The sequence below is a fragment of the Equus caballus genome, chromosome 16, assembly GCF_041296265.1.
Source record: "Equus caballus isolate H_3958 breed thoroughbred chromosome 16, TB-T2T, whole genome shotgun sequence".
Taxonomy (NCBI): domain Eukaryota; kingdom Metazoa; phylum Chordata; class Mammalia; order Perissodactyla; family Equidae; genus Equus; species Equus caballus.
Window position 1 is genome coordinate 77,026,194 of NC_091699.1, and position 249,418 is coordinate 77,275,611.

Consider the following 249,418-nt stretch of genomic DNA (forward strand, 5'->3'; position numbering starts at 1 on the left):
TTGAAAAGTGAATGCAGAGCCAAGAGGGAGGGCGGAGGGCTAGGCCAAGCTTGGATGACACAACTGTCAACACAGCAAAAATACAAGGAAAGGCAAAAACATTTCAAAAATACAATCACAGCCATTTTCTTCTTGCTAGAGCCGGTAGGTTTTGACCCTCTATTTGAATAGGCTTTTATTTTCCTTAAAGAAAGAAAGAAATTGTATTATTTGTAGCTCTCCTAATGACAAGGTCGCAATGTTCACAGGGCTGATAGGAGGAAAACTCTCCGTGACAGAGGCGGGTCTTGCCAGTCTTAACATCCAGTGATTCAAAATTACAGGCCCGACTGACACTCTGGGAGGAAAATGGATCTCTTTCCCAACTCTGACGGTGAGGGAGAGGGAAGTGAGAGCTGTCAGCTCCCACTTACCAAGGGTCCCTAGGGGACCATCTGGTTTTTCAGAAGCAGTCTTCAAATTATTTGCAGAGTCAGAAAGCCCAGCTCAGTCAGTCTCAGAAGCTGCCGGAAACTGAACTAGGTGACTTCTTGGAGAACTGAAGCCAGAAACATGAGCAGCAGATGCTGAAGAGGAATTTAAATAATCGCATACACTGCAAAGGAACCCACACAAGAGTCAATGCGCAAACTATAAGGTTTTGGGGGAGATTCGTGGCAGTGGTCTATCCCAGTGCTTCTCAAACTTTAATATGCTTCAGAATCACCCTGAGATTCTGAGATAGGCCTGGAGTAGGCCTGAGAGTCTGTATTTCTAAGAAGCTCCCAGGTGACGCCAATGTTGCAGGTTCACAGACCACACTCAACCACCTTTTCGCACTCAATTCTTTGATTTACCTAGAATTCATTGTTGCATACAGTGTGAGGTAGGAAGCCATTTTTTCCGATATGTACATCCAATTTCCCTTACACCAGCTGTTGAATGGTCTATACTTTTCTCACCAATCTGCAATGCCAGTTCTGCTCTATATAAAGTCTCTATCCATGCATGGGACTACTTCTGGTATCTATTCTGTTCCATTGGTTTCATTTTTTTTAAATCCATCTTTCCTATAGCTTCTTTCCAACCATGCCTCAGTCAATGTAGGAAGTGCTGCCATTACCCTTATCTTGGCTAAAGGTTTTTGGGGATATCTGGTAACTCTGTACCTCACAGCTTTGGTGTAAAGTAATCAAACAGGATATTACAGATAAAGTGCTTAGTAAAATGCCTGGCACAGAGCAAGCCCTCACAAACTGTAATTATCATTTTATGGTACCTTACAGTGTCCATAATTTACTTTCTTTAACATCACAGTAGATAGACTCCTCAAAAAATAAATTATTTGAGCATCTTCAGGAGAGGCCAAGCCATGTAGCATAAATTACCTGCTTTATGCCAATAAAACTAATTAAAATAAAGGAAAAGAGGAGTTAAGTCATGGAAAAATATGTGTGTGTATCATAAGGAAGGATATGAAAAGAGAAGAGGGCTCCTTTGCCAATGACAAGCCCAAGCCAGATTTGAGAGTATTTGAAAATTTCATCAAGATTTAAGTTTAAGGCATTTTATGGTTTGTGGTGGCTTTAAAATATGTCCAAAAATCCTTTAACACTCCTTTCTTCAAAAGGTAAAACCTAATTCCCCTCCCCCTCAGTGTGGGCTAGACACAGTGGCTTACTCCTACTAATTAATAGAGCGTGGTGGAAATGATATTTGTGTGGCTTCCAAGATTAGGATCCAAGGTATTATGTCTTCCTTCTTGCTCTCTTTTGAGTCATTCACACTGGAGGAAGCCAACTGATGTGTTGTGAGGACACTCAGGTGTCCTTAGGGAGAGGTCCGTATGGTGAGGAACTGATCCTCCCTCCGATAGCCATGCGAAGGAGCCATCCTGGCAGCAGAGCATCCAGCCCCAGTCAAGCCTTCAGATGACTTCAGCCCCAGCAAAATCTTGACTGCAACTTCATGAGAGACCCTGAACCAGAACCACTCATCTAAGCTGCTTCCACATTTCCGACCCCCCAGAATCTGTAAGATAATAAATGTTTGTTGTTTTATGACACTAAGTTTTGAGTTAATCTATCACACAGCAATGGATAATTAATACATGAGTCCTCCACAAGAATGAGGAACTGGGATGGAGAAGACAGTGATGATGTGAGGAAATGACTTGATGTTTGGATCTTGACAATGGCCAGGGAGGGTAGAGGTTTCTATAGTCAAATGATGTGCTCAAAAGTAGAAGAGACATGCTCTCATTTGTTTATTTTGCTTATTTTAATGAAGGAGGAAGAGCAATGACTTGGAATTGACAGGAGTTTGTAAAATGCTTCTGGACTCCATGGCAAATAGAAAAAGGGAAAACGAGGGGATTTCACTCCCAAGTGCTACAAAGCAGTATGTACAGAAAGGGCGACCAGCCTGAATTTCAATTAAGGTGAAGACCAATTATTGTATACCAGGAACATTTAAAGCATTTTAAGTACATCATGTCATTTCATCTTTATCAACAAATATCTCCATTTTACAGATGAAGAAACTAAAGCTCAGAGTTATACAACCAGTAAGTGGAGGAGTCTGCTTAGCTCCAGAGCCCATACTCTTAAAATTTATGTTATACTGGAATCTTCTATGATACCATAGTCGGTCTTATCACAGGATATCTAATTTCTACTAATTTCATGAACATTTATTGAACACTCACAGTGTAGGCACCTCATTACCCATTGTGATCCCAAATTAAAATCTGGGGGGCCAGCCCGGTGGCGAAGCAGTTAAGTTTGCACGTTCCGCTTCTCAGGGGCCCGGTGTTCGCCGGTTCGGATTCCGGGTGTGGACATGGCACTGCTTGGCAAGCCATGCTGTGGCAGGCGCCCCACATATAAAGTAGAAGAAGATGGGCACAATGTTAGCTCAGGGCCAGGCTTACTCAGCAAAAAGAGGAGGACTGGCAGTAGTTAGCTCAGGGCTAATCTTCCTCAAAAAAAAAAAAAATCGGCAGATATATTAATACTGTTGGGTAACTTCCACCCTCTTTAAGGTGTGTTTCACTAGAAGCATCAGAAGAGGCAGTAGGTATTGTCCCCTACAAATTAAACATTATTGTAATAATTCACTATTTACAATGAAAAATGTTAACAACTTCAGGAATCAAGACTCAAGTCTTCTCTCATCTGCCCATTCTCTTCTAAGAGGAAATGTACATGGATGGCCAGATTATAGACAGAGGATTTCTCAGTGAAGAGGAAATCAGAACAAGGGGGAATGCTGAATAATCCCAATGGTCATGACATCAGTCTATGATGAGCTTAAACACCCGTACTCTCCACTAGGAAGGAGCTCCCAGGAGCAATAATTTGAGTCTGCTCCTCTCTCCAATGGACAGCCCTGGAGAACACCATCAACATTTTACTCTCCTGTACCCTTGACTTGTTTGTTTAGGCCCCATGACAATGTAGATCAGTGCAAGCCCTCTTATCTAACAAAACTGAGAAACACTTAGTAGAATATTTCAAAAAAGTAAATTGAAAAAGAGTTCATTGGAAAAAATGAGGAAATCATAAAAAAGAACGCATTTAACAATTTATTCCGAAACATTTAAACACATCTTTATGTGCCAATCTTTTGATATAGGGCTAAGGCCTTTTCCTTAAAATCTACCTCATTTCCCTTTCATAAAGCCCACCCGCAAGGCATCATCTACAATTTCCAGTCTAGATTTCTGTAAAGTGGAGCAAGAACATAAAGACCCCTATGAAGCAACGTGAGAGCAGAATCCTTCTAGATTTTACAATTTTCATCACAAAGTTGTCTCATTTACATATCATTCAATAGCAACTTTACTTTAATAAAAACATGTTTGTCAAGTTTTTTCACAGCACCCAACTTAATTTTCATAAAAACAAGAACTCATTATTTTCTTACACTCATTATTTCATTGGTTAACATAATATTTTACTTAACTGTATAATTGCAAATCAGCACGACTGGCATAAACAGGTTTGGGAGAAACTAGGAATGCCTATGAGATAATTGACAAGCACACAAGAGACTGGACTACCAGCCAGAAGCTTTTAGTGAGATGTAGGCATTCATTGGGATGTCTTACAGAGAAAACAGCACATCAGCCAACGTGGCTAGTCTATCAAGTGGGCGTCAGTTAAAAGAACACATTTTTTCTCAGATCACATCTTGTATAACTGGTTGGATTTATGCTCTCTTAGATACAGTCACAATCCTCTGTTGCCTACCTGAGACTATACTCACCTATATAGCCGCCCAAGGAATGCTTGTAAGTCAGGGAGCCTTCCTTGTAGTTTATCACCAGGTCATTTTGTAGCTCCAGATTTGGATTTACCTTGATATAGCCACTATGTGCTGCTTCCAGGATCTGTTGTAAGGATCGAATGAAACTGTCTCTGCAAAAACACTTTGTAAGCTGGAAAGCCCTAATCCAAAAGCTAAGTCATTCATTCTGCATATACTCATCCTACCAGATTGGGGGTTCCCTGAGGATAGGAATAAAATCCAACTATATTCCCTACAAAGCCAGCATAGTACTGAGCACATAGTGAGGACCGAGATTATACTTGGGGATTGATTTTGTGTGGACATATGCAAAACTCCCTTGCTCTTCTTATCTGCCAAGTACAAAAATACAGAAGGGAGAGAAGATCCCGTCAATTCTGCCTGTCCCATAAGTACTGAAGCAATGTCGGTGATCAAGAAAATAATGAATTTTACAGGATCTTCCACTCCAGAAGGAATCAATTGGTGGCAGCTCCTAGGAATTATCAGGGATGACAATGAGATTGACAAGGAGGATGAGTAGTTTGAAAGGAGTGGCAGTTTCACATTAAACTACAGCTCAATTTTTTTTGACATTTTTCTTTGCCCTCTTCCTATTCTATAAAAAGCCTGTTTTGAAATCATTGAATATATATACATATATTTTTAAATTTTTTGCTGAGGAAGGTTGCCCTGACCTAACATCCATTGTCAATCCTCCTCTTTTTCTGCTTGAGGAAGATTAGCTCTGAGCTAACATCTGTGCCAATCTTCCTCTATCTTTTTGTATGTAGGACACCTCCATAGCATGGCTGGTGAGCAGAGTAGGTCTGCACCTGGGATCCAAACCCATTAACCCGGGCTGCCGAAGCAGAGCAAACAGAACTTTAACCACTTGGCCACCAGGCTGGGCCCCACTGAATGTATTTTTAACAGGCAAAGTTTATGTTTTTTCAGGAAGGATAACAACTTGCCACTACTGATTTATATTTTTCTGGTCACTGGTAATATATTTGTGGCATTTCTGTTCTTTTCTCTTTTTTTGGCAAAGGGGGTGGGAGTATAAAGATGTGTCTGTTGTATATAAAAAGCGTAAGTTCTTGATGTGCTGAAGGAAGCCAGAGCAAGTCTTTTGGCTCAAATATCCTACAACAATGGTTCTCAAGCTATAACCTGCATCAGAATCTCCCAGGGGAGTTGCTAAAACACTGATTTGTGGACTCTGCTCCCAGAGTTTCTGATTCAGTAGGTCTAGGGTGAGGCCCCAAGAGTTTGTATTTCCAACAAGTCCCCAGCTTATGCTGACACTACAGCTCCAGAGACCATGCATTGAGAATCACTACCAGGGCAGTAGAATGCTAGTTCAGCTACCATATACTGCACACCTACAATGTTCTAGGTCCTGTGCTGGGGACACCAAGACGCGTAAGACTCAGCTCATGCCCTTGAGGAGCTCACTGTCAAAGTGGGGCAACAAACAGACATCTACATTAATTCATTTATTCATTGAGTGCTGCTAAGGGAATACAGCGTCAATGTTCTTTCTCTGGGCCTCAGTTTCCCTTCCCACATCCCAGGCCTCTGGTAGTACCATCCTATTGCTCTTTTCAACTCTAGCTCTTCCCTTCTCTGACTGGGTGACCAGGGTAGGGGGAGCTGTTCCCAAAAGGTCACAGTTGAAAAAGAACCTTGGTTTCTTCAGCGGTGGGTGGAAAAGCCTGAGGCTGGTTTTCTTTTATTAACATGTCAATGCATCTCCCCTCTGGCTCGGGACAGCACTGAGGAAGGATCCAGAAGGGCCTGGACACAGGTCAGCAGCATGTTAATGTGGAAAGCAGCGTGGGTAGGTCAGGAATTACCCCCTCATCCAATCTCTAACCCCCAAATCCTTCTCTCTTCATGTTCAGATGTCACCCTTAATTTAAGGCTTGGCTTAGATGTCACCATTTCTATGAGACTTTCTCAACCTTCTATCCTGCACTGTGCCCCCAAGACCCCATCTTTGAACAGTTACAGCATTTTATTTTTGTCTCTTCTGTGGCAGCTACTTCTTCCTGCCTCTTACAATAGTCCAGTCTTATCTCGCTGGCTGACTGTGAAGTCCATCTTTTCTCAGAATTCCCCATCACACATGGCCCCACACCCAACACAGCATTCAATACACGTCAGAAAATTAAAGAATGAATAAACAAAGAGTTCATGCTACAGAAATCACTTCAATCCCCAAACCCACAATGTGAAGGAAAAGAAAACAGAAGGAAAGTTTGGATAGAAAAGAGATAGGAAATGGAGCCGGCCAATTGGCCAGTTCCAGAATTTGGCTGGAGACTGAACTGAAGTGATTCCAGGCCTTGCCAGGGATGATGAGCAGCTACTGGAGGATCGCAGGAGTTCCAAGATCCACTCATTAATTAATTCATTCATTCATTTGTTTACTTAGTTTTTCCTTTGTTCTTTAGTATTCCTAGAGTGGCCAGGCTCCCTTGGACAGCATCTGCTCTTACCCTCAGCCCTCCTTGAAACAGAACTCAGCACTTGATGTGTCCCTCAAAACAGATCCACAGTGCGATAACAGAAGAAGTAACTTTCTGAAGATTTTGTTGGAGGGAAGAGAGAGGGGACTGACTTCACACATCACAAAGCAAAAACTTCTTGAATTCCTCACTGGATATTTTGGTTCCCTTCAGAATCCTCTTCTGGCTCCCTCACCTCTCGCTTTTGCCTTCCCCAAACAGCCTCTAAAACCTTGTTTGCTGCCCCAAGTACTTCAGATCTTCTCAGATGCAATACTTCACTCTGCAAAATGGAAGCATAACCGTTAGCCAACCACAATTACCTATGGCTCTCCTGAGCAAGTCCATTGGGGGCACCAGAGCATCTGTCTCCCACATTCAGTCTACACAAATCTATGAGCTCTTATTGGCCAGCCTGTAAGCTGCTCCCCCTCAATGATCATGCCCTTATGTAGTCCCCTCCCAAAAGGAATTAGAGCTGGCTATGCGACAAATATAATCTGGATAATCTGGTGGTAGTAGACTGTGTAACTTCTGGACTTTGATCAAAATGGCCTTGAAACTTCCACTTTATTCTTTTGGAACACCTGTTCCTGGAGCCTTGAACTGCAATGTAAGATGTCCAACTATCCTGAGGCCACATGCTGGAGATACCACATGAGAAATCTTATAGAGAAGCCCTGAGACTATATAGTGATATCTAAGCCAGCCCTTGGCTGTTCCAGCCCCAGCCATTTGAGTCAGTCCAGCTGAGGCCCCAGATACACAGAGAGCAGAGACAAGTCAACCCCTCAAGCTCTGGCCAAATTACAGATTCCTGAGAAATTTCTGTGCTTTAAGCCACTAAATTTGGGGATGGTTCATTACATAGTAACAGATAACAAGAGTATCCTCCTACTTAACAGCCAGCTCACTGGGGACTGGGAAAGGCAGGAAGACACTATCTCCTGAGGCTATTGACACAGGATACACCTTGGGAGATCCTACTGCTGTTCCATGAATCCCAAGTCAGCTCCAGGGGCCCAGACTGAAGACAGTCCTATTTGCCTGCTTCTCATAACCCTCTTTGCCCCACCACCCCTCCCCAAACTTCCTCTGTAATCTTGTGGCAAGTCAAACTCCCTGCTTAGAATCCCCAGTGGGTTCCACAGCTCTCAGAATAAAATTCAAACTCCTTACAGTGGCCTAAAAGGCTTTGCATGATTTAGTCCCCACCGTGGTCTGTAACCTCATCTCAGGTACTCCATGTTTTCTCGGCTCACGACAGCCCATCCACAATGGCTTTCTTCAGTTCCTCCAACAAACCACACTCTCTTCCATTGCAGGGCCTTTGCCCACACTGTTCCCGCACCTGAATGCTCTTCTACACTGTCCGCAGGGCTGGTTCTTTTTTTCTCATCTTATTGATCTCTCTCAGCTTATGACACCTTTTTCATGTAAGTTTTTTCTGAGTCCCCATCTAAACAAGGTTCTCAGTATCTCAGTCCTAATTATTGTTATAGCACTTATCGTAGCTCAAAAGACATTTTAAAAGTCTATCAATCAGCTTACTTGCTATTTGTCAATCAGCCCCACTAGAATGTAAGCTCCAAGAGGTCAGGGCCTGTACCATCTTGTTGGTAGCACCCAGGAGTATGCCTCACTCATAGGATAATAAACATTTATTGAACATTAAAGCCAAGAACCATTCTTGCACATGCATGCATGGAAGCTTTCATACATCCACCGGAACTTTCTTGCCAAGATCCCCCTTGCTTGTAAGGTCCTGTTACTGTCAAAAACAATAAATACAGTAGGCTGTATTTCTAGATACTACTGAGTCTAAGAGAAAAAGATTTTTCTAGTTATTATAAAACCATTATTAATTTTTTTAACTTTTGAGTATAGACAATTTCAAATGTACACAAAAATAAAGAGAACAGTATAATGAACCCATGTGAAGCCATCACCAGCTTCAACAACTATCAACCTATAGTCAGTCTTGTTTCATTTTTCCTATCACCCCGTGCCCCCCATATTATTTTGAAGCAAAACCCAGACATCATATCATTTCATCTGTAAATATTTCAGTATGCATCTGAATAAATACTCTTTGTTAAGGAAAAAACATAATCACAATAACTTGATCACATCTAAAAGAAATAATAAAAGTTCTCTAATATCATAAAATATCCAGTGTTCAAATCTCCAATTGTCTCATAAATGTCACAAATAATGTGGTTAGCTCTCTCTGTCTCTCTCTCTCTTTCTTCTCTCCAGTTTGTTTAAATCAGGATCCAAATAAGGCCCATGCATATGATTGGTGGATGTGTCTTTTAAGTCTCTTTAATCTTTAGAGTCCTCCTCTAGCTCTGTCTCCCTCTCTCTCTTTTCTTTTTCTTGTTGCAGTTTATTTGTGGAAGAAACCAGGTTGGTTGTCCTGTAGAGTTTCCTACTGTATTAATCTGCTTGGGCTGCCATAACAAAATACCCTAAACTAGATGACTTAAACAACAGAAATTTATTTTCTCACCTTTTGGAGGCTACAAGTCCAAGATCAAGATGCCAGCAGGGTTGCTTTCTCTCTGTGTCCTCACTCGGCCTTTCCTCTGTGTGTGCACACAGAAAAAAAGAGAGAGATCTCCAGTGTCTCTTCGCCTTCTTATGAGGACACCATTCTGTTGGATTAGGGCCCCTCCCTTATGATCTCATTTAACGTTAATTATCCCCTTTCAGGCCCTATCTCCAAATACAGTCACATTTAGGGTTAGGGATTCAGTAAATGAATTTGGAGGGGGGAAGGATCACAATTCAGTCCATAACACCTACAGTCTGGATTTGGTTGATTGCATCTCCATGGTGTCATTTAACATGTTCTTATGTTCTCTGTATTTTCTGTATCTTGGTAGTTGGATCCAGAGACAAATTAAGATTTAAGTTGTTGATAAGATGATTTCATACTAGTACTGTATACCTCCATCTATAGTGGTCACTTATATAAATGAATCCCATATTCATTAACAGGCTTACAGTTTAATTATCCAAAAATAGAATCCAATTCCTCAAAGTAGTAAAAATACAGAGTATATTTTCTTATATAACCCTATCAAATTTTTCAAAGATGAAATCATAAAACTTAACAATGAGAAGTAATATTTAATGACCACCACATGCCAGAAACTTTATGTTTATTCTTCAAAACAATCTCGTCATGCAGGAATATTGTTTCCTAATTTTTTCAATGGAGAAAATAAGATTTTAGGAAATTTTCTTCAACTGATTTTTAAAACATCTTCTCAAATATTTCATTAAACACCAAGTGAATTGGATTCTTTTTTGGAAAAGCTTTAGATGGGAATGGGGTGTGGTATTAAATCATAGAGATTCTCCCTAGGAGAACCAGAGCAAGTTGTTAATAAATATTCACCAATTTTGTGATATCAAGTTTCACCACAGCAGTTTGATTCATAGTGACACCAAAATGCAAAAATATATGCAGATAGATATATTCCCCCTTAACCTGATTCATTATATTTTCTACTACCTGCCTACGCTTCCTTCTACTTTATACATTTTCACCAATTTTTGGTAAAAATCCTCATTTGATTGGATACTAGCCCTGCAGAGTTTTTAAATTTTGTTTTTATATGGTCACTACTGCGTATGGGGTTCTAAAATCCACTTTGTGGACTAACCCAATTAATCCTCACAACAACTCTTTCAGGTAGGTACTACTATGCCCATTTTAGAGATGAGAAAAAGGAGGGTCAGAGAAGTGGAATAACTTGCCCAAGGTCACCAAGCCAGTGAGTGGTGGTGTCTAGATTTGAATCCAAGCAATCTGGCTCCAGAGTCTATTCTCACAATGTCAAAGGCTTCACAAGCTTAGGGCCTTCTTTGACATTCAGATGCTCAAAGTGTGAACATCACAGACTGTTCTTCGGGAGGCAATATTGGGCAATGTTGGGCTCACCACTGCCTCTCTCAGTGGGTAACTTCTTGTCCTCCATCACCCAGACATGGCTCACACTCAGTTTCACACCAGAGTAGTGCAAATTCCTGAAAACCAGCTTACACATCCAGAAAGTTGACTCTCAAACATGCCAGGACCCTCCTGTTGGCCAGTCTTCCATTTTCCTCATAGCAGGGAAGCCTCTTTGGAAAAAGAACTTTGGGTCAGAAAACTCAGAGCCAAGGGAGTGAATACTGCAGGATTGGAAATTGCAGCCTGGCACATAGAATTGAAGTGGGGAGGAGAGAAGAGCTGCCTACTGTTGCTTGGCATAGAAGGAAACAACCAACGCAATGCTGTGCTGGCTGTTCTCTGCTCACCCCTGCCCTCCTCCACGCACTCTCCACCTTTCTCTGCCCTGCTATGGGCTCAGGCAGGCTGATCCCAGTGGATTCTATCAATGAGGCTCCCTTGCTGCCTGGCTTCTGATCAGTCTCAGCAGTGAGGGGCACTGGCAGGAAACTGGAAGGTGGGAGGAGAGAGAATCCAGAACATTTCTTCCCCTCTCTCTTCCTCTTTGCAGCACACCTCTGGCCTTGGCTGCACCCCTCCATCCTCAGTGGCTCCAGCATATACAAGCTCTGGTACTACTCTCTTCCCCTTGCTCCTTCCAAGCTTGAAAGGGTAGTAACAACTTCCCACTGCTGCTGGTCTCTGGGTGCCTCAACATCCCGTTTGTTCCCTTGACCTATATGACACCTCTATACGCAGTTCCTTCATTAAAGTCTCTTCACTTGTACCATCATGGGTGAACTTGGTTTCATGTTGGGATTCTGATTCAGGCACCAAAGTGATGCACATGGGCTGGGCCAGGGTGAGTCAGAAGACCTAGTAAGGGGCGGACTGGGGTAGGATTGCTTGGGAGCTGGCCCTGCACCAAAGTGTAAGTGTTAGATACCCTCCAGACGTGGTGCTGGCTGGGTCAAATAGATGATTTTAAGATGTCTTGTTTATCATCCACCCACTTTGGTAGACTGGCAAAACCCCTCTTCCTATATGAGTATTACAATCCCAAACCTCTTACAGTCTTCACTGTAGCTGGCCAGGACACCGTTAGTCTAGGACAGGGCTGGAAAAATCCTCACAAATGCTTTTGTTTTTGCTATGGCCCAAACATTGCAACGCGCCCTTTCTAGTGTAGAAGTTAGATGCACCTATGCCTCAGTTCTGACCTTGGCTCTGCCCCTTACTAGCTGTGTGATCTTGAATAGATAGGTAATCTCTCTAGGCCTCAGTATTCTCATCTGTAAAATGGGGATAATAATGGGGCTGGGGAAAGGACTAAATGACCTACTACATATACAGCTCTTAGCACAGTGTCTGACACCAGTAAATACTTAAAAATGTTAATATCTCCACCCCTTATGTAGACATGTGACCTTGGGCAATTTACTTCGCCTTTCTGTGCCTCCATTTCCTCCTCTACAAACTGGAATAATAACACTGACCTCCTGGGTTGTGTGGAGACCAAAAGGAAGAAAATGTCAGTGAAAGTATTCTAGAAACTGTGAAGCATCTTATGAATGTGAGGTCTTTTGAAAAATACATAATAATAATTTTCACAATTAAGAAACTAGCAAGGGCCCCTAAAGAATGTTTCACTAAGTCTTTATACCAATATCCATAATGAGATAGAGAAGGAAATTTAATAATAAGGCCCATAAGAAAGTTTTAGATAAAAAACTAAAAGGGGCACATATGTATGGTGATGGATACAAACTAGACTATTGGTGGTGAAAACGATACAGTCGATACAGAAACTGGTATATAATAATGTACACCTGAAATTTATACAACATTATAAGCTATGATGATCTCAATAAAATAATTTTTTTAAAAAAAGTTTTTTAAAAAAGGTCAAGAGAACTTTTAAGAAGTGGATTAGGTTTCACTATGAGGCTAACAATTTAAAAACAGCTGCTGAAAAGTAATTTCTACCTCAATAAATTACCCAAATTAACCGATCATTAAGTCAAGTATGAACAATGACTAAAATGCATTGGATCAGATACATTAAAATGAGTAAGTCACCCCAGGAGAACTGTCAGAAGGCACTCCCCACCTCCCAAGATCCAGAGTGGGCCACTCCTCTCTTCAAGGCAGCATACCTCCCTGCCCACACCTGCCCACACCTGCCCACACCCAGGAGAGCAGACAGCCACAGTCCGGGGTCCATGGCCATGACTGTGTTTGGAAGACTAGACCATTTTTGTTTTCCTGCCCTTCATTCTCTACCTTTTCCTTCATAGTAATAAAAGCATTGACTTTGTAGTGAAGGTTTTAACTTCTTAATACTCAAAGTTTGGCCTGTGGACCAGCAGTATCAGCATCACCAGGAGCTTATTAAAAATGTGCAATTTTGGGCCCCACCCCAGGCCTGCTGAATCAGAATCTGCATTTTAACACCATCCCCAGGTGATTCATATGCTCTTTAAAGTTTGAGAAGCACTATTTTAATCTTTCTGAACCTCATACTTATCTTGCAAGGTTATTGTGAGGATTAAATATATTCAAATATATACTTTCCTGGCAAGTAGTTGGTGCTAAATACGTTATCATCTTCCTTCACCCGGCACCTGGCACTGCCATGCCTCTGTGCCCAGTCTCCATCTGCCTAAGTCCTTCTCCCTGGCCTGGGCTTCAGCCTGGGCTTCTGAACACTGACCTTAACTTGCTTTTTCAGACCTTGGCTGGTGCCCCAGATTGACCTCCACTCTTTCCTTGGAGTCCTGGCAGGCTCACTGCGGCCTGTTATTATACTTCTCAGCACTCCTCGCTGACCTAGACTGTCCCCAATCCCCACCTCTCTTGGCCTCTCCCTTCTTGTGAACACCAAAAGCCCTGTAGCAGTGCTTATTTTAGTTATGTTGTCATTGCTCAAAATGGCCTTGGAACCACTCCTTGGAATTCGCCTTCACAGCCTCACACGGTACCTGGCCCAGCATAGGCACTCAGCTAGATATTCCTTAGGGGAATGAATGAAGAACAAGGATTTGCTTCATACTTCATTGTATTAGGATGGATACCTCCTTTTGGGGATTCAGTCTCTTTGCTTTTCCTTTTTCTCAATTTTCTTTGCCATCTGAAAGGTGTGATGTAGAAGGCAGAGATTTAATGTCACCCCAGGAAGAAAGGGTCAAGGAAAATGCCCGAGCTGCTGGGATTCTAGTCCTTGAGGCTCTATGCAAGGGAGCCCTTGTAGCCCCAGAGGGTCCAGCCCTACTCACTATGATTTCACACTGAGGCTTGAGGCCAAACCACCAGAAAGCAATAAAGTGTTCTGGTCCTGGCCTGGTCCTCTATACTTAGGTCGCTTCAGGCTGTTAGTGGCCTGTCCAAATCTCCTTCACTAGCCAGTACACCATCTCCCAGCTGCTGCAGGTGCTCCGGCTAAAAGCTTCCACCTGTGACCTTCTTTGGACAATTGCTATTGGATGAGTTCTATCACCTAGCAAATTTGGGGATGTATCACCTCCACTCTCTCCCAAGCAGTCAATGACTGGTCCCCTTGCCTCAAAAGAGGACAACTCTGTAGTGCAATTTACATTCCAGAGTCCCCATTGATCGGGCCAAGGCAAGAACTGACATGAGCACACATCCCTGCTAGGCTCGTTCCCCTGCCTATCCTGCTTGCCTTACTCCCTTACAGGTTTCTTTCCAGGTCATCCCTCAATAAATTGTGTGCACCTGAAACCCTGTCTCAGGCTCTGCTTCCAGCGAACCTGACCTAAGACAGTGCTCTTGGGATTTAGTGGACAAGTAGCTGAACAATGTCCCTGTGTTCCAGATCCCCAGTGCTCATCAAACACCATCTCGACACCAGCTCAACATGACGTACACTGGAGTCTCCTCCTGGCTGCCATCGGCCCACAGGGGCCCCAGAGCCAAGTCCAAGGGAGAGGGAAAAGGTCTAGAGCTGCGCTGTCTAAAATGGTAGCCTCTAGCTCCAGGTGGCTGCTGAGCACTTCAAATGTGGCTAGTGCAACTGAAAAATGAATGTTGATTTCACTTAGCTTTAATTTTATTTTAAAAAATGAATACTCAAGTTATTGGAAAACTATTAAGCATGTTTGGAACAACTTGAGTGTGGAAATCTATCTCCTTTTCAATTTTTAAATTTTATAAAATCTAAATACAGGTCAAGGATTTCTGATGAAAACAATGTTCAAATTGAGATGCACTGTATGTATAAAAAAATGTACACTAGATTCCAAAGATCTAGTATTTAAAAATAACATAAAAGATAGCATTAATATTTTTAATATTGGTCACATTTTGACATACTATTTTTATTTATTTTAATAAACAAAATGTTATTAAAATTAATTTACATGAAAAATTTCCATAAAAATATGGCTACTAGAAAACTTAAAATTACATATATAATAAGAATATGTAACAATTCCATATGTAATAAGAATCAATGTGAGAACCACAAGGGTCAGGTAGGGCACTGGGGCCCATAATGAAATGTAACCAACAAGGGACTTGGAAACACTGAGCCCCAGAGATGTTGAGATGTCTTAGTTGCTCATATATCCTCTCAGAAAACCCCCGTGTCTCAAGTGGGGTTCCCCAGAAACAGACACAGAAATGAAGATTAATGTGCAAAGCAATTATTAAGGAAGTGCTCCAAGGAGAAGCTGGTGGGAAGTGGGGGGGCAGCACAGGGAAGAGCAGAAAGCCAAGCATGGTGTGATTTCAGCAATCCTGCAGAGGGTAGCCTTGGCCTGATCCAAATGGAAAATTCTAGAGTATAAGCTGTACTTCAGAGGTTGTCTCAACTCAAGGTAAGAGAGGTTGGTTTTCATAGTCACCCACCAATCAGTCCTTGGTCAAAGGCCTGCTCAGCAGGGGACATACACTCCTAGGTACCTCCTACTTGCTATACTAGGTAAAGTAGCTCTAATAGCCCAAAGAGAGTGCTCAGAAGAAGAGTTATAGGTATAGACAAAAAGCACAGTGAAGCCAGGGGAGGCGTGACCAGAAACAGTCAAGAAATTTGAGAATTCTGGGCAGTGCATCAACAGTGTTCATTATACTTCACTATGGAAGGTCACCTGGTTAGATCTCTTCCCTGCAGCCTGAAGAGTGTATCTGGATCAGCAGTCTTAGGTTCTCTCTTCAGTTTATCTTATGTTTTGCAGACTGTTCTCTACAGAGTTTCTTCTTAGGTCACCATAAATTCAGGAGAACCTAGCTAGTAAGGGATATATGCCCTCTACCCAGCTACAAATGAAGCAGTTCTACCTTTATTTGTTTTACATATTGGGCTTCCACATGAGCTTTTGCTTAAATATAGGTCTCCACAGCTAAAAGAAAGGCTTGAAAACTACTGGGATAGACCATGATCAAAATGAGTGTATTAGTTATCTTTTGCTGCATAACAAATTACCGAAAATTTAGAAGCTTAAAACAATGCACATTCTAATCTTACAGTTTCTGTGGGTCATAAGTCCAGGCACAGCTTAGCTGTACCTCTGCTCAGGGTCTCACAAGGCTGTGATTCAGGTGTTGGCTGAGGCTGTGGTCTCATCAGAGGCTTGACTAGGGAAAGATCGACTTCCAAGCTCCTTCAGGTTGTTGGCAGAATTCATCTCCTTGTAGTTGTAGAACTGAGGGCCTGTTTTCTTGCTGGCTGTCAATGGGGGCTACTCCCAGCAAATAAAGGCTGCCCAAAGTTCCTTGCCATATGGCGGCCTCTATAGGCCCTCTCATGACATGGCAGCTTACCTCTTCAAGGCAGTAATGAAGAGTCTCTCTAGCGCATGCCAGCAAGACAGAGCTTACAATAACATAATCATGAGAATAACATCCCATCACCCTTGCCATATTCCAGAGCAAGTCCCTGGTCCCACCCACATTCAAAGGGAGGAGATTATACAAGGCATGAAAATGGGCCCATATTAGTGTCTACCACAAGGATTATGGAAGAAGGATGTTTAAGAGGAGGCCTCTTGGTAAAAGATGCAAAAGCCTTCCTGTGGTATAGGAGAAAGAACTGTTTCACTCCTAATTCTTCCATTCACACCAACCTGGTCTTAAGCAAGCAAGCAAGGTCTTTCCTCTGGTTACCCTGAATGATTTTGATTTATTGCTTGCTTTCCGACCTGTCAAATCTGCGTGCATTTTGACAACCCAGTCTCACCTGTCTATGGACCACAGATTCAGTCTTGGTCTCTCCCTGGCTGGTTATGTGGCCTTGCCCTAGCTCTGCCTTCTTACAGCTATTGCCTCTGGTCCCATACGAATAACCTTTTTCCAGTTAATTTCCTACCTCAGTTTTCATATATTTGATCATAACTGTCATAAGTGAAAAGGCTAAAGCTCACTGGGTCAAATGTTATACATTATAATTATTAAACAAGCAAATTTTGGTTAAATTTCTTTAGCTAAAAGAAGCTATTTTAGATTAATTATACTTGATTGCCTTGATAAATTTGACATCATTTAGATTTTTTTTTAACCTTGTGGTAATTTTTTTCAAAACCTATAGGACACTAGCTTTACAAAATTTGGCTGGCATTACTAAAAATCATATTTTTCTGAAAGCTTGTTGGATTTAGAGCTCACATTTTGTGTAAAACTGTAGACTTTGATGCTTAATATCTCCAATCTATTCTCTCTCTTTCTAAGGTCTTAAAGTGTCATTATACTTTATTTCACCACTGGAAACAGTTAATAGTAAACATCAGGGAATGAAACAATAACATATTATTCCTTCAGCATTATCAGAAAGAAAAAAAAACCCTAAGAATTCACCAGAGAAACAAAAAGAATTTGAGAGCTGAAGATCATTTCAGAGACTGACTAAGCAGGGATGGCAAATATTTAGCACAGATGCCTCAACTCCTCCAACCTTGCCCACGACAGACATCATCAATCAATCACTATATTCTGCTGAGTCTGAACAGAGCTTTAGAGTTCTTCTCAACTCCTGGAAACTACTACTGATTTGGACAGGATTCTTCAGTTACAAGTAATAGAAACCAACTTGAGCAACCCTGAGCAAATAAGGAGGAATTTCCTACAAACATACAAGGGTATCCCAAAAAAGTCAAACACAAGAATTCAGCTAGGTCTCAGGAATCAGAAAGCCATCAGGACTGTCCCTTATCTCTGCATGTTTCTGCCTGTTTATTTCACTTTTTCTCTCTGTAGTCAGGCTTTCTCTGCATCTCCAAGCTGCTTGAGGTCACGCGGCCATTCATAGCATGCATATTTATTTATTCTAGTTACAGTCTCTTACAGAAATTGTATCTGAATCTCAGCATCAACTTTCGAAGGGAGAGACTGACTGACTCTGCTTGGGTCAGGTGACGACTCCTAGCCCAATCAGTCATAATCAAAAAGGAAGTGGCTACCTAATGCCCACTCCTGTGGAATGAGGAGCAGTGCTTGGAGAGGGTAGGGATGGCTTACAGCCTGCGCAGACAACCCAGAGATGTTGTCCTTTACAAGGATCAATCAATAGGCAGTAGCACAAGAGATGAAACCTATTTTCTCATCAGGATCTAGATCAGTGCCAAGCAATAGAACTTCTGTTGATAACGGAAATGTTCTATATCTGCGCTCTCCAACATGACAGCCATTCACCACGTGAGCTATTGAGCACTTGAAAGTGTATGAGGAACTGAATTTTTAATCTTAGTTATTTTTAATTAATTTAAATTTAAATACATAGCAAGTGGCTACCCTATTAAACAGTATAAATCTAGGCCTTCCCAGTTTAAAGATAAGGAAACTGAGCTCCTAGACCACATAGCTAGTTAATGAGGCAACTGGAACTAAAAGCTTGGTCTCTCTCTCTTTTCAATTTTCCATCCTATTAATTGGCATTGAGGAATCTGCATAAATGATTTTCACAGATATTTCAAATTTGCCATTTTAAATGTCCATACCCAACCAGTCCTTGATGGAAAGCTTTCTGAAATGCATTGCATACTTCCCCGATGTAGAAAAAGGCCAATTACATGGCCATAATTGCAGACTTTTCTTAATAACACAGAGTTGTAATTGTGAACCTCTCTTGTCACTCTGGGCTATAATAATGAGGTCCTCGGAACAGGGACTAGGGAGACTCACAGGGCTGTCTTCCCCACACTTATGTCTCTAAGCTGGGGGTGATTCGGTTGCTTCCTCTCTCCTTGTCACATCTTGATGTGGTAGCTTCTGACAGCATCCCACCTCCCTTCACAAGCTCGGTAACGAACCAACCACAGGAAGTTGATCCATCAGTGGGCTTAATTTCACCCACAATTCTAAACCATTAGGCTTGGGGGAGTTTCACAATTGAGTCAGGTACACAGAGTTTTGTACAAAATTTTCCACAATACACAGTTTTTTTCTTAAAGGTCTATAATGATGCATGTCTCATAAAAGCTGATTGTGGGATAAATGCTATGGAGTTTGTGCCACTCTGGATATGTCAATACTGTGATGTCTAGGGTACCAAGGCAGGATAGGATTGTGCACAAAATATTTTGAGAAATGAGACTGCAACTAGGTATGGATGATCTTAGATTACTTTCCTGAGCTGTTTCTCCATAGCGTATTCTCAGGTCATGGAATAGGAACAGTTTTATGTCTTCTGAAAATATTCAAAAGCCAAAGTGAATTTTAAGAGCACTAAGAGAAATAATAATAAATTCGTTTCAGTACTTTCTACATACACAGAGGCCAGACTAGCAGTAATTGTATCTATGCAAAACATATCTGAGTGCATGGGAGCCAGAAAGGGCTCAAAGGAAGGGGAAAAGTTGTCACAAAGCCCATGCATTAGAGCCCATGGCCTATGGCCAGGGAAACAAGACACTGATGGCCTTCAGCCTAGGTCTTATGCTCCACTCCCGGAGCCGGGACTGAGGGTGTGTGAGAAGGGTGGTTCAGGAGGAAATCTGGGTTCTGCTTCCTGGACCACCAAAAGCCAGTAAATGACTAGGCCCTCTGTTCACTACCTCTGGGAAGAATATATTCCATTTTAGAAATATTCTCTTACATAATTAAAATGTCGGGTTTTTGGCATCTATGAGGGTAGCTTTCAGTTACCTGGAAAAATTGTTTATGTAAAGGCACCACCACCAGACAGGTGTTTTGTATTTTTACTTGGCATTCTGGAACAGCTTGAGGATTTGCTCAAGGGAAGCACTCATATTGCCTATACGCTGCTTTAGAAAATAACGTCACTGACACGTTCATCGGCCCATTAGTTATTTATAGGCAAGTTTGATTATCCGCGAGGCAGGTTCCTGGCACAGTTTGCAGCCCTCTGTTTGCCTTTCTCACCTCCCACTGACACACGTTTGCTGCAGCTTGTAGCAACTTAGCATTTCCCCCAAGTCACAGCTCCCCTGCCCCCAGTACCAGCTCAGCCGAACCCCCCAAGATGTCTACAAACCAAAACAACAGTTACCCACCTCTCTCCCAACCTTCCCAAGAACGGTATGAGCTCACCAGAAAGAACTCGGGGGGGCCTGTGGACGGAGGCTGCTGCACAGCAGGCAGACCGCCGCAGAGCTTCTGTGTGCCCGTGGCCTGGAGGCTGGAGAGAGGTTGCTACCCAGAGCCGGGCCGGGATACTCAATAGCTTCCCATCTCATTTCACAGTGTGGCATCGTTTTGTCGTTTGAAATGTTAGGTATTCCCAAGACACGTGACACACCCTCCTCTCCTCAAATTCCAGAGGAGTACAAAAACAAATTCCTAAGTGCCGTCAGAACTATCTCTTTTCTGTCTGCACTTTGGGCCTCAGTGAAAGTGACACTGGCACTTTTTTGTAGTGAGGGGTATCTTCTGGGTCTCCTAACTCCTGAGCCAGAGCAGTTTCCATGCTGGCTTAGAGCAGCGGTTCTCAACCTTGGAGCTCTGATGCCTAGGCCTTGGCTCCAGAGATTCTGACTGTAACTGGTCTGAGGTAGAGCCTGAGCATTGGGAGTTTGAAACATCCCCCAAGTGATTCTAAAGTGCAGCCAAGGTTGAGAAGCACTGGCTTAGAGCCTCACTTGGCTAATAGAGATTTCGAGTGTGGCTCTTCAGTCGGGCAGCTGCGGCTCCAGTGATTTAGAATAAATATTTGAATAGGAACGGGAGAAGATGTGCACACACAGAACAATTCAGGAGCTATTGTGCATTGCCAGGGTCAACAGTCATTCACTCATTCACTCAACAAACATTTACTGAGGGCTGCTACTAGGATAGGTGGATGCAAAATTGCATGATGAAGTCACTGACCTCAAGCATATAACAACACTCTGGAGGAAGCATTTGCACGTGTTTTCTGGACCCCCCAGCATCTCCCATAGAGACAGTCCCTCTAGCCCTTCCTCCTTCCTTGTTTATGCCCAGTTAGTGACTCATAAATCCCCTACACTTGCACATGATTTGCCTGAACATATATAATCCTGATGCCTCTGGTCTCTGGTTGCTCTACAGAGTGCAGTTGCTTGAATTATGATAGTTATCTCTGCTAATAAAGTTCACTTTTTTACCGCAGAGTTATAAATACATATGCAGCTTGCATATTCGAGGAGGCATGTGGGAGGAAACGCTGAGCTGTGGGGCCCTTCTAGAACAGAAGCCACTCCCTGGCACCTGCACATACATAACTTTCTTGATATCCCCAAAAAAGGCTTGTCTTCGGGGCTTTCTTATGAAAAAGATTTACTGTAAACAGCCTCAGTGATAAAATCAGAAATTAGCATCCTTGATATTTGCATTCTTTCCCCGGGCCCCCAAATGGATTTCCAGGCCTCAGCTTCCCTTTTCCCAGAGGAAATCTGGTCCCACAGTCTCTGAGGAAGCTGGAATGGCATTAACTGGGGTGTAAAACAACAGCCAAATGGAGATCAGGAAGATGAGCAGCAGGAAGGGGGGATGGCCGATCTTGTAAATTTGAGCCACACAAATAAGTTCGTTAAAATCTAGGATGTGCTCAGGGTGCTGGTAAGGAATATAAAGAAGCAGCAGACACATAAATCTGGCCGATTATCTGGAGGAGAAGAGCTAATGGAGGAATTTTCTAAAAGGAGCTTTAACTTTTAACTAAATGCAGTAACACTATAAATTACCAATCAGCTGACTGTAATTTTACAATTTAGCCTAGAATTTGAACTGCTTGCAGGGAATTGTACCTTGTGGGTAATCACAGGTATGCATGGTGAATGTTACATAGCATATTTCTTTAAAATACGTAGCTAGCTACTTTGGTAACAAATATGTTTATTTGCAAAGAAAATTATGATTATGGTGTGATACAGTATGTAGCAGACACCGCTGGTTGTCTAACCAACAGTTTTTTTCTCATTTTCCTTGCTCGTCAAGCACTGATTTGGGTGGATGGGTTTCAGCCCTCCCCGGTGTGACACAGTTGAGAGTGACTTTATCCCACCCCCAGGATTAAAGGGAAATCCTATGGGCCTACGCCAATCCTGGTGGCCCATTCCTCTCTCCTGGGGCTGGTTTAGGGGTGGGTGTGCTGGATTGTCTGCTGCCAGCATGGTACCACCACCACTCCCTTCTAAGTCTAGGAACCATGCCTCCCAGGAGCACTGTCTCTGTCCTGTTCCAGATTATTGATCACAAGAGGAACTCACGGCAACACCAGAGGATGGTGTTATTCCTCTAGACATGGTTGGAACTGTACAGGTGGGCAGATGAGAGATTCCCACCAGCTTCCTGGCACAGACCTGAGGAATTACACACTTAGGTGTTTCAGGCTGCCGATCTTTCAGGGTCAACTCCTCTGATCTTCAAGGACAGAGTTTCTAAACTCTGCTCCCTCCCTGCTCTCCCAAAAGTTGTGTATGCCCTAAATTCTGTGTTAAGCCTTTTATGTCCAGAAGGCATAGAGCGGCTTTAGTTTTCCATCTTGAACCCTGACTGATAGAGTGGCTACGTGGCCAAGTTCCAGCCAATAGGCTAGAGGGCTTCTCCTTACTCCTGAGAAGGAGACTCTGGAAGAGACAGCCCCTATCTGCCTCTGGAAGACGTGGCATTTCGATGTGATGCCTGGTACAGCTGTCATGATTTGCTGCCAGCCTGAAATGGAGCCAATATGCAAGTAGAAGGCAGAGCCAAGAGAAATGCCCAGCAAGAGGAGCTGGAGTCCTGATGTACTTGCAGCCAATGGCCTTCTAATTGGTGCAGACTCACTCCTTAGGGAAGCAAATGTTAAGATAGTTTGACAGTAGCAGCCATGTTTTCCAAAGATAAGACATTATATACAGTGATTCACACCTGTTCTCCATCTTTTCCTTTTTATACTCTCACCCTCCAGGCAAATGAATACCCAGATAATTTGTCTTGAATATATCACACAAATTTGAAATAGCTTTGTGAATTGTTGTTTGCATGGGCAGATGTGTCTACAGTATTATTGCACCTTTTATTTTTTTCATTCTCCAATTATACTTTAAAATACACTTACATTGCCAAAGCATTAGTATAATTCTATCATTTTGAATTTCTTATTTGACTCATATACAGGCAGCCCTCACTTTGCATGGCAGTGCAGGAGCATAAAAATGATCATGCAAGCTGAAACTGTGCAAAGCAATCTTAATAACCAATAGGAAAAATTACAACCGTTCCATAGAAATGTTTGCCAAAATATTAAAAACTCTGACTTCCATTTATAAGTGTATAGAGAGAGTTTAAAAATGGTAAAACGAATATTTATTTGGTAGATTGTTATTTAAAACATTTGACACATTGATAAAATGTTTTCTTTGTAAAAATTTTATCAAAAGTAGTTTGAACAGTGCTTACCTTCAGAGCATCTTTTCTAATGCCTTGGTAAATTGTCATAGCCTTTCTAAATTTAGATCAGCTTCCAACATTTTATCCTTTCCATTTTCAGTGAAATATCTTGAGAGTTCCTTTAATGTGAAATTTTTGCCAGTGTCATTTCCTCTGGGACACCATCCTTTTTGTCACCCCACTCATTTATGTTGACAAATTTGCCTTCTGGCTGCATAAAGTTTCTTGAATAGCAGCAGTGTCAACATTCTCAATATAGAAACATATATATTATTTGCAGCCAAAATAATCCTGATACAGGAATTATTATTACTATTATTGTTGGAAATTCCATACAAAAACTTCCTGATGAGTTCTAAATCAGAGATAGTGGTAGAATTTGAAGAGAACTGTTCAAACCTCGGAGCCTGCCTCTGGAAAAGTAGAAAAACATGTCATACGAATTCTCCCATCGTATTAAATATTGACTTCCTAAAATGCCATTGTTCTTCTCCAGCTCTCTCTTGTGCACCACACACCTTCTGGATTCGTATTAGAACCTATCTACTCTTCTTGGAAAAAGAAAAGAGGGGCATGAGGCCAATCAAATTCATAAGACACTGATTTACAAATCAGAAGGACAGTTTATTGACTTGAATTAGAAATCAAACTATAAATGTGCACCTGTTATTAAGTGGGAATCTGCATGGTGTGATGAAGAAAATCGGTCCTTGGAGTCAGGCAGACCTAGTTTTGCTCCATGGCTGCATCTCTCACTAGCTACACTGCTTCTTGCAGTACTCTGTTGATAAGGACATTGATGCCATGTCTGGGATCAGTAGGAAAAAAGTCCTGATTAGTTAACTATGTCTGAAACAGTCAAGGCAGGGGAAGCGGGAATGGCTAGTATTGGTATGTATTGTTATGCGTTCTAGTTTTCACTAACCAATGCATTTTCTCTTGATAGGAAAGTCTATTTTCTAAAATTGAAAAATTGCTTTGTGAATATGGACAAAAAAGATGTTTACTGTGTGATCTTTATGGCTAGTATCATTGAGCTATCTTCACAATATAAACACAAATGACTCATGAATTAGAAATGACAATTTGTGGTTCTGGACACCCACTCTCCTGCTCAGAACTGGAGGAAAAACTAGTAGAACGTTGTCTCCTACCCACCCTCCATTTTATATACACCTTATAGACCAGTGCTGTCTGATGGAAATATAATGCAAGCCATATATGTGAGCTACATATTTTAAATTTTCTACTGGCCATATAAACAAAGTAAAAAGTGGGGCCGGCCCTGTGGCTGTGAAGTTTGCGCACTCTGCTTCAGTGGCCCAGGGTTTCACAGTTTGGATCCCAGGTGGGGACATGGCACCGCTCATCAAGCCATGCTGGGGCGGCATCCCACATAGCACAACCAGAGGCACTCACAAGTAGAATATACAACTATGTACTGGGGGTGCTTTGGGGAGAAGAGACAAAAAAGAAGATTGGCAACAGATGTTAGCTCAGTGCCAATCTTAGAAAAAAAAACTCTGACAGAGCTATTAAAAAAAAAAGAAAAAAGTGAAAAGAGAGGATTTTACAAAAATTTTATCATACAGTTTTATTATCTATTATACCTTGTCCTACATAGTCTCACTCTCAGAGGATAATCGTTATATTTAGCTATTGACCCCAGGTATCTCTGGCCAAGGATTAGTATCTCAGAGCAGGAGACTGGGGCCTGGTTCCCCCAAACCTTAGATCTCTCCAGTCTGCTCTAGAGGCAGACAGCAGCTGCCCAGCCTGGCGTCTGTGGTTCTCTTTGTGGAGCACTGGTCTCTCCACAACCACTGCTCTGTCAGGCCGTCAGCCAAGCAAAACTATTTTTCTGCCTTGGATTCTCTCAAAATTTCCCCCATAATCAGAATTTATTTTTATTTGGACAAAGGACAAGCTTCCTGTTCCTTCTTTAAACTGCATTTGTGGAACACTTACTGGTTTTCTCTAAACCAGCGGTTCTCAAACTTGAGTGAGCATCAGCATGACCTGGAGGGCGTGTTAAAACACAGGTGACCGGCCCACCTCCAGAGTTTCAGATTCAGCAGGTCTGGGGTGGGGCCGGAATATTTGCATTGCTAAAAGCTCCCAGGGGATGGCCAGGCTGTTGGTCCAGGGATCAGACATTGAGAACCACTGATGCATGTCATTCATTTCAGTGAGGAAGAAGATGAGAGGCTTGGGGTATTTGAAAGTGAAAAGCATCATGTTACATCTTTCATCCAAAGTAAGCTGGACCCAATTCTGTGGTTATTCTTCGCCCAGAACCAGCATCTTAGCATGCTGCAAAACCTCCTTTTCCAGGATTTCTCCCTCAAACTCCTGCTAGAGGCAGAGGAACTAGGCCCCTCCTCTGTCCTTCCATAGACCTGTGTTACAGCCCTCTACTGTTCTATGGTGTGTAAGCAACTGGGCGTGCATGGTGACCGTCATGTGCAGCAGGGCTGGGTACCTCTTTCGGCTAGCAGCAGCCTCTCCCTAACACCACAACTTCTCCGAATAGTACTTGATCAAAGAGTGTTGAATCATTGACCGAATGAATGATAGATGTTTGGAAGAGAAGAAGGAGACTATTCACATGTTAGTTAAAATTTTTCCTAAGTGTAAGAGATAACAATGACACAGGAAATTATTAAACAAAAACAACAAAAACATTTGGACCTCCTGAGAGCTCATTATAACTTTAAAATCACAGGCTGTCAAGCACACACAGTTCTAAATATTCATCATGGTTTTACAGGTACAACTTCCATTTGACATGGATGCTGTTAATTAGAGTGATGGACCCAAAGTGTGGTATTACGAAGAAAATGGATTCAGTGCCCTTAAAAACCTGAGTCACAGAGGCCATTCTTTTTTATTTTGGAAAATTTCAAATATATACAAAAATAAAGACGACAATATAATGAATCTTCATGAACCAATCATCCAGATTCACTAATTGTCAACTCATAGCCAATTTTGTTTAATCTGTAACTTCACCCACTTCACCAATCTATGTAATTCTTTTGAAACAACTCCCAGCATCATATCATTTCATCTATAAAAAATTTCAGTGTGTATCTCTAATATATGAAGATTCGTTTAAGAATAAAACCACACTATCATTAGCACACCTAAATAATAATTCCTTAATGTCATCGAATATTCACCCAGTGTTTAAATTTTCCCATTGTTTTATAAACTTTTTCAGTTTATGTATTCAAATCAGAATACAAATAGGTTCATAAATTGCAATTGGTTGATATGCCCAAAGTCCCTCTTTCCAATCACTAGGTTCCTATTCCATCTCTTTTTGTTTTCTTCAAACTTTTCTTGTTAAAGAAACCAGGTTGGTTGTTCTATAAAGTTTCCTACAATCTGGAGTTTGTAGATTATATTCCTGTGGTATCATTTACCCCATTCCCTCCCTCCACTTATAGGTAACAATTTCTTTTGAAAATTTTGTATTTTATCCTTTCATTTAAAAAAGTTAAATAGTAGCATATCATACACACTTTTCTCTGCCTTGCTTTTTTCATTCAACCTTATGTCCTGGTGATCACTCCATGGTAGTTTACAGAGAGTCCCCATTCCTTTTTCATAGCTGCATATTACTCCATCATGTGGATGTGACACAGCTTGTTTCACCAGTCCCCTGCTGATAGACATTTGAGTTGTTTGAATTTTGTTGCTATTACAAATAGTGCTGCAATGCACAGCCAATACACCTCTTTGTATTATCGCCAGGGGATCTTTCAGATAGATTCCTAGAAGGAAAATTGCTGAGACAAAGGATAATTGCATCTGTAATTTTGCTAGAAATTGCAGAAGCTCTGTTTTTAAATGCAACGTATTTCTAGAAGTTTTGTCATAAAATGGACCCTGAAACAGATTCTATTTTAGTTATCTATTGCCATATAACAAATCACCCCTAAAAGCAGTGGCTTAAAACAACAACTATTTATCATTTCTCATGATTGGGCAATTACGGTGGGGCTCCTCAGAGTTGCTCCATGTGGTTGGCTGGAACAGCTTAGCTGGGGCTGGAGAAGTCAAGATGGCTTTACTCATGTTTCTTACCTCAGGTGAAGTGGCTGGAATGGTTGGGTGCTGGCTAGGCTTCTCTCTCTCCATATGGTCTTACATCATCCAGAAGTCCAAGCTTCTTAAAAATGGTGTCCAGATTCCAAGACAGTAAAACTGGAAGTTGCAAGGCTTCTTAAGGCCCAGACCCAAAAGTCAAATGACATCACTTTACTGCATTCTGTTAGCCAAGGCAAGTCTCAAGGCCATCCAGACTCAAGGGGAAGGGAAACAAACTGCATGTCCTGTTGGGAGGAACAACACCCACATATAGAGATAAAAGAAACTGTTGGTGGCCATCTTTGCAGACAATCTACCACAGATCCCAAACTGCATATATGCATCTTATACAGACCATAAGTGTATACCCTGTTCTTATCTACTGCAGTATTCACAGGATCTGTGAAAACGGTCCATAAAGATGGTGAGACGTGAAACACCTCTTTATACCGCTGTGTTAACTGTGTGTAGTGGTAAAGCTCAAGGGGATCCAAAGTGGAGACAACATCTAACAAGGAAAAGGGAGAAAGTCTTGCTTTGAGGCAGGGCATTTGATTACCTATCTAGAACATAAATCTATCAACAGTTATTGTATTCATTCATTCTATTTGTGTTTATTCAAGAACACTGCTCCAAGCTCAAAGAGTACAGTGGTGAGCATAACAGACAAGGTCCTAGCCATTGTGGTACCTACCTTCTAAATGGGGAAATGCAAAACATGATAAGGGATAGAAAGATAAATAAGAGAATATCCTGCCCTTGAAGAAGTTACAATGTAGTTGAAAGTGGAGATGATAAGCAATCATGACCTAGCTAGACTCAAACAGAGATAATGGAAAGACAAACACACTTTGTATAAGTGGAGGGAAACAAACACAGATGAGAGCACCTGCTCTGCGCTATAACACCACAGGAATGTCTGCAGAGGTACAGACAGTAATGAGGAATAGAGCAGTTCAGAGGAAAATGGAGGAAAGGCGGGACCACTGTGGCCTGGGGGAGTCAGGGAAGATTGCATGATGGGAGAGAGGCGTGATGGGGACAAGAGTCTTTCCCTACATATCTGATGACTTATTGGCAAGTCCCAGAGGCTGCTGTGTGATTAAAGGTTCTCACTAACATGGCTTCCCTCCAAGATGGCCTCGTACTACTTGCTGAGAGAGGGAGAAAGAGAAAATGGTGTTTTAAAACTGACTGATTGACCTGGTAGGTAAGGCAGTTCTACATAAAATATCATATTATTCAAAGAATCATATTATTCAAGAATCAAAAGTCTTATGACAGATGTTCAAGGCTTAGTCCTCGGCTCTTATATCTACATGCTCTCCCTGGGTGATCTCAGTCTTGTGGCTTTACATAGCATCTAAATGCCAAAGACCCAGCTGTGACATCTTGCCATACTCATATCTCAACCATTTAATGTACATATCCACTTGGAAGTCTAATAGGTACCATAAACTTCACATGGCCTAAAGTAAATCCTTGATTTTCCCTGGAAAAACTGTGCTCCTCTTCCAGTTTCCCTTTCAGTTAGTGACACCACCAGCACCAACTGGAATCTTTCTTGACTCCTCTCTTTTTCTAACACCCCACATCCAGCCAATCAGCTTGTCCTATTGTTCTACCTTCAGAATGGACCTCAAATTCGACAACTTCTCAACACATACTCCCCTGCACCAAGCTACCATCACCTCTCACCTCCTAACTGAGCTCTTGCTTCCTCTCATGCTCCCTTCAGTCTCTTCCCTACACAAGTGCCAGAGTAAGCTTTTAAAACTAAAAATAAGGTTGTACAATATCCCTCATTAAAATCCTCCAATGGCTTATTACAGCAATTAAATTAAAATTCAAACTTCTAACCTTGGTTTACAAGGCCCTACATTAACCTAGCCCCTGACTCTTGCTTCAACCTCACCTTATGTTACACTTTTCCACCCTTCCAACTCTCCAGTCACAATGGCCTTCTTTATCTTTCTTAAACATACTGAATTTGTTGCTCCCTTGAAATTTTACATTGCTCCCCTGCCCCTGCATCTTTGTATGGCTGAAAACTCCCAATTTTTTAGGTCTCAGTTCAGATGGCACCGCCTTAGAGAGACCTTTTCTGATAACCCTATCTAAAGAAGCCCACAGTTAAAATTCACCAGCCAAGGCACAGAAGGCACAGTGATGGGTATAACAAAGTCCTAGGTCTTGTGGTATGGACATTCTAAATGGAGGGAATGCAGACCATGGTAAGGGACATACTGTTACTCTGTTTTATATTCTTCATAGCATTGATCATACTCTGAAAAATATCTAACATTCATTTTCTTATTTATGTCTATCTCCCCCATTCAGTATACATTAGCAAAGGGAGATAGGACAGGGCCCTTAGCTATCTTGCTCTCCACAATACTTCTAGCCTTCACAATGGTGCCTAGTATATAGTTGGATCTCAACGAGCATTTGTTAACCATACGACCGAATTGCTTGCATATATTAAAAAATATAGCAGTAACGTTACAGTTATAAAGGAAGAAGTTGTTATAGAGGAAAAACTGTTTACATCCCTTTACCCCAATTATATCCTTCTAAACCTTGACTTCCAATCCCACCCTGACATTATGCTGATGTCAAGGGTTATTGGACCCACTCATTACATTTGCCACCAGGGAAATGCATGTCAGCCTAATTACTCCAGAGTGACATACAATTCCTAGAGGGCAACATACCTCTTTGCTTCCTCCATTATCGAATGGCTTTTATGGGGCTTGGATCAGACAACCACCACGACTCTCAACTTCCCTTCCTTCCCTCTCATCTGATTTTACATTATCTCTGACAGTCAGGATGTGATAAGTCTACTGTGTTTAGAGTTCAGATTTCTGAACACAATTTTCAACATACGGTAGGCTAGAACTACATATTTTAGGCAAAATATATTCTTTCAGGGCTGTTAAATGTCGGTGTCCCAGTTATGGGTTCTGATGGTATTTTCTTTGCTCTTTCACATAAGCAATCATGACCCAGCTGGAAGTAAATAGAGATAATGAAAAAATAAACACAACTTTGTATAAGTGGAGGGAAACAAACAAGATTAGGGCACCTATTCTGTACTGTGTATGTTCTAATACAGACAACAATGAACTTGACTTAACAGTCTAATGCTGGACAAATTATGTAGTTCTTCATGGTTCAATTTCCTCTTTCTTTAACATCTGGATAATCGTGCTTATTCTTCCTAACTTCTTTGTGAAATGTGTATTATTTTATATCATAGAATTAAAGAATGTTGGGCCCTGAGGTATGTTGAGAATCATCCAATCCATATCCAAATGTGGAAACTGAGGCCTGGTGAGGTTAAGCGATTTACTCAAGCTCACAGCTAATTACTGGCAGGGCTGGAACTAGAACTCAGATCTTCCGACCTTTAGGTCAGTGTTCTTTCTGCTTCACCGTACTGCAGTGTTGGCCCTGTTGTTTAGTGTTTCATGGGTGTATGCATTATCTTCAAGTTACCACATATACTTCTTGAGGACGGTGATAATAATTTTTCTCTCCCACAGCTGGTCATATATAAATACATATTTATTAAATGAAGGAATAGTCTACCATCATTCCATAGCACCCACTGCCCCTCCCTCTTGCAATCATCTGTAACTTTCCAGTTATTTCTCCCATTCGTTAAAAATTTTAGCACCTGGCTCACTGTCTTTCTCTCCACGTGACTCCAGTTATTCTTGGGGACTTCAACAAGCTCATAAATCACCCATCTGACACTCTGGCCACTCAGTTTCCTGAACTCCTCACCTTCGATGATCTTTTTCTCCTCCCCACCTCAGCTACCCATATCCATGCTCATACACCCTAACTCTAAATCTTGATTTTAAGCATTCCATTATTTGACTACCACCTCCTGTCTTCTAGTTCACCTATTCTAATACCCCCACTCCACATTCTCCAGCCCCATCAGAAACTCTGAGCCTTTGGCCCCATCAGTTTTTCACTGTCCTTCCTCTCCTCACTCTCTTCTTCGTCTAGCCTAGATTCTCTGGTCCATTACTGTAATCACTCCTTTGTGTACATTCTCAACTCCCTTGCCATTTCCTTTCTCCATCTTTCTCGCCTGGAAAAACTCCAATCCTGGTTAAAGCCAACTCTCTGACTACCCTGTCCCTACCCACAAGCAGTGGAACAGACCTGGGTAAAACAGTCACAACTGAGCTGACTGTTTAAACTTATGATCACAAATTATAGGAGGGCCCTCAGCAGTGCCCAGTCATTCATTCCCTTAGTCAACCCTGTCTCACTCTTCTAGACTTTCTCTCTCTTTAAAACCCATACTCTTGATGTCTGGTCCTCACTCTTACCTGATACTCCCACCTACCGACACACTGGGAAAAAAATAAAATTAAGGAAAAGAGAACTGCCAGCATCTTTTCCACTAATCTTATCTTCCTCACTCTTCCAATCTCCATGCTTTAAAATGGAGGAAGTGTCCATGCTCTTAATTATGGCTAAACTCTCTGTTGAGAGACCATTCTCCACGTGTCTCTCACATTTCTTTTGTTTTAGGCTACTTATCAAGGGTATTTGTATGGTGAACAGCTTTGGAAGATAAGATAGCGTCTCCCTATGGAACAAACATCAGGATGCTTACTGTCCACTAAAATAACGTCTCCCTCTGGAGCAAAGGACAGGTAGGTGTGTTTATTGCCCAATATCAAAGATTCAAGTACACTAAGCTCAGATTTCTTCACTTGTAATGCAACCCGCTGCATGTGCAGGTGTCACCTGGCCCTCTTCACATTGCTCTGTAGGAATTGAGGTTCAGGAAACTGATGCAAGGAAATTCTGATATTCTGGCTACTGCTAATGCTATGAGAAATGAAATCCACTGTCTCTGACCCAGGAGTCTCATGTATTCTGCCAGCATCCATGAAATTGTGACAGGCTAACTTGTTAGCATACAAGTAGGATAAAAATCTCAGACATTTGAGAGTTCTTGACACTCTACTTCTGAAGTGCATCTCATTTCCTCTTGCCTCCTCAAGGACTTTGCTCCTGTAGGTATGTACTCCCTCTTTTGCATCAATTTTCCCCCTTCAACTCTATCACTGCTCAGCCTATATATGTGATGTATATGATGTATATATGCAGTATCTCCCAGCTTAAAAGACAAAAACAACTTCCCTTGGGCTTCTCATCCCTCTCCATCTACTGCCCCATTTTGTCTACTGCCCTTTACAACAAGACTCCTTGAAAAAGTTGTATTTATTTCTCATTCCAATCAGATTTTTAATTATACCGTTTTCCTGAAACCCTTCCTAAGGTTGTTCAGCAACCTCCATATGGTCTAATCTAATGGTCAGTTCTTGTTTCTCTTTTTATTGGACTTAGCAGCATTCAACCAGTTGACTACTCTTTCCTGAAACTCATTTTCTCTTGGTTTCTGGTTTTTCCTAGCCCACTCAATCTCCTTTGCTGGCTTTTCCTACTCTACTGAGAAGATTATATAGTTTTCGTCCCTTATTCCATTAAGATGGAATATTAATTGATTTTCAGATGTTAAACTAATCTTGTATTCCTGAAATAAATCCAACTTGGTCATGGTATAAAATTCTTTTTTTATGTTGCTGAATTTGATTTGATAATATTTTGTTAAGGATTTTTGCATATTTGTTCATGAGGGATATTGATCCATAGTTCTCTTTTCCTGTGATATTTTTGCCTGGCTTTGGTGTCAGGATAATACTGGCCTCATAAAATAAGTTGGAAAGTGTTCTCTTCTTTGTTTTCTGAAAGAATTTGTGAAGCATAAGTAATACTTCTTCGTTAGACATTGGACAGAATTCACCAGTGAAGTCATCTGGGCCTTTTGTTTGCATGATTCTAAATTACTAATTCAGTATTTTTACTTGTTATAGGTTTATTCAGATATCTTGTTTTTTCTTGAGTCAGTTTTGACCATTTGTGTACCTCTGGAAATTTGTCCATTTCATCTAAGTAGTTTAATTTATTGGTATTAAGCAGTTGATAATATTCTCTTATAATCCTTTTAATTTCTGTAGGGTTGGTATCAATATCCTTCTTTCTTTTCTGATTTTGGTAATTGGTGCCTTTCATCCTGTTTTCTTGGTCAATCTAGTTAAGGATTGGTCAATTTTGTTAATCTTTTCAAAGGACCAACTTTTAAAAAAATTTTTTCTGTATTGTTTTTCTGCTACAGTATTTATTTTTTCATTCCTTCTGCTTGCTTTGGGCTTAGCTTGCTTTTTGTTTTCTAGTTTCTTAAGGTGGAAGCTCAGGTTTTTGATTTAAGACCTTTCTTCTTTTCTGATATAGGCATCTAAAATTATACATTTCTCTCTAAGCACTGCTTTAGATGCATCCCATAAAATTTGATGTTGTACTTTTGTTTCTATTCAGTCCAACTTATATAATTTCCCTTGAGATTTCTTCTTTGACTCATGGGTTATTTAGAAGTGTGTTGCTTAATTTCCAAATATTTGGTGTTTTCACAGATTTCTTTCTGTTATGGACTCTAATTTAATAATACTGTGCTTAGAGGGCATACTTTGTACAATCTCAATCTTCTTTATTTTATTAGGAATTGTTTTGGGCTACAGCATGTGGTCTATCCTGCAGAATGTTCCATGTGCATTTGAAAGGAAACGTGTATTCTGCAGTTATTGGGTGGAGTGTTTTATAAACATTAGTTGGTTGATAGTGTTGTTAAAGTCTTCTATAAGTGTTCTATCAATTCTTGAAAGTGGAGCATTGAAATCTCTATTATTGACTATCTATTCCTCCTTTCATTTCTGCCAGTTTTTGCTTCATATATTTTGGGGGTTGGTTCTTAGATGTATATATATTTAAAATTGTCATACTATCTAGATATATTGACCTTTTTTCAAAAATGTCTCCAGTAATATTTCTTGTCTTAAAGTTTATTTTATCTGATAGTAATGTAGGTACTCTAGGTCTCTAATGGTTACTGGTCGCATACTACATCTTTGCCATTCTTTACTTTTTTTTTTTGCTGAGGAAGATTTGCCCTGAACTAACACCTGTTGCCAGTCTTCCTCTTTTAGCTTGAGGAAGATTCACCCTGAGCTAACATCTGTGCCAATCTTCGTCTATTCTGTATGTGAGTTGCTGTCACAGCATGGCCACTGACAAGTGGTGTAGGTCTGTGCCCAGGAACTGAACCTGGGGTGCTGAAGTGGAGTGTGCTGAACTTAACCACTAGGCCATGGGGCTGGCCCCCATCGTTTACTTTCAATCTACTTATATCTTTGAATCTCAGGTGTATCACTTTTAGGCCTGGGACAAACAAGTGAGTCTTGCTGCTTTATTCAGTCTGATAATATCTGCCCTTTGAGTAGAGTGTTTACTCTAATTGCATTTAATGTACTGTTACAGAATTTCTTTTGCCATTTTGACAGTTGTTTTCTCTATGTCTCATGTCTTTTTTCTTTCAAAGAAGTAATGGAATCACGAAGTGCCAATATATTTGGAAACTATGTAAACAACTTCTCACTAAATAAAATATGCAAAATACAGAAAAACAGAAAAAAATGACTCAAACTTGTGTCATTCAAACATAACTTCATTTAATATTGTGGTATATTTTCTTCCAGCCTTTTAAAAATTTTTTCTATTCAGATTTTTGCTTGCTTGTTTTTTTTTTCTGTTTATATCATACTGTGTATACAGTTGTTGTATATTTTTATCTTAGCAGTCTGTAACATGCATTTTCCATGTATATCCACCACAAAAGAGCCGTCACGAGCAGAGGGATACCTGAAGCAGTTAAGCAGAGATTCTATCAGAAGAGCCTTTGACTAAATGAAATGGTTCTGAATGACCCTGTTATTGAAATAACTGCCCTTGTCAAAAAAAATGTATATGTTGGAGGGTTGGTTTGGAAGACAGGGTGTCTGAGAAGCACCTGGCCAGCAAGAGTTTTGGTTACATACATGATTTTTAGCTTCCTTGTTTGTGAAACAGGACAAAGGAAAGGCACTTTCTTCAGTATGTTTGGTAAAACTCACCTGTAAAACGGCTGTACTTTAGTGTCTTGGAAAAGTGGTGTGGACCGTTTTTTACTATTGATTATGTTTGCATGTGTGTGCATATACATAATCTCACATGATATCAAACTTATTTGTTTTATGGTATTCTAACCTTTTATTTGCTTGTCTATTAGTCTTTGATGCTGCATTTACCAATTTCTCTATGTAGTTCCATTAAGTTTTGCTCTTTGTGGTTAAGCGCACACAAGTTCATGAGTGCGTGATGACTGGATGTCTTCCTGGCAGATAGTTCCTTTTACAATGACCACATGTCACCTCTTTATCTCTATCAATCCTTCTTGCCTTAAATTCTATGTCTGATATTAATGTTATTAGATGAACAATTTTTAGGTTAGTATTTTCTTGGTATATTTTTAAATAACTTTTCCCCAAATGTTCTGGTAATATGCTCTAACCATCTATTTTCAAACAGCCTATAGCTGGGTTTCTTTTTTAAAAATCCAGTCTAAAAATGCGTTTGTTGTATTGTTGATGTTTTTTAATAGACAGGCCTAATCCATTTATATTTATTGTAATTAATAATATACTTGGACTTCTCTCTACAATCTTGAGTTTCTTATTTCCATACTTTCCATTTACTTTTCTTTTTCTTCTTTCTTGCCTGCTAATCCAGTAACTAAGTGTTCTCTAGGTAATTTTTTTCCTCTATAGGTTTGGAAGTTACAAATTCTATTTCTCTTATTTCGGTGAATATCCTTCAATGTTTAATATGTGTATCAGTAACAGACTGTCATATGCAAGGCTGCCATAATCTTTTAAATAGCCTTTCTATACTTGGGAGAATTCCCTGGTTATAGATCCCAACTCCCTAGTATAAAATTCAGAACTCAAATTTCCTGCCCCCCTTGCAGTTAGGATGCAGGCCTATGACAGAGGCTCTGCTAACCAGAAGCACCCCTGGAAATTTGAGGAATGTGAGGATACAAGCTCTGTATATAGCTTCTATTTTCCTGGTGCAGGTAGAGGCAGAGGCTCTCAGTTTGTGGAGGTGGCAGTGGTTTCAAGGTCAAATTTCTGACACAGAATTAGGATTGATGCTGACAGCAGGAGCAGATGAAGAAAAGCTGAGCTTCTGGCATTTGGTGCTTGATGGAAACAGCAGCAATATCGTTATCATGCCAGTTGCTTAGTGTGATCTAGGGCACTCTCTTTTTTAGCTCTCGCAACGACTCTAGGAGCTGTTGAATATCAATTTAAGAAATGCTTGCTTGGATTCTGTTTTTTGCCACAAAGACCCTTAACCAATATAAGTTGTCAAAGTCTAAGGTCGAGGAATATTTCACTCCAGAATGAAAGGAGTCTAGTCTTTGAATCAGAACTCCCTTCTGCCATCATCTACCATATTATTAAGGGCTAATATTTTTATTTCACCTAGTTTTAAATTTCCAAAATCTGGCACTTAAAAAAAACTACTACTAATTTAGATTAACCAAGATATTTGCTAACTTATTTGTTTATCCTTCCTTTTCCCATCTCACTTATTCCTCTTGGGTTCAGCTTCTTTCTTATTGGAGTAAATTCTTTAGAATTTTTTCAATAAACATCTGTGAGTCCTAAATTTTGAAAATGTGTCTATTTTGTTCTTCCTCTTGAAAGATGGGTTAGTGAGGTATAGAATTCTAGTTTCTCAGTTAGGGACTCTCAAAACTTTGAGGATATTTTCCATTGTCTTCTATAACTTGTTGCTGATCAATCTGCTGATAGGATGGTCATTCCTTTCAAGATAATTTGACTTTTCTCAATGGCAACTTTTAACATTTTCTTATTGTGTTTGGTATTCTGTAATTTCGCTACTATGTACAGGTCTCAATTTTAGAAATTTATTCTGCTTGAGCCTTAGCATCTTCTGAGAACTCATGTTTTTCTTCAAGTCTGAAAAATTCTCACACATTATCTCTAGGGATATTGCCTCTCCTTCATGATCTATTTTCTCTCCTCCAGAAACTCTTTTAGATGTCTATTGGGTCTTCTAATTCTATCCCCTAGGTCTTGGAACTTGTCTTTGCTGCTTTGGCAGTTTATTATACGCATTTTCCACTATTTCAGGCTCTTCATAAAAATCATTTTATAATATAGGGATTATCTGGCTCAAAAATCATCAGTAGTTGTCTACCTCCTACCACATAAGCTACTCTTCTGGCTTTCAAGGCCCTCATGCATTCAGGCCCTGCCATTGATTAGTTGGGTAACTGTGGGCACGTACTTTATTCGGGCCCCAGTTTCCCAACACAAAGAGGTTATTGAGGTTATTGCACAACTTAAATGAGGTAAAACATACAAGGTGCTGACAAGTACCTAAAATAGAGTAGCACAGTAAATAAAACTTGGTGTGGTTGCCTAGCCCACAGCAATTTCCCTGCTGGTCACCTCTATACGGCATCTTTCTTCCCATCATTTTAGACATGAATTCTGAATGAATCTGTGATCAATCCTAAGACCTTGCTTCCCTGGTTTTAGTGACTGGCTGAGAATGTGCACATGAGTATAGCCCAACGGATTAGTCATTCCTCAAGACTTTTAAACTTTGGAGCTTCCTTTACGACTGCAGAGTACTTACAATGTGAGTAGAGCTGCCAGCTGTAGTCAGAGAAAATGAAAGAGACATTTAGAAAAGGGGGGGAGATGGGGTAGGAGAGAAAGAGATTATTGACACCATTTAAGTTCCTGGCCTCACTGGCTTTGATGATATTGGACTTTTCAATACTACACATTCCTTTAATATTTGAATATTTTATAGTAGGCAGGAAAAACCTTATAATAAAGACTTAAAAAATATTATCAGAATTTGAACATGAATCTTATTTCATTTTATTGCTCAACTATATAGCTTTTCATTCCTATTTTTCAGAAAAATTGTTACCTTCTCTTTACCTATGGAAATGTAGTTGTTGTAATAATAGCATTAAATCTGAATGGTCCTACAGAGTTCCTACAGCCTTTCATATCATTATGTTGTTTGACTGTGTGAGATGAGCAGACCAGGTAATGTTAAGCTTAGTTTTTACAAATGACAAAATTAAGATTCAAATTAAATGGTGTTCCGGATGGAGAAAGATGAGAACCCTCCTAGGGGTTAAGCATCTTCTATCAGGCGAGCTTGGAGCCTACTATTTGCAAGGTTGTCAGAGATGGTGCATTACAAAATATTTTCATTAATCGTTGTTAATTAGAAAGTTTCAGAAAAGCCTTGAAAAATGTCATTAGCTCAGTCATAAAACCTATTAAAACGCATACTCGGTCTACAATTTAAATTCACACTCTCAGATGCACTTGTTTTCCCAAAACTTAACCTTTGCCACATTCCTAATGAAGCTCTTGTTGTGCTTTTAAATTCTAGAATTTTAACCTGTAGAAAATATTATTGGGGGTGGGGTGGGGGAGAAGGGGATGTACTAATTCCTGGCTAGACATTCAGTGCTTAACACGCTCACGTATGAATGAGGGTAAATTCTTATACCCCTTGACTAAGATAGAACTCTATATAGGGCATAGCACATGGGTAACTATTTATGAAGGTAACTTGTAATCACAAAGACCCCCTAGTAATATTATCACAGCACCTCTATTTTGGAGAACTCAAATGCTCTCACATTAACTTATTCACCCTCACTGAACCGACAAGCAGAGGCTGGGCGACAAACAGTATCTGCTGGAATTGATGAAGTAAAGGGGAGTGAGGTACTGAAGATAAATGCAAAGCAAGAGTAGTTTGCCTTCCTTTTTAGCCTCAGCATGACTGTTACCTCGCAGTAATGAGAATCCTTCCATTTTAAGTAGAAAATATAATTTACAAAGATGAATGCAATTTTAGATAAGAAATTGTTTTTATAAGATCAAGGCATTGATACGTCAAAGAATATTGGAAGGATCATACCATTGGTTAATTGGCAGTGGTTTTCATTTTGCACTCTGATATTTTCATTTTTTATGGGGATAAAAGATAAGCTTTTGTTATAAGTGCAGCATTAAAATAAACGGACAGTCCTGGCACAGGTCCCTTTTCTGACTGCCATTAGACTCAAATCGATCCTCTAAATAAAGTCTGTCCCAAGAGACACAATTTGATGTAGAGAAAAGGAGACTTTTAAAAATTGAGCCTGACGTCACACATTTGCGTTCTAACCATCTGTACCTTTTATTAACCAGAGGCTGGAGCCGCCCGGGCGGATAGACACAGGCGCACCACAGTCTTCTCCCACACAAGCCTGGAATGGTAACAGTGTGCGGCTGCCTAAGAAAGAAAAGCCGTTTCAGAGCTGTGGGGTGGCGTGGGGGCGTGTATAGCAGGGTGAGGGAGTCATTCCTCTTCTCTTCCATCCGAGGATGCTATTTATTGGAAATCCAGCAAATCTTTTTTTTTAATTGATTTCTCTCGAGTGGGAGGCAAAACCCTTCAGATGCGAAAGAAGAAAGGAAAAAAAAATATGCAAGCCTGGCAGGAGGATTTTGCAGAGAACCACAGCCTTGCTTCGGATTGAGACTGCGGGCAGAGAAAAGCTCGGGCGTCCTCAACCTGTTTGGCTGCAAAGACGCCGCCTTTCCGCCCCGAGTGCCAGCATCGGCCCCATCCCCCACGGTTGCAGTCCCCGGAGGGCAGCAACCCCCAAGCTTCACCTCTCCCATCCTTCTGTGCCTCCTCCAACCTACTCAAGTCCGGAGGGGCGTGTGCCGGGGAGGGGCACTCATTCTCCTACGACGTGCAAGAGCCGGCCAGTTCATGCTCCCCCTCTCCGCCTTCCTCTGGCCCTGCCCGCCATCCCCGGGAGGGCAGCAGCCTCCGGGTGACCACCTCTCACCCCATTCCTCGGCTCCTTCATCCTCCCCAAGCCCTGGGGCGCATTCTCACTCTCCCTCCACGAGCGAGTCCGGTTCGCCCCTCTCCCCTCACCGCATCCAGGAAGGCAGCAGCCCCCAGGTGCCCACCTCTCACGTCCCTTCCGGCCCCTCACCCTGGTCCTTCATCCTCCCCTGGCTGTGGGGAGCGTCTGCACTCTACCTCCACGTGCGAGCGGGGATCGCGGCCCCCCCTTCCGGGAGCCCCCCACCTCCAGCCCTGGGCTCCGCCCACCGCGCCCAGGGCGCGCGCCCCGGAGCACCTGGCCGCCCCTCCCCCGGCCCCGCGCCCCTCCCGCCTCCTCCGCCCCGCGCGCCCGCGGCTCCGCGCCCACCCCTCGCAGCTTCCTCCTCCCCGCCCCCTCCCTCTGCGGGAGGCGGGGGCCGCGGCGAGCGCGGCGGCGTGGCCAATGGGCGCTCGGCTTACTCTGGCCTCTCCCCCGCGCGGCCGCCAATCGCGGCGGGCGGTGGTGGTAATATTGTGGAGTGGAGTTTGGATGCCGCCGCTGCCGCGGACTGGAACGGCGCGGCCGCGGGGGCTGCCAGGGTGTTTCGGGAAGGGGGCGTGAGGAGGCGGCGGCGGCCGCGCGTGGAGGCAGCCGAGGGAGAGAGAGAAAGAAAGGAAGGAAGAGGGCGGGGAGTCCTCAGCGGAGGAGGCGGGACCGGCCGGGCTCCTCACCTCTCGGTAGCGGCGGCGGGCGGCCCGGGAGGCGGCGCCGCCCCCCGCCCGCAGACTCCTCAGCGCAGCCGGCCGCCGACCCGCTGGCCCCGGGCAGCGGCCGAGGCTACAGGGGCGGGAGCGGTGGGCTGGGGCGGCGGCGGAGGCGACCGCCATGGCGTTCCTCAAACTCCGTGACCAGGTAGGTGACGGGCGGCGGGGCGGGATCGCGCCGACCAGAGAGGGAGTGAGGGAGGAAGGGCGGGCGGGCCAGCGGTGTGGGCCGCCCGGACGCCCGCTCGGCGGGGTGGGTGCGAGGGAGGCGCGGTGCCTCCCCGGGGACGGGCGCTGGGCGGCCGGGGACTGCAGGCGACCCGCCTGTCAGCGGAGCCCCGGCCGGGTGAAGCCCACGTGCCGCCGGGGGGCTCGCCGCCGCCTCCGGCCGCCGCGGCGAGAGGGGCGGGTCCTGCGCTCGCCGCCCGGGCGTCCGCGGCCGGCGCGCTGCCGGGAATGCGCGTCCGCTTTCCTGCCAGGTGAGGCTCGGGCCTAACAGGTGGCTCGCCGCGGCCGAGCGGGAGCGGTGCTGGCGGCCGTGGCCTCGGGTCACGACCTTGCACGCCTGTTCGCTTCTCCGGGTAGTTCGAGGCACACGCTCTCCAGGTTCAAGGCGGTTGATTCTGCTCAGGGACTCGTTAGTCAACGTGCAAGTTCCCAGACTTCTTTTCTTTTGACGTTTGTGCACCATCTTGGTTACTTTTCTTGACTTAGGAAGAGCTGGTCAAAGAATACCTGAAGTGCCGAAAAGCGTCGTGACGCTCTCGGATCGAAAAAATACTTTGTGTCTAGGAACGAAAGCGTACCCATTATCAGAATGATTTGTACACTGGAAAACATAGGAAGATGAGTAACTAGGGTTTCAGGCAATGCAGACCCTTCCAACATTTGTATCTTTCTTTTAAGAAAAACGGAAATTAACGTGAAATTTCCCTAGTTTCTGTAGACTTCTTAGTGCTGAGGGTTTATCTTTGCCATTTGTTTTTCTGAACAGAGGGTATTGAACAGATTTGAAGGGAAGGTATCTTGCATGTGTTGGGCAGCTATTCCAAAAGTGAGCAGCCCTTTTGCAAAAGCAATGCGGAAAACTTGAGATGTATTTTTTGATATTGTCTCTTAGTGAATTTCGTACCTTAAATTCTGAATCTAAGTAGTGTCATGAATTCTCATTTCATAAATGAATTTTGTTGTATGTTTAGGCTGATGCCTGAACTCTTGTGTTATCATTTGGTATCGGGAATGTTTTAGCTGGAATTAACATCATCGGGACATGATACTTTGAAAAACCCTACGGTTTAGTCAAGTTTATACATTGTATTTCAAGTTATAGAACTGCATTGTCCAACATGATAGCCCCTTGCCACATGTGGCAACTTAAATCTAAATTAATTAAAATAAAATAAGATAAATTCAGTTCTTCCTAGCCACCTATCAAGTGCTCAGGAGCGGCATGTGGCTATTGACTTTGGTAATGGACAGCATGGATACGGAACGTTTATATTGGAAAGTTCTATGGGACGGCACTGTTAAACAATAACAGAGTGTAAACCAATTACTGCTAATTCCTGTACAGTTAACTCAGTGTTAAATGGTGTGAAACTCAGGATCTAAGTTCTGCACTAATCTTTACCAATCTAATGGCACTTTGTGCTTCCATAAGTTATAGTTGAGGTAATCATTGATTTTTGTTTTGTTTCTAGTACTATACTTTTGAAAAAGTTATTTTTGCAATTCGGATCATTGTGTGCATTAGGAATTTGGTGAACTTTTAGGAGAGCACCCCGTTTTATTCACCATCAGGTTTAAACAGAAAACAGGATTGTGTTTTCATTTGGACATAAAATCCAACCGCACCTTTGCATTTGTGTGTTTAAGAGTTGCAATTATGAAGGAATTGTGATGCTACTCCAGTTTTACACAATATCTATTCATACTCAGTGGTGATGATAATGTAAAATGTCACCTGTAAACTTGAGGCTAGTTGGACAAGTTAATGAGATGAGATAGCTCAGAGTGGGGAAAGAACATTGAGGTTTACCTCTAAACTACTGATTGGCTCATCTGGTCCCTCTTTTGGAAGACTGAGAAATGAGTTTGTTTTTGCCTAGTTTAAAGGGAATAGCTGCCTTTAGAAGTCATCTTTTAAGTTGATATTTTATTAGCTGTTAGAAATGATGGTAAAAATGAAATGGAATGCAAATACTATTTTAACCTTTCCCATCTACAGAAAAAGCAGTTCCACTAGATGAATTATTTTATTCGGAGGAAAGAAGGGGAAGATCTGGATAAGTACACAGAATTTTAAAACTGGAAGCTACTTGACATAGCATTTAGCTCAAACCTCATTTACACTTGAGATAGGAAGTAGTAGAATCTACTTTTCTATGTTATTTCCATATTCACCTTGTATTTTGTTTTCTTCTAGCTTTGCAGATGCAATCTAATATGTAGAAACTATAATGGATAGGGGTTGTTTTTCTTTGTGGGCATAAGTGTCCGGGGGGTTCTAGATGGTTTAAAATTCAGATCAGTGAGTAGATAAAGCAATTTGTTTTCATATCCAGTCAATAATCTGAATAAGACAGCTTTCCCTCATTTTGTGCCAACACCTTATATGGGGGTAAGAAGTTACACAACTGTACTACTTTCTGTTAGTAGGTGAAAATAATTTTTAGTTGTAAATGAAATGAAAATAATTTGTTTTCAGTTTGTAGGAGTAGAAATATGAACTTTTCCCTCAACTTTGTTCACATTAAAATGTTTATAAAGCATATATCTGTAACAATTGCAGGGTTTTATTCAACAGGTGTCACTGTCAGGATTTTATCTTTGCAGTTCGTAAACTGTAATCATACTTGATTGCATTTAATAATTTTTAAATTTTATTTATTTTCCAGCTTTATTGAGATATTATGACGTATAACATGTAAGTTTAAGATGTACAACATGATGATTTGATACATGTATATATTGCCAAATGATTACCACCATTAGGTTAGTTAACACCTCTATCCCTTCATATAATTAGTTATCTTTGTGTGTGTGTGTGTATGTGTGGAGATAGCATTTAAAATCTGCTTACTTAACACTTTCAAGTATACCTATATAACACAATATTGATAACTATAGTCACCATGCTGTACATTTGATTCCCAGAACTTATTCATGTTATGGCTAGAAATCTGTTACATGATTACATTTTAATTTATCAGCAATGATTTACACTATACCCTAGTAAGAAAGGTAGACAGTCTTTGTTTAGATCAAGGGTAACTGACTCACAACTGGGAGGCTAAATGACAGCTGACATTTGGCTTCAGTATCTAGAAGACAATAGGGAGTGATGGAGATCATGGCAAATAGCAGGTATTAGTTGCTGTTCACCTCTGGGCCATTGTTGCTGTGCAGGTGTGCCTAGTTCTTTTAGAACTCTAGTTTTTTTTAAGGATCCAGAAATCCAGATTCTTATGAGAAAATCTCTTTTTATAAATGTTGGTAAGTCACTATTTACCATTGATAAAAATTGAAAGCTGTGGCTTTTAAAGAGAGACTAGTAAGGGACCAGTTTGTAACTGCTAGTTTAGATCAGCTTAAGAAAACAGTACAAAACAAGATCCCCCAAAAACAGTTTTCTTTGAGATAAAATAGCCAAAATGATCATAAAATTAAAAAAAATTGAGATATAATTTATATACCATAAAATTCACCCTTGTAAAGTGTACAATTCAGTAGTTTTTAGTATATTCACAAAGTTGTGCAACCATTACCACTATGTCCAGAACATTTTCATCATTCCGAAAGCCACTAGCAGTCACTCCCTATTTCCCCCTCCTTCTAGCAGCCACTAAGCTACTTTCTGTCTTCATAAATTTGCGTATTCTAGATATTTCGTATAAATGGAATCATATAATCTGTGGCCTTTTATGTCTGACTTCTTTCACTTAGCATAAGATTTTTAAGGTTCGTCTATGTTGGAGCATGAATCAGTTGGTTAAACTTTTATATCATGTTTTAAGAGTTTCTAAAAAAAAAAGCCCCTATACTTTCATGCCATTTTACTGCCTTCTGTAGTGTGCATATGTATAATCTGAGATGTTGTTTCTGTTTTCTGACTTTGTTTTATAACTGGAGTTAAACTTTGTTTGCAGTAGTACTAAAGGATGACAGCTTTTACATTTGGATTATTTTTGTGTAGGAGCCATCTTTTTCCTCCCTTCTGGGATAATGGTCGTTAGGTAAGGATGCTTGATATGTTGAAGCTTTTTTTTTTTTTTTTAAACAGAGTTGGCGTATATCAGTGAGTAGGTATGGGATGGAGGAGAATAACTTAACCACTGTTTTGGGTAGTTAGTAAGTTCTCAGTTGATCAAGTATCCACTAAGGGCAGAGGATTATTTGACCTTTTAGTAGGGAAAAAAAAATAGGTGATCCTTAGAAAATCATATAATTGGGCATACAGGATATATGAAATACTTGAAAACTGATACCCAGATATTCAAGTATTCTATATGGAGTGTCCCCTTGCTTTGGGTTGGAGACTGTCGGGGACACAAGAGTGCAGTAGCTACCATTTTTGCCCTTAAGAATCCTGTTGGCTAGAAAAGAAGAAAAGACACGCATAAATGCACTGTCTCTGAGGTACTTAACGTGAAAAGGTTTATAGAAGTTGAAGAAAAGTATATGGAGCATATTATTTGGAAAAGTAACTAACATATAGTTCAAAAATAAGTGTGTCTTATGTTTCCTGATTGCTTCGGATACTTTGTATAATACAGTGTAGAACTTGGAGAGCTCTATAAGAGATACAGATAATATGTTTCAGAATTCAAAAAGGATCAGATGATCTGATTGTAGGCAGAGGGTAACCCTCATGGCAAGGGAGGTATTTTAGGTTCACAGGAAGGATTTGTTGGAAGCAAATAGTTATGCAGGAAAGCAACAGGAGGGAACTATGAAGGCAAACCAGAAAAAGCGGATGGTATATCTATGTTGGAGTGGTGAGGAGACAGCCCTGATTGGTGTGTGTACTTGGAAAGCTGGCAGATAGATTAGCTAAATTAACAGTCACTGCATTATGAAGTATTTGAATACAAGGCTAAGAAGTTTGGACTTGATTGGTAGGTGATGGGAAGTCATAGCTGGGCTTTCTTAACCTAGAGTCTGTGAAGGGTTTCAGGAGGAATGTGCGTATTTGTACTTTCCTCAAGAGGATTCGTAACTTTCAGAGCCTGTGAGGGGTATCATGAAATACCCAAAAGTTAAATAACCACTACATTATAGGTTTTAGAAGAGTAGATTACGAAAGACAAGTGGGGACACCCAAGACCAGTTAGGTGGCTACTGCTGTAATTCAGAACATATGTAAAACATTTTAGTACAAGCTGAGTATATTAAGTACTAAGCAAGAGTTTGAATGGTACTAAGTATGTTTTTAAAGGATCCTCATAGCTCTATAAATGGCTCACTTATGTGTACAGTTGAGAATGTCTTATATTCATATGACAGTTGATGACTTTTGTTGCCTAGTACCACTAGGGTAAATTAAACATGAAAATGCAATTAAACATTGATTATGGTAGTAAAAATAAAGAACAGATAATCCAGAGAGTTAGATTTGGGTTTTGTTAGGTTTTTCAGCATATTATCTTATTTCCTTTTTATTTTTCTAGTCTCATGTAAAATTTATATTCAGTGAATACACTGTACCTGGGCTGAAGTGAGATGCCCCTGGAAAATGTTCTGTTCCTGGAAAAAATAGTTAAGGATTAAGTCTTTTTGTTCTGGATAATGTGTCCTATGGACAGTTCACATCAAACCAATCACACAGTAATACTTCTAATTTAAAGCAAAAACTAATAAATCTCCAGTTACTTAAACCAGTAATGTTTTAAAGTGTTGTGATACATAGTACAAAACAATTAAAGTCCTCAAGTTCTTTAGGGTTAATTTCTACACCTACTCCCCAACCTCAGTTCTTAGTTATACTATTTAGTGATTCATCCACCTTCCTTTTATGATACTGATTAGTATTCTTCTGTGTATATACCGATTGGCATACGGAGCAAAGTCTGGGTAAAATTACTACTCCCACAACTTTAGTGAGAAGTTCACTTTTGCATGGTAAATTTAAATCCAAATTCTTAATTAGTGATTTATTAATTAAATTAATTATAAATTAATTAAATTTATTATAAATTTAAAAGTATGTCTTTTCTACGCTTAAGGATTTAAGGCCACAGTTAGTATTAAAACATGCAGCATGGGACTGTTAAAATATTTAAAAAGGGAAATCAGGAAGCAGTTGCTTCTGAAACAGATACTTGTTCCAGAAGCCTAGAATGAGAGTTATTACAGTTAAGCAATACATTTAACTTTATTTCCTATTACCTAAGGTACCAAAAAGACCCCACAAACTTTATTTCTTGTAGTAGGAAGTATATAAATTAGTCTGGAGAGGTAACGTTTTCTCTTGCTTCCATTTCTGAATTAAAAGTTTGATAGCTCTTTCTTTTGTAAACAGCTTTTTTTTTTTAAATTATTTTTTTCGGATGTGCATCATATTTCGAATTCTGTATACATTACATCATGTTCACCACCGGAACACTAATTATAGTGCATCCCCTCACATGTGACCCTAATCACCCCTTTTGCCCTCTCCCTCCCCTCTTCCCCAATGGTAACCACCAGTCCAATCTCCAATGCTGTGTGTTTTGTTTTTTTGTCGTTTTTATCTTCTACTTATGAGTGAGATCATATGGTATTTGACTTTCTCCCTCTGACTTATTTCACTCAGCATAATACCCTCAAGGTCCATCCATGTTGTCACAAATGGCTGGATTTCGTCATTTCTTATGGCTGAGTAGTAGTCCATTGTGTATAAATACCACATCTTCTTTATCCATTCGTCCCTTGATGGGCACCTAGGTTGCTTCCAAGTCTTGGCTATTGTGTATAATGCCGCAGTGAACATAGGGGTGCAAGTATCTTTATGCCTTTGTGTTTTCAAGTTCTTTGGATAAATACCCAGCAGTGGAATAGCTGGATCATATAGTAGATCTATCCTTAATTTTCTGAGGATACTCCAAACTGCTTTCCGTAGTGGCTGCACCAGTTTGCACTGCCACCAGCAGTGAATAAGGGTTCCCTTCTCTCCAAACCCTCTCCAACACTTGTTGTTTCCTGTTTTGTTAATTATAGCCATTCTGACCAGAGTGAGGTGATACCTCATTGTAGTTTTGATTTGCATTTCCCTGATAGCTAATGATGTTGAGCATCTTTTCATATGCCTGTTGGCCATCCGTATATCTTCTTTGGAGAAATCTCTGTTCAGATCTTTTGCCCATTTTCTAATTGGATTGTTGGTTTTTTTGTTGTTGAGCTGTATGAGAACTTTGTATATTTTGGATATTAACCCCTTATCTGATACGTGGTTTGCAAATATCTTCTCCCAATTGTTAGGTTGTCTTTTCGTTTTGTTGATGGTTTCCTTTGCTGTGCAGAAACTTTTTAGTTTGATGTAGTCCCATTTGTTCATTTTTTCTTTTGTTTCCCTTGCCTGGTCAGACATGGGACTTGAAAATATGCTGCTCAGACCAATGTCATAGAGCATACTGCCTATGTTTTCTTCTAGAAGTCTCATGGTTTCGGGTCTTACATTCAAGTCTTTAATCCATTTTGAGTTGATTTTTGTGCATGGTGTAAGGGAATGGTCTGCTTTATTCTTTTGCATGTGGCTGTCCAGTTTTCCCAACACCATTTATTGAAGAGACTCTCCTTTCTCCATCGAATGCTCTTGGCTCCCTTGTCAAATACTAGCTGTCCATAAACGTGTGGGTTTACTTCTGGGCTCTCAATTTTGTTCCATTGATCTGTGTGTCTGTTTTTGTGCCAGTACCATGCTGTTTTGGTTACTATGGCTTTGTAGTATAATTTGAAATCAGGGAGTGTGATACCTCCAGCTTTGTTCTTTTTTCTCAGGAATCCTTTGGCTATTCGGGGTCTTTTGTTGTTCCATATAAATTTTAGGATTCTTTGTTCTATTTCTGTAAAAAATGTTGTTGGAACTTTGATAGGGATTGCATTGAATCTATAGATTGCTTTAGGAAGTATGGACATTTTAACAATGTTAATTCTTCCAATCCAAGAGCACGGAATATCTTTCCATTTCTTTGTGTCTTCTTCGATTTCTTTCAACAATGTTTTATAGTTTTCAGCGTACAGATCTTTCACCTCTTTTGTTAAGTTTATTCCTAGGTATTTTATTCTTTTTGTTGCAATTGTAAATGGGATTGTATTCTTAATTTCTCTTTCTGCTACTTTGTTGTTAGTGTATAAAAACGCAACTGATTTTTGTACATTGGTTTTGTATCCCGCAACTTGACTGTATTCCTTTATTATTTCTAAAAGTTTTTTAGTGGACTCTTTAGGGTTTTCTAGATATAAAATCATGTCGTCTGCAAAGAGTGACAGTTTCACTTCTTCTTTTCCAATTGGATCCCTTTTATTTCTTTTTCTTGCCTGATTGCTCTTGCTAGGACTTCCAATACTGTGTTAAATAAGAGTGGTGACAGTGGGCGTCCTTGTCTGGTTCCTGTTCTTAGAGAGATAGCTTTCAGTTTTTCTCCATTGAGAATGATATTTGCTGTGGGTTTGTCATATATGGCCTTTATTATGTTGAGGTATTTTCCTTCTATACCCATTTTATTTAGAGTTTTTATCATAAATGGATGCTGTATCTTGTCAAATGCTTTCTCTGCATCTATTGAGATGATCGTGTGATTTTTATTCTTCATTTTGTTAATGTGGTGTATCACGTTGATAGATTTGCGGATGTTGAACCATCCCTGCATCCCCGGAATGAAACCCACTTGATCATGATGTATGTCTTTTTAGTGTATTGTTGTATTCGATTTGCTAGTATTTTGTTGAGGATTTTTGCATTCATGTTCATCAGTGATATTGGCCTTTAATTTTCTTTTTTTGTGTTTTGCTTGTCTGGTTTTGGTATCAGGATAATGTTTGCTTCGTAGAAGGAGTTGGAAAGCCTCCCCTCCTCTTCAGTTTTTTGGAAGAGTTTGAGAAGGGTAGGTATTAAGTCTTCTTTGAGTGTTTAGTGGAATTCACCAAGGAAGCCGTCTGGTCCTGGACTTTTATTTTTTGGGAGGTTTTTAATTGCTGTTTCGATCTCCTTACTGGTGATCAGTATATTCAAATTGTCTACATCATCTTGGTCCGGTTTTGGAAGGTTGTATGTTTCTAAGAATTGATCCGTTTCTTCTAGATTACCCAATTTGTTGGCGTATAGCTTTTCATAGTATTCTCTTATTATCTTTTGTATTTCTGAGGTGTCCTTTGTAATCTCTCCTCTTTCATTTCTGATTTTATTTATTTGAGCCCTCTCTCTTTTTTTCTTGGTGAGTCTACCTAAGGGTTTGTCAATTTTGTTTATCTTTTCGAACCAGCTCTTGGTTTCATTAATTTCTTCTATTGTTTTTTTAGTCTCTATTTCGTTTATTTCTGCTCTGATTTTTATTATTTCCTTCCTTCTGTTGATTTTGGACTTTGTTTGTTGTTCTTTTTCCAGTACCTTTAGGTGCACTTTTAGATTGTCTATTTGGGATTTTTCTTCCTTGTTGAGGTAGGCCTGAATTGCTATAAACTTCCCTTGTAGAGCCGCTTTGGCTGTATCCTACAGATTTTGGCATGTCGTGTTTTCATTTTCATTTGTCTCCAAGAATTTTTTTATTTCTTCTTTGATTTCTTCATTGACCCAATCATTGTTCAGTAGCATTTTGTTCAATCTCCACATTTTTGTGGCTTTTCTGGTTTTCTTTCTGTAGTTGATTTCCAGTTTCATACCTTTGTGGTCAGAAAAGATGCATGGTATTATTTCCATCTTCTTAAATTTATTGAGACTTGTTTTGTGGCCTAATATGTGATCAATCCTTGAGAATATTCCATGGGCATTTGAAAAGAATGTGTATTCTGTGGTTTTTGGATGGAATGTTCTGTATATATCTACTAAGTCCATCTGGTCTAATATGTCCTTTAAGGCAAGTGTTTCCTTATTGATCTTCTGTTTGGATGATCTATCCATTGGTGTAAGTGGAGTGTTAAAGTCCCCTACTATTATTGTGTTCCTGTCTATTTCTCCTCTTGTGTCTGTTAATAATTGCTTTATATATTTAGGTGCTCCTATGTTGGGTGCATAGATATTTACAAGTGTTATATTTTCTTGTTGGATTGTTCCCTTTATCATTATGTAGTGCCCGTCTTTGTCTCTTATTACAGTTTTTGATTTAAAGTCTATTTTCTCTGATATAAGTATTGCTACCCCCGCTTTCTTTTCTTTGCCATTTGCATGGAATATCTTTTTCCATCCTTTCACTTTTGGTTTGTGAGTGTCTGTAGGTCTGAAGTGTGTCTCTTGTATGCAGCATATACATGGATCTTGTTTTTTTATTCTGTTGGCCACCCTATGGCATTTGATTGGAGCATTTAGTCCATTGACATTTAAAGTAGCTATTGATAAATATGTATTTATTGGCATTTTGTCACCTTTTTTTTGGGATGTTTTAGTAGTTCTTCTCAGTTCCTTTCTTTTTCTCTTGCTCTCTTCACTTGTGGTTTGATGGCTATCTTTAGTAATATGTTTGATTTCTTTTGTCTTACTTTTTTTCCTGCTTATTATAGGTTTCTGGTTTGTGGTTACCATGAGGATCCTATTTAATATACTATGCATATAACAGTCTATATTGAGTAGATAGACTCTTTAGCTTGACCTCTTTCTAAAAGGTCTACTTTTTCACTCCCCTCCTCCCACGTTATATGTTTTTCACATCATATATAGTCTTTTGTTTAGCGTGTGTCTATACATTACCTTCTTATCATTGAAATAGGTAATTTTAGTACATTTGTTTTTTAGCCTTCATATTATCTTCACAGGTAGTTGATCTGCTGCCTTTACCATATTTTTACCTTACAAGTGATTTTACTGCCTGTTTTTTCTTGTTGTTGTTTTGAGTTTTTTTTCATTTTTTTTTATTGAGTTATTGATAGGTTACAATCTTGTGAAATTTCAGTTGTACATTAATGTTTGTCAGTCATGTTGTAGGTGCACCACTTCACCCTTTGTGCCCACCCCCCACCCCACCTTTCCCCTGGTATCCACTAAACTGTTCTTGGTCCATAGTTTTAAATTCCTCATATGAGTGGAGTCATACACAGATTATCTTTCTCTTGCTGGCTTATTTCACTTAACATAATTCTCTCAAGGTCCATCCATGTTATTGCAAATGGAATGATTTTGTTCTATTCTGCAGCTGAGTAGTGTTCCATTGTATATATGTACCACATCTTCTTTATCCATTCATCTGTTGATGGGGACTTAGGTTGCTTCCACATCTTGGCTATTGTAAACAGTGCTGCAATAAACATTGGGGTGCACAGGACTTTTGGGATTGCTGACTTCAGGCTCTTTGGATAGATACCCAGTAGTGGGATGGCTGGATCGTATGGTAGTTCTATTTTTAGTTTTTTGAGGAATCTCCATACTGTTTTCCATAGTGACTGCACCAGTTTGCATTCCCACCAGCAGTGTATGAGGGTTCCTTTTTCTCCACAACCTCTCCAACATTTGTTGCTATTAGTTTTAGATATTTTTGTCATTCTAACGGGTGTAAGGTGATATCTTAGTGTAGTTTTGATTTGCATTTCCCTGGTGATCAGTGATGATGAGCATCTTTTCATGTGCCTATTGGCCATCAGTATATCTTCTTTGGAGAAATGTCTCTTCATGTCTCCAGCTCATTTTTTGATTGGGTTGTTTGATGTTTTGTGATTGAGTTGTGAGAGTTCTTTATATATTAAGGATATTAAGCCTTTGTCAGATATATGACTTGCAAATATTTTTTCCCAGTTAGTGGGTTGTTTTTTTGTTTCAATCCTGTTTTCATTTGCCTTGAAGAAGCTCTTTAATCTGATGAAGTCCCATTTGTTTATTCTTTCTATTGTTTCCCTTCTCTGAGAAGGCATGGTGTCCAAAAAGATCCTTTTAATACTGATGTCAAAGAGTGTACTGCCTACGTTTTCTTCCAGAAGCCTTATGGTTTCAGGTCTCACCTTTAGGTCTTTGATCCATTTTGAGTTTATTTTGGTGAATGGTGAAAAAGAATGGTCAATTTTCATTCTTTTACATGTGGCTTTCCAGTTTTCCCAGCACCATTTGTTGAAAAGACTTTCTTTTCTCCCTTGTATGCCCTCAGCTCCTTTGTCAAAGATAAGCTGTCCATAGATGTGTGGTTTTATTTCTGGGCTTTCAATTTTGTTCCATTGATCTGTGCACCTGTTTTTGTACCAGTACCATGCTGTTTTGATTACTGTAGCTTTGTAGTATGTTTTGAAGTCAGGGATTGTGATGCCTCCCGTTTTGTTCTTTTTTCTCAGGATTGCTTTAGCAATTTGGGGTCTTTTGTTCCCCCATATGAATTTTAGGATTCTTTGTTCTAATTCTGTAAAGAATGTCATTGGGATTCTGATTGGGATGGCGTTGAATCTGTAGATTGCTTTAGGTAGAATAGACATTTTAACTATGTTTATTCTTCCAATCCATGTACATGGAATGTCTTTCCATCTCCTTATGTCGTCATCCAGTTCTCTCAGAAAGGCCTTGTAATTTTCATTATATAAGTCCTTCACTTCCTTAGTTAAATTTACCCCAAGGTATTTTATTCTTTTTGTTGCGATGTTTTGAGTTTTTTTTGATAATTTTTTTCTTTTATCTCTATTTGTGGTCATTGCTTTCCCATTTAAATAAGTCCCTTCAGCATTTCTTGTAGAACTGGTTTCTTGGTGATAAACTCCTTTAATTTTTGCTTGTCTGGGAAGCTCTTTATCTCTCCTTCCATTCTGAATGACAGCCTTGATGGATAGAGTATTCTTGGTTGTAGGTTTTTTCCTTTTAGCACTTCAAATCTGTCGTGCCATTCTATTCTCCACCTGTAGGGTCTTGACTGAGAAGTCCGCTGACAGCCTGATCGGCTTCCCTTTATATGTCACTTGTGGCCTTTCTCTTGCTGCTTTTAGGATTCTCTCTTTGTCTTTAATTTTAGACATTTTGATTATAATATGACTTGGTGTGGGCCTCTTTGGGCTTCTCTTGTTTGGAGCTCTCTGTGCTTCCTGAACTTGGATGTCTGTTTCCTTCCTCAGGTGAGGAAAATTTTCCTCTGTTATTTCGACAAATAAATTTTCTGCCCCTTTGTCTCTCCCTTCTCCCTCTGGGACCCCTATAATCCGAATGTTAGCACACTTGATATTGTCCCAGAGTTCCCTTACACTGTTCTCATTCTGTCTAATTCTTTTTTCTCTTTTCTGTTCTGTTTGGGTGATTTCCTCTAATCTTTCATCTAGCTCGCTGATCTGTTCTTCTGCTTCCTCTACTCTGCTATTGAGTCCCTCTAGTGAATTTCTCATTTCGAGTATTGTATTCTTCATTTCTGATTGGTTCTTTTTTATATCTTCCAGTTCTTTGCTGATGTGCTCACTGTGTTCATCCATTCTTCTCTGCATATCGGTGAGCATCCTCATTATATTTTGTTTGAATTCTTTGTCAAGGAAGTCTCTAGATTCTGTTTCACTTAGTTCTTTTTCTGGTGTTTTGTAGTGTTCCCTTGCTTGGAAAGTATTCCTTTGCCTCCTCATTATGCCTCTTTCTCTGTGCTATTTTCTTTGTACTAGGTGAGTCGGCTGTGTCTCCTGATCTTGGAGAAGTGGCCTTATTATGTATGAGATGCCTTATGAAGCCCAGCAGTGTGCTTCCCTCTCATCATCAGACCATAAGAACCAGGAGTGACCCCTTTGTGGGCAACCTGTGTTCTTCTTCTATGGCAGGGTTGCTCCCACTGCAGGTACCCAGGGAATCTGATCTTTCCTTCCCTGGCCAGCTGTTTGTAAATCCGGTTTGGAGGGGCCTCAGCACTGTTGGCTACAAAGTCTATTAGCACACTCTTATTGCGATTGTCCTCTTAATTGGGTTGGTACCCAGTGTAGCTGGTTGCTAGGCTCAGGGGCGTACAGTTGTGATAGGCCTGAGGCCAACAAGGCTGTTGTCAGTTCTCTTAGGCGTGCAGCTGAGTGGGGCTAGCCCTTGGCCTGGAGGCACTCAGTTGTTTCAGGCTTTGGAAGGTGGGGCTGATCCTTTTTATGGCTATTTGTGAAGCACAAGTCTTCTGCCACTGATAAGCCTCACCCCCCCACTGGACCACATACACTGTCAACACAGTCCTGCTCCGTGCACACTTCTCAACCCCCTGGAATGTACCCTAGTGCCACACTGCAGAGGCCCCCACGTCTGCCCCAATGCCCCCCACAGTTCACCTGGTCCTCACGCAAGCCCTGCCCCACAGAGGCAGACACCCTTGCCTGCCTGTAGAGGATCAAGGCACTCAGTCAATGCAGGCTGAAAAGTAGCCTGAGGGCTTGCTGCTAGGTGGGGCCAGTCCCTATGGCAGGTTGCCTGCCCTGGCTGAACTGGATTAAATCTGTGCTCTAGTGGGTGTGGCAGACCCCTGGGCTAACAGCCCAAGGGATGCACCTCAGTGGCCCCTACCGGTGTCGTATCAGCACGCCTGGACCAGCTCAGAACAACGGCCCCCACCAATGTCTCAGTCTCCGGAGAGGATCCTCCTCTCACCAAGATGCCCCCAGAGCCCACCAGGTGAGTCTTGTTTCACCAAAGGACAGTCAGCCTTCTCTCTGGTGATTTTAGGTTGCTGCAATGAGTGAGTTTGTGGATGGGCTGTTTAAGACCTGGATCATTTTGGCTTTCGGCCAATAGCTATTCTGGGGTGTCCTCGCTGCAGTTAATAGCCAACAAAGCCAGACAGTAAGACCCCCCTGTCAGTTGGGCTGAGTCCGAAGGATGTTTATAGCAGTATTGCCCCCGCTCTGGACCTCACTCCTTCAGGGAGGGTTTGTACCTTTGGTTGGCTCCTGCCTCGCCAGCTGAGAAGCTCCCCTGCTCCCAAAGGTGGCTTTTTCCCTCTCCTACCAGAGTTACTGCCTCTTCTGCTTTCGTCAGGACTGTCCCTTGTCCTTGGGGTTCTTTTTATACAGTTTTCAGTTTTTAATCCAGGGTGATTCTTCCCAAAATTGTTGTAACCTGGTTGTGTTTGTGGGAGGAGGCGAGTTCAACGTCTGCTCACAGTGCCATCTTGACGAGATCACAGCCCAAACAGCTTTACTGATATAATTCACACACCAATTTAAATTGTACAGCTCAATGATTTTTAGTATATTCACAGAGCTGTATAAGTATCACCATGATTGATTTAGAACATTTTATCATGCCAAAAAGAAATCTCTTACCCCAAACCTGTCACTTCCCCAAACCCCCATCTTCCCCAGCCCTAAACTACTACTGTATTTATTTTCTGTCTCTATATATTTGCCTATTTCACTTAGCGTTTTCAAGGCTCATCCATGTTGTAACATGTATCAATATTTTTTTATTGCTGAGTGATATAATACTCCATTTTATCATATAGCACATTTTATTTATCCACTTAACAGGTGATGGACATTAGGGTTATTTCTGTTTTTGGCTAGTGTGAATAATGTTGCTATGAACATCTGTGTACAAGTTTTGTATGGACATAAGTTTTCGTTTGTCTTGCATATATACTTAGGAGTAGACCAGCTGGGTCATATGGTAGCTCTGTATTTAGCTTTTAAGGAGCTGCCAGTCCGTTTTCCAGAGTGGCTTCACCGTTTTGCATTTTCACCAGCAGTGTATGAGAGTTCCAATTTCGCCACATCCTCAATAACACTTATTATTATCTTTTGTTATTATTCTAGCCATGTTAGTATGTGTGAAGTGGTATCTCCTTATGGTTTGATTTGCATTTCCCTGATGGCTAATGATGAGCATCTTTTCAACAGATCCTTTTTGTCTTTTTATTATTGTGTTGTAGGAGTACTTTATATATTTTAGATACAAGTATCTCATCAGATATATGATTTGCAAAAAATTTCTCCCATACTGTAGTTTGTCTTTCTGCTTTCTTGGCGGTATTCTTTAAAGCACAAAAGCTTTCATTTATGGAGTTCTGTTTATCAGTGACTCCTAGAGTTTTGACTAGAAGTCCTAAGCGGACAGGGCATGCAAGAAGAGGAACTGGTTTGAGGGTAAGATGAATTCAGTTCTGTATCTACTGAGGTCCTAGTGGGACATTTAAATGGAGAAGTGTTGTTATAGTAGGCAGTTAAATATGAGGCTGGGCTCAGAGAAAAGTGTTTTCAGTGGTAATTGAAGTGTATGAAGTCACTCAAGGAATGAGAAGAACTCACGGCCAAGGAGTATTGTGGAGAATATGGAATGAGTGGAGGAAAGGAAGCCTGAGAAACAGCTACCAGAGTTGGGAAGAGAGCCATGAGAGACTGCTGTCTCAGGCCAAAGGAGCGAAGAATTTCCCAAGTTGCACCTTAGACACAAAAGCTTAATTTTTTCATCACCTTTTAGCTTTTTTTTTATCCAGCACATTGTTTTAAACATTTTCATGGAAATGTTTTTCCTATTTGTCCCAAGCTCTTTACTTCCTAAGCCAGTAATTCTTAATTTGGTCATACATCAGAATAATTTGGCCAGCCTAAATACAGATTTTTGGGGTCCTGTTAGACTTTCTGAATGAGGATCATCTGGGATAATGCCCCAGAATCTGTATTTTAAAACCTCTTGTGGTAAAGACTGGCTTGCTCTTCACCAAGCTTGTTTCCATTTCTCTTGGATCTCAACTAACTTACATTTACCGGCCCCCTCTTGTGTTTGGGAATGACCATATGATAGAGATATGGCCATAGAAAATTAAGCAGAAGTGTTGAGTGTTTCTTCAGCCCTGGCAAATAGAGACCTCCCTATGAACGATCCTCTCTTTTCTCTACCTGCTGGCTGGGTATTGTCTGCCAGAGCAGCTTTGGAAATGATGGATCCAAGAGGGCTGAACTTCTGTCAGCTTGGGTCATCTCCAGCCTCTTCATGCTCCGAGCTGATCATTAACATGGAGTTTTGGACTTAATGTAAGAATGAAATAAAAATAAACTATTACGTTATGCCAGTTATGGGATTTATGTGTTACAACATCCACTGTTACTTTAGTCAATATAACTACTTAGATTATTAACCGAATTCTAATTTGGGTATCATTGTCCTTAGTTTGTACTATTTTGTGTTTTTAAACTCATTCATATGGTAGGTTAATCTTCAACTGTTGACTTCTAGAACTTATACAGTATATAAATACTGTGTTTTCTTTGTAATAATTTTCATGGAAATGGTTATAATTAATATGCTGATTGTTTTATTAGATAATAACCATTTGTATGCCTACTACCTGCTGGTCCTTGATACTGGGGATCCATTTATGTGTAAAACAGGGTCTCTGCCTTCTAGTATGGGATAAGATGGAATTAGCTAAGGGCAATTATTTTACCGATGCTTCGAGAGCATCAAGGGAGAAATGGCTAATTGAACGCAACGGTAAAGTTGGGGGTCCTTCTTGAAGTTTATTTTAATGGGATTTTATTTACCCATGTTTCTCCTGTAATGTTCTCTCTCATCTTTAGTAGACAAGAGCCATACATAGTCTGTATAAAATATCGTTTTAGAGGAGCAAAAACTACAAGTACATTTTTGGTAGATTTGTGTTACATGGGAGTATTTTGTTTGTATATATTTTTTTAATGTCTACCACTAAGAAAGAATCAAGTACTTTATTTAGGAGATTTGCAAATCTTAGTCTTGGTGCAGATTATATTGTTAAACTTTTCCTGCAGTTAACTAAAGTGTGTTTGTTTTTTTTTTTTAAGAAATATCTTATTGATTGCATTTCCTTTTCCCTCTTTTCCTTTTGAGGGAACTTTCGAATTAGAAATAGTGAAAGTCAGAAAGGACCTACTTATTGTCTTTAGTATTATGTTCTTATTAGTGTAAATTAATTAGGATAGAATCAGATAATTCAAACAGGATTTTGAAAGATTTTATATATCTGTGTGTGCGTGTATATGTAGATGGGTAAACAAGAGGCTTCTATATTGGAAACTTCTCTGAATGGTGAGAGGTTTCCTGCACTTTTTGAAAGCTTACATGCTAGGCAGTTTGTAGTTCTAGAGTGTCAGACAGAGTCATGCCAAGAGTGAGAAGAGTGTCCCTGGGAGAACTGTAAACAGCTAGGCAAGTGACAACCACATTCTGGAAAAATGGAGTTAGTTGGATTTAGAGGATTAACAACAGCTGACTTTTAAGGGATGTAAAAGCAAACTACAGCATCAAGGGTGAGCAGTGGAGTTGAAAACCAGGAGAATAGATCAGACCAGCAAGTGTAGTATGAGTCAGGTAGATCCAGTAAGTAGCCTAATCCAAGGTATAGGCAGGTAGTTAGAAACTAGTGTATCTGTGAGAGCTTGAATGGCTCAAATAAGAGATGTCTGGAATCAAGAGACTTCAATACATGAGGACACAGGGCTGTAACCTTTCAGACATTCTTATTTGATATTATAGCAGGGACAATGAGAGGGAAGCCTGTTGGCGTATTTCCCAATTTAGAAACTAGTCAAGAGGTGTAAATGAGATATAATACTGATGTACGTAGAAATGTACTGGAAGATTGTGTATATGTTAAATAATTATTAATCTACTCATTTAACAATGAGTGACCTTGTTATTCTAAAGAAACTTATTCTAAAATATTTTTGTTTTAAATACAGTCTCTTAATAAAACATTATTTTTCAGCTTATCTTTTATCATAAGGCTAAATTTCTGTATATCACCTTCACTCAAATTTAGATGTACTGACTGGTTAACTATTACAGATAGTCCAATAATACCTGGATTATTTTGCATGCCCTCGTGCATCATTGGTTTTAGACCCTCCTATGTTTTGGCTATTGAATTAGTGCTTTTGAAATGTCAGTAATCAACCTGTTTGTATTTTCTTTAACTCACTAGTGATGTTGCACCTTTTAAGGCTTCCAGATTCTTTTATAAAGTCAAATGAACTCCTTACTTGCTCACCTTCAAGTTTCCTCAGTATCTTGGAGCCACAGGTTTGAACTTGGAATTTCTTTTCTCTGACTGCAGTGTCTTTCATTGTTGGTTCTCCCACTTCTTCACCCCTGGGTAACCTGAGTTTGCTGTGTTGGAACGTAGTTCACCTAGTCTGCTAGGTTCGCTTTGGCCACACACTGACCTCTTGAGAAGCCTTAAATTCCTGATTTGAGCAGTATTGGTTAGAGTTGTGTTTTCTGAAGTGTGGGACAGCTTTTACTACTAGTGTGTTTCTTGAGATTTAATGTGGGTGACCTGTCTACTTTGATTACCAGATCTTAACTGACACTTCCTTGCTTCTAAGCCCAGACTCGAGAATAGCCTGGTATCCTGCTTCATCTCACTTTCCTCTGGCCTATTTGGGGGTCTCCCACCTCACCCCATTGCAACCTTTCATATTAACCATTCTGTAGGTTTGTTCTTCGTTTTATCCTCTTCAACACCCATCCCTCCTCCAAATATCACCCCATCCCTACCCATCTTCCGCTTTCATTTCTGCTTTTCTACCTCACCCTCCTTTCTTTTAGTCCTTTTGGCCCAGCCTCTTGAACCTCAACGCCTAATTTATACACACCTTCAGTCTCTTCCCCTTCATCTCAGTCTTCTGTCTCTTGCGACTTGTCCATTCTTTCCCTTCCCACGCTTTATCAGGCTGTACCCTTTTCTCACCAAGCCTTGTTTCTCAGTGGGAGCTTTACCTGCACTTCCTCCCCTTGGTGCTGTTGTCAGTCTTATATCCTTATCCTCTACCTTTTCTACTCCTGTCCTTAGTCCCAGTATTACCCTGTCAGGTTATAGCTCCATTCTTTCCTGTGGCTTTGTCAGGCAAGAGAAGCAAACGACTTAAAGAAAAATGTTAAGTAAATAATAGTGGATGTCATACATGGATATGGCAAACAATGATTACAGTCTTAATTGAATTTCTAAAATGACAGAGTACTTGCTTTAATTCTGGCTCATTTATTTATCACCTCTGTGACTTTGGGCAAGTTATTTCACTTGAGTATCCTCACCTAGAAAAGGGAAGTAAATTCTATCTCCCAGAATTGTTGAATTAAATGAGTGTGTAAAACCCCTGGCACATAGTTGGCGCTTGTTAAATGGTAGCTACTATTGTGTTGAAAAGGACTTTGACTTGAGAAATTTGTGCAGCTCTGCTACTTTCTTACCGTGTCCTTGGGCGAAGAAACTAAATCTGAGCCTGAATTTGTTTTTTTAGCGTCTTCATTGAGATATATAATTCACATACCACAAAATCTACCCATTTAAAGTGTACAGTTTTATGGGGTTTTTTAAGTAAATTCACAGGGATGTGCAACCATCACCACAATCTAATTTTGGAACGTTTTTATCACCTCAAAAAGAAGCCCCGTACCCACTAGCAGTCACTTGCATTCCTCCTAACCTCCCCTCCTTTCCCTCAGCCCTAGGCAGCCACTAATTTACTTTCTGTCTCTAATACATTTGCCTATTCTGGACACTTCATATAAATGGCATTGTGTAATATGTAGTCTTTTGTGACTGGCTTTTTTACTTATAAGGTTTTCAGAGTTCACTCATATTGTAGCATGTATTAGAACTTTATTTTATTCCTGGAAAATATTCCATTTCATGGATATACCATGTTTGGTTTATCCATTCATCGCATGATGGATATCAGATTGTTTCCACTTTCTGAATATTTTTAATCTGTAAAATGGGCATGGCAGTGTCTTCATTGGATTGTGGGAATTTTGATAAAGCGTCTAATATATAGTAGTTTCTCAGTAAATGATCATTTACCCAAACAATTTAAACTCCTGTCTACCCTTGACTTTCTCAGTCAGCCTGTGGATTACTTCTACCATGTGTATTCTCTGTTTCAGCCTGGGACCACTGAAAATTGGTGAAGAAAGTAATGAAACCAACCTGAATATACTCCACTTTTCTGATGTCTAACTTCGATTTCACCTTTCTGGCTGTTTAGCAATCCTCATCATATCTTTTCTGTATCCATTAATCTTTAATTTCTGCCTTTCTCCATTTAAACATATAGTTGTATCTCCTAATGTGCTAAGAAAAGAGAAGTCTACCTGTCCATGTAAGCTTTCTTATTGATCCCCTTCCTTTTTGCAAATCATTTATGTTTACGCTTTGCTTTCTGCCTCTCTTTGTTTTTCTTATTTTGACCCAGAGGAATAAATGTGTTTTTCTTTCTTAGACTATTCTTTTACTATACTCTGAATCATATCCTCATCTGAGATTTAGATGTATTATTTCTTATTTTTCTTCTTTTTGCACTTCTCTCCGTGCTCCCACACGTTGTTACGTATTAGTGTCTGGGTGGACACTATCTATTAATCAAGGTCCTAATGCTCAGATTGGGCAAAACCAAGTGAGCAACACTCATTACAGAATTCAGCCTTAACAAGGCTTATTTCTAGTTGGGTAAGCCATATATTACAATATTACTTTTAAAATATTGCTTACTTCAAATCAATGTAAAGCAGTAAATCAAGGTCTTCTGAGTTGCATTTCTTTGATTAAAATAGTGAAAACGTGGATGCCAGCCCAGTGGTGTAGTGGTTAAGTTTGCATTGGTCTGCTTCAGTGGCTGGGGGTTCACGTGTTCAGATCCCAGGTGTGGACCTGGCACTGCTTATCAAGCCACAGTGTGGCGACATCCCACATAAAATAGTGGAAGATTGGCACAGATGTTAGCTCAATGGCAATCTTTCTCACCAAAAAAAAAAAAAAGTGAAAATTCCTCTCCATTGTCATTTGTTAAGGCTAAGTATATATAATTTTTTTCTATTTTTTTCCATGTATCCTCTTATTATCCTTGGAAACAAATCTGACCCACCCTTCCAATAACCTTCTCTTTGAACAACATCGATTCTAAAACGTGCTGAATTTGTATAGCTTGCAATGGTTCCACATTCCTATGTGCCTAACAACCCTGTAAGAAAATCCTCCTTTTACCCACTTCAGCTCTCTCCATCTAAAATTCAGTCGTTTTTTTGTTCTGCTGGCTACAACAAAGATCCTGTACAGCTGATCAGCCTTTGAAGATGGATTCAGCTCTAGTGATTGATTAAACCAGTGGCTCCTTTTTTGATTTATTTTAACTTTATTGAGATGTAATTTACATACCATAAAATAAACCTGTTTTAAGAGTACAGTTCAGTTATTTTAGTAAATTTAAAGAGTTACGCACCAATGAGCACAATCCAGTTTTAGAACATTTCCATCACCCAGAAAGATAGCTTTGGTAAACCTCAGTTCTCCTGTGTGTTTCTCCTTTATTCTCACGCTACTGCCACACTCACTACACTTCTGACACCAGATGGGTATCCTACAGTTCAATTCAATTCTGAATCTGCCTACCTGGAGATAGTGTCAGATCCCACAGGTTAAGGGATTAGTCCTACAAGACTGTTTCCCCATCCCTCCTTTAGAAGCTAATAGCAAGTCCAGGTTATCACTTGAGCTTCTGGCTGACTGGCTGTAAATTGAAGGTTCCCGGTTAATTTGCTAGAGTGGCTCACAGAATTCAGAGAAACGTTTCACTTACTGGATTACTGGTTTGTTATAGAAAGATATAATTCAGGACCAGCCAGATGGAAGAGATGCGTAGGGCAGGGTATGTGGGAAGGGGCATGGAGCATCCATGTTCTCTGGGAGTGCCACTCTCCCCTAATCTCCACATGTTCACCAACCTGGAAGCCCTCTGAACCTTATCCTTTTGGATTTTTACAGAAGATTCATTACATAGACGTGATAGATTAAATCATTGGCTATTGGTGATTGAACTTGATCTCCAACCTTTCTCCCTTCCCTGGGGCTGGGGTGGTGTGGGACATGGGACTGAAAGTTCCAACCCTCTCATCACATGGTTGGTTCTCCAGGCAAGCAGCCCCCATCCTTAGATGTTTTCCAAAAGTTAGCTCATTAACACAACAAGGGACCCCTTTGTTGCTCTCTACCCAGGAAATTCCAAGGATTTTAGGAGCTTTGTGCCAGGAAGAGGGACGAAGACCAAATATATATTTCTTATTAAAAATCACAATATCACAATAACTCATCCCCATTTTGCAGTCACTCCTGGTCCCACCGTCAGACCCAGGCAGCCACTGATTAGTGATCTGTCTCTATAAATTTACCTTTTCTGGACATTGCATAGAAATGGAATCATGTAATATGATCTTTTTGTCTGGCATCTTAGCATAAACGTTTTTGAGGTACATTCATAACGTTACATGTATTAATTCTTCATTGTTGAATAGTATTCCCTTGTATGGATATACCACATTTTTTGTTTATCCATTCATCAGTTGATAGAAATTTGAATTGTTTCCCATTTTTGGCAATTACAAATAATACTGCTGTGAATATTCTTATATAAATCTTTATGTAGACATATTTTAATTTCTCTTGGGAAGATTCATAGGAGTGGAATTGCTGGGTCATTTGGTAAGTTTAGATTTAATGTTTGAAGAATAGCCAAACTATAATGCCTGTTGTATGTCGCTGGATTTGGCTTAATATTATTTTATTGAGGATTTTTATATCTCTTTTCTTTTGATATCTTTGTCTGACTTTGGTATGAGAGTAATGTTGGCCTCATAAAATGAATTGGGAAGTGTTCCCTCCTCTCTTTTCTAGAAGAGTTTGTGAAGGATTAGTATTATTTCTTCTTTAAATGTTTGGTAGAGTTTACCGGTGAAGCTATGTGGGCCATGACTTTTCTTTGTGGTAAGCTTTAAAATTACTAATTCAGTTTCTTCGCTTATTATAGATCTGTTCAGATTTTCTATTTCCTCTTGAGTCAGTTTCAGTAATTTGTGTCTTTCAGGGAGTTTGTTTATTTTTTCTAAATTGTCTAACTAGTTGGCATAAAGTTGTTGATAGTATTCACTTTTACAGTCATGCACTGCATAATGACCTTTCAGTCAATGATGGACTGCATATACAATGGTGGTCCCATAAAATTAGTAACATATAGCCTAGCTGTGTAAGTATGCATCTAGGTTTGTGTAAATATACTCTATAATGTTTTGCACAGTGATGAAATCGCCTAATGATGCATTTCTCAGAATGTATCCCCATGGTTAAGTGGCACGTGACTGTAATCCTTTTTTCTCTAAGGTGCTTACTGATATACCCCTTTTTATTCCTGATTTTGGTAATTTGTCCTCATTCTTTCTTTCCTGGTCAGTCTAGCTAAAGGTTTGTCAATTTTGTTGGTCTTTTCAAAGAACCAACATTGGTATTATTGATTTTTCTCTATTTTTCCTCCCTTCTAGTGTATTGATTTCCCCTCTAATTATAATTTCTTCTCCTTGCTTTGGGTTTATTTTGCTTTTTTTCCCTAATATCTTAAGATGGAAATTTACCTGAGGTCTTTCTTCTCTAACATTGATGTGTACAGCTATAAATTTGCCTTTAAGTACTGTGTTAACTATCCTATACATTTTGATATGTATGTTTTTTTCATTCAGCTCAAAATATGTTGAGTTTCCATGTGATTTTGTCTTTGAGCCCTGGGTTATTTAGAAGTGTCTTGTTTAATATCCATACATTTATGGACTTCCCAAATTTCTTTTTGTCGTTTTCTGCTTTAATTTTATTGTGATTGAGGAAAATTCTTTGTATCATTTTAATTCTTTTGAGTTTGAGACTTGTTTTATGGCCTGGCATATGGTCTATCCTGGAGAATATTCCATGCGTACTGGAGAAGAATGTGAATTCTGCTGTCGTTGGGTGGAGTCGTCTATACATGTTAGTTAGGTCAAACTGGTTAATAGTGTTGTTTAAAATCAGTATTCTTGCTGATTTCCTGTTTACTTCTTCTACCCATATTGAGTGTGAGTATTGAAGTCTCTAACTATTATTGTTTAATTGCCTATTTCTCCCTTCATTTCTTTTATTTTTGCTTCCACTATTTTGGGGCTGTTTTGTTAGGTCTGCATGCTTGTATTTTTATTGTGTCTTCCTGTTGAATTGATACTTTCAGTGTTATAAAATGTCCCTCTTTGTCTTGAGTAACTTTTTTTTTTACTTGTCTGTTTTGTCAGATATTTGTATAGCGACTTCAGTTCTCTGATGGTTATTGTTTATGTATTATATCTTTTTACATCCTTTCATCCTATTTTTATCTTTGAATCTAAAGTGTCTTCTGTAGACAGCATATTTGGCTGTTGCTTCTTTTATCCATCCAACACTCTGTCTTTTTAATGGAGTATTTAGTCCTTTCTTATTTAATGTTATTTTTGAAATGGTTGGATTTGCATCCCCATTTGCAGTTTGTTTTCTGTATATCTCGTCTTTTTTGTTCTTCTCTTCCTCTTTTATCACCTTTTTTCTTTTTTTATTTTATTGAGGTTGTAATAGTTTATAACATTGTGAAATTTCAGTTGTACATTATTATTTGTCAGCCACCATATATATATGCCCCTTTACTCCTTATGCCTGCCCACCCTCCCCCCCTTCCCATCTGGTACCCACTAATCTGTTCTCTTTGTCCAGGTATTTGTTTATCTTCCACATATGAGTGAAATTACATGGTGTTTGTCTTTGGCTTATTTTGCTTAACATAATACCCTCAAAGTCCATCCATGTTTTTGCAAATGAGATGATTTTGTCTTTTTTATGGCTGAGTAATATTCACACACATATATATACACACACACACACACATACCACATCCTCTTTATCCATTCATCAGTCTTTGGGCACTTGGGTTGCTTCCACATCTTGGCTATTGTGAATAATGCTGCAATGAACATAGGGGTGCATAAGTTTCTTTGAATTTTTGATTCAAGTTCTTTGGATAAATACCCAGTAGTGGGATAGCTGGATAGTATGGTATTTCTATTTTTAACTTTTGAGAAATCTCCATACTGTTTTCCAAAGTGGCTGCACCAGTTTGCATTCCCACCAGCAGTGTCTGAGGGTTCCCTTTTCTCCACATCCTCTCCAACGTTTGTTGTTTTTTGTCTTGGTAATTATAGGCATTCTAGCAGGTGTTAGGTGATAGCTCATTGTAGTTTTGATTTGTGTTTCTGTCATGATTAGTGATGTTGAACATTGTTTCATGTGCCTATTGGCCTTCTCTATATCTTCCTTGGAAAAATGTGTGTTCATATCCTCTGCCCAATTTTTGATTGGGTTGTTTATTTTGTTGCTGTTGAGTTGTAAGAGTTCTTTATATATTTTGAAAATTAACCCATTGTTGGATATATGATTTACAAATATTTTTTCCCAGTTGGTGGGTTGTCTTTTTGTTTTGTTCCTGGTTTCCTTTGCCTTGCAGAAGCTCTTTAGTCTGATGAAGTCCCACTTCTTAATTTTTTCTTTTGTTTCCCTTGCCCAAGTAGACATGGTATTTGAAAGATGCTTCTAAGACCAATGTCAGAGTGTACTGCCTATATTTTCTCCTAGGAGTTTTGTGGTTTCAGGTGTTACCTTCAAGTCTTTGATCCATTTTGAGTTACTTTTCATATATGGTGAAAGATAATGGTCTACTTTCATTCTTTTGCATGTGGCTGTCCAGTTTTCCCAGCACCATTTATTGAAGAGACTTTCCCTTTTCCATTGTATGTTATTAGCTCCTTTGTTAAAAATTAGCTGTCTGTAGATGTGTGGTTTTATTTCTGGGCTTTCAGTTCTATTCCATTGATGTGTGTCTGTGTTTGTACCAGTACGATGGTGTTTTGATTACTATAGCTTTGTAGTATATTTTGACACCAGGGATTGTGATGCCTTCAGCTTTGTTCTTTTTTTTCTCAGGATTCCTTTAGCTTTTCGTGGTCTTTTGTTGCCCCATATGAATTTTAGGATTCTTTGTTCTATTTCCATGAAGAATATCGTTGGGATTCTGAATGGAATTGCATTGAATCTGTAGATTGCTTTAGGTAGTATGGACATTTTAACTATGTTTGTTGTTCCAATCCATGTGCATGGAATATCTTTCCATTTCTTTATGTCTTCATTGATTTCTTTCAATGATGTCTTAAAGTTTTCATTGTATAAGTCTTTCACTTCCTTGGTTAAAATTATTCCTAGATATTTTTTTATTTTTGTTGTGATTGTCGATGTGATTGTATTCTTGAGTTCTCTTTCTGTTAGTTTATTAGAGTAGAAATGCAGCTGATTTTTGTAAGTTGATTTTGTAGCTTGCAACTTTGCTGTAGTTATTTCTAATAGTTTTCCAATGGATTCTTTAGGGTTTTCTGTATATAAAATCATGTCATTTGCAAAGAGCGAGAGTTTCACTTCTTCCTTGCCAATTTGGATACCTGTTATTTCTTTTTCTTGCCTAATTGCTCTAGCCCAAACCTCCAGTACTATGTTGAATAAGAGTGGTCAGAGCAGGCACCCTTGTCTTGTTCCTGTTCTCAGAGGGATGGCTTTCAGTTTTTTCCTGTTGAGTATAAGGTTGGCTGTTGGTTTGTCATATACGGTCTTTATTCTGTTGATGTACTTTCCTTCTGTACCCATTTTATTGAGAGTTTTTATCATAAATGGATGTTGGATCTTGTCACATGCTTTCTCTGCATCTGTTGAGATGATCTTGTGGGTATTATTCCTCATTTTATTAATGTGGCATATCACATTAGTTGATTTGTAGATTTTGAACCATTTCTGTGTCCCTGGTATAAATCCCACTTGGTCATGTTGTATGATCCTTTTAATGTATTGCTATTCAGTTTGCCAATATTTTCTTGAGGATTTTTGCATTTATCTTCATCAGCAGTATTGACCTGTAGTTTTGCCTCTGTGTTGTCCTTGTCTGGCTTTGGGATCAGGGTGATATTGGTCTCGTAAAATGTGTTAGGAAGTGTTTCATCGTCAATTTTTTGGAATACTTTGAGAAGGATAGGTATTAAGTTTTCATTGAATGTTTGGTAGAATTCTCCAGAGAAGCAATCTGGTCCTGGACTTTTATTTTTTGGGAGGTTTTTGATTACTGTTTCAATCTCTTTACTTATGACTGGTCTATTCAGATTCTGTTTCTTCCTGATTGAATTTTGGGAGGTTGTCAGAGTCTTAAGAATTTATCCATTTCGTCTAGATTGTCCAATTTGTTGGCATAGTTTTTCATAGTATTCTCTTATAATCCTGTGTAGTTCTGTGGTATCCATTGTAAGTTCTCCTCTTTCATTTCTAATTTTGTTTATTTGAGCCTTCTCTCTTTTTTCTTAGTGAGTCTGGCTAAGGGTTTGTCAATTTTGTTTATCTTCTCAAAGAAACAACTCTTAGTTTAATTGATCCTTTCTACTGTTTTTTTTGGTTTATGTTTCATTTATTTCTGCTCTAATTTTTATTATTTCCCTCCTGCTGACTTTGAGCTTTGTTCTTCTTTTTCTAGTGCTATTAGGTGCAGTTTAAGATTGCTTATTTGAGATTTTTCTTGTTTAAGGCGGGTCTGTATTGCTATGAATTTCCCTCTTAGAACTGCTTTTGCTACATCCCATATGAGTTGGTATGGTGTATTTTCATTTTCATTTGTCTCCAGATATTTTCTGATTTCTCATTTAATTTCTTCAATGATCCATTGGTTGTTCAGTAATGTGTTGTTTAGTCTCCACATCTTTGTCACTTTCCCAGCTTTTTTCTTGTATTTGATTTGTAGTTTCATAGCATTATGGTCGGAAAAGATGCTTGATATGATTTCAGTCTTAAGTTTATTGAGGCTTGCCTTGTTTCCTAGCATATAGTCTGTCCTTAAGAATGTTCCATGTGGACTTGAGAAGAATGTGTATTTTGCTGTTTTTGGATGGAGTATTCTGTACATATCTATTAAGTCCAACTGATCTAGTTTTTTGTTTAGTTGCCCTATTTCCTTGTTGACTTTCTGTCTGGATGATCTATCCATTGATGTAAGTGGGATGTTAAGGTCCCCTACTATTACTCTGTTGCTGTTAATATCTCCTTTTAGGTCAGTTAATAGTTACTTTATGTACTTTGGTGATCCTGTGTTAGGTGCATGTATATTTATAAGTGTTATGTCCTCTTGGTGGAATGTCCCTTTTATCATTATAGACTGGCCTTCTTTGTCTCTCTTTGCCTTTTTTATCTTGAAGTCTACTTTGATATAATTATTGCAACTCCTGCTTTCTTTTGTTTGCCATTAGCTTGTAGTATCTTCTTCCATCCCTTCACTCTGAGCCTGTTTGTCTTTAGAGCTGAGTTGTGTTCCCAGGAGGCAGCATATTGTTGGGTGCTGTTTTTTAATCCATCCAGCCACTCTGTATCTTTTTACTAGTGAATTCAATCCATTTACATTTAGAGTGATTATTGATATATGAGGGCTTAATGCTGCCATTTTATCACTTGTTTTCTGGTTGTTCTTTATTTCCTTATTTCTTGTCCTGTGTGTTTCAGACTACCAATTCAGTTTGGTGGCTCTCTCTGAAGGTTTTCTCTGTTTTCTCTCTATTTATCATTTGTCTCTCTGTTCTGATTATTTGTTTAGTGGTTACCATGAGATTTGTATAATAGATCTTGTAGGTGACATAGTCCATTTTCTGATAGCCTCTTATTTCCTTAGTCTAAGCAGATTCCATCCCTTTCCTCTTCCCCGTCTAAGTTATTATCACAACTTATTCTATTTTGTGTTGTGAGTTTGTGGTTAAAATGATGGGATTATATTCTTGTTTTCCTTCTCTTTATCTTTAATTTTATAATTAAGTGTTTGCTAACCTGTTCTGATAGCGAGTTGCAATTTTCCTATTTTGTCTGCATATTTATCTCCTTGCTCAAGGCTTTGTAAACCCTTTCTTTTTTTTTTTGCAAGTGTGAGAGCCTTCTTGATCATTTCTTGTATGGGGAGTCTTGTGGCGATGAACTCACTCAGCTTTCGCTTATCTGGGAAAGTTTTTATTTCTTCATCATATTTGAAGGTTATTTTTGCTGGGTAGAGTATTCTTGCCTGAAAGTTTCTGTCCTTTAGAATTTTGAATATATCTTTCTACTGTCTCCTAGCCTGTAAGGTTTCTGCTCAGAAATCCGCTGAAATCCTGATGGGAGTTCTTTTGTAGGTTATTTTCTTCTGCTTTGCTGCCCTTAACATTTTAAGTCAGTTTTACTGATATGTGCCTTGGAGAAGATCTTTTTACATTGATGTCACTAGGAGTTCTGTTAGTTTCTTTCACTTGTAATTCCATATCCCTCCCCAGGTTTGGGAAGTTCCCAGCTATTATTTCTTTGAACAAGCTCTCTGCTCCTTTCTTCCTCTCTTGTCCGTCTGGAATACCTATAAACCTTATGCTGCATTTCCTAATTGAGTCAGATATTTCTGAGAGAATTTCATTTCTTTTTAGTCTTAGTTCTCTCTGCTCCTCCATCTGAAGCATTTCTATATTTCTGTCCTCTAAATTGGTAAGTCTGTCCTCCATAATATCAGCTCTGTTGTTTATGGACTCCAGATCTTTCTTTATCTCATTCATTGTGTTTTTCATATCTAACATTTCTGATTGATTTTTCTTTATAGTTTCAATCTCTTTTGTGAAGAATTTCCTCTGTTCATTAATTTTATTCTGGATTTCATTGAACTGTTTTTCTGAGTTTTCCTGTAACTTGTTGAGTTTATTTATGATAGCTATTTTGAATTCTTGGTCATTTAGATTGTAAATTTCTGTGTATTCAGGATTCATTCTGTGTGTTGGTCTTTTTCCTTTTGCTCTGGAGCCTTAATACACCTCTTCATACTATTTGATGGAGTGGATTTATACCTTCACACATGATAGTATCTGGTGGCGGATTCAGTTGCTGCCACTGAGGGGAGGGGCAGGAGCTGTGTATTCTGAGCCCACCTTGACCCCTGGCAGCTGTGCCTGTATGAGCCTCGGCCACTCTTTGGGACCACAGTGGCACTGTGGGCTCTCCCACCAAATGGGAAAGTGATCATGCAGGGTCTCAGGTCTGCTGCTGCCTACTCCCACAGTTCCATGGAGGCATGCTCCCACTTTTCTGGCTGCAGCAGTAGTATGGGTGTTCTTAGCAGCCAGGAAGTCGTCTGCCTGGGTGCACAGATCCACCACCACCACCTCTTCCTAGGTTTCACCAGCGATTGTACTTAGTGACCAGGGCCTCCCCACCAGGTCTGAACCTGGGCCCTCACTGGGACCACAGCGGCACTGTGGCTCTCTCACTGGGCAGGAGAGCTATCATGTGGGGCTCAGGGCTCCTGTCACCTGGTCCTGCAGTCGCAATGAGGTGGACTCCCACCTTTGGGGCCGCAGCGGTACTATTGGTGCTCCAGCCAGGAGAGCAGTCACAAGTGTGCATAGGGCTGCTGGAGAGCCAGAGAGTGTCACCTATGTCCACCACGTCCCCGGGCGTAGACCATCCACCTTCAGATGTCTATCTCTGCAGGTCTCTCAGGCATCCTGTTGTGCTGTGTGGTTATCATCTGTTGATCGATGCATATCTATTTGGTTGTTGTTTGAAGGGGGAGAGATAAAGGGAACAGGTCACTCGTTCATGGTGACATCACCATTTATTTTCTTTTTCCCATTTACATTTCTTTAAGTTCTATTTTTCTTAATGTTTGATGTAGGGATTACAGTATGTATCTGAATTTATGACACTCTATTTTAGATTAATACTAATAATGCTCCAAGATAGTTCTATTTCCTCCTCTCTTTTTTGTGCTATTATTGTCATATATATTCATTTATGTAATCAACCCAACAAGAGAGTGTTTAATTTTTGCTTTAAACAGTGTATGTCTTTTAAAAAAGAGAAAATGAGAAAAACATTTATAGTCTTTTATGTTAACCAACATATTTACCATTTCTGATAGTCTGTTTTTTTCTTGTGGATTCAAGTTGCCATCTGATATAACTCCATTATACCTTCATTCCCTTCTCTCTTTTTTGTGCTATTATTGTCATATGTATTACATCATTATATGTTATAAGCCTAACAATACAATTTTATAATTATTTTATGCAGTTAGCTTTTAAACCGAGAGAAGAAAAGAGTAAAGAATATGTCTGTACTGCCTTTTACTTTATATTGTCGTTTTTCCTTCATTTGTAATTACTTTTGCCAGTATTCTTTATTTCTTCATAGGATTCCAGTTACTACCTGGTGTCACTTCCTTTCACCTTGAAGAACTTCCTTTAGTATTTGACTTTCATCTCTAGCTCCTGAAGAATACATGTTAGAGTTAGTGAGCCCCTTCCCATCTTCTCAATTGGGGATCATATGCCTTAGGAGCTTACATGTGCTATTAAGTTGAGTGAGGACTGAGAAGGGATGGCAGGAGATGAGGCTGGGGGGAAGTATGTTGGGGCCAATTCCTGGAGTGTCTTGTGTTCTAAGCTATGGGACTTGAACTTTATAGCTGCGCGGAGCAACTATGGAAGATTTTGTACATAGTTTTGTCATCAGATTTGAGCCTCAAGGAAAGGACTTTCTAAGACTGTTCTGAATGCTTGTGTAGAGATGACAGTGACAGACCATGAGCTTTAAGAGGAGTATGAATTTGCCTTTTTCTCTGGAATTCCTTCTTTGTTCTTTTAGGCAGTTAAAAACTGTTTATATCCAAGTAGCTACTTCCTTGCAGGCATAAAATATTTACAGATTTGTGACAGATCCATATATAGTTTGCACAGTAGGAACCATGGGAGCTGTCAGTGAAGTTTGTGAAACGACAGTTTGAGAACTACTATTACAGGAAGAACAAGGTTGCTTACTGTTTGTGTATATGGAATAAGGTGTGTGTTGAAGCATTAGATAAACACCTTCTGGCATCTGACCTCTTTTTTCCCCCCTAATTCTTAAAGGCTGGGTGTATTAAAGCTGTACCATTTAGTAGTTCGATATGACAGAGAAGTGTTTGATCTTTTTCTTATTTGGTACTCAACTTTTTTTTAACCATGGAAAGGCTATATAAGAGGTTTTGTTTTTCGCTTCTCAGGAAGAATTGAAGAGCAAAAAACTTACGTATTTCAGGTTTTTGTTGCCAGTTCTTCACAGAAGTATAAAATGAAAGGAAAAAAAATCCCCTCCCCCAGTCTTGCCAGATTCTGTTGTAAACAGTCCTTGTGATTGTCAGCTTGTCAATGGATGTTTTTTCCTTTGAGTAACTTCTGCAGGAGATGATGTTGTTTCTGGACTACTCTTACTTATTGCCTACAGTTGCCTTTAGGATTGTGGGAGCTCTTTTTTTCTTTATTCATAAAAATCTTCAAACTCTACCATTTTCAAGAGTTTAATGTTTTCCTTGTACTAATGGAGGTTAGAATTAAAACTGTGAGGGAATTTACCTATTTAGTCTTGAGCTTAGAATTTCCCAAATAGTAGGGGCCACAGTTTTGCCAAGCACCAAACACATATAGGGAATTTAGGCATATAATTGTGTCACAGGCTTTCTAAATACTAGAATACAAAAATAACATTTTCATGTACCACATTTAGTACTTTGATAATATCTCTACTGATATTGGTGAGAATGCAGGAAATTGATCCCATTATACTGTTTCATTTTCCTAGAGCACTATCTGAAGTAATTCTGTTTGTTTGTCTATGTGTTTATGGTCTGTCTCCCTCTACTGGAATATGAGTTCAAAGAGAGCAAGGACCATGTCTGTTATTTACTACTGTATTCCCATCACCTAAAATAATGTTTTGTGTATAGTGGACATGCAAATAATTGATGGGTGAATAATGAATTCTGATTAGGTGTATCTGAAATGGGACTCTGGTACCTATATTTTTTAAAAAAGCATCTCAGGTTATTTTGATGTGCACTTCCAAGGTTCAGAAACACTGGCCTGTCTTCCTTCTCTGGTGTGCAGTAATGTGCATGAGGTACAGAAGATATATATATGTCTTTACTGAAAGATCATTATTGGAGGTTTCCTTCACTCTTGAAATTTATGATCTGACTGAGTCCCCTAGAAGGAAGAGTTTAGTTCAGTACTGTTTTCCAAGTATCGTTTGTAGGTAAGACTCAGAACCATTATCAAATAATTAAATTTAGGAAAGGTGAGAAGATAGAGCTAAAATGGAATTTATTCCTTTTTTTTTTTTTTAAAGAACATTAACAACAAAAAGGTAAGATCAGGCTTCCAGGATGATTTTCCTCCAAAACAGTTATTCTCAGTGGCAGGAGGCAGGGAGTATTTTTCAATGACTGGAGACGTTTTTGATTGCTATAACTGGGGAAAGGGAAAGCATAACACAGTCATGCACCACGTAATGACATTTCAGTCAGTGACAGACCACATATCCTATGGTGGTTCTGTAAGGTTAGTACCATATAACCGAGGTGCATAGTAGGCTATATTGTCTGAGTTTGTAAGTACATTCTATGATGTTTGCACGATGACGAAATTGCCTAATGACACATTTTCTCAGAGCATATCCCTGTCATTAAGTGATGCATGACGGTACTGGCATCTATTGTATAGAGGCCAGAGATGCTGCTAAACATCCTACAAGGAACAGGACATCCACCCCCCAACAAAGAATCATCTGCTCTAAAATGTCAATATTGCAGGGGTTGAGAAACTGCTTTAAACGAGCAGATTGAAGGTAGTTAATTTGCAGTTTGGCAGTTATGGATCTATGGAGCCTGCGTGCGTGTACACAGACACACACACACACCAGTTTTTGGCCCTGGGCAAAACTAAATGTCTTGTGTAGAGAAACTTGTAGGTGAGGAATTGGCTTTTGTATACTCAGAAGTTGGATTGTAGCTAACTTTTCATAGCTCAGGAGGTCCTCAGGACCACTCTCAGGTTCAGTAATTTGCTAGAAGGACTCACAGAATTCAGCAATGGTAATGGTTTACGACAGTTTAAGGATACAGGTAAAAACTAGCAGTGGGAAAAGGGACATAGAGTAAGGTCCAGGAGACTTCCAGCTATGAACTTCCAGTTGTCCTCTCCCAGTGGAGTTGTGTGGACAGTGCTTATTTCTCCTGGCAAATGTATGACAACCTGCATGGAGTATTACCAACCAGGGAAGCCCATCTGAGCCTTGGTGTCCAAGATTTTTATTGGGTGTCAGTCACATATGGCTGGCTACCCCTGTGGCTGATCTTAGTCTCCATCCCCTCCAGAGGTCAAGCTGATACTGCATGGCCCAAAACCCTCACCATGAATCACATTATTAGAGTATCTTTGTGGCCCAAGGTCCCTAGGTAAACAAAGACACTTTTGTCAAACAGGACATTCCAAGGGCTTAGAGGTTACTTCCCAGGAGCTGGGGAAAAGCCAGACTTTTCTTTGCTAAGGTTAATCCTTTACTGCACACTTTGGGCCTGCTGTTTTTTTCTTTCCTTGGAAACACTAGCTGTCTGAGTCATTCTTAGAGGCTAGTTTAGGGTGTTCTGTTAACTGAATTTAGGATCAGTAGTTTATAGTATCTTAGAGACTTGTTGGTACATATAAATCAGTAGTTCTCAAAATGTGCTCCATGAACCCCTGGGAGTCCCTGAGGTCAACACTGTTCTCATAATAACAATAAAATGTTACATGCGCTTTTTACTTTGCTGACCCTTGCACTCATTGTACAAAAGTAATGGTGAGTAAAACTGCTGATATTCTTATTAGCAATCACAACAGCGGCACCAAACTGTCTAGTAGTCTGTATTCTTTACCTCCATGTACTCACAGTGGGGGGAAAAAAAAGGCCCATTTCCCTTAAGACTGTTTTTTTGTTTTTTGGGTTTTTTTGCTGAGGAAGATTTGCCCTGAGCTAACATCTGTGCCAGTCTTCCTCTATTTTGTATGTGGGTTGCCACCACAGCATGGCCACTGACGAATGGTGTAGATCCACACCCGGGAATGGAACCAAGGCCGCTGAAGTGGAGTGCGCCAAACTTAACCACTAGGTCATGGGACCAGGCCTCCCCCTCCCCTTTTCTTTTTCTTTTCTTTTTTTTCCTACTGAGATAGATTTGCCCTGAGCTGACATCCATTGCCAATCTTCAGCTTTTTGTATATGAACCACCACTGTAGCATGGCCACTGACAGACGAGTGGTGTAGGTCTGTGCCTGGGAACTGAACCTGGGCCACTGAAGCACAGAGCATGTTGAACTTAACCATTAGGCTCACAGGGGCTGGCCCAAGACTATATTTAGGTATAAATTAATTTTATTAATCTTGATCCCAAGCATCTGGTATGATAAAATGGGTATGTGCTGCACAGGAAAAGGATTTGTGTGCTGGAATTGCTATCTGAACTAGGCATCTTTTCCGTGGAATATCTTTTTACTTGAAATAACAAGTAACAAACTATGGTTATCTCTACTTGGATATTTGGCGAACATGTTTTATGAAAAGGAACAAAGTGAACTTACACTTCAAGGAAAGTAACTATCAATATTTGTTACTAGTGATAAAAATTGAGCTTTCCAGAAAAGATCAGATTTTGAGAAAATCTGTGTTGTCAGCTTCACGGTACTTAAAAGACTTTTCTGATAATATTGGTAGTGATGTTAATAAATGTGACATTTCTGATATTGTATATAATGAAATGTGTCAATAGTTGGAATACCTGAATAACTTGGTGAACCAGCATTTCCCAAATGACTGATTCATCATGTTATGAAATCACTCATGGGTAAAAGATACAATCAAAGTACATGGATTTTAGTGTGAAAAAGAATGAAAAGTTCATTGTCAAGTTTCATATTTCACATTGCGACTAACCTTTAAGAGATACCACTAGTCAAGTTTTGATTTAGTGTTAAAGAAGAGTATCCACAATTGTCTGAAAAGGCTTTTAAAGTGTGCCGCCATTTTCTGTCTAGTTATGAATAGAGATTTTCTTTATATACTTGAACCAGGATAACTTAGATTGAATGCAGAAGTGGCTAGGAGACTCCAGCTATCTTCTATTAAGCCAGACATTACAGAGATTTGTAAAAATGTAAAACAGTGGCACTCTTTTCATTAATTTTCAAAAACTAATTATTTCCATAGTTATTTATGTTGATAAGATATATTAAGTGAATTAAAAATAAATATTTAAACAATTTCTCAGTTTTAATTTTGAATACAGTGGACCTCCACATAAATAACTCCTATAAAGAAAAACTCTTTTGGGTCTTCAGTAATTTAAAAGTGTGAAAGGGTCCTGAGACTAAAATTTTTTTGAACAGATGGCTTCCTATTATTGGTCCCTCAGATATTGTTGAACCTAAGTTTGTGTCTCTTTTGGGTTAGGTACCATAGACAAAAAGATTTAAATTCCTTGGGTTTTGATGGAAAGTTATGGCTTTTTTTTCAACCTGAGTATATTTTTAATGTATAAAACAGCAGAATTTATGATGGTTAAATTTTGACTTCCTATGGCTAAAAAAGTGTTACCTGTAGATCAGATGAATGGAGACTTATGTCTGGAAGAATGACAAAAAGAACTGCAGGAAATGCTAAATAAATTATTTTCTAGAGGTTATACTGGTTAAATAATCATGAAAAAGCATTATCTTATGAGAGTCTTAGAGAAACAAAATGAGGTTTAGCAAACACCTTAAATGTAAGATTGCACACTCTTAAAAAGGGTATATGATAGGAGCACTTTAAATATTGACACACTATAGCTTTATGTAATCAGAAAGAAATAATAGATTTTCTTTTTTTATAAATGCCAAAAATAAGCTCTGTAAGCTTGGGTGAATTGTTAGTAGGTTGCTATGGAAGTCACATTTCAGGCAACATTTAGGACAACCATACCAGTTTAGAGGAAAAGAGACTTTCCACAAATGTTTTTGGTTTTTTATCTGTATAAAATTAATCAGAATTACCTTGATTTAGAACCCTGGTCTTGGTTAAACTTTTGTAAAGGGTAAGTTTGGCTTGTAAGTTTAGCTAAGGCTTTGAGAATTATCTGCGAGGTCAGTGAACAAGTGCAGTGTGGTGTGCAAAGCTGTGGAAGATCCAGAAGAAGTCAGGGAGGAAAATTTGTCAGGAGTTGAATTAAAAACTTAAAAGCAATGATTTTTCCCCCTAGATATTAATATTTTTACTAAGCTGATTTTGTAAATATAATTTTGTATGTGTAAAGTGTATAGCTCTTCCCATGGGTCACTTCATAGTAGGGATTAAAAACCAGAATATTAGAAAAAGACCATAATTTGTTTTTTCTCGAGTGCTAGTACCAGTAATATTTAGCATTGATATTTGTATACTTAGGATGTTTTTCACTAGTTAAGTTTGAGGAAGTTCTATCTTTAAAAGTTTTCCTTGAGGGTCAGCCCTCATGGTCTAGTGGTTAAGTTTGGCATACTCCACTTTGGTTGCTTGGGTTCTGTTCCTGGGCACAGACCTACACCACTAGTCTGTCAGTGGCCATGCTGTGGTGTTGGCTCACACACCAAAAAAAGCTGAGGAAGATTGGCAGTGGATGTTAGCTCAGGGTGAATGTGTTAATTTTTTTTCTTGTTACACTCTGCTTTCCTTATTTTATTTTGTTTTGTTTTTTTTTTTTTTAAATTTATTTTTTCCTTTTTCTTCCCAAAGCTCCCTGGTACATAGTTGTATATTTTTAGTTGTGGGTCCTTCTAGTTGTGTCGTGTGGGGTGCCACCTCAGTATGGCCTGATGAGTGGTGCTGTGTTGGTGTCCAGGATCTGAACGGGCAAAACCCTGGGCCGCCGAAGTGGAGTGCACGAACTTACCCACTCAGCTACAGGGCCAGCCCCTGCTTCCCTTATTTTAGATCAAATGATTTATATTTACTTTCCTATTCTATATGAACAGTGACATGAAATATTTAGGAGCAGAGATCTTCATAAATGGTTTTTTGTGTATGATAGAATCCATTAGAATACTGTATACCTCAGGTGTTAAAAAAAAATTCTCATTCTACAATTAATCAAATAAAAATATGTATTATCCTAAATTCTAACTTGTTCGTTTATGTAAAAGCAAAAAGTTGTTTTTCTATTAACTTTTTATTGTGGTAAAAGATATGTACGTCAAACTTACCAGTTTAACTATTTTAAGGTGTATATTTCAGTGACATTAAATATATTCACATCATTGTGCAACATCACCACCATCCATCTCCAGAAATTATTTTTATCTTCCAAAATGAAACTCCATACCCATTAAACATTAACTCCCCATTGCCTTCATCCTCAGACCCCTGACAAACACCATTCTGCTTCATATAAGTGGAATCAACAATATTTGTCCTTTTGTGATTGACTTCTTTTGCTTAGCATAATGTCTTCAAGATTCATCCATGTTGAAGCATGTGTCAAAATATCCTTCCTTTTTAAGGCTGAGTAATATTCCAGTGTGTGTATATACCACATTTGTTTATCCATTAATCCTTTCATAGACACTTGGGTTGCTTCCCAAGTGTCCTTTTAGCTCTTGTGAATAATTCTGCTATGAACATGGGTATATAAATATCTGTTTGAGTCCCTACTTTCACTTCTTTTGGGTATATCTCTAGAAGTGGAATTGCTGAATCATATAGTAATTATCTGTTTTAATTTGGGGGGGAAACTTCATACCGTAATCTGTGCATTAATGTCTGTACCATTTGACATTCTCACCAGCACTGCACAAGAGTTTCAATTTTTCTGAATACATCCTCACCAATATTTATTTTCTGTTTTGTTTTTATAACAGCCATTCTAATGTATATGCAGTGGTATTTTGTGGTTTTGATTTGCATTTCCCTAATAATTAGTGATGTTGAGCATCTTTTCATGTGCTTATTGCCGTTTATATATCTTTGGAGAAATGTCTATTCAAGTCCTTTGGCCATCTTTTTAATCAAATTGTTTTCTTTTATTACTGTTCTTGAGTTGTAGGAGTTCTTTATATGTTCTGGATATTAATCCCTTGTCATATACGTGATTTACAAATATTTCTCCCATTCTGTAGGTTGGTTTTTTACTCCACTCATAGTGTCCTTTCATGCACAAAAGTTTTTGATTTTAAGTTCAGTTTATCTATTTTTTTCTTTTGTTGCCTGTACTTTTGCTGTCGTATCCAAGAAATCATTGCCAAATTCAGTATCATGAAGGTTTTCCCCTGTTTTCTTCTAAGAGTTTTATAATTTTAGCTCTTGCATTTAGGTCTTGATCCCTTTTGAGTTCATTTATGTATTTGGTGTAAGGTAAAGGTCCAACTTCATTCTTTTGCATATGGATATCCAATTTTCCCCAACATCATTTGTTGAAAAGACTGTCCTTTTTCCCCATTGAATGGTCTTGGCACCCTTGTCAAAATCATTTGAATATGTATATATTCAATTCATTTATTGTATATATGCCAGGGTTCATTTCTGGTCTCTGTTCTGTTCTGTTGGTCTATATGTCTGTCCTTATGCCAGTTCCACACTGTTTTGAATAACTGTAGCTTTGTAGTAAGTTTTAAAATAAGGATGTGTGAAACCTGTAAGTTTTTTTTTTTTTCCAAGATTGTTTTGGCTGTTCAGAGTCCCTTGAGATTCCGTATGAATTTTAGGATGGTTTCTTTTTTTTTCCTGACGAAGATTTGCCCTCACCTCACATGTGTGCCAGCCTTCCTCTATTTTGTATGTGGATCACTGCCACAGCATGACCACTGTCAAGTGGTGTAGGTCTGCGCTGGGGAACAGAAGTTGGGCTGCCAAAGCAGAGCATGCCGAACTTAACCAGTAGGCCACTGGGCCGGCCCCTAGCATGGATTTTTTAATCTGTAAAATGCATTGTTGGGATTTTGATAGGGATTATGTTGAATCTGTATATTGCTCTGTGTAGTATGGACATTTTAACAATAGTAAGTCTTCCAATCCATGAATACAGGACATGTTTTCATTTATTTGTATCTTTTTAATTTCTTTCAGCAACGTTTTATAGTTTTCAGTGTATAGTACAAGTCTTTCACCTCCTTGGTAGGTTTGTTACCAAGTGTTTCATTCTTTTTGGTGCTGTTATAAATTGAATTGTTTTCTTAATTTCCTTTTCAGATTGTTGTTGGTAGTGTGTAAAAACCCCAACTGATTTTTGTGCATTGATTTTGTATCCTGCAACTTTGCTGAATTCATTTCTTTAGTTCTACTATTTTTTTTGGTGGAATCTTTAGGGTCTTCTACATATGAGATCATGTTGTCTGTGAACAGAGATAATTTTACTTCTTCATTTTCAGTTTGGATGCCTTTTCTTGTCTATTAGTTTTAACTGATGGAGAAATTAAATAGGAAATGTTATTAGATGATTTAGAAATTTGTTTATCCAAAGATTTACTATGGAAAATATATCTTTAAAGTTTTTCATGTTATTCCATGGAAAGCTGTGGGGTTTTTATTTACAAAGTGATAAAGATAATCCATATTGAAAGGAAATTTAACTCACACTTTCTAGATTTATAAAGTTTGTGGGTTTTTTGCTATCCCAGAGAAAGCTGATCACAGGTACAGTTTTCTTCCAGCCCTTGACACCGTGTGTGTGCTTTTTGTGTTTTCTGCTTGCTTTCGAAAGTAATTGTTAGCATTTAATTACTCTTTGGGGCTTTTGTTTTTGTTGCTATTAAAGATATTTGTATAAGAGATGCCTATAACTGACATTCTAGATAAATAAAATGTGAAGTCATTAAAAATAGGTGGTATGCTGGAAATAAACCTTAATCATCTAGATCAAAGATGAGAGAACTGAGGCCTAGAGAGGATCTTTAACTTGTATAAGATTGTACAGTTATTATCAGAGCCAGACTCAATCTTTTTGGTGATTTTTCTCTCACTCTTTCTGTCTACTTGAGCCATTGATTCTGTCATATCACTTCAACTCACATTTAATTGATCAAAGCGAGTTATACGACCACACTCAACTTGGGTGTTGGGTGGGTAAGGAAGTGGCATCCTATCATAAACTTGGAAGGAAGAGACCCAGAAATATTGCTGAACATCAATATTGACTGTCTAACATAATGAAGACTTTGGATGGCAGATTAAAGAATTGAGGATTGATCTTGATAGGCTGATGTGATCAGCTGAATCAGACAAAGTGAAATTGAATAGGGAGAAATGTAAGAGCTGTCTTTCCATCCAGAAACTAATTCCAATAGCATATTGTTGATGGAAGGTGTGAGGGGCATATCTTGCTGGCTCATCACCACATGTGACAAAACGAAATGTAATAGTTGATGCAAGGGATATGACAAGGAGGCCTCAATTCTGACTATTCCACAACTGAATTAACACATTTCTGGCTATAGGTGTGTGTTCAGAGGAGAGAGACACTTGAAATCATGTTATATGGAATAATAAAGCAAATAGGAGTGTGTAGCTGGGAAAATTAACCTGGGCAAGTGAATGGCAGGCATCATGGCTGCCTCCAATATTTGGAGGCCTGGCATGGAGAAGCAGGAATGGACCTTTATCATATGTCAGACTAAGAACTAGTGGATGAAAAGTGCTGAAAGTGATTTCAGCTCAGTGTAAGGGAGAGCTTTTCTAGTGTAGAGGTGGCATTGAATACTTATTGGAGATAATCAAGTATCAGGTTGATTTTTCTGAAATTTTGTGATTGTGAATGACAGAAGAATGCCTGTTGTATGCCAGGAAGTTTCATAAACACTTAATACAATGAATGTGTAAACATTTAAGTAATTATTTCTAACTTTACTGGTGAAAAAAGTGAGATTTAATGCATTAGTGATCTAATAAAATATTTCTATATTTATACTTATGTACTGGAACTATGCTAGGAACTTTATGAATTTTTTTTTCTAAATCTTACTTTAGTTTCATTTTATAGATGAGGAAACTAATTCAGAGATTATAACTTCCCTAGGGTTTATTGTTGGCTACCTAATCAAGTAAGAATTTTAACCAAGATCTCTTTGATTCCAAAAACTTTTTCTACTGTCGCACTATAATGATTACATTGGTTTCCTTTCCTGCCTTCTGGGAACAGTACCCCTTTACTTTTGGGTCTGTCTCTCCCTTCTCTCTGTCCTTTACCACATGGTTCTAAGGGACTTCCAAAGACCACTACATGATCAGTCCCCTACCTCCCTTCACATGGGCCAATTGGAATTCCCTGGGAGTTTTAAACTGAAACCAAGGAAGAGAATCATCTCTCTATGGTGACAGGTGTAGTAAAGTGTAGCACTTGAGAGCTGTCCCTGTTCATATTTGCCATTCTTTAAAGGAGGCTGGTCTGCATTGAGAGAGAACAATGCCCGTTGTCTGATAAGTGTCTTGGCTGTTTGAATGCCTGGTTCTAATGGTTCCTCACGCTTGTCTGCATTCCTTTTCTTGCCATAATTTAGTTATTCCACCCTTCTCCTATGTGAGACATCTCCAATAGCTTTCCAAAAATTTCCCTTTTTGCAGAAATACAAAGGATTGGGCCTTGAACGGTACTGGTTGCTTTTGACAGATGAGTTGTTGCTGTGGCGGCTGTTTGCTGGGCAGACCTCCCTCTGCCCTCTGACAGGGAAGAAATGAACTGTTGAACAAGACAGTTACCTCAGTGGCTCTTGAAGGTGCAGTTTTTGTGGATATACGTTTGTATTGAGGAAAGGTGAAATTCTTGACACTGATGATTTTTTCAGAATTCATTTTTTGAAAGCCACCGGATCCATTTTAACAGATGCATTCTGTGTTGTATACCAATATCTTATGACAAAGGCAGAGCTCTTCTGCTTGAGTAGTGTTTAGAGCCCTGGCTGCTGCTTCATACCCCTTTTCTGTCCCCTTCTTGGTTACTACCTGAGGCACCTTCGTGTGATCTAGAAAGATTTCTTTTTGTTTACTTCCTAAGTTCTACTCTTCTGAATTGGTCCTTAAAGACGAGAGACACAGCAGCTACTCTGGGGGTGGATGGAGGAAAGGAGAAAGACGGGGAAGGGATTTATGTTTATTAAGTACTTAAAGTGTACTGAGCACTTTATATGAATTTGAGGTAAATGGCATTATTCTTACTACAGTAAGGAGATTCAGGCTCAGAGAGATTAAATGACTTTACTGAGGTCACAGGGCTCATTCTAGATCTGTTCTAACTCTAAAACATGACCATTTCTTGTAACTACTAGTGTGATTACTTGTGCAGTAGTTCATATTTGTAAGTCAAAGATCATAGTTAGTTGCATCTGACTTCATCTAATAAAAGACAAAGGCAGGGCAAAGGTTAGGAGCCAGAACGAAAAGAGGAAAAATGTAGAGCAGAGGGTAAAGGTAAGTACATTACATAAGAAACTACTGTTTAGTTCTAAAAGTTATATTACGTCAATATTTAAACGAAAAAATTACACATACAAATGGCTGCCGGGGCTTACCATGTTTTTGGTAACTGTCTAAAAGCAGTACATTTCCTATGGTGTTTCTCAGGGTCCTAGGATCTTAGTGCAGTGCTTTGTTGTAGAAAGGAGAGTGGGTGACCTGGTGGGCCTCTGGACCTACATTCTCTCCTTAATCAGAGCTGGTCTCTTTGGGCTGTCATCTGTGCATTCTCATGAATGTGTGTGAATGCATATACATGTACACATATATAAGTTGGAATCATCTGAAATACTAGTTTTGATGAAAGCATACTCTCAGATTCAAATTATATTTATCGGGACATTGTTGTTCAGTATGGTTGACTCATTATCTCAGTATTCTTTTACATCCTTTTGGAATTTGTGACATTCTTGCCTGTAATTCTGTATGGGATCCAGTGTTAATGACTATTGAGGCCCATGTCTCTAGAATTATTTTCAGGTTATGATTAGAGATGATGAATTTTAGACTTTGTTTATAAGCTACCAGCTTTCATGTGATACACATAGTGAAAGTGACACGTTTTGGTGCAGGTTGACAAGGATGTGTCTTTGGTACATTTGTGTTCACAATACAGACATTATGATAATACTGTGAATCAGATTTAATAATAGTAGTGTGGAGTTTCTGGATAGAGGCTTCTGAGGGTTTGATTTTTAATAAATAATTTGGTAGAAAGGCAGCCTAAGTTCACTACCTAGAGGTGATGTAATTCAACTTGAATTTTATAAGACAACCCCAAAATCAAGCTGACGTTGGGGGACTTTTGTTTTTTTACTTTGGGTTGTTGTATATGCACAAATATTTCAACAATATAGGAGATCTTAAAGAAAAGAAAATGACTCGCAGGCATACTAGGCTTGCATAACTGTATGAAGAACTCTCCAGTCCTCATTCATATATATGTGCAATATAGATCTCTCTCCTTCCCACTTTCATGGTCTTAGTTCATGCTGTTGTCATTTCTTACTTGGATTAATGTAGTTCTCTGACCAGTCTACCCTTTTCCAGGCTTGCCCCCATTTCAGTTCATCTTCTACACTGAAACCAAGGAGAATGATCTTTCTTGAAAAATAGTTTTTAGTTAGATTGAAACTTTCAGACATGCAGGATAAAATAAAATTCAATAGAAACTTAAATACCTATCACCAGGAATAAACAGATGTTAATACTTCACCATATTTGCTTTGTGTTTCTTAGAGAATAAAATAGTTATATATACAGCTAGAGCCCCACTCCCATCCTTCCTTAGGTAACTATCTTGAAAGTTGACTTACATCATTCAGTTTTTTGCACTTATGCTGTACTTACATATCCATAAAGAATATCATAAATAATATGTACCGTCATTATTCTAAACTTTTTTTTTTTTGGTGAGAAAGATTGACCCTGAGGTAACATCTTTGCCCATCTCCCTCTATTTTGTGTATGGGTCGCTGCCAGAGAATGGCTTGGTGAGTGGTGTAGGTCCACACTTGGGATCCAAACCTGGGAACCTGGGCTGCCGAAGCGGAGCACGCCAAACTTAACCACTGTGCCAATGGGCTGGCCCCATTTTCTAAACTGTTAAATAGTATACTATATGTGTCTTTTGCAGCATTGGGTTTTTTTTCTTTCTTTCTTTCTTTTTTTAAAGATTGGCACCTGAGTGAACAACTGTTGCCAATCTCCTTTTATTTTTTCTTCTTTTTCTCCCTAAATCCCCCCAGTGTGTAGTTGTGTATTTTTTTAGTTGTGGGTTCTTCTAGTTGGGGCAAATGGGACACCACCTCAACATGGCCTGATGAGTGGTGCTGTGTCTGCGCCCAGGATCCAAACCGGCGAAACCCTGGGCCAGCAAGTGGAATGCACGAACTTAACCACTCAGCCCCGGGGCTAGCCCCTGCAGCATTGTTTTTAAAATTTATCCATGTTTATACATTTGTTATAATTGCTATATATCTTATACAACTAAACCTCAGTTTATTCTCCTAGCAATGCAGTTAGATGGTTGCCAGTTCTGTGCTATTACAAACAGTGCTGCAGTAGATGTTCTGGTGTCTCCTTGTGTACATATCAAAGTTTCTCTGAGATTGATGAAGTAGACTTGCTGGATCATAGAATACATACACGTTCACCTTTACTTTGTAATTTTTATTTTCTCCAAAGTGGTTGTACCAATTATATTGCCTCTTTACTCTCAAACTTATTGATAATTGTTTTAGTTTGATTTCAGTTTTTACAGTCTGATGGGCATGAAGTACTATCTTGTTTTGTTTTTTTTGCTGAGGAAGATTAGCCCTGAGCTGACATCCCTTGCCAGTCTTCCCCTTTTTTTGGCTTAAGGAAGATTAGCACTGAGCTAACATCTGTGCCAGTCTTCCTCTATTTTGTGTGTGGGTTGCTGCCACAGCATGGCTGATGAGTGGTGTAGGTCTGTGCCCAGGATCCAAACCCGTGAACCCAGGCCACTGAAGTGGAGCGTGCTGATCTTAACCACTAGGCCAGGGGCTGCCCAGTATTATCTTGTGTTTTAATTTGTATTTCTCGGGTTCCTACTTGTATTGACTATATTTTCATATGTTTTCACAAATTGGAATTTTTTGTATGAAGTGTTTGTTTCCTTTCTTATAATGCAGTTGTAGGGGTCTGTGTGTGCGTGTGTGTACATATGTGTATGCTATGAATTTTTTGTTGGTTTTGTTATATATACATCTCAGTATGTTGCTAGTCTTTTCGCTTTGTTTATGGAGACTTGTTCAGAAATTTTAGATTGTAATGTAATCATACTTATTGATCTTTTATGTTCTTTTTTCCTTTCTTGTGTAAGAAACCCATAAAGGTCTAAAAATATTCTGTTTCTTCTAAAATTTTGCAGTTTCTCTACCCATTTACTTAGTATTTTAACCCACCTGGAATTTTATTTTTGTATATGGTGTGAAGTTCAAATTTTTTGTTTTTTTCAAAATTGGCTTTTCTTTACCCTTTGGTTTTCTGTATACGTTCTTTTTTTGTTTTTGGTGGAGAGGATTGGCCCTAAACTAACATCTGTTGCTAATCTTCCTCTTTTTGCTTGAGGAAGATTGTTGCTGAGCTAACATCTGTGCCAATCTTCCTCTATTTTGTATGTGGCATGCCACCACAGCATAGCTTGATGAGTGGTGGTGTGTAGGTCCGCACCCAGGATCTGAACCCATGAACCCCAGGCTGCTGAAGCAGACCAGGCAAACTTAACCTCTATGATGCCAGACCAGCACCTCTGTATACATTTTTTAAAATTCCAAATTGCTATGGAAACTGTTGAGCTTAACTAGTCTTCCATTGAAGTTACAGATTTAATTTGGAAAATTGACACTGTACAATATTAAGTCTAGAAAAAGCAGATGATTCTCATATAGCATCTACTTCAAACTTTATGCCTATTGTCTGCCCATGCATTTACTCACAGTTGCCATGAGAAATGATGGCTGCTGCTTCTCTTCATTAAATTTTGCATGAGTGTCCCTCATTGATGGACACTATCCTTGAATCACTTGGGAAAAGGGATTCTGGGAAATGTAGTTCCAGACTTCTGCCCTGTGATGCTGAGGAGACTAAAGAAAGGGGGTATTGGTGATGCAGGTTTTACAATAGACAAGCATATACAAATCTGTTCTTATTTTCCTCCGCCTTTTAGCACACAAGGTGGCTTACTTGGTGGTTGTGTACTTTTCCCTCCAAATTGATATATTTTGGACATCTTTTTCAGTGGGATGTACATTCATAATTTTGCTACCTGTGTCAATCCCCCTCCACAGAGGCTGTATCAATTTATATTTCCAGTTGTAGTCTGCCACTTTCCATTGTTTAGCATCCTGGCCAACTTTGCATCCTGCCGTCTTTATTACAAATGCCTTTTTACCTTTATTTGGCCGACTCCTTATTGTTTAAAGACAGTCATCCTGGCAGAAGTGATATCTGACTACACACGTGAACACACACACTCAGTTCAGCCTACTCCACTAGATTGGTTAGCTGCACTTTCTCTATGACTATATAATGTGTTTCATTAATTATTTATAAACATTTTCTTTGTGCGCCTTGTTAGGCCTGGGCTTTCTTAGTCATCATTGTATGTCTTCCTATCATAAACACTTTGTGTGTGTGCTTGTCTCCTTTACTAAACTATAACTCCTTTACAACAATGTTGTGCCATCTTTTGTTGCCAGTATCTAGCACATAGTAACAACTCAATAACTGTTGGAATGAGTAGCATATACATCTAAACAAAAGGTATATGCAGTTTTATAACCTTTTCATTTAGCAAAATACATTGTGCTAGATGCTTTACGACTCCTCATGTATTGTTATTTCATAAAAAATGTTTGTCAAGGACATGTTATTAAATATGGAGCTCCCATATTTAATGTGAGTTCAAACCCAGCTTCATCTCATTCCAGTGTCACACTTCACCTAGTTGCTACATAATCTTCTTAATTATAATTTTTAATGGTTGCATCATATTCCATCAAGTTGATGTACATTCTGCCCTTTAGATATTTAAGTAATTTGAATTATTTTTCAAAGGGGTAAATTACATTTCCAGTGTTTCAGTCAATATCTTTTTAGTTGATTGTTGTATTATTTCCAGATCCGCACTAGCAAAACACCATAATAAGTAGCTACCTACTTCATCCTTTTTTTTTTCTTCTTATTGAGGTAAAATTTACATAACATAAACTTTACTATTTTAAGTGTTATAAAATGTACAATTCACTGGCACTAAGTACATTAGTGTTGCGCAGCCATCACTACTATCTCGTTCAGAGCATTTTCATCAACCCAAAAGGAAACTCCATCCCCATTAAGCAGTTACTCCCCATTTCCCCCTCTCAGCTCTTGGCAACGACTAGTCTGCTTTCTGCCTCTATGGATTTGCCTATTCTGGATATTTCATAAAACAGAATCATAGAATATGTGGCTTTTTGTGTCTGTCCTCTTTCACTTAGCATAATATTTTCAAGGTTCATCCATGTTTTAGCCTATATCAGTACTTTATTCTTTATTGCTATGTAATGTTCCATTGTATGGATATACCAAATTTTATCTGTTGATCAGTTGATAAACTTTTGGATTATTTCTTCCTTCCTTTTGACTGTTGTAAATAGTGCCACTGTGAACGTTCCTTTACCTTTTTGTTTGAACACCTGTTTTTAATTCTTTTGGGTATATATCTTGGAGTGGAATTGCTAGTTCATGTGGTAATTCTCTGTTTAACTTTTGAGGAACCACCAAACTGTTTTCCACAACAGTTAACCCTGTTTTATATAAGCAGTGCTTGAGGGTTCCAGTTTCTCCACATCCTCACCAACACTTATTTTCCTTTTTTTTTCTATTATAGCCATTTTGTAGGTATGAAATATCATCTCATTGTAGTTTTGATTTGCATTTCCCAAATGACTAATGATGTTAAGCATCTTTTCATGTGCTTGTTGGCCATATGAGTATCTTTGGAGAAATGTTCATTCAAGCCCTTTGTCCATTGTTTAGTCTTTTTGCTCTTGAGTTGTGTAGTGCTACTTTATATATTCTGGATACTAGACTCTTATTGGATGTATAATTTGCAGATATTTTCTCATTCAGTGGGTTGTCTTTTCACTTTTTTAATAGTGTCCTGTGCACAAAAGTTTTTGATTTTGATAAAGTCCAATTTATCAGTTTTTCTTATTGCTTATTATGCTTTCATTGCCATATCTAAGAAACCATTGTCAAATCCAAGGTGATGAAGATTCGCCCCTATAGTTTCTTCTAAGAGTATTACAGTTTTAGCTCTTACCCTTAGGTCTTTGATCTATTTTAAATATGTCATGAGGTAAGGCTCCAGTTTCATTCTTTTGCACGTGGATATTGAGTTGTCTCAGCAGTAGTTCTTAAAGAACCTATTCTTTCCCATTGAGTGGTCTTAGTCCCCTTGTCCAAAGTCGATTGACCATAGATGTATGGTTTCATTTTTCAACTCTCAGTTATATTCCATTGATCTATATATCTGTCCTTATGCTAGTACCACATTGTTTTGATTACTGTAGCTTTGTAATAAGGTTTGAAATCAGGAAGTATGAGTCTTCTATATTCTCGTTTTTCAAGAATGTTTAGACTATTCTGTATCCCTGTGTTTCCATTATGAATATTATGATCACCTTTTCTGTTTCTGCAAAAAAAAAAAACCATTGTGATTTTGATGGTAATTACATTGAATCTGTAGATCACGTTGGGAAGTATTTCTGTCTTAACAATATTAAGTCTTCCAATCCATGATCATATGAGGTCTTCCCTTTTATTTGAAATTTATTTAATTTCTTTCAACACTATTTTGTAGTTTTTTGTTTATAAATCTTGCATCTCCTTGGTTAAATTTATTCCAAAGTTTTTGATTCTTTTTGATGCTAATGTAAAAGGAATTGTGTTCTTAATTTCAGATTGTTCATTGCTAGTGTTTAGAAAGACAGCTGATTTTGTGAGTTGAACTTTGCTGAATTCGTTCATTAGTTTTGACAGTTTTTTTTTGAGATTCTTTACAATTTTCTGTATATAAGATCATATCATCTGCTAATAGAGATAGTTTTACTACTACTTTTCCAGTTTGGATGCCTTTTATTACTTTTTCTTGCGTAGTTAATCTGGTTAGAACTTCAGTACAGTGTTGAATAGAAGTGGACAAAGTGGGCATCTTTGTCTTTTTCCTGATCTTACAAGGAAAGCATTGAGTCTTTCACCATTACCTATGATGTTAGCTATGGGTTTTCGTAAGTGCCCTTTATCATGGCAAGGAAGCTCCCTTCTAGTTTATTGAGTACTTTTATCATGAAAGAATGTTGGATTTTATCAAATGCTTTTTCTCTGCTGCATTGAGATTATCATGGGGCTTTTTCCCTTCATTCTGTTAACTTGGCACATTATATTGTTTGTTTGTTTTTCTTTCTAATGTTTACCAGTCTTGCATTTCTGAGAAAAACCCCACTTAGTCATGGTTTATAGTCCTTTTAATATGCTGCTGGATTTGGTTTGCTAGTATTTTGTTGAGGATTTTTGCATCTATATTCATAATGAATATTGGCCTACAGTTTGTTTTTGCCCTTGTGATTTCTTTTTCTATCTTTGCTATCAAGACAGTGCTGGCCTTAAAGAATGTGGGTATCCATTGTCCCAGCACTGTGTTGAAGAGAGTATTGCATGTTCCCTCTCCTTCTATTTTGAGAAGAGTTGATGTTAATTTTTCTTTAAATGTTTGGTAAGTTTCACCAGTGAAACCTTCTAGTTCTGGGCTTTTCTTTGTTGGGAGATTTTTGACTACTGTTACAATCTCTGTTAGAGGTCTGTCCAGCTTTTCTATTTCTTTTTGAGTTTGTTTTGATAGTTTGTGTGTTTCTAGGAATTTGTCCATTTCATGGAGATTAGGCAATTTGTTGGCATGCAGTTTTTCATGATCACCTTCCCCCTGCCCCCCCAGGTTGATAGAAATGTGTCCACTTTCTTTTTTTTTTTTTTTAAAGATTTTATTTTTCCTTTTTCTCCCCAAAGCCCCCCGGTACATAGTTGTGTATTTTTAGTTGTGGGTCCTTCTAGTTGTGGCATGAGGGATGCCACCTCAGCATGGCTTGATGAATGGTGCCATGTCTGTGCCCAGTATTCAAACCGGCAAAACCCTGGGCTGCCGAAGTGGAGTGTGCGAACTTAACCACTCACTCGGCCACGGGGCCAGCCCCCCACTTTCATTTTTGATCTTAGTAATTTGGATCTTCTCTTTTTTCTACATTAGTCTAGCTAACAATTTGTCTATTTTGTTGCTCTTTTCAAAGAACTAGCTCTTTTTTGTTTTGGTTATTGTATTTTTCAGCTCCAAAATTTCTGTTTGGTTCCTTTTTATAATGTCCATCTTTTTATTGATATTCTTTACTTGGTGAGGCATCATTTATGATTACTGCAGTCTTTGTCCATGGTTTCCTTTAGTTCTTTGAGCATATGTAAATTTAATTTAAAGTCTTTGTCTAGTAAGTCCAGTGTGTGGCCTTACTCAGGGACAGTTTCTGTTTCTTTTTTTTCCTATGAATAGGACATACTTTCATGTTTCTTTGCATGGCTCACATTTTCTTTTTTTTTTGAAAACTGGACATTTTGAATATTATAATGTGGTAACTGGAAATCTGATTCTTTTCCTTCACCAGAATTTGTTGCTCTTTTTATGGGTTATTATTTGTTTCTTTAATGACTCTTCTAAACTATTTTTGTAAAATCTATATTCTTTGTGTGTATGCCCACTAAATTCTCTGTTCTGTTATCTTAGTGGTCAGCTATGATTGGCAGAGATTTCCTGGATGGAAAAAGAAACCACACAACAATTCTCCTAGTCTTTGCAAATTGCCTTTGTATTGCAAAGTACTCAAGATTCAGCCAGACTGCTTACAGCTGTGCCTTGCCCTTCACTTCCTGTATTCTCAGAGCTGAAAGGTCAACCAGAAGTGAAATCTTAGGGTCTCCCTCTGTCTTTTCTGAGCATGTATTCATCCCTAGGCATGCATGTGATCTTCTAGATTTCCCAGTAGACGTGGGAGCTTTTCAAAGCCTTTGTTCTCCTAAGTATCTTCTTCCCCAGCTGCTTCTTTCCTATGCTGTTTGGTCTGTCTCTTGCTTCCTCTGTTATCTCTTAACTGGAGGTAACTATGGCTAAACATTTGTTTTTAAATGCCTTTGACAGACACTGCCCAGTAAGCTGCTTCAGCTCTGGGAATCTCCAAGGCTGGTGGGACAAAGGCATACTCTTGAGCCAGTCTTTCCGGGAGATACCAGATAGTTTACAACACGCAACCACAATTCTTTGAGAATAAGGTCTCCCATATTGGTCCCTTTAGTACCAACACCCTGCACCATTGTGGACTGCCATCTTTGTGTCTGTGGCCGTGTCTGTGAGTTGAGGATGGTGAGCAGGTAAGTTAAAATGCAGTAGGACTTTCTTACAAAAGCTCAGCAGCTTCTTTCTTCATTAAGTATTCTCTTGGTTGTTGTAAGGTTTTGATTAGATCCCAGACTTCTGAAAGTGTTGATTCTGACAGTTTTTGCCAGATTATTCATTGCTTTTGTGAAAGAATGGAGTTTTGGAAGTTTCTACTCCACTGTATTTTGTGATGTCACTCCTATTTTTTTGAATAAGCTGAATATAAATATATATCGTGTTCATTGTCTTGAATCATCAAAAAAGCCGAATTTGGGGGCCGGCCTGATGGCACAGCGGTTAAGTGCGCACATTCTGCTTCAGCAGCCTGGGGTTTGCTGGTTTGGATCCCGGGTGCAGACATGGCACTGCTTGGCAAGCCATGCTGTGGTAGGTGTCCCACATATAAAATAGAGGAAGATGGGCATGGATGTTAGCTCAGGGCCAGTCTTCCTCAGCAAAAAGAGGAGGAATGGCAGCAGTTAGCTCAGGGCTAGTCTTCCTAAAACAAAAAGCCTACTTTGTTTAGCATGTTGTGTTTAAAAGTAAGGAAATGTACATATTTACATTTTTAAAAACATCACATTTCTATTCAGATATTTGAGTGTATTAAGATGGAGAAAATATCTTGTCTGATGCTGGCTGGTCTAATGCTGCTTTACTCAAGTTGTTTTGGCAGATTTTGAGGAATATACTACTAAGTCCCTTTTTCTTTTTATAATAAGCTCACCATTCTAAGAAATCATGAGTTTCGATCAGTGCTTAGATCAGGGGATATTTGGCAATACATGGACATGTTTCTGGTGTCATAACTTGGAGAGGGGATATGCTACAGGCATCTAGTGGGAGAGGCCAGAGATGCTGTTAAACATCCTACAGTGGACAGGACAGGACTCCACAACAAATAATTGTCTGGCTTAAAATATTGGTAGTACTGACTTTGAGAAACCTTGATTTAGATCTATCACATCTCCTAGATTCCCTAAATTGGCTGACATACATGTTGCTGTAAAGTTCAGAGACTAAATTTGGACCCAGCCACTTTAACTTTTTGTAACTTCTCTTTCTGAGATAGTGTTATGTGTGAATAGAATCATAGGGAGGTGTCAATCTAATATTGCATTATTCTCTCTTTTTGAAATATCACTATATAATTGATTTTCTTTAACTTTTAAATTTTTAATGTGATTTAGTTCTTAAATTTTGTCACACAGAGAAGACATTAATGAACCCCTATGAATTGATTACCCAGCTTTGACAATTACCAACATTTTGACTGGCTGCTCTGAAAAGCCGTCTTTGCATTGTTCCCGTACCCGGCACCCGCTTGCCGCAGCCACCTCTGCCGTGCACCTCAGCTGCCGCCGACTCCGGCAGCTTTGTCGCCAGAGTCCTCTAACTCTCGCCTTTTTAATCCGCTGCATCGGATCACCGGTGTGCCCCACCGTGTCAGACGCAGCCGTGGACACCAGCTCCGAGATCACCACCAAGGACTTAAAGGAGAAGAAGGAAGTTGTGGAGGAGGCAGAGAATGGAAGAGACGCACCTGCTAATGGGAATGCTAATGAGGAAAATGGGGAGCAGGAGGCTGACAATGAGGTAGATGAAGAAGAGGAAGAAGGTGGGGAGGAAGAGGAGGAGGAAGGCGATGGTGAGGAAGAGGATGGAGATGAAGATGAGGAGGCTGAGGCAGCTACGGGCAAACGGGCAGCTGAAGATGACGAGGACGACGATGTTGACACCAAGAAGCAGAAGACCGACGAGGATGACTAGACAGCAAAAAAGGAAAAGTTAAACTTAAAAAAAAGGCCTCCGTGACCTATTCACCCTCCACTTCTGGTCTCAGAATCTAAACGTGGTCACCTTCGAGTAGAGAGTCCACCCGCCTGCCCACCGCAGGCAGTGCCACCCGCAGATGACACACGCTCTTCACCACCCAACCACAACCACAACGTGAATTTGCAACAGGGGAGGAAAAAAGAACCAAAACTTCTAAGGCCCTGCTTTTTTTCTTAAAAGTACTTTAAAAAGGAAAATTTGTTTGTATTTTTTATTTACGTTTTATATTTTTGTACATATTGTTAGAGGTCAGCCATTTTTAATGATCTCGGATGACCAAACTAGCCTTCAGAGTGTCCTCTGTCCTACTTCTGACTTTACTTATGGTGTGACCATGTTCATTATAATCTCAAAGGAGAAAAAAAACCTTGTCAAAAAAGCAAAAACAATGACCAAAAAACAATCTTATTCCGAGAGCAAAGGAGATAAGTAGAAGGACAACAACAGAGAGTAGCAGCTCTCCATCAGAACAGACTAAACCATGGGACGAGAAACAAAGGAAATTGAAGAGAACCGGAAAACAAGACATATAATGGCAGCGGTAGGCCCCCACATTTCAGTAATCACTGTAAATGTAAATGGCTTGAACTCTCCAATCAAAAGCCACAGAGTGGGAGGATGGATCAAAGAACAAGACCTAACAATGAATGTTTAGCAATTGAAAGTAATGGGTTGTGAGGGATACGTTGGATAGTAACAGAATTACAGAACCGAAGGCAGTTTCAGTAGAGGAGACAAGTTGGGGGGTTTTGGTCATTAGAATATGTGGTTAGAGCCAAGTGGAGAGGATCACTGGTGTGGAGGTTGTTAAATTGTGAAGTATGATGTTCAAGATGTCATCTACAAAGAAAGGAAATCAGCTAGATAACTGAGACAACTATGATCCAGATACAGAAATCGGGAGTGAGATTTGATAGACACAGTGACAAGAAATAGAAGGGTCATCTAGCCAGATGGCATGTGCCTCGAAAGAAGGAAGGTTTTTATAGGTAGGTAAACTAGTGCCATTTTAATAGCTATAGCAGGGGCTAGAAGAATGCTGACTCTGCTCCCCTCTCTCCTCCCAAAACACACACACACACACACACACACACACACACACACACACTCCTAAGATATACTGGCTGTGAGCAAAGGAACAGTTAACACTTGAGAAGACCTCTGGAGAAGCATGTACTTATGAAAACATTTAGTTTCATTAAGATAGGAGATAGAATGGGCTTTCTGGGAAGTATATAGCTTCAAGAGTTATATATGAGAACTTAAGGCCTAAATCAGTATTTAAATGACTGTTTCCAGACTTGGCTCTTGAGAGAAATAATTCCCTCCTTTGAAAAGCATGCAAGGAAAAAATTTTAACAAGCCAAATATATGTAAACTACTATACAAGTAGTTTTCTAGAATATACCCAATACGCCAAAACTAAGGGAGAAACGGAAAAAACTTACTCTGTTGTCAAGTACGTAGTACTGCATTTAAGCAATATTTTTAAAAGTTAGATTTTCTTCAAAATTTGATTATCTCAAGAAGTAGCTTGAAATTAAAAAATATTTATCACTCAGACTGGATTGAAAGCCAGACTGAATCAGTTTTTTTAAGCTGTGTTACTTTCAAATATCCTATTTGATCTGTCTGTTATTACTATAATTTTTGGCTGGGAATTATGTTAACTAGCAGCATCTCTGGCCTGTGACTTATGTCTTACCGGGCTCAGAATAAACACATTCTCTGAAATATAAGCACATTATTATTATTATTGTTATTATTATTATTATTTTGGAGGAAGATCAGCTCTGAGCTAACTACTGCCAATCCTCTTCTTTTTGCTGAGGAAAACTGGCCCTGAGCTAACATCCGTGCCCATCTGACTCTACTTTATACGTGGGACACCTACCACAGCATGGCTTTTGCTAAGTGATGCCGTGTCTGCACCTGGGATCCGAACTGGCAAACCCCAGGCAGCCGAGAAGCAGAACGTGCACACTTAACCGCTGCACCACTGGGCCGGCCCCCTGCACATTATTTCTTGACTGTCACCACATAAGTGCTCCCCTTCACCTCCTGTGCCCCCCACCCGCCCCCTTCCGCTGGTAACCACTCAACTGTTTTCTTTGTCCATGTGTTTGTTTATATTCCACATATGAGTGAAATCATCTGGTGTTTGTCTTTCTCAGTCTGGCTTATTTCGCTTAGCATAATTCCCTCCAGTTCCTTCCATGTTGTTGCAAATGGGATGAATTCGTCTTTTTTTATGGCTGAGTAGTATTCCATTGTGTGTGTCTGTGTGTCTGTGTGTCTGTGTGTATACCACATCATCTTTATCTGGTCATCAATCGATGGGCACTTGGATTGTTTCCAGGTCTTGGTTATTGTGAATAGTGCTGCAAGAACATAGGTGTCATATGTTACTTTGGATTGTTGATTTCAAACTGTTTGGGTAGATATGCAGGGAATATTTTTATTGTATCACCTTGGTTTGGCTAGCACAATGCTTTGCACGTAGTAATCATGTCCTATGGTAGTTCAACACCTTGGCTCTGAAGTAGAATCACTAGAAGTATAGATCTCCAGGGCCTGCCCAGTGGCATAGTGGTTAAATGTGTGTGCTCTGCTTCAGCGGCCTAGGGTTCATGGGTTCAGATCCCTGGCACAGACCTACATGTTGCTCATCAAGCCGTGCTGTGGCGGCATCCAACGTATAAAATAGAGGAAGATTGGCAGAGATGTTAGTTCAGCTTCAGTCTTAGGGGAAGATTGGCACAGATTCACCAAAACCAAAAAGAAAGTATAGGTCTCCAGGCTCTAGCTCCAGACATTTGTAGTTTAATTGGTTTGTCAATCTTTGAGTTGGAGGCACACAAGCTGGCAGAGTAAAATAAATCTATCTTCATATACTTCACATATTTTTTGAGCAAAGCATTGTTTTAAGTAATTCTTATCATTGGTATGCATCTGATTCGTCTGTATAGCTTTTCAAATTTAATTTTAACAGGCAATTGTATGGTTCATAATTTAAAAGGAATACAAAGGGTATAGCATAAAAATTTTCTCTTCCACCTCTGGCCACATCACACTCAAGTCAACTGGTTTCCCTTACTATAGCTGACCGATATTATTTTCTTATTTGTCCGTAGAGATTTTATGATTATATAAACAAATATCTCTGTTACTCTCCACCTTATACGCAATAGGTAGTTAGTGCATTAGACACACTGTTATGCATCTGGCAAGAGATTTTCACATACTGAGATATATGGGGTAACTATTTGAGTTCCAAACTGATTCAACTTAAACTAAAAAGCCTGACTTATGGCCTGTCAAACATTCGTTGTACATCTGCTCAACCATTAAAAGAAAGAAGCACTCTCTTAAGATAAAAATGCATACTTCCCCTCCTATGCCCTATTGGTAATGCCTGGATTAGTCCCTTTCCTGACATCACAGTCATGTTGACCTGCCAATTTGCAACTGAATACCTCTTTGAAATTTTGATGAAAATGTATCCTGGGTGTGTTTAATGTATGCTCTTTGTTCCAAGATGGTATATAACCACTCTGAACGTCTCACTTCTATGCTCTTCCTTCCTTGGTGAAGAAAGGCCCTCGGCTAGTTCTGAGATCTAACTCGTAATAAACTCACGCCAATTTTGGTTTATAGATTGGTTATGGATTATTTGTGTGGACACATCTTATTTGCCGTCTCTACCTTCATTATCTTGAGTTCATTCCCCATCAATACTTAAAGAATTTTTTCATTGCTTGTGGCTGTTTAGCATTTTACTGTTGTATACCCTGTTCCCCATTGATATCTAGGTTGTTCTTTTGCTAATGCAAACAATGCTGCAATGGATTACCACTGACTGCAGTGCAGTTCTGCGGACTTTACAAGTTAAGGGCATGGTCCTCCACAGGAATCTCCTCACTTCAGAAACCAGCTGCAGCTCTGGGGTTCCCAGGCCACCTACACTTCTGACCAACTGGGTATAAGTTTGGGGCTTCCTACCAACACCTCAGGTTTGATAATTTGCTAGAACGACTCCCAGAACTCAGAAAAATGCTCATGATTATAGTTTTTTAATAGCAAAAGGATAGAAATCCAAACCAGTGAAAGGGAGAGACGCGTAAGGTGAGATCTGAGAGGGTCCCAAACTCGAAGTTTCCATGTCCTCAATGTGATGCTCAACTAAGTTTCAGTGTCAGGATTATTTATTGGGGATTCAATTTGTATGTTTGATGGATTGAGTCATTGGCCACATGGTTAACCTCATTTTCTAGCCCTTCTCCCCTCCCCAGAGTTCAGGTGGTCAGGCAGTCAGGCTAATATCACGTGACTCACAGCCCAACCCTCTTATCACAGGGTTGTTCTCTCTAGCACGGCCAGCCCCAGTCTGGATCAATCTAGGGGGGTACCATGAGTCACATTATTAGCATAAACCCTGATACCATTTTAGGGGCTAGCCATGAATAAGAAAGACACTGCTGTTACTCAGGAAATTCCAAGGATTTAGAAGCTCTCAGGTACCCAGGACAAAGACCACACAAATTCTTTATTATATAACACCTACATATATCACTTAGTTCATGTGCAAATATATCAACTGTAGGGTAAATTCCTTTCCTCCTTCCCCATTTTTTCCCAATTTCACATGATTCAATAATCAAAACCAGATAAAACTTTACTTGAGAAGTCTTTCCCCGACTCTGCATCCCGTAAGTAAAATTTGTGCAGCCCACGCCAAACAAATAAAATGTATGTTTCCCGTGTCATTAAATGTTTCTATATACAAATAAAAACAAGTACAAATATACCTTCTTTTTCTCTCTTTCTCACACAAAAGGTGGCATACTGTATAGATATAATGTGACTTGCTTTGTTCACTTAAAAATGTATCCTGGAAATATATTTCTATATCAGTAGAATATGCATTCACAATTTGCTAGATACTGGCAAATTTCTCTCCTACAAAGATAGTATTAATACTTCATTCGCTCCAGGACCTATACAGTTTCAGACCACTTGATCTTTGCCAGTTTGAGAGATGAACAGTGGTTTGTCCATGTAGTTTTAATTTGAATTTCTCTTACAAGGTCGAGCATCTTTTTATATGTTTAAGATACCTTTGTGTTTCTTTTTCTATGAATTGCTTGTTTTTATTCTTTTCCTATTTTTATAGTGGATTATGTCATTTGTTTCATTTTGTAGTTACTTTTTTTCAATGTAGAAATTTAATATTTTAGATGATTAAATTTATTAATTTTTTGTCTTCTAAATTTTTGTGTCTCCCCTATATTATTGTTTTAAAACTGTTGTGTGGCTTCTTCTAGTGCTTTTATACTTTTCTCTATTTTTATTAAAGTCTAATTTAGATATAGTAAAATTTACTCTTTTTAGTGCACAGTTCTGTGGATTTTTACCAACACGTACAGCCATGTAATGACCAGCACAATCAAGATATAGAACACGTCCATCACCCTTAAAAATTCTTTTGTGCCCCTGTCTATTCATCCCCTCCCCAGGTCCCCAGCTCTTAGCAACTACTTATCTCTTTTCTCTCCTTAAGGTTTTGCCATTTGCAGAATGTCATAAGAAACAGAATCATTCAGTGTGTAGTCTTTCAGTTATCATAATCTAAGATTTGTCCATGTTGTTGGTTTGTTCACTTATGGATTGGTTCCTTCTCTATTACTGAGTCATATTCTGTTACATAGATTTACCACAGTTCATTTATGGAATCTGTTCTCTAGTTGAGGGATGTTTGGGTTATTTTCAGGTTTTGGAGGTTATGAATAAAGCCAGTATAAATATTCCTGTGGAGATTTTTTTTGAGCATGTTTTTATTTTCTTGGGTTAATACCTAGGACTAGGGTTGTTGGGTTATATACATTAATTGTATGTGTAACTATAAGAAACTGCCAAATTGTTTTCCAAAACATTCTGACCAGCAGGGTATGAGAATGCCAGTTGCTCTGCATCCTCTCCAGCTTTTGGTACTGTCAGTTTTTTTAAAAAGTCATTCTACTAGGTGTGTAATAGTGTCTCATTGTGCTTTAATTTGTATTGTTGTAATGATTAACGTCTCTATATTTTCATGTTTGTATGCATTCTTTGGTGAAGTGTCAAACTGTTTATGTCTTTTGCCCATTTGAAAAATTAGGCTTTCCTATTAATAAGTTATGCAAGTTCTTTATTTATTCTGGATATAAATCCTTTGTCAGATATCTGATTTGCAAGTATTTTCTCTCAGTCCATGGCTTATATTTTCATTCTCTTAATGATTTCTTTCAAAGAGTGGAAATTATTTTGATAAATTTTAATAAAAATCAGAATTGTTATCTATGGATTGTACTTTTGATATTGCCTCCAAGAAATTTTTGTCTACTCTAAGGTCACAAAGATTTCCTCCTCTATTTTCTTCTAGAAATTTTATAATTTGAGATTATACATTTAGGTCTGTGATCCATTTTGAATTAATTATTATGTGTGATGTTAGGTAGAGGTCTAAGTTCTTTCTTTTTTTCCAAATGGATTATCCAGTTGTTCCAGATCATTTGTTGGAAAGATTATGTTTTCTTTGTTGAATTGCCTCTGCACCTGTGTCAAAAATCAGTTGACTTGGGGCTAGCCAGGTGGCATAGTGGTTAAGTTCCCAAGCTCTGCTTCAGTGGCCTGGGATTTGCGGGTTAGGATCCCAGGCATGGACCTACACACTGCTCATAAAGCCATGCTGTGGTAGCGTCCCACAAACAAAATAGAGGAAAAGTGGCACAGATGTTAGCTCAGGGACAATTTTCCTCAAGCAAAAAGAGGAAGATTGGCAAGACATGTTAGATCAGGGTCAGTCTTCCTCATCAAAAAAAAACAGTCAATTGACCATGTATGTCTGGATCTATTTCTGGTCTCTTCTGTTCCATTCCATCAGATCCATATGTCTGTCCTCCTTCCAGTATCGTAATGTCTTGATTACTGTAGCTTCCTAGTAGTGTGAATCCTCCAGCCTCAGTCTTTTTAAAAATTGTTTTGGCTCTTCTAGTTCCTTTGCCTTTTTGTATAAATTTTTGAATCAGCTTATTCATTTCTACAAATACCACTGAGACTTTGGTTGGGATTGCATTGAAGCTGTAGATTAAATGAGGAAGAATTGATATTTTAACAATATTGAGTCTTCCAAGTCATGTATGTGGTATCTCTATTCATTTATTTATATCTCTGATTTCCTTTATCAGTATTTCATAGTTTTTAGCATACAGATTCTGCACGTATCTTAAGTTTATACCTTAGTGTTTCAATTTTGAGGATTCTAATATAAATGGTACTGCTTTTAAAATTTTGATTTCTAGTTCATTGGTAGTATATAGAAATATAATTGTATTCTGTGACTTTGCTAAACTTATTAGTTCTGGGAACATTTTTGGTGATTCTATGGGATTTTCTATGTAGACGATCATGTTTTCTGCTATTCCAGGCAGTTTTCTTTCTTTCCAAATTGTGTGCCTTTTATTTCTTGTTAAAACCCTATTACAGTGACTAAGACTTCCAATGTGATACTGAATAGGGGTGGTGACAACAGACATCCCTGCCTTGTTTCCCATCTAAGGGAGAAATCAGTCAGTAGTCTCCTAGTACTTTTATCTTTCTTTAAATACATACATCTCGGTACATAGTGATCAATTAGCAAAGGAATCCTATTTAATTTTATTTTCCAGATGGCTTCCAGTTTTCCTGATAGCATTAATGTGCTATATGTATGTATGTCTCTGGCCCCCTCTCACAAACACACACAAAACACACACACGAACTAATATCAAAGCACTATTGCACTGTTTTGCTGTTTAGTTTTTACTTATCGTTCTCCCTTTCTAGAAGATGAGCATTTTGAGGGGAATAAGAAATGTTGTCTATCCTCAGGGAACTTACGTTGTGAATAATTGGTATTAGGTTGGAACATATGAACTTGCCGATGTTAATCTTTAACTTGTAAAATCTTGTATCTAGTTGGAACCAAAACAGAAAAACAGGAAAATAAAGTGAAAACTCTATTCTGCTGACAAGATCCAATCATCACCGTGAGAAATGTCCACGCATGACAAATTGTTCATCACTCTTGGCTGCTAATAATAAGCAAAGCCATAGAACTGGATATACTGATGTAAATGAGATATAGCCTCTGCCCTTGAAGGAGATGCTCACCTTGTAGAGACTGGGTCTTTACTGTATTCAGATGTGTTTACTCTGTGGTTAATCTGCCGGTGAGACTGGGTCTTTACTGTATTCAGATGTGTTTACTCTGTGGTTAATCTGCCAGCGTATGCACAAGTTTAGTCTCAGTTTGAATCCATTCATGAACCTAGCCTCATACTTCTCAATGTCTTGGACTGTATATAAGACACTTTGGCAGTGATTTCTACAAATAAGTTACTGAGAAGTTTGACATAGTTTGCTGTGTAATAATTTTATGTGAAAAAGATACTCTACATTCATTTTTCAGTTTGATATAACTATTTTATTTTTTTAAAAATTGGCACCTGAGCTAACAACTGTTGCCAGTTATCTTCTTTTCTTTCTTCTTCTTCTTCCCAAATTCCCTCAGTACATAGTTGTATATTTTAGTTGTGGGTCCTTCTAGTTGTGGCATGTGGGACGCCGCCTCCCATGGCCTAGTGAGCAGTGCCATGTCCGCGTCCAGGATCCGTACCGGTGAAACCATGGACCGCCGAAGCAGAGTGTGTGAACTTAACCACTCTGCCGCGGGGCCAGCCCCATGATATAACTTTTGATTATTTCAGTCTCTTAGTATCTTGTGGGTTGGATAAACAAAGTAGTAAATTAAGGGCACTAAACATTTTTCCTTTTGAATTAACTTGATATTTCAAAAGAAGAGAAAGACATTAAGGCAGTCATAATACAAAAAATAAAACTGTTGCATTTCCTTACTCTGATGTTTTTGTGTAGTTTTTTAAGTTGTAAATTATTTGTGCAGGGAAACTGTACGATTTTTGTATTATATATATTTGTATAATATTTAGACTTTCAAGCTGGTCTTTACTACCCTGTATTACAAGTTTGGGAAAAGGAATATATAAGAGATTTTGTGTAAGCTTTGTGAGGCCAGAAGTTATTTCTCTGTTTATTGCTGTATTCCTTGTACTTATTAGCACATAAGTAGTTATTAACAAATGATTATTGAGTAGATGTTCTTGGGGTTGGGAGGCTAAGCCAGCTGGATTTGGTTAGAGTAAGCAAATAATTTTTACATGAGATGTAAATATTAGTACAAATGAAAGTGATTGCAATAACGTGTTGCTTGATAAGCATCAAAAGTGTCACATAGTTTTTGAGGCAATTAAATTGTGTTGGTAATTGCTGTAGTAACAGAAGGCTGTTATTTTCAGTCAGTCAGGAATTTGCTCGTGATATTGTTTGGAGCTTGACTATTAAGTTTAAAATATTACTATTAAAACCTATAAAGCATTATCTTTCATTTGAAACTCTTGTTTAAAATACATGACTCAGGGAAGACTACTTTTGTATTGGTAGTAATACAGTAGGTACAAGTACTGAGGAAATTTCCTTTCTTTTGTATTTGCTGCCACCAAATGGCAAATTAATAATATTACTATGGCTGTTACATTGGTAGGGTAGAAGACATAGTAAAAGTAATGCTGCTTTAATATTTTTTTGACAAGGTTAATTTGTTCATAAAGAGTTTTGACAAGAGGAAAAATAATAAATTTTAGTACACTTAGAACTGTAGCTAACCTTCTACCAGAGTGGATAGGATGGTTTCTGTCTTCTTCTAACATAGTAGAAAGGCATATTAGAACATAGCAGTAATCATCATAACAAAGATGATAAAAACTGATGATTCTTTCAGACTAATAAAAAATGTGCTTGATAGCATACTTTTATACACGAAATTTAATTCTGGCATTTGCTCTTTCTAGGTAATTGCACCTGAGAATTATGACTCTAAAATATTTCAGGCTTAATTTTATTTATTTGAAGACAAGCCATTTCACTACAAATAACTGTTGGAATATGATCCTGGAAAAATTATTATATAAGAGTAAAAAAACAAGCAACTCAGATGTTCAATCTTAGGAAATTGATTAAGTACAATAAGATATTGCTTTTTGAATATAATGTTATATAGTCACTGAAAGTGTATAGTGGAATATTTAAGGACATGGGTTAAAGGTCCACATTGTTAAGTGGAAGGATATGGGGAGAAGCAAGTTACTAAACAGTACATATTTTATCATAATTCTTTTTAAAGTACGTATATAGAAAATAATTATCAGTGTTTATCTTTGGGAGGTATTACTGTGATTTCTTAAATTTATGTTTTTCTGAAATGAACGGGCTGGCCCTGTGGCCAAGTGATTAAGTTTGTGCTCTCTGCTTCGGCGGCCTGGCATTCGCTGGTTCAGATCCTGGGCGCCGACCTACGCACCACTCATCAAGCCGTGCTGTGGCAGCATCCCACATAGAAGAACTAGAATGACATATAATTAGAATATACAACTGTGTACTGGGGCTTTGGGGAGAAAAGAAAAAAAAAAAAGGAAGATTGGCAACAGATGTTAGTTCAGGGCCAATCTTCCTCACCAAAAAAGCATACTTAAAAAAATAAAAACAACATGTTTTAAATATTCAGAAATTATATAGATTGAAGATTTTGTACTTTATAGACAGTTTCTTAGATTAAGACATCACCATGGAATTATTTCATTATGTTATAGTGAATATATTTGAATAGTTCTTTTTCTTTTTCTTTTTTTTTTTTGATTAATGAGAATATCTTCTTGTTAGTGATTCTAAGAATCAAACTACACTTTTTGTGTTTATGAGAATCCAATAAGGATTGGTTCATATATAAAGAAAATCTTTAAAAAACTCTGTCTTTTTACACAGATTAATAGTTTTCTTTCCTGACAGAAAGGTAAAACTAAGTTCTGAATAAGTAAGATTTTGAAGATTATCTAATAATTCACTGTTTTATTAAGGTACTAGTTATTTTTATAACATAGCCCTTCATTTGTAGGGTCAGCATATTCTTGCTTTTGATATCTGTTTTCTACTACAGGCCTGAGATTGGAATTGAAACAATACAACTACTGCTTCCACCAGAGGAAAATAGTATGGGAATTCCTATTATGGTAGGTTGTTTTCCAGTAGTCTCTCTGCATTAGTATAGGCAGCTCTTGTAATTCCTTAGTTTGTTGCTGTTTATGCCTCTTGATAACTTAAACTTAGCTTTTATACACAACTGTATATGAATAAATACTTGGTGTCAGCCAAAATCTTTTGTTGTAGACATCTTGTTTATAAGTGTAGTGGGGCCCTGTGTGGGTGGAAAACTTAGTATAGCAACTTACTTAATAATTCAAATAGATTTTCAGTGGAGGAGCTTAAAAATCTAATTTAAGATCTCTGTGTTATAGTTTGGAGAAGAGAATATCAAATAGCTGAAAATAATAGTGCTGCAGTTAGTTTTATTTTATCCTGAAAAACTAACAAATTACTAGATGTTTTCATCTTTCTCTTGTCCAGCTGTATGCATCACCTTGCTCATAGCTCATTTTCTAAAATGTTACATGTTTGTGGTGCACACAGTAAACATTACCAGCCATTCAGTAATCACTGGGGAACCTTAATTATGTGAATGACTCCTGTGTTTTTAGTAAAAGTAGTTAAAAAATCTCATTAAACCTAGAGGTGTTAGACTGAAGGCACTAGTGAAGACAATATAAGCTAGTTTGATATCATTGGCATTGTTTGTTAGTCATCTTTTGTGAAATTCAAACATACTGAAAGATACTGTAGAAAGGAAGAAGCTATAGCCCAGTAATTGGCTTCTTTACCATGACTGAGCTGCAGCTTGGTGTACTTTCTGTTAAATATTTTATGATCCAAACAGTAATATCATTTGATATTAAGTAGACTTGATGAAAAGGTGTTTTAAAACAAAAAATCACTCTTAGTGGGTATTTGTTATAATTTTTTCTTAGTTAGATTGAACTTTTTATTTTCCTTTAAAGAAGAGGAGGTGATTAGAAAGCTGTTTTGTTGGAAGCTGAAAGCTTTTATCCATCTATATTCTGGTAGCGAGGAGCAGATTATTGGGAAAACATTATTATTAATTATTTATTAGGTTGTGTTCTTCAAATTGTGATAATTTCAGTCACTTTTGGGATTCATATTCTCTTTGGGAATTCTGAATTCTGTTCGAATTAACCAATTGTGAGTCTTTACCTGAGCTTTCAGGATTATCTACCAAATTATCACTTAGAAAAAAAGTACATGAGATGACCCTCATTTGTGTTCCTTGGAATGGCTCTTGCCCACTAGAATTCCGTTGGAAATTCATCCCTCACACACCTTATGTTCTTTGTAAACTGTTTTCTCACTTCTGGCTCAGTAAAGGCTTTAGTTGAATCTTGTAATACTTCTGTCCTAATTCAGTCAAGCATTTGGGTAATGGGTGGGCAAGTCAGAAAAAGAAAAAAATGTCAAACTGAAGATAATAAGGATAAAATTTGATTGAGAGAATCGTAACAATAGCAGACATCGTCAATATCACATAGCCCATTTATTTTTTGTTTCCTGGTAATGTGTTTTAGAGACCATGCAGAGTCACAAATTTAACTACTTGTGCCAAGTGATCATTGTATAAGTTGTAATTTTAATCTTTTACCACTGGATGGTGCTTTTGCCTTGGTTTTTGCGAACTTTCTAAATTTACATAAGGAATTATTTTAAAATTCATCATAAAGAACAATGAAATTAAGGTAGTGATAATAGTTTGTCATAAAGATAGGCATATTAAAACTAGTGAACCATAACTATCATTTATGATATGATATGTAATCTAATTATTTTTAAAAAGATAAATTATTTTGTATGAAATGGTTAAGAGCTATACCTGACTATATTTTCTGATCTTCAGTCCACTACCTTAGAAACATTTTAGATGCTTTGATTTTAGATGGTACTATAATTTAAATGCCATCTAAATAAAACACAATTTCTTAATTTGTAATGTTAAAAAAAACACAGATACCTCAGGCTTTTAAAATTACCCTTGATGATCATTTCATCTTTTTCTCTTGTCTAGTAGCCGTCCAAACTCCTTTCCTTGTAGCCTTTTATTCCACAAATATTATATGTCCAGATTCTTTTATTGGTTACAAAATTACTTTTTTTTTTTTTTAAGATTTTATTTTTTTCCTTTTTCTCCCCAAAGCCCCCCGGTACATAGTTGTATATTCTTCATTGTGGGTCCTTCTAGTTGTGGCATGTGGGACGCTGCCTCAGCGTGGTCTGATGAGCAGTGCCATGTCCGCACCCAGGATTTGAACCAACGAAACAGTGGACCACCTGCAGCGGAGCGCACAGACTTAACCACTCGGCCACGGGGCCAAGCCCCCAAATTACTTTTTGACAGTTATCCTGCTTGAATGAATTTGAATACTTAGATCTATAGAGTTTACCTGGGATCGAACAATGTTGTGGAGATCCAAATTTAGGGAAATAATAATCTCATGTAATAAAGCATTCACTTCAAAATAAGGGGCCAGCCCGGTAGCATAGCAGTTAAATTTGCTATGTTCTGCTTCTGCAGTCTGGCATTTGCCAGTTCAGATCCCGGGCACAGACCTACCCACTGTTTATCAAGCCATGCTGTGGCAGGTGTCCCCCATATAGAGTAGAGGAAAATGGGCACAGATGTTAGCTCAGGGCCAGTCTTCCTCAGCAAAAAGAAGAGGATTGGCAGCAGATGTTAGCTCAGGGCTAGTCTTCCTCAAAAAGGAAAAAAAAAAAGCAAAGTAAGCACAGGCTCTAGAATATCAGTGTCTCTAAACAACTTTGTCTGAGGCCTTTTTTCTGTAATCCAGTGTGTCATTATTTCCTTTTCTTCTTTGTAGGATTATTTATATAAACACAAAGTTATAAAAGCAAGCATCTTAAATTACCCCTTCTTGTAGCCTGCTCTTCACTCGCTATTTGATAGCTTTTAAGGTATGAACTTAGAGATTGTTGTAGCTCAGCAAGTTTAAAGTTTCGACAGTCTTGGTCTACATTCACTGCCCAGCTATTCTACGTTCTCTGGAGCTGTGGGCTAAATGGCTTTGGCTTTGCAGGTTTGTTTCTTAACAGTGAGTCTGCACTTAAGCATTGCTCAAGTTTTGGTCTTAACTCTTATTACTTCACATTGGAGTGTGAACTTGTGTCATTTAACCCCTCTAGGATTTATTTTTCTTACCTGTAAAGTAGTGATTGACTTTAGCAAGTCATGACTAAGGAGGAATGTTACTCAGAAGAAAACAAATATGTGAACATATGAAGGAAAGAACAAATTACCCATAATCCTGCCACTGATCTAACTAGTCTCCTGTTATTGCTTTTTTAAAAAAAATCTTTCTGATCTTCATTATTTACATAATTAGAATCATACATAATGTTATGTTCCACTTAACGTTTTTGTGAGTATTGTCCCACGTTTTAAAAAATTCTTTAAAAATTTGGTTTCTAAATATCATTGTTTCATTGTGTGGTATAGACTGTGTTTTAAATCATTGTTCACCATTTAGGTTGTTTTTAATGTTTTGTTATCAATGATGCCTCAGTAAAAGTTTGAACTATGCATGTGGCAAGGAGTAGATGGTACTCTGGCCAGTCCTGGGTCTCTTATATATCTCTGGACCAGATAGATACACTCTGTAAAGGAAGGGATTCTTGTGAAAGAACCTAAGTCTACTACAAGGATGAATAGAGCTTGGAGAAAGGAAAGCCGAGAGTTGAGACATTAGTTAGGAGATGGTTTTGATAACTTAGGTGAGGACTGAAGTAGATCTGAATTAGGTCACTATGAGGGAAGACAATCCAGGAACATTTTAAATAAAATGCCTGGAACTTGGTGACTAACTAGAACTGGGAGATGAAATAAAAGAAGGCTTCTAGATAAGCTTTTTTGTATTCTGGGCTACTGTGTATATGGTGATGCCATTACTGTTAGCCAACCTGGGAATTTCAGAAAAAGAGCACTTTGGGGGAGTAGAGTAGAGATGATAAGTTGAAGTTTGATAAGCTGAGTCTGAGATAATTTGGAATATGCAGGTAAAATGGCCCATTGAGCATTCGGAAGTTGTGTCTGGAGGTTAGGAGTCGAAATAAAGACTTGAAAGTATCGCATAGATGATGGCTGATATTATAGAAATAGATGAGATTGTCCGGAAAGAGATTGTAGACTGGGAGAAAGAGAAGTGGGCTGAAAGGAAAGCCAATATTTAAGTGTGACTGGTAGAAGAAAAGCCAAGTGAAAGGGGCTAGAAAAGAAGGTTTAGAAAAATATGTGAAAATTTTATGGAAGTAGCAAGGAGAAAGTTTAATAAAGATGATTGATGTCTAGTATTGTAGAGTAGTTGGGGAAAAATGAAGATTTTGCAGTAGGTTATCATTGTGACCTTAGAGCGGTTCAGTTGAGTGATGAGTATGGAAGTCAGATTGCAGTAGGGTGAAATAAGTAAGAAATGGAGTGGTAGCTCGTTAGGGAGGCAGAGAAGTTTTTTGTAGGCCAAGAGGAAGGAACAGAGACAGCAAGGAGGAATAAATCAAAGTGACATTAAAAAGGAATCAGAATGGATAAAGTAAGATCTATAAGAAGATGGAAATATTTTTGTATAAACTTACTTTTCCTCTGTGACTGTAAGCTTTTGCCATAAGACTACGAAGTCCTTGAGGTTTGGTACCTGGCATGTAAGAAGTTTCTAATAAATCACTACTGAATGAATGAAAGATCAGAAGGAAGAAATTGAAAATACAAATATGTTTGGATGTAAATTAGAAGGAAGTTGAAAGAATTCATTGTTGTCATCCTCTTACTCTCTGAGGTAGAATGACGAAAGATAATGCCTCCTTAGCTTACTTAACCTTAAAGCGTAGCTGTGAGGAACCAGTGTGAGAATAGATGTGAAAGCATTCTTAACCTAGGACGTACTGATATAAATGGAAGGGAGTAATGCTTTTTGTTTCTGGCATGTTAATTTTGAAAGGGACTTCAAATCAGATGATACTTGGTTCTCACCAATTCAGAAATCCCATTTACTTCCTTAACTGCTAATTTAACTTCTCTTTCATGTGTGATATGTGAGAAGAGCCAGGCTTTGGAGACAGATGGGCCTGGGTTAGAATCCAGTTTTCTCCACTTCTTGGCTGTGTAATTTCCAGTGTTTAACTTGTCTAGACCAGATTTTATCTGTGAAATCGGGATTAAAAACTATTTTGCAGGCATGTTATGACAACTGAGTATACATAAAGTGCCTAGAACCATCATAGGTCTTCAAGTTACCTGGGATATTCATTCCTGCTCCATATGGGCAGCCAGCCTTGTTCCACATTCAGATATAATAATGCTATCAAAAGTACTATTTATTTTGAACCAGATTTTATCTTCCTGCTTGTTATTGTTCATTGATCCTAGTTCTTCTCTCTGGAACTATGCAGTTTGGTCTCTCTTCACAATGACAGCACTTCAGATATTTTAAAGCTATCATATTCTCCCTGACCCCTTTTCAGACAAAACACCTTTAGCTTCATTGATACTTAGGACATGGTTTTTAGACACCGTTATCCTGGCACCCTCTTTGAATGTCTTCCAGTCTCATTACTCTAGATGCGGTTTGACCTATCTAGTAATTAGCCTTACTTTTCCTGGGCGAGAAAAGTGAGATTAATAAGAAACATTTCTGAGATAAAACTTTCATTTTAACTGGTCAAAATTAAAGTTTATTTTACTATTTCATGTTCTAAAGCATACTATTCTCTTTTGTCAATAGCGTTTATAGATTGATTGCCTTTAGTCTGTTTTAAGATAAATTACTGATGACATTTTTTTTCCCTTTTAAAAATAAATCTCTAGAGCCCTCAAAGTATCGTCGAGTACTAGTGTGTTGTGATTAATTCGTAATGGTGGGGAAATTAAACTGTTGAAATAAAATGCTAAGATTTAATTTTTCTGCGTAGTGCATAGCATACTGTTGGTTGTCTACTCACCGGCTATTACTTGCTTCCTTCCCTGCAGGGCCCCGTTTTTGTTTGGGTACCCACCTCTATCCTACATGACTTGGAGAAATCCCTAATAGTGTAAGCTAGTCATAGTAATACTGCTGTGCCTGGTAGTGATTTGTTTGGCAAGGGACTTGTGAGCCACGTCTGGTCACATGTCTTGGAAAGTCAGCTTAGGTAGCTCCTAGGAAAGTCTTCCTTGCACCTAAAATAAGGAGACATAGAAGGAAACTCACTCTCCCTTCTCCTAGACAACAAAATGTGTCTGATAAGATGCCTTGAAGTATGGCAGGTATCTTGTGACTATGAAGGGAATTATCCTAAGGTGCATGCTGAGTCTCACAGAGAAAAGCTGGGAGAAGCATAGGTGTTCTATGTGATAGCATTGAATAACTGAGTCAGTCATTTCAGAGCTACCTTATTTCATTTCTTGTTAAGGACAATAGGTCTCTTTATTGTTTAAGCCAGTTGATTATAACATTCTGTTTTTTTGTAGCTTAGGCTAGCCCTAATATCAAGATCGTCTCTTATGCAGAAAAGTAGATACTTGCTGGAAGGCCCATTAAGGTGTAATGAGGAGCCTCATAATTATAAGGTCACATTAGAATTATATTGAGGTCAGAAGTTTTGTAGGTATTCTCGCAATACTGAATATTCTGACTGAACAAGACAGACAAAAAAATTTCTGTAATACAGTAACTGCTAGCAGGTTTAACCATCCAGTTAGTTAAGAATGAGCTAGTTATCAATTCTGATAGAGGCCTCTTCTTTCCATTTAAGAAGTTAAAAATTGGCTACATCTAAAGGAATTAACATTGTTTTACTCTGGAGTAATGTTAAGTATAATCATGGCTTTTTACAAGTTTATCAAGGACATGAAAATCTACTTATGCAAAAGGAGTTCCATGCCTGAAACACATTAGAAACACCCTTTCCTTCTTTCAACAATAGACACTACTTTATAAAATTTTAGATAGCACTCTAATAAAGGGAACGAAAGAATATGAAAATGTTCTAAACTATCTGAGTCATCACTTGAATTTTAAAATAGTTACATTTGGTATTTTTGTCTCCACCCTTCTACGGTTTGGAAAGATGTGAATCATTTTTCTTTAGTATTTCCCAAATGATAGTTACTTTGAAATGGAAGTGGCATATGCAGGTCCAGTTTGTGTGTGAAATAACTAGTGTATACTTCAGCTACTGTTCTTACTGCACTTGTGGGAATTCCTTGGACGTCGCATGTAAATTATTGCTTATAAAGGTAAACATTGGGTAACCATAGCAACTTATTTTTAAATTGAACATTTTCTCCCTGCAGCTTTTAAAGTGCAGTAACTTTGTACTACATTTACCCCAATGTTACCACATTGCAGAAACCAGCATGAATTGAAGATAACCTTTCCGCAATCTTTTTTAAAGAAAGGCAGAAATTCAGCTTGTTTAAAATAAAAATTTTACTCTCTGCTAATTTGTAATATTGAGCCTAAGTGGTCTTTGATACAGTTGCTGAAAGATTGCTAATTATGCAGGTAATAATGTGCTTATAGGGGCCGGCCTGGTGGTGCAGCGGTTAAGTTCGCATGTTCCGCTTCTTGGCGGCTTGGGGTTCGCCAGTTCGTATCCTGGGTGCGGACATGGCACTGCTTGGCAAAAGCCATGCTGTGGTAGGTGTCTCACATATAAAGTAGAGGAAGATGGGCATGGATATTAGCTCAGGGCCAGTCTTACTCAGCAAAAAGAGGAGGATTGGCAGTAGTTATCTCAGAGCTGATCTTCCTTCAAAATAATAATAATAATAATAATAATAATAATAATAATGTGCTTATATTTCAGAGAATGTGTTTATTCTGAGCCCGGTAAGACATAAGTCACAGGCCAGAGATGCTGCTAGTTAACATAATTCCCAGCCAAAAATTATAGTAATAACAGACAGATCAAATAGGATATTTGAAAGTAACACAGCTTAAAAAAACTGATTCAGTCTGGCTTTCAATCCAGTCTGAGTGATAAATATTTTTTAATTTCAGGCTACTTCTTGAGATAATCAAATTTTGAAGAAAATCTAACTTTTAAAAATATTGCTTAAATGCAGTACTACGTACTTGACAACAGAGTAAGTTTTTTCCGTTTCTCCCTTAGTTTTGGCGTATTGGGTATATTCTAGAAAACTACTTGTATAGTAGTTTACATATATTTGGCTTGTTAAAATTTTTTCCTTGCATACTTTTCAAAGGAAGGAATTATTTCTCTCAAGAGTCAAGTCTGGAAACAGTCATTTAAATACTGATTTAGGCCTTAAGTTCTCATATATAACTCTTGAAGCTATATTCTTCCCAGAAAGCCCATTCTATCTCCTATCTTAATGAAACTAAATGTTTTCATAAGTACATGCTTCTCCAGAGGTCTTCTCAAGTGTTAACTGTTCCTTTGCTCACAGCCAGTATATCTTAGGAGTGTGTGTGTGTGTGTGTGTGTGTGTGTGTGTTTTGGGAGGAGAGAGGGGAGCAGAGTCAGCATTCTTCTAGCCCCTGCTATAGCTATTAAAATGGCACTAGTTTACCTACCTATAAAAACCTTCCTTCTTTCGAGGCACATGCCATCTGGCTAGATGACCCTTCTATTTCTTGTCACTGTTGTCTATCAAATCTCACTCCCGATTTCTGTATCTGGATCATAGTTGTCTCAGTTATCTAGCTGATTTCCTTTCTTTGTAGATGACATCTTGAACATCATACTTCACAATTTAACAACCTCCACACCAGTGATCCTCTCCACTTGGCTCTAACCACATATTCTAATGACCAAAACCCCCCAACTTGTCTCCTCTACTGAAACTGCCTTCGGTTCTGTAATTCTGTTACTATCCAACGTATCCCTCACAACCCATTACTTTCAATTGCTAAACATTCATTCCTATGCCTTTTCAACATTATCCTTTTTCTCCGACTTATTAACTTACCCACATCAACCCTTTCCTCTTGTTTCAGAGGACACAGATCCTCTCTTCATAACTTAATTTTTCCACCTCCATTCTAGAATCCCACCCCCCTTTCTACATCCCTGTGATCTTCCTTCACCAATTAAGTGGTTTTTTTAGTTATTCACCTTTCCTATATCTTTTCTTTTCTTTTTTTTGACAATATTAAGTCTTGCAATCCATGAACATAGGATATCTTCCCATTTATTTAGGTCGTTTTTAATTTCTTTCATGTTTTGTAATTTTCAATTTATAAGTCTTTTATCTCCTAAGTTTATTCCTAAGTATTTTATTGTTTAGGATGCTATTGTAAACGAAATTGTTTTAATTTCCTTTTCATATAGTTCATTCTTAGTGTGTAGAAACACAACTGATTTTTGTTGATTTTGGTTCCTGCACCTTTAATGAATTCATTAATTAGTTTTAACAGCGTTTTTGTGGAGTCTTAAGGATTTTCTACATAAGATCATATCATCTACAAACAGAAGTAGTTTTACTTCTTTTCTGATTTGGATGCCACTTCTTTCTTTTCTTGCCTATTTGGTCTGGCTAAGAATCACAGTACTATGTTAAATAGAAGTATTGAGAGTGAGCGTCCTTGCCATGTTCCTGATCTTCTCAGAAGGAGCTTTCAGTCTTTCACTGTTGAATTTGTGGGCTTTTCGTATATGGCCTGTGTTAAGGTAATTTTCTCCTATTCCTAGTTTGTTTCAAATTTTTGTCATGAAAGGGTGTTGAAGTTTGTCAGATGTTTTTTCTGTATCTATTGAGGTGATCATGTGATTTTTTTTTTTAATCCTTCATTCTGTTAATGTCCTGTCACACGAATTGATTTTTGTATGATGAACCGTGATAGCATGCTAGGGATAAGTCCCACTTGGTCATAGTGTGTGATCTTTTTAATGTGCTGTTGAATTTCGTTTGCTAGTATTTTGTTGAGAATTTTTGCGTCTATGTTCATCAGGAATATTGACCTGTGATTTTCTTTACTTGTAATGTCTTTATCTGGCTTTGCTATCAGGGTAATGGTGACCTCATAAAATGAGTTTGAAAGTGTTCCTTCCTCTTCAGTTTTTGGAAGAGTTTAAGAAAGATTGGCATTAATTCTTTAAATGTTTGGTAGAATTCACCAGTAAGGCCATCTGGTCTTGGGCTTTTCTTTGTTGGGAGGCTTTTGATTACTGATTCAGTCTCCTTACTAGTTATATGTCTGCTCAGATTTTCTATTTATGATTCAATCTTAGTTTGTTTTATGTTTCTAGGGATATATCCATTTATTCTAGGTTGCACAATTTGTTGGCATATAATTGTTTATGGTAGCCTCTTCTTTTTTTTTTTTTTTTGAGGAAGATTATCGCTGAGCTAACTACTGCCAATCCTCCTCTTTTTGCTGAGGAAGACTGGCGCTGAGCTAACATCCATGTCCATCTTCCTCTACTTTATACGTGAGACATCTACCACAGCATGGCTTTTGCCAAGCGGTGCCATGTCCGCACCTGGGATCTGAACCGGTGAACCCCTGGCCGCCAAGAAGCAGAACGTGCGCACTTAACTGCTGTGCCACCAAGCCGGCCTCTGTTTGTGGTAGTCTCTTAATGGTCCTTTTTTCCCCTTGTGGCATCAGTTGTAACATCTTGTCTTTCATTTCTCAATTTATTTGAATTCTCTTTTTTTTCTTAGTATAGCTAATGGTTTGTCAGTTTTATCTTTTCAAAAAACCAACTCTTAGATTTGCTGGGTTTTTTCTATTTTTTTTTCTTCTCTATTTTGTTTATTTCTACTCTAATCTGGAGTATTTCCTTCTTTCTGCTAACTTTGGGCTTAGTTTGTTCTTTTTCTTGTTTTCTTGTACCCTTGAGGTACAAGAAACTTCAAGTTAGGTTAACATCTTTCTTTTTTAATGTAGGTGTTTATCACTATAAACCTCCCTCTTAGTACTGCTTTTGCTACATCCCATAAGTTTTGGTATGTTATATTTTCGTTTTATTTGTCTCAAGATATTTTCTAATTTCCCTTTTGATTTATTTTCTGACCCATTGGTGGTTCAAGAGTATATTAATTTCCACATATTTATTAATTTTTCTGTATTTCTTCTACTGTGCATTACTAATTTCATTCCATTGTGATCAGAAGAGATATTTGGTATGATTTCAATCTTCTTAAAATTGTTAAAATTTGTTTTATGACCTAAGATGTCATCAATCCTGGAGAATGTTCTGTGTGTGCTTGAGAAGAGTGTATATTCTGCTGCTCTTGGGTGGAATGTTCCGTCTGTGTGTGTTAGGTCCATTTAGTCTATAGTGTTGTTCAAGCCCACTGTTTTCTTGTTGATTTTCTGTCTGGATGTTCTATCCATTGTTGAAAGTGGGATATTGAAGTCAGTTACCATTATTGTATTGCAGACTATTTCTCCCTCAGTTGTGTCAGTGTTTGCATTATATATTTGGGTGTTCTGATGTGAGTGTATATATATATATATATATATATTTATAAAACAATCTTCCTGATGAATTGGCCCTTTTAACTTAAAGTCTAGTTTGTGTGTTTATAAGTTTAGCCACCCCTGCTTTCTTTTCATTACTATCTGCATGGAATATCTTTTTCTGTTCCTTCACTTGCAGCCTTACATGTGTCCTTAAATCTAAAATGAGTTTCTTGTAGAGAGCATATAGTTGGATCTTGTTTTTGTAATCCATTCAGCCACTCTGTGTCTTTTGATTGATTAGTTTAATCCATTTACATCTCAAGTAATTATTGATAGGGAAGGAGTAGTTAATTGCCATTTTGTTGTTTCTTTTCTGTCTAATAGTTCTCTTGTCTCTCTTTTCTTGTCATGCTATCTTCCTTTTTCTTTCATTGATTTTTGTGTATTGATATGCTTTGATTTCTTTTTCTCGTGTGTTTCTTCTGTTGGTGTTTTCTTCTTGCTGACTATGGCACTGTGTTGGCGTAGGGATTATAGTGAGAGGGTGTCTTGAATTTTACTGTAGGCTTCATTGTGGCTAGTTTTGCATTCTCCAGGGGTATAGAATCCTCTCAGCTAGTTTCTGGATTTCTTACAAAGGGAATTGGTCCATGTGTTGTTGATAGATCATTTTGTCCATGGGCTTCTTATTCCACCATCCAGCTGAGATCACTCTCTCTGTATCTTTCCTTTTTGAAAATTAAGTTCTTTAGCCTTCAGCATGTTTATCTTGTTCTTTACCTTTTTTTCTTAATACTTTTTGGGTTAAATATTGCCCAATTTATTCTTCCTCACAGCCAGACTTATTGAAAAAACCTAATCTATGATCAGCACCACCACTTTTGGTACTTCCCTTTCATGAATCAACCTACTCTTAGCAGAAAAGGGACATAAAATCATAAAGTGTTAGAATTGAAAACAACTATCAAAATCATTTGACCAGTTTCATTTTCTTCAACAGTAAAATGAAGGTACCTAAAGAAATAAAGTAATGTGCTGACAGATAGCTGGCTGACTTTTGTTAACTTCAACTTAGGAAATCTGTATGGAACCCGAACGTATAGGAAGAGGCCTCTGAATAATGAAGAAAATGGCACCTATGAAGTTCATATACTTTGCTTCATGAGACAACATGATGTTGTCCTCAAGCCAGGGTTAATAATTGTGATAAAATTAGAGAAGTGTGTATGTCTTTTGAGGAAAGAGACAGAGAAAAGAGAGAGAACTAATGAACCATTCAAGTCGTGACACAAATATTTAGGAAGAGTCAACTAAGGCGTCTAGCTCCTAATGTGGTTATTTTACTATAGAACCAGACTAGCAATGTATATTCACATTACTGACTCTGGGCCACCATAAAAATCTAAACTGTGTTCTGTTCCTTTAGACTGTAATGTAGGTAGCATATTTTAGGTTACTGTGTAGAACAGTTAAATTGTTAAAAAGTCCTTATAGGTCTAAGCCAGTGTTGCACCATGTGATAGTCACTTGCCGAATGTGGCTGGCAAATGTAACTGAGAAACTGAATTCTTAATTGTGTTTAGTTTTAATTAAAAAACAGTTATTGGAAAACTTTTAAGTATATTTGGAACAACTTGGCCACGTGTATTTATATCCTCAATGTAAATTTTGTGAAATCTAAATATAAATCTATTTCCAATGAAAATTTAATGTTTGCATTGAGATATATTCTAAGTATAAAATACACAAGTTTTGAAGATTTAATTAAAAATGTAAAATATCTGGTAACTTTTTATATTGAGTATAAGCTGAAATAATATTTTGGTTATATTTGATTACATAAAATATTGTTATAATTGGGGCTGGCCCCGTGGCCGAGTGGTTGGGTTCGCGCGCTCCGCTGCAGGCGGCCCAGTGTTTCGTTGGTTTGAATCCTGGGCGCGGACATGGCACTGCTCATCAAACCACGCTGAGGCAGCGTCCCACATGCCACAACTAGAAGGACCCACAACGAAGAATATACAACTATGTACTGGGGGACTTTGGGGAGAAAAAGGAAAAATAAAATCTTTAAAAATATATATATATATATATATTGTTATAATTAATTTCACCTATTTCACGATTTTAAAATGTGTTTACTAGAAAATTTAAAATTACGTATGTGACTCAGTTTATATCTCTATTAGATGACCTTCTCTACGCTTTGGGTAGCTAAACTATTATTCTTTCATTATAAATAGTTTTAGTGTTAAATAGATATAGTGTTTCATGAAGAGCAAGTTTTGATATTAAATATTCTACCTAGTAGACCATCAGTTTCTTTGAGAAAGCACCCTTCCAGTAAATTAGAAGAGAAAAAAGTAGCAATAAGGAAGTTTATGGATATCTTTGTAAAAAGCCATCGTTTTTTTAGAGAACGGTCAATTAGAAGATATCTTTATATATCGATTACAATTAATAAATTCATATGCTACACTTTTACCAGTGATTGAATTAATGGCAGGTATAGTCTTGACCTCTGTTTTTAGGTCTTCTGCCTTTACTATCTTTTCTGTTCTTACCTTGTACTGGTTAGTTTTTCTTGTGTATGACATAGTACCTTATTTAGACTACATAAGGTCTTTTTCCCCCAGCTTTATTGAGGTATAATTGACAAGTAAAAATTGTATATATTTATAGTATACAACATGATGATTTGAGATACCTATACATTACAAAACCTTGCAGGACGTTTGGTCCCATCCAAAACGTCCATGAGGATATTTGGACCATGCCAGATGGTTTTGACAGGGCCAAATATCAAGGACGTTTTGGCATGGACCAAATGTCTGATGGACCTTTTTGACAGGACCAGATGTCAGGGACCTTTTGGAGTGGACCAAATGTCTTATGGATGTTTTGGACAGGACCAAATATCTTCTAATCATTGTGAAATGGTTACTACAATCAAGCTAATGTGTGTTAATTAACACATCTACCACTTCACATAGTTACCATTTTTTTCTTTTGTGATAAGAACGGAAGATCTACTCTCAGCAAAGTTAAAGTACGCAGTACCATATTGTTAACCACAGTCACCATGCTGTGTGTTAGATCCAGAACTTACTCATCTTAAAACTAAAAGTCCGTGGCTTTTCACCAGTGTCTCCCCATTTCCCTCACCCCTAAGCTCTTGGTAATCCCCATTGTACTCTCTGCTTCTATGAATTTGACTTTTTTAGATTCCACATTCAAGTGTTTGTCTTATGTATTTGTCTTTCTGTGTCTGGCTTATTTCACTTAGCATAATGCCCTCCAGATTCATCCATATTGTTGAAAATGGCAGGATTTCCTTCATTTTTTTTTTTTTTTTAAAGATTTTATTTTTTCCTTTTTCTCCCCAAAGCCCCCCGGTACATAGTTGTATATTCTTCGTTGTGGGTTCTTCTAGTTGTGGCATGTGGGACGCTGCCTCAGCGTGGTCTGATGAGCAGTGCCATGTCCGCGCCCAGGATTCGAACTAACGAAACACCGGGCCGCCTGCAGCGGAGCGCGCGAACTTAACCACTTGGCCACGGGGCCAGCCCCTGATTTCCTTCATTTTTATGGCTGAAAAATATTCTGTTCTATATACATACACTGCATTTTCTTTATCTGTTCATCTATCGATAGACATTTAAGTTGTTTCCGTATCTTAACTTTGTGAATAATGTTGCAGTGAACACAGGAGTGTAGACATCTCTTCAAGATACTGATTTCATTTCCTTTGGAGATATATCTGGAAGTGAGATTGCAGGATCTTATGGTAGTTTTATATTTAATTTTTTGAGGATCCTCCATACCATTTTCGGTGGTGGCTGTACCAATTTACGTTCCCACCAGCAGCTTAGAAAGGTTCCCTTTTTCCCACTTCCTTGTCAACGCTTATGTCATCTTTTTGATACCAGCCGTCCTAACAAGTATGAGGTGAAATCTCCTTGTGGTTTTGCTTTGTGTTTCCCTAATGATAGGTGATGTTGAGCACCTTTTCATGTACCCGTTAGCCGTTTGTATGTCTTCTTTAGAAAAATATCTGTTTAGGTCATTTGCCCATTTTTAAAATCAGGTTATTTGTTTTTTTGCCTTCAAGTTGTATGAGTTCCTTATATATTTTGGATATTAACCCCTTATCAGATATATGATTTGCAAATATTTTCTCCCATTCCATAGGTTGCCTTTTCATTTTGTTGATGGTTTCCTTTGCTGGGCAGAAGCTTTTTAATTTGATGTGGTCCCACTTTTTTATATTTGCTTTTGTTGCCTGCACTTTTGGTGTCATATCCAAAAAATTGTTAGTTGCATAAGGTCTTTGAAGGTGGAGACGATACATGACATTTTGTAATCTCATACAGTAGAGTGGAAATAATATTAAATATTAGTTCCATCAGTTGCTATTGTAATTTTGGTGAAGATTTTAAAAATAAGGTATTCTCGCCAAAAGGCTTTTAGATTATTTCAGTGTACTGAACTTTGAGTAAGACTGAGCCAAATCTTACCATCCTGTAGGAAGTTTTTATACCCACCTAGAATTAGGCAACTTCAGGATTGTTAATACTTCATTTTCAAATCATGAAGGTAAATGCTAAGGTACAGGCCTGGGATTAAGATTTGAAACCTATTTAGAGCTTAAAGGGACCTTAGATATGATATATAATAAATTATATTCCTCATTTATAAATTTAGACGCTAAAGAAGGCCCAGATTGCTTAAACTCTAGTAAGCACTAGTTGCTTAAGTCAAAAACCTGGGAGTTGTTTGTGATTACCACCTTCTCCCTCACCCCTAGGTCCAGTCTATTAGCATTTATTTCCAATAAATCCTATTTCTAAAATATATCTGGGTGTCTCCATTTACATGCCCAGTATCCTAGCTCAAATTACCCACTCTTTTGGATTACTGCAATAGTTTCCTAACTAGTCCTTTGGCTTCCATCTTCTACTCCTTCAGTCCGTTCTCCGCACCAAAGCTACATAATCTTTCTAAAGAAAATCATGATGACTGCCTTACTTAAAAATCTTTGGTGATTTTTCAGTCACTTAATAAAAAATACAAACTTTATAACTTGGTTTACAAGACTCTGTCTAATCTGAGTTTACCTATTTATCCGACTACATCTGCCATTGTCCCTCATGATTGCCTGCCCCAGCCACGTGGGCCTTCCTCTAGTTCCTTCCCATCCCCCATTTTTTTCCTTGTATTATTTTTCACAGTTTGTAGTCATATAATATTTATTTGCATGTAAACTCCACTAGAACAAAGATTGACTGTTTATATATAATTTTGTTTCCTCAGCCTAGCAGAAAACCTGGCACATAGTAGATGATGAATACAGATGAATGGATGAGTCATTGACTGACTGGATGTTACTGAGCCTTTGTTTCTCATATATAAATTGGATAATAGTACCCAGCAGTGGTGATTGAGGATTCAGTGAGAATATTTTTGATGAATGTTTGTCTCCTTCTTCCTCTACTGATTTTCCTTTGCTTACCAAGGGTAATATAATGGATTGTTCTTCGAGCTGTTTTCTGGTCAGTTATTGTTTCTATTACATTTTGCTGCAGCCAGTGTTTGTAATTCATTTTGTTTATTGAAAATGTAAGTAGCTATACCATACTAGAGTATGGATGGTGGAAGAACAAGGCTGGAAGGATATATGCCCACTGATTACTCTTTAAAGAAAGAGTAAGATTATCACTTAGGTTCAGCTCCAAGTACAAGAAACTCAGAATCACAATGACTTAAACAAGGCAGAACTTCTTGTTTCTCTCTAACCTAAAAGTTGAGAAGTAGGCATTCTGGGACTTTTATGGCAGTTCTGTCCCTCAAAGTCCTCAGAGACCCAGATCCCATTTAGTCTACTGTTCCACTATGCTAGACTCTGGTCCTTGTTTGGTTTAAGATGGTAGCTAGTCATCCATGTTCCAGGAAGCAGGATGGATATGCCATTTGTCCTTTTATGAAGTTTTCTGAAACCCACACACCACTTCTACTTAAAATGCTGGTCAGAACTTTGTCATGTGGCTCCTTGCTTCAAGGGAAGCTGAGAAACTAGTCTTTGTTCTGTGAGGCTCTGTACTTACCCAAAAACCTAATGTTCTAGTTGAATGGAAGATGCGAAGAATGGATACAGAAGATCTTTGCAAAGAACACATGAGATTAATATGTAATATTAATATGTGTTAATATGCAGTCCATAATCATGCTAATAATGGAAGGGTTAACAATTTGTTAATTACATTTGTAAAGTGTCAGTGGTGTCAAACCACTTGAGATCTTCAGATACGTTGGTTGTCAGCAATTTTGGAAGTATGATTGGGTAAACATTTAAAAAATGGCCTAGTTCATAAATACATTACATGCAGAGAATTAAATCTGATCTGTTGTAAGGATTTTGAATTCATCATTCTTTTAAATAAATAGTGACGTTTTTGCAGTGGCTATACTATCACAAAGAAATCTGACCAGTAGCCTAGAGAGCAGCTATCTCTTGTTTGGTTTTTTCCACCCCCTCTCCTTCCACCCCATTTTCTTTTAAATCTGTTCATAAGACTTTTTCTGAAGTCTTATGGACAGATGAGGCATAACTCAAGAAGATTGTTCAGGATTCTTGAACTATGAGAAATATTTCTGAAACGTGGTTTGAACTCACTTCTGTCTTTCACCACAAGCTTTTTATTTGTTAATACTCAGAGACTAACTTGGCACAGAGTAGCCCCTTAATGCACCCTGCATAAAGTATTTTGTTCTGTGATAATCAGTGTGGAGTTCCCAGATTGTAAGAGATAAGATGAGCTTTGGGTTGAATCTCTATGCAGAAAGGAAAAATCATTTGTTTCAAAAAAAGAATTCTGATGTAACAAAATTAGGAACCTAAAAATAATCTTTCAGGATGTTAAACTTTTTTATCAGTAAAATGAAGGTTTAAACCAGCTCTACCATTATGTGTTCTGTGAAGAGTAGGAGTAACCTTTTGATAGGATAAATTTTAGCATAAAGAATGCGAGGATTATGAAGTTGTCAGGGTTGAAATGATTGGCTTATTAAAAAATTAATCTAATTTGGCCTAAAAAGTAAGTGCCTCAAGGAAAACCCGCATCCCCTTGCCATCGTTTAGCTGAAAGAAAAAAATGTTGAACTTAAGTTTGCACACTCTTTGTCAGTAATTTTTCACCATATGTACTTTCTCCATTCCTAATTTCTTAAGTACTTATTTACTTTTCTCCTTTTCCTTTAAGATGTGAGTTCCTTGAGGTTAGGGGTCTGTCTTACTCAGTAGACGATATAAAACAGTACTATATGGTGCTGTTAACTTAGATAATGAAAAATATTGAAGTATTTCTCTCTCAGTATCTTTGATTATCTAGTATATCATGGGCCAGTACTTTTTACCCTTCTCTTTCCCTAGACTGTAAAATACAGTGAATATAGAAGACTGGAAAAACCTATAGTCCTACTTCTCGCCTAAGTTTACTACTCTCTCCCCCAACAATACTTAGTAAACTCTTGTCTGGTTGCTGGAGTGTAAGACAAACTTCTAGCAGTCTCTCAAGAGACCTGAAAAGGGTAGAGACTTAGCAACTGAATGGGATCTCCAGACACCAATCTGAATCACCTCACCAGTAGGGGGGAGAGGTTGTCAGTACCTCGCTATTTGCTCACTGGCTTCGCAAGGGATATCATTCAACTACCCTAAATATCCATAATCATGAGATTATCTTTATTTTAAACTGTAAACTTTATACTATGAATAACACTATCAAGTAGATTCTGTTAATGTCCTTTAATAGATGTTGAAATGAGAGGTTTAGTAACTTGCTGAAGGTCACACAGTTATGTTTGTTAGTGGGAGGCTGGATTTAGAATACAAGCAGTTTGGCTACAAAGCCTCCATTTTCAGTCGCTGTGCTATTACAGTATATCTCCTAGATTAAAATCTCTGGAGATTATTATTCATTCTTATTTTATAAATGTGAAGAAATGTAGACTCGGGCTTTAAGGAGTCTTGCCCAAAGACCCAGCTAATAAGTAATGGAATCAGAATGTGAACTTCAGGTAGGCTGACTCCTAAGCCCTTAGTTTTAGCTGTCATCCTATATCATTGTTTTATATCCTGTCAACTTCTGCGTTTAAGTTGTTCACCTGCTAGAGGTGTGAAAATCATTTTGTTGCACCTTAATGCCTCCTGTATTTTCTGATTAAAGTGTGTGTGTGTGTTTGTATTAATCCCCCCATTGTTCTTTATAATGTTGCCACTCTATTCCAGAGTCTTGTGACATCATAGAATTCATTTCAGTGAGATTATTTACAGGTGGAAGAAAGTAGAAGGAAACAATATGTGTATAACACAGGTCCTTCAGACTTCAAGGAGTTTGCTTTCTGGTTGGGAAAAACTTAAATTAAGTATGGAAGTTGGCCTAGAACATTAAACAGGATGTACCAGCTTAGGTCTAAGTAGGTGAATTTATGTACTGGATACTTTGAAACAAGTTAAAATTGTCGATGTAAAAAGAGATTTCGTTTTAGGGAGGAAAGAAACCCTGAAGATAGAATATAGAATGTTACTATAATGGTTTCATTTTCAGATATTTCAAATATCAAGATGATATTTTTGATTTAGCCATGTGGAGATAGTTAACATCATTTTTGTATGTCAAAATATTTGCATATGTTTAGCTTAAAACCATTTTTTCTGTTTTAAAATACAACTATGTGAAATGTTAGCATATTTTAATATCTTGGTACAATTATGTTAGGGTTACAGGTTTTTTTGGTATTTAATGGTTTTTGTTCTTAAATTATATATATCATGCTTGGTTTTTTTGTTTTTGTTTTGATAAGTAAACTGGCGTAAACGAGTGAGGTAACACTAACCCTGAAATACTCATTTAAAAATAACTTGTTTGGGAATATTATCCCAATAAATAGTATATTCCCTCGTTACCTAAACTTTTCACAACTATGATAGGTTACCTGTCTTTTAAAATCACTTTTACAGTATAGTATTATAGGTTGCAAAGATCTTGAGACTGTGTGTGTGTACACTCAGTGGAAGCAGAATAGATTAGAAAGAGTACCTGTTTGGAATTAGGTGCAATTTTATTAATTTACATGAGTTTGGATAAAATACTTAATTTCTGAGTCTACTTTTTCCTCCATACAAGGTTATTGTATTAAATGAAAATTTACACCACCTAGCACATCATAAATGTTCAGAAATAACTATTATGTTTATTAATAAAAATACTGATTGATAGAACAAAGAAAAGGATTGAAGGGGAACCATGGCATATTCTTAGGGATATTTCCCAAAAGAAAAATTACAATCATTGAGTAAACAGAGAAAGAGGAGAAAGGCTAACTAGTATAAATTGGTTGTTTCTGGCACTTCTTTATTCCTTTGTGGAAATTAACTTTATAGAAGAGGAAGATTCTTTGCTTTCTTTGTATTACCCTGTGCCTTTTTGATGTATAGATAATTTAGTACCAAAGACTTAAAATGATAGTTTTATGTAGCTATTTAACAGATTTTAAGAGTTTATTCCTTTTCCAGATTGGAAGGTAGAATTATTTAATTTCTTTGGTGAAAATTCAAAGATTCATAGAATGTTAGTTAGGATTTCTACATTATGAAATTTTTATTTTTTGCCTTTAAAAATATGATGCTTAAATTCAGTGACTTAGAAATTATTAGTAAATCTTAAATTTCTTTTGTTTAAACTTTGCATCTTGAAAATAACATACATCTGGTAGATTAAAAATGGTCTTGATATAAAATAGGAATAAAATCTTAGGTTCATGGTTTCTGTATTCTCAGAAAATATTTCTCCATCATTAAAAGAATTCTCTTTTATGGGTTCACTGCAGGCATTCTTATTGCAGCTGTCATTACAGGGTTAAACATTTGCTATATTGTAACATACGAAAGCAGTTAAACTGTTTGGAATTGTTTACTTGCTAAAACCAGTGTTAGTCAGCAGAGGCAGTACACCAGATTTCCTTGTGGCTTTTAGTGGAAAATGTTAAAAGCGCACTCATTTTTCAGTTATAGAATTTTTCGGTTTGATCTGGATTAGTCACAGAACTGGCATGAACCTTCTAATTGTGAAGGCTGTCCAAATGCACTATTTTTTTCTCCTGCTAGAGGAAGTTACATCCTGAGCAGTAGCTCAGATCTCTGGTAAGTGTAACATGTGAGCATTACTAGGCATTTCATCCTGCGGTTCTGCAGTCTTTGCTATTCAGACTGTTGCTCAGTTGGAATGCTTCTGTGGGGCCGGTCCTGAGGTTCAATAGATATTTTCTAAGGACCTTCTCATTTGGTGGTATCGGTGGAGTTTTATCGGTGGAGTTTTACAAGATCATCTGAGGAAGAGGAAAGCATCTGAAACCTGCTGAAAAGGATAACTGTAGCGGTTTTCGCGATGGAAGGAAACTATATTGGCACAGAGGCAGATGATTGAATAAAGTAGTTGGCTCAAAGAAGATGCACAGTCTGCTGTTTTTTCCTCTGAATGAAGACTATTTAATGGAAGCTGTATTCATGCGGAGATCAAAGGAAACACTGGAATGATAAACTACTGGGGTTTTTCTCATTCTCCTTTTTAAAATGAAAAACCTGAAGCTGTAATTTGAGCTCAAATGCCTTCTAATTCCTTCGCAGCCTGCGTGTTCTATTAGGATTCTCCGCTAACACCATTTCTGCCTGGTGCCTGTGTCCTTTCGCTGGAGCAGCCACAGACAACTGCCTGATGGAAAAGGAATGAACGTTCTGCCTTGCTTATGCTATCGATGGGAATAAAGCTATCTGTGTTTCTTCTATTATATGGGGTATCTGGATTAATCAAGCTGTATTCTAGTACCAAGAGTCCTGTTGTCTCTTGTGGTCTGACTCATCGCATGTAAATGTACTGCAGCTTTGCTATTAATGCAGAGTGTTGTTTCTTTTTCTTTCCCAAACACAGAAAGAATTGTCAACCTCTGAGCTTCATTTTTAAGCATTTTTGCTGAGCTCTAGATGTATTTTTTTTTTCTGGATAGTATCTGCATTAAACCAGTGAAGCTGAAGAAATGAAGATAAATTAGAAGTGGAAACAGAATAGTGAGATTTTATTTTTTATCTTCAGTTATTAGCAAGCCAGCTACTGGTAACTATATGACCTTGTAGGCAAGAGTGGGTATAGCTGTAATGGTCTTCTGTCACAGCAGTTGTTTCTCATTTCATTCTGTATCGTTCGGTGTTGTCACCCAAAACAGTGATCTTTTTATGCAAGTAAATTTCTGTGAGACAGAGAGCAATGTGACTATTTTGGTAGGGGAAAAATATTTTTAAATGAGCTTGTATTGGACTCAGTTTCAGTTATTGACATGTCGAGGTGAAGTTTCTTTTAAGTTATTGCAGTAACCCAACAGAAAATAATTGGATTTTGTTGTTTTTAGGAAGTTAAAAGTTATGTAGTCATAATTTTAAACTTCAGTTTTTCCAATAGTACTTATTAACTTAAAAACAGCTGCGCTGTTTAGAGGATGATTCTCAGTGTTGTCCAGAAGAGGAGGAAAAACTACTTGTGCTCTTCCGACTGTGACTTTTATCAGATAGCTTAGAATTTAGTACTTAAAAGAGCGAATGAGTCGAGTGTGTATTGTTGTTTTGGAGGAGGTAGAAGATGAATCTCCTGCATTCATTTCTAAACTGCCACAGGAAAATAAATCCCTATACTCTACACCTTCTGGAAATGCATTGGTAAGATATGAGAGTTTATATGTTTACTGTGCTCTGAACTAGTAGGGTAAATTTTCTTTTTTAAGAATAAACATAAGTTAGTTTTCACTAGTTTCATTAAAAACCCAAAATAAAGCAATATAGCTGTGTAAATATGATGCAGTATTACTTGTGTATAAAATATACATTTCTGATTTTCAGATGTTTAACATTTCAGACTTACTACCTCTTAATCACTTAAAAAGATTTTCTTTAAAATAATTTGAGAATAGTAGTTATGGCAACCACGTTTCTGTTTTCATTTTGTGGTTTTAAAAGCTGATGTAACAAGAATGAGGAACTCTGTATGTTTTAGGAAAGTACTACCAGCAACACCGAGGCACAGCCTTTCCTGTAATGAATTTTATGTATTTACATGCAAGACTTTTATATGAAAAAGAATCAGACTTCATCCTTCACCTTATTTTTAATGCTGTTGTCAATTGGCTTCTTGTTTGCCTCGTATAATATGATACCTTATCACAGAGGCTGTGTCGTTGATTAAGAAGTTGTTATATTTAGACATGCCCGTGTTTGCCTCTTCAGGTTATTCAGGTATGCAGTACTTTCTGATCTTTGAGTAGTAGTGATTTTCATCAATAGCCAGATTTTCTTTCTTTGGATTTATACCTTTGTACGTGCAATACTAACCCATTCAAGTTGTTTCAATGACCTAAACAGAACTTTTCAAAGAAGCATTCTTTCATGGACCTCATCGTGGCCTGAGAACTGCTAATGTTGACAAGTTGTGTCCTGCTAGTAAACGTTGAGATGTCACACTTGTATTTGGGAGAGACTTTCTTTTTACCATATATATAAACAAAAGTCTTCCACTCATAAAAAATAAAATCTGATTGTGTTTATTATACTACCTAAGTTTGTCATGCTGAATTGATTTTCTTTTTTTAATTAGGCTGCCTTTTTTCTTTCCAAGGAAGAATCCTATACTTTCATACAATTTGACCTCATGAAACTTTTGGTTAATGTCAGAAAGCAAATGATTATTGTTGATATAGGGAAGAAAAATTTTAGATTTAAAAGTTATTTGGAAATATCTTTAGAATCATCCGTGTGGTGTGATTAATGTTTTCATTACTCTCTTGTATTTTAGCCATCACTGGTGCAAGCTATATTTAATGGAGATCCTGATGAAGTTCGAGCACTAATATTTAAGAAAGAAGATGTTAACTTTCAGGTAAAACAATCAATTCACTATACCAGTCTTTAAACCTACTTTTCAAAATCTCTTTCCTAGAGTTATGATTTTTGTTAAAAAGACATAACACAAATCTGTAACAGTGGTTTTGATGAGGGCAGAAGGGTCTTGAGGCAAAAGGGAAGAGAGTGGACATATATTCAAGGATAATAACTAAAACACGAAACAGCTAGGAGCCAATGAAGGTCATTTGTTTCCCAGCTTTTTACTTTGAGATTTTTCACAGAAGAGTTGAAAAAATACTCTAAATACCCATGTACCCTTGACTTAGATACAGCGTTGGTAACATTTTGCTACATTTGCTTTCTCTCTCATACTTACACAGATTATATACATATATATGCATATATTTTTTTCTTTTGCTGAATTCCATTTGAAAGTATGTTGCACATATCATGACATTTCGCTGCTAAATACTTGTGTGCATTTCAGATGAGAGTTCTTTTTTGTGAACTCGACATAAAGGATATTTCTATTAAGTTTATAACATATCTAAATTGATTATGAGGTCAAATTTGCTTTCTGTAAGTAATCGTGGTAAGCGTTATACACAGACTCATCTGTTTGAGTCTCTCAGTAAAGAAAGACATAGTGTTTGAAAAGTCTCCAAACTTAAAGATTTAGTGGATTTAACATTCAGGGCTGACATGAGGTACAATTTTAGAGTGAGTATATGGATAATTTCCTCTCTGTATATAATTCTCCAGTGGCCAGTAAATTGAGGCTGAAAATATATAATTTACTATAATAAGATGAACTTCATTAATGTATATATTTTTACTGGAAATAAATGTTTTCAGTACATTTTTCATACATAATTCAGTCCTCTGAATTAGGGAGGGTGGGGAGGAGAGGTCATGATTCATGAAGTCACTATAGCAACACCAAAACAGATGACCTAGAAATGATTGGTAGTTCTAAGAAAGGCATATCCTGCAAGCTCATCTCAAACTCTCATTTTTTCCTCCGTTCTTTCATACAATACTGTTGTGACCACTTAACGTTAAATAGATATAAAAAGTATTTATCTTATTTTTTAAAATTGGATTATTTGAGTAGATTTGAATCTTTAAAATGGTTATGATTTTGATTAGAAAATGGTTCATTCTAACATTGGGTAGTGATCAAAATGCTATCATTGCACAGATTTTTCTTAAACCTTCCTAAGTGAATTGCCTTTGTTTATATTTATTGGAAACATGTACCTAATTCAGGATTTATTTATTTATTTTAAATAGAGTGCCTGTTCACTTTACTTAATTGAGGTGTCCTGAAGAGTCTACTTCTCTTAGGACGGAAAATAGTTATAGAGGTATAGACTTATGAAAAGGAGGAAAATGACCTTCTGTTTTAACTCTTTTTCTTTGTTTTTTTTAATAGTACTAGTAAATCTTATCTTGGTGAGAAGTTTGGACTGTAACCCTACTTACCCTGGTTAGTTTCTTTGTCATTACAAAGTCTCATAGCCAACACTGCTTTTTTGCTATATTAATCAGAATATCCTAAATTGAAAAAAATTTATTCAGAATCATTTTTGAGCACCAGTTTATTCTCCTGGTGTGTGACTCTCTTTTATGATTTTCAGCCTCTATTTTTCTACTTACAGCTTCCTTTCTTTACTTACTTTCAACTATCAATTCTTAACATCTGCTAACCTATTCCCTTGCTCGGAAACTTAGGGCAGAACTAAAAGCTAGGTTAGTACTTCAAATCAGTAGGTCCATCTTTTTTTTTTTTTTCTTTTTTTTTCCGAGGAGGATCAGCCCTGAGCTAACTGCTGCCAATCCTCCTCTTCTTGCTGAGGAAGACTGGCCCTGAGCTAACATACGTGCCAATCTTCCTCTACTTTATACGTGGGACACCTGCCACAACATGGCCTGCCAAGTCATGCCATGTCTGCACCTGGGATCCAAACCGGCCAACCCTGGGCCGCTGAAGCAAAACATGCTCACTAAACTGCTTTGCCACCGGGCCAGCCCCTCAGTAGGTCCTTCTTGAGGGTGACTGTTTGGTTGTTTTTGGCAAATATTTTTATGGTTGCTCTTAGGCCTTTTCTCTTGTGATTCTTAGTAGTTGAGAGCATTTAATTATAAGATTTGTTAAATCTTTGGCCATTCTTTTAATTCAAAATGGTAAATTTTTTTCTTTTTCTATTTTTGTCCTCTGTGATAAGGAGTCACATAGGATTTCAAGAGGCATATGTGTGTAATAAAAATTATACTGTTTTGTCATATAAAATCCACTGTCTCTTGATCAGTAATAAAATATTTTGAAGCTTTATGTCAGTGTAACAGTGGTGTTTTTCTAAGATAAATTTGTTTAAATAAGTATTTGAGAATAACATCTGACTTTTTGAAACTTACATTTTTTGAAGTTATTTTTATAAATTTTTAGAATAGGTATGAGAGTTCAGATTTGTTTCTCTCCTGTTAAATAAACATTGTGATTATTTTAGATTGGTTTATTCAGTCATATCCTAAAGTTTTGAGTACTGTGGACCACTAAATAGCATCTTTCTTAGTAACACACCTAATTGATTTTTAACAAAACTCTAATTTAAAATATTATGCCTTCATATTATTTGGTCTGAGAACAAAGTGTTCTACTGTAAAAGCTAGGTAAGATGATTTCATTAGAAAATGCTAGAGTTTCCTATTTGGAGGCTTTGTGCGACTAAATTGACTAAATATAGGTTTATTGCTTATATAATATTTTAATCCCAGAGCAGTGATTTGGGGGTTGTTTAAAACAATAATGTCAGAGCTCTGCATGAGTTTCTCTGTGAGACTTGGCTTTCTCCTGGTGGTAAAGAGATGACTGCTACATCATGTACCCATGACAAACAACCAAAGAAGGTGGAAGGGGGACTCTCCGTATACATATACTTTTTTTTCTTTTTTTAATCTAACAAAAACATCTTTTCCAGAATCCCCACAGAACTCCCCTTGAGATTCCATTGGTTATAAACCCACTCTAAATCAATCCCCAGGGGAAGGTAGAATGGGATTAGCTTTTTGCTTAGCTCAATCATTGTTCATCACCTGGTTCATCCCCTGGGGTGAGAATAGAGACTTATCATCACTGATTATATTACCCTTCCATATCTGGAGAAAATCAGAATTTTCATAGGAAGGAATAAAGGGAAAACAGTTGTTTGGTTAGGTAACCTAATGGAAAAAATTTTTGATTGCCTACAAACAGTTGAAATAGTAAACTTTTGGAAAAATAAAAGTCCTTGGATGTGAGAGAAGGACTGTAAACCAAAAAGATGAAACATAGTCAAAAAATTTTGAAGGCAGAGTGGTATATATAAAGAACAATTGGAATATAAGTTGAAAGACATAAGGACTCGTATCTTCTTAGCCTAATTAGCTATACTACTTGAGCAAATCCATTTAACTTCTCCAGGACTCACTTTTCTTTTGTTGTAAAATGTGTGGAATTACATTAATTGCCTTTGGGGTGTTTTCCTACCCCAAATTTAGGGTACTCTAAAAATTGAGTGACCTTGAATGACCTCCTGCTTTTGACCAGAAGATTTCATTTGTATTTCTAGATTTATGTGGCCAAAATAGTAATAATAATTAAATGTCTTTCCCTATGATTTACCTGAACTTAATACCGTGTTGTGGAGCCCAAATAATTTGATCTGACGTATTAGTAACACATTTCAGAGGAAAGGTCTGACTTTATAAGAAAATTATTTTCTACAAGTAGAAATTGTTTTTCTCTATCCAGAGTAATAGAATCTGGAATTTAGAATTTAGAATAAATAAATAGAATAAAATTCTTAATTATAGAATTTTATTTCAGACAGTGACATGCCTAAGCTTTTTTATGTTACTTGATTTAACTCACACAACAATATTGTAAAGTTGGTAGGTTATCATTTCCGTTCCACCAGTAGATGACAAAACTAAAACTCAGAAAGGTTAAACACCCCAGGATCAGTAAGTATAGCAGAACAGGAATTTGAACCTCTGTCAGACTTGACAGTAACTGGGGAAATAATAAAGTAAATTGGAGAGAGAGAAATATTTTCTCTTTTTCCAAATAGTGCCATAAAGCAATAATGGTTCAAAAATGGATATTTTCCCCTAAAAGTTATGTCCATGTTGTATGGACCTCCTACCTTTTAAACTCTAATACAAATATGATCCTAATTTTCATGGTGCCAAGTGCTATTAAATTTTAACATTGCAAATGAGTGAATACGCAAGCCTCCCTTAGTGTCATATTTTTTGGCTGGATAAAAATGTTATTCACAGTAGTCTCAAGCTAGGGGTAATTATCATCCAGCCAACGCAGTTTTTAGTGTTTAAATCAGAGGAAGGTTTAGATTATGAGTGACCTTTTGAAAACTCCGAAGAGTTGATGTAAGAGCTAGTCATTAGACCTTGTCTCTATCATATAACTTAATATTTTTTAAAATGCTACCTTGTGTATTTTACTTGTTGGCTTCTAAATTTAGATAGACTTTGTCATTCAAAATATTTTGGGATTGGTTTTGCCAAAGTAGTCTTCCAAATTATTAACACCTTTTAAGCTTTCAAAAATACTTTCTGGGATCATTGAAATGATGTTGATTTTACTTTGTCAGATGAAGTGTTCAGCAAATATATACATATACATACATGTGTTTGTGTATATCACACAAGCAGATTGTTGGTTTTCATTCTTTTTGTAATACTGTTGTTGGCAGTTAACACAAAGTAGTAAACCCTAAGTTTACACAGGTTGCCTGATTTTCACCCACCCCTATCCTTCACAGTGTTCTCTTAGCCTTTTCTGGAAATGAGCAAGAAGTGCTCTAATCTAACAAATCTTTCTTGTGGCCACATGTCGCTTCTGCTGTCAGTACACCAAGCTGTTGATGTTCCTAAGCTCTTAAAACTTCTTCACTCAGTTATTTGAGGTTATGTGTACTCTCTGTCCTAAAACTGTATGTCTGTACATGGTCTTCTGTAGCTACTCACAGTAATTTGTATTAGAGCCCACAACCCTCCAGCCTGATCACACGTGTACCCATCCAGCTTCCAGCTGGATCCATGGAACATGGGGCAGAAAGAGGGAGTGAAAATAGAGAAGAACCAACTCAGCTTCCACTGAGGAGAGAATTCCCCTATAGTTTCTCCATGCCTAGAAATGGCACCTCTCCTCTATTCTTGCCAGTGCCTAGATTCCAGCCTGAGATTTTTAAATTTTCTTCACCAATGTTCAGGTTTCCTCCAAGATCCATAAATGAGTGTATGTTCTCTGTCATTGTGACTGAATAGCTATTATGGTGGTCCTGAAACAAAGAAGGTATCGTCCAATGAGAACAGGTCATTTTGCAGCTAGAAACTGTTGACTTATTTTTGTATTCCATTTATATATTGTTTTTTATTTAGCATATACATGTTCTACATCTTCCTTTGTTATCCCCAATGTATTTTGGGAATCATTCCATGTTAGTATATGGAAAGCTTCCTCATTCTCTTTATAGCTACGTAGTTTTATATTGTGTTTATAACTTTATTTAACTTCTTCCCCTCTAAGAGGGTATTTGGGTTATTTTTAATCTTGCTAATTGGTAATAAATGAGAGATTTTAGCCGAGTAAACAAAAATTCTCCTTCAGTGGACAAGCAAAGATTTTAGAATGTTTGTATTTATTGTGAATTATTAAATACATTATGAAATTCTCAAACAATCTGCATGTCCTCTGAATTCTTTGTTTAAAGCAATTTTAGTGGACATGTATATATACATTGGTGGTGAGAAAATAATGTTATTTTTTATAGAGATCAAGTATCTCTACTCAGAAATAATGCTGATGACTTCCTTTTCCCCTGGGGATTGGTCTTTGTTTATTTTTATTATTTTATAGAGGTAATATTGATTTATATATTGTACATATTTCAGGTGTAAATCATTATATTTCGCCTTCTATGTAAACTGCATCCTGTTCTCCACCAAAAGTCTAGTTGCCATCTGTCACCATACACATGTGCCCCTTTACCCCTGTCACTGTCTTCCCACCCCCACCATCTGTTCTCTGTATCTATGTGTTTTAACCACCAATCTGTTCTGTCTCTCTCTCTGTATTTATCTTCCTCATGAGTGAAATCATACAGCATCAAGGTTCATCCATGGTGCAAATGGCAAGATTTCATCTTTCTAATGGCTGAATAGTATTCCATTGTATATGCATACCACATCTTTATCCATTCGTCCATCAGTGGGCACTTAGTTTGTTTCCAAGTCTTGGCTGTTGTGAATAATGCTGCAATGAACATAGTGGTGCATATAGTTTTTCATATCAGTGTTTTCATGTTCTTTGGATAAATATCGAGAAGTAGAATAGCTGGTATTTCTGTTTTTAACTTTTGAGAAATCTCCATACTGTTTTCCGTAGTGGCTGCACCAGTTTGCATTCCCACCAGTAGTATACAAGGGTTCTCTCTTCTCCACATCCACTTGTTGTTTCTTTTCTTTTTAATAATAACCATTCTGACAGACATGAAGTATAGTGTCTCTTTGTGGTTTTGATTTACATTTCCCTAATAATTAGTAATGTTGAACATCTTTTCATGTGCCTGTTGGCCATTTGTGTATCTTCTTTGGAAAAATGTCTGTTCAGATCCTCTGCTCATTTTTTAATTGGGTTGGGTTTTTTTTGTTGAATTGTATGAGTTTATATATTTTTAATATTGACCCTTTAACAGATAGATGATTTGCAAATATCTTCTCCCAATTGGTAGATGGTTTCCTTTGCTGTGCAGAAGCTTTTTCAGTCTTATTTATTTCTTTTGTTTCCCTTGCCTGAGGAGATGTCAAAGAGTGTACTGCCTCTGTTTTCTTCTAGGCATTTTGTGGTTTCAGGTCTTACATTTAAGTCTTTAATCTATTTTGAGTTAGTTTTTATGTATAGTGTTAGATAGTGGTCTACTTTTCATTTTTTGGCATGTGACCATCCAGTTTTCCCAACACCATTTGTTGAAGAGACTTTCCTTTCTCCGTTGTGTATGTTCTTGGCTCCTTTGTTGAAAATTAGCTGTCCATAAACGTGTGAGTTTATTTCTGGGCTCTCAATTCTGTTCCATTGATCTGTGTGTCTGTTTTTCTGCCGGTATCGTGCTGTTTTGATTACTATAGTGTTGTAATGAATGTTGAAATCAAGGAATGTAATACCACCAGCTTCATTTTTTTTCTCAGGATTGCTTTGGTGGTTTTGTGTATTTTGTTCTGTATAAATTTTAGAATTCTTTGTTCTATTTCTGTGAAAAATATTGTTGGGATTTTGATGGGAATTGCATTGAATCTGTAGATTGCTTTAGGTAATATGGACATTTTTAACTATGTTAATTTTCCTGATCTATGTTAATTTTTCTAATCCATGATCATGGAGTATCTTTCCGTTTCTTTACACCTTTGATTTTTTTCAACGTCTTAGAGTTTTCAGTGCACAGATCTTTCACCTCCTTGGTTAAATTCATTCCTAGGTATTTTATTCTTTTTATTGCAACTGTAAATGGGATTGTATTTTGGATTTCTTGTTCTGCTAGTTTGTTATTAGTGTGTAGAAACACAACTGATTTTTGTATGTCGATTTTGTACCCTGCAACTTTACTCTATTTTATTATTTCTTATAGTTTTGTGTGTATTCTTTAGGGTTTTCTATATATAGAATCATGTCATCTGCAAATAGTGACAGTTTTACTTCTTCCTTTTCAATCTGCATACCTTTTATGTCTTTTTCTTGCCTGTTTGCTCTGGCTGGGACTTCCAGTACTATGTTGAATAAGAGTGGTGAGAGTGGGTATCCTTGTCTTGTTCCTGCTCTTAGGGGGCAGCTTTAAGTTTTTCAGCAAGTATGGTGTTAGCTGTGGGTGTCATATATGGCCTTTATTATGTTGAGATACTTTCCTTCTATGCCCTTTTTTCTTGCTTTTTCTTTTTATTTGGTGAGGAAGATTGGCCCTGAGCTTACACCTCTTGCCAATTTTCCTCTTTTTGCTTGAGAAAGAGTGGCCCTGAGCTAACATCTGTGTCAGTCCTCCTCCACTTCGTACTTGGAATGTTACCACAGCATGGCTCAATGAGCAGTGTGTAGGTCCATGCCCAGGATCCAATCTCATGAACCCCAGGCCACCAAAGCAGAGCACGCAAACTTGAGCACTACGTCATGGGGCTGGCCCCTTTTATACCCATTTTGTTGAGAGTTTTTACCATAAATGGGTGCTGATTATTGTCAGGTGCTTTTTCTGCATCTGTTGAGATGATCATGTGAGTTGTATTCTTCATTTTGTTAACGTGGTGTACTACATTGATTGATTTGTGGATGTTGAACCATCCTTGCATGCCTAGAATAAATCCCACTTGATTGTGGTGTATGATCCTTTTAATGTATCGTTGTATTCAATTTGCTAATATTTTGTTGAGGATTTTTGCGTCTATGTTTACCAGTGATATTGGCCTGTAAAAATTTTCTTTCTTTGTGTTGTCCTTGTCTGGGTTTGGTATAAGGATAGTGCTGGCGTCAAAAAAAGAGTGAGGAAGTGTCTCCTCTTCAACTTTTTGGAAGCATTTGAGAAGGATAAGTATCATATCTTTGAATTCACCAGAGAAGCTGTCTGCTTCTGGAGTTTTCTTTTTTGGGAGGCTTTTGATTACTGTTTCAATCTCCTCACTACTAATTAGTCTCTTCAGATTCTCTGTTTCTTCTTGATTCAATTTTGGAAGGTTGTATGATTCTAAAAACTTATCCATTTCTTCTTGGTTATCCAGTTTGTTAGCATATAGCTTTTCATAGCATTCTCTTGTAATCCTTTATATTTCTGTATATTTGTTGTAATTTTTCCTCTTTTGTTTCTAATTTTATTTAAGCCTTCTCTCTTTTTTTCTTAGTCTAGCTAAAGGTTTGTCAGTTATGTTTATTTTTCCAAGAACCAGTTCTTAGTTTCATTGCTACTTTCTGTTGTCTTTTTAGTCATTGTTTTGTTTATTTCCACTCTGATTTTTATTACTTCCTTCCTTCTACTGATTTGGGCTTCATTTGTTCTTCTTTTTCTAGTTCCTGTAGGTGTTCGTTTTCTAGTTCCTATTAGATTGTGTATTTGAGATTTTTTTTGTTTTTTGAGGTAGGCATGTGTACTGTAAACTTCCCTCTTAGCACTGCTTTTGCTGCATCCCATAGATATTGGTATGTTGTGTTTTCATTTTCATTTGTCTCCAGGTATTTTTTGATTTCTTCATTGATCCAGTAGTTATTCAGTAGCATGTTGTTTAGTCTCCACATATTTGTGACTGTTCCAGCTTTTTTGTAGTTGCTTTCTAGTGTCATACTAGAAACGTATGGTTGGAAAAGATGCTTGATATGATTTCATTCTTCTTAAATTTGTTGAGACTTGTTTCCCAACATATGGTCTGTGTACTTTAGAAGAATGTGTGTTCTGCTGCTTTTGGATGGAATGTTCTATATATATCTAATAAGTTCATCTGGTCTAATGTTTCATTTAAGGCCAATGTTTCCTTGTTGGTTTTCTGTCTGGATGATCTATCCATTCATGTAAGTGGGGTGTTAAAGTTTCCTACTATTATTATGTTGATGTCAGTTCCCCCCTTTAGGTCTGTTAATAATTGTCGTATATACTTTGGTACTCCTATGTTAGGTGCATGTATATTAGTAAATGTTAAGTCTTCTTGATGGATTGTACCCTTTATCATTATATAATGTCCGTCTTTGTTGTTATCTTTTTTGGCTTGAGGTCTTTTTTGTCTGACTAATGTATATTTTGTCTGACAAGTATGGCTAACCCCACTTTCTTTTGGTTTCCATTAGCTTTGAATATCATCTTCTGTCCCTTCGTTCTGAGCTTGTATTTGTCTTTAGAGCTAAGATGGATTTCCTAGAGGCAGCATATTGTTGTCTTGTTTTTTAATCCATCCAGCCAGTCTGTGTCTTTTGATTGGTGAATTCAACCCATTTACATTGAGGGTGATTATCGATATATGAGGACTTAATACTGCCATTTTATCCTTTGTTTTCTGGTTGCTCTTTATTTCCATTGTTTCTTTTCCTTGTGTTTCTCTCTGCCATTTCATTGTGGTGGTTTTCTGTGATGTCTTTCTCAGCTTCTTCTTTTATGTTTTTTCACTTTGCTCTGATTTTTTTGTTTTGTGGTTATCATGAGGTTTGTATGAAAGATCTCATAGATGAGATGGTCCTTTTTCTGCTGACAGTGTCTTTTTCTTTTTTTCTTTTTGGCTCCAGATCCTATGCTTATTTTAGTGAGGAAGATTGGCCCTGAACTAACATCTCTTGCCAATCGTCCTCTTTTTTTTTTCTCCCAAAGCCCCAGTACGTAGTTCTATATCCTAGATGTTAGTCATTCTTTGTGGGATGCTGCCACAGCACGGCCAAAACAGTGAACCCCAGGGCACCAAAGTAGTATGCTTGAACTTAACCACTCAGCCACAGGGCCAGCCCCTGCTGATAACATCTTATCTCCATTAGCCTATGCAGGTTCTGTCCTTTTTCTTTTCCCCTTGTATGTTTTTGTTGTCACCAGTTATCCCTTTTTGTATTGTGAATTTGTTACCAAATTGAAGTGATTATAGTTATTTATAATGCTTCCTTTCCCTTTAACATTTATGTTATAATTACACGTATACTATTTTATTCTGCAGAGTTACAATTTTCTGATTCTGTCTGCCTGCCTTGGTCAAAGCTTTGTATATCTTTGTCTTTTTGTTCCAGGTAGAAGAGCTCGTTTCAGCATTTCTTTTAAAGGAAGTCTTGTGGCAGTGAAATCCCTCAGCTCTTGTTTGTTTGGAAAAGCCTTTATTTCTCCTTCATATCTGAAAGATCACTTTGCTGGATAGAGTATTCTTCGCTAACAGTTTTTATTTTTCAATAATTTGAATATATCTTTCCACTCTTTCCTGGCCTGTAGGGTTTCTGCTGAGAAATCTGTTGATAGTCTAATGGGGATCCCTTTGAGGGTTATTGACTTTTTCTCCCTAGCTTTTTAAAAGTATCCTTTCTTTCTTTCTTGTTGATTTTTTTCAGTTTTGTTTTGTGTCTTGGAGAAGATCTTTTTGCATTGAGATACTTGAGTGTTCTGTTAGCTTCATATATTTGTATATCCAGCTCCTTCCCCAGGTTTGAGAAGTTCTCAGCTACTACTTTTTTAAATAAACTCACAGCTCCCTTCTCTCTTTCTTCTCCTTCTGGGTTGCTCATTGCCCTTATGTTGCCCTTTCTAATGGATTTGGATAATTGTTGTAGAGTTTGTACATTTTTTTTTAAAGTATTAGTTCTATCTCCTTTTGTACCTGCATCATTTCTAGGTTTTCATCTTCAGGTTCACTTATTCTCTTTTCCATATGATGTCCTCTATTTTCAATGCTTTTTATTTTTTATTCATTTAATTTTGTTTGTGTGTGTGAGGAAGACTGGCCCTGAGCTAGCATCTGTTGCCAGTCTTCCTCTTTTTGCTTAAGGAAGATTGTCACTGAGCTAACATCTGGGCCAATTTCCTCTACTTTATTTGGGACACCGCCACAGTGTGGCTTGACGAGTAGAGCTAGGTCTGCGCCCAGGATCTGAACCTGCAAACCCCAGGCCGCCAAAGCAGAACATGTGAACTTAACCGCTACGCCACCAGGCTGTCCCCATTCAGTGCTTTTTAATTCATTTTTCATCTCATTATTGAGTTCTTCAGCTTCAGAATTTCTTTGTGCTTTTTTTAGAGTTTCAGTCTCTTTGGTAAAGTATTCTTCTATTCATTGGTTTTATTCCTGAGCTTATTGAACTGCTTTTCTGAGTTTTCTGGAGCTTGTTGAGTTTGTTCATGACTGCTGTATTAAATTCTTTATCAGTTAGATCACAGTCTTCCATGACTTTATGTTTGGTTTCTGCAGAATTGTTTTCTTTTTGTGATAACATGGTACCCTGGTTTTCATGGTGCTTGTTGAGTTAATCCTCTGCCAGTGCATTTGTAGTAGCGAACACATTTTTAATTTAGATATAACTTTGTTTTGGTTAAAGCTTTTCAACTGCTTGGAGATTAGAAGCCTTTTGTTTGTTTGTTTTTTAGTTAGGGGCTCTATAGCACTAGTTTTTGGTTTCTCTTACCTGTGGTACCTCTGGCCATATTTTCACCCTCCATCGCCTCTATTTGGAGTGGCAGTAGTACTCTCGTTGCCACCACCTGCACTTCTGAGGGTCACTGATGTCTTGATGTTGATGCTGTAGCTGGCTTTGCCACCAGGGACACAGGAATGGCTAATGCCTCAGCCATGTCCAGGATCACTTGAGTCAGCAGCTCCACAACCATAGTTGAGGGAGGGAGAGCATGGGAGGGAGCCTAGTTTGCAGGGCGCTCTCTCGGCTGTTGGTTGTTACTTTGTGGCCATAGTTGATGCTGTGGCTGGCTAGCTGGAGTTCTCTGGGAGTGGGGGTTGGTTGGCTTAGCTACCATTGCTGGGAATCTGGGATCCTGGATGCTGCCTCTGCTGTTCCCCCATTTAGCTTCCTCTCTGTGCTTCAGTCCACCCACCTTTTTATATACTGATGTGTGGATCTCTCCGGAATCCTGGTGTGTTGTGTAATGTTGCCTTTGTCGGGTTATGGATCACGCTGCTATGATAATGACATCTGCTGCTGCTGATTTTCTATATTATAATTATATATGAATTAATAATGATAGTTGTATAGTAGAGCAAAAGTGTCATAAACTGTGTCCTAATTTTCAGACTGAACTGAAGTTGCAAATTGATCTGATGGTTGTAGCTAGCACCTCAGCCTGTTTTTCTAAAACTTTTATTGAAGTGTAATTGACATACAATAAATTGCATAAATTTAAAGTACAATTTCCTAAGTTTTGACATATGTGTACACCTGTGAAGCCATCACCACAGTCAAGATAGTTAACATTCCCATCACTACCAAAAGATTACTTTTACGTTAACCTAACCTGATCTGCTTTGTATTACTGCAGATTGTTTGTATTTTCTAGAGTTTTATATAAATGGAATTATACAATATGTCCTCCTTTTTTCTAGGTTTTTTTCATTCAGCATAATTATTTTGAGCTTCATCCAAGTTATGGCATGTATTAATAGTTCATTTCTTTTTTTGCTGAGTAGTATTCCATTGTACTGATATACACAATTTGTTTATCCACTCACCTCTGGAAGGACATTTTGTTTCCTTTTTCCGTCTATGAGAAATAAAGCTACTGTGAACCTTTGTGTATAAGTCTGTGTGTGTACACATGCTTTCCTTTCTCTTGAGTAAATATCTGGTGGTGGAATGGTTGGACCATATGGTAGGTGTATGTTTAACTTTTTAAGAACTACCAACTATTTCCAAACTGGTTGTGCCATTATACATTCCTACCAATAGGATGAGAATTCCAGTTTTTCCACATCCTCACCAATATTTGGTGTGATCAGCCTTTCTAATCTTAAACATTCTAATGGATGTGTATCTCACAGTTTATCTCATTGTGGTTTTAATTTGCATTTCTGTGATAACTAATGATGTTGAGCATCTTGTGCTTTTTGGCAATCTATATATCTTTAGGTGAAATGTCTTTTCACATGTTTTTACTAGTTTTTTTCTTATTGAATTGTTTTCTTACTTTTGAGTTTTGAGAGTTCTTTATATGTTCTGGATACAAGTCAGTCTGTGGCTGTGTTTTCATTCTCTTAAGCGTTTTAAGAAATTTTAAATTTTGATGGTGTCCAACTTAATTTATTCTTTTGTGGATCTTGGTTTTGGTGTTGCATCTAAAAAAAATCTATCTCGGTGTCACATAGATTTTCTCATATCTTCTAGAAGTTTTTTAGTTTTAAGTTTCACATTTAAATCTACAATCTATTTTGAGTTAATGTTTGTGTATAGTGCAAGGTATTTGTCAAAGTTCACTTTTTTATGTATGTATATATCTAATTGTTAAATATTTGTTCAAAAGACTATACTTTCTTCACTGAATTGCTGTTGCATCTTTATCAAAAGTCACTTGTCCATATATGTCTGGATTTATTTATGGACTGACTCAATTATGTTGCACTGCTGTATTTGTCTGGCTTAATGCCAATACCACACTGTTATGATACTGTAACTTTATAATAAGTCTTGAAATCACCAAATTTTTTCTTCTTTTTCAAAATTGTTTTGGCTATTCTAGATCTTTTGCATTTCCATATGAATTTTAGAATCAGCTTGTCAGTTTCTTGAAAAAAGAGAAATTGGGATTGTATTGATCCTATAGATGAACTGGGCAAATATTAGCATCTTAATATTGAGTCTTCTGACCCATGAACAAGTTAAATCTCTCCATTTATTTAGGTAATTTTTAATTTCTCTCAGCAAGTTTTGTAATTTCACCGTGTGTGGTCTTTTTCATCTTTTGTCAGATTTATCTACATTTTATAAATTTTGTTCCTACTGTAAATATTACTTTATTTCAAAATAGGCTAATTATTCCCCACCACTGAGGTAGGTTTTTCCTGAGTACTCTAAGCAGTGCTCCAGGAATGATGAGCTTTTCCACCCTAGCTGGTGGGAACAGAAGACTGTTCCCTGTGTGTGAACTAGGCAGTGTTCCCTCTAATCCATGCATTTTCAGTGGGGGTAGTATCACCTCCGACTTAACAAAAATTGTTTTTATGTTGGGGCAGGGGGGTTGTGAAAAATCTTCCATACTAAATGATTTGTGGCCCTCCTAAGGGCCACAGTGTATAAATTAGGTACATAGTGGTATAAAATTTCATGGGGGCAATTGGTAACAAACATGTCTAAAAAGACTCCTGGGTCAGGGTGATAAGGAAAAAAAGATTGAGAAACACTAATGATTTGTAATGGTTCTTTTTGTCAGTCTGAGGTAGTGTTCTTACGTACATGTGCTGCTCAGTCCTTAGCTGAGTCCACGAGGGAATGTTCTGCAGTTCTCTGGGTTCTCTCCTGGTACCGCCTTCTCCTCTCTGTTTCTCTGTCTTGAGAATTCTAGCCCTTATATTCTCCCCAGACCATCAGCTCTGTCTTCTCAACTCAGGGAAATAATGCCTGTTAAAAATACACATGGCTCTGTAAAAGCCATTGAGAAGCATTTTATTGATCAAAACAACTGACTAACATTCCATTGAATGTTTCTAGACTTAGATTTTACGTATTTTGTGAAGTGGCAGTTTTCTATTATTGTCCAGCAGTATTTTTGAAATAGAAATTCTATACATTAGTATTTTAAACAATTGTATTCCATTTGATAATTAAAATTGCCCAATCAGGGATGGCATCTCCTCTACTTCCTCTTATTCTTAAATGCCCTGGTATTGATATGTAATTTTGGTGTTTTATTTTCTTCTATGAAAAGCAAGTAAGCTTTATCCTAGGACTATCTGAAAACTTGTAGAAGAGAGTAAATTCAATATTTAGAATAGCATGTTCTGTGGATTTGTCTTTTTAATATTATTACTGATAGAGCAATGCCTAGACCAAAACAGGAATTAATGCTTAGGTTCTAAACTTTCAAATAGAATTTACCTGGGTCAAGAACTGTACCTTCCATTTTTTCAGATAGTACTGGAAAGGCACGTTAGAGATTGAGTAGTTAAATCGTCTTTATTATTGATGAAGCAAAACTAAGGCTCCTGGAGATTATTTGATTTGGTTACTTCCATTTAGCAGAGATAGCATAATGCTCCAGTTTTCTTAATGTCCAGTTTAGTTTTCTGTCCATGTTGTCTCCCTTGGCTTGTTACCTCTCACTTCTGCCTAGTGGCTTAGTATTAGAAGAAATTCCTTAGCTTTTCTCTATAACTATAAGTATATAATCCCTTAATAAAAACTTGCTAGCTTAATTGGATGTAATTTGGTATCCAGTTGGTTCATTTCCTTGATAAATATGTGCCAGTTCCTATGCTGGCTACTAGGGAGACCAGCCATACATACTTTCTTCCATGTTCTTTCCTGACTCAGGATATCAGTTGTGCCCACATTGTCTACAGCTTCCTTTGTCTCATCTTCAATTTCTGTTCGTTCTTCAGGTTGCAGCTTATGGTAGGCAGAACCCTAAGATGGCCCACAAGATTCTGCCCCTGGTCTACATATCCTCTGTAATCTCCTGTACTGTGAATGTGATAGGATAGCACTCCTGTGATTAGTTTATGGCATCTGGCACAGTTGACTTTAGGAAAGTGAGGTTAGCTGGGTGGGCCTGACCTCATTGTATGAACTCTTTAAATCTGTATCTAAAGTCAGAAACAAAGGGAGGAAAGGATTTGATGTGAAGCAGATTCTCTGCTGATGACTTTGAAGACAGAGGCCACCATGTGGCAAGAACTGTGGGCAGTCTTTAGGAGGAGAGGGCAACTTCTGGATGACAGGAAGGAGAACTGGAACCTCAGTCTCATAACCACAAGGAACTGAATTTTGCCTGAATGAGCCTAGTAGATTCTTCCTTGGTCAGGCTTCCTGGTGAGAACACAGCCCAGTGACACCTTGATTTCAGCTTTATGAGAGCTAAAAAGACTGCCCATGAGCAGAGGACTTCTGCCCTACAGAACGTGAAATAGTAAATGACTGTTGTTTTAAGCTGCTAAACTACTGGTAATTTGTTATTCAGCAATAGAAAACTAGTACAAGGCTTAAATATCTCTTTTACTGGATCACCTTTCCTGCTCCTGCAGGTAGTATTACGTCAGCCTAATAGATGCCCACAGTACTCTGAACTTCCCTTTTGTAACACTCATATTAATTGACTAGCGTCATGTTCAGTAACTTTCACTCTCTGGAGATAGGGACCTTGTTTGAATTATTCTGTCTATTTCTACCCAGTGTGTGGTAAGTAATAGCCATTTAAGAAATATTAGAAATGAATAAATGAAAAACAAGACATAGTCCCTGACTTCAGCTAAGTTTATAATATAAAGGTATTTGCTTTTGTTGTGAGTGGATATATTGGTTTTTGTTTGTGTGTGGGGTGTTTTTGTTTTGCTGGCTGGGAGCAGAGAACTGTCAGTAGTCCAAGTGCAGTCAGGCTAAACTGGCCTCTTTCCACAGTCATTTTACCTTGCATCCCCATCACTTGCTTAGACAATTCAAAACACTTTGATGTAAGGAGGATGAGTTCTTTAAAAAAGAGAGAGAGAGAAAGCAAAAGCATGTGCACTTGAAATGCCTGTGGACAAAGGCAGTATTCTCTTATGAAATAATAACTTCATCATTTGCAGCATTCATTGATGTCTATCAGAGCATTGACTTTAAAGGGACAGCTGGAGATGGACCTCTTCTACCCTAGGCTCTGCCAAGGGGACTGAATCCCATCATGCCCTCAATGCTCAGGAACCAGAATTTGGTTCAAGGGAAGACATTTAATAAAGATCTTAGCATTAGAGTTTCCCTGACAAACTAGAAAGTAGCTTTAGTATTGTTTTACAGGTCTAAATCATTATCAGTAAATAAAAGTAAATTTTGCAGGATTGCTGAACACATAACACAAAAGCAACACAGAAAATAATAGTAATCTCACAAGTGAAGAGGGGATGCTGGGAGCTGCCATTCATTGTTAAGAACTGCTCAATAAGCCACATGTATAGTTTTTGATAACATGAGGTTTGCTTTTCAGATCATGCTGCCAGAACAGTGGCACATATAAACAAGTCTAAATAGCTGATATGTTGGTAATTGTCTGTAAACCAAAGTACCTGTAATAGCCAGTCAGATTTGAGAAAGGAAACTTTTTGTTCCATCCCACCCCAAATTATCTATTCACAAAGAAAATATTTTAGATTTTGTTTGAATTACATAATTTTAGATTATTTATTATGAATGTGAATAATTTAGTTAATAGTAGATTAGTTAAATATATGTTTTTCCATAAAATTAACAGTGACAAAACCTTGAGACGTATTTTTTTATGTCTTATTGTAATTGTTGAGTAAAGCATGTAAGTTATGTAAATATTTTAAAGTAATTACCATTTTTTTCTTCAGTGGTTTTTATAGAGAATCAATGATTTGAATATTACTTACCAAAGTGACTTTGAAGCATGTTTCTTGTATAAGCTCAAAAAATAATAATCATTTTAGGATACATTTGTCTTTGTATATAAGAAAAAAATAGGAAATGCTTTATGTCAAGTTCTTATTATTAATTTGGAAGATAAATAGGTACAGTGAGGGATTTTGTTTTTTGTTAACATAGAAACTGAATTACATTAATACTGTTTTTTTGAGTTTTTAAAGATTACTTTGCTCAAATATCTGGTAACAAAATTTCTATTTCTATTCTTAATTCCTTTGTTTACGCAGATTGGTGGTTGGGGGAAGGGCACGGGTGCAAGGATGAGTGGCTCTCTTTTTCAGTTTTCAAGTGACTTTTTCATTTTCATTTTGAACGTTAGTTCGGGAAAACAAAACTTGCCAAAACAACAAAGGCAGCTACTGTTCTTAAGCTGAAATATCATGTCAGAGCATGTGTATTCCACCAATTTTTTGATACGCTTTTCCTCTTAGTTCAGATGTAGTTTAATTCATATTTTGGAAGAATAATTAAGCACTCTTATCCAACATTTTTCTCCTTTGTTTTAATCTTTTTAAAATTGTAAAATACAACACATTTGAAGTATGTAAAACAAATGTAGAATATAATGAATTATTTAAATGTAACCACTACCAAGATCAAGAAACAAAACATTGCTAGTACCTCAGAAATGCCCTTTTGCCCTCTCTGTGTTAGAACTGTTTCCTCCCACCCCACAATGTAACCCGTAATCTGACTTTTATCATATTCTCTTTCTTTTTTTTTTTTTTCTCTTTTTTTTTTATTTTTATTTTTTATTAATGTTATGATAGATTACAAGCTTGTGAGATTTCAGTTGTACGTTTTTGTTAGTCATGTTGTGGGTACACCACTTCCCCCTCCGTACCCTCCCCCCACCCCCCCTTTTCCCTGGTAACCACCGATCAGATCTCCTTCTCAATATACTAATTTCCACCTATGAGTGGAGTCATATAGAGTTCGTCTTTCTCTGACTGACTTATTTCGCTTAACATAATGCCCTCGAGGTCCATCCACGTTGTTGTGAATGGGCCAATTTCGTCTTTTTTTATGGCTGAGTAGTATTCCATTGTGTATATATACCACATCTTCTTTATCCAATCATCAGTTTCTGGGCATGTAGGCTGGTTCCACGTCTTGGCTATTGTAAATAATGCTGCGATGAACATAGGGGTGCAATGGACTCTTGAGATATCTGTTATCAGGTTCTTAGGATAGATACCCAGTAATGGGATGGCTGGGTCATAGGGTATTTCTATTTTTAACTTTTTGAGAAATCTCCATACTGTTTTCCATAGTGGCTGTACCAGTTTGCATTCCCACCAACAGTGTATGAGGGTTCCTCTTTCTCCACAACCTCTCCAACATTTGTCGTTCTTGGTTTTGGATGTTTTTGCCAATCTAACGGGGGTAAGGTGATATCTTAGTGTAGTTTTGATTTGCATTTCCCTGATGATTAGCGATGATGAACATCTTTTCATGTGTCTATTGGCCATATTCATATCTTCTTTTGAGAAATGTCTGTTCATGTCCTCTGCCCATTTTTTGATCGGGTTGTTTGTTTTTTTGTTGTTAAGCAGTGTGAGTTCTTTGTATATTATGGAGATTAACCCTTTGTCGGATAAGTGGCTTGTAAATATTTTTTCCCAATTAGTGAGCTGTTTTTTTGTTTCAATTCTGTTTTCCCTTGCCTTGAAGAAGCTCTTTAGTCTGATGAAGTCTCATTTGTTTATTCTTTCTATTGTTTCCCTCAACTGAGGAGTTACAGTGTCCGAAAAGATTCTTTTGAAACTGATGTCAAAGAGTGTACTGCCTATATTCTCTTCCAAAAGACTTATTGTCTCAGGCCTAATCTTTAGGTCTTTGATCCATTTTGAGTTTATTTCGGTGTGTGGTGAAAAAGAATGGTCAATTTTCAATCTTTTGCATGTGGCTGTCCAGTTTTCCCAGCACCATTTGTTGAAGAGACTTTCTTTTCTCCATTGTAGGCCCTCTGCTCCTTTGTCGAAGATTAGCTGTCCATAGATGTGTGGTTTTATCTCTGGGCTTTCAATTCTGTTCCATTGATCTGTGGACCTGTTTTTGTACCAGTACCATGCTGTTTTGATCACTGTAGCTTTGTAGTATGTTTTGAAATTCATATTCTCTTTCTTAGTCATCTTTTATAATTTTGCCACCTAATTATTGCTCAATAAGCAATATAATTTAATTTTGCATATTTGTTAATTAAATGAATCATACAACATGTATTTTTTGGGGTCTGAGTTCTTTTGCACGACACTATCCGATTTTAAAAATTTACCTCTGTTATGTGTAGCTAAAGATTATTCATAATATTCCACTGAATGCATACACCACAGTTTATCCGTATTCTACTGTTATGGATAGTTGGGTTATTTCCAGTTATTGTCTATTGTGAACAATGCAGCTATTTGTAAACATGTCTTCTGTTGCTCATGAGCATACATTTCTATAGGGTATAAACCGAGGCATAGAATTTCAGGCATATAGGCTATGCATATATTCAACTTACTGGAGAATGCCATATTGTTAAACAATTTGCACTCCCATGAGCACTGTATGAGAGTTCTTGTTGGTCTACATCCTTGTCCCTTATTTTTGGTTTTTGTCGTGCTTCTTTATGTTGTCATACTATTTAGTATGTAGTCGTATCTCATTATTTGTAAAGTTTGAATTTTTTTGTCGTTGTTTTTGTTTTTGTTGTGAGGAAGATTAGCCCTGAGCTAACTACAGCCAATCCTCCTCATTTTTTGCTGAGGAAGACTGGGCCTGAGCTAACATCTGTGCCCATCTTTCTCTGCCTTTTATGTGGGACACCTACCACAGCATGGCTTGCCAGGCAGTGCCATGTCCGCACCCAGGATCCGAACCAGCGAATCCTGGGCTGCCGAAGCGGAATGTGCGAACTTAACCACTGCACTACTGGGCTGGCCTCGGTTCTACTCTAAATTAAGGTGTAAGGTTATAAAAAGTGTAATTTGTTAGTGGTACATATTTAGATTATCTTGTTAATGATACATATTTAGATTATCTTTATTAATTGAGAATATATGCTTAATTTAATGGTTAAATACATGGCTATGTGTAGTATATATGTATATATTTGTGATATTCTAGATTTTTCTTACATTATTATTGTATCAAATGTTATCCTGTGCTGAAGATTAATATTTAAAGTTAAGTGAGGGCATGTTTGGGTAGTCTTGTGTAAGTGTTTGATTTATAAGTGAAGTTATTCTCCTTCTGTCAGTCCAAGGCACTGGTGTAGTCCCCAAAATAAGCTTCATGAAGAAGTATGATTAGTAAAGTTATTTATTAGATGTATCTTCCTTATTTACTAGCCGTAAACTGAAACTGTTAATAATTGGTTTAAATATATAAATCTTTCAGTTACATGTATAGTCTAGTAGTCAATAATGTATTTTTGTGTTCAAATGATTTATGGTAGATTCTCCTGTTTTATGTGATTCTTTTCTAAGTATAAAATTGGTAAGCCTCTAGCCCGGCTAAGAAATAAACAAGGCACAAAGTACTGCTATCAGAAGTGAAAGGGGACATCACTACAGATCCTATGGACATTAAAAGGATAATAAAGGAATAGTATGAACAACTCTGTGCCCACAAATTTGATAAGCTAGATGAAATAGACCAGTTTCTTGAAAAACACAGTTTACCAAAACAACACAAGAAATAGGCAATCCAAATAGGTCTGTATCTGTTAAAGAAATTGAATCAACAATTAATAACCTTCCAAAACAGATAACACCAGGCCAGATGGATCCACTGGTGAATTCTACCAAACATTTAAGGAAGAAGTTAAACCAATTCCCTAAAATCTCTTTCAGAGGATAGAAACAGAGGGAATACGTTTTAACACCTTTTGTTATATCAGCATTACCCTAATACCAAAACTGGACAAAGATATTACAAGAAAGAAAATTACAAACCAATATCTCTCATGGACATAGATGCAAAAATTCCTCAACAAAGTACTAGCAAATCATATTCAGCAATGTATAAAAAGAAATATACACCACAGCCAATTGGAATTTATCCCAGGTATGCAAGGCTAGATCAACATTTGAAAATCAGTTCATGTAATCCATCACATTGGCAGGCTAAAAAAGAAAAATCGCCTGATCATATCAATAGATGCAGAAAAAGCATTTGACAAAATTCAATACCCATTCATGATAAAAACTCAATAATCTAGGAATAGAGGGGAATCTTCCTCAACTTGATAAAGAATGTCTACCACAAACCTATAGGTACCATCATATTTAATGGTGAGAAACTCAAAGATGTCCTGTTAAAATCAGGCTATAAGACACGGATGTCCCCTCCCACAACTCCTTTTCAACATTGTACTGAAAGTTCTAGCTAATGCAAAAAGGCAACACAAGGAAATAAACGGTATACAGATTGAGAAGGAAGATATAAAACTATCTTTGTTCACAGATGTCATGATCATCTAGATAGAAAATCCAAAAGAACTGACAAAAAAACTCCTAAAAGTAATAAGCTATTATTACAAGGTTGATATACAAAAGTCAATTGCTTTCCTGTATACTTGCAATAAACAAGTGGAATTCAAAATTAAAAGCACAGTACTGTTTACATTAGCACCCAAAAAATGAAATACTTAGGTAAGCATCTAACAAAATATGTACAAGATCTATATGAGGAAAACTATAAAACTCTGATGAGCTAAATCAAAGAACTAAATAAATGGAGAGATACTCTGTGTTCACGGATAGGAAGACTCAATATTGTCAAGATGTCAGTTTTTCTCAACTTTAGGATCTGTAGAGCAAATGCCACCCCAGTCAAAATGCCAGCAAGTTGTTTTGTGGACATCTACAAACTGATTCTAAAGTTTATATGGAGAAGCAAGACTCAGTCTATGCAGTATTGAAAGTGGAGAACAAAATTTTGAGGACTGACACTATCCAATTTCAAGTCTTACTATAAAGCTACAGTAATCCAGACAATGTGATATAGGTGAAAGACTAGGTAAATAAATCAATAGAAGAGAATAGAGAGCCCAGAAATAGACCTACATAAATATAGTCAATTGATCTTTGACCAAAGAGCAAAGGCAATACAATGCAGCAAAGATAATCTTTTCAACAAATAGTGGACATCCACAAGCAAGAAAATGTATCTAGGCACAGACCATTCACCTTCACAAAAATTAACTCAAAATGGATCACAGTCCTAAAAGTAATATTCAAAACTATAAAATTCCTAGAACATAATATAGGAGAAAACCTAGATGATGTATATGGCAGTGTCTTTTTAGATACACACCAAAGGCATGATGCATATAAGAATTGATAAGCTGGACTTTATGTAGAAAACTTATGCTCTGGGAAGGATGATGTTAAGAGAATGAGAAGACAAGCCACAGCATGGAAGAATATATTTTCAAAACATACATCTGATAAAGGACTGTTAACCAAAATATTCAAAGAACTCTTAAAACTCAACAACAAGAGAACAATCAACCTAATTGAAAAATGGGCCAAAGACCTTAACAGACACTTCAGCAAAGAAGAGATTCAAATGGCAAATAAGCATATGAAAAAATGTTCCACATCATCTCTCATCAGGGAATTGCAAATTAAAACAAGAATGAGATACTCCCACATATCTATTAGAATGGCCAAAGTCAGGAACACTGACAATAACCAAATCTTGGTGAGGATGTGGAGCGACAGGAGCTCTGATTCATCGCTGGTAGGAATGCAAAATGGTACAGTTACTCTGGAAGACAGTTTGGCAGTTTCTTTTTTTTTTTTTTTTAAAGATTTTATTTTTTCATTTTTCTCCCCAAAGCCCCCCGGTACATAGTTGTGTATTCTTCGTTGTGGGTTCTTCTAGTTGTGGCATGTGGGACGCTGCCTCAGCGTGGTCTGACGAGCAGTGCCATGTCCGCGCCCAGGATTCGAACTAACGAAACACCGGGCCGCCTGCAGCGGAGCGCGCGAACTTAACCACTCGGCCACGGGGCCAGCCCCAGTTTGGCAGTTTCTTAAAAAACTAAAGATATTCTTACCATGTGATCCAGCCATCATATTTACCCAAATGAGTTGAACACTTAGGTCCATGCAAAAAACTGCACATGGATGTTTATAGCTGCCTTATTCATAATTTGCAAAACTTGAAAGCAACAGAGATGTCATTCAGTAGGTGAATGGATAAATAAAACTGTGGTGCATCTAGACAATGGAATCTTATTCAGCACTAAAAGGAAATGAGCTATCAAGCTATGAAATGACATGGACAAACCTTAAATGCATATTAATAAGTGAAAGAAGCCAATCTGAAGCAGCTACATACTGTATGATTCCAACTATATGAGATTCTGGAAAAGTCAAAACTGTGGAGGCAGAATAAAAATGAGGGGTTGATGGGGAGGTGGGTTGTGATGACACAGGATTTTCAGGGCAGTGAAAATACTTTCTCATCAATTTTGGTATGAATCTAAAACTTCTCTAAAAAACTTAGTCTTAAAAAAAAAAGAATATAGAAAAAGACAGAGAGGGAGAGATGGCTTTGTTCCTGCTGCTGGATGTTGTTTGGGGTGGTCTAACTTGAGATTAGCCTATACAGTATGGTTATAACATAGTTGTGTTTGGCAAAATGGAAGGTAGAATTTCTGAGAGAGACCTAGATGATGTAATTGAGCTGCTGAATCAACCAGTTTTATCCTTACCCTATTTGGCTTTAATTTTTATCTGTCATATGTGTTTTGCCTATGAGTTTGATAAATTTAAGCCAGCAAATATTTATTTAGCATCCATTGTATTGCTCTGAACTTCTTGGAAAAGTTTAGATTGCATTTGTTGTAGTGCAGAGATTAGGATTTATAAAGCATCCTTTGCTGTCTGTAAGGTATGTTATTTTGCTAAGTGTTTTCAGAAGCTTAGGAGTTTAGACATGCATACCTCTGCAGTGTCTCTGGTACTTAAATATGAAAAATCCTGGCTTTCTAGCTAGTGCAGCTTTTCTAAAGGGATGGAAGAAAAGATAGTGTGCTTATTACCTAATTATTTCTCAGCCAATGTCTTTCCTTTCTGTGTCAATATACAAAGAGAATGTAGAAGTGCATACTTTATAGGCTAATGATCGTTCCTATGTGTAGAAGTAATAAACTAGATTTCAGCTTCCTTAAGCGTGGGGAAGCCTAGCCTCCAGCCTAAATTGCTGAGCAATTTACTTTCAGCAGTTTTGCTGCTTTCAGAATTCCCCAGAAAAGCCACAGTTGGTCAAGCTTTAACTAAATAGGGATTGAACTGATTGCTTACATTTAATTGGTCAGTTGTCAATATAGCATTTTGGTGGAGAGTGTGAGTTTGGAGGCAGTTTCCTCATCTTTAAAAATAATGCATGCTGAACTATGCAGTAAGTTTGCAAAGTAAAACAGATGTGCCAGGTGCTTTGTGTAGTGCCTACAACAAAATAAAGATCTGTACGATTGCCCTCCTTTTCTGAGAAACTCTCCCCATTCCACATAGTTACTGTGAGAACTGCTATGTTGACACAGTATGACTTCACCTATTTTCACATGATCAGTACAGAAGTGAGCATCTAACCGCAGTTGAATCAATCAGAATACTGTTCTGGGCTTTTGGAATAAGAAGACGTCTCTTTGGGGTGCTGGGGTTCTAAAGTGAATCTCAGAATCTTTGATGGCTTTGTTTCCTACCATGAGGAAAAGTGGTGTTGGTGAAGACGAAAAAAAGAAGCTGATGCATGGGAAAACTGAAACAAAAAACAAGAGTCCTGAATGTTTCAAATGCTTGATTCCCGTTGTTCTTGTGGCCAGCCACACTCCTTTCTTATCTACATTTTGGTTGTTTGGTGCTCAGTTCCATGAGGTACTGCAGTGTGCTTCTAATAAATCCATTTTGCCTAAACTGGTCCAATTTAGGTTTCTGTCACTTGCACCCAGTAATGCTATCTAATACATGTATTCAGTAAATAGTAGCTGTTAAGGACAATAAGAGAATATAGACTCTACTTAATCTACTTAGTTGAAACACTTTTTACTTAAAGTTACATTGCTCTGCTAAATGCTGATGATTTTTCATATTATAATCTGAAACTTTAAAGTTCCACAGAGATTTTCAAAGTAGTCCTTGAGAGAAAATAATCATAGCATACAACTTAAAACTGGGTTTTGGTTTTTTTTTTATTGAGGTCATAATAGTTTATAACATTGTGAAATTTTAGTTGTACATAATTATTTGTCAGTTACCATATATATGTGTCCCTTTACCCCTTATGCCCACCCTCCAAACCTCTTCCCCTCTAGTAACCGCTAATCTGTTCTCTGTTTGTTCATTTATTTGTTTATCTTCCACATATGAGTGAAATCATACAGTGTTTGTCATTCTCTGTTTGGCTTATTTCGCTTAACATAATACCCTCAAGGGCCATCCATGTTGTTGTAAATGAGATGATTTTGTCTTTTTTATGGCTGAGTAGTATTCCATTGTGTGTGTGTATATATATGTATATATATATATACACACACACACACACACACACACACACACACACACTACTTCTTTATCCATTCATCAGTCAGTGGGCACTTGGGTTGCTTCCACGTCTTGGCCATTGTGAATTATGCTGCAGTGAACATAGGAATGCATAAGTCTCTGAATTGTTGATTTCAAGTTCTTCAATAAATACCCAGTAGTGGGATAGCTGGGTTGTATGGTATTTCTATTTTTAATTTTTTGAGAAATATTCATGCTGTTTTCCAAAGTGGGTGCACTATTTGTGAAGTCAGGCCACAAAATGTTTTGAGGGAAAATGATTAGTTTTAAGCAGACCATAATTCAACAGATAGTGGAGCATTGTAAATAGAGGCTGAATAATAAGTTAACAACACATACCCTCGAGCCCAACTGCCTGTGCTCGAATCCCAATTCTGCCACTTCCATATGATCTTAACCTTAAACCTTTCTGTGTCTTGATTTCCTTATCTTATTTTACAATAAGGACATACGTTCACTTCCTTAACCCTGTGAGGTAAAGTGCTTGGAGCAGCCCTAGCATAAAGTAAGCTCTAGATAAGTGTTAGTTGTTGTGATTACTAGTATTACTATTCATACTAAGGAGTTACAGCTAATATACATGAACAGTTTCAGTACCTGGACAAGGGCAAAATTATAGAATTGAGTCATTGCTATGAAGCTTGTGGTTGAATCCATGTAAGTGGATGAATTCTTAGAGTCTCTTAAGTCTTTCTCCTTGCACATATATTCTGTCTCACCTTCTTTTCACTTTATCATTTCTAACTTTTCACTTCCCTGTTTTCCTACCCTGTATATTTCCTCTTATCCAACCTGATCCTGAAATCTGCTTTGAGTTAAAGCTTCCCCAGAGAATGTTGAGAATGTACAAGTGCAGTTTTAGTTCCATGATTTGACTTAAGGCACTTCCCTTAGATCTCATCCTTTCCTGGCCTGTGCTTGGAGTCCACCATAGATTCCCTTCTTTCTCACAGCCTCATTCCCTAGTTTGTCTAACCTTGCTTCCCTGTGTTTTGTAGATTGCTTCTGGAGTTCGTCGTAACAAAACATATAAACTAAAGTGTAATTCAGGATGTTTCTGAACATCTGTTTTTAAACTTTATTTTGAAGAAATTATAGATAAACTGGAAATTACAGACATGGTACAGAGAGATGGTTGTGTATTCCCATCAACCAGATTTCTCCAATGGCAATATCTTATAGTGCATTATCAAAACCAGGAAATTGATATCGACACAATACAACTAATAAGGCTACAGGCATTTCTTGGGTTTCACCAGTTTTTGCATGCACTCATTTGGGGGAGGAGGGAATGTGGTGGTGGTAATGTCTTTGTGTATAATTCTTTGGCGTTTAGTCACATGTATAGGTTTGTATAACCACCACCATGTTCAAGATACAGAACTGTTACCTCACCACAAAGGAATTCCCTCGTGTCCCATCACTTGTGTAGCTGTTCTGTAATGCACCAGCCCAGTATATGTCTGTGGCCCAGCCCCAAAGTGGTTAGAAATCACTGGTCTTCTTTTTACCCATATAATGTGTGTCATCTTCAGTCTTTTGGGATAATTGTTCATAAGAGCTAAGGCTATTTTTTGTTTGTTTTTGTTTGAAGAGGGTGGGTAATTAATTTTTTGTAGTCCTAATCATATGCACAAAATATCTTTTCACAGTGCTTATATAAGAACTGTAAGAAAAATGTATTTACTTCAAAGTATATGATCAAAAGCTATGTGATCAAATGAGTTAAAATTTTTTATCTGAACCTCGTGTCTGTATTTAATAATTCCAGTTGGGATTATTTCGGAATGCTACATTGAGATGTAATATTTCTTTCTTTCTTTCTTTGCTGAGGGAGATTGGCCCTGAGCTAACATCCACTGCCAATCTTCCTCTTTTTGTATGTGAGCCGCTGCCACAGCATGGGCACTGACAGACGAGTGGTGTAGGTCGGTGCCCAGGAACCAACCCCAGGCCACCCAAGCAGAGCCTGCCAAACTTAACCACTAGGTCACCGGGGCTAGCCTGAGATGTAGTGATTTCTAAAAAAACTGACTTAATAGCTAAGAAACATTTTATTTTTTTTAAATGGACACTTGGTACTTGTGAAATGCCTCATGTGGGTAATTATTTTTAGGATTTTCATTAAAATGCTTTTCAGTTGACTGAAATATTATTTTTAATTTTTTTCTTTTACCTTTTGAAACATGTGCACGGTAATAATTCCAATCAGTACCACAGACCACAAATAGTGAAAAATAACTCTTTCTCACACTTCAAACCCTAGCCTGCCAGCTTTCTTCACCCAGAGGCAATCACTTTATTAATTTGAGCATCTTTCCTAAGGTATTTTATGCATGTTCAAGCCTAAGTTTGTGTAGACCCTTTGACATACAGTCATTCCAAGCCTGCATTTTTCATTTAACACTGTACTTTCGAGATCGTCCCATTGATAAGGAACATTGAGGTCTGCTTGTTACTTTAAATTGGAAGCATGGTGTGATATTGTGATTTAGAATAAGAAATATATATTTGGTCTTCCTGGTTCTGGCACAGAGGTCCTAAAACCCTCTCCTGTGAGGAGAGCAGTAAAGATGTCTTTTTTTTACGTTAATGAGGTGACTTTTAGAAAGCCCCAAAGAATGGGGACTGGTTGTCAGTGGAGCCAAGCGTGTGATTAGAGGTTTGGAACTTTGTTTCACCCACTGCTCCTCCACCTCCAGGGAGGGAAGAGAGGCTGGAGATTGAGTTCAGTTGCCAATAGCCAGTGATTTAATCAATCATGCCTACTTAACAAAACCTCCATAAAAACCTAAAAGGAGGAGGTTCAGAGAGCTTCCCAGTTAGTGAACCAGAAACGCTTACAAGTGCCATCGTGCCAGTCCCCAAAATCCTGAGGACAGAAGCTCCTTTGTTAGGGATCTGGCCCTGTATTTCTCTTCATCTGGCTGTTGATTCATATCCTCTAATGTTCTTTGTAAAAAACTGATAATCTAGTGAGTAAACTTTTTTCCGTAGTCCTGTGAGCCTCTCTAGCAAATTAATCGAACCCAAGGAAGGAGTCAGGGGAACCTCTGATTTATAGTCATTCAGTCAGAAATACAGGTACACACCCTGGACTTGCTATTGGCATCTGAAGGGGTGGGGGCAACAGTCTTATGAACGCTTAACCTATGAGATCTGATGCTATCTCCTGGTAGATAGTGTCAGAATTGAGTTGAATTGAGGGACACCCATCTGGTGTTGGCACATTGCTTGGATGTGTAGGGAAAAGACCCACACTTGGAGCTGGATGTAGAACTCTTTAACATGGTATGTCATATGGATGTACAACTAGAAGACCTCTCATCTGATAACATGCATAACTGGTAGTTGATAAGCTAATTGAAATCTGACCAAGGGAATCATAAAAAGTGATCTTTAAGCATTTCATGGTAACAGTGTGTATTTACCAGCCATGTTTTTTTGGAATTGGGCCAAAGCTTTTTCATTGACAATGTGGAGTCCACTGACAGGAGTTCAGTGTTATCTTGCTTGCATAGACTGTACCCCCAATGCATTATCTGTAACTCCCATTTTGGGTTTAACTGATAGGAAAATTTAGACACTTAAGACTCAAACTTAGGGCAAAACCTCTCCCTGTGTTTGCTGTTTGCCTTAGTGTTTCAGTTGTCTCAGCCATGCCTAATTGAACAGCACTTGTTTTTGGAGTAGCTGCCTTTATTGAGTCTATATAGTATTCAACCTAGTGATCATAGAAATAGTCTGCTTTTTTCATTCCTATTTCATCAGTTAATATTTAAATGATAGTTTAATATTTTTATTAAATATGTATTTAATATTTAATAACTGATATTATTTAAGTATTTAATATTTAAATAAATCACGTAGTTATGATTACAGGTACAATTAGCCTAAACAGTTGTGGTAACAAACACATGTTATCAAGGGTAACCCACTGGTGGGAACAAAAGTGCATGGGCTTATTAGTGGTAGCCTAATAGTCAAAATACATGGTGTGCCAAAGTCATTAGTTTTACTCAAGAAACACGAGAATATTGATTAATCATGTGAGTCACTTAAATGAAGATTGGTTAAGAGCTTCTTGTGTTTAATAATTTTAGATAACCATTCCCCTCTTGGTGGACATTTAAATTGTTTCTAGCATTCTGTTTTCTATGATGATCAATAAATATACTTAATCATTTTTTTTGCTTACATGTAAGAATATCTCCTCTAAAAAAAATTCCTAGAGGGGCCTGCCTGGTGATAGTGGTTGGGCTTGCGTGCTCTGCTTTGGCTGCCTGAGGTTCACAGATTTGGTTCCTGGGCTCAGACCTACACACTGCTCATCAAGCCATGCTGTGGTGGTGTCCCACATACAAAGTGGAGAAAGATTGGCACAGATGTTAGCCCAGGGACAATCTTCCACAAGCAAAAAGAGGAAGATTGGCAACAGATGTTAGCTCAGGGCCAATCTTGCTCACCAAAACAAAACAAAACAAAACAAAAGTTCCTTGAAATAGAATTAGTATATATAAGGGGATAGTCGTTTTTTCATTTTAGTAAATTTTGCTGAAGGGACTCTTAGATATTTTATTGCCTAATTTTTAATATTTAACTGTAGTAAATACAGTATGGTAGGTAAAATTTTTTCTTTTAACATTAACCAGTTTGTTTCGTTTTTCTTCTTCAATTTGATTTGTATAGAGGAGAGACTATATTCGTGAGTCATAAAATACATTAATAGAACTCAAAGTATTGAGTCATAGGATTCCAGACATCTCACACATGAATGACTCACTTTGTGTGTGTGTACTGTGTGTGTGGTTTATTCTGTGTAATAGATAATGTTTCCCAATTTGAATAGGTCTGATCGTATTTAAACACTAGGGAAGTTTACTGTGTTAATGATTAACACTGAAAAGCCTTAAGCCAAAGGTCTTTTCATTAAAATGACTAAATTAGGACTCAGCTTTGAATAAAGCCTGATACTGAGTGGTTCTGTGTTAGCTTTGTCAACAACTATTTCTTCAGTAATTTCTATGCAAAACATTCTGTTTTCTGGGGTATATACATTGGAATAAAAAACATGATCTGGTGGAACTTAATTGTGGTTAAAGAGACAAGAACTCTCAGCTTACTAAACAACATTAATAGCCACTATACCAGCCTCCATTTACTGGAGCACCTGTTACTATTGTAAGGAAAAAAACAGTATCAGAAATATATTAAAATTATATGAAGAAATGTATGAAGAGCCTGTGATAATTGTGTGTTACACTCATCTTTATAATACCTTTATATACTATAGCTAAGCTTTATTCATTGCCTGTGAATATATTTAACTCCTCTTTTGACTAGCAGTTTTTTCCTAATTTATCCGCGGTGGTCTAACTGTACTTTCTTAGAGTAATTGGGGTATTGCCAAACTAGAAAATTATTACATTGTAAAATAAATTTTTTCTTTTTTTAAATCTTGAAAGCTGTAATATTATTCTGATGCGGTAAGACACCCTAAAATATCATACCTATTTAAATATGAAGTTTATTTCTCTTAATAGTCTGGAAGTTAGTGGTCCAGGTTGAGGGGGGCAACCCTGCTCAGTAAGATCATTCCAGATCTTGTTGCTTGACAGTCTTCTAGGATATTGGCCTACCTCTGTATGATCAAAGCTGGCTCAGTTCAGATCAGCCTTCCAGCCCGTAGGAAATAAGAAAATATTAGTGCAACTCTAAAGTGGTCATCTTTTAAGTTGAAGATGACCTGAAAGTTGTACCTTTACTTCCACTCACAGACCATTGAATTACAATAAGTAGCAAAACTTCAAGGCAGGCTGGAAATATATTCTCTCGCTGGGTGGGTAAATAACTAGCTAAAACTGTATTCCTATGGGCAAAAGGAAAAATGGATAATGGAAAACAACTAACAATCTGTCACAAAGACCTGTATCCAAAAAATTGGATGTAAATTTCAAATAAGTATTTGTAAGTGAATGTCTTTCTCAGATGCAGCCAGGTCAGCAACACTCTGTTGTAACTTTAGATTAGGTATAAATATGAATTTAAAAATCCCTGTATTTGAGGGGCTGGCCCCGTGGCCGAGTGGTTAAGTTCGCGCGCTCTGCTGCATTCATTAGTTCGAATCCTGGGCGCGGACATGGCACTGCTCATCAGACCACACTGAGGCAGCGTCCCACATGCCACAACTAGAAGAACCCACAACGAAGAATACACAACTATGTACCGGGGGGCTTTGGGGAGAAAAAGGAAAAAATAAAATCTTTAAAAAAAAAAAAGAAAAAATCCCTGTATTTGAGTTAACCCTACGATTTGCTTCTCAAACTGAAGAATATTGGTGTTTGAGGGGAAGAGGTACACGAAGCCATGCATTAGGTGTAGCTTCTCTTCCTGGAGGAAAATTTGGAAGAATATGTATTTTTTATATATATTTACAAAGATAGGAATATATTTTAGAGCCAAAAATGAAATTGGCAGGAATTTAAGAAAAACTTTAAGATCGTTTTAAGGGATAATTTCAAATCCACAAAGATATTTTCTTTTTTTGCCATTATGGGTGCTCCTGTGCGAACATTTTGATAAGCAAACTTTTTGGTTTGTTAAGGTTTGTTTTATTTAGTTAGGTCAATAATTCTAAACTGTGGAAAATTGTGGAAATATATTGGTGGAGAAAAGTAGTATGAAGTAAAGAAAATTTGCCTGTGTATATCAACACAGACATCTTTATTCATAGAAAGTTTCAGAAGCTCTTTCTTTGTCACTTTGGATTTTTATTTTATTCTTCGCTGCACTTCATACCATTCTTTTAAGGCCAAAGTATTTTTATTAAGGTTTTTCTTCTCCCAGAAAGGAAATACTCTGTTAATGAGACTTGCATACTAAACTAGAGTTGTGGAAGTAGTAAGTTGGTAGTTAGTAATGATTTTTCTTTATTTAAAGTATATTAAAATTAACTTTATACTAAAACGTATGTTCCACCTTTCCTTCTTATCACAGGACAATGAAAAGAGAACTCCACTGCATGCTGCTGCCTATCTTGGAGACGCAGAAATCATTGAACTGCTTATTTTATCTGGTATGGTAAGCTCTATATGATAAGAGCACATCATGCATAATTTTGTCATAATTAACACTTAGCAAACTTAATTGACTATTTCTTCATATTTGTTTCATAAGCTGAAACTTATTTTTTCATTCTACAAATACTGATCTCATACCATGTGCCAAGTACCGTTCTGGTGCCTGGAGTACATTAGAGAGCAGAACAGAGATCACTGCCCTTGTGGAGCATATACTCTAATAAGAAATACAGGCTACAAATACAAGTAAATTTTACAGTATGTTAGAAGGTGATAAGTGCTGTGGAGAAACGAAAAAGTAGATCAGAATAATGGGATGGGATGAGCATTGTATAAGGTAGGGTATCACATAGAGTATTCATAGTAGGCCCCACTGACCACAGAGTTATTAGTAGATGATTACACTTCTTCATGGGCCGAGTGTTGGTAGCTCAGACCAAGTGCCACAGTGGAGGTGGTAAGAAATGGTATGATTGTAGATATATTTTGAAAGTGATGCCAACAAGATTTCTGTCTTTAAATAGGTTTTATCTAATTTTATTTGAGGGCCTGTAAAATACCTTTTAAGAAGTTGTACTTTATTTTTTAATTTCTTCCAAATTGCTTAAGACTTTACAACATGAAGTCATGGTAGAACTTTTGCTTGTAGAATAGCTCCTATTGTGGTCAAACTGCCTGCGGTCCTAAAACAGGCGGTCAAACAGAGCTTAGAGATATTTTTGTTGTAGCCACATTATTATAAGTGATATTTATTGGGAAAGGATGCACATGTTTGAGTTGTGCTTGTGTTGCCAGATTACATAGATATATGCATAATGTAATTGGAGAAATAGAATCATTCCTTTGATATTTGGGAGAAGAAGCGCTGAGAGAAATTTCTAATGAAGATCCCATTAAATAGTAGCCTACATAGAATTTTGCCATTATAAGTCCATAAAATTTTTTAAATCTGGTTTCTCATGATCATATAGAATTAAATATAGTTAAATATGGACCCAGCTAATAGTCTTATATTAGTTTCTTCATGAATAACTGATGCCCTTCCTTGAAGATGTCTGTTCCTCTATGGATGCTGGCTCACTGGTTTTCATCTGAAATTTTGTTACAGATAAGAACTAAGGAGGTTCAAGAGAAAAACCGTATTTCCTCTTAATTGAGACTTCTTCTTTAATAAAATGAATTGATGGGACACGGGTTTATATATGGAATTTCCTTTACAAATATTGTACAAGAAACAGTTTATGTTTTTATGTTAAGAAATAGTTTTGCTAGAAACAATGTATTTCAGTTAGTTTAATGTCCAGGACTTTGAGTAGCAATTCTGTGCATTTTTTATTTTATCGCAGAATTCTGTTCATTTACTTTCATTTTAGCATAAAGATTATTTGACTGGGCATGGGGTTTTTTTTCCCATTTTTAATTTTTTTATACCTGGGAGAAATTGTTCAAATGCTCAAAGTTTGACTTAATCCTTTCCTTTTAAAGTAAATGTTTGCATCAGGAATTCTTAGTTATAGAAAGTTGACTTCCTGGTCTTTCTCAGTATAGTCAGGTCAGCCTTATGAGTGTGATAGTGTCAGATATTGACTTTGAAATAAGCATTTGATAGAATGCTTAATTTCTTTTGAATAATTCAAATAAAAATCATGTATAAAATTAACCATCATAAATGTATAAAAAGCTATTTCAACTTGTCTTTGAAAAATACTTTTATTATTGTATTGTGTTTCATGACGTATAGCTCATGTAGCTATTTTTAAAAGGAAAAGTCAAGTTCCAAATTAATTGTTATTCACAGTTCTCAGAATAAAAAGTTAAGTTTTTACATTGACCTCAAACTGCTCCAGTCATTACCTCAAACATTACCTCCCTGCTCCAGATTTCTTCTGACTTCAATTTCTACTGCTCTCCTGTTGGCACACTGCTCTAATGCCACTGTCCTCCGTCCATCTCTGGGTCTTTGAACTGCTTTTTCCTTAGTCTCAAACCCTCTTTCCTCAGATAAACTACATGACTTACTCCCTCACTTTTTTCATGTCCTTGTCAAATGTCACCTCATCAGTGATGCTGTCCCTAATCACTGCCACCACTACCTTTTCCCCCTCTTCTGTGTTATCTTTTTTCGTAGTACTTATTGTTATCTGACATCCTTTTAAATTTTTACTTACTTATTTCCTTTAATTCTTTCTCTGCTAGAGTGTAGACTCCAAGAAGACAAGGATTTAGTCTGCTTTGCTCCATAACATTTTTATTCTCAGTGCCTAGAACAGTGTAGAATACATACTAGGTGCTGAGTGAGTACTGACTGAATGAATATATGATTACAGCAATGTAAGTTTAGGCTCTGTCTCCTTTACAGAAATTTGTTCACATTTTGGTCTTGGTTTCCCAAGTCTTTAGTGGAAGTAAGAATGGGAGCGGTGGGAATGGGGTCAAGAGTGTGGGATCGAATGGGATCGGGTAAATGGAAAGAAGGTCAGTGATTTGTTTCTTATGGATGCAACTCAAACTCTTCCTTAGACTTTCTCTTCAGACTGCCAACTATGCTCTAACTTAAGAAAAATAAGATAAATAGAAACTTGGATCCAAAATAATTAATTTCTGGGGCTGGCCCGGTGGCGCAGCGGTTAAGTTTGCACGTTCCATTTTAGTGGCCAGGGTTTGCCAGTTCGAATCCCAGGTGCGGACATGGCACTGCTTGTCAGGCCATGCTGTGGTAGGTGTCCCACATATAAAGTTAGAGGAAGATGGGCACAGATGTTAACTCAGGGCCAGTCTTCCTCAGCAAAAAGCAGAGAATTGGCAGCAGATGTTAGCTCAAGGCTAATCTTCCTCAAAAAAAAAATAATTACTTGGATTTAGAATAAAATGAGCTGGAATGATATCCAATGCTAAGTTACTACTAAACTAGAACATCAGTTTTCTACTTACAAATGAAAAAATAAATAAACCAGGCTTTATGTTGCCATGATAGGCACTGCAGATAGTGTAAGGAGCACAGGCTCTGTGGCCAAACAGATTTAGGTACAAATCCTGGCCCCACCTCTTAACCACCTCCATAATCTTTAGGAAGATCTTCAATCTCTCAGCCTCAACATCCTCCTCTGGAAAGTGGGAATAATATAAATTTTATAGGCTTTAAGAAGCAAATGAGATGTAGTTAAGACACTTAGAAAAGTATCTAGTACATAATAGATACTCAAAATTTGGGCTATTATTCTTTTAAGCAACCCTTCTCTCTTTTCCTCAACTTTATTTGGTCCTACCAAATAAGTTTTTGACGTCAGGAATTACCTTTTTTGTGATTTTTAGATAGACTTTCTTAAAAATTTTCCCTCCCCATTTCAAAATCCAGTCACATTCTGAAATGTTATACTGGAAGGAATGACTTAACTATGGGGGAAAAATGGAAATGAGTTTGTTTCCACAATCTAGAAAGACAAAAGTTGAAAGAAAATGAACTCTCTATTCTTTCTAGATGGAGCAAATGTATTCTTATTCAACAAATTCTAGAGTCAAAAAACAGCCTTTAAAGCTATATATAAGCATCTTAACTGAACAGGACCCCCAGTAGCTGAGCAAATAATGAAGGCTCATATAATTTTTGGGTAACAGAGCTCTAATACATAAGAAGATAAGGAGTCGTCATGAATGTGTTCCTAACTTTTAAAGTTGCCGCTATACAGGAAGACTTCCATAGCCTTCCATAAAAATAATACATAGTTGAGGAAGACTGAAACCTGAATCAGAAGGAATTTTAGTTTGATGGATTCTGCCATTTGCTGTAATTTTGTGTATATGAAATGGTTCATGCTGATTTTTTGTAAAAATAACAATTTTTAAAATACTTCTTCATTCATGTTATGTCAATTTAAAACTCCCATTAACTCTTTGAAAGTTGATTAGAACAGTTTTATAGAGGATATAGTAGGTAATTTAGAAATAAACAAGTATAAACAGTTGAATTCTAAGTATTAGAAATTCCAGAATAACAAACTAGTAAAAAACTAATTATATTCAAATTTTAGTTAAGAATTTTCAACAATAGATAGATCATCCAGACCAAAAATCAGTAAGGAAACATTGGACTTAAATTTACACATTAGAGCCAATGGACTTAACAGACATTTACAGAACATTCTATCCAACCACAGCAGAATCTCAGGCACACAGTGAACATTCTCCAGGATAGATCATGTTAGGCCACAAAACAAGTGCTCATAAATAAGATTGAAATCATATCAAGCATCTTTTCTAATCGCAATGATATGAAACTAGAAATCAATTAGAAGATAAGACTGAAAAATTCACAAATATGTGTGGATTAAACTGCTACTGAACAACCAGTGGGTTAAAGAAGAAATCAAAAGAGAAAGCAAAAAATATCTTGAGACAAATGAAAATGGAAATACAACATAGCAAAACCTATGGAATGCAACAAACGCAATTCTGAGAGAAGTTCATAGTATTAAATGCCTACATTAAGAAAAAAGAAAGAGCTCAAACAAACAACCTGACTTTTCGTCTCAAATAACTAGAAAAAGAAGGACAAGCCAAGCCTAAAGTTAGTAGAAGGAAGGAAGTGTAACAGAGATCAGAGTGGAAATAAATGAAATAAATAGACAATCGAGTCAATGAAACTAAGAGCTCAGTTTTCAAAAAGATAAACAAACCTTTAGCTAGACTTACCAAGAAGAGAACTCAAGTAAATAAAATGAGAAATGAAAGAGGAGACATTACAACTGATATAGAAATACAAAGAATCCTGAGACACTTCTGAAAATTTATATGCCAACAAATTGGACAAACCAGAAGAAATGGTTACATTCCCAGAAACATACAACCTACCAAGGCTGAATCGTGAAGAAATAGGAAATCTGAGCAGACCAGTTACTAGTAAGGAGGTTGAAATCTGTAGTCAAAAACCTCCCAACAAAGAAGAGTCTAGGATAGATGGTTTCCCTGGTGAATTCTCTCAGATTTGAAAGAATTAATACCAGTTCTTCTCAAACTCTTCCAAAAAATAGCAGAGGAAGGAACATTTCCAGACTTCTATTTTCTGAGGCCAGCATTACCCTGATAACAAAATCAGACAAGGATACTTCCAGAAAAGAAAATTGTAGACCAGTATTCCTGAAGAACATAGATGCAAAAATCCTCAACAAAATATTAGCAAATTGTATTCAACAATACGTTAAAAGGATCATACACCCTGATCAAGGGAGATTTATTCCAGGAATGCAAGAATGGTTAAACATCCATAAATCAGTAAATGTAATACACCACATTAACAAAATGAAGGATAAAAATCATATGGTCATCTCAATAGATGCAGAAAAAGCATTTGACAAAATTCAACCTCCATTCATGATAAAAACTCTCCACAAAGTGAGTATAGAGGGACTGTACCTCAACATAATAAAGGGCTTGTTTGACAAGTCCACAGCTAACATCATACTCAAAGGTGAAAAGTTGAAAGCTTTTCCTCTAAAATTGGGGACAAGACGAGGATACCTACTCTCATCATTTTTGTTGAACATAGACCTGATAGTCCTAGCCAGAGCAATTAGGCAATAAAAAGAAATTTAAAAGCATCCAAATTGGAAAGGCAGAAGTAAAACTGTCTCCTTTTTTTTTTTTTTGATTTGATTTTTCTTTTTTCTCCCAAAGACCCCTGGTACATAGTTGTGCATGTTTTTAGTTGTGGGTCCTTCTAGTTGTGGCATTGGGACGCTGCCTCAGCATGGCCTGATGAGCGGTGCCATGTCCGCGCCCAGGATTCGAGCTGGCCAAACCCTGGGCCGCCGGAGCGAAATGCGCGAACCCAACCACTTGGCCATAGGGTCGGCCCCAAAACTGTCTCATTTTGCAGATGACATGATATATACAGAAAACTGTAAAGACTCCATGAAAACACTGTTAGAACTAATAAACAAGTTCACTAAAATTGCAGGATACAAAATCAATATACAAGAATCTGCTCAAGTTTCCATACTCTAGTAATTAACTATCAGAAAGAGAAATTAAAAAAACAGTTCCGTTTACAATTTCATCAAAAAAGAGTAAAATACCTAGGAATAAGTTTAACCAAGGAGGTGAAAAATCTGTGCACTGAAAACTAAGACTTGGATGAAAGAAATTGAATAAGACACAGATAAATTGAAAGATATTCCATGCTCATAGATTGGAAGAATATTGTTAAAATATCTAAACTACCCAAAGCAGTCTACAGATTCATTGTAATCCCTATGAAAATTCCAATGGCATTTTTCACAAGTAGAAAAAACAATCCTAAAATTTGTGGGAATCGGCCAAGACCCTGAATAGCCAAAGCAATCTTGAGAAAGAACAACAAAGCTCCTGGAGGAATCATGCTTCCTGATTTCAAACTATGTTATAAACTTTAGTAATCAAAACAGTATGGTATTGGCGTGATAACAGACACAAAGATCAATGGAACAAAAAAGAACCAAGAAATAAACCCATGCATATATGGACAGTTAATTTGTGGCAAAGGAGCCAAGAACATACAATGGGGAAAGGACAGTCTCTTTCAATAAATGGTGTTGGGAAACTGAGCAGTCGCGTGCAAAACAATGAAACTGGACCACTGTCTTGCACCGTACAAAAAAATCAACTCAAAATGGTTTAAAGACTTGAACATAAGACCTGAAACCCATAAAACTCCTAGAAGAAAACATAAGGGATGATAAGCTCCGTGATATCAGTCTTGGTGGTGATCTTTTTGGATTTGACACCAAAAGCAAAGGCAACAAAAGCAGAAATAACAAGCGAGATTACATCAAACTAAAAGCTTCTGCACAGCAAGGAAACCAACAAAATGAAAAGGCAACCTGCCAAATGGGAGAATTATTGGCAAATCATATATCTGATAAAGAGTTGATATTTAAAATATATAAAGAACTCATACAACTCAGTAGCCATAAAAAAATGAAAAATTAGGCAGAGGAAGTGTCTGGCCTGGTGCTGGTGTAGTTAAGTTCACGCATTCCACTTTGGTGACCCAGGGTTCGCCAGTTCAGATCCTGGGGGCAGACCTGGCACTACTAGTCAAGCCACAGTGTAGCAGGCATCCCACACATAAAATGGAGGGAGATGAGCACAAGTGTTAGCTCAGGGCCAATCTTCCTCAACAAAAAGAGGAGGAGTGGTGGCAGATGTTATCTCAGGGCTAATCTTCCCCCCAAAAAAGAGAAAAAAATTGGGCAGAGGAATTGAAGAGATATTTTTCCATATAAGTTACACAGATGGCCAACAGGTACATGAAAAGGTGCTCAGCATCACTAATCATTAGGGAAATGCAAAGCAAAATCTCAATGAGATATCACCTTGCACTTGTTAGGATGGCTGTCATAAAAAAGATAAGCGATAAGTATTGGTGAGAATGTGGAGAAAAGGGAATCCTTGTGCGCTGTTGGTGGGAATGTAAATTGGTATAGACACCATGGAAAACAGTATGGAGGTTCCTCAAAAAGTTAAAAATGGAACTACCATATGATCCAGCAATTCCACTTCTGGATATATATTAAAAATGTGAGATCACTATCTCGAAGAGCTGTCTGCACTCCTATGTTCATTGCAGCATTAATCACAACAGCCAAGACATGGAAACAACCTAAGTGTCTTGTCAATGGATAGATAAAGAAGATGTAGTTTATACATAAAATGGAGTATTATTCAGCCATAAAAAAGGAGGAAATCCTGCCATTTGCACCAACATGGATAGACTTTGAGGGCATTATGCTAAATGAAATAAGTCATAGAAAGACAAATGACTCATGATCTCACTTAAATAGTGATTCATCGCTTAACAATCGGGATACATTCTGAGAGATAGGTTGTTAAGTGATGTCATCATTGTGCGAACATCATAGAGTGTACTTACAAGAATCTAGATGGTATATAGCCTACTTCACACCTAGGTTATATGGTACTAATCTTATGGGACCACCATCATATATGCGGTCTGTCATTGACCAAACATTGCTGTGTGGTGCATGACTGTATGTGGAATCTAAAAAAACCGAACTCATAGAAACAGAACAGATTGGTGGTTGCCAAAGGTGGCCGATGGGGGAAATGGGTAAAGACAGTCAAAAGGTACAAACTTCTAGCTATAAGATAAATTCTAGGGATGTAATGTTCAGTGTAGTGACTATAGTTAACAATACTGTATTGTATATTTTTAAATTACTAAGAGAGTAGATCTTAAAAGTTCTCATCACAAGGAAAAAATTTTTTAATTATGTGAGCTAATGGATGTTAACTAAACTTACTGTGGTAATCATTTTGCAATACAGATCTTCCTCGACTTTCGATGGGGTTACGTCCCGGTAAACGCATCCTAAGTTGAAAATATCGTAAGTCGAAAATGCATTTACTACACCTATCCTACCAAACCTCATAGCTTAGCCTAGTCTACCTTAAACGTGCTCAGAACACTTACATTAGCCTACAGTTGGGGAAAATCATCTAACACAAATCTGTTTTGTAATACTGTGTTGAATAGCTCAAGTAATTGAGTACTGTACTGATAGTGAAAAACAGAATAGTGGTATGTGTATCAGTTATTTACCCTCCTGATCCCATAACTGGGAGCTGCAGCTCACTGCCCCTGCCCAGCGTCACGAGAGAGTATAGTTCCACATATCACTAGTCTGAGGAGAGTTCAAAAAAGTGCAGTTTCTACTGAATGCACATCATTTTCACACCATTGTAAAGTGAAAAAATTGTATGTTGAACTATTGTCTGTCAGGGACTGTCTGTATATACATCGCACATCATTACATTGTATACATTAAATTAATACAATGTTAATGCCGATTATGTCTCAATAAAACTGGAGCGGAAAAAAGAATATCAATTAGAACAAGTCTTCAAAGAGTATATGTAGACTCTTGAAGTTCTGCAGTGGTGCTTCAGAGGTTCTACTTAATTTAGTTTGAATGCCATGGTTGTTGAGACCCAACTGATTTTCATACTCCTGATTTCAAATTCTGCATCAATCAAAACAACTTTATAATCATATTGAATGAATTTTTAATAAGTTTAGTTGTAAATTAGAATTGACACTAGTTGTTTGACCTGATCAATTCCCTAGATAAAGAAGAGAATTAAATACATGGAGAGAGAAGTGGACAACAAAATTAGGCTAATTTTTTCATAGTTAGTAGTGAAAACTGTTAGTGTAGAAAAGTTTAGGGTAGATTGCTCCTGCCCTTCATGTTAATTACCAGTGACATGTTACAATAGTGATTAGGTTAACCTTAACTGGTATAACCTTTAAAAAAGTAAGCAATGGGAAATAATCCCCATTTAGTTCTTGAATTATACAAGTCATGACATGCTTTAATAAAAACACACAGTGAGGTAGATGACTGTAATTTTATATTGTAAAAACTACTTTGGTATCCTAAAGTATTTCTCTAAAATGACAAATGAAGAATATAAAAAAGTCGAGATCATTCTATAGAGCCGTGTCCTCCCACGTTCGTGTTTCAGGTTTTGGTGGTTTCCTGACATCCTGCTGTTTTCCCGCTCACACACCCTGTCTTCATCCATAGCTTCTCTATTCCCAAGTTTTTTATTGTGATGTATCTCTTAGTTGAAATCATCAAGTTGTCTTGTTATTTATATCTTCACCAGGAGCTCATGACTGTCATATTTCCTGGTATCTTATTTATTTGAGACTATTGCCTTTTTTATTTGACTGAAGAGTAGATTGGCTAGTTATAAAATTTTTCATTCCTGCTTTTTCCTCTCAATTTTATAGATCTTACTCTAGTGTCTTCCAGCATTGAGTGAAAGTCTTGGATCAAGCTCTTCTCTGCTTACCATTTCTGTCGCCCCCGACCCCCACATACCACCCTCCACTACCATGGTCACATCTCCTCTGCCTAGATGCCTGTAGGATTCAATTCTTTGTCCCTGAAATTCACTACTAACTCCTTAGGCTAAATCTGTTGTTTATTTTTGCTGGGACGTAATGTGAATGTGCACTCTTAATTCTGAAATTCAGGGTTTTATTTCATTTATATCTTCTATTAAATCTTTGAATATTTTATTTCCATGTGTTTTTCTATCAGTAAGTTTTTCTACCATGTGTTTTTCTACTAAGTTGGATCTCTTTCATCTGTCTTTATCAGTTTTTCTCTGATTGTAATTTTGTGTTTTCCATTTGTTTTAGGTTGTTTCTTTATCCCTGCTAGGGTGGCCATAACAAAGTACCACAAATTGAGTGACTTAAATAACAGCACTTTATTTTCTCACGGTTCTGGATCTAGAAGTCTGAGATCAAGATGTTGGCAGGGTCAGCTCCTTTTGAAGGCTGTGAGGGAGGGATCTGTTCTGGGCCTTTCTCAGCTTGTAGGTGATCACCTGCTCCTTGTATCTTCCATCTGTACGTGTCTGTGTCCAAATTTCTTCTGCTTATAAGGATACCAGTTATATTGGATTAGAGCCCACCCTAATGACCTCATTTTAAGTTAACTACCTCTGTAAAGACCCTGTCTCCGTCTGAGGTACCCAGGTTAGGACTTCAACATATGAATTGCAGGGATAGGGGGATGGTAGGGACACAGTTTAACCCACAGTATTTGGTGCCCAACACCCTCTCAAGTGATACAATGTAGCACCTTTGTGGGTTTTTTTCTTCAGCATTTCAGGTGGAAAAGTGGAAATGGAATTGCCTTTTGTTCATTCCACTCCCAACCTGAAAACAGAATCTGAAGCTTTTGCCACTGCTTTTGGTAGGCAGCTGAAGGAAAGCATTATTTCCAGTTTGGGAAGAGTGGGGAAAGTACTTGGCTCCTGGCCCAGCTCACTGAGTATGAACTATCTCCTCAGTGGCTTAGGAGCAAAGAGGAGAACTATTCTTGGCAAATAGAAGTTTTAGAAAATAATTAGTGGGACTACTTATAATTATTACAAACACGTAGGAAAACAGAAATAACTTAATTGTATCTGCTCTCAAGTACTTAACGTAGATCAGAGATTGACAGCCTTTGTCTTAAAGGGCCAAACAGATACTCTCGCATCTACTCAACTCTAGTAACGTGAAATCTACATATTTAATACTTAAGTGAATAGGCGTAGCTATGTTGCAGTAAAACTGTATTTACAAAATAGGTGTCTGGCGCCTGTAATTTGAAGACACCCTGGCATAGATTATAAAGATAGAACCTCATCTATTTAGTGTTAAAAAGTTTAATAAAGTATTTAATAAGTATGAAATAACTCATTCTGAGTATTTCAAAATAGGATAGAATGTTATAACTGGAAATGGATCATAGAGATCATTTAGCACAACCCTTATTTTACTGATAACTGAGGTTCAGAAATTAAAGAATTGGCAGATCTTGGTGACTGATTAGATTAAGGAGAAAGCAGGTGAATTGATTATCTTGCAAAAAGAGACCTAGAATCAAATAGGATACTCCTGATTTGAGTGACTAACGTGTAGAACTCACTTTGCAGAAACAGGAGCTACCTATGTTGTTTCAACCTAGGGTCTGTCCTCCCTCACCCCCACCCCACCCCCCATACACACATAGGAGGCAGGGATTATGATTAACAAAATGAAAGGTCCAGGCTATGGGGTACAGCCCCAGGTCACACAGCCTGCTGGTTGCAGAGCCATTATTAGATCACAGGTCCTGCTCCTGGGCTCCTTCCACTAACCCCTGACTGCCTCCTCACACTTCCCGACCTCTCTTCAGCTGCATTGCTGTCTAGAGCCCAGAAGAGACTGATGTAAGTAAATCAGATTTTTTATTTTTTAAAATGAACTAGGCATTTATCTAATTCTGGAAATCTTACCTTAAATAACTTTTTTCTTTTAAAAACTATCATTTCAGTGTTTTGAATTATTGAATTATTAAATGAAAAGATTGGGTGAGAGGAAGCTGGTTATCTGGATTTTTCTATATAATCTGTGATATCAAGTGGATACAACCTTTTTGGGTGACCCTGCAGTTGATTTTTCTTGGTTTTCTTTCTCCTTTTAACATATCAGAAATCTAATCACATCTCTACTCTGGAAAGGTGAATATAATTTAGATATTTGATGTGGCGTACCTTCTGGCTGTTTATTTATCCTAAGGGAAAGCTCAGTTGATATACATAGATTTGTGAGAGAAGGGGAGTCTAGTAAAGAAAATATTTGATTATGCAATTGGGCATAACCATCTTGAGTTTAATGAGTTGTGCTCCTCCCATTTAGGAGGTTTTCTGTGAATGTTGATTTGCAATAGTCATCAGTGACATCCTTAAATTGCTATCTTTATTGTCTTCAGTTTCTCAGTAGTGCTTTCTCCTACCACAGGGTCTCCCAGTAACCTAACTCCAACAATTCAGATGGGACGGCTATTTTATATTCTTTGCAGTTTTAATGACTAGGAAGTAGAAAAGAAATTAATCTTCTCTTAGTGACTTAAGGTCATCCTTATAAACCACAAATATTATATACCCTGCCATGTGTAGAGCATGTGATGATGTCACCAGAGCTGTTATATTTGGTCTTATTTCTCTCTACAAAGACTGTTTTGTGTTTTAAATGGGTATGATTTCTTTCCTTTTTTCCTGTCTCCATCTTCACTGTTAGCCTTTGTGGCTTGTTTTCAGCTGTTGGACTAGTTACTTCACTCTGGAAATCTTTTCTGTTACTGGAATGGCTATAGTTCCTGTATATGAATATATAGCTAATTTTGGAGCTCTCTGTGTAGCACAGAAGTCTGGTTACTTTCACAGTTCACATGAGATGAGCTCTGGGAGCCTGGACATCTAAAGTGTGCTGCTGTGTTTGTTGCTCTTATGCCATTTTTTTATTTTATAGCCAACTGTTGCTCTTGTGATGTACATTGCTTTGCGATATTTGTTTGTAATATGTAAAGCACATACTAATTAACTGATGTAGCAGGGAAGATATTTGTTCTGTTGGTGCCCTTAGAGATAGTCCAACCGTTTCTCCTATACTTGACCTTTAATTTCCAAGGAATTAAAACATTTGATTAGTACTGTTAGAAGAAACACACGATTTAACAAAAGGTAAGGTGAGTGTCTCCTGAGAAGATTATGATCAGATGTCTAAAATCCCATTGTGCTGATCTTCCTGCAGATAAGTATCTTTAAACTCTGAAAAGAACAAGCCAAATTTTTTTATCAAATTGTCCGTTAGTAGCCAGTAGCAGTGTGATGTATCCTCAGTAAACCATTAGTGGATTCTTTGTTGTAGTCACTCGTTTTTTGATAAATTAACTTTGATTTTGTTGTTAAAAGCAAAGAGAAAGAAAGACTAATTAATTAATTATTGTAACTGAAAATGGAAGGAGAAGCCTGCAGAGTTTTTTACTTTGCGCTGCCAAATACGCCATGAAAATGAGGTTTTCTTCCTTCAGTTGTGTATCTGATAACTCATATCCAAAAGAAAGACAAAACTATCCTTACCCTCTTCCTAGTTACTTTACAATTTTTTCTTCTCACTTGAAGCCAAATTCTTGAAGTGTTTTTTGTGACCACTCCTTTTATTCCCTCTTAGATACATTTCATTTTTTCGAATAGGTAGTGTTTCAGTTTCATTTAAAAATTAAAATATGTATATATTTTAAAGGTACACAGAATACAGTGAAATTCCATTTCTACTCCAGCCCCCCGTTACCCAATTCTCATTGTACTCCATCACCAACACAAACACACAGGCAACCACTGTTATTAATGTCTTAGCATTCCTCCAGGGTTTCTTTATGCGTATGAAACAAATATGAATATAGATATTTATCTCTTCCTCCTTTTACATAAAAGTAAAGAATGCTATTCATACAGTTCTCGCTTACTGCTTTTTTCACTTTTTATGTCTCAAATCTTTATCAGTGCATAGAGATCCTCCTCATTTTTGAACAGCCACATTCTATTTCCTTGTTAATTAATATCTCGAATCAGACTTATGACCCCTCCCATTTGCTGAAGGCCCATTATTAGGCCTCACTATTCTCTACCTTTGTCCACAGTTCTTGTCTCTTCTGAGTGTCTTTGTCACTGCCTTTTGGGCCTTTATCCCAGGACTTGCCCTTCTTCTGTGTACATAAATACAAAATTGTAGAAAGAGATACAGAGATTATAGAGAGATACAGGGATTATTGAAGATCCAACAGATAAATGGGAGAACGAAGGAGTCTACCTTCTATATTGCCCTTTTACTGTTTCTAGGGCTCCAACCTTCTAACCTGGAAACAATTCAAATGTTTCTGCTATCTGCATTCTACCTCTTACCCAAAACTGACCTTATTGTGGTCAGGCAGTCTATGTTTTTAATCATCTCGATCTCCATAGAGCCTGGCAGATAGTTGTTCAGATGTTTATTACATGAATATACCACTCTCTCTGGCTGGTTCTTTATTTTGCTGACTCCCTTTTTTTTTTTCCTCCCAAAGCCTAATTGAGCAATCTTGAAAGCTGTCATATTGGTTCTTGGTTCTTTCACTGTCCTGTCACTGTCCACAGAGAGTTCACCTGCTCTCAGAATTTTAGCTGCTGCATTCGTGGACAGTTTCCTACATCTGCATTTCATTTCATTTTCTCTCACATTCAAGACTTTTAAATCTACTTCTAACATATCTGTGCTATGTGTACTAGGTATATTTATTATATGTTAATCTTTCTAACGGTATTAGGAGGACCATTTTATACATGAAGAAACTTAGATTCAGAGGGATCACACAACTAGATAGAGACCCATAGCTAGTAGTTATTAGAGCCATAACTTGGAGTCACTGCACTTGATTATTCCCTGAAACTTCACACTCAAAACGTAGAATGTAAACATTAGGATGTCTGGATTCTAGCCTTGTTTCTGCTATAGTTGACTCTGAGGTTGAGCTATTTGCTGTACCTGCATTTCATCATCTAGAAAGTAAGGAGATTAGACTAGATATCTAACGTCCCTTCCCACTAGCTAGTTATGATTTTGGACATAAATCTAGGATTGCTTCTGGTGCAGGACCTGTCACCAGTTCCTCTACCCTTCCAAGAGCCAAGGGCTGTTTCTCTCTACTTAGATATAGAGTGTTCTGGCAATGTGCTACTTCTATTTAGTTGAAACTTAGGTACAAAATTAGTAGATTTTATGTAAGTGATAGATTTTTTTTTCCCCCTCAAATTATGTAATACACATTTTGTCCTACTAAATGTATTTCCAGTCTATTAAGGATCATTTTTGTCCATTGACTTAACGATTTTTGAACAACTATACATAGTTGATTTGTTTTTTTTAAAAATTGTTACTTCCTTAAACCTTTAGGTGTAACCCAGAAACCACATGTGGGTTGGTGCATTTCTTTCTTTCTCAGTTGTTTTTCCCAAGTCTATGGCCATTGTATCCATTTTATACAATAACTTTATAGTACTAATGCATTTTTAATCATCACTAGAGAACTATTTTGATAGTATTATATTGCTTTATAACATGAAACACTTCTTAGTAAAGAAATGTAATGAAGATTTTGTAATGGTCTATGTTTTACGTCTGAGTATTCTTACTGATTTATTTGAGTATTTGAGTTTTTTAACACACATTCTAGAGTGGGGTCTGACTTTTACTTTGAATATGCTCTGTATAAAGGTGGCTTTTCTAGCCTATATATAAAATGTTTCTTTTATTTTTAATAAAAGGAGCTAATACATTATTGGATAATTTTGTTCTGTAATTTATTAGCAGAAAGTATAAAAAATGGAAGTACTACTTTTTCAATTGTTATTTATCCAATTTGGACTATATATAGCTATTACTTTAGGAGATTTATTTAAAATTTTTTATGCAAAATATTTCAATTTATTTTTTTCTTCTTGTTACAGGAGCTAGAGTTAATGCCAAAGACAGCAAATGGTTGACACCTTTACACAGAGCAGTTGCATCTTGTAGTGAGGTATGAAATTTCTCTTAGTAAATCTATTGTATATGAAAACATTAACTACATAGGCCTGCCTGTGAGCCCGTATTCAAATTCTGTGTTTTCAAAAGAAAGAAAAAGCAACTGAAAATACTTAGACTGGTCATTTTGCTTTAGAATTTGTTCAAACCAAGTTAATTGTTCCCATTTCCCTTTTGTGACTGAGTAAGACCTCTTGGAGAGTCGGAAGTAGTAGAGAGTATAAAACCCTCCTTCTCTACTTCCTACAAGAGAGAAATTACTTTTCTATCTTATAAAATCCTCCTCAGGGCTTTTCTCTACTGGTTCACAATAGCCTAATAGATGTGTTGCAAAGGTTCTGCTCATTGTGATCAAGAAATAGTCTCAGCAATGTGTAATGATTAATTGAAATAATTGTTTAGTTAAACAATGAGATTAGTTTCAGAAACATTACTTGATCTCACATTTTACCAGTTCTAAATATATAACCTTAAAATATGTTACATGTCTTATGAGGAAGAATAGTTCCTTCTTTTTATAAGCCTATACATTGTTTTCTCTTCAAGATAACTGACATTTTTGGAGAATGTTTATTTTTATATTTTTCGTATCTTCATATCGTCCTCATGACATCCTCATAGGATAAATATTTTAAGGAAACTGTGTAGTTAATGATTTTCCAGAAACCACTCAGCTGTTGAGTAGCGTAGATAGGACAAAAACCTGGACCCTCTTTTTTTCTGTCATTTTACTGCCTTTCTAAAATGCAGTGGGTGCTTTTTAAAAATGCCTGTGCTCAAAGCACCCCTTTTGCCTATCTTATAATAGTTGGTGCTTTTGAAAAATTTTAAAATAATTGAAAATATAAAAATGTTTGATTGTATAAATTAATGTTAGTCCAGTATTTCTTCAGTTATTCAAATTGCGAGAGAAAGAAAAGTGTAGCTCCTTCTCCTCATCTTGGGGCCAGATAGTTCTGGAGAAAGAAAGGAAACTCTAATGCCTCAGGAGAATGTTTCTTCAAGAGAAACTGGGGGAGCTACTGTCTCTTCATTCTTCTTTGTATTCCTCATTGTGAACTATGTCTTGACCCCAGAACAAGAGCTGGGCAAGTGAAAAGAAGTGGAGGGGAAAGGTGACTGGGAAGAATTGCAAACCCTCCTGTGTTAGCTATATCCTCCTAGTCGGGAGAAGGAGGGAGGGACCATTGCATACACTTTTGCACACATCTTAACTCAGATCTGGGTTCGTGGTGAACTATGGAATTTGGATTTGGAGAAACTAGCTTCAGACATCACTTGGCACTTTCTAGCTATGTGATCTTGGGCAAGTCTGGGGATTATCATGAAAATTAAATTTTCAAGTCATAGTAACTAAGATACTTGGAAGTCTGAAATTCCATGGTAATGTTATTACCTTTGTGGTTAGCCACCTTGTAAAGAAGTTTCTTTAAATAAAGGCATTTAAGGAAGATAAACATTACCATCATTGGAGCCTATTAGTAAGTTAGTTATACCTGTCTGTTGTTTGGTGTGACTCTTGGGAATATGACTATTAAAATTAGTGTTTTGCCAAATTAAATCATCAGAAAGAACTCTTTGTATATTTGCAGAGATTGTAAAACAGACCCAAAATTCATTAAGGAAATAATTAATGTTAGAGGAAGATTGCAAGTTTCACCCAGAGACTTGACTACTGATTTTTAAAACTGTGTACTTAGGGGCTGGCCCCGTGGCCGAGTGGTTAAGTTTGTGCGCTCCGCTGCAGGCGGCCCAGTGTTTCGTTGGTTCAAATCCTGGGCGCGGACATGGCACTGCTCATCAAACCATGCTGAGGCAGCGTCCCACATACCACAACTAGAAGGACCCACAACGAAGAATATACAACTATGTACCGGGGGGCTTTGGGGAGAAAAAGGAAAAAAAATACAATCTTTAAAAAAAAAACAAAAAACAAAAAAACTGTGTACTTAGCCTGAACTTAGGGGCAATCTGTAGGTTAGAAAGCAGTGATCCTAATAAGTTTCTTAAGTCTGCTTTTCAGCCTAAAAATTACTGGGCTATGTAGTAGTGTTACTCTTTTGCAGGATTATTGGAAACAGCGATAAAATCAGACCGTCTTCTCTAAACTCTGAGAATCATTTTTCTTTTAAAAAGAAAATCTCATAGTTAGCAAAACTCCTAAGAAACCTAGTCAAGATTGTCAGTTTCACTGGTGTTCTTTTAATTATTCCCATAACATCCTGAGAGCAAAGGAGAGCTATACTTAACTTCATTTAATAGGAAACATAGCCACAGAGGCGTATGTAAAAGGCACAATTTTAGGTAGCTTTTTGGTTTATGTTTTTGAGATATCATGAGAGAAGTAAGGACTACAGAGGATGATTAGAGTGACTGTTTTCTCAGTTCTCCTGAGGACATCCATAGCTAACACCATCATAGATGCATAGTAGAGAAGTTATTTTAGACACATACAATGGATGTGTTAGGATTTAATTCCCTCATTGAACCTGGATTGAGAAAGACTGCTTCAGGTTAAATACCCTAAACTCCTCAATTCTCCTTCAGAGACATGGTTTCCACACACCTGGTCTTATTGGCTGGCTGCCTCACCTTGTCTCTACCACTGATTTGTGACTGTCATTCTTCAAATGTAGCATACAATTCAACTTTCTGTGAGTGCTGAGTATTCTTCTGAATAAATCCATTTCTGAGTATTCGGGCTTATTGTGTGTTTTGTATTTTGTTCTTTTAAGAAGCCACACATGCTGCTGAATCCTCTGGAGGCTATACATTTATTTTTTTTAACCTAACTTCAGGAGTTAAATTTTAGTTTTATCAGGATAACTGAGTTTAAATTATATTATCACGTGAGATATTAGCAGTCCATCTGAACGTTGTGTTTATTTGCAAATGTGTTAGTCCTTTTTCCTGTACCTGACTTCAAGTCAATAATAAGAGACTCTTCTAGATGACCCAAGCTATGAATAAATACTCTTTGGATACACTTACTTAACCTTTTGTCATCACCCCATATTTCCTAATCCTCTTTAAATTGAAGTCATAGGATATTTACTTAGCTGGGTTTTCTCTTTTTTTTTTTCATTTTCTCCTTCAGCTGTTTTGTTTTTTTTTTAAGTCAAGGCACATCTTTAGCATTTCTTACACACATATACCCTCTAATAATGGAAAAATTGAGATTGCAGTCACAGTTGTAATATTTGTCATTAGTGAAACCATGTATACCCTTGATTATCCCCACATTATTTTCTAAATGCTTATAATGTGCTGGTAATATGATCTAGAGTTTTACTGGGATATGACATCAAGTGCATTGGTTTGTAATTTCCAGAAATTCACCTGTTTTGTTTTGTTTTGTTAAGCTTGTTTGTTTGTTTTGTTTTGTTTTGTTTTTCGATATCTCTGTTCTTCAGAGATATCTTTAGTTTTCTGTGAATTTTCAAAGATCACTGTTACTAAGATCTGATATGTATTATTCTGAGTAGTAAATGGTGGATATAAGCATTAGTTTGGGCTGTGCTAACAAAGTACCGTATACTGGGTGGCTCAAACAACATTAATTTATTTTCTCACAGTCTGGGGGCTAGAAGTCCCAGATTAAGGTCCAGCTGGGTCAGTTTCTGATGAGGGCTCCCTTGCTGGCTTGCAGACTTCCTCCTTCTTGCTGTGTCCTCACATGGTAGAGAAAAAAGGGAAGAATCTCTCTCTCTCCGTCTTCCTATAAGGCCACCAGTCCTATCAGATTAGGGTCCCTCCCTTACAATATCATTTAACTTTAGTTACCTTCTAAAGACCCTGTCTCCAAATATAGCCACATTGGGGGTTAGGGCTTCAACATATGAGTTGTAGGGGAACACAATTTAGTCCAAAGCAGTGGACCCAGAGTTCAAACTTTGATCTGTCTTGATTCTCAAGTCTTAGTCACTGTGTTTACAGCATTCCTTAAGTGCCATCTTGCCTATCCTCACCTACCATAAACTAGATTTATTCTTGCCTTTTGATGAAACAGAAGAATAGTTTGTTTTTTCTATTCTTGCTAATGGAACATAAATATTCTCCAGACTTTATAAAAGCTTTAATGTATGCATGGTGAGTTCAAGAGTGGGAATGAATAAGGTAAGCCTGGCATCCACAGTATGCTGTGTTTGCCCAATTTATCAATTATAAGTTCTTCATTTTGTTGTTAATTATTTTCTAGTACATCCATTAACATACCTCCTGACATTTCCTAGTATAGTGTTAGTTTTATCCCCCAAGTCACAATATACCCTTCTTGAGGATGAGGATGGAGAATCCTGATAGTGTTTGTACCTTGTTCTCTATAATTTTGAGCACATATTCCTCTATATATCCTTTCACCCATAGTCCTTTTTTTAATCGAAGTATAATTTACAGTAAAATGTATAGATTTTAAGTGTGTAGTCTTGAGTTTAGACATATGTATGCACCCATGTAACTTTTTTCCAATCAAGATATCGAAGATTTCCGTCACTCCAGTAAGTTCAGTCCCTTTTCAGTCTCCTCCCTGTCTCCAGAGGCAACCACTGTTCTCATTTCTCTTAACCATAGAGTAATTTTGCCTGTTCTAGAACTTTATAAAAATGGAATCATACAGTATGTACTTTTGTGTTTTAACTTCTTTTGTTCAACATAACATTTTTGAGATTTGTCCATATTATTCTATGTATTAATGGTTCATTCCTTTTTATTGCTGAGTAGTATTTCATTGTATGGATGTGCAATAGTATGTTTATCCATTTTCCTGTTGAAGGACATTTGTATTTCTGGATTTTGGCTGTTGTGAAAAAAGCTGCTGTGAACATTCTTGGATGGGTCTTTTTAAATTTCTCTTGGGTAAATAACTTGAGTGGAATTGTGGAGTCATAGGGTAGGGCTCCATATATATCTTTGATTAGCTGGCTGACTTCTTAGCAGGTTGATAGATTACTGGGCATCTCTCCAATCTTTTGCCAGCCCTCTTAAATATTTGTGCTTTGTCCCATATTTCAAACAGTTCTGATTACTTTTTATTTGAAAAGCTGAAAAAGCTATGTGTGAATCATGGATAATAGTGTTTTATTTAGTCTTCCTTGCTTCTTTGCATATTTATAGTTACTTTACACTTTCAAACACTTTTTATGTACTTTAGTGTTTTTTTACTTTATAGCAGACTTAAGAAGAGTGGTAGACAGGCGGAATTTCCCCTCTTCACAGATAAGAAAACCAAGGGTCAGTTTTACTAGACTTGAATAGTTACAGCTTGTAAATAATAGGACTGAGATGCTTCTGTTCTGGTTCTGATCCTTTTCGTTTCATATGTAGTTTGTCATTCATTTACCAAAGGTAGAATTATCACTGTAGAGAGAGAATTTTTGCTAAGTTTAGTTCTGATTATATTACTTAATGTTGATAGCATACTGGGTTCCTTAGGATCTTGCCATAAGTCCAGGTTATAGGTATGTTGTGAAGTTTTCCTGGTGCTTCTGGGAGATAAATCCCTTTGGAGAGTAAATTCTTAAATGGACTTAAATTGTTAATACCTTTCCCACCAGGTAGCATCACAGCAAAGACTTTGTATCTGTCTGTCTCTCTCTAATGAACTAGATCCTAGTGGTTTTTCATTTTGTAAAATGTAGCATGTATGATACTTTGGGAAATAGTACATTTTAAATTTTTGTATATTTAATAGCAAAGCAATAAATCTACTCCTTAAAACTGTTAGTATAAATTAATTGTATCTCACCATCTAGAAAAACCAGAGAAATATTGAATATTTTTAAAGTATATCATCAGTATTTCTTCCTGGCACATTTTGATAGAGACTCTTATGCCTTTAATTAGAGGATAGAAAAAAATGTTGTATCTCAATGCATCTTACATGGTTCTGAGTACTGCCTTTAGTTCAAAATATTTTGTTTTCTTTGGTAAATTCCTACTTGTTTATAGAAGGTTCTACCAGACCTGTTTTTATTTCATCAGGAAATTTTATTTTCTTCATATATATAAAATTTGTAAGACTGTTAACTCACTTGTCTTTTATAACTTTTTTCTTCGTGTGTTTTAGGAAGCAGTTCAGGTACTTTTGAAGCATTCTGCAGATGTTAATGCTCGAGACAAAAATTGGCAGACGCCTTTACACATAGCTGCTGCTAATAAAGCTGTGAAGTGTGCTGAAGCTTTGGTACCTCTTCTCAGTAATGTAAATGTGTCTGATCGAGCAGGGAGAACTGCCTTACATCATGCAGCTTTCAGTGGACATGGTGAGGTAGGTGGTGTTCAATTAGGTGATGATTCTCTCTCCCTACATTCTTCCACTGCCCCCCCCCCATTATTAATGAAAAGGCCTTTTTTAGCCATTCGTTAGTCCATGATAAAAGCAAACAAAAATATCTATCTTGCTAATTTTTGTCTAGTTTTTTGACTTTAGCAAACCCTCACACTTCTTTTCGTAATTTATAATATAACTTCCTCAAATTTAGAAATTTAACTATCAGCTACAGCCCATGCACTTGAATTTCATAGTCAACCTGAGGAGACAAGGGACAGCACTGCCAACTATAATACAATGTGAAAAATATGTTCTGTCATTGTAGAAAAGATAATCTAGGAGGACAGTGCAGTTTCATTGTGCTCCCAGAAAGATAACAAAGGAAGGCAGAGTGTAGAAAACATTTTCTTATAATTTATTATCAACATTTAGTCAAGAATTCTTTGCTGTCAGACCATCAAAAGAAAGCAATTTAATAAAATTAGTATTTAGTTATCCTATAAGTATTGCCTAATGTTAGGTGTTGTGTTAGCAAAGGGTGGGGTTTATGTGTACATAGATAATTTAGGAAAGAATGAAACATAGAGTTAGAACTTTTGAGACCAACTTGTCCAGTCCTTCATTTTTGTTGCAGACTCAGAAACTCCAAGAGGTAAATTGACATTCCCAAGATTTCATGACTGAGAGATAGTGGCTGCAGTGTTGTTTTCACTGTTCTCTGCTTTTACAACATAAAGAATCCTTGCCTTAACTGCAGTTAAGGTCACAGGATGTGTCCCTTTTTTAAAATCTGGAATGCCCTTTCCAAAGCGGAAACTATTGTAAATATGGTTAGATAAAATAAAAGTATTACTCTTGGTACATTATGAGGTAAATAGACTGTGCAAAGACTTTGAGGTCTAATCAGGTTATGGATACTACATTTGTGTCTGAATTAAATTTCAGGTATTTCTGCGACAAGAATGCATTTTACATTTTAATAGCATTTTGGGCTATAAAAAGGAATAAAACCTGTTGTTCAATATTCTGCCTTTAGACTTTCCAGATTTCTGTTTAGTTGTTCATAAAATACCAGGACACAAAGTGGCATCTTTCAGAGATACTGATGCCTGACTTCAGTAATACCCACAATGAACCATTTTTTTTCTATCTTGTTCTGTTATTTATTAGATTATGTTAGAGGGTCTTCAGTATTTAGCCTAGCTCCTTCCTTTCTGCAAATAGAGAAGTTCAGTGCTAGAGAGAGAGAGATGAGTAGTCATCACAGGGATATTCATGAACAATTCTACTTCTGAATTTTGAAGAAACTGTGTTTATTTTTATTCCAGATGGTCAAACTGCTCTTGTCCAGGGGTGCCAATATTAATGCTTTTGACAAGAAAGATAGACGTGCTATCCATTGGGCAGCATATATGGGTATGTATTTTAAATTTAAATTTATTTTTAAATTTATTTTTTGACATTATATATTCAGGAAAAGTTGTACATTTTAATTCTTGCATTTGGTATAACATCTGTCTTTTAGAATAGTGAGAAGTTACACCATATCTGAGTTTGCTGCCCAAGTGGAACCAGTCTCCGGTGGGGTGGAGGTAGGGGGATAGATCACCAGAACAGGAATGCATTGGGCCCAGTCCTCCTAAAAGCTGTTTGAAATTAATTTTGTTTACCTTTAAAGGGAGAGACATCCTAGACACAAGCCTGGGATACATAGTTTAGATTGGTGTTTACTGAAAGCTCATTCTCATACCCATCCTTTTTTTAAATGAGAATATTTAGGTATAGGTTATGAAGATGCTTTAAGAAGCATATTAATTTGGGCCGAGCACTGAGTTTAATAGGCATCATCATGTTTGATTTCTACAGTAGTAATTTCATAGAAAGAAACTGAGACTTAGAATATATGTTTTTCTGCTGTAATATAATATATGTGTGCTTGAAAAATCTTAGGATCTACAGAATTGCACTCTGAAACTAACAGAGCTCCTGGGAAAACAGTCCTGGGATAGACCACCCAAAACCTATGCAACTTTGTGATCAGAGCACTAACAAAAACATTAATTGGTTCTTGAAGTAACTTGGACAGCCAGGGAGGAGGCAGGTCAGCCCACCTCAGGATATTTTTAAATGCACAAAAGGAGTGGAGTAGAAATGCTGGTTTGTGGATGCTAAGACCATGTGTGTGGAAGTAGATCTGCAAGCATGGAGGAAGTACAGCCTGCCACACACATTGCAAGTCCTACAAGGCTAGGGTTGTACTCTGGGAGGAAGCCATAGATGTAGGCATTCATTTTTCAGGTTTCTTAAAATAGAACTGAAAGAACTCCTCCCTTGGCAGCCATGGAGCTCAGTGCTTTTTTTGATTCCTGTGAAAGGTTGTAATTCTACTTCTGCTATTCTGACTCCTCTGGCTGAGGAAAAATCACATAGGGACTGACGTATCTTGTGTGTAATACTGGTATCATTCCTTGATTTGCCACTCACACTACCTGATTACAAAGACATCTAGCTAGCCACCCTTCTTACAGGCATAGTTTGTCCTCACTGCTCCCTGCTCTTGGTTTTTGTCTTTTCCTGTCTCTCACTTAAAAATAAAAGATTAAAGATCAATGGGAGATTATTAATTTTAAAAACTATATAAAATTGTAAAATAGGAAAATGTAAGAAAACAAATGAACTCAAACAAGTTGTATTTTCCTGGGGCCGGCCCAGTGGGAAGCGGTTAAGTTCGCACGTTCTGCTTCGCAGCGGCCCGAGGTTCACCAGTTCGGATCCCAGGTGCAGACATGGCACCGCTTGGCAAAAAGCCATGCTGTGGTAGGCATCCCACGTATAAAGTAGAGGAAGATGGGCATGGATGTTAGCTCAGGGCCAGTCTTCCTCAGCAAAAAGAGGAGGATTGGCAGTAGTTAGCTCAGGGCTAATCTTCCTCAAAAAAAAAAAGTTATATTTTCCTCAAGGTCCAGGAAAATCCTTTATCTATAATAGAAATAACCAAAAGCAGTAGCATCCATCTTGAACCGAAAGTGTGACTTTTAGCTTGGGTGTAAAGAAAGATAAAAAATGAAGGTTCCTGAAGGGTAACATTCTTGTCTGATGTCTCTTTAGAAAGCCAAAAGCTGAAAATCTTGGGCTTTGGTGTTTCTCTCACATCAAAGTTTTGTGCCTCTAGTTATCTCACGGGCAGTGTTCTTCTGTTAACTCAAGGTAAAACATTTAGAAGCAGATCTCCTGTGGCGTCCTAAAGTCATCTCCTCCCAGCCTGTAGATTTTTCATATTTTAAGTCTTAGGGACTGTTCTGAATATTCTGGTATAGCTTATTCTTCCAGACAGTTTAGGAACAGCTAGTCTGTGTGATTTAAAACTATACACCTTGTGTTAAAGGGTTTACACATTAAGCAGAGTGCATCAGAGCTTTTACCTCCAAAGAATTAGAGTTGACTCAACAGCTGTCTTCATAAAATTGAAGGCCAGGGGATTTTGTGGGTTGCCTCTAAGTGAGCTCCCAGAATAGCTCAGTGTGTGTATCTCAGGGGCCCTTGGGTGGCTTTGTTTTCCTTGATCCGTAAAGTGTCTCTTTTCAGGTCAGTTGTATATTGAAAAAGATACTCTGTTTTTTGGACCTAACTGTCCGTTTAATTTTTGAGCATAAACATTCAGAGATTCATAATTCTCCTTTCCCGTCTCTTCCTTCCTTTAAATGTGGAGAAAGAGGAGTATTGACACACAGCTTCTAAAACTGTTCAGCTGTTCTAGACATTCAGATTAAAGGGAGCTAACCACGTGAAGTAGGGAGTTATTGACTGGTCTAATAGACAAGCCTGAAGTCCAGGTCATTATCACCTCTAGGTCATATTCAGAGAATCTGTCAATATTCATGTAAGAGACGTTAGGATTACATAGTCTTCTTATAGTCTGTTTCTCCCAGGCTTCCTTATCTGCCCTGGCTTTCTATCTGCTGGTTGAGGCTCTCCTTACTTTTCTGTCAGACTCTACCTCTTATCCTTATGTTCGTAGTGAATTTTCTGTCAGTGTTCCCCAGCCCCACAGCTTTCTCCAAATGAATTGATCGCTTCCCCCTCTCTATGCCGTGTTTGCTCCTACCATGAACTTCATTAAGATCCCTTTTATACATTCATCTTTTCTGTTGCTTTCAGTACTTTTAGCAATATCCAGCCAGGTTCTCCCTCAGATTAGCTTACCATGATGATTTTGACATAGAAGGTACTAAATAAATATTAATTACCTTGATTAGCAACTCATTACATTATTTCTTCTTAAAGCAGTGCATAATTTGAGTGGATGTGAAATGGTATTTTTTCTCCTTCCTTTCCGTTTCATAAAAACTTACAAGTTCTAAACATAGCTCATTTTGCTTTTCTTATACATTCATGAACAAAACAAGAATGTAGAGAATTTTTCAAATTACTGACTGAAGGATGATGATTACATTTATCAAGTTCACACTGCATGCATGTTTTAAAAGGGTGTTGTTATTGATTACAGAGTTATGTATACCGTGCATGTCTAATGGATGCCATCTTCTAAAAATACACCTTGATGAATTAAATGAAATCTAGTCTCATTGGTAGCATTATTCTGTGAATTGACAAGGAAGAGACATACTTGTTCTGGCCTGGGCCCACCTAGCTTTAACAATATCATGTATTTCACTCTAGAACTTATTTCCCTTTTTTCTTTTAAATATATCACTCCCAAACTGGCTATGGAAAGGCCCCTTCTTCGTGTTTTCATTGGTCCGTTAAATGAATTTATCCATATTTCTGAAATGTTTTAAATATTTGTCAGTTTTAAGGTTGTAAATTTGCCTGTGCATAGCCCCTTTTTAAAATAGGGCTTTATTGGTGCTAGGAAAAGTTCATACTTCCTGGAATCTACCAGTTTATATGCACAATTAATATGACCTGAATCATTTAGAATGATGTGTTGGTTTTGAACAGTTTTTGTGGTATGTTTGTATTATGGGGTTTTTAGTCTTAAACATCAGAAGAACTTAGTTTCTTTTTGGCATTTGATGAATAGTATGCATTTGCCCGGTTAAATAATCTGTATGTATGTAAGTCCTGGTTTCCACTACATTACAATAAACCCAAGTAGCTGTCTTTCTAGAACCGTAGATCAGAGAGTAATGTGTAGTGAGGGATCTTTTGTACCAGTTAATGCTCTTATATGGTAGTCACGTTGAATTTAGCACCTAATGATTTGATAGGTATTCTTTGGGGGTTTTTTCCCTAAAAAAAATAGTAGATATTTCTTTATATTGAGATGTGGGAAAAATAGCTGAAAGTATCCACTTTAATTTATAATTTATATGTTAGCTACTAAATCTATTTGATTCTTTGTGCATCTTGTAGTATCTCGGCGTAATTTTGTCGCAAGAGTGGGGCCTGTGTTTGAAAGCCTCATTTTTATAGTTATTAACTTTATATACTCCCTATGAAGGGATATTTAAAAAGAGCATCATGAGCAATTTATCTAATGTAACAAATATTTATTGGATGCCTGTTTTGTGTATAATGCTGGTCTTGGCCCTATGGAATACCAAGAAGTAGAACCTAAGAGCATATGATATTTGCCTTTGAAGATGTATATTTGGGAAGTTAATGGATAAAACTAGTTCAAGTGTTAATGATTCGATTTTAAGAAACCTCACAAGGTATTATATGCTTATTCTATGGTATTTATAGGTATATGGTGCTTTTGGTTTATAAGGCTTCTAGGGAAGAGATGACTGGATTGGTCAGGGAAGATAGGGACTGACATGGGCCTTCAAGGATTAGCAGCAATGATTGGAAAGAGACATCCAAGTAGAACATTCTATACAGCAAGGAATCCCATGAACGAAGGCAGAGAGGTGATAAGGTTATGGAGGGAAGAGAAAGCACTGTAAAATCTAATGTGATAAAAAACCTTCCAGATACATGTTCCCCTTCCTGGCCTTCTTGTGTGGTTGGGTGGGGCCGAAGACTAGTTCTGACTACTGAATTAAAAGCAGCATCACCTGTGGGGCCAGGGCATTTAATTGCTGGTGTGAGACTCTGCAGTCTGTTCCTCCTTCTGGCACAGTGACCAGTCGTATTCAAGATGGTGTTAGCTACATGAGCCTGGGTCCCTGAGTGACTGAGCAGAGCCCACTTTCCAAGCTATACTAGTGTTAATGAGAAGTAAAACGCTAATTGTTTAAGCCACTGAGATTTGGGAGTTGATTGTTAACAACAGCACATATCACCTAGCCTGTCCTGATTGATAAAAGGATGAGTAGCAGACTAAGTTGGTTAAGAACATTTGGTGGAAATAATATGGAAAAAGAAGTTTTTAGCTGCATGTTCTAAAAACCTAACGTTTTTAGGAAACAAGCCCCAGTCACTCCCAGATTTTCGAGTAGAAGATTCCACTGAGGCAGAGAAATATAAACTAATATGTTACATTAGACATTAAAAGCTAACTTCAGAACTTGAGAATGTATTAAAAGAGCCTTGAAAACAACAAGATCTAGGCAAAAGGAGGATTATAGATTGCAGAGTTATCACTGGATAAAATAATCAAATGTAGTATTTTCATTATTAGTTACCTCTGTCAACATTTACCAAAATTATCCTGACTTCTTTTTTTTCCTTCTCGCTCGGGTTATAATGTGATTTACTCGTGACTTGTCATGCATTATCGAATTAATTTGCATTTTACCTTTCTTTCAAGATACTGAGGATTATATTTCCCTATGCTCATCTGTTTTATTTTTTTCTTCATAAACACATTTTCAGGTCACATTGAAGTAGTGAAATTACTTGTGGCACACGGAGCTGAAGTGACATGCAAGGATAAAAAGTCTTATACACCTCTTCATGCAGCAGCCTCTAGTGGAATGATCAGCGTAGTCAAGTACCTTCTAGATCTTGGAGTTGATGTAGGTATATAGATTAGCAGTATAAATGAATGGAGCATTTTAAAAATGTGATTTCATTGTTGACAGAAGTTATTTCAGATGTTAAAGATGATTTTGTACAATAATGGTTTTGTGTTTTAACCAGATATTTATAGTCCTTTACGTAACATATAGTGCACTGATATCTGATCAAGACGCGTATATTAAGAGGTAAAAAATACATTCCAAAGGTGAATGATTGATTGACAGAAGTTTTTCTTCTCCATCACACTCCAGACCCTGTAGCTCCATTTCAACAGTGGAAACCAGTAGATAGACACACTTGGATTGTTTTTTCTCAGTGGCTAGGTTATTGTTTGTCTTATTTACCCAGTTAATCTGATATTCCCTTTAAACAACTAGCAGTTCACATTACAGGATATCAGCAAGAGCTAGGCAGGTAAACTAGAAGTTTCTTGCCTATCAACTCTGAGTGTACTATATAAATATGTTTGGTTAGGAAGGGTTGCTGCTTTATCTGAATGTATTTGATTCCTAAATTGAGATAGCTAAGAATACCTGTGGCTTTCACAGGCCATCCTTTAAGTCCATGTACTATATGCCCTCTCTCAGTATATTTACTCTTATTTTAGGTACAGTTCTGACATACTCATCTGGTTCTTCAAAACACAGATTAAAAGCAGCAAATTAGAAGGAGAGAGGGTAAGGCTCTGCTAGAGGGAGGCAGTTTAGAGCAGCTGCAAAAAACAAACAAGAAAAAGGTAGGTGTAGTCTGGTTGGACAAAGAATACATGGCAGAACTGTAGAGCTGAATAAACTCTTAATTTAAGGACTACGTGAAGCACTCTGCCTAAAGCAAGCAAGTAGTTATTGAAACTGTGGGGATCGTGAGAAGAAGTTGCAAAAATCTAAACACGTTGTTAGGTAGGATCTTGTAGAGTGCAAACGGATAAAAGTTTTATTTCAACTCAAAGGTTCCTGTAGCTCTCTTTCACCAAAGTAACATAATGCCTTAAAAGACCCTGATCTACGTAAATGAGACACCCATGTTTCAGATCATTGTTTCAAGTCCATTCTGGTTCAATTTTTAAAATTTATTTTATTGACAGTAAAATAACATTCTTAAACTCTGGTGACAGAGTATGCTTTGAAAAAAAGTGACCAGACTTAGAGCCATTTAGTGACATTTGACTTCCATAACAAATTACCATAAAGCAAGTGACTTAAAAACAACAAATTTAATTTCAAAGTTCTGGAGGCTCTGAGCTGGAATCTGTTCCATGTCTCCCAGCTTTTGCTGATGAAATATTGGTACTTTGACTAAAGTTGTCTTACTTTTTCACCTCCTCCAATTTCTGTTGCTAGGGATCTCAGAAAAGAAAATGTTGAAATTGTGGTAAGTTGGGGCCAGCTACATGGTTAGAGGGCACAGTTACCACCAAGACTACCCTTACTTCTCACCAACTGCAAGTTTGGGAGGTTTCCCAAAACCACCTTCAGGTTTGATAATTCACTAAAAGGACTCGAAAAACCCACTGAAAACTATTAATACTCACAGTTATGGTTTATTACACAGAAAAGATACAAATTAAGATCAGCCAAAGGAAGAGACACATAGGGCAGAGTCCAGGAGTATTCTAAACGCAAAGCTTCCATTGTCCTCTCCCCATGGAGTTAGGACTCCTCACTCTTCCAGCATCAAGCGTGACAATATGCACATAGTATTGCCGACCAGGAAAGTTCACCTGAGCTTTGTTTCAGAGTTTTTATTGGGGCTCCATTACATAGGCGGGATTGATTGATCAACTGCCCACATGATTGATTTTAGTCTCCAAGTCCACGGATACTGAAGGACTCAAAACCCTCACCAACATGGTTGGTTTATGTGACATGGTCATCCCCTACCCTAAGACTATTGGCTGTGGCCACTCCTACTCTTAAGATCTAGTGTATCCAGCTCCCACCCTAAACAAGGACACTCCTATCAGGTATACCATAGATTACCTCCCAGAAGACAAGGGCAGAGGCCAGACATCATTTTGGGCAAAGGTCAAATTGTTTACTGCACAAAGTCTTGTAAATTTTAAAGTATTCATATGTTTTATTTAAAAGAAATAGAATGAATAAGAAACTTGAGTTGTATGAATTATTTCATAATATTGAGCATATTCTTTTAAGCACATTCATTTTGGTAAAATGTCAACATATAAGACTAGAAAATATCTAGAGCCTAAGTTTGTTGCAAAAATGAATGAAATAAATAGAAAAAAATGCCACTCTTTTTAAAAATCCTGATCTTCATTGCCAACTTTAATCCTTTGTCACTACAAATGAAAAGTCTGGAAATAGGCATGCTACTCACTGTATCTCAGAATTTTCAGTATTTGTTCAGTATTTTCGTGATTCTTAGAGTTAATTCTATAATTATTGCTTACCTACAAGACTTTTAAAAATATGTTAGTTTTCATTTTCCTAAGATCTCTTTCTTGGAATTATTCAGTTTTGTCATGAAGTAGACATTGTATATATGAATTGTATTTCCTGAATGAACAAAATCCATTTGACACCAAAATGCTGTTGATAATGTTCATGATTTTAAAAGAACTTTAGAGTTATAAACCTTATTTGTGTATTTATCCCTGTCTGTTTCTCACTTTAATAATTTGATTGCAGCCACAGCATTGCTAAAATAGCTCACAACTGATAATTAGTAAGACTACTTTAACATTGACATTGTTTTCTTCCAATAGATGAATGAACCAAATGCCTATGGAAATACACCTCTTCATGTAGCCTGCTATAATGGACAAGATGTTGTAGTGAATGAACTTATAGACTGTGGTGCTAATGTTAATCAAAAGAATGAAAAAGGATTTACTCCTTTGCACTTTGCTGCTGCATCAACACATGGAGCATTGTGTTTAGAGCTTCTAGTAGGCAATGGGGCTGATGTCAATATGAAGGTATGAAATAAAATCAGAATCTGTACTGTGGAATTTAGGAGTTCACTGTTTGAAGCAATATGAGTAACAAATACCATTCAGCTATAAAAAGGAACAAATTATTGATGCACATAAGAACACAGATGAATCCTAAAACTATTATGCTGAGTAAAAACCTTATGCAAGAATATATACACTATTTCCATTTATATAAGGTTCTAGAACAGACGCAATTCCATTTATATGGGGTTCCAAATTCTACAGGTGAAAAGAAAAACAGAACATTTGTTGCCTCTGGGAGGGGGGATTGATGAAAAAGAGGCATAAGGGAACCTTCTGGAGTGTGATGGTAACGTTCTGTATTTTGACAAGCTTTTTGTTCTGTGAATAAGCATTTGTCAAAACTCATGAAGTGGTACATATAAGATTTGTGCCCTTCATTACATGTAAATTTTCCTTTAGAAGATAACAAACCAAACAGATGTTGAACCCTGGTTAATGATGGTGCATACCAGAATACTTAGAGGTAATATGTAGTGATAACTGCAGCTAACTTTGAACAGCATCAAATAGTTGGATGGATGAGTGAATGGATAGATGGAGAGATTGCTATGTGATAATGCTCTTATAGTAAAATGTTATTGGTTAGTGGTAGAATTTAGCTGGTATGTGTGTGGGTGTTCACTGTAATAGTCTTTCAGCTTTTCTGTTCTGAAATTTTTCACAGTGTTAGAGAAATTAGAAGCCCAATATCAGTGTGTTCCAAATAAGGAATAGTTGCTATTTGGTTTTTTGTTCATAATCACTTTCAGGAATGATTATTTAATTTTAGAAATATATGAAAATTCTGGAGCCAAAATAAATGCACTTTCACTGTATTCTGTGGAAGAGCATGTGCAACCACGATTTTGAACATCACTATAATGTGTAAGCATCGTTTTAGATTTTCCAAGATGCTTTCACTGATTGCTTTGTATTAATTCATCAATTCATTCTTTGAGCACTTGCCAGACCATATCTTGTGGTATCAAGAAAGAAAACCACAAATAAAATTGAACCATTCAGTGTTAGTAAAAACCTTTAAGCTTAAAATATGTTTTTCAGAGCTTTAAATACATTATATTTCAGCTCCTTTTGTAGGAATGATGAACCAGTGTCTTTCAGACTGGTAGAGAGAAGAGTCCATTTTCTTACCTCTCTGACTTTGGAGAAGCCTTTAATGATGCCACTGACCCACTCTGACAGCTGTACCAGCAGCAAGTCCATCTATAATTAGGTCATTGCTCTAAATTGTCCTCTCCCAGCTAAAGCACAAAATTGGTACACATCACACCCAAGGAAGGAAAGGGCATGAGGTGTGATAAAGAACTCCTATTATGCTTAAGGTTATGTCTCTCTGTTAAGAATAAACATTTAAAGCTTTCAGTTCTCACTCAAATCACCTACAAAAGTTTTTTTAATAGTTTAAATAATTACTAAAAATTTATTGGTAGTAAGTTTGAACCGCTTATTTTGATTTGAAGAATTCCTTCTGTTTGGATAATCAGGGCCAAGAAAAATATCTAACCTCTTGTGGGGGGAGAAAATTGTTACTTGTTTCCTCAAAGGCCTAGTAATATTTTTTAATAAAGATTAGACTATTTCAAAAATAAAATTTTTGAAATCATCTTAACATTTCTCAAAAGAAAAGATCACAACCAAATTTTTAGTCTTTGTGAGACCTTATGATAAAGTGACTGTGGTTAAAATCATTTTTATATGTTAAATATTAAGTATTATGGCATAAAGGAGGCTTACATCTTATCATTAGCTATTACATATTTTTTAGCTTATATATTGCTGTCTTTAAAGGGTAAAAATTAGGCTGTCTATTTATGTTTATACAGTACCATTTAGACGTGAATAATATAATTTGGTGATGAATCACTTGATTCATATTTCAGTGCTTACATCCCTAACTCCAGTATCTGTGATTTTTAAGTCTTTATTTTTTTTTTTTTTGAAATGTAGAAATGAGAATCAGTGCTACAAGAGGCTTACTTATAGTATAATGCTCAAACCTATGGTCCTATTTGAAGTTACCTCCTTAATGGTTTAGAAAATTCAATGGTGGATTTTACACATAACAGGGAAATTTTTAAGCAAAGCAGTTAAGATATGGTAGTTAAGTAGATTTGAAGGCAACAAGCTATGATGTTGGTTTAAAAATAGATTTCATAAAAGTTGCCTTAATCTTGCATCAGGATGTATGACATCCCGTTTGTATGCAATTGTCCGATTATCTTATTGCCAGGTTCCATTGGAACACATTTACTGTGTTGTTAATGACTTCTTAAGGTACCTTCTAGCTCCGAAATTATATGAAAATTGTTGATAGCTGTGAGTTTTCAACCAATAAGAATGTATATTCATTCAAGAATTATCTTCTTTCCTGACACCTGTGTTTCCTGTATTTGTCAAATCAGTCCTTATCAAATTGTCACTTGACTAAGGAGCTAAGGCTTTGACACTTGCCTTGTATTACAAAAAATTATATTTGCTAACCCTCGTGTTCTCCTTATCAAGTCATCTCTTTCTTTTTCCTTGCTTCATCTTTTCCTCCTACCCCATTCTCCGTTTTGATATTTCTAGCCTTGATCAAGTTGTGGATGACTAGGAGTTAGAATGTGAATTTAGCTTTGTAATTAATTCAGTTTATAAGTTTTTAAATTGGTTGTCGTAGAGTATACATAGAGGTAAAATGAATGGAGTTTAAAAAGCAATATGAATCTGATTTTTATAACCTTGCTTAGCATGGTCCTTGCTGCATTGATTGTCTCACTTACATGAACACCTTTTCCTACCCCACCCTCTTCTTTGAGAATAAATTTTGGTTAGATAAAAAAAATATTTTATTTCAAATTTAAACCGAACAAGTATTGTGATACATGTGGCTTTTTGTTGTTGTTGCTGTTTTTGGTCACCTGTGAAACCAACTGTTAAAATTTTGTTGGGTCTTTTTTTATTTTTTGTTTAAAACTCCTAATTTGATTCTAAAGTGATTTAAGGTGACTTAAAAAAATCTACCCATTTTCTCCCCAATTCGGTGAGAAATAAATATGCTTTCCCCTCTCCTAACATATCTTAAAGTGGACTTTTCAGTTGGTAATCTGAATCTCTTTTTCCTTTATAGATTTAGGGTACTTTTTATGATCAGTATGTAGAGAATAAAAATGTTAATCAAATGCCAACTATAGGCTTATAGTAAAGGACTCCACCACTTATTATCTATGGGACCACCTTACATTACTTAATCCCAGAGCCTATAAAATAGGGTTAATGGTACCTATCTCTTAGGTTTGTGAGGAGTAAGTGACAAATATACATGAAGTGGTTTAAAACTGCCTGGAACATAGTGCTTACTATATATATATATGTTCGCTATAATTATATTTCAAATTTCTCATTTTATGAACTCAAATTTTTGTTACAGTTTAGTTTTTGTTTTTTGCCTGTAAAAAATGCCTATAGGTAAAACATCAACATTAAAAATCAAGATATGTCATATAAGGAAGATTTTGAATATTCACTATAAACTGGAATCTCTTTATTAAAATGCTTTTGTGCTTTTCGTTTTGTTATTCTGATTGAAAGAATAACAACTAGTATATAAATAAAAACTCCAAATAGAAATAATAGTTCATATTGTGTAACATATATTGGTGTGTTATATGGGTGTTTTATGAAGATTATTATATTTATTCTGTACAGCAGACCTATGAGGTATAGGTGGTATTATATCAATTTTCAGTTGAGGAAGTGAAGGCTCAAGAATATAGGCATCTTCTCTAAAATCTTGCTGTGGTGAATGACAGAGCTGGGATTCTTGCTCAAGTTATTCTGACTCCAGAGCCTGAGCTTGCTTGCTTGCTTGTTTTGGGTTTCTTTTTTCCCCTCTCTGTTTGCACTGCTTCCAAAAGATTGAAGATTCTTTAAGATAACTTGCCAGTTGGATGACTTGTTTGCTTGAAGGAATTAGTATTACTAATATTATGGAATACCTATCTAGGTATTTGATTCCATATGAAGTTGGTCTGATACTCCATTATTAGAATGATGTGAGGATTTCTTAATGCAGTTTTATCGTAAACTTAAGACACTTGTCACAGTTGAATTTTGAATCTATACACAGAAGGTATACTGAATCTTGCTGAGGGATGAGGAATTGGAAAACAGTTTCCTTTGTGATGGTCACGTTCTTTTGTTTTTTTTGAGGAAGATCAGCCCTGAAGTAACATCTGCTGCCAATCCTCCTCTTTTTGCTGAGGAAGACTGGCACTGAGCTATGCCCATCTTCCTCTGCTTTATTTGTGGAACGCCTACCACAGCATGGCTTGATTAGTGGTGCCATGTGCACACCCGGGAGCCAAACCGGTGGACCCTGGGCCGCTGAAGTGGAACGTGCGAACTTAACCACTGCACCACTGGGCTGGCCCCACATGTATATTTTGATTAACAAAAAAATTTTAGGGAAGAAAAGAGTTTACCTAACTCATAATAAAAGATGTCACCTAAATTGGACATTGTTTTTCTTCATATCTGAAACTTCTTTAGAATTTCAAATTTTCTTCATTAAATACACACATGCACATCCAGTCTCATTTATTATTTTAAGTAATTTGAGAAAACAGCTAACAATATTTATTACGAATAATTATAACAAATTAATATACAAAGTATTTTAAGTGAACTGTAGTGGCTGAAGTTAATTCTGACATTCACTTTTCCTTGGTCAAGGAGGGATTCAGCATTTCTTAGAATGAAAGAATTGTAGCAATCTGAAATTTTTGAAATGTGAGAAGCACATCCTGGCTCTACCACTCCTGATTATGTGACCTTGGTTGAATCATTTAGTATCTTTGTGCTTCAGTTTCCCCATCTATGAAATAGAAATGAGATTAAGATTACATCGTACCTACCATGCGGAATTTTTTAAAAACTATAACCATTGTTTTTTTGTATATTTGTGCTTTATGATATACAGGCTAAAAAAAATTAGTTCTTAATTTTGATCAGCTGTTTTACCTCCATAAGTTTCAGTTAAACTTCACGCTTTAGTAATAGTTATACAAAATAAAGATGCAAGAGGATATTCAAAATAGAACTAAGGATTACCTATTAGGATGTAACAATAGTTTTAAATCTCTTTTGTGTGATTATTGCAGAGCAAAGATGGGAAAACCCCACTGCACATGACTGCCCTCCACGGTAGATTCTCCAGATCACAAACCATTATCCAGAGTGGTAAAAAGTATTTCTGTTTGTTTTTTTTCTTACATGTAGTAAAAACATCCACAGAATGAATGGTATTGAGGAATTGTCATAGAAATCTATGTGTTTTTAATATTTGATTTCAGATCTCATGAAAATCAAGTAAAAAAGAATATAAAATGCCATGTATATATATCTTTTGTAATTTTGCTTTTCATTTATTTTTCTTTTGCTTCCCCTGAGTTATAAATAAAATTTCTCTAGCAGTTCATGTTGGCTTTTTTTAAACATTGCTAAATAGAAAACTGCCTTTTCCCTGCACTTTGTATTATATGTTAACAAAACTCTGTTGCATTTATCTTTTTTCCACTTTTGAATGTTTTGAACTATTTTTAAGATCTTCATTTATTGTTTTGAACTTGTATTCTTTTACATTTGAATTAGGACTAGGCAAGCTAAACTTTTAAACAAAAAGAACTTTTAGGTGCATTACTTTAAAGCAGTGTTTGCCAAGCTATGTTTCAAGGAACTGTTTCTTAGTGGTCCTCAAGATAATAGCTATTATGGTTTTGCAGGAGAAGGTAGGAGTGGGTAGATTCATGATCAAATAATTCGTGAAACATTGCATGTAGTCTTCTTGATGACACACAGCGTGTACACATGAAAACTCTGAAATGTCTTGCTCTAAAGAAATGTGTTTAATTTTGTTTTAATACAGTGGTTTCCACACTTATTGGACCCCAGAACCTTTTTGTCATTTTTAAATCTGTTAAAAATCTTATACTCAATTCACAAAATTACTTTAACTATAAAATCTGTAACCCCAGTGTCTGGCCCAATAAATGTGCTATGAGTGAAATCTAGTTAAATTGCTATATCCACTAGTTTGTGCTTGAATAGCATTTTATATTGCTTTCCATGTAATAGATTTGACTTCGTCTTTATATAGTCCAATGTCTGACAGTGCATCCTTTATTGCAGGAGCTGTAATCGACTGTGAGGATAAGAATGGAAACACCCCTTTGCACATAGCGGCAAGGTACGGCCATGAGCTGCTGATCAACACTCTTATTACAAGTGGTGCTGACACTGCAAAGTAAGTACTTCCCAGGGGGTTGATAACTGCAGCAGGGAAACACAGGAGGAAGTAAATTGCAGTTTTCTAGATATTTGAAATGGAAATATGAATTTTGTCCTCAATATTGTACTAATTGCTTGGGCTTTTTCCTTTTTGTGTTGACGATGTGATAGGATAGATTATTTAATATGATTTCATTTGGTAAGCCAGCACAGAGTACTTTTATATTTTTTACCTCAGTTCTTTCTAGATTATAAGTAATAACAGAATTTTGATCAGAGCTTTTCGTTTTTGTGGTTATTATTTTTAATTAAGACTTGAAAAATCTTATATACTGAATACTTTTCTTTTTCATCCAAATAACAGATAGTGGTTTTCCGACTTTGTGCTGCAGCTCAGGGATTCCTTAGTAGCTGCTGCAAAGGATCTCTTGCTCCCCTCCTTTGATCAGAACAGCTCAGTTTTATCTATTTTATATATTAAAGTTTCCATGTAAGATTTTGTTTGAAAGATGGATTCTCTTGCATGCTCTTCAAAAGTAAACACCCTGCTTAAATTGATGTTTATCATTTCTATGTATGTTTTTATTACATTTATATATATTCATTAACATGTTTTAAACTTTCTCTAAATGGTATGCTACTATACACTTTTTTGCAACTTTTCCTTTTTTACATGAAGTTGTTGATTTAGCCATGTAGGTATACATTTGGGCTTTTTTCACATCTCTACAAGCAACTCTAGTTCATTCATTTTATAAAATTTAATTATTGTATAAAGATTTCACAATTTATTCATTCTCCTCATTGACAAACATAATTGCTTCTAGTTTTTTGTTTTACAAAAATTACTCCAGTGAACATTATTGAACATTTTGCCTTGTGGTAGTGATTCTCAGTGATGAGGTGGGGAGAATTTTTGGTTGTCATAATTTGGGGAGGAGGGTCTTACTGGCATCTTGTGTGGATGGAGCCCAGGGATACTGCTAAATATTCTGCCTGTGCAGGATAGCACCCCCCAACACACACACCAAAGTCCGTAATGACAGTAGTGCTGAGGTTGAAAAACTCTACTCTTGGAGGGAAATTGCTAGATAATAAGTTATCCCCACCTTCAGCCTTTTGCCAAATTGCTCTCCAGAGTGTTAGAGATTTTGACTCATCTGATTATCTTTTCACTTTAAGTAGTTTCTTTGTAATTTATGTAAATGATTGTATTTTTCTTGTGTTTGCTTTAGGCGTGGCATACATGGAATGTTCCCCCTCCATTTGGCAGCCTTAAGTGGTTTTTCAGATTGCTGCAGGAAACTTCTTTCTTCTGGTAAGTGGAACCTTCACAGACTGATTCTCCTTTTTTTGTCTCTCCAAACCCTCCCTAATTTTAATACAATCTCTTTATTCTGCTTTTCCAAAATTTCATATAGATATGTCCAAGTGTGGATCTTTTATTAACCCCTCTTAGAAGATATCAAGTCCTGTAATTTTAAGATTCGATGTTCTCTTCAGTTCTGGGAAGGGTTTTATTTTTCCGGTGATTTCTTCCTCACTGTTAGTTGGGGAATAGGATGTGGAATATTTTCTAGAGCAGCTTCTGTTCATTGAATGGTAGTCTTGGATTATCCCTTTATGTCTAGAAGCAAAATATCTCCACTTGCATGCTTGCTTTTTCAGACCCAGTAGCCATTCTATAGTATATTCTAGGTTTGTGAAATTAGTTATGCCATATGTAATTACTATTTTAAAATTCTAGAATCATGGGGGCAGCCCAGTGGCACAGTGGTTAAGTGCGCACATTCCACTTCCATGGCCTGGGGTTCGCCGGTTTGGATCCTGGGTGTGGACATGGCACCACTTGGCAATCCATGCTGTGGCAGGCATCTCACAAATAAAGTAGAGGAAGATGGGCACGGATGTTAGCTCAGGGCCAGTCTTCCTCAGCAAAAAGAGGAGGATTGGCAGCAGATGTTAGCTCAGGGCTAATCTTCCTCAAAAAAAAAAAAGCCAGAATCAGTCAATTTTAAACAAAACAGGATCAACAGCTTTCTATAAATATTACTACAAAACTATGATCCTTATTGAATGTATAGAATTACTAAATATAAAAGATTCTTAACTGATTTTAAGTGATATTCTATTTCTCAGAATGTTAAGAAAGTTGAACAGATTTTGTATATTAAAACTTGTGATTATTGAAAGAATTGTGGGAAAGTTTCAGTGAAAGTGAACATATTTTGAGACAGTTCTGAGTTTTTCCTAATGATATTTTTTAAGTGAGTTAATTCTCTTTTGAGTTTTTTAAAGTACTTGTGTGTCCACAAGTATTCGCATACTTGTTTATCTGTGAAACAGAATTCTAAAATCTCTTCTCAGTGTTAGTAATAATCTACAGGTAGCAAAGTACCTGTGGCTTTTTTTTAAAAAAGCAGCTTTATTAAGGTATAATTCACATACCATAAAATCCACCCATTTAAAATTTATAGTTCAGTGTTTTAGTATATTCGCAGAGGTGTGTAACCATCATAACCATCACTACAATCGATTTTAGAACATTTTCATCCCCCCACAAGAAACCCCATTAGCAGTCATCCCCATTTCCTTCCCTCCAGCACTAAGCAACCACTAATCTATTTTCTGTCTATAAACTTGCCTGTTCTGGACAGTTCATGGAAATGGGATCACCTATGATGTTGTCTTTTGTGACTGGTTTCTTTCACTTAGCAAAATGTTCTCAAAGGTCATCCATGTTGTATCATGTGTCAGTACTTTATTTCTTTGTATTGCTGAATAATATTCCCTTATAGCCTGTGGCTTTTAAACAAATACTTTAGCACTTGTCCTAAAACCCTCAACCCCTTAGAGACAGTTTTTTTTGTAATATTGCACATTATTAATCTATTTTCAATAATTGTGTACCTCTTTGTAATTCATAGTTTTGTTTGAGATGGGGGGGTGACTCGACGTTTCTTGACATAATACTTTAATATAAAGTATCATCTATAGTATAATATAAGATGTATTCATTCTTGTAGGATTTGATATAGATACCCCAGATGATTTTGGCAGGACCTGTCTACATGCAGCTGCAGCTGGAGGGTATGTTAACAAAATTTTTATTTTTTTAAGAAAAAGGTAGCTGGTCAGGGCAGTTTTTCTTATCTCTGTTTCTCTTTATTAGTTCTGGGCTACCACAAAATAGAAAACAAAACATAACAGTAGTGGTTTGGGAGAAGAAAGACTAGAGTGGTAGAAATTGCTTTTTTTAATCTTCCTCCACGTAGGTCATAAACTGTGACTGGGAGAGATAGAACAAACCTAGAAAAGGAAGTATTGCTCCCTGTAAGAGGAAATCATTTTTGAATAAATGGAAGAATATATGTCCTCAAATGAGTGCTTCAAAGCATTGATGTTCTGAGTAATGTTCTGAGAATGTTCTGAGTAATACTAGTATTCTTAGAGAAGATGTTTGGGATTTTTTAATCATAATTTCAGGAAAAAATTGTTGATAGTCTCTGTCTTGCCTCTACTCAGTATTAATATACAGGAAGCGGAAGTTTTCAGATTGAAAGATTTTGGACTAAGTTTTACATATTACTACCAGGGGAAACTAGGCAGTTAGTTTGAATGAACAATGAACTTCAACTAAAACTCTTGGTCTCTGAAGCATGCTGCTAATAATCTAATGTTAGTTATCATTTAGATTCTACATCTATGATAAGCCGTTTAATTCATGATGACTTATCAAAAGGACATTGGCAAGAATTTTATTCCTGTTAATAATTCCTTTAAAATTCCCAGTGGTTTCAGAGGACAAGTCTGCTGAACCAAGACTACCACTAGGCCAGTCTCAGTTTTAGAGATGGGTTGTGAACAAGTGACTAGGTCCTCTTATTCTTCCAAGGTCACCTAAGAACCTTCCAATTAAAACCTAGCTTCCATGTTACTTGCCTACAGAGAGAGGGACAACAGACAGCATGAGTGTCTGATCACTTGGCAGTTAGTTTTCATTGTAACGTAGTAAGTTGATGTTCAGGTTTATAAAAATTAAATTACAGAAATACCCATGCATGTACTATACTCTCCTATAGTTTTTACTAAGGATACATCTAAGTAAGCAATCATAGTATAGGTAAAGATAAGGGAAAGTGGACTTGGGACATTACCTGTGTTCTCAGGTTTGGTTTTGTTTGTTTTTTTTTTTTTAACCCATTTTAGTTTAATTTAGCATTAGAAACCCCTTAAATTTAGGTCATTCAATTATAAGCATTTTGTTTGAAGTTCGTTTTAAAGGTTCCTAAAAACTGTTCAGGAACTCTTTTACAAATGTGAACTTCCTTTTAAATAGTGACGATTCACTTGTCATTTCCTATCCACATGCCAGTATGTATGTACATAACTTTTTATATTCTATTAATTTTAATATTTTATTAAATACTAAATTTAATTTTAATTAAATTAATTTTAATATTTTTTCCTCATAAAATATAAATCATGCAATTTTATTCACTTTATCTTATTTGAAAACATGCTTTTATACTTATTTAAACCTACCAGTTTCATTGTAAAATTACTGACAGTTAGGTCTTCTAACTTTATTTTTCCCTGGATAGGAATTTGGAGTGCCTAAACCTTCTGCTGAATACTGGTGCAGACTTCAACAAAAAGGACAAATTTGGGAGGTAGGATGTGATACAGTTCCTGTGCAGAGCCCAGTTAATGTTATTTACTTAATGGTTTGCTTGACCTTCTCATTAGCTTCTGAGAATTAACTGAATAATTCAGCATCTTTTCCTTGTGGTCATGATTCATTGAGAGGCCCCCCAAAATTGATAACTTCTCAATATTCATTGTCATCCACAATCTTCTTCCACCTGGGCCCCTGCCACTGCCACAGGCTACCAGCCACAGCTTTACCTCACAAGCTCCTTTATACCTCTTGGTATCATTGCTCCTCCTCTCATAATTATTGCTATGGAAATGTAAAACCCCATGGTACCTATCTTCCTTCAAGAAACTCACAAGACCCAGAACTGAGTAGTACAGTTCTCCTCACCCTGCCCCCCAAGTCATTCCTTTCTCAGAGACTCTACTGCCCATATTTGGTTACAGAGCACCAGAAAGAGGGAGGAAATAGGCTACAAATATATATGTAATTTTTCTTTCTCCTCTTCTGTAACCCAACAAACACGCATATACACATACCAACACGTCCACACACACCCCTGAGTATGACCTGAAGGAAAGCACCTGTGAAATGACAGAATCCCTTTGTAGTCACTCAGCCAATCCTCATTCTCATTGTTCAGCCCCAGACCTCGTTATTACTGGCATTTGTGGTAGCAGTACTTAAGGCTGTCATTGTCTACCGAGTCACTTAGAGTAGGAATTGACCCAGAGTGTGTTAAAACCGTACAGGAAAGGACTGAAGGCAATTTAAATTGGTTTGAATAGAGGTTGCAATATGAGCAAAGTTTGAGAGTTGTATCAAAGTGTATGACAAGAAAGGATATGTATGTCAAAATGAAATGTGTGAATGTATTCAGAGCATGTGCTGGGGCCAGTGCAGAAGTAAATAGAATTAGATATAGGAGGGAATCAGAAATGCATGTAAGAAAAGAAAACATAACTATATGACCCCATAATTACTTTGAGGAACAGACTTCTCTCATAAGCCTGCTAATGAAAGAACTAAGGGCCTGCAAAATCAAAAATCACTCTAGCTTTGGAATGCAGTATTTTTATAGCTGATTTGGTTTTATAATTATACTTTAACCCTGCTTATAGTAGTTAATTTGTGACACTTGAAGCATTCTGTACTACAAATAGCAGAGAGGACTTCTGAAGCATGTTCTAAGTTTAGAAGCTTGAAAGTAATTCAGGGTTAATTGCATTTTTTAGAACACTGTTACTGTACTATTATCCAGTAAAGTAATGTTTCCATATTGCTCTTACCCTTTTGTCCTCTACTGAGACATGAACAGAAGCTGTTACCTCTGTACTATGAAACATTTTTATTAGCATAGGGGAAGTTTTGTTAAGTGAAAGTTTTCAAGTTTCTGAGCAGAATGTGAAAGGTATCTGTAATTCACTCAGAAGACTGGAATTGTTACTGTCTGGAGACCATAAAATAATTTAACTCTGTTTCTATCTTATTTCCTGTTCTTAGGGATTCTCTGCCACATTCCTTTTCTCCTCCTAGCTTTCTGTCCAGCCCTCCAACAGACTTAGTATATGGCAGAAATCAATCTCAAGCTCGCTATAAATACAATATTTGTAACTGGGTGGAGTAAGAGTAAACTGTACTCTTGTTTACTTGCGTATGTCCCTGGCTTTTATTTTTCTTATATTAACTTGGGCACAAAAGATCTCCACTGCACTATGCTGCTGCCAACTGCAATTACCAGTGCCTGTTTGCTCTTGTGGGATCAGGAGCAAGTGTGAATGACCTTGATGAAAGAGGATGCACACCCCTGCACTATGCAGCTACGTCAGACACAGATGGCAAGTAAGTATCATGTGGTGAGATTGAAGGATTATTGTTACTATAAACTAGCATCTTCCATATGGTTGGCTATTTTTATTGCAAATTTATATTTCTTTTTTGTACTTTTTGTTGTTGATTATCTTTCCCTGAGTCTCTAGTGTGGGAAATAAATTGGTTTCATAATTATTCCTAAATCATAATTATTGCTACTTATTTCTACTCAGTAACCTGTCTTAATGATTGATCTGGGAGAAAGATACAGATCTCTTTTTGTCTTCCCTGCCCAAAGCACATGTTAATATCACCTCCATGTTTTTTCCATCTGACTTCTCAGAGGCAGTAGCCTTGAGTATATCATAGGCAAAGGAAAAGAGAAGAGCTGTGCGGACAATGCCATCAGATTAGACAGGCATTAGAATACCAGTACCCTTCAGAGATAGAGAGTTTATATTGGCAAGATACCCTTGTAAATTGGTATCCAAAAAGGAAGGAATTGAACTGGCAGAATCTGACATATAGTTCATACTAAATACTGCTTAAATAAGTAAATTAGATAATGGAGTAAGTAAATGTTGGCCAAGAATGACAGAATAAGAACAAAAGAATGAGAAATGTTTAAATTCTTTTATAATTAATAGTCACCTAAAGTTGATCAGACCTGTTTATAGTACCTTAATATCTATTGCCTTCTTGGAAGAAAATAAACTCATGGAGATAAGAAAAGAGATCTTCAGTATCTATGGTATTCCCCATGTGTCTGGGTCAGTGAAGATTAAAAATATCCTTAAGAAAAACAATCATTTCAGAGGAAAGATTTTATAAAGTATACTTCAAGGAAGTTGCATCTAACATAGAAGTATTTCTTTGGTTTTTACTATTTTTTACCCTCAAAATAAAAAGCATAATTTGATGGTATTCACAAATGTTAATTTATTATAAATTCTGTAACTAATTTCAAAGCCATTTCTATAAGTACCACTCTATGTTGGATTTGTGGCTGAAATTCTAATCTTGAAGGCTCTAGTAAAATGTATTTTCTGTTTGGAGGAATATATCACTTTATATAATTTCATATATACCAGAATAATTACATATAAATAGATTTTGGGAGAAGTTAAATTATTTGAAGTATGTTTTTGGATAGTAACTCTTTAAAGAAAATCTCTGATAAAGACTTTGTAAATCAGAAAATGTTTTGTAAACTTGGGTAAGTTTATTTCCCCCCCTGATTTATAGACTTTGTAATTTCAGGATTTGCTTTTATAGATTTTCTTAAAATTACACCTAAAATGACTAGTATCACCATCGATAGTCCTTTACCACTATTCCCACAGACTGGTTATTGGGTGTCGCTCAGAGTGGTCTACATAGATTTCACTGAGAGGTCACACACACAAAAACACACACACACAAGCATAGAGATTACCTTGTGGCCCTCCTGCCCTGAGACAATTACATTGAACCTGAATTCTTATGCAGAAACAAAAGAATAACAATGTTCAACCCATACCATTTGAAAATTTTTGGTTTTATTTAAGCCAGTCTATTTTTCCTCTAGAAGTGTGTATTGCTAAAGTGAATTAAATCATCAGATTTCTTACCTAATTAAACTGTTTTGAGCAATAGGCTAGGGATATTTATTATTTAAACACTCAATTCTCAGTATCTACACCAAGCAGCCTGATATACTAGAAAGAATGTGAGCTTTGAGATCTGAAGGACCCAGGTTAAATCTTGGGGTCTCCATATTATACCTCTTTGAGCCTGAGCAAGTAATTGCTAAGCAAAAACTTCTTCATCTGTGAAAATTAGAATGAAACCTACTTCTTAGAATTCTGGGGGAAACTGAGATCGTGTATAAAAGAATCTAGCACTGTTTCTTGGAGCCTCAGTTTCTTATTTTTAAAGTATCAGAATCCCAGAAATTCTGTCTAAATGCCATCATTAATTGACTCAGTGATTTGTACCCCGGGAACCTTCAGGAAGCTGTAAGCCATAGTGACCATTTCAGGGTACCAGAGGTATCCTTTCACTTAGTGATTGTTTTGGAGGCTTAAATAGTAGCATTAAAGCATTGATCTATTTTTCTAAATTCCAAAGATTTAATTCCCTGGAATTGGTTGGATAATAAAAGAACCTGGCATAATTAATTCATACTTCTGCCAAAGCAAGAGTGAAATATTTAACAAATTCCCCAAAGCTTCATATTACTATTATTCAATAATGTATTTGTTGGTTTCATTTTTTAATGATTGTTTACTAATCTCCTGTCAGCATTCCCAAGGAAAGTTATTTTTATTTTGGAATTTTTGTGACATTGGTTTTCTGCTATTCAGAAGTGACATAAATAATTATAATTCTTCTCTACCTTATGTGTCTCTGTTCTCACTTCCAGTAAATATTGGAAAAATACATGAAATCTTTCTTGATTCATTCTACGCATTCTGCTAGTCACCCCCATCATCCTGATGCCCACATTCTCTATAGACAGTCATGACTCAGCAAACAAATACACAGTTACTATCACAAGAAACATATTAAATGTATTAAACATTAATAAAATTCTCTTTGCCAGTTGAAGAGAAATAGAGCTGGCTTTTGAGCAAGATGAATCTCCCCCCTGCCCATGTGGTGTGTGTGAGAGAAGGAGAAGACTGGGGGTTGTTTTTTATGATTATATATAAGAAAGAAATCCTCCTCATGACTGGAGGAATTTTATCACTCTAAGTTGAAGGAATTTTATCACCATAAATCAATTCTTTGTTTTGTTACAGGAGACCAATCATCAGAGTAATATGAATATAAAAAAATTAAATAATGTGATTTGATAAGAACTGCTACATGTACAACAGTTAAATTATTTCAGATCATTTCATGCTGTGTGCTTAGAACTAGGCACTGTAAATAATGCTTTGAGACATGTTCTCCTACTTTAGAAAGTGAACATGAACTTACCTACTTGTTTTGCTTTCCTTAAATAAATCTGTTTTTCAGTACTCATGTATCAGCAAGTTATCTTAAAATAGGTTGTTCCACTGATAGCGTCTGTCTTGTATTCAGGTCTCAGTAAGGAGAACTATTTCTGTTTTATCACTCACATTTAGAGAATTTGATTCAAAATAAAAAGAATATACCTTTCAGTGAAATGTTTGTGCCCGTAAAGCAGTGAGACTGTTTTCCAACCCTGAAGGTCTTTTCTCCATCCCAGTGACCTCTGGGTTAGGCATCAAGGAAGACTGTATACAAAGAGTTTACACATTCCTGAAACACTTCTTGAAGTGCCTTCAGAGCTAGTTTATGAACACCAAAAAACACTAGTCTTGAAATCAGATTTGGGTCTTTCTCCTTTTTTTTCTTTTCTGCTGAGGAAGATTGAACCTGAGCTAACTTCTGTTGCCAATCTTCCTCTTTTTGCTTCAGGAAGATTAGCCCTGAGCTAACATGTGAGCCAGTCTTCCACTACTTTGTATGTGGGTCACCACCACAGTATGGCTGCCAATCAGTGGTATAGGTCTGCACCTGGAAACTGAACTTGGGCTGCTGAAGCAGAACATGCAGAACTTAACCACTAGACCATGGGGCCAGCCTCGATTTGGGTCTTTTGGGTCATAGTTATACCCAGTTCACAATCTTTGATAATTTTAGCTGTTCAGAAATATCAAAGTCCCACCTTAAAAGGATGAACTTTTGCTACCATTACCATTCAGGATATTACAATAAGTATAGATTTTGCAAGCAATTCCTAAGAGATCTAAAGGATTTTGAGCAATTCACCATTAAAGAAATGTGTTGGCATTGAATAGAATCGCCCTCACATATATACGTGATAGAGTTACTAGAAGATCAGTTACACTGCTTCAGAGTTCCTTTTCATTTGGTGTTTTTGTTTTTGTTTGTTTTTTGTGAGGAAGATTCACCCTGAGCTAACATCCAATGCCAATCCCCCTCTTTTTTTTGGCTTGAGGAAGATTAGCCCTGAGCTAACATCTGTGCCCGTCTTCCTCTACTTTGTATGTGGGATGCCTCCACAGCATGGCTGATGAGTGGAGTAGGTCCACACCTGGGATCCAGACCCATGAACCCCAAGCCACCAAAGTGGAGCACGTGGAACTTTAACCACTTGGCCACAGGGCCAGCCCTTTCATTTGTTTTTATATAACTTCAGTATGTTTTTAGAAACTTGAATTTTTAACAAGGAGTATTTGATTATAGATTTTTTTTCTCTCTAGTAGTAGAATTAATATTTAGTTATACATATTGCAACGTTAGACAAAGTATGACTGAATAATTGTGGACTTGGAATATGAGCATAAATGGATTTTACTTTATTCGGTCAGATTGCTACCCCCATCTATCAAATGAATAGAGAGAGGCAGTTTCACCATAAAGGTGAAATGATTTGCCCAAGATCACTGGTATCAAACTAGCTCTAGAGACAAATCTTTTAATTTCTAATTCAGTACTGGTTTTTTTGCTACAATAATAATATTTATTGACATTATAACAAATTGTGAACCTCCCAGGGCCTTTTAAAATTATTTTCTTCATATTTTAATAGCACAGGAATACATCTCCCATGGGAAGGTCTTTCTTGTTAACTGCATACCACTTTTACAGTGTTTACACACTTCTCAGTCATCTAATTCAAGATCATTAAATTCTGACCTCGATATTTTGAGATTTCTTTTCACCTCCTTTTTTGAGCTTCCTAATGAGATGCTGTACTCACTGTGTGTTCCAGGTAGGTAAACAATAATGTTGCCAACACCGGATGCTCACTTCCACCACTAGGAATTTAATTCTATCAGACATTGTTTGAGTGGAGTACAGGGTGCCATAGATATTGACTGTAAAAAACAGCCTTTGTGTATTTTAAGCTCCCTGACAGGCTTTGTAGTGTCCACTTTGAACGAAGGATTCTCTTATGAACATTTTGTTTGTATTTTTAGGATGCTTGCAGTCAATGTCATTTCTGTTACAAATATATATTGTATAGATATATTTATGATTTTTACATTACTCACGTGTAAGAAAAATCATCAGTTTTTAGTTTTAGTCTCTGTTTTTATCATTGGTGAAAATGTAGGATGTAGAATTTTGAATATATTGTTATTATATATAGGTGCCTGGAATACTTACTAAGAAATGATGCAAATCCAGGGATCCGGGACAAGCAGGGATACAATGCAGTTCATTATTCAGCTGCTTATGGTCACCGTCTATGTCTTCAGCTGGTAAGATTCCTGAATTCTTGTGGAAGGACTAGTGTGAGTTTCTATTCTAATAATGTAATGAAAATGAGAATAAATGAATCAAGAAACAAATTCTGTTGTTTTTTAACATTTTTAGATTCCATGTACCTCTTAAATTCATACTTGCCTTATAAGAGCTCTCTCATTCCCTTTTCCCTTTCAAAAAGAAAGGAGAAAGGAGAAAATTAGATCTCTAGAGGGGGCTCTTTATGTCCTTCCCTTATATTACCCCATGTCTATGTAGCGTTTACTTCTTTGCCCCTTTAAATAAATGTTTTCCACAAGTTTCTAAAGAACTGTAACCTGGTCTTATATGAGAAATAAATGTCCCTGTGAAAGGTAGGTTATCCCCATATGTTTAGGGAATTCTGAAATGCCCATTCTTTTAACAGTCTCTCCTGATAAGAGAGACTCTACTTCTGCAAAGGAACTTTTGATTTCAACTGTGGTCTCATTCTTGAATATACACACCATTGACTGCACTTTGCCAAATAGTAAGGGACAAGTTAAAAGATTCTCAAGTGTGTAACAGATGTTTCAGGTTTAGGGTTTCTTCATTTAGACATACTTTATAAATTATTATTAAGTGTGGCTTCCCTTCAAGGGGAAATAAAATTCACGGATAGGTGCTGGGCCCAAGGCCTAGTGGTTAAGTTCGTGTGCTCTGCTTCAGCCGCCTGGGTTTTGCCAGTTCGGATCCTGGGCGCAGACATGGCACTGCTCGTCAGGCCATGCTGAGGCGGCATCCCACATGCCACAACTAGAAGGATCTACAACTAGAATGTACGTCTGTGTGCTAGGGGACTTTGTTGAGAAGAAGAAGGAAAAAAAATTTAAAGAGAGTGGGTATAAAAGATAGAAAAAGGGGGTGGCCTGGTGGCACAGCGGTTACATTCTCACGTTCCACTTTGGTGGCCCCGGGTTCACCAGTTCGGATCCCGGGTGTGGACATGGCGCCGCTTGGCAAAAGCCGTGCTGTGGTAGGCATCCCACGCGTAAAGCAGAGGAAGATGGGCATGGATGTTAACTCAGGGCTAATCTTCCTCAAAAAAAAAAAAAATGTAGAAAAAGGAGGTTGACATATTTAATGTGGCATTTAGAACTCTGCCAAAGAAATAACAGACATTTCCGTAGGTTATTATTGTATCTTTAGACTAAAGTCTTAGACTTGTGTATATAGATTTGTGCTATTATACAATTGTTTATTTAAAAGACTTAATTTTTGGAGGCAAAGGAAGCACAGTTTCAGAATAGATTTAACAAAGCCCTATGTAAATAGAGAACTGTAGCTAACAGTTACGTCTTCAATACATATGAATACTTCCTAAACTAATTATTTTTATTTTAAATTTTATTTCAGATTGCAAGTGAAACTCCTTTAGATGTTGTAAGTATTAGTCAGTTTTCCCCCTATTATTCAGAGTATTATAATTACTTATTTGCTCTCACTAGAGCTGAAGCCTGGTTTACACATTCCCGGGCACAAAGGTAGTAACAGAAATCATGTATGCAAGGGGAGGGCCGGTTCTTACTTGGTGGTAATGAAATAGCATTTCCCTCAAGCTCTTAGTTTATACTCACTCAGTTTATACTCCCTTACCACATTTTCAGGATGATCTGTTCTATGAGCTTGCTGGGTTTAGGTTTCATAATATAATGGTCTGGGATTTTTAAATTCATATTCAAGTATCAGTTTATACTCTAAAATGGATTTGAACTTAGGGGACAGGGAGTGGGAATAACAACTGTAATATACCTAAAAGTACCATTTCTGACATTTAAAATGCTTTTCTTCCTCAGTTAATGGAAACCTCAGGAACAGACATGCTGAGTGATTCAGACAATAGAGCAACAATAAGCCCTTTACACTTGGCTGTGAGTACTGCCTTCACAGCCAACGTGATGGCTGGTTTACTGAAAATACCTCATATCTGTTTGTGTCGACTCAAACAAGTACCCAGAACTTTACGAACTTTTTTAATTCAGAGAGTTCTTGAGTGTACTTTTGTTATGTTTTGTTTTTAAAAACATCAACAACAATGGTCTTTGGGCTTCCCCCCAGACCTACTCTAAGGGAGAGAATATACCTGTGATGTGAATTTAAAAATACATTCCTAGTGGAATGACTTCTCACTTGCTAAGCAGAGGGTGTAAGAACTATAATTTCTGTGATATTTATACAACTTGTTGCTTACTTTGTGATCTTGGTGTTCTAACTAGGTGTGCTAGTTGGTTTCAATTGCTCATGCTATAGGATTTGGCTACTTGATCTGTAATGTCCCTTCTAGCTTAAGATGCCTCTGAATTTTTCCTCTTAATGTCAGTCACTAAGAGGAGAAGGTTAGCAGAGAGAGAGTGTGCCAATTCTTTAAGTCAGATATGGGAATGAATTATCTTAGGAAAATTCAGGCAGAGCCCAATCTAGTTCTTTCTGTGCTGAAAAAAGAATTTATTTTTGAAACAAAGCATGTTACAGTTGCAGGGGGAAACTGAGAATCAGGAGACCTGGGTACTATCACTAGCTGTTTGTGAACCCTCTGATGTTAAGTACAGTAAAATGCTTATAAGGGTCTATACTTAACGTGGATCACTACAAGTTCAGCCAACCATTTAACTGTTTCTTCTCATGCGTACTATTTTTTATCTTCATGTTCTCCCTGCATATTTTCTAACACTGACATACATACATTGAATTTTCTGCTTTGTCCTTCTGCCCCTTTTTCCCCACTAGTACTTCCTCCTTTGTTCCAAATAGCTAAGAAAGCATGCTGAAACTTCCTGCTTCCTTGCTCTTTGGGTCTTTGGAAATACTATCTACTCTCCCAGACTTGCATAGTAGATAAGTCATCTGAAAGGGCAAAGCCAGCATGGGGAAAAATAGCCATTTTACTATTGGTGGCAAGAAGTGAAGTCTGAGCAGATGACTAGGCAATTCTTGGTCGTCATCATCATTCTTATAATAATAGCACTGTCATTTCTTGAGCACTTACTAGGTGCCAGACTCAGCGCTTTTCCAAGTTTTCGAATGTCTTATCTCAAAAACTATAGTTTTTTATGTTTTTTTACTCCATGGTTATTGTGAACAGTGCTGCTGTGAACATGGGTGTGCCAAATAGTGTTTTTAAGCTGAAATGGAAATAATTTTATAATTTAGTAATTAGGTTCAATGAAATGTGATTAGACCACCACTTTTGAATTTTGTATACATCTCTGGGAGGTTTTCAGAAATTACTTGAAGTGATTCTTTTTTCCTTCCAAACTCTGCCAATCTGGGACAGCTTGATGCAGTTGAAACAGACTAGCTTGACTCTTAAGGGAACTGATCTTGGTTTCTGTCTTCGTACATACTATGCATGCAAGTTCCTTGTCTCCGTCCTATAAAAGAACATCACGAGGGGAAGACCCCTGTAGCAAATCATCATGGCTCCTAGTCATCCTTATTTTCTCTCTTCTTTGTATACGATCTTCTGCATATACTGTGTTTCTCAAAGTTCACTCTTTTAGTAGCGTAATTTCATTGACCTGGTATTGAGGAACAAGATTAGATGTGATCCTGGGATGTAGAGTTCAGTGATCTCCAGTCACGTTAATCTTTGAAATAGTCAAGTTTGTAGGTAGTCAGAAACATCAAAGAAAGCAGTAAGGCCTAGACCAGCGTTACCTCTTGCTGGTACCTTCTGACATTTTCCACAAGAAATGGCTTTACAACCCTTTGATGCAGTGAGGGGCCCTCTTCTAGCTAAGTATCGTTTTTCAGATTAGGTGCAAGTGAGATTTAGCTCAGGTATGGTAGAATTTTACAATTTTCAATTCTCAATGAAAGTTCACATGTGATAATTTACCAGCCTGCTAGGCTGTCGGTCTGAATGGTATTAGAAAATGACTTGTAAAAGTCACTTAGCTACAAAGTGTTGGAATGAGTAAACTAGAGAAAACATTCCTTTCATGCCAGAACTATGTTTTGTTATTGCTTTATGTCCTGCTCAGCATCTAGTCCAATGAGAATAATAGGTGTTCTGTTGACATGTTGGTTTTTGAAATGAATTATTTAGAAAGCCCCTTTATGAGACTGTAAAGAACGGGGCTTCAGTCTGACAGATCTTTCATTCTTGCTCTGTTGTACAGCTAGGACAGTGCCTGGCATATGGCAGTTATTCAGGCATGGCTCAGTCTAAGTATTTTCGTGCTAAGAGAAATGCTTATTTTTGAGATACAGCGTATTATGGGGTGGAGGTAGTCATTTTAATTTGAAGACTCAAGTACTAGCTTAACTTCAGTTGCTGGCTGTCTCTACAATTTAAGTAAAGTAAAATTGTATCAGAGAGTTAAGTGGAGCACTGACCTGTAATTAAGAACACAGGCTTTGGAATCACAGACTTAGAATGAAAGCTTTCATTGAATCCATGTCATATATCCATTGACTATCTGCTGTGAACCAGACATTGTATACTCATGAAAAGATCACCTGTCATTTGAACTTTCATTATTTGCAGAATACCCATTCTCTAATACTATAGCCTACTATTTTGATTATTAAAAAAAATTATAGTTAACTTTCTAAATTCTCAACACAGAAGTTTGGATTATCTCAAATATAATAATAATGTGAAGACAAGTTTGCTTCTTTGTGTTTTCCAAGGAATTTTGGAAGTCAGCTTAAATATGTATTTTTTAAATTTATATTTTTATTTATTCCTAGGCCTATCATGGTCACCATCAAGCACTGGAAGTATTGGTACAGTCTTTGTTAGATCTTGATGTGAGAAATAGTAGTGGAAGAACACCCTTAGATCTTGCAGCATTTAAGGGCCATGTTGAATGTGTGGATGTACTCATTAATCAGGGAGCCTCAATCTTAGTAAAAGATTATATTTTGAAGCGAACGCCTATACATGCAGCAGGTATGTCAAATATGCATAACTTTATTTACCACTTTCCAATAATACTCTTTCAATTTCTTACATATTAACTCTTGGTAATTGTTTTAACAATTTTGACTTTAAAAGGTTGAATGATTCTACTCTCAGGGGGGAAAAGGCCAACAGCAAGATTACAATCACTTTAAAAAATTATCATCTGCCTTAGAAATTGGGTATATGTAACAGTCTAACTTCTGAAGTACTGTATCAACAAAACAATGTAATATTTTTTACTTGTTTTTCATAGAAATTATTCTGGATTAGTATGTGTTTTCATTTAACAATTGATAAACATTTTGACTTACTGTACCAGGGTACTACGTTAAACATCTCTTTAGACAGGCGTTATAGAACACCTACTTTATGCAAGAACTACTTCATGAGGTAATTTTGTGATATGGTAGATGTGTGAAAATGCAAAAGTATGTAACCATATCATTGTGATGACTTGGTACCAGCTGTGTATCACTAGCAGATGCATATTCACAACTCTCTACAGGAATTACTACAAGGCAGTGTTCATTTTAAATAACCAAGACTGGTAAACTTGAAGAAATCCTGGCCAAGTATTTTTGTCATTCCCAGTAGGCCATCTTTATATGATTAGATTCATTTTACTTGGTCTGTGTTTATAGAGTAATCCTTAAGGACACGTTTGAATACAGGTCTTGGGCTTTGCTTCTAGTCCTTTGGGAAACTTGCATTTTAGAAGACTATAGGTAACACCCACTGTTGCTCCAGAGCATCATTTGATAAACTGTCAGATATTCAAGCAGGGCTCAAAGACAAAAATTTTAATAATGTATTAAAACTCCTAATAAACGTATATATGTATAAACTCATGGTAAAAATAAGTCAAAATACTATTATTTTCGATTATCTTATTCTGGACAAGTGTGAAGTTATATATAATTCTGCAACTTGAAAAATCATATTGCAAGCACAGATCATTTGTAGAGCTCATTTAAAACTTTCATGGAGTGTCTGCACTCTTAATAAGTTTTAAACCAAGACACTAGCCAGTCCCTCAGAAGTGGCTAACCAGTGCCATGTAGTCTATAAATTCTATCTGCTGAAAGAGCTCCAGGCTGCTGTTAACACCTACCTATTCAATAAATACAAGCCTTGGTTCTATAGATGCCTCTCAGATTTGGAGATTTGCTAAGGAATCGTGAAAAAAACAGTGAGATTTTTTTTCTGGAAGTGAAACAGTCTTTTCCCACAGTGATGTTATGCTTGATGTTTTGGATATTGAAGTCAGATGACACAAAAAGTCATCAGTAGCTGCTGTGTGCTGAGTGTAAGTGAATCCATTAAAAAAGAATGATGGGCCAAACTGAATTCTTTGCAGCATCCCCAGGAGGGATGCTTCAGTGACATTGTTATTGGTTATTATGAGAGCTGCTGACAGAGTGCAATAAACAGGTTGGAGGTGAGGGCGTGATTCTGAGCCACAAGTCTTAATTAATAACTATTAGAATTTAATGGAACTATTAGAAGGTGCTATAGAATATTAGGCACCTAGCTTGCTTTCATTAGTTTTATCATCTTTTAGTTAGGAAGAATAGTGATAATGATCCTTTCTGCATTATTATGTGGCTTAGATATTTCTTTAAACTTCTGGGCAGGACCTGAATTTTGTGGAGGATTTAGCTTACCTTAAAAGCTTTACTATTTTCTTTAGGGCACTTCTACTTAGGCCATTGCTCATTTTATGTAAATAGACATAGAAATACATTCTATAGATAAATCATTTTTCTTTTATTGTATATGCGTCAGTTGGAAATCTTTCGTAGGACCTGACTAAAAGATGGCTTACATGACAGGGGTTTAGACTCTCACATAAAATGTCCAGAGGCAGAGTCGATTCCACGGTGCTTCATCCAGCAACAGTGTCACAGCTCTGAAAGATTCTCTGTTATTCTCTTGCCTTTGCACTCTTGCACTCATGTCATAGAATGGCTACTGCTTCTTTATAGGATTACATCTAAAATCAGGAAAGAAGGAGTACTTTTCATTATCAGAGATAAAAATATTTCCCAGAGGCCTTCCAGACTTCTTAACATCTCAGTGGTCAGAACTGGACCGATATTCACCTTGAAAGTAATCATTGGCAAAGGAGAACGGAATTGTTGTGATTGACTTGGTCTAATCATGATTTTGTCCCTTAGCTAGAGGCAGACCACCCTCCCTGACCACACTGCCACCACCAGAGAGCTAAATAAAATGAGCATTTTGTTAGCAGGGCAGATGATGAAGGATGGCTGAGGCCACAACTTACCATGAAAAATTTATATCCATTCAGTTTTATCAACAAAGGCAATAGGAACCTTTGTATCTACGGATATTTTTTTTTCTTACCTATTCAATTCAATGAAACTATACCAAAATTATATCTAAGGAAATGTGCTCTAAGACGGACATTCTCTATTTTATTGTAATGTATTACTGAAATTTTAAAATACCACTTTACAGCAACAAATGGTCATTCAGAATGCTTACGGCTACTAATAGGAAATGCAGAACCGCAGAATGCAGTAGATATTCAAGATGGAAATGGACAGTAAGTTGAAAATTTTTTATATTATTTTTAGGATATTTGTTAATCTTCATACTTTTGCCCCTATTTTAGTAAGTCTGTCATAGTTTATAACTGAGTAGTATGAAATACAGCTTTTAATTTAAGTATACTTTAAAGTTGTGTCACAGAAAGGCTTGTTTAGAAAGCAGGCCAGCATACTGTTTAGTTGTTTTTCATCGAGTGTAGTCTTAGGTGGTAACACTGAACCTATTCCCATTGTTGCTCAGGACTCCTCTGATGCTGTCTGTTCTCAACGGGCACACAGATTGTGTTTACTCCCTGCTGAACAAAGGAGCAAATGTAGATGCCAAAGATAAATGGGGAAGGACAGCGCTGCATAGAGGGGTAAGCAAAATATTCCCACTTCCTTTCAGAAAGTTTTTATGACCTCGTTTTACCTAAGAACTAGGCTAGGTTTATTTTTGTTCATTAAATTTTTAGCAAATAATCTTTACTGTTTCTTTCACTATCTTACTTTTTGAACACTAATTTTTTTTTTCTAAGCAATTTTTTTTTTTAAAGATTTTATTTTTTTTCTTTTTCTCCCCAAAGCCCCCCAGTACATAGTTGTATATTCTTCGTTGTGGGTCCTTCTAGTTGTGGCATGTGGGACGCTGCCTCAGCGTGGTTTGATGAGCTGTGCTGTGTCCGTGCCCAGGATTTGAACCAACGAAACACCGGGCCACCTGCAGTGGAGCGTGCGAACTTAACCACTCGGCCACAGGGCCAGCCCCAATGAACACTAATTTTAAACAGTTACAAAGCACAACTTAATCCAGAGAACAATAATATTAAAACAAAATTTTAAAACCCAAAAACCTTGAGTAGAGTTAATGTCAGTTTTACTTTTTTCCGTTATCACAACTATTTTCTTACACGTTTTTGTCTTAACTTTTTTCACTTTTGAAATATTATTTTTATTGAATTGTTAGGTTCCTCTATTCCTGTTTTTCATACTACTTGTATTTTGACAAAGTTACTGCTTTAACTAAATTTTTAAGCCATTTCCAACAAAAATACTGAACTACTCAAAAATGATGAGTGCCTTGATTGGAAGGATATGGGGAATATGGACTTTAAACATTTTTAATTAGCTATAATTGGCACATAGTGTCCAATATAATATATTCAACTACATGCAAATAATTTTTCTTTCAGGCAGTTACAGGCCATGAAGAATGTGTAGATGCATTACTTCAACATGGTGCTAAGTGCTTATTTCGGGATAGCAGGGGCCGGACACCTATACACTTGTCAGCTGCTTGTGGTCACATTGGTGTTCTTGGAGCCCTTCTGCAGTCGGCAGCATCTGTGGATGCAAATCCAGCCATAGCAGACAATCATGGATATACAGCACTTCACTGGGCTTGCTACAATGGTTAAGTATACAGATACAAATGTACATTAAATGCCTGTTATTTACCAAGCAGAGACAACTAACTATAAAACATTCTGATATTCATGAGAATGATGTATTTATAAGGCAAAGTTTAAGATTAGTAGGAAGCCTAGGAATAATCTATGTTATTATAGCTTACTCCTATCCCTTATCATGCTAAAGCCAAGACACTAGTTGTCAAAGATGTTTTGAGGTAAGCTATCACTAAGTTTGAAAGTTTTCTCAGATCTTTGCTTCAAGTATTTTGCGTTTTTAAGGTACTTTTATAATGTTTCCAGTGTCTTTTATATAATGTATGCTTGTATTTTGATTATGTTCTTTTACTTTCTAAATGCACTTGTATTAAGAAAAAATGGCAAAAGTAGGAGAAACAATGAAAATACATCTCATTCTAAACTGAAATCTGTGTATATTTTCTGAGCACATTGCAAAGTAAGATCCTTTGTATCAACAGTAACATGTATGCTCACCATTTTAAGGGAATAAAATCCTAGCAGATCATAGAAATAGAAACTTCAGGAAGTTAGAAACTCTATGGGTAAGTTAACTTTGCTGCATGATTAGAACAGACTGCCTCTCAGCTTCCTAGAGGCTCACGGTCACAGTTAGGCCCAGTCCTGTTATGGGTGGGCTCACTAGAGGTCACTCAGAGAATTATAAAGGTACTTTTAAGGTTGTAGATGTTAAAAATGGATTTGAGCTTATGAAAGTCACTGATTAAAATAATTTAAGTAATGAGGCATGTTGAGAGATGTTAATTTTTTCCTTGTGTAGGGCCATGTATTTGATCATCTTAGAAAACATTCAGGTATGTTATAGACAGTATAAACATCAGTCCTGTCAAAGTTTGTGCTTAGGGCTTTAGCAGGAATATGAGGGGGTTTTTAAAATTTGTTATGAATTTTGATGCAGCTTTCAGATTAATATTAGCTGTGAGAGCATATCTTCAAAACTCGTTCTAACACAGTTCTAGCAACTTCATCTCAAAATGTAAAGAAAATATAAATTGCCTCTTTATATAAATATCCACTTATTTAAAGAAATAAGTATAGTATCTGTTTTAAAATTCATCTGAGTGCCTTCCCACAGAGTTGAGGTTTCAATCTTTCTATAATATGCTGCTTCATGGTTTTTTCACTGGAAGCCATTTTGCCAAATAATGTTGAGTTACTGTGAAAGAGGAGAAATCTGAAGCGTGCAAAATTATACTTTAATTAAATGTTTTCATAAGTATTTTCTAGATGCAAAATTTCAATTTTTATGTTAATCCTTGTGCCAGAATTGAGAGTTATATTCTTTGGCTTTAAGAAAGTTTTGGTCTCTTCTTGAAGATTGTCCTGTGATTACTATTAGTCATCCTTCAGCTCTGAGTACTGATAGTACCATAAAAACCTGGAATCGTTTTAAACATATTACTAAGTCAAAAAGCTTAGTTTAGCCAGTTTCATTTTTACTACCTCAGATTCTTAGCCAGAACAGTTTTGAGAACTGTAAGACCTTTGGATTTCAACTTTTTTTCCTTTTTCAACTCACTAATATGGTATTTCATGAGTATAGTGAAGTGGCCAAAGATTAGTCCTAAGTCAAAGAAGATACTATATTTTGCCATTGAAATTTGGTGGGGTTTTCTTGGGTTTTTTTTTTAAAGATTTTATTTTTTTCCTTTTTCTCCCCAAAGCCCCCCGGTACATAGTGTATATTCTTCATTGTGGGTCCTTCTAGTTGTGGCATGTAGGACGCTGCCTCAGCGTGGTTTGATGAGCAGTGCCATGTCCTCGCCCAGGATTCGAACCAACAAAACACTGGGCCGCCTGCAGCGGAGTGCGTGAACTTAACCACTCGGCCACAGGGCCAGCCCCGAAGTTTGGTCTGTTTTTATAACGTAACTTGACATTTTACAAGTGGAAGAAAAACTGAAAACATGTAATATAGAGTTGGAAAACATCCACAGATGGGAATTTTGTTTGTTTAAGAAGTCAGTGAGATAAAACTGTTTTGAAGAAGACCTTTATTCCTTGTTTTTTTTTTTTTTTTCACTGTATCAGTGAGAATTAAACATTGGGAAAATCACACAGTAAGGCATTTTTCCTCAGGTGGAGCATTTGGTTGTAAATATACTGCTGTAACTTTCATTTGGAGAGTTGCCGTCTTCTGTAACATTCCTTATCAGGTCTTTATGGAGAACACTTTTTGCCTGCAGTGAGTTCCTCCTCTATCACTGCTGAAGTTAGACTCTTTAAGCACGGTTGGTACAAGAGACAAAATTTTGCACGAACTACATGCCTGGTTGCCATTTAGAGATCATAACAGATGTGTCTAATTTCCAGACTGTAGAAAACTTGTGATGATGCTGAATTGAACTGGAAGGAATTACAAGTGTGTTGGCTGTATGCAATAAGAGACTATACAGGCAGTCTAAAATTAATACCATGTGTATAGCCAAAAGTCTGTTTTATAATTTAGCATTCTGAGAGTAAAATATGTAAAATGGTTTTACTTTGACTAGTAATTATTGTGTGACTGAAAAGAAAATTGAAAGCACTCCAACAGAACAGAAAAGAACCTTTCTTTCAAAAGTAAAATGGAGTAATGACAAAATTTTGGAAAAGAACTGGTTTTACATACTAAACTTTAAAATTCAAATTTTCAGTCTATATAGTCATTCTGTCACAGAACTTGAGTGAGTACTTACGTTATCTCACATGTTCCTTTTAAAAATTTATCAACTTTTACAAAGCTCTAAGCATCCTCAGTATATCCCTCTGAAACATGAAGAGACTAGTTTTATTATTCTTTCATAACTAGGACACAGTGAAGAGTTTGTAGCTTGATATGACTCAGTAGTTGATTGCTGGAGGTAATCAAAAGCCCCAGGACTCCCTTTTTGCAGTCTGCAATCTGCTCAGTGATTCTCAAACCTTTCAGTCTCAGGACCTGTGGGTTATAGCTGTTAAGAGTTACTATATTAGAAATTAGAACTGTCGAGTTTAAGGATATTTATTAATTTATTTTAAAATAATCTACTCCGTTCTTGTAACATTCTTATGAAAAATAACTATTTTCCAAAAAATAAATTTTTAGTGAGAAGAGTGGCAAATTTTTAATAGCTAGTTTAAGAAAAGACTAGTTTGCAATATCACCCCAGAGTTCTCTAGACCACACCTTGAGAACTGCAATACCAGGAAAATAGGAGACTCTTAAATCAATACTGGACAACTTTCCATGGCTCCTTCTTGGTAACGAGTTAACATTTGGAGAGAAAGAGAATTAGAGTCGAATCTCTCAACCTTAGCACCATTGATATTTTGGGCCAGACAATTCTTTGTTGTGAGAGACTGCTGTGTGCATGGTAAGATGTGTAGCAGCATCCCTAGTTTCTACCCACTAGATGCCAGTAGCACTCTCCTCCCCCACCCCCAGCTGTGATAAGCAAAAATGTCTCCAGACATGGCCAAATGTCTCCTGAGGGGTAAAATTGCTCCAGTTGAGAGCCACTGGATTTTAAAAAAGAACTGACAAAAGATGGAACACAATTATGTTTCCTTGAACTTACTTTCTTTTCTTGGTAAAAACGATTATAGGATAAAAATTAAGTTGAGCTGTTGTTTGACAATGTTAGAGTAATTAAAAAAGAAAAGAAATATAGCATTACCTTGTTAGCCAGATATGAAGCCATGGAAATAAATACAAAAGCTGTGTAAGAATCTGATTTATTCCTATAGCCGATCCCAAATGACTAATGAAATAAAAGAAGCAACATTTCGTTTGCAATATTCAGCACAGCAATTGGACTATTTTTACTAAAACTCCAGCTTTGAAAACTAGGTTAAGAAGATGTGTTTGGGTTTTTCCGTTTTCAAAGTTGCTTTTAAAAACTGTGGGCCTAATATCTATCAGTAGTCAATATACCTTTCCTTTAACCCAGCAATATCATTCTCGGAAGCTATTCTACAAAAGTTCTTGATTTTTAGAAAAAGTACTGGAGGACCGGCCCCATGGCCTAGTGGGCCATGTTCAGCACACTCCATTTCAGTGGCCCAGGTTCAGTTCCCGGGCACAGACCTACACCACTCATCAGCAGCCACGCTGTGGTGGCAATCCACATACAAATAGAGGAAGTTTGGCACAGATGTTAGCTCAGGGTGAATCTTCCTCAAAGCAAAAACAGAAAACAAAAAAAACAGATGTTAGCTCACAGCTAATCATCTTCAGCAAAAATAAATAAATTTAAAAATACTGGACTGTTTCATTACAGCATTGTTGATAATATAACAAAGAGAAACAAACCACTAGTAATCACCTAAAAATCCATAATTGGAGATTAAATCATTTAATACCCTCAGTACTGTGAAGTTCTTCCAAATATTCAAGGTTTCTATATATGCTGTTATGGAAGAACATAAACAGTTTACTCAGTAAAAAACAAGTTGCAGAACTAAACGTCCTATTTGTGTAAAAATTTAAAAAGGAAGTATGTGTGCATGCTGTTGTATATGCCTAGAAATTTTCTGGGACTCTTAAGGTAATGTGGTTACAGTCTGGAGTAGAACGGGGAGATGGGGGCAGGAACAAGGACGTGTACCTTTGTTCTCAAAACTCTTCTATAGTATTTGAGATTTTACCATTAGCTCATTACTGTAATCAGAAGATATTTAAATTTTGAAGTTAATTATGCTGTATAAATGTATATATTATTTTGAAAGTTATACTATGCTATTTAAATATGACATTTTAAAAAATAGTGACCAAATAGCTCTAACTGGTCCCCATGGAAAAGAATAATGAGACTACTTTTTTCTTCCCACAAAAAAACTATTTGTTGTGTCAATAATAAACTCCTATAAAATTATCATAAGAAGCTACTATACTTCAGGTCTTGAAGTAATACTTGGATTCCAAAGCTCCTAAAAACGTGTTTAATGGGTTCATTGAAGTGATTATTTTTAATCCACGTAAAGCTTTTCTTATTTGTGTAGACATATGTGGACACTTGAGTATCTGTTCTGAATTTTAATATCTGATTCTCATTTACTTATTTAGGTCATGAGACATGTGTAGAACTTCTTTTAGAACAAGAAGTTTTCCAGAAAATGGAAGGAAATGCTTTCAGTCCATTGCATTGTGCTGTGTAAGTAAAGGCGGAAGGAATGAGATTTGGTTTGACTGTTTTAAGACATACACCTTTGCTGCAAGTGATCACCTTGTTACCTTACGCAGGATAAATGACAATGAAGGTGCTGCTGAGATGTTAATTGATACATTGGGTGCCAGCATTGTGAACACCACAGATTCTAAAGGAAGGTAGGAATTCAACTATGTAGGAAATAGTTTTACTTTCAATAGGAAAAAAATTTTACTAGCCTAGTGTGGAAGAATTTACAGAGACCTATTATTAATTAAAAGTTGATTTTTATATTTGTAAGTATAAATTGCTATAAAATCTTAATTATATCCTCATTATAAAAGGCTTTTTATATTATGATTTTTAGCCAGTCTTCCTCTTTTTATAAAACTTGTAAAATGTGAAGATTTTCTTCTTTTTTTTTTTTTTTAAGAGGTATCTTTGTTACCCAAAGATCACTGTTAATGAAGTTAATAGTATTATAAATGGGAATAAAGGCCAGAAGAGAGTCCAGCGGTTGTAATAAATGACAGTATTTGGGTCAGGATTTATTTCTTTCAAAATTTCCTTTAATCATGTAATTTTCTATAGCAATTTTATAATTTATCCTTATTTATACCAGCTTAATTAGTGACCTTTTATATTATCAGAAATACAAATTTCTGTGGCAGAAATTAGGAAGCTCTAGTAAGCCTATTTGTATCCAGGCAGTGCTTTTCTAGCCTAATATATAAACCCTTGAAAATTGCTTGTCATAAATTAAGGAATAATTTTTCTAGAGTACATCACATACAGATTTAATCAAGTCTTTCTATTTTTCTGTATTCAGAACTCCTCTCCATGCAGCCGCCTTCACAGACCATGTAGAGTGTTTACAGCTGCTGCTCAGCCATAACGCTCAAGTCAATTCTGTGGACTTGTCTGGGAAAACACCTCTCATGATGGCCGCAGAAAATGGACAAACTAATACAGTTGGTAAAGAAACTGCTTAAGGCTTTTATTATGCTAAGTGTGTATATTGCTTATGGATAACTTAGATCCCAAACCTTCTGGCTCTAGTTTACTGAATTTTCACGAGTTATCTCACCACTCCTGAGATTTAAAACCTTTTGCCTTCTTCCCAGCCACATTGTCATCTAGGGCCACAGTGTTTTCATTTGCCCTTCCTGATTAAATAGTCTGCTTTAGTAAAGCAGTGTAGCATAGTGGTTAAGAGCGCTGGCTCTGGAGTCATCTGACTGAGTGTGAGTCCTAGATCTGCCAACTAAAAGTGACCTTACACCTCAGTTTTTTCATTTATAAAATGAGAAAAATAACAATACCTACTTTGTAGGGTCGTTGTGAGGATTAAATAAGTTACTATAAATCCAGAGCACTTAAGGCAGTATTTGAAATTTAGTAAGCACTCAGAAAATAAATGTTAGTTGCTGTTGTTAGTGTCTGTAATTTACATAATATTATGATAGTTTTCTTGCACTTAAGTTTTTGCTAGAGGGATATTTTTGCTTTGTATCTTCATGTCTCTACAGTGAGTTATCTAAGATATGTGTTCATAAACATAAGAATTTGATGCAATTTTTCCTCCCAGAGATGCTGGTTAGCAGTGCTAGTGCAGATCTGACTTTACAAGATAACAGTAAAAACACCGCACTCCATTTGGCTTGCAGCAAGGTATGTACACATTTTAAGGATATGTTTTCATTATTGATATCAACAGTGGCATTTAAAGTTTTTGCTTCACTAAAATGAACAGAGCTAGGAACCACACCTCTCTAATAATCACTGGTGTCAGGTTTCTTGGAAAAAAAATACTAACTTGTTAGGCACCATGGTGTGTTAAAGTCTCTAGTAGGCCAAGTAAATTTTGGAGCAGAAGCCTAAACATATTATGGTCTTTCTTTAATCTCTCTAATCTTAAATATTCTTGTATTCTCCCACTAACCCCACTCTGCCAACACGTTTGGACAGATATTTAAGGCATTAACCGAGAAAATTCATGACATATGTATGGTGATATATATATTGTATGGACCAGGGTTGGGGTGTGCTGAGTGTATAAATTTGTCTTTAATGGTGCCCAAGTTTTTAAGAGTTACTTCCCATAATTTTAGGGTCATGAAACTAGTGCCTTGTTAATACTGGAAAAGATAACAGATAGAAACCTCATCAATGCAACCAATGCAGCCTTGCAAACGTGAGTACTTTCAGTGTCCAGTGTCAACCTTGTGACCTCTAATTGTAAAAATTATTAATGGGGGCAGGGCTGGCCTGGTGGCATAGGTGGTTAAGTTTGCATGTTCTGCTTCGGTGGCCCAGGGTTCACAGGTTCAGATCCTGGGCGTAGACCTGTTCACTGCTCATCAAGCCATGCTGTGGTGGCACCCCCACATACAAATAGAGGAAGATTGCCATAGATGTTAGCTCAGCAGCAGTCTTAAAAAGAGGAAGATTGGCAACAGATGTTAGCTCAGACCCAATCTTCCTCACCACAAAAAATATGATTAATGGATTTTTTCCCTAATATGGGACCACTGAAATCAATCTCAGTCACAGAAGCAGTTGAAAAGTAAAGAATGATTTTCATAATTGACAAAATCAGTTTCTAAAAATAATCACAATTAAAAGGCATATTACCAAAAAAGCTTTTGAACTGAAACTTTATTAATGGAAATAATGTTTTTCCTCAATCCATTTACTCATAATTTTATGAAGGAAATTAACACTAATGTGTGTGTTTTATGGAAATCAACTGGAATAATACATTATTTGAAATGAGGTAAAAATCTATATGTGTCTGTAAGCTAAAGAGATTTCAGAAAAAATCAAGTTCTTAATTTGACCAGTCAGCCTTCAGGTGACTGCATAGATCAACATCTCCCATCCATTGTCCTCTCCCGATTTCTGTTTGCTCTTCTACTTTGAGACTTGGTAAAGAGAAAAAATCTTACAATACTGGTTATCTTACAGTTCACATATCACTCAGTTCAATTGAGTGTCAAAAAATCAATCATGGAACCTGTAAACTGTTTTCACACCCTATAGGAATTTGTGCTATTGCAATTTACTATTTTTGTTGTATATTCTTTTTTTTTTCCCCCAAGATTGGCACCTGAGCTAAAGCTTGCCATTTTTTTTGTTTGTTTGTTTTTTGTTTTTTTGCTTTTTCTCCCCAAATACCCCCAGTAGATAGTTGTATATTTTTAGTTGTGGCATGTGGGATGCTGCCTCAACATGGCCTGATGAGTGGTGCCATGTCTGCGCCCAGGATCCAAACCGGTGAAAACCTGGGCTGCCGAAGCAGAGCGCGTGAACTTAACCACTCGGCCAAGGGGCCAGCCCCTTGTTGTATATTCTGTTATATGTATTTGCCAACCTCATTTCTTAAAACAGCAACTTAAGATTTCAGTTTAGTTGGTAAAATCTTTTTAAACATTGAGTCTTAGAAGGAAACTAACAAAAAGGTTTGATGAAGGCAGGAACTTGCTGATGGGACCTGCCCAAAGCTGAGCCTAGGCACATTGACAAGGTTTGACAGTGCACGGCACATTGGTTCTGCTGTTCCTTACTCCCATCTTTATTGCTGTTAGGACTCAGTGCCTCAAGTTTGTCTCTCTGGGTCTTCACAACTTAGCAAAAATGCTCTTTGACAACCAGGATTGAAAAAGAGAGTGTGTCTGTGTGTGCACATATGCACGAGAGCATGCGCATATATATGTATATGTGTACATATGTAATATTTTTCCCCCCCAGACCTCTGCATGTTGCTGCCCGAAATGGGCTAACAATGGTGGTTCAGGAACTTTTGGGGAAAGGAGCAAGTGTGCTTGCAGTAGATGAAAACGGTGAGTAGGTTCTGTATTTTCTTTCCTTAACTTGAATCTTTCTAGAGGCTTTTATCTTTTGATGATCCATATTTGAAGTAAAGTAAACTTGGATATTTTTTATCAAAGAGGAGAGGTCAAATTCATATTGAATAATATTTACTTGTGGCAAAGGCAATAAAGCAAGAGAAACAGGAAAAGTCCATCCAACAGATGAACTTCTGAATTTCCCATATCTATTAAACCAGAGTTGGTGTTTACTAACTTTGGTTCAGTGTTCCCACATTTATCTTAGTATTCAAAGAATTTGTTCTGTCAAATATTTATCAAGGCCCTTAAGTGCCAGGTTCTTATCTAAAGCTCATCTTCCCACTTATGCACTAGATCCTGACCCCTTTTGCCTACTTGAGACTATCACTTGAGCAATTTTTCGCTTTTGCATCCTGTAATAACAATTTTTTGTAGGAATCTTCCCAGATTATTCCCATCAGCATGTAAATGTTATTTCTCTCATCTTAAAAAATCATTAATCCCACTACTCCCGCCAGCTACTGCCATATTTCTCTTTTCCTGTTTACACAGAGTTACTGTAGAGTTGGCTCTCCTGTTGTCCCCAATTCTTCTCTCTCATTCTCTCTTAAATCTCCTCCAGTCATACCTTTGCCCCCACCATGTTGCAAAACTGTTCTCATCAAGATCCCCAATGACCTCCCTGATGTTAAGTGTAAATTCTTAGTTCTCGTTTTACTTGATGTACCAGAATTTGACCCAACTGCTTATTCCTTTTTCCTTGATAAACTTTCTTTACTTGGCTCTCAGGACCTCATACTTTCTTGGTTTTACTTGTACGTTCCTAGTTATTCCTTCTCAATTTCTTTTGCGAAGTTTCTCCCTCCTCTTCCCAACTTCTTAATATCGGAGAGCTCTAGGACTCAGTCCTGGTTCTTTTCACATTCCCTACCTATGTTCACTCTCTAGGTGATCTCATTTAGTCCCTTGGTCTAAATACTACCTATATGCCGAGAATTCCTAAATTTACATCTCCAGCCTAGACCTCTCATGATCTCCATATTTATAGATCCAGCTGCCTAACTTACAGTACCACATGCATGTCTAATAAACAGCTCAAACCTAACATGCTCAAAACGGAACTGCTGATCCTTTCTCTCCTCCCCTCAACTCTTCCCCACTATCCCACTGAGGCTCTTCTCCGCACAGCCATCCTGATCTTCAGTCAGTAACAATTTCCATCCTTGTAGTTGCTCAGGACAAAAACCTTAAGAGTTGTCCTTGACTCTTCTCTCTCATACCCAGTGTACAATCCATCAGCATATAATCTTGATCCACCTGCAAAATATATCCAAAATATGCCCACTTTTTTCTCCTCTACTTCTACCACCCTGGCCTTGATCCTTTGAAAATATGTGAGGAGATCTTACCCATCTGAATCTCAGTTCACTTAAAATTCTTATAATGATCCACAAGGCCTTTGATTGGTCCACTGCCCTTTTACCTCTGTGACCTCATCTCCTACTCTTCTTCTCTCACTCCATTCTGCCGTGCCAGCCCCTCTACCCCAAGAAGTACATGCTTCGTGATCTTTGTTCTGGCTGTTTCCTCTGCCTGGAACATTCTGCCTTCAAGCAGTCTTTGATTCAGTCCTTTACCTGTTTCAAATCTTAGGTCAGATTTCATCATCTCAGTGAAGTCTATCCTGACTACCCTATTTACACTACGACCTGCTGCATACCCCTACCACAGCAGTCTCAGTCCTTGTTAACCTGCCCTACTCCTTCCTTTTTCTTATTTCCATAGAGCTTATCTTTTAATTTATTGTATATAATTTACTTTTTGATTATGTTGATTTTGTGTCTCCCTCATTAGAATGAATATAAGCTCCATGTGGGCAGGGAATCTTTGTCAGTTGTGTTCACTGATATATTCTAAGTGCTTAGAAGAGTGCCTGTCTGTGGTGGGGTCTCTAAATATTTGTTGGGTGAGTGATTGTGCCAAGCTCTCTGCTAGGTTCTGAAGATACAGTGTAAAATAAGTCAACTTACTGCCTTGAACGGAGACAAATATAAACCTAGAATGCTGTTGAGAGCACATAAGAGTGTTTGAACTCTTTCTTGCAGGATCAGGGAAGGCATCCTCAAAAAATGACTTCTAAGCCAAAATCCAAAGGACAAGTAAAAATTGGGAAGAGAACTTTCTAAGCAGAGAGAGTGGCATATTTAGACATATTTAGATATAACAGGGCACTGTAAATATAGAGTTATGTCAGAGTCCCTTAGATCAAGTGGCAAAGGATCTGTGCATTAGGAAGATAGCAGTTAGTCTGAAGAGGGAACAAGATTAAAATAAGAAAACAAGTTAACAGTTACAGGTGAGAGAAAATGGTAGCCAGAATTAAGATAGAGGCATTGGAGATGAAAAGATGTAGATGTTTTTAAGAGATCTTAGGATGGGACTCATTGAAACTTGGTGAGGGAAGAAGTTAAACGTCACCTAGGTTCGAGTGCGCTATGGATGGAAGTGCCATTGTTTAAGATGGGCATAGAGGAGGAAGAGCTGGGTTCATTTAGGGACATGGGAAAAGTTCAGTGGAAACTCCAAGTAGGTAATTGGATATATGGATCTGGAGCCCAAAAGCAAGATCTAGGTAGGACATAAAGATTTGGGAATCAATAGTATATGTAGTCAAGAAGCCCATAGAAGTGAGTGAGATCGCTCACTAAGACAAGTTTAGACTCACCTAACTTTAAAAGAAACTTTCATTGTCAGTAAATTACATTTCTGGAAATACAGCTACTATGTAGATTAAAATGAGGAGCCTAAAAACGCTAGCCTATGTAAGATATTTGGCCACATTGTGAGGCTCTGAATCAATAGTCGATATGCAAGTTTTTGTTGATCATTTTTAAGATTTTAGGGGTTTTTTTTTCATTATAAAGAAATGGAAGGGATACTATAAGAGATGATAATGAAGGTCACCTGTGATCTGGATATCTTTGAACACACTTTGCAATGTGAAATAGTAATCATGGTCCAAAGTTGAAAAGCCATAGTAACTACCGATCTCATAATCAATTCTAAACTTCAAATTAACGATCCACTTATAAATTGTTCCAATAACAACAGGGGTTGATTATTAATTAGTCTCTCTAGTCTAAGTAGAGGTGACATGAAGGGCCCAGAACATCCTATCCCTATATTCGCTCTAAGAATGGGGTTAAGTGATATTTCCAGGAATTTTCTGGAGAAAACAAAACATATACTTGCATGGGATGGATTAGACCCTTGTCCTCAAGCATCTCTTACCTTTCTCTTTAGCTGACCACACTAACTCCATACAGAGGAGAAGAGCCTGTTTTTAATCGTTTTCTGACTGGCAAACACTCCTGAGACACTCATTCTGTCCCACCCCCACTCTCCTCCAAGGCCTCATGGCCTGTCTAATGGGCTGCTCTGCCTACCAGCAGCAGCAGCACAGCAGGCACCTTCAGATCTTCAGAAGAGCCCTTGAAAGAAATACCAGCATTGAGGCATTCTCCCAGTCACTTCGAGCAAATAGGGTTTAGTTAAAAATCTGCATTCTGTTCCATCCTTCCTGCCAAGCTTGCCAGGGCATCAGCTGTTCCCTTTGACCCTTGAAAAGGGGGAAATTGATGAAGGGAAAAAAATTATTGTTTCTTTCTCAAGGCTAATATAACATGGATAAAAATATACAGAAGAACTGGGAACAGCCAAATGCCCAATAGTTAGAATGGATAACTCAACCATGGTATAATCACACAATGGAATATATAAGAATGAAAATGAACTGACTTACAGCTACATACAAGAACATGGATAAATCTCACAGACATAATGTTAAGTAAAAGAAGCCAGATATAAAATAATAGCTACTGTATGAGTCCATTTATATTAGGTTAAAAAAAAAGGTCAAAACTAAACTACTGTGTTTATGAATACAAGTAGAAAGGAAAACATAAATGTTTACTACCCAAGTCAGGATGGATAGTGGTTCCCTTTATGGAGGAGAAGAGGAGTAGTGTTAGGTAGGGGAGATGGGGCTTCTGGGATGCTGGTAATGTTCTCTTTCTTGATCTGGATGGTGGTTACATGAATGTTTGTTTTGTGCTTATTCAGCTATTTAAGAAACAATATACTTATATATGTGTGAAACAATATACATGTATGCTAAAACATGAATAAATATATTAATAGGGAAAACAATCTCTAGATGTGTAACAACAAATGAAGCTTTAGATTGAAACCATTTGCTGCTAAATACCTATTGGCTCCAAGTGACTTAAAGTAGTAAGTGTGAACTATTTTAAAGTTCCATATGGTATAATCTAAACTTGGCATCACACGGTGTGCTCTCACCATCTTCTCTCCCACTCCATCCTCAAGACTGAGTCTTGTACCAACCAAGGTACCAAGTGTTTTCTTACTCAGTTCATTGTATTGATACATTGTGGTACCTTAGGGCTAAGGTCAGTCTTCTGCTAAAGGTACAGTTACAAAGGTAACATTTGTTTTGAGTTAGGAGTTTTAAAAGTTCACCTTTTTAGTTTATCTACTGTTTTTCCTCAATGGACTATGACCCTAAAAGAAAAGTGAATTGACAGCCAAGTGTCATTCCTTCAGCACGTATCTTTTGAGCACCTGCTCAGTGCCTCATTCATGAATCTGTACGCATTTATATTTCCCAGCATGTAAGGACTTACGTAACTACAAATTAATGGTAAGATTCTTCTACCATTCTGAAGGAAGATTTATCAATCTGATTTTTTTTGTATTCTAGCCCAATATCTTCTATGAATTCAGATAGAATAGATAAGCTGTGAGATCTTGGAGAAATCATCCATCTCTGGGCCTTAGTTTCCTCTTCTATACTGTAGTCTATAAGGTCTCCTCTTACCCTAGATTTCTATGACTTTTCTCTTTTTCTACTTTTTAGGAAGTTCTGAATCATTCTAAATAACCAATTTATTATAAGCCAAGTAATTTAAAATATGTCTAAAGTAGAAGACCTTTAGGCTTATATCCTTATCTTAGTGAAATTAATCTCAGGATGTTTAATTTTTAAATTTTATCTTTAACTCTAGGCTATACCCCAGCTTTGGCTTGTGCTCCCAATAAGGACGTGGCTGATTGCCTAGCTCTCATTTTGGCCACCATGATGCCTGTCTCATCAAGTAGCCCTTTATCATCCCTGACATTCAATGCCATTAACCGATATACCAACACCTCAAAAACAGTCAGCTTTGAAGCCTTGCCCATCATGAGGAATGAACCCAGCTCCTATTGCAGCTTCAACAACGTTGGCGGGGAACAGGAGTACTTATACACCGACGTGGATGAGCTCAATGACTCCGATTCTGAGACCTACTAAGAGGCTGAGCCAGAGGTCCAAGGAGGGAGTTCTGACACTAATGCTCCAGACTGTGCTTTTTCAGGAAAAAGGCACTTTCTTATTTACGTACAAGTTCAACCTAAGAGGAAAGATCACAGAATGAGCGAACATAAGAAATGTGATGGCACTAGGAAGAAGAGTTTTAAAGGAAAGTTTTGCAAAAGGAACTTCTAGAATCTTGAAATAGACCTGACCAGAGGAAAACACTTTGATGTCAAATTGCTTTGTGGAATTGTTTAATTTGGTTTTGCAGTGCCAGGAATAATTGGGACACTGTGCACCCTAATCTGCTTACACAAGCAACACTATTGTAAAAGAAGAGATAAGGACACTAGAGTTAAATTTTATCGATAAAACTACAATTAAATTTAAGGGCAATAAAAGTTTGGTACAGTAGGCATTATGTGCACAGCAAATTGCCAAAGGACCAAATAACTTACAGGTTTTTTAATAGAATGCCATTTTGAGGAAACTTGGAGTAGGTAAAATGAGACATTATCTAAACCAAACTTCAATATTTCTGAAAAGGAAGCTGAGATTTGGTTTTAAATGTTGATTTTTTTTTTAAAGAAAACATCTGAAAGCCTTCTAATACTGTATTAAATCATGAGAGAAAGCAGATGTATTTTTACATTTTTTTCTTTTACATAAAAATTTAAAATTCCAACTTTTATAATATTAGAATTGAAAACCAGCTGACTGGGTGCAGTCAGGGTGAAAATACTTGTGATGTAGACATGAGATAGATTGGGGTCAGGCTGTTGCCCGGTGTTGAATGGTTTAGGTTTAAAATTCAACTATTTTTGTTTGAAAATGTAAAGAATTTCCTAGAAGAAGAAAATTTCATGAAATCAAAAAGTAGATTATTTTCACCCTTATTGCAGCTAAGTGGTCCTGGGGAATGGAGTTTTCAACCTCACTACTTTTGATGGTAAGCCTTCATCATTTAATGTTACTGTTGTGCCTCCACAATGGATGGGGGATTTTTGTTGTCATTGTTTAGTGAAGAATCAAAAAGAAAAAATTCTGTGTTATTCATAAGTTGACATCATCAGGTCTCTTGGAAGGCATTTCTATATTGGGCAAGATTTCAAATACTAAAGCCTTTAGGTCCTATTCATATTTAAAGTAGCATGTTTGTAACATGTAACTATTTGGGGAAAGAAGCAATTGCCTGCCATTTGGAAGATTGCCTTCCAAATAATAAAAAAGAAGGAGAGAGGGAAAAAAGCCTGACGTTTAGGCTTTTAAATAACAATTCATATGATTCTGCTTTTACTGTAATTGTCACTTTCCTAGGGAGAATGATTTCACATATGTAGAGGGTCTTACAGGTCTGGGAAAGTTCCATAAATTTTCACAAAATGATACCCAATTTCATTTTATCCTTTTTGTATTGTGAAACTGGAAACTTTATGACATTGTAAATTATCAGCTGGTTTTTCTGAATATAAAGTGTGAAAACACAGAACAGTATTTTGATCTATTTGATAATTTTGTGGGTTTTTTGAAAAATTAATGCGCATGTACATAGAAATAGTGACTGCTTGAATACTGTATTTACTTGCACTCTTTCAGTACATCAAGATTCCTGTATATTTTAGAGTATAATAAAACACAGATGTGAGTTGTATTTAATGAATAATGTATTTGTATCTGTGCATATTACCTAAAAAATCTATAAAATTTCTAGGGCATTGACTACTGGATTTTAAGCATTTTTTCTAAAATATTTACAGAAATTATAAATGTAATCCTCCATCTTTTCTTTATAATATAAAGAAATCATAATAGCTCCTTCCTAATTATTAGTGGTAGGAAGGTGAATATGCATTTTAAAGACAGCAGACTACATTTTCTATTGTACCTTTTGAAAAAAAAAAAAACTCAAGAGGATTCTAAAAGTATACATATGTGTACTTTCTCTTTCCTTTTAGGAATTCTCTTCTGAATTCCCTGAGGGAATTTTCTAGAATCTCAGAATTGAAAGAGACCTGAGGTTCATCCAGTCTAACCTCTTAACAGATGCAGGAGTCCCTTCTACAAGGGTGAGCTTTTCACCTGAACACTTCCAGTGACTCTACCTCACCAAGCAGTCCACTCAGTTGTTGAGCAGCTCTGACCGTTAGAAAGGTCTTCCTTAGATGGAGTGAAGCCTCCCTCCCAGTAACTTCTGTCTTTGGGCCCAGGTCTGTCCTCCAAGAGAACACTGAGAATATTGGAAGGATGAATCTCATGCCCTCTGCCATGTCTTCTCTTTTACAGGCTGTTTGACTCATCTACTGAAGTGATTTCCAAAAGGACTCATTAGACACACTGTTAGATTTACCACATCTAATGAAATCCAAGGTGTAGCTGTAAAGTAGCAAACTGTTTTTAATTTATCCTCACACGTACCAGAACTTAGATCTTGCATCACTTTTTGTAAACGATGCTATTACTGAAAATATTTGTGAGGTGGTTCTTTCGATTGCTTGCCCACTAGGAAAACTGTTTCATTGCTTTGTGATTGCATTTTGTGATAGTCTATCCCCCTCCTTGATTAACTGCTTCCTTTGGTCTGCGCCTGATGAGGGAACATCCCAAAGTACGTCCCAAATCGTATTTGAACAACACTGGTATTGTTGGAGTAAGTAGATGGACTACTTACATGAATGGACACAGCACTGCAGTGAGTTCCTTTATAGTTACACCTTGAATGTCAGAAGCATTCAGGCCCTGCTCTGTAGTGTTTTTTATCCTCACACAGAATAGAAAAGCCGGTTTGCTTTTTTGACTTCTGCATGAAAGGTGACATCTGAAATTTCTGATGTGTATTATTATAATACCAGCTTCTGCTCTAGAACTACTCCGAGGGAAATGGTGGTAATAGCAAATGACCCCCTTTAACAAGACACTCAGCTCAAACAGTGCCATTTAGTTCAGGAGATCACTAAGTGTAGCGTCAATTTGGGGTTTAATTTGGCTTATATTGGATCTTTTAAATAAAGTTTTTTAATGCAATAAATCAAGTGTCTTTCTTTTTACATGCAAAATTATTTTCCCTTATCTTAAAATGTCTAATTAGCTTTCACTTATAACTAATTCTTACCTTTCTTTAAAAACTTAATGAATTTTCATTAAAGCTATTTTAGAATTTGGATAAACCTATCTAAGTGAGTTTTTGAAATATATTCATTTGACAAATATTCATTGCTTGCCTGCACTATAGTTGAGGGTGAGAATGGGCAGAAAGTGAGCCTAGAAATTGTTGTCTTGTCCTCTAGAAGCTTAAAATTCATCATGGAAAGATATCTACCTGAAAGCAGAAAGTATAAAAGTGAAATTGAGTAGAGATGAATTGCTCAGGAAGGTCGGAGAACAAAATCACTTTGGGAAGGAAGATCAGAACAGACTTCCTGGAAGAGGGCATTTAGGCTAGACATTGAGGAACAAATGTGATTTGAGCAGGTGGAGAAGAGGCAAACAATATCCTAGGTGAAAAGCACATAATGAGTAATTCTTAAAATGGTTGATGGAGGGGAGGTGGATGGAATAAATATCAGCACTTAGCATTCTTGAGCATAGAAAGATCATGAAAACCTACAAAAGAGCTAATTATAAATATGTCCAGAGATTAGATAACAAAAGTGAGAACAAGTAGATATAAATAGGTGATTGGAGGAGCAGCAAAGAAGACTTTAATAACCTTTCTTAAAATCGTCTTATGTTGGTGGTAATAGAAAATGCATATACAGTGTTTATCATATACCAAGTAAGGTTGTAAGTACTTGAAATACATCTCTTAATCCACACAACTGTCCAATGAGGTAGGTACTATTAATAGCACCATTTAACAGATGAAGAATGAGGCAGACAGGTGAAGTAACTTGCCCAAGGTTGCTTAGCCAGTAATTCATGAAGCCTAGATTCAGATTCAGGCAGGCATTTCCACAGTCAGTCTTCTCAACCCCCTAATGACCTCTAACATGCTTTCTGCTCCTTGTTGAAACTGGTGATTTTGAAGTTGGACCACATGCTTGACTACTAAATTATGTAAGTTCCTTTCAGTTTTATTCTTCTAGGTCACTAATTTTAGAAGAAACAAATGTGACCACAACAGATGTTTATTGAACACCTGTTATATACCAGGAAACTGCTAGGCTCTGGGCATAAAGGAAGAGGTAAAATTTGCCCTCATATTGGAGCCTAAGAGAATGGCATCTACTTATGTTTCAGTTGCTGTTGCTGCCCCAAATCTCATCAGCTTAATCGTTCTCACTCATGCTCTTGCAGGGTGGCTGACGGGCTCGGCTGGGTGACTGCTTCAAGCTGGAGCTCTCGTTGGGCTTGAGTCCGCTTCATCTGTGTTCCTCTTCGGACTTGGGCTAGAATGCAGAAGTTGTCCAGAAGTTCTCAGTGGTGATGACAGAAGCACAAGAAGGCAAGCTTGACCACACATTGTTTATGCCTCTGCGTACCTCATATCTGCTAATACGCCACTGGCCAAAGCGAATCAAATGGCCAAACCCAACCTCAATGGGATGGGACAGTTTGGCTCCGCCCCTTGGGGAAGAATAATTTGAGTACAGTTTCCACAATCCACTTAGCCCTGAAATTATGATCCAACCATTTGGTCATTGTTCTCACTTTATCCATGGTCACGCTTGGTAGTCTTTGCTTTCTACCTTCTCCTTCACTTCTTGTGGTACCCCTTCTGCTGAAGGTGGTTCATATGTAAAACTGGGTAGCAAAAATGTATCTTGAATTGGAAAGTTCTTCCTTGGCAGTGTAGAACTGATTGGTTAGGTGTTGGATTTGCTCTTCCAAAAGTGGAGAACCAACCTTTTGCCTACCTCAAATCCAGAGAAGTATAGCATCAGTCCCCTCTCTTGTTTCTTACTGTGACCATCCCTTCCAAATCAGAGCCTAATCTAACAGAAGATAGAAAGTAAAACTTGGCTAGTAACTACTTTTAAGATCAAAAATGCTGGCGTATAAAGCTCTCCACGCTAGATCATTTCTCTGACTCACCCTCTCCAGTACTTGTATAAGTCTCCATCTCTGCTTCATTCTTCTCTCGTGTTATTTCTCATTTCCTTGTGGTGGTTTTACTCTTCTTGCCTCTATTATGATTATTACCTGTCTTCTCTCTTAATTAGGATTGAAATACAGCCTGAAGTTGTATTTCCTTCATTTGAAAAGCCAGTAATTACATTTAAAAATCTTTCTTCACTGTTCTCTAAACTTTAGGAAAAATTGCATTTTCACATTTAAGGCCTATTTAGCCCTTCATGAAACATTTCTTGAGTACATGCTCTGCGGCAGGTACTGTTTTAAGTACTGGAGCTAGATCAGGGATAAAACAATGAACCTGATAAAGTTCTGCCCTCAGGAAGCTTACATTTTAGTCGAGGAGACAGACAACAAAGATATCAGATGGTGATTACTCTGCAGAGAAAGATTTGTGGAAATAACTGGACAGCTATTTGAGATTGGTGCTTGGGGAGGTCCTTGAGGGTAAAAGAATGCATTGCCTATTTATGTACTATGGGATTATGCAAACAAAATTTCTGATGTGCACCACCATAAGAGTTTTCTGAGTAAGTGGAAGAATGTTGAAGTAACAAACTAATAAAAGTAGGAAAGGATAGAGAGAGAGGGTGAGCTAATGCACAAAAGCAAACCTGAGGATTCTGCTGAGGTTATCTAACCCAAAAGCTTCTCATAGCTTAACCCAGGGATCACTTATCATTTGAATAGAGAGGGGATCTACTTTGATTGAAAGTGTTTCTTAGATGCCCGCTGGTTTTGCCATCCCAGTCCATGGCATATAACTTGCTTCACCTCAGCCAGAAATGAAGATGGCACAATGCTTGGGGTTGGACAGGTTAGCACTAAGCTCTAAAACTTGGGCTTTATGCTAATGTAATACTTGGCTACCCAAAAAAATGGGAAGTTGGTTCATTTCTGGTACTCAGAATAACAGCAGATACTGTAATACTGCCTCAGACCTAGTGCAAACAACCAAAATGCATTTTTTACGTTGACTGTAAATCTTTCACTGAACATCCTGCTGCTTCTGTATCCTGGTTTGAGCCCTCATGTCTGCCACAGAGATGGCAGGACCCAGCATGCATGAGAGAAAAGTTATTTGTTTTGATATTCTTGGTAAGAAATGCCAAAATCAAAGAGAATGTGAATGAAGAGAATTCAAAGCAAAAGGGCTTCTGGAGAAGAGCTTTGTCTCTCCTCACATCTAGGTGCCAATAAATGTGTATGGGAATGGGAAGAGAAAGGCCATGGGTTGCCTTTGGTTAGGTGACTAATAGGAATAGGACCTAAGTGGTCAAATAGCTTTTGCCAAGTGATGTCAATGGAAATGGCATAGCAAGGACCTCTGAATCTTGGTAAGAACAATGACCTTTGTGGCATTTTAACTTGCTCTAGTTGCATTCCTCATTCCAGCTTGCAGTAGCCTTGATAACTAACAGCCCACCTTCCTGGTGTGACCTAGCAGCCACCAGAGGGAGCAAAACAAAGCTAGAGCTCTTTCAAAGCCTCATTCCCAAAGAACTGTCATTATTTGGCCTGATTGTTGCTTTGGAAGACCCCACATATAAGGCTGTATGTACTTGAGCAAACTCCAGAGTTGACCCAGTGTGAAAAGTATTCTCCCAGGAGAGGTGTTTGTTGAAAACAGTTATAGGCAAGAGCTTTAATGTTGCACTTACCTTAGGTGATGGACAAGAGCTGAGTCAAGCAATAGACTAACCAAAAAGCTTAAAAGAAAAGCTGGGGGAATAGATATCCGTTGGAGCTTTGAAAAGCTCTGACATAGTTGTAGGAATCTAGAATGCCCTGTGCATAAATAGAGCTCATGGAAGATCTGAGGCTGCCCTAAGCTCTCACCTGTGGCTAATTTTGAGGCTCTGCACAAACAGGATGTAAAAGCTAATTTTCAACTGCCAGACTGAGTTTTGAAGGTGTGTCCTCACACACACACGCACACACACACACACACACACAGCTCTTTGACAGAGAGTAGGAGATTTTTTTGGTTCCAGGCATTTAAAGAAATCTCCAATCATTGGCTGACTGCTAAGGTAACTGAGTAGAACATTGGCCACACATGGCAAAGAATACAGACTTGACAGAATTCATTCAGAAAGGTCACTAAACAATGACTATTAACAAGTGGCACAAACAACAAACCCTAGGGAGGGAAATGAATCTGATTTCCATGATTGCCATGTTATATTATTTGAAATGTCCAATTTTCAACAAGAGATTATGAGATATGCAAAGAAAAAATGTATGGTCCATACAAAGGAAAAACAATAGAAACTGTCCTTGAAGAAGCTGAGACATTGGGCTTACTAGACAAAGATTTTAAATCAGTTATTTTAAATATGTTCAAGGAGCTAAAGGAAATCATGTCTAAAGAATTAAAAGATAGTATTTAAAAATGCCTCACCAAATAGAGAATATCGATAAATATGTAGAAATTATATTTTAAAAAGCAAATGGAAATTCTGGATTTGAAAACTACAATAACTGAAATAGAGGGCTTCAGCCCTAATTAGGCAGAAGAAAGAATGAGTGAGCTTGAAGATAGGTCAATTGTGATTATCCAGTCTGAAGAACAAGGGGAAAGAAATGAAAAATGATTGTAGTCTGAGACACCTGTGAGATCCATCAAACATACCAGCATACACATAAGGGAAGGCTCAGAAGGAGAAGAGAAAGAAAAGAGAGCAGAAAATATTTGAAGAATTAATGGCTAAAAACCTACTGAGTTTGAAAAATGGTAATCTGCAAATTCAAAAAGCTCAAAGAACTCCAAGTAGAATGAACTCAAAGAGATCCAACCTACACATTATAATCCAGCTGTCAAAAGACAAAACAAGAATCTTGAAAGCAGAGAGAAGCAACTCATCATGTACGAGGAATCCTCAATAATAAGATTGTCAACTACTTTCTCATCAGAGTCCATGGAGGCCAGCAGACAGTGGGATGACATATTCAAGATGCTGAAAGAAAAATACTGTCAGTCAAGAATTCTATATCCAGCACAATTATCCTTCAAAAATGAAGGACAAATTAAGACATTCTCAGATAAACAAAAACAGAGAATTTGTCACTAGCAGACGTGCCCTATGAAAAATACTAAAGGGAGTCTTTCAGGATGAAATGAAAGAACATTAGACAATAACTCAAATTCACATGAAGAAATAACAACAGTAAAGATAACAGCCAAGTATATTTAAAAGATGGTATAAATGTATTTTTTTGTAACTTTTTTCTCATAACTGATTTAAAAAACTGCATAAAACTAATTATAAATCCTTGTTGATGGGCACACAATGTATAACAATGTAATTTGTGACAATAACAACACAAAGGAACAGGGAAAATGGAGCTACATGGGCAAAAGGTTTTATATAGTATTGAAATTTAGTTTTATTAATCTGAATTAGATTGTCATAAATTAAAATGTTAATTGTAATCCCCAGGACAAACACTAAGAAAATAACTATAAAATATAAAAAAAAATGACAAAATTTAAATGGTACACTAGAAAATATCTAACACAAAAGAAGGCAGTAATGGAGGACTAGAGGAACAAAAAAGACATAAGACAGATAGAAAACAAATAACAAAGTTGTAGATGTAAATCCTATGTTATCAGTAATCACATTAAACATAAATAGATTAACTACAATTACTCTGTATTATCTCTGTAAAGCAGGAATTAACAGAATGAATATAAAGCATGTTCCAATTATATGCTGTCTACAAGAGATGTGCTTTAGGTTCAAAGACACAAATAAGTTGAAAGAAAGAGGATGAAAAAATAAATACCATGCAAACAGCAACCAAGAGACAGCTGCAGTGGCTGTACTCCTAAATAAGCTATGGATTAAAAAAAAAAATAGAAAATATTTTGAGATGGATGAAAGCAAAAGAACATTCCAAAACTTATGGGATGCAGTGAAAGCAGTACTTCGATGGAAATTTAGCTGTAAATACAGTAAAACGTAAGAAAGATCTCAAATCTATAACCTAATCTTCCACCTTAAGAAACTAGAAAAAAGAAGTGCAGCAAGTAGAAAAAAGAAAATAATAGAGATTAGAGTAGAAGTAAATGAAGTGGAGTTTCAAAAAACAATAGAGAAAAATCAACAAAACAAAGTTTTTCCTTTGAAGAGATTGACCAACTTGAAGCTAGAATGACCAAGAAAAAAATTACTGAAATCAGGAATAAAGAGGGGACATTCTACTCACCTCATAGAAATAAAAAGAACTATAAGATAGTACTGTGAATAATTATATATTTGCTAACCTAGATGAAGTGGACAAATTCCTAGAAAGTCAAACTATCAAAACTGTTTCAAGAAGAAATAGAAAATCTGAGTAGACTTATAACAAGTAAAGTAATTGAATTAGTAATCAAAAACTTCCCAGGGGGCCAGCCCAGTGGCGCAGCAGTTAAGTGCGCATGTTCAGCTTTGGCAGCCTGGATTCGCCGGTTCGGATCCCGGATGCAGACATGGCACTTCTTGGCACGCCATGCTCTGGTAGGCGTCCCACATATAAAGTAGAGGAAGATGGGCACGGATGTTAGCTCAGGGCCAGCCTTCCTCGGCAAAAAGAGGGGGATTGGCAGCAGTTAGCTCAGGGCTAATCTTCCTCAAAAAAAAAAAGAAAAACAAAAAAAAAACACTTCCTAAAAAGAGAAGCTCAGGACCAGATGACTTCACTGGTAATTTCTACAAACATTTAAAGAATTAACACCGATGTTCACAAACTCTTTTTAAAAATAGAAGAGATGGGAGTACTTCCCAGCTCTCTGAGACCAGTATTAACCTGATAGCAAAACCAGACAAAGGCATCACAAGAAGAGAACACTGTAGACCAATATTCTTTATGAATACAGATGCAAAAATCATGAAATACTATCAAACAATCCATCACCATCTAGAAATTATTATATATCATGAGGAGCTCTTATGAATACAGATGCAAAATCATCAAAAAAAATACTATCAAATCAAATCCATCAACACGTAAAAAGTATTATACACTGTGATTAAGTGGAATTTATCCCAGGAATGCAAGATAGTTTCAACGTACAAAAATAAATCAATGTAGTACACTATCTCAATTCAATGAATGAGAGAAACAGTTGATTGTCTATTGATGAAGAAAAAGCATTTGACAAAAATCTAACACCCTTTCACAATAAGAACACTTAACAATAGAAATAGAAGGAAACTTCCTCAACCTGATAATGTCTATGAAAAGCCCACAGCTAACCTCATACTTAATGATGAATGACTGAAAGCTTTACCCCTAAGATCAGGAATGAGACAAGGATATCTACTCTTATCATATGTACTCAACGTTGTACCAGAGGGTCTAGCCAGAACAGTTAGGCAAGGAAAAGAAAAGGTACCCACACTGAAAAGGAAGAAATTAAACTATCTATTTATAGATGACCTGACCTTGTATATAGAAAAT

At 37.2% G+C, this 249,418-nt stretch overlaps 3 protein-coding genes across 20 annotated transcripts; 2 read left to right on the plus strand and 1 right to left on the minus strand.

Annotated features, from left to right (window-relative positions):
* Positions 1-3,550: 3,550 nt before the first annotated feature.
* On the minus strand, positions 3,551-41,977 carry LOC102148199 (WAS/WASL-interacting protein family member 3-like). Of its 7 annotated transcripts, none has more exons than XR_011427023.1 (5): positions 40,655-40,807; positions 39,838-39,936; positions 27,622-27,869; positions 9,295-9,370; positions 3,551-7,065 (listed from the first exon to the last, which is right to left on the minus strand). XR_011427023.1 is itself a non-coding variant. In XM_070238125.1 (5 exons), exon 1 carries the CDS (start codon positions 41,939-41,941, stop codon positions 41,324-41,326), a length of 618 nt encoding a protein of 205 aa, XP_070094226.1. In that variant the 5' UTR covers positions 41,942-41,977; the 3' UTR covers positions 3,551-7,065; positions 9,295-9,370; positions 27,622-27,869; positions 39,838-39,936; positions 41,218-41,323. The 7 variants fall into 7 exon arrangements, 2 of the variants coding, with proteins under 2 accessions (XP_070094226.1, XP_070094227.1); XR_011427022.1 differs by having other exon boundaries at positions 40,629-40,803; XR_011427025.1 differs by lacking the exon at positions 40,655-40,807 and adding an exon at positions 40,502-40,620.
* Positions 41,260-241,922, plus strand: ANKRD28 (ankyrin repeat domain 28). 12 transcript variants are annotated; one of them, XM_023620895.2, is made up of 29 exons: positions 41,263-41,398; positions 107,426-107,498; positions 131,705-131,788; positions 165,448-165,526; positions 181,398-181,468; positions 187,538-187,738; positions 189,070-189,157; positions 194,525-194,667; positions 197,397-197,609; positions 202,793-202,871; positions 203,820-203,934; positions 205,154-205,236; positions 206,945-207,008; positions 208,523-208,591; positions 210,277-210,417; positions 215,519-215,630; positions 217,009-217,035; positions 217,449-217,523; positions 220,348-220,549; positions 223,043-223,130; positions 223,376-223,493; positions 224,307-224,526; positions 229,588-229,675; positions 229,765-229,848; positions 230,499-230,644; positions 231,258-231,340; positions 231,781-231,863; positions 233,420-233,511; positions 238,608-241,922. In XM_023620895.2, exons 2-29 carry the CDS (start codon positions 107,481-107,483, stop codon positions 238,892-238,894), a joined length of 3,153 nt encoding a protein of 1,050 aa, XP_023476663.1. In that variant the 5' UTR covers positions 41,263-41,398; positions 107,426-107,480; the 3' UTR covers positions 238,895-241,922. The 12 variants fall into 12 exon arrangements, with proteins under 12 accessions (XP_023476665.1, XP_070094216.1, XP_023476663.1 ...); XM_070238114.1 differs by lacking the exon at positions 107,426-107,498 and adding an exon at positions 54,775-54,823 and having other exon boundaries at positions 41,270-41,398; XM_070238115.1 differs by lacking the exon at positions 181,398-181,468 and having other exon boundaries at positions 41,262-41,398.
* On the plus strand, positions 58,708-96,728 carry LOC100063697 (prothymosin alpha). Its single transcript, XM_023621281.2, has 2 exons — positions 58,708-58,783; positions 95,756-96,728. Exons 1-2 carry the CDS (start codon positions 58,708-58,710, stop codon positions 96,274-96,276), a joined length of 597 nt encoding a protein of 198 aa, XP_023477049.2. The 3' UTR covers positions 96,277-96,728.
* Positions 241,923-249,418: the final 7,496 nt, after the last annotated feature.

Coding starts and splice junctions, on each gene's coding strand:
- LOC102148199 (XM_070238126.1), bottom strand. CDS start 41,941: ATGGTGCACAAACGTCAAAAGAAAAGAAGTCTGGGAACTTGCACGTTG.
- LOC100063697 (XM_023621281.2), top strand. CDS start 58,708: ATGGAATTAGCTAAGGGCAATTATTTTACCGATGCTTCGAGAGCATCA. Junction 58,784..95,755: donor ATGGCTAATTGAACGCAACG/GTAAAGTTGGGG, acceptor TTGATTACCCAG/CTTTGACAATTACCAACATT.
- ANKRD28 (XM_014731850.3), top strand. CDS start 130,459: ATGAGTCGAGTGTGTATTGTTGTTTTGGAGGAGGTAGAAGATGAATCT. Junction 208,592..210,276: donor AAAAAGGACAAATTTGGGAG/GTAGGATGTGAT, acceptor TGGGCACAAAAG/ATCTCCACTGCACTATGCTG. Junction 220,550..223,042: donor AACGCCTATACATGCAGCAG/GTATGTCAAATA, acceptor ACCACTTTACAG/CAACAAATGGTCATTCAGAA.